This window comes from Furipterus horrens, unplaced genomic scaffold (assembly GCF_987537825.1).
Source record: "Furipterus horrens unplaced genomic scaffold, mFurHor1.1.pri manual_scaffold_4, whole genome shotgun sequence".
Taxonomy (NCBI): domain Eukaryota; kingdom Metazoa; phylum Chordata; class Mammalia; order Chiroptera; family Furipteridae; genus Furipterus; species Furipterus horrens.
Genome location: NW_028327174.1, coordinates 86,242,688 through 86,498,987, shown reverse-complemented (window position 1 = coordinate 86,498,987; position 256,300 = coordinate 86,242,688). Strand labels below are relative to the sequence as shown.

Sequence of the window (256,300 nt, the reverse complement as noted above, 5' to 3'; positions counted from 1 at the left end):
TTGGGGAAACAGGAAGATAAAACATGAATTTAGTTTAGGACTTCTTGAGTTTGAAATTTGCGGTAGTGTTCCTAAGTAGTAAGAAATACATATCTGCCATTCTAGAGGGGTGGAGCTGGAAATTTATTGAGTAGATGGTAAAGTAGTGGGAAAGAATAAAATTTCCTAAATAATGAAGAAAATGAGAATAGAAAAGACGTAGAAAGGTTACAGATTCAGACTCTACTACAGGGATACCTCAGTAATATTGAAGGTTGGGTTAGCTACCACCACAATAAAGCCAGATCACAATGGAGCCATTCACGTGAATTTTTTGGTTTCTCAGTGCATATAGTTATTATGCCGTATTGTTAGATAGGACAAAGGTCTCAGGTCTGGATGGTGCTGACAATGCTGTTCTTACTAAATGATAACATGTAGCACAGTATTTTGTAGATGCAGCTGTAATGGGATGAGCTTGACCAGACACGTGACCCCATTACTTTAGCCAAGAAGAAAATGTATAATTAACTGAACAGTGTGTATAAGTTATGGCTAAGTCTCCCTTCTGGGACACAGAGCTTTGGTTATGAATCTCGTCTCCTTTACTTCCTGCAAGTAAATAAAACTAGCCTAAGAACCACCATGTCTCATTTTCTTTATTAAAATTTTTTAATTTTTGATTTTAGAGGGAAGGGAGGGAGAAAGTGAAGGAGAGAAATATCAATATGAGAGAGAAACACCTACCTTCTGTACTAGTGACTGAGACCAAACCCACCTCTTGAGCAAGAATCAAACCTGCAATCTTTCATTTTGCAGGACGATGCCCAACCAATTGAGCCACACTGCTGGGGCCATGTCTCATTCTTGAATACAACACCCCAAGCAGTGACCTACTTGAGTTCAGTAACAATACTATAGTCCATTAAGTGTGCAATAGCATTATGTCAAAAACCAAAACAAAACAAAATGAACATACCTTAATTTAAAAAGAACTTTTGCTAAAAATGTAAATTTGTTTAAAAATGTAAAATTTTTGTTAAAAGATTTTTTCTTGTTTATTCTATTATAGTTGTCCCAATTTTTGTGCCTTTACCCTCCTCCATCCAGTACCCCCCAGCTGCCCCCTCCCACAGTCTTTGTCCATGTCCATGGGTCATTCATACATGTTCTTTGACTAATCCCTTCCCCTTCTTTCCATGGTTCTCATCCCCCTTTCTTCTGGCATCTGTCGGTCTGTTCCCTGTTTTCCATGTCTCTGGTTCTGTTTTTTCATTAGTTTATTTTGTTCATTAGAGTCCTCTTATAAGTGATATTATATGGTATTTATCTTTAACTTCCTGGCTTACTTCACTGAGCATAACAGTCTCCAGTTCCACCCATGCCATCACAAAGGGTAGAAAATTCTTCTTCTTTCTTTGTGCTGCATAGTATTCCATTGTGTAAGTGTACCACAGTTTTTTAATCTGTTCATCTACTGATGGGCAATTAGGCTGTTTCCAACATTTGGAAGTTTTAAAAACTGCTGCTGAAAATGTTTGTAAATTTGTAAAAAAAAATTCTAAAAAATGTTTACCATCATCTGAGCCTTAGATGAGTGTAATCCTGTTGGTGGTTGAGTGTCCAGCCTTGATGCTGCTGACTGCTGACTGATAGGGTGGTAGTTCCTGAAGGGTGGGGTGGCTGTGACAAGTCTTAAAATACGACAACAATGAAGTTTGCTGCATTTATTGACTCTTCCTTTTATGAACGATTTCTCTGTAGCATGTGATGCTGTCTGATAGCATTTTATACTTTCTTCAGTGTTGTGGCTTGTGTGTGTGATCTTCTATCCAGACCACTAAAACTTACTCCATATCAGGAATAAGGATGTTAACAGAAGTAACACTTTTAATTTCCTTCAACAACTATTCCCTTGTAGTCACAACTTGGCTATTTGGTGTAAGAGGTGTAGCTTTTAGCTTCTCTCAGCTTTTGACATGCCTTCCTCACTCAGATAAATATTTAAAGTGAGAAACATGTGACTCTTTCTTTTACTTAAGAACATCATGATTGCACTTCCAGCCAAGATGGAGGTGTAGACAGACATGCTGAATCTCCCTCCAAAACTAAGAAGGACTACAAATACCTCAAAACTAGAGACAACCAGAATTTCCAGAAAATCAAGCTGCATGGAAGTCCAACAAACAAAGATATAAAAAAGAAATACTCATCCAGACAGGTAGGAGGGGTGGAGCCAGGGCATAAAGGATGCGGTGTGGTGGCAGTGTCAGCAGCGGCAGTGGCAGGCCAACAAAAAGAACAGTCACAATTTTAAAGAGTGGAGAGGGACACCTGGGGAGCATTCCCAGCTCCTGACCAGACCACACAGCTCACAGTTCCAGCCCCAGGGAAAATCAAGCCTCATTGCTTCTGACTGTGCAAAGCAGTGGGGGTTAGGGCAGAGGAAGAAACTACCAGTCTCTCAGCAGAGTCCACTTGTTTATAGGGCCCCCACAATCCTAGAATGTCTGCAGACCTACCCACTCTGGGAATGACAACCAGGGCAACAGCTAGAGAGGTGCCAGTCCCATATGAAAGTGGGAGAAGTGCCTGGAAAGGGGGCAAGTGCTGAGCAAGTAGCATTGTTCCCTCTCTGATCCCCCCCCCCCCACTCAGGACCACAATGTGGTGAAACAGGTCATCCTGTACTGACAACTCCCTCAGGCTCCGCCACTTACAACATAACAGGAGCAACAGCTCTACCTAAGACACAGAGGCAAACAAACATAGGAGCATTTCAAGATGAGGAGACAGAGAAGTATGGCTCAAAATGGGGAATGGTCAAGGTTCCAGTGGGAGAACTAAGCAACGAGGAGACAGCCAACCTAATAGATGCAGAATTCCAAACACTGGTGTTAAAGATGCTCACAGACTTGACAGATATGCTTGAGTACAGCAAAGGCATATGGGAAGAAGTGAAGGCTATGCTAAGTGAAATGAAGTAAAATCCATGCAAAACCAATGGTGACGGGAAGGAAACCAGGGTTCAAATCAATGATTTGGAACATAATGAAGAAAAAAAGAACAGTCAAACAGTACAGAATGAGGAAACAAGAATTGAAAAAAATGAGGACAAGCTTAGGAACCACTGGGACAACTTTGAACGTGCCAACATTCAAGTCATAGGGGTGCCAGAAGGAGAAGAGAAAGAGCCAAAAATTGAAAACTCATGTGAAAAAATAATGAAGGAAAACTTCCCAAATTTGGTGAAAGAAATAGACATATAAGTCCAGAAAGCACAGAGAGTCCCAAACAAGCTAGCCCCAAGGAGGGCCACACCAAGACACATCATAATTAAAATGCCAAAGGTGAAAGATAAAAATAGAATGTTAAAAGCAGCAAGAGAAAAGCAGAGAGTTACCTACAAAGGGGTGCCTATAAGCCTATCAGCTGATTTCTCAAAAGACACTTTGCAGGCAAGAAGAGACTGGCAAGAAGTATTCAAGGTGATGAAAAGCAAGGACCTACAACCAAGATTACTGTATCTAGCAAAGCTATCATTTAGAATGGAAGGGCAGATAAAGTGCTTCCCAGACAAGGTAAAGCTAAAAGAGTTCATTATCAGATCCAGGAAGTGCAGCTCATTCTAAGAAGTAACAACAAACAATAAGAGTCACAAAAAATGGAGAGACAGAGAAACAACCCCCCATTGAAAGGAAAGGTAGAATCCCCAGAAAGAGTGCTAAATGAAATTGAGGGGGGCAAACTATCAGATATGGAATTTAAAACATGGATTATGGGGAAGCTCAATGAGCTCAGCGGAAACTACAAGGAACTCCAGAAAAACTACAAGGAATTTATTGAGGATTACACCAGCATAAAAAAGAAGATAGAAGCTATCAGTAAGAGCCAGGAGGAAATGAAGAATACAATCTCTGAATTGAAGAACACAGTAGAAGGAATTAAAAGCAGGCTAGAGGAAGCAGAAGATCAGATCAGTGAGCTGGAGGACAACGTAGACAAAAACTCCCAGACAGTGCAAAATGAAAAAAGACTGAACAAGAATGAAGACTTTCTAAGACAGCTGCAGCACAACATGAAACATAATAATATCCATATCATAGGAATTCCAGAAGGGGAAGAAGAAGAGCAAGGGACAGAAAACCTCTTTGAAAAACGAATGACAGAAAACTTCGCTAACATGAGGGGAGAAAGAGTCACGCAAGTCCAGGAAGCACAGAGGGTCCCAGTGAAGATGAACCCCAACAGGCCCACTTTAAGACACATTATAATTAAAATAGCAACATTGAAAAACAAGGACAAACTCAAGGGGTGGATCTGGTGAGCACCAAAGCCCCACTGAAGTAAGTCCTCTGGAGTGTTGAGTCCTGCATAGAAGCTCCTCCCCTGTAGTTGTAGCAAGTCCTCGAAGCCAATTGGCCTGGGGGTCAATTCCTTCCAGTGATGCCAACAGCAGCCAAGGCTCAACAACAACAGGACAGTGCACATGGCACACACAGGGACAACAAGGGGCACCCATCTTAAGTGACTGGGGAGGCCGTGCCATTGGCCCTATAGGACACCTACTACATATACAAGGCCACTCTACCAAGTCCAGGAGACATAGCAGCTCTAACTAATACATAGAAACAAACACAGGGAAGCAGCTGAAATGCAGAAATAAAGAAGCAGGTCACAAATGAAAAAAACAGCAGAAATCTTCAGAAAGAAAACTAAATGAAATGGAGGCAAGCAAACTATCAGATACAGAGTTCAAAACAATGGTTGTAAGGATGTTCAAGGAACTTAATGAGAACTTCAACAGCTTGAAAAAATGACATAGAACCCATAAAAAAGAACCAGTCAGAAATGAATGGTACACTAACTGAAATGAAGAATAATTTATAGGGAATCAACAGTAGAGTAGATGAAGCAGAAAATAAAATCAGTGATTTGTAATAACAGTAACCAAAAAACACCCAATCAGAACAGCAACAACAACAAAAAGGAATAAAGCATAAGGAGCCTCCGGAACAAGAAGTGTACCAACATTTGCACCATAGCAGGGCCAGAAGGAGTTGAGGGAGAGAGTAAGAAATTGAAAACCTACTTAAAAAAAGGACAGAAAAACTTCCCTAATTTGGTGGAGGAAATAGACATACAAGTCCAGTAAGCACAGAGAGTCCTAAACAAGATGAATCCAAAGAATCCCACATCAAGACACATCATAATTAAAATGACAAAGGTTAAAGACAATGACAAAAGGTTAAATGACAAAGGTTAAAGAGAGAATCTTAAAAGCAGTAAGAGAAAAAACAGTTACTTATAGGGAAATTTCCATAAGACTGTCAGCTGACTTCTCAACAGAAACTTTGCAGGCTGGAAGGGACTGGCATGAATTATTCAAAATGATGAGAAATAAGGACCTACAACCAAGATTACTGCACCCAGCAAAGCTATCACATAAAATGCAAGGACAAATAAAGAGCTTCCCAGACAAGAAAAGCTAAAGGAGGTCATCACTACCATACTAGTATTACTTGAAATGTTAAAGGGTGTTCTTCTTTAAAAATTTTTTTTACTTACTTATTTATTTTTAATTATCTTATTTATTTACTTATTTATTTTATTTTTTTTGTTTTTCAATTACAGTTGTCCCATTTTTTCACCCATTGCTCGCCCCACCCAGCCCACCCAGCCCACCCCTTCTCCCACAATCATATTATTTATTTTTAGAGAGAGGTGAAGGGAGGGAGAATGAGAGAGAGAGAAACAACAATATGTGGTTGCCTCTCACACACCCCCAAATGGTGTCCTGGCTGGCAACCCAGGCATGTGCCCTGACTGGGAATTGAACAAGCGACCCTTTGGTTTGCAGGCCAGTGCTCAATCCACTGAGCCACACCAGCCAGGGCCTTAAAAGGAGAGGAGAAGAAGAAGAAGAAAGGGGAGGAGGAGGAGGAGCAGGGAAAAGAGGAGATAATAATATAAACAATAAAATGACAATAAATAGATATTTGAATCTAAAATACAACAATTGTATCTAAAAATCAAAATAAACCAACCAGCCAAACAGAAACAGACTCTCAGATACAGAGAACATTTTGATGGTTGCCAGATGTGAAGAAGGTTGAGGGATGAGTGAAAAAGGTGAAGGGATTAAGAAATACAAATTGATTGTTACAGAATAATCATGCGGAAGTAAAGTACAGCACAAGGAATATGAGGGGGTGTTAGTGAACAGCAAGTGGGGTCCTGATGCCCACCGCCACCCTCTACGCAAAATTCTGGAGGCAGATGTTTGGTGAAAAAGTGTTACAGAGCGGGGTCCCCCAAATTCCCCAGAACCTGTGGTTTGGGGAGTGGGGGATGGGACTCAGTGGAGCACAGCTATTTTTCCTAAGAGATGCCCTTGCATATCTACCGTAGGTAGCTAGTGTCTTAGTTATGCAAATGGTTTGGTCTTTCAACATGCCAAGGAGATGGGAGGGACTTTGACTGTAGAATGGTGACAAAAAGCTTATGGGGCCTGTGTAAAATTCGACAAGTGGCCACGACTGGTTACCACATATCCATTGTGTCACAAGCCCCAGTCAGGCATTTACAAATAAGGTGGCAGCCATTAAACCTCCATGAGGTTTGCAAGGAGATAGAAGGGGAGACCCTTGCAGGTTGAAAGAGAACCACGTGGTTCTGGATTAAGAGCTCAAAAACACCTCAACACAGGCAAAAACTCCCCAATCAGGCACGAATGATTGGGAGCTGCCAGCAAAGCTGAACTGTGTCTAGGAAACCCAAGGACTTCTATTTTCTTAGAGGGAAATGATACCTCTGACTTTTCTATTCTAAAACTAGCTTGGTTTGGCATGGAGAGCCAGAACTATGTGTTTGTGGGTGTTTTAAAGAAAGTATGACTCAATGGCAGAAATCTGCCATTAATCTAAATCTGTATAACATTTAAATAAACAATTCCTTTTCTTTTCACCAAACTCTGGTATTGAGAGTTATGCTTTTTGGTGGCAGGTAATGAGCGCCTCATAACTAAACAGCCCATGAGTTCTGCTCAATTCGGGCAGCCTGTGAGTTCCGTTTCAAAAGGAAAGGAGTGTATTCAAAAGCTACACAATTTTGAAATAACAGCTTTCCACATGCATTAGTCACTTAAGCTTATCAACTAAGGCTGAAAATTTTCACTCTTGAGTTACAGCTTTATTCACTTAAGACTATCAATTAAGGCTAAAATATTTAACTCCGGAGTTCCCCTTACTAGTTTACAAACTAAAACAACATAAGATACAAAAGTTACATGATTTTAGAAGAATGGCAGGCTTCTTCCTCAGAGCCCGACCTCTCAGTAACACCCAAAGAAAAATAACTCTGCCATGCTCTGCCAGGCTAGACCAATCCTAGGCTTCACCCAGAGTTCCTTCTCCCATTTAAAATACCATCGTTTGGAAAGCACAGGTGGCTACAGCATGATCATCCAGGCATCTTCAAGGAAGAGAAAAAGAGGCAGTCTCTTCCTTCCATTTAAATCTTCCCGCCCATAATTCCATAAGCACTGGAGGCACTCAGCTTCTCGGGCAATCTTGTCCTAAGACTGTTCACCATTGTCTTGGACAAACTACTTCTATGGCCTCTCCCTGCATCTCCCCAGTGACCTGACCAGATTGCTCTGTATCAGGGTACGAGAAATGCTCACAATGAAACACCGGGACACAGGACTTAAGCAGTAGATGAGGCATTGTTTATTCACAGGTCTGAAGAGCTGAACACACAGTCATATCAGGAACATGCATGTATGTCTGGAAGTGGACAAGCAAACTGGTTTTATACTAAGGAGTAGCACCCCCTGCTCCTCCCCTGTTTCACCATTTGCTGGGTAATCTGGAGTTACAATCTAACACAATTAACTACATTAACTGAGGGTAGTGATTAACTAAGGGTAATCTGATTATAGGTTTGTCTCCAGCTCTCCCTTGTTTGCTGGGCTGTCTATCTACATTTTTCCATTTTCTTGTGTCTGGTGATGAATATCTTCTCCCTTCAATCTCAGAGGCATTTGTGCTGAGTTGCAGAATGTCCCTTCCTGATTCGTAAATGTGCTAATACTGCTGACTCTGACTCGGAGACCCCCTAATTCAAGATTTAATTACATTTGTCCTTTGCTGCTAATTATTTCCTACTGGTTTGAGAGTTACCAGTTTCTTTGTCTCTTACAAGGGGGAACCAAATAACCAGAAGTTATTGATAAAAAATTGTGTTTATTCTTACATGTTTAAACTTTAGTCACCTTCAAATTACTCTCCATGTGATGCAATACACCTATTGAGACTTTTAACTGCTCAAAACAGTTTTTAAACTTGTCAATTTTGATGCCTTTCAGTGCTTCTGCTGATTTTTGTTTTACCTCTTCCACATCGTAAAAACCTTTCCCTTTGAAGACTTTTTTCACCTAAGGAAACAAAAAAAATGGTGCCGGGGTAAGATCAGGTGAAAAGCAAGGAGGTGGGACATGGGGATCATGCCGTTTTTGGTAAAAAACTAATGAACATTCAGTGTGATGTGGGCATGTGCTCTCGTAAATCACCCATCATGAAGTGGGCAAACACGTTGAAAGAGTTCAAAATGAAATTCACTGAAGCTGAATGCAGCCTTTCACAATGCCAGCTAGTACACTAATACAGATAGGATACTAGTACACTCACGTAGTGGGAGAAGCTGTACTACAAGGGGCCTGCCCTCCAGAAGGTAATTCTGGTTTTTCTGGGTCACCTCTTATATTGTCAATAATATTCTAATAACTATTGTGGAAGAAAAGCGCCATATACTAAACTCGACAAGGTCAGGGAGGCCTGTGTGGCAGTCCTACAAATTCTGAGACGTAAAGTAACCACAGGATGGTCTGACATTAAAAACTTTCTAATTAAAAGGAGGTCATGATGGGTAGTCATGTCCTAGGCCAGTATTTTTCTCTAACAAAGGTCAATCTTTACCTTACCTGTCTGTTGTCTTTTTGCATCTACAATAACATGCCTTTGGAATGCCAAATTTCATTTTTCAGGGCCCCTTAAAGCACAGGGACGACAGCAGGTGGAGACCACAAATCCCCTCATTGTTATCATTATCATGTTAATTATTGACTGTTACTATCCTATAACCCACTTACATGTTCACTTTTGATTATAATGTATAAAATAAGGTGCTAAACTTCCATTCTTTGGAGCATTTTCTCAACTTGTTCAGGTTTTGCTTCTTGGCACTTGTCGTTAGTTTTTCCCCAAACTCACAACATTGAATGTTTCTTACGTTGACACTAGTATGGTGTCAGATAGATGCAAGATTTAGCAGGATGATCACTTGTAAGTTATATAATGCCTAGTCATTTGGGTGTACAGCTGAAACTAACTTATAGTGTATGTCCAGTATAGTGTGGCCCTGGCCTGTGTGGCTCAGTTGGTTAGAGCGTTCTTCCCAGACGGAAGGCTTGTGTGTTTGATACCAGTAGGGCCACATACCTAGGTTGCAGGTTGATCCCCAGTCTGGGCTCCCATGACCCCCCATCAGTTCAGGAGGTAATGGATCTACTCTTCTCTGTCTCAGATTTGTCCCTCTCTCTCTCCCTTCCTATTTCTCTGACAGCAATAAAAAAAAGTCCTCGGGTATTAAAAAAGCGTGGACGACTGCCTTCCGTTTTCTTTACTAAGTCACACTCAGCTAAAGCGGAAAACAAAGGCTAAGAGAAGCCAAGCCTCCAGAATAGGAGAACAGTAAGCAAAATATCCCTGCCCTCACCACCCTTACTAGTACTGTCCGGGTACTTAGCTCCGCGGGGGTCTTTCCGCCTCACTAGGCGTTCCCATCGTTTTCAAAGGGGTGGGGCTTCTGGTCTATCCCGGAAGTTTACTCTAGGAATGGTTTTCCCCTCCCCCGGGCTCTCTCTCGGCTGCCCCGGCAAAGACACCCCGCCCGGAATGCTCTAGATAACGTCCACCGCTGTTATACTCTGGGAGTGGTAGTTTACGTGAGCCCTGGTGTGCCCGCGCGCAGGTGCAGAGTGGTACGTACGCACTACATTTCCCAGGAGCTCTTGGATCAGGGGCGGGGTTCAACGGGAGGCGGTGATTCTGGCGGCTCTTTTGTAAATGCACCGGCTTTTTGTAGTGGCTTGAGCCGACTGGGAGGCCTGGTAGGTTGAAGAGGTAATACGTGACCGAAGGGAGCGGAATGGCTGGTCGGGGTCGCCGTTTTGCACCTGTGAAAGGGCCTGTGGCGCGCGGGATGTCCCGCTTCGGGCCGCGGGGTCGCCCGGCGCAGTCGGGCGGTGATCAACAGGGATTGTGGAGGGATCCTGCGTTTCTCACTCTCCCAGTTCTTGGCCGTACTTTAAGCTGCTGTTAAGGCAGGGAGGCAGTCAGCTCAAGGAGAGTGTAGAGCGGCGTTGCTTTCTTTCCTCCGAGCGGGTTGGTCTCTGTTATCACTGTGTTCAGGTCCTTGTCTTTAAAGCTCTGCTGTGGAATCGTGGCTTTCTAGAGGTGTAGTTTCAGGGACTGATCAGTCAGCACCTTCTCGGTCAGCTAGTTACTTTTCACAGTCTGTTGGTGGTTTTGAATTAACTGAGTATCCCACTTTCCACCTGCTTCAGAAAACGGAGCACAGGTATTTCCTTTTCTTTTTAAAAACATCTTCAAAAAAGTCATTTGTTATTTTATATTAACGTTATGGAAGTGAAAGAGAATGATCAAGTAGTCTCGTGGACTGGAGGGTGACATTATATCAGCCGAATGCTCGAAATCTAGATAAATTTTTAAAATCTTCAAATTCAAAGTGTTTACGTAAATAAATCCCTTCAGATAAATGTGATTTTAAATGTTTGCATTATTCTAGTATAATTGAAAAGCCTTTCCCACAGTCATCACAAACGTGAGGGAAAATTTTGTGTTCAATAGCAACATGCCCGTTAACATTCGTATGAAGTCTACTCGGAAAATAACATACTTGACATACAAAGAAGTTTTTACATTTGTCAAAGGTAATTTTATTTAAGAGGCTGTACTGTCCATGTTGTCCATCGTTATCCTTGTAACATCTATTTACATGCATGTTCATTTGCCACATAGCTATGCAAATCATTACATCATTTGTTTAATGTTCATGGAACTGATACAAGTACTGTTCATCACATTTGGGAGCACAAGTATTTTCAGTGTGTGTTATACAGTGCAACAAAGCAACAGGGAACTGCAGTCTTGTTTTCAAATTACATTAAATCTAGATTTTTGACATAATAAAATAACACCATTTATCTTTTAGTTCTTCGGTTGTGTTAGTCACATTTCAAGTGCTCAATAGCCATGTGTAACTCGTGGCTACCATATTGAACAGCACTGGTCTATGTAATTGTATTTTTTGTCCCTTATACACTGCTATGCACTTTGCTTTTATCAATTAACAGTATATTTTGGGTATATGCATGTCAGCACAATGAACTTACTTGTTCTCTTTAATAGCTGCCTACTGTACCATAATTATCTGGGCCTCTTTTAAGGGACATTTAAGTTAAATTGGTTTATCACAAACATGACTTTGTGCCAATGTAACAAAATGCCTGAATGTGAAATTGCTGGGTCAAAGTTTCTGTGCATTTACAGTTTAGATAGGTATTGTCAAATTGCCCTCCAAAAGGTTGTACCAGTTTACCTTCCCAGGTAATACTTTATGAAAGAGTTCCTCTTTTCTATAGTAGGTGTTATCAAGTTTTAGTCTTTGCCAACTGAGTATGTGAAAAATGGTATATTGTTACTGTTTTAATTTCTATACGGTAGAGTGAGGATGAGCATATTTTAAGGTTTGGGCCTCTGTATTTCTTTTTCTGTTTATGTCTTTTGTATACTTACGTTTTTCAGACACTAGGTATGAGTCTAAATACATGTTTGTTTTCCTCTGAATTGCCATTCTTTATTTTCCTTTGGTTTATACATATTATATTGATAAAGTCTAGAATTATGTCTGAAAAATAGTGTGAGATGTCATTTTACTTTGGTACTAGATCTTTCGGCTCTCCTCTCAAAGTCATGGATATGGCAGGTCTCCCCTCTCTCCATCCTCATCACCCTAAAAACATGCTTTTATTTTTTCTTAACAGGCTCTTCCCCCTGCTTCCCTGGGTAGCCACTTTTCTATTTATTTCCTTCCCTTTATAACAAAACTCCTGGAAAGAGTTAGCTGTATTCACTGTCTCCAGTTTCTTTATCTTTTTTTTCTTTTAAAATATTTTGTATATTTATTTTTAGAAAGAGGGGAAGGGAGGGAGAGAAATATAAATGTGCGAGGGAAACAGTCGGTTGCCTCTCACACACCCCCAGTGGGGGACCTGGCCCGCAACCCAGGCATGTACCTGACCAGGAATTGAAGCAGTGACCTTATGGCTCACAGGCTGGCACTCAATACGCTGAGCTACACTACCCAGCGCAGTTTCTTATTCTTTTATATATCCCTTCCATTCAAGCTTTTGCCTCCTCCCCTTAGCTGCTCTCATTGAAGTTATCATGACCTTTGAATTCTAGGGTCAGTTCTTAGTTCTCCTCACCCTTCATTTGTTAATAGCATTAACTCAGCCTTTTATTCCTTGAATTACTTCCTTCACTTGGCTTCAAGGACACTATACTTTTTACATCTACTTTTTGTTTATCCTCGATCCCTTAGTGGTTTCATCCAGGATCTTTAAATACCATCTATATGCTAGGATACCCACATTTGTGCTTCACAGCTTTGTCCTCATCCGTGAATTATTGTACATTCTTGTGTTTTCAGCTGCCTACATGATGTATCTGCTGGGGTGTCTAATAGGTATCTTAAAATGTCCTAAATTCATCTCCGAACTTTCTCCCAAACCTGTTTCGTCCTCAGTTTTTCCCATTTCAGTTAATGGCAACTCTGTTCTTTCAGTTGCTCAGCCAGAAATTTTTACTTTATTTTATTGTTATTTATTTAGAGTTGTCCCAATTTTTTCTTCTTTGTCCTCCTTTGCCCAGTCCATCTCCCACTCCCACAGTCAATCCCCACACTGTTGTTCATGTACATGGGTCATTCATACTTGTTCTTTGACTATTTCCTTACCCACAGACAGAAAATTTTAACGAATAAAGTGGAGGGTCCCAGTGACCTTTTGAGGGTTCATAAACTGTATCGTCTGATCGATCATATGATGTTCAAAATTGGGTACTTTTTTTTTTTAACAGTACAGAGGTCTTTTATTTTATTTTTTTACTCTTACCATGCCATGAATTCACAGGGAAGAGGTTCCAGAAGCTCAGGGTCCTTTCCATTGGTCCTCACAAAGTATGCTTCTCTGGGTGGAGCAGGCTGGTGCTTCAGTTGAACCCAGGTACCTTTATCTTTGGTTTCCTTGTTTTTCTGATCATTTTTCTTCACACATTTCAGGAAGTTATCTTGGCTTTTAGAATGTTTACTATACTCAGTGTGTACATTGATTCTCTTGGCAAGAATCTTGCCCTTAGCTTGTCTGCTTACACCAATGCCCACTATATGCCGGGTGACACTGTAGACTCTTCCAGTTTTGGCATGGTAACGTTTGTGGGGCATTCCTTTTTGAACAATGCCCATTCCCTTGAGGTCTACAACATCACCTTTCTGGTAGATTTCCATGTATATGGCTAAGGGGACAACTCCATGCTTTCTAAAAGGGCTAGATAATACATAGTGGGTGCCGCTCGTCTTTCCCTTTGTGTTAGCCGTCTTGGTGAATTACTGGATAATTGCAGCGTGGCTGGGTATTACTCCACCCCCTCATAGCTGTACCACTAGTTCCTTCTCCTTCACCAGATCCTTACTTTTATCCTCTGAATGAGGACTTCCTGTATACCCTCTCTAAACGTGCAATCTGCTTCCCCTACATAGCTTTTATTTTTCTCCTTCATGCTTATTACTATTTAACATATTGTATAATTTAGTTTTATGTGTGTGTATTTTCCCCATCCTAAAACAGTATCTGGCACAGAGTAAGGAAATAAATGCTTATTGAGAAAAGTCAGACATGGATATGAGGAATAGCTTATGCTCTTTGAGATGTCCTCTTTACATTTACAGAGTTACACTAGGAAATCGGTTATTTTAGAGTCTAATTCATATAGAGTAACTGTTGTTTGGCATGAACCAATGTAATTTTTTTGTTGAACATTGAATGAGTACAAATAATACTTTATAATACTGAATTTATTTTCAATAATATAACCTTAGTTATGATTTAATTTTAACTTAATTTTAGCAAACAATTTATCAGGTTTCTCCTGTCTGCCAGGAATGAATGGTGCTAGGCAGTGCTGAATATACAGATATCTTCCAGGAACTCATAGCTGGGTAGATTATGGACACAAAAGCAAAATACCACTAATAGTGAGATGAATGCCAAAATAGTGATGCCAGAGACCTCTAGGAATACAGATGAGGGACTGCCTGATGAGTGAGGGGTTAGGGAAATGAAGGAGTAAGGGATAGTGGGAAACTACCTGGTAAAGCCATGGGGGTGGGGGTGACTTCTGTCCTAGATTTGGGAGAGCACGGGTTCCTCATCTGGGCAAAGAAGCAGTGTTGTACTAGGGCCAGAAACATGAAAGTGCTTGATGTGGTTGTTGGATATTGAGAGTGGATTTTTTTCCTTTGATAATTGAATAACTTAGAAGATGGGTTAGCTCCCATAGTTTTAGATAAACTGATCTAGCACTTGTTTAAAATCATCAGAATGATTAGATCAGAAGGGAACTTAAGTTTTTGATCCACTAGATTTGGATATTTAAGACTTTAAAAAAAAAACCTTAATACCCAGTTGCTTTGCTAGTTAAAGCCTTTTACATATGAAATATTCAGTAGATTTTTATGCTGGGTCAAGGTTTGGGTAGACTATTTGTAATACTTTTTGTTGGCTGTCTTCTACAGGTGTTGGAAATTAATAGCTCTTCTAGCTTTTACATTATTTAAATACAGTAGAAAATTGGACTGACATCTTCCTGATGCCAACGACTTCAGAGTTAAACAGTGGGCATGACTTCCTAACCCAGTGGATGACCAGTTCTTTGCGGGCTGGAGGCATATTAAATCGTGGATTTCCCTTTTTGGAAGCAGATGAAGAGAAGCAAGCAAATATGAACATTTTCACTAGCTTTCCTGTTAAAACCACACATTTTTCAAATAGTTTCACCCTTATAAGTGAAGAAGATTCACTTAGTGAAGAACAGAATGTGGAGTCTAACAGCCCTTACAGACTACAGTCAGATAAATTGGAAACACACACAATCTCTCCTTTACCTAAAGAGGAACCACAACCAGTGGCATGTCAGGATGCTTCTGGACACTGGGAAGATAACAAAAGTGACTTTATCTCAGATTTTGTGAGTGACTTCAAAGAAGTGGCTTGTAAAGACCCACTTTTTAAAAAGCTTGAACAGGTACAACAGGACTTGGCCCAGTATGTATTTGTGTTATTGCAGGTTTTTGTTTATGATGAAAGTTACCAGTTTCAGGTTCTCTTGTTTCTTCCCCTTTACAGTGAAATCCTCAAAATACTAAATTTTTCCTTTTGTTTAATGTGAAACATTAAAGCATGTTTAATATGTAAGACAGAAATATAATAATATCTTTAACTTTCTACCTCATTTAGTAAAAACTAAATTAGAAATTGTTGATCAACTATTAGGGGAAAAAGTTGATCATAAATGTACTGATTACTAATGTTAAGAATCAAAGGATTTATATGACATTTTCTGTTTCTTAGCTGAGTCTGTATAGTTTCCATCATCAGCAATTGAATTTTAGAGTTTCGATGGCAGATTTAGTTATTTATAGAGCCTTACTTGAAACTCTTTATTAGGGAAGATATAAGAAGGGAGCTGGGAGGGATTAAGATTAGTGTAAGGAGGGAAGGTCCGTAAAGAAATGTGAAGTTGAGCCCTGGCCAGGTAGCTCAGTTGGTTGGAATGTCTCCCTTACACCAAAAGGTTGTGGTTTCAATTTCTGATCACGGCACATTCCTAGGTTACAGGTTTGATTCTCGGTCATATGGGCATACAGGAGGAAATGATATTTCTCTCCTCTCTCTTTCCCCCTCTTCTCTGTAAAGTTAGTTTAATAAAGTTAATTTTATGTTTAAAAAGTTGAAAGAGGTGCAACAGAAGAAGCAGGAACAACTGAAGAGGCAGCAGTTGAAGCAACTGCAAAGACTCATGGAAGAACAAGAGAAGCTGCTCACTATGGTGTCTGGGCAGCACACCCACCCAGGTATTTTTTGCTTATATAGGGTCTTCAGTTAGTACAGTGATAAATGGTTACACGAATTTCTTACCTTGAATTGTTTGACAGGTTATTTCTACCATTTCTCTATCATATGTTTGCAAACTTCAGTTTCTTTAGGGGCCAGGCAGATAACTGCAACGGTGGTGGTGTAATATATTTGGGACAAGTGAAAGCTGTGCTGTTCTGGAGCTTTTGTGTCCTTAATGATATTCATATTTATTTATAATATATAATTTAAAGAAGACCTGACAGAATAAAAGATCTAGAACCAAAGTTGGCTTAGGGCTCCTGGTTTATAATCCTTGCCTAATAAATGAAAAACTGCTCTGGATCAAAGATGTAAACATGTGTAGAAGCCACTCTATGCAGCTGAAGAACCATACCAGAAATATTTTCTGTTTAGTTAATGACAGAATTCTTCTGTTTTATGCTCAATCAGTTAATGGCATGATGTTTTTATCAGGAGAAAAGCCTATTGAAATGTTGCTGGAGCAGTGGCTTGAAAGTTTATTGACCTTTGCAGTAAAAAAGCATTTTAAATCATGGCTCAATTTCAAAAATCAGTCTTTATTGGTGTGCCTGGTATGTAGCAAGGATATTTAATATTTTGTTTATTCTGTGTAGAAGAAAAAAGTGCCAGTCATATCTTGTTCCATCTGATGATAAAATGATTAATGGATTGTGTCCCACAGTTTGAAAACCAGTGGTCTGGATCGATGTGTGTCTGCTTGGTGCTACCTTTGTAAAGACAAACTTCACTGATTCAGAACAGTGCCTATTGTGTTGAGAGATTGTACGGACATAGAAAATACAAAGAAGATAAGACATTGGCAAATGAGTGTGGCTGTATGGGATGCTGGGAGTGGTGGGAGGGATGGGAATGAGAAGTGTAGTAAATGAAGAGTGGTTTATGGAATTTGGACGTCACTGGTGACGACATTCTTGCTGTCTCCCCACCCCCCACCAAGATAGACATCAAGAGAGGAGGTTAAACAGATGTAAAAGAATAGGTTTACTAAAAACTAATTACAGTGGACTTCCAGCCAAGAGGAAGGAGTAAGTAGACATACTGTGTCTCCCTCCACTACTAAGAACTACCTCAGAACTGGAGACAACAAGAAGTTCCAGAAAACTGAGCTACATGGAAGTCCAACAAAGATACAAAGAAGAAATACTCATCCAGACAGGTAGGGGCGCAGCTGGGGTGGAGAGGACGTGGTGTGGAGGTGGTGATGGTGACAGCAGCTGTGGCCAGGTGGTGAAAAAGCGCATACACACATTAAAAAAAGTAGGAGGCACACCTGGGAAGTGCTCCCAGCTGCAGACCAGACTGCACGGCTCATGGTTCCAATGCCGGGGAAAATAAAGCCCCATTGCTTGTGACTGAAAACAAGTGGGGGTTGAAGCGGAGGAGGAACCTGCTGTTTCTCAGCAGAGTCCATTTGTTTAGAGGGCCCCTACGGTTCTAGAATGTCCACAGGTCCACCCACTCTGGGAATGACGGCCACGGCAATAGAGAGGCGCCAGTCCCATATGGGAAGTGGGAGAAGTGCCTGGAAAAGGGGTGAGTGCTGAGCAAGTGGCATTGTCCCTCTCTGGCCCCTCCCCCACATGTAGTGCCACAACGTGGTGAAATGTGTCGCCTGATACTGATGAATTCCTAAGGCCCCACCCCTTACAACGTAACAGGAGTGACAGCTCTACCTAAGACACAAGCAAACACATGATCCTGTGAAGTTGAGACAGAAGTATGGCCCAAAAGAAGGAACAGATCAAGGTTCCAGTAGGAGAACTAAGCGATGAGGAGATAGCCAACCTAACAGATGTGGAGTTCAAAATACTGATAATAAAGATGCTCACATACTTGACAGATATGCTTGAGTATGGCAAATCCAGAATGGAAGACGTGAAGGCTATGCTAAGTGAAACAAAGGAAAATCCACACAAAACCAATGGTGAAGGGAAGGAAACCAGGGTTCAAAGCAATGATTTGGAACATAAGGAAAATAAATAGTCAAGTGGTACAAAATGAAGAAACAAGAATTGAAAAATACGAGGAGAGGCTTAGGAACCTCTGGGACAACTTTAAACATTCCAACGTCTGAATCATTGGGATGTCAGAAGGAGAAGAGGAAGAGCAAGAAATTGAAAACTTATTTGAAAAAATAATGGGGGAAAACTTCCCAAATTTGGCGAAGGAAATAGACATACAAGTCCAGGAAGCACAGAGAGTCCCAAACAAGCTAGACCCAAAGAGGACCACACCAAGACACATCATAATTAAAATGCCAAAGGTTAAAGATACAGAATGTTAAAAGCAGCAAGAGAAAAGCAGAGAGTTACCTACAAAGGGGTGCCTATAAGCCTATCAGCTGATTTCTCAAAAGACACTTTGCAGGCAAGAAGGGACTGGCAAGAAGTATTCAAGGTGATGAAAAGCAAAGACTTACAACCAAGATTACTGTATCTAGCAAAGCTATCATTTAGAATGGAAGGGCAGAAAAAGGGCTTCCCAGACAAGGTAAAGCTAAAAGAGTTCATCATCACCAAGCCATTATTATATGAAATGCCAAAGGGACTTATTTAAGTAAAAGAAGATCAAAACTATAAACTTTAAAATGACAACAAACTCACAATTATCAACAACTGAATCTAAAAAATAAAAATAAAATCCAACTAAGCAAACCAGATTAGGAACAGAGTCATAGAAATGGGGATCATTTGGAGGGATAGAAGCTGGGAAGGGTAATGGGGAAAAATGGGGAAATTATACAGGGATTAAGAAGCATAATTGGTAGTTACAAAATGGGGAAGTTAAGAATAATATGGGAAAGGGTGAAGCCATAGAACCTATATGCATGATCCATGGAAATGAACTAAGTGGGGTGGGCTTGCTGGAGGGTAGGAGTGTACTGTGTGGAGGGGAGCAAGGAAAAAGAAATTGGGACAACTGTAACAGCATAATCAATAAAATATACTTAAAAAGAATACAAATTACAGGGAAAGGAGAAAGGGTGACAGCTGGATGCATCAAGGGGACACTAATAAAGAAAGAGTATGACTCCTTGAACTGCTGCCAGGGTCTGACATATATTGGGTTCAATTTTTCACACAGGTGCAGAGTAAATTTGCTTTCTAGGAACTCTGCTTTGGCGGGTGGGTGTCCACTAGCTCATGGGCAGAGCGGAGATCTTTGGGGAGAAACTTAAACTTGTTTAGGAGAGGCTCAAAAAAAAAAAAAAATTGAGAGCATTCACAGTCCTTTAAGAGAGGCTCAGCCTGTGTCAATTCCTTAAAAAAAATTTTTTTTTTAAAGATTTTATTTATTTATAGAGAGGGGAAGGGAGAGAGAAAGCGAGGGAGAGAAACATCAGTGTGTGGTTGTCTCTCATGCGCCCCCGACTGGGGACCTGGCACGTAACCCAGGCATGTGCTCTGAGTGGGAATCTAACCAGCAGCCATCCAGTTCGCAGGTCGGAGCTCAATCCACTGAGCTACACCAGCCAGGGCTTGTGTTCATTCTAAAGTAAAACTTAAAAAAAAAACTGTGACTCCATGTGATGATGAATACAGTGAGTGCTATCACAATTCTTTCTGCAGTCTGGATTTTGAGTGAAGGCACCAGGAGTTTCCGTTTTGCTTTAGCACCATCAGTGCCTATGTCATTACAGTGAAATAGGAAAATACTGTCTTAATGTTTTATGAAACATTAAGGTGGTGCCTGATGCCCTGAAAGAGTCTTGGAAACCTCCAGGGTTTGCAGACCACACTTTGAGATATGCTGTTTTAAGATATTGCTCTTTTTTCATTGACATGTCCAGGTTGAAGTGGGATAACCGTTAGTCAAAAATATTGAAATGGAGAGAGTATTGTGATGAAGAGCAGTTGAACATGATATTCAGTCAGGATCTACCTGATGTCTAGTTTTATTTGTGGACTAGGGGTGAGGTAGATAAGTAGCACAGCTCTTTTATAAAATACTTTCCGTTGTATCCTCACTTCTAAATTTAGTGAGCCAATCATGGAGAACAGAAGGATAGTAGCAGGATTTCACAGAGCTGGTACGGCAAGCAGGATGGCTAGTATTATCATCTACCCTCCAAGAGATATGTACAAGGGGAAGTTCTCTGTTTATTGGGTTATTTAAAAAGCAGACTTAAAGAACAAAACAGGAGAAGAGTGATACAGGAAATCTGGAAACTACAGAAAAAGTATAAAACAAAAAACTCCCATAATTCCATTACCTGAGGATACCAAAATGACCACTGTAATCTGAAAGGAAGATACTTTTATATGCTGTGACACAGAGAGCATGACTGTTAGGGAACAGTACAGATCATTTTTAACTCTGCATTGAAGCTGTCTGTATGTGTTATGGGGTTGTGAGCTGAGGACACTGGGAGTGCTTCTCGTAGTTGGCACCTGAGTGGAGCCTTATGGAGCTGTGCTGTGCTGCTGCCCTGCCTCGTACATACTGTCTTCACATGAATTACAGTGCAAACATGTTTTCAATCAAAATTATTCAAGGGTCACTTTGGACTTTTAAAACTTTATGATTTTGTTAAACACAGTTTCCTAATAAGGAGAAAAAAAACCCGTTTTATCACTTTGGAGGAAACTTTGTGGTGGGGTCACTAATGGGCAGAGGCCAAAATGTTATAGAGAAACATCAGTTTGTTGATTTTCTTAATTGCAAGGTTTAACTCTGCTGCCTGATGATCAGAGCCAGAAGTACAGATCTCCAGGAAGTTCAGCCACTGAAGAGAAACCCAAACCTTTCTTACCATCATCTGTCTACCAGAATCAAACTCAACAAAAAATGTACACTTCCAACATTTTGTCCAATGAACAAAACAACTTCTGTAGAACTACTCATCAAGATTTTGTCTTAACTTCAAAAAGTGGTGCTTTTCCCAATTTATATAAAGAGGCACAGTATGAAGAAGCACTTGTGAAAAAAAATGATTTGAAGGAAGAAAATCATAACCATTCTAAAGGTGAGTTACTTATATTTTTTCTTTTGTTCTTAACCAAGAGTGTTACCCAGTTGTTCTAACACAAGAAGTGTCCTTTATGCATTTTTTTTCCTGTCCCTTCTGCTTTAATTATGAGGTCCTACATGCTGCACAGCTACTGAACCTGAATTGGATGACGAGTTGGACACAGAATTTGTGATTTTTCAAGAACAGTTTCAGTACTCATGCTAATTTCAAAACTTGCATGGTAGCATGGGGACTTAGAAAAGGAAGGCAAAAGTTTTGTTGTACTATTTTTCTTTGAGAGCTTAGAAATAGTTTGAGGTTGATTTAAAATGTGTGTGATGGTGGGGCAACTGATAGAATATGTGAAATGTGAGAAAAAAGTTGATGATGGATTTTATTACCCATAAAAAATCTCCCTTAACGCAGACACTCTGTCTTCACCATACTTCTGTATTACTAGTGTCCAGCATGTTCCTGCCACAGAAATGGTACTCAGTGTCTGATGGTCTAAACTCATAGAGCTCTTGTGTGATTTTTTTCTGCTTCCCACTTCACATTTTATAATTACAGAATATTGTATAATAAGTTGTGTTCTTTCTCACTCAACATGGAAAATGTTTATGGTATGTTCTGTAGTCTTTATAACCATAATATTAATGATTTCATCATTATGCTAGTCTAGTAATATATCAGTATTTAATGTTCTTTGTGAAGTCTCTAAGTGTTAGGTTTGGCAGAGTGAGAGGAGAAATGACAGGAGAACAGGCAATGAGTTTATGAGATTTATTTGGCCAGCTGCAAACAGGCAGGCTGACACCAAAGTAATGTCAGCCCTGAGTAGCAACAAGGTGGGTTTTTTTTGTTTGTTTGCTTGTTTTTTTAGCCTTTATAATCTTATAATGGTAATGGTGTACCCAGAGATAATGTGGGTTTGGTTTTAGACCACCTCAATAAAGCAAGTACCATGAAAGTTTTGGTTTTCTATCACATATAAAAGTTATATTTACACTATAGTTTCTTTTTTTCCTTCCAGTTTTATATTTATTCATTATTATGAATTTATTATTTAAAATTTTAAAATTTATTATGTATTTATTTATTTTTGAGGACCCCCACTCTGTAACAATTTTCCCCTCTCAGACTTAAGACCCTTTATAATCTTATAAGGACAATAGGTGAAGGTCTCATGCTCCTCTAGTTGCTTCAAGCTGGACATGGTCATCGTCCTACCTACCCTTGGGTCCAGAAATCCCTAATAAGAGTGGTGGTGTGGAGGGGAGGGTGGTCTTTCCACATGGGGAAGGATCTTGCAGACTCAAGGTCAGTTGGCTGTCCCCATGCAATGGCATGCTCGGTTTAACAAGCTGGCATCCTTGTTGTATTCTGGGGGCAACAGATGTGGCAACAGGGTTAAAAGGCATAATTAAAACCATAACCGGTAGATGACAAAAGGCAGGTATTAATTTTTCAATGTCCCACATTAGGGAAAAAAAGGCTTCTTTGGAGGAAGGTGTGCAAGATACGTCACACCTGTCTCCAAAACCCTTTTGCCCACTTTACTTAGTTTGGACTGAAGGGAATATTTTAGGTTTCCCCCCCCTCTCAGACCTCTGGCCCCTTTCACTCCAAGCCATTAGGATAGAAAAGAGAAACCAGTTGTTTTACAAAATATATTTTATTGATTATGTTGTTACAGAAGTCCAATTTTTTCACCCTTTTGCTCCCCTCTTCCCAGTATCTCCCCCTTAGTTCATGTCCATGGTTTGTGCATATAAGTTCTTGGGCTTCATTCTTACCTATATTATTCTTAACTTCCCCCTGTCTATTTTGTACCTACCAATTATGCTTCTTAATCCCTGCACCATTTCCCAATTTCTCCCCCTTCCCCTCCCAGCTGATAACCCTCCAAGTGATACCCATAGCTATGATTCTGTTCCTATTCTGGTTTGCTTAGTTGGGTTTTGTTTTTATTTTTTAGATTCAGTTGTTGATAATTGTGAGTTTGTTGTCATTTTAATGTTCATAGTTTTGATCTTCTTTTTCTTAAATAAGTCCCTTTGGCATTTCATATAATAATGGCTTGGTGATGATGAACTCTTTTAGCTTTACCTTGTCTGGGAAGCCCTTTTTCTGCCCTTCCATTCTAAATGATAACTTTTCTGGATAGAGTAGTCTTGGTTGCAAGTCTTTGCTTTTTATCACCTTGAATACTTCTTGCCAGTCCCTTCTTGCCTGCAAAGTGTCTTTTGAGAAATCAGCTGACAGTCTTACAGGAACTTCTTTGTAGGTAACTCTCTGCTTTTCTCTTGCTGCTTTTAACATTCTCTCTTTATCTTTAACTTTTGACATTTTAAAAATGATGTGTCTTGGTGTGGTCCTTTTAGGGTCTAGCTTGTTTGGGACTCTGTGCTTCCTGGACTTGTATGTCTATTTCCTTTGCCCAATTTGGGTAGTTTTCCTTCATTATTTTCTCACATGTTTTCAATTTCTTGCTCTTCCTCCTGTCCTTCTGGCACCCCTATAGTTTGGATTGTTGGCACGTTTAAAGTTGTCCCAGAGGTTCCTAAGCTGCTCCTCATATTTTTCAATTCCTGTTTCCTCATTTTGTACTGGTTGACTTTTTTTCTTCCTATGTTTCAAATCATTGATATGAACCCCAGTTTCCTTCCCTTCACCATTGGTTTTGTGTGAATTTTCCTTTGTTTCATTTAGCAGAGCCTTCACTTTTCTTATATGTCTGCCGTACTTAAGCATTCTATCAAGCATGTGAACATCTTTATCACCAGTGTTTTGAACTCTGTGTCTGTTAGGTTGGCTATCTCCTCATTTGTTAGGTTGACTGTCTCCTTGTTTCTTAGTTCTCCCACTGGAACCTTGATCTGTTCCCCCTCTTGGGCCATACTTCTTAGTCTCCTCATCTTGACAGCCTCCTGTGTTTGCCTCTGTGTCTTAGGCAGAGCTGTCACTCCTGTTACATTGTAAGCGGTGTAGCCTCAGGTATTCGTCAGTACAGGGCGACCCATTTCACCATGTTGTGGTGCTGTGTGTCGGGAGGAGTCTGAGAGGAAACAATGCCACTTGCTCAGCACTTGCCCCTTTCCCAGGCACTTCTCCCAGTTTTTATGGAACTAGTGCCTCTCTAGTTGTTTCCCTGCCTGTTATTCCCAGAGAGAGTGGGTCTGTGGATGTTCTAGGAACCTCGGGGCCCTTTAAACAAGCAGACTTTGCTTTTGCTGAGAGACCACCAGTTTCTTCATCCTCCCCAACCCCCACTGGTTTGCATAGTCAGAAGCAATGAGGCTTTATTTCCCCTGGTGCTGGAAACATGAGCTGCACAGTCTGGTTTGGTGCTTGGAGCACTCCTCAGGTGTCCCTTCTTACTTTAAAATGTGTGACTGTGCTTTTCAGTGGCCTGCTGCTGCCGCCACCACACCATGTCCTTTCCGCCCTGTTCCGCTCCTCCTACCTGTCTGGATGACTTATTTCTTCTTTATATCTTTGTTTGTTGGACTTCCATGCAGCTCAATTTTCTGGAACTTCTGGTTGTCTCTAGTTTTGAGGTAGTTGTATTCCTTCTTAGTTGTGGAGGGAGATGCAGCCGTGTCTGTCTAGGCCTCCATCTTGGCCGGAAGTCCCGAGAAACCAGTTTTAAAGTCAAGCCCACAGACCACCCCATACTTCACCAACCCAACCCTTAATTCATCCAAACTGTTGAGTCTCAGGAGGCAGCGATGCTGACAGGATTAAGTAAGGCCTATACGTACAGAGAATCACTCAGGTAATGCGGTCATAGGCTTATACCCTTGAACACAGAACACACATGTTAATTTATGCAACATAACCCACAGGCCAGTCTAGATTTGTGAGACTGTCTTATTGGGAAGACATCCAGTTGCAAGGCATTTGACATTCTTCTTGCCTGTAAATTAAGCATCTTTGATGATGTCACAGAGCTAGTTTAATTTTCAAATGAAAACAAACTTTAAATGAAAATAAACTTTAAAGACAACTGCACTAGTTTATAGTCTACCACTGAGCATTGTGATTTTTCTTTAATTGTGATTTTTCTCCTTAACATTACCCTCCTTGTCATTAAAGGGACTCTATTAAGTCCAGTTTTAGTTTATCCTGTTCGTTTGCATAAACATAACAAGAGCAGCAAATGATCACATATGATCTTTAAGTCTGCTATGCTGGAACTTACACAAGGAACCTTTAGGGTGACTTTCAGTCTGCCCTTCAGGGCACAGATGCTGAGCCACATACCTACCATTCAGCCTTGCCTGTAAACACCTGTCTTTTCCATGTCCTCCAGGTTTTCCATTGTGCCTTAAGGTTCCTTCTAGCCATCTTTCAGGAAAGCAACCCTTGTTCCTTCCCTGGAAATATTGCCATGAACTGCACCACCAACCAAGGCACCAGGGCTTTTTTCTCATAGGCTTTTATTACCTTCGAAAGTCAATCCCAGTTCCTCAGGGCTTTTTGGTAACAACAAGAGCTCAAGCATGCTTCCTTTAGGCATGATATTCCAGTCAAAGTCTTGGTTAACAAAACCTCTATTAACAACTGGTCTTACTAGGTTTATGCAAAGAACCTTATGTCATTACTTCTTCAGAATGCCAAATTCTGGAGGGATCAGGTAGGGAGAGAAATATACAGTGTGAAGGAAAATTCTTGTCCTCCTAATATTTACTAAAATTGCATTTCTATGCTTTACATTTTCTTTTGTTCACTTTCCTACGTGTGAGTGTTTTTTGGGGGCGTGGGGATTGCTGGCTCACTTATTAATTTATTTTGCTTTCATTTTTTTCCCCCACTAAAATTTTTTATTTGCTTTTCTATTACAGTTGTCCCACTTTTTCCCCATTCCTTCCCCTTAAGGTGGAGTTTTTTAAGGGGTGCAGGAGTTGGCAGGACTTTCTGCAGATGGAGCTAGCGTGGAGGAGTTTGCTCTGAGAACAGGGAAGTTACTAAATTCTTGTCAGCAAAAATGGGTACCTTTGCAGGGCATAGGCAGTCACTGGCATCAGCAGTTACTGTTGGGGCAGCAGATTTATTGGGGACTTGCTAAAATTAGACCTGAATTCCAAAAACCCAGGTTTATGCCTAAGACAAAGCTGTTTCTAGCACTTTTTTATTTTTTAAGATTTTATTTATTTATTTTTAGAGAGATGGGAAGGAAGGGAGAAAGAGAGGGAGAGAAACATCAATGTATGCTTGCTCCTAACTCAGGACCTGGCCCGCGACCTGAGCATGGGCCCTAACTGGGAACTGAACCAGCGACCCTTTGGTTTGTAGACCAGTGCTCAATTCACTGAGCCACACCAGCCAGGGCTAGCACTTTAAATTTTATTTTAATTTCCAGTTTTCAAGAAAAATTTCTTTTGAATTAAGTTATAGAAAAATATAAATAATATGACGAGAAGTGTCTATGCTTACTACTTAAAATTATGCATAATGTCTTATTCCTAACTTAGAGTAATTCCTGGTATGGAATTGTCAAATGTCTTTTTCTCTTATTTTTTAGAAATAATACACTGCCTAACGTTTTGTTTTGGAAAATTTCAAATATCTATAATACTTGAAAGACCACTGCCATGATTACCAGTATACCACCTCCTAGATTTCACAGTTAATATTTTGCCATATTTACTTTGTATTTATTTGTGTGTGTGTGTGTGTGTGTATGCTTTGCCGAGTCATTTCATTGCAAGTAATATGAAAACATTATGTTATATCATTTTAAATATTTCATCATGCATCAAGTAAAAATTAGGACATTCTTCTGTATAACCATGATACTGTTATTATTCCTAGGGACATTAACAGTAATTCTTTAATATTCAAATCCACTTTAGAATTCTCTGTAATCCCAAAATGTCTTTAAAAGTTTTTTAAAAAAAACCAGAATTCAATCATGTATTACATTCAGTTGTTTTAACGCTTTAGTTTTTTTCTTTAATTTAGAAAAGCTCACACTTTTTTTGCGTAATGTTAATGTTTTGAAGAATATTGTGTTTTATTTAGAGTTCTGTAATTTTTCTTTATCATAGTAATGAAATCTTGAGAGTTGTGAAATCTTTGGTATGCCTTACTTTTAACTATTTTTTTTTAGCTTATTAACTTGTAAAATTCTCAGGTTTTAAGACTTCAATCTGCTTCTTTTGAACTAAATTGTTCCTAATTTTTATTCTAGGTGAAGGTATTTTACCCTGTTGGGAGAATATGACAGAAGAGATTCAGGAAGGGAACGATGTGAACTTAAAAAAAATTGGTGATTCCTCAGAAGTGGTTAATATTGAAGAAAGGTATCATCCATGTTACAAGGAATAAGAAATGTGATAATTGAATATCATAGCCAGCCCTTATTATTGAGCACTTTGTTTGAAAGATCCATACTTCTTTTGTTTTTGCTTGAAGATGCTTTTATGTATAAGGTTGAAGATACAACTTAACACATACTGTCAGCAACAGAAAGAGTTTGGAGAGCTATATCAGTTTAAGTGGCTTGACATTGTATTGGAAGAACTGAGCAAAGTTTTTTCAACTAATAGAAATATCTGGATAAAATTAATCTCGAATAGTTAGGTAAATCTTATTTTGGAGAAGAGAAAAACAAATTAAATATTAGAGTCTTACATTTGGTGTCACTTATAAATTCAAATTGTGTAAGTCCGGTTATAGAATTTAAAAATGTTATGACAAAGCCCTGGCTATGTGGCTCAGTTAGTTGGAGCATCCTCCCATACACCAATAGGTTGCAGGTTTGATTCCTGGTGAGAGCATATGCCTAGGTTGTGGTTTTGATCCCTGGTCAGGGTGTGTGTGGGAGATAGCCTATCGAATGTTTCTCTCTCATATCCATGTATCTCTCTCACATCAGTGTTTCTCTCCCTCTCTCCAACCCTCCCTTCCCCCCTCTAAAATCAATAAGCATATGTCCTCGGGTGAGGATTAAAGAATAATAATAAAAAATAAAAATTTTAACAAAGATAAAATATGAATATTGAGATTGCTTATTATTTTCTTAAATATTTGAAATAGTTTAATATATGTTATTAATGGACAAATGACTTTTTTGATTGCTGCTCTATTTACATTGTTAGGGATCTTTTAAAATTAAAGAATGTGTATGTGTGTATTTTTTAAGTACATTTTAAATTTACATAATGAACATGCTACTTTAAAAATTAATCTAAGGTTGACAGATGGACTTCAGAAGGATTGTTTTTCAAATCATGTAGAGTATTGTATATTTCTGTATTTTGGGAGTTGGAGTGGGATTGTAGCTTTCATTAAAATTCCAGAGAGGGGGTTGTAGCTTTGGAAAAGGTTAGTTTTCAATGTAGTTGGGAGTGTCTGTATCAAGCACACTAAGTGTGAAATATTCACTGCATCATGATTTGCATGTTAAGTAACTTTTTTTATGATTAGGCCTATTAAAGCTGCTATTAGAGAAAGGAAACAGACATTTGAAGACTACTTGGAAGAACAAATTCGGTTGGAAGAACAAGAATTCAAACAGAAACAGCTAAGGGTTAGCATTGCCACTATTTGATTAAATTATCTAATACTGTAGAGATTTGTTTATAATTAGCTTTGAATATACCAGCATTAATTCAAATATTGTTTTTTGTTATAGGAAGCAGAAGGATCATTGCTCATCAAAGCAAAACCAAAACAACCATTCTTAAAATGTGGAGAAGGTTTAGCTAGATTCACTAATGCTAAATCTAAGCTTCAGAAAGGGAGGGGCAGTAAACTAATGACTAATCAGAGCATTTCAGAGGACCAACTTGTGTGTAAAGTAGAAAGACAACAATTCCAACGGAAAACCGCTCTTATTAATAAAGAACTATGTACAGAGAACCCTCTTGCTAAAAAGAACAAAGCTAGAACCAAGAGTGGTTATGTCACACTCACTGAGAAGCCAGAAGTGCTTAAGAGTAATAATTTGGAAGGTTTCTTTCCATCAAGATTGAAAATACTGGCAGAGAAGAAATGTGGTGGTCAATTTAGAGACCAGATCAAATTAGAAAAAAAAGTAGTTTCTAATAATAGTGAAAATGTACCCAAATGTACAAAACCTTGTGATATTGGTTGCAAAGTCTGGAATAACACACAAGATAAAGACACACTTCCCCTTCCGATAGGGCTGGAAGGCTGCATGGCTTCTAAAAGCCTAATAACTGAGATCTTGAGAGAGTCAGAGTCTTCTCTTGACGTTTCTATTCAAAAAAAGTTAGAGAATTGGGAACAAGAAAAGGAAAAGGAAAATTTGGAATTAGATGAATTTTTGTTTTTAGAACAAGCTGCTGATGAAATATCATTTTCTAGCAATTCCTCATTTGTATTGAAGATATTAGATAGGGACCAACAGATCTGTAAAGGTCACCGGCTGTCTTCTACCCCTGTCAAAGCTGTGCAGCAGCAAAAGATGACGATACTGGGTCCCATTAGTCAGTGTAACCAAAATGAGCGTCCAGACCATATTAAACGTGAAAATGAGGGTAAGTGTGAGGTTGCACCCAAACAACTTAATTCACTATCCTTAACTGATGGATTGGGAGGGCCATCTTGTAAAGTCAGTGAAAAATCGTTCCAAATGAGCACTTCTGAAAATCAGATGGGGCGGAATGCGAGTGATAATGTAATGAACAGTGACAGTAGCACTAACTCTGAGGAGCAACTGGGCGTTAACACAAAACCATCACCTGAGGGTAACAAAAGGGGTTTGAGCAGCAAAGAAGATAGTCCACAAGTCTGTGATGGTAAGGGACCTTTAAGGAACACCGGGACTCAAGAGAATAAAAAAAGAGACGTCGATTTAGATTTGTCTGATAAAGATTATAGTAGTGATGAGTCTATCATAACAGAAAGCTTGAAAAATAAAGGTTCTGAGTCCTCAAGAAGACCCTCCTCATCTTTAAGTATGAGTAAAATTGACTTTGATGATGAAAGGACTTGGACTGATCTTGAAGAGAACTCTTTTAAACATGATGTTATTCTTGGGAATAAAGCCATTTATGGAACTCCCCAGACCTATCCTAATATGAGTGAAATATGTGTACTGGACAAAACAATTAAAAGGAAGACTGCTCCAGTCAAGAAGGAAGACTTGAGCCAATCCAACAGAGGCACAAGTCCTCCTACTGCTTCGGATCTTATGATGAAATTCTTCCCTTTGTTGAAACCAAAACCAAAATCAAAATCAGATTCACACTTAGGAGATGAACCCAAGTTAAACATTCAAGACCAACCTGCTGGTAAGTCAGAGCATTATAAAATCTGTAACAGATGGTTACAGATTTAACATTTATTTTATCAGTGTGTTGTCAAAACACTTAAAATCCTAACTTTTCTGGTTGCTATGTTAAAATCTGTTTTGTGGGTCTAAATAATGTCACAGTGACTAGTATAAGAGATTTGGAGGAATTATGATTTCAGATTTTTCAAATTTAAGCCAGCCTTATTCTTAAGGCTTTAAAAGTAATTGCCTTATTATAAAATGAGATAACATTTAACTTTCCTTTACAACCAGGTAGTACCCAATTTATGGTTTGTGTTACTGTGGAGTAAACTTTGTGTGTACACACTTTTTTTGATTACTGTATTTTTACTTTTTTTTTTTTTTTTTTTTTATCTACTTCATGCATTGACTTCTTAAATATGACCAAGAAGAAATACAGTATAATCCAAGTTTCTTTCTTCCCTGAGACCTGGGCTCCTGGTCCCCTTTCTTAAAGATACCAGCATTCCCATTTCATTTGCATATGTATATACATTCCATGCACATGAAAGTATATGTCTGAGTATGTAATTGTCTTTCTATACAAATGAAAACATGCCTTTTCTCTACCATTCTGCATCTTGCTTATAATATATTTTGAAGATTGTTTTAACACATACATCTGCCTTGTTCCATTTAATGGCTGTATAGTATTCAGTTGCTGTGATGGACTTTTTAAACTTATATTGGAAAACTCTTCTTTTATATCATGTTATAGTATAAACTCTGAATGTCTTGCAAAGCTTTAAAATATAAATTATAGCAAGCTATTTAAAAAATACTCTGAATTTTAAAGTAGTACTTTTTGCAGAAAGTTTGGAAGTTTAAGAAGTATAGAAGCAAAAATGTTTATAACTGAACTACCCAGAGGTAACTATGATATTGTTCTGGGATATTTTCTTTCAGTCATTTTTCCTATGTATTTTAATATCATAGTGACATATATTATAACTTGCTTTATCCTTTTTGACTGGTATATACCATGTGTTGGCCATATCATTAACACTGGGGACTTCAAAAATGGTTGCGTAGAATTATATGAATGTAGCATAATTTTATTCAGTAATTTTCTTAACGTTGGACAGATTGTTTTTGACTAATATGAATGCCATTACAATGCATATTTTTGTGCAAAACTGTTTGTAAGATTTTATAAGTTCTTTGACTAGATTTTTAGAAGTAGGGTCAAAGAGTAAATATGTGTATATTAGCCTTGTAATATAAATCAGGTTTAGTTTCCAAAGGGTAATTGAAGGACAAAAGCATTAGCTATTTTACTCTTAAATTGTAGCTTGACATTAGAAAAAGTCTTAATTTGTATATTTTTGATTGGCAAGGGGTAAACTTTGCTTTTTGGTATCAATGATATATATCTTATGACTTACCCATATTCCTAAGCTATTTTTATATCCTGGCTTAAAATTTTTTTTGAATTTTTTAAAATATATATAATGTTAATTAATTGTCAGATTGAAACTCTTTGAGGTAGAATAATTTGATTCTTTCTTAAATTTAGAGTGGTTTCATCTGGAAGGATAGGCCAATAAAATTATTCTAAAATTTAGTTATTAGAAACATTATTTCTAATGCATTTTAATGGGGTATTTACCATATTTTTGGTTCTTAGTGTTAATAGCTAGCTAGTGTTTTTGCTGCTGAGAACCTCTTGTGAAGTTCAATATTTATGAGCTATTTTATAGGTGACAGTGCTCGATCTGAAGTTTTGAGAGAGAAAGTTATTGAATTGGAAACGGAAATAGAAAAATTTAAAGCTGAGAACATATGTTTAGCCAAACTTCGTATTGAACGAGAAAGTTCCTTAGAAAAACTGAGGTAAGTGATTCAGTTAGTATGTTTAAAATCATATCTAGAATACTGTAAACAATTTTTGTCAATTCAGCAATGTAAATTGAAATGAGATCTGTACCGTGTATGAATTTTTAAAAAATTTTTATTGTTTTTCTATTACAATTGTTCCATTTTCCCCTTTTGCTCTCTGCCCACCCCTCCCAATTCTTTTCCCACAGTCAGTTCCCCACCCCGTTGTCCATGTACATGGGTATATGAATTTTTTAACTAAATAAAATAACCCATTGTGGTCAAAGATGTATTAAAAGAGGAATTCTCTTGGTGATGAGATTATAAATTGAAATTTGAAAGGCAGTTTGGAGTTATGAATTCAGGTATTACATTGGCCAGTGTATTAATTTCCTTGGGTTGCTATAACAAAGTACATACAAACTAGATGGCTTAAACCAGCAGGAATTTATTTTCTCATGGTTCTGACAGCTGGGAAGTTCAAAGTCAAGGTGTCAGCAGAGCCATGCTTTTTCTCCTATCTTCTAGTGGTTTTTGGCAACTCTTAGCATTCCTTGGCTAGCAGCTGGACATTTGAGTTTTGGTTATTGTAAATAATACCATTATCATTGGTGTACAAATATCTGTTCACGTTTCTGCTTTTATAATTCTCTTGGATATGTACCCAGGGTAGAATTGCTGGATCATATGTTGAACCAACCTTGCATTTGAGGGATGCATCCCATTTGGCCATCCTGTATAATTCTTTTAATGTGCTGTTGAATTTGGTTTCCTAGTATTTCCTTATTTTTAAAAAAGTATATTTTATTGATTATGCTGTAACAGTTGTCCCAATTTCTTTTCCCTTGCTTCTCTCTGCCCAGTACTCCGCCTCCCTCCAGCAATCCCACCTTCCTTAGTTCATGTCCATGGGTTGTACATATAAGTTCTTTGGCTTCACCCTTTCCTATATAATTCTTAACTTCCCCTGTCTATTTTGTACCACCCAATTATGCTTCTTAATTCTTACATTATTTCCCCATTTCTCCCCCTTCTCCCTCCCAGCTGATTACCCTCCAAATGATTCCCATACTTACGATTCTGTTCCTATTATGGTTGTTTGCTTAGTTTGTTTTTGTTTTTATTTTTTTAGGCTCTGTTGTTGATAGTTTGTTGTCATTTTAATGTTCATAGTTTTGATCTTCTTTTTCTTAAACAAGTCCCTTTAACATTTCATATAATAAGGGCTTGGTGCTGATGAACTCCTTCAGCTTTACCTTGTCTGGGAAGCACTTCATCTGCCCTTCCATTCTAAATGATAGCTTTGCTGGATAGAGTAGTCTAGGTTGTAGGGCCTTGCTTTTCATCACTTTGAATGCTTCTTGCCAGTACCTTCTTGCCTGCAAGATTTCTTTTGGGAAATCAGCTGACAGTCTTATGGGAACTCCTTTGTAGGTAACTCTCTTTTTTTCTCTTGATGCTTTTAAGATTCTCTGTTTATCTTTAACCTTTGGCATTTTAATTATGATGTATTTTTGTGTGGTCTTCTTTGGGACCAAGTTGTTTTGGGCTCTCTGTGCTTCCTGGATTTGTATGTCTATTTCCTTCACCAAATTTGGGAAGTTTTCACATAATTTTCAATTTTTTGCTCTTTCTCTTCTTCTGCCACCCCTATGATTTGGATGTTGGAATGTTTAAATTTGTCCCAGAGGTTCCTAAACCTCTCCTTGGTTTTTTGAATTCTTGTTTCTTCATTCTGTACTGATTGACTGTTTATTTCTTATGTTCCAAATCGTTACTTTGAACCCCAGTTTCCTTCCCTTTACCATTGGTTTTGTGTGGATTTTCCTTCGTTTCACTTAGCATAGCCTCTACTTCTTTCCTTATGCGTTTGCTGTACTCAAGCCTATCTGTCAAGTCTGTGAGCATCTTTATCAGCAGTGTTTTGAACTCTGCATCTGTTAGGTTGGCTATCTCCTTGTTGCTTAGTTCTCCTACTGGAACCTTTATCTGTTCCCTCTTTTGGGCCATACTTCTCTGTCTCCTCAATTTTACAGGCTCCTGTGTTTGCCTCTATGTCTCAGATGGAGCAGTTGTACCTATTACATTGTAAGGGGCAAAGCCTTAGGTATTCATCAGTATGGGGTGACCCATTTTATCATGTTGTGGTGCTGTATGTGGAGGGGACTGAGTGGGAACAATGCCACTTGCTCTGCACTCGCTCCTTTTCCAGGCACTTCTCTGCTTCCTGTATGGGACTGGTGCCTCTCTAGCTGTTACCCTGGTTGTGGTTCCCAGAGTGAGTGGGTTCTGTGGACCTTCCAGGACCGTTGGGGCCCTCTAAACAAGCGGATTCTGCTGAGAGACTGGCAGTTTCTTCCTCCACCCCAACCCCCAATGGTTTTCACAGTCAGAAGCAATGAGGCTTCATTTTTTCCACTGCTGGAACTACTGTCACTGCTGCAGTCACTGCCGTGGCCTACACACTGCATCCTCTCCTCCTGGCTCTGCCCCTCCTGCCTGTCTGGATGAGTATCTCTTCTTTATATATTTGTTTTTTGGACTTCCATGCAGTTCGATTTTCTGGAACATCTGGTTGTCCCCAGTTTTGAGGTAGTTGTGTTCCTTCTTAGTTGTGGAGGGAGATGCAGTGTTTCTATCTAGGCCTCCATCTTGGCCAGAAGTTGGTTTCCTAGTGTTTCACTGAGGATTTTTACATCTATGTTCATCAGAGGTATTGTCCTTTAGTTTTCTTATGGTGTTTTTGGCTTTGGTAATAATGATGCTAGCTTCATAAAATGAGTTTGGAAGTGTTCCTTTTCCCTTTTTTGGAAGAGTTTAAGAAGAACTGTTATAATTCTTTGATTGTCTGGTAGAATTTACCTGTGAAATCATCTGGTCCTGGACTTTTTTGTCTGGAGATTTTTACTAATTCAATTGATTTGTTATTGGTCTGTTTAGGCTTTCTGTTTCTTCTAGATTCAGTTTGGTAGGTTGTATGTTTCTAGAAATCCATTTCTTTTAGGTTATCCTTTTTTTGGATTATAGTTGTTAATATGATTTTTTTTTTCATTTCTGAGGCATCTGTTGTAATATCTCCTCTTTCATTTATGATATTTGAATATCTCTTTTTTTATCTAGCTAAGGGTTTGTCAATTTTGTGTGTGTGTGTTTCTTTTTCCTTCTGAGACATACAGTGTGTATGCTGGTTGATTCTTTGGTGTTCCATAAATCCTGGAGGCTTTTAAAGTTATGTGTCTTCTAGTTCACAGATTCTTACTTCTGCTTGAATGAGTGCTGTTGAAGGTTTGTTCCTTTTTTTTTTTTTTTTTAACTTCATCCATTGTATTTTCAGCTCAAGAAATTTTGTTTGGTTCTTTTTATGATTTTTCTTTGTTGAACTTCTCATTTTTTTCCACATATTGTTTTCTCGATTTTGTTGGGTTTCATCTGTGTTCTGTTGTACCTTGCTGAGCTTCATTAAAACACTTATTTAAAATTATTTGTCAAGCAATTTGTAGATCTCCATTTCTTTGGGATCGGTTATTGGAGCTTTATTAGCTTCTTTTGGTGGTGTCATGTTTTCCTGATTCTTCATGGTCTCTGTAGCCTTGTGTAGATGTCTTTGCATATGAAAGAGTTAATAACCTCTTCCTGTTTTTACAGATTGGTTTTGGCAGGTCTTTACCCTCTCCTGCTGGGTCCCTGGACTGATGAGGTTGCCTCCAGGATCATAGTTGAGTGGGATTGTAGTCAGGTCATGTGGCTGCTTCTGGGTCCTCAGTGGGTCCATGGTTGGCAGGCCTGTTACCAGGGGTGCCAGTGGACATGGTTCCTGCTAGACCCCTGGTTGGACAGGACTGCTTTTGAGTCCATGGTCAAGCAAGGCTGGAGCTAGGTCACAGGTCATGGGGCTACTTCTGGGTCCACTGTTGCATCTGTTGGCAAGGGGATCGGTTTCCATGGGTAGGGTTAAGTGTGGCCTTCACTATTTTCTGGGTGTCTTCCTGTTGGATGGGCAGCACTGTCTTCAGTACCACAGTATAGCAGGCTGGAACCTGGTCACAGGGCTGTTTCAGGATCTATAGTTGTTACTGAGGTCTGTGGGCCTGTTATCAGGGGCACAGAATGGTGTGGCTCTTCCTGAGTCCTCTGGTGGATGGAGCTGGGGCTGAGTCCATAGGGAGGCATAGGCTGTTTTCATTCTGCAGCCTGGACCATGTTCAGTAAGTTTGCTGCTGGGGTATGGGCCTGCCTTCTCGAAGTGGCTGTCCTTGATATTATGGTTTCACCAGGGTTTCCTGACATCCTACCTGAATCCCAGAGCTTCCACAAAAGCACTTCATGGATGGCTGTCAGATGGTTGTTTATGGAGGGGGATGTAAACCAGGGATCCCATATTCTTCCACCTTGCTGATGTCACGCTCTCTGTGCTCTTAACATAGCATGAAGAATGAACCTGGGTTATGACAATCCCTGTGATCATCATTCTCCTTAGCTAGTTAATCTGGTCTTCTTTTCATCTCTTGTTTACTGTGTTAGCCACATTGGCTACTTGGCTGTTCTTTGAGCACATCAGGCATGTCTACTTCAGGGTTTTTGCATGGGGCGCTCCCTCTGCCTGAACTGTTTTGTACCACTCATGGCTGTTCTCTCATTTTTTTCAGGTTTTACTTCAAATATTATCTCAGCAAGATGACCCCATTCATAATTTAAATCTCCTATCCTGATATTCTCAAATGTCATTCCTTGCTTATTTTCTTCCTTAATACTTATAATATTCCATATATTTTACTTATTTTTTTCTATTATTGCCTGTTTCCCATTAGAGAAGCTTCATGGGAGTAAGGATGTTTAGTTTTTTCACTGTTGTTCCTTCAGTGTACTGTTTGATGTATAGTAGGTGCCCAGTGGATGCTTGTTGAAGGGTTGCTTTATTGAGTTAATTGGCTATTATTTCAATGCTTTGGATTGAGGATGGATTAACTCATACTAGCAGCTCCTCATTTCTAGGCCTTCACTGGTGTTACATTTTAGTGCCACATATAGATTATTATATTGAGATGGTCCTCTTAGATTATTTAAATAATCCCCTTACATAATGTGGTTTGGTCATTTTAGGAAAGAAATTGCAGACTTTGAACAACAGAAAGCAAAAGAATTGGCTCGAATAAAAGAATTTAAGAAGGAAGAAATGAGGAAGCTACAAAATAAACGCAAAGTTTTTGAAACGTATACTACAATTGCAAGAACTTTTCCAGATAAAAAGGAGCGTGAAGAAATACAGGTATACCAATACTTATATACTCATATAAATTAGTAAAGATGACAGACACATAAGAATCTTAGAGTTATTTAGTATGTAAAAGAGACATTGGGTATCAATTTATTAATCATGCATTGACTCAGCAAATTATCTCTGTGAGACATTGCATTAGGAACATCTTTGTAGTCTGGCTTTTAAAGAGTAAAATATTTATTCTCTTACTAAAGGCCTCCAAAAAAAGCAAACAAAACAAAAAAAACCTATGATAATGACATGAGTGAATTAATAAGCCAGGAGTTGGAAGTTCAGTGGTGTAATGTTGTATTAATTTGTTTAACCTACCGCATAACAAATACTGTTAGATTTGTTCCTTTATAATAATTTAATGCCCATATATTAAATAGATGTTTAATTTTAAAACTTATAAACTGATAGGCCAAGTTATCAGACCTATTCATTTCAAAATTAGAAATGGACATGCTCAGAAGAATGTAGTACTTAAAAAGAACTAATGCATTTCTAGCCGAACTATAGAAAAAATGTAGGTGCATATGATCACAGCATTGGCATATGCAAAGATTTTCAGGAGAACACAAAGAACTAAGTATAAGAGAAAAATAGATATATTGGAATTCATCAAAAAAAACTTCAGTTTATCAAGAGAAATATTTTAAATGGCTATCCCTTGTTTACAGCATAAAATGAAAATTCATCTTCCACGTCCATATTTTATTTTATGTTATTATTTTAAAGTATATTTTATTGATTATGTTGTTACAATTGTTCCAGTACCCCCCTTTTCTCCAGCTGTGCCACCCCCCTTAGTTCATGTCCATGGGTTGTGCATATAAGTTCTTTGGCTTCACCCTTTACTATATTATTCTTAACTTCCCCCTGTCTATTTTGTACCAACCAATTGTGCTTCTTAATCCCTGCACCATTTCCCCATTTCTCCCCCTCCCCCCTCCTAGCTGATAACCCTCCAAATGATCCCCATACCTATGATTCTGTTCCTGTTCAGGTTTTCTTAGTTGTCTTTTGGTTTTATTTTTTAGATTCATTTGTTGATAATTATGAGTTTGTTGTCATTTTAGTGTTCATAGTTTTGATCTTCTTTTTCTTAACTAAATCCCTTTGACATTTTATATATTAAGGACTTGGTGCTGATGAACTCCTTTAGCTTTACCTTGTCTGGGAAGCACTTTAATCTGTCCTTCCATTCTAAATGATAGCTTTTGCTGGATAGAGTAGTCTTGGTTGTAGGTCCTTGCTTTTCATCACATTGAATACTTCTTGCCAGTCCCTTCTTGCCTGCAAAGCTTCTTTTTAAAAATCAGCTGACGATCTTATAGGGACCTCTTTGTAGGTAACTCTCTTTTTTTCTCTTGATGCTTTTAAGATTCTCTCTTTATCTTTAACCTTTGGCGTTTTAAATATGATGTGTCTTAGTGTGGTCTTCTTTGGGTCTAACTTCTTTGGACTCTCTCTGTGCTTCCTGGACTTGTATGTTTATTTCCTTTGCCAAATTTGGGAAATTTTCTTTCATTATTTTTTCACGTAAGCTTTCAATTTCTTGCTTTTTCTCTTCTCCTTCTGGCACACCTATATGGTTTGGATGTTAGCACATATAAAGTTGTCCCAGAGGTTCCTAAGCCTCTCCACATTTTAAAAAAAATTTAATTGTTTTTCTATTACAGTTGTCCCATTTTTCCCCCATTTCTCCCCCCGACCCGGCCCATCTCTTCACCCACCGTTATTCCCCACCCCATTGTCCATGTCCATGGGTTATTTATACTAGTTCCTTTACTAGACCCTTCCCCTATTTACCTCTTCTCTCTTCCTTCCCCAATAACTGTTTTACTGTTCCTTTTTCAATTTTGTTCATTTGTTTGTATTGTTCATTAATCTCCTGTATTAGGTGATACCATATGGTATTTTTCTTTCATTGCCTGGCTTATTTCGCTAAGCATAATTCTTTCTAGTTCCATCTGTGCTATCAAACTGTAGGACTTCCTTCTTTCTTCTGCTGCATAGTATTCCATTGTGTAAATGCACCACAGTTTGTTAATCCACTCGTCTACAGATGGGCACTTAGGCTGTTCCCAGCACTTCGCTATTGTAAATACTGCTGCTATGAACATAGGCGTGCATAGGTTCTTTTGAATTGGTGTTTCAGGATTCTTTGGGTATAGTCCTAGCAGTGGCAGCTCTTGTTCAAAAGGCGGTTCCATTTTTAGTTTTTTGAGGAAATTTCATACTGTTTTCCAAGGTGGCTGCACCATTCTGCATTCCCACCAGCAGTGCACTGGGGTTCCCATTTCTTCACATCCTCGCCAGCATTTGTTGTTTGTTGATTTGTTGATAATGGCCATTCTGACTGTTGTAAATTGATATATCATTGTGGTTTCTATTTGCATCTCTCTTATGGCTAGTGATGTTGAGCATTCTTTCATATGTCTGTGGACCCTCTGTGTGTCCTCCTTGGAGAAGTGTATGTTCAGGTCCTATACTCATTTTTTAATTGGGCTATTTGTCTTCTTGGTGATGAGATGTGTAAGTTCATTATATATTTTAGAAATCAATCCCTTGTCTGAGGTTTCATTGGCAAATATGTTTTTCCATATGGTGGGTTCCCTTTTCATCTTGCTGATGTTTTCTTTTGCTGAGCAGAAACTCTTTAGTTTGATGTAGTCCCATTTGTTTATTCTTTCCTTTATTTCCCTTGCCTTAGGAAATGTATCAGTGAAAATATTGCTGTGTGGGATATCTGAAATTTTCCAGCCTATGTTTTTCTCGAGGACTTTTATGGTGTTATGGCTTACATTTAAGTCTTTGCTCCATCTTGAGTTTATTCTGGTGTATGGTATAAGTTGGTGGCCTTGTATCATTTTTTCGCACGTCCCTGTCCAGTTCTCCCAGCACCACTTGTTGAAGAGGCTCTTCTCACTCCATTTTATGTTCCTGCCCCCTTTGTTGACCATATAGACCTGGGCTTATTTCTGGGCTCTCTTTTCTGTTCCATTGATCTATATGCCTGTTCTTATGCCAGTACCAGACTTTTGATTACAGTAGCCTTGTAGTATAGTTTGATGTCAGGTATTGTGCTTCCTCTTTCTGTGTGCTTCTGTCTCAAGATTGCTGTGGCTATTTGGGGTCATTTTTGGTTCCATATAAATTTTTGAAATATTTGTTCTAGGTCTGAGAAATATGTCACTGGTATTTTAATAAGGATTGCGTTGAATCTGTAAATTGCTTTGGGTAGTATGGACATTTTAATGATGTTGATTGTTTCCATCCATGAACATGGTATTTGCTTCCATTTATTTGTATCTTTCTTAATTTCTTTCTTCAGAGATATGTAGTTTTCCGAGCATAGGTCTTTTATTTCTTTGGTTAAGTTTATTCCTAAGTAGTTTATTTTTCTTGTTGCTATAGTAAATGGGATTATTTTTTTACTTTCTATCTCTGACATTATATTATTAGTGTACAGAAATGCCTTTGATTTCTGAATATTGACTTTGTACCCTGCTATTTTGCCAAATTCACTTATTAGGTGAAGTAGTGTTTTGGTGGAGTCTATAGGGTTTTCTGTGTACACTATCATGTCATCTGTAAATAATGACAGTTTTACTTCCTCTTTTCCAACTTGGATGCCTTTTATTTCTTTTTCTTGTCTGATTGCTGTGGCTAGAACTTCCAATGCTATGTTGAACAGGAGTGGAGAGAGTGGACATCCTTGTCTTTTTCCTGATCTGAGGGGGAATGCTTTTAGTTTTGTCCATTGAGTGTGATGTTAGCTTCAGGTTTCTCATATATAGCCTTTATTATGTTGAGGTAAGCTCCCTTTGTTCCCATTTTGCTGAGTGTTTTCATCATAAATGGGTGTTGTACTTTATCAAATGCTTTTTCAGCATCAATTGATATGATCATGTGATTTTTGTCTTTCATTTTGTTAAGGTGATGTATTATATTTATTGATTTGCGAATATTAAACCATCCTTGCTTCCCTGGGATGAATCCCACTTGATTGTGGAATCGTCGTCGGCAGCCGTCCGTCTCGAGAGACGATGGCGTAGCTTCTTGAGAGTCTATCTGCACCGCCGAGAATGGCTGTGCAGTCCGATTCGGGAGTGACAATCCCTGCCGCACTTGGTACAGGTGAAGGCAGATGGCTGTTGTTGCTGCTGTTGACGCTGCTTCCGCCTCGATCTTTTCTGGGCCGCCTCCTCGTTGCGCACAGCCTCTGCACATGATGTACCTTGCCTGACCGCGAGCCTCCAGGCTAGGCGGTCGTCTGCTTGAACTTCCCATGTGTTGAGATTGATGGAGCATTGTGTCATGTCCTTTTTGCAGATGTCTTTGAACCGCAGTTTTGGGCGCCCTGTCATCCTCTTGCCTTCTGCTAGCTCGCCGTAGAGGAGGTCTTTGGGGATACGGCCTGCATCCATTCTTTTGACATGGCCGAGCCACCTGAGGCGTCTCTCGTTAAGAACTGCATGCAAACTGCTCATATTGGCTCGCTTCAGCACCTCGGTGTTGGGGACCTTATCCTGCCAGGCGACATGCAGGACGCGTCGCAGGCACCTCATGTGGAAGCTGTTGAGTTTCCTTTCGTGCCTTGCGTAGGTGGTCCACGTCTCGCTGCCATAGAGGAGAGTGCTGAGTACGCAGGCTTGGTAGATGCGCAGTCTGGTTTTCTCAGTGAGGCTGGAATTGTTCCACGCTCGCCGGTTCAGTCTGGCCATAACTGTGGCTGCCCTGGCGATTCTCCGGTTGACCTCCAAGTCGACTGACAGAGAGCTCGAGATGGTGGACCCGAGGTAAGTGAAGTCGTTGACAACCTCCAGGGTGTATCCGTCGATGGTGATGCATGGGGGAGTCCCCGTGCCTTGAGCCATAACATTCGTCTTCGTCAGGCTGATGGCTAGTCCGAACTCCTTGCATGCGTGGGAAAGGCAAGTGACTAGCTGCTGGAGTCCCTCTTCGGAGTGTGATGTCAAAGCTGCGTCGTCGGCGAAGAGCATCTCACGGATGAGCACCTCTTTGACTTTGGTCTTGGCTCGTAGACGGGCCAGGTTGTAGAGCTTGCCATCGGATCTGGTGTGAATGAAGACACCCTCGCTGCAGTCCTTAAAGGCGTATTGGAGGAGCATGGAGAAGAAGATTCCGAACAGCGTAGGCGCGAGGACGCAGCCCTGCTTTACTCCGCTGCTGACTGGGAAGGCCTCAGAGGTTGCGCCGTTGTAGGACACCGTGCTGTGCATGTTGTCGTGAAAGGACATGACCACAGCAAGCAGATGTGGTGGACAGCCAATCTTCCGTAGCAAGCTGAAGAGTCTGCTTCGACTGACCAGATCAAACGCCTTCGTGAGGTCAATAAAGGCGAGGTAGAGTGGTTTATGCTGCTCGTGACACTTCTCCTGCAGCTGGCGTAGGGAGAAGATCATGTCCACTGTTGATCGGCCAGCTCTGAAGCCACACTGGGACTCTGGGTAGACGCGGGAAGCAAGGGTCTGCAGGCGGGCAAGAGCGACCCGGGCGAATACTTTGCCGACGACGCTGAGGAGAGAGATGCCCCGGTATTTGTTGCAGTCACTGCGGTCTCCTTTGTTCTTGTACATGGTGATAATGTTGGCGTCTCTCATATCCTGGGGGATGTAACCCTCCTTCCAGCAGAGACAGAGTAGATGGTGGAGCGGCTGTAGCAGGACTGGTTTCCCGCTCTTTAGGATTTCTGGAGGGATTCCGTCGCTTCCTGGTGCTTTCCCGCAAGCAAGGCGGTCGATGGCTTTGCCGAGCTCTGCCGCAGTAGGTGGGGTGTCTAGCTCCTCCATGACTGGTAGGTCTGGGATGGCTTTAAGAGCAGTGTCTGTTACGATGTTCTTCGTTGCGTACAGCTCGAGGTAGTGCTCGGTCCACCGCCGCATTTGCTGTTCCTGGTCAGTGATGACCTCACCTGTCTTGGACTTAAGGGGGGGCGATCTTGGAGGGGATTGGGCCTGTTGCCTTCTTGATACCCTCATACATTCCTCGTGCATTGCCTATATCGGCGGCTTCCTGAATGCTTCTGCACAGGTTTAGCCAATAGGTGTTGGCACAGTGGCGGGCGGTCTTCTGGACTTTGTTCCTGGCAGCCCGTAGAGCTTGAAGTGTACTGGGAGTGGGCGTGACCTTGTAAGCCAGTAGGGCCTTCCTCTTAGCCTCGATCACGGGTTCCATTTCTTCCCAGTGAGCCTCGTACCAGTCAGCGTTCTTCCGCTCTTTCTTCCCGTAAGCAATAATGGCGGAGTTGTATATGGCGTCGCGGAGACGTGGCCAATTGGATTCGATAATGTCATCTGCCGCCACTCCCTCTCCGAGTGCATCTTCCATCTTGTTGATGAATTGCTGGGTCTTAACTGGGTTGCTGGCACAACTGGTGTTGATGCGTGGGCGACCCTTCATCTTGGAGTGGTGCAACCTCTTCGGCATTATGCGCACCTTGCTTACCACGAGGGCATGGTCCGTGTCGCAGTCTGCACTGTGGTAGCTGCGAGTGAGGAGGGTGCTGCCAATATCCGTTCTTCTGGTGATGACGAGGTCAAGCTGGTGCCAATGGCGGGAGCGGGGGTGCCTCCATGACACCTGGTGGATCTCTTTGCACTTGAAGAATGTGTTTGTCACGCACAGGCCGTGGTGACATAAGAGCTCAAGCAGTCGCTGACCATTCTCATTGATCTTTCCTCTCCCAAAGTTTCCAAGGCAGGTGGGCCAGGCCATGTGGTCGGCTCCTACTCTTGCGTTGAAGTCTCCAAGGAGATAGAGAGCGTTACTTCTGGGAATCTTGGATAACGCTTCGTCCAGTGCATGGTAGAACTGTTCTTTCTCTTCGGTGGTGGCGCAGAGGGTTGGGGCATACGCGCTAAGAATGCTGACTGGGCCGAAAGTTGTTGACAATCGGAGGGTAAGTAATCTCTCTGTGCCTCCTGTGGGTGGCTCTATGGAGTTAACAAGCGTGTTCTTCACAGCGAACCCAACACCGTGCTGTCTTGGTTGGTCCGGAGACTTCCCTTGCCAGTAGAAGGTGTAGTTGGTTTCTCTGATAGTTCCGTTGTCGGCCAATCGGGTCTCCTGTAGAGCCGCAATGTCGATGTTTAGTCATGCCAGTTCCCTATCGATGACAGCGGTTTTCCTGGCACCCTTGATCCATGGTAGGTCTGCAGTAAGTCCGGGGCACATGGTCCTGATGTTCCAGCTAGCGAGGCGAAGAGCTGGAGGCTTCTTTCTTGTTGTTTGCTTGGAATTAACTGGTGCGGGTGTTTTGTGGCCCACTTTTCGAGAGGCGCCTCTCTGATCCCCACGCACCCAGTGGGGCAGGTGAGCCATGGCGAGATGGTAGCTGTCCAGTGAGGTGCGATGACCTCTCCCACCGTCAGAGGAGACCCCTGGCGCTCGTTTCCTTCGCCAATCGGATGAGCTTATAACCGGTATCTGTCTCCTCCCGTGTTGAGTCGACATCTTGCGATGACGCTGGAGTGTCCTCTCAAGTGAAACTGAAGCTACAGAGCCTGGGCAGGGTGATATGGAGGGTCTGCTGTTGCCCATGCAGCAGACCCCCCCTCTCTTCGCAGCTGAAGGGTCCAAGGGAAAGACAAAGTCAATACAGCTTGGCTTCAGGTGCGCCGCAGGAGTTGCCGGTGTTGACTACAATGTCAAACCGCCTTAGGGACTCCGGCTCCGGATTTTCTGTCGGGGTTTACTCCCTTAGCCTTTCCCCTGAAGAGGTATGCCGCAAGGCAGCGGAGGTTTTTTGGAGTCAGAGTTTTCCTTCTCTGATTTTAGAGATGTCCTTCCTCTTTCCTCCTTTACAGTCTTGAGGGCAGCATTTACAGGCTAAAATAGAAAACTGGCAGTGTAACCTTCTAAGCAGATACTACCAATACCCTGCTTGGGTATACTCACCCAACAATAAACATCTCTTAAATGTCCTTCAAGTGCCATGCCTCGAATTAGTAAATGGCAGTGCAATGGCAGCCAAACATTTGGATCAGTTTCACTAAGTAAACCACCAACACAAGTAGGTTTTTAAAACAATAGAATAGTGTCTCATTTTATTAAAAATAATAACTATTTTTAAGCAACTTACCAGCAACACTGAATAAAAACCTGGCTGTGTTTCCCACTGTTTCAACTGCTCCTCAGCTGACTTTAACACAGCAGTATCCTGACTGGTGGCCTGAGTTAAGACTTGAAGAACAACAGTGCTGGCACTATTGAGATCCATGGAAACCAATTGGCTCAGTCCGAATAGCCCGGCTCTCCAGCTTCCACTGTCCAACACGAAGTGGCGTCGGTTGGTCCCGCGCCCCACGCTTGCAAGTCCACGCGCCGCCGCCCACTGATGCCGAAAGCGGCTTCTAGGAACGCGCCATGTTCTGAGTCGCAGCTCTAAACGATGCGGACGCTAGAATATCGCGTCACAGACATCCACAGCAATAAAAAAGATCAAAATACTGAAACACAAAACAACACAAATGAATCTCAAAAAGCATTATGCTAAGTGAAAGAAGCAAAGCATAAAAGTCTACATGAAGTTCTAGAAAATGCAAAATTATAGAGACAGAAAGTAGATCACTGGTTGCCTTGGGCTATGGGGCTAGAGGAAAGGATGATACAACAAGACACAGGATAATTTTTAGGGAGATGGAAATGCTTTAATCTTGATTCAATAGTAGTTATGCTACCGAAAAGCAATTTGGGGTCCTGCTGCCTGCCGCCACCCTCTAGGCAAAATTCCAGAAGCAAAGGTTTGGTGATAAAGAAAGTCTATCCAGTCACAGCTTCAATTACTTAAGCCTATCAATTAAGGCTAAACTCTAACACCTGGGCCCTGCTATCATTTCCCCCTGTTTTAATCACCTTATTTCTATAGGGCTAGTTACAAACTAAAACAGCATAAAATACAAAAACTACACAACTTTGGAAGAATGACAGGCTTCTGCCTCATAGCCTGTTCCCTCTAGAACACCCAAAGAATAAACCAGGGACCCTCTGCCAGGCCAGCCCAATCCTTTAGAAAAATAGGAAGCCCCACACTTTGTTCTTCCACAGAGACACGAACTTAACAATATACTGTCTAAAAACGCTTTAAGAGAACTCCAGAAACCAGTTAAAAAGTCATAATATCCCAGGAAAGTGCAAAGCCAAAACCAGCTACATTAAAATGGTTAAAAAAATTATTTCACCCATGAGAGCCCCTCCCCTAAGCCAGCACAGAAACAGCCTTAAAGAAATGAAGACCTAATAATTATGAGACAAAAATAAAAACGACCATCTTAAATAATGTCTCTACTGTCACAAGAGGACGCTGTGAGGGGACGTGCAGAACTCAGGTCGTGTCTTTGCAACTTTGATTCCCTTTTCTCAGCCTACAGTTATTTCAAAGTTAAAAGTGTTTTATGTAGTATGTAAACGTGCAGCTGAATAGGGTGGTCCTGGTTGCAGGTTATATCTTTGTTTGCTGGACTTCCATGCACTTTGATTTTCTGGAACTTATGGTTGTTTCTAGTTTTGAGGTAATTGTATTCCTTCTTAGTTGTGGAGGGAGACGCCGCATGTCTGTCTATGCCTCCATCTTGGCCAGAAGTCCTCCTAGTGAATATTTTAATTGAATTATTATATTCTTCAATTCCTGAAGTTCTGTTTTTTAAGATATTTTCATTTTGTTCATGCATCATTTTCTTGATTTTCCTTAGTTGTCTGTTTTCTCTCGAAGTTCATTGAACTTATTTATGATTGTGGAATATGATCTTATTAATGTGTTGCTGGATCATATTTGACATTATTTTGTTGAGGATTTTAGCATCTATGTACATCAGTGTATTGTAATAGCCTGTAGTTTACTTTCTTTGTTGTGTCTTGACCTGGTTTTGGAATTAGAGTAATACTGGCTTCATAGATAGAGTTTGGGAGTCTTCCCTCTTCTCGGATTTTTTAGAATAGTTTGAGAATGGTTAGCATTAGTTCTTCCCTAAATGTTTTGTAAAATTCACCTGTGAAGCCATCCTGTCCAGGGCTTTTGTGTGCCGGGAGTTTTTTGATTACTGTTTCAATTTCACTCTTTGTTATTGGTCTGTTCAGGCTTTCTACTTCTTCTTGATTCAGTTTTGGAAGTTTATTTGCTTCTAGAAACAAATTTCTTATAATCCTTTGTATTTCTGTCATATGGGTCATGATTTCTCGTCTTTCATTTCTAATTGTGTTTATTTGGTTCCTCTCTTTTTTCTTGATGAGCCTGGCTAAAGGCTTGTCAGTTTTGTTTATCTTTTCATAGAACCAGCTCCTACTTTTGTTGATCTTTTGAATTGTTTGTTTAGTCTCTATGTTGTTTAATTCTGCTCTGATTTTGATGACTTCCTTCCTTCTACTCGCCCTGAGCTTTGTTTGTTGTTTTTGTTCTAGTTCTTGTAGCTGTAGGGTTAGATTTTTTATTTGAGATTCTTCTGTCCTTTTCAGGTAGGCCGATATTGCTATGAACTTTCCTCCAAAGACTGCTTTTGCTGTGTCCCATAGGTTTTGGGCTCTTGTGTGCTCATTATCGTTTGTTTCCAGAATCTTCTTGATTTCTTCCTTGATATCATTGTTAACCCATTCATTATTTAACATCATGTTATTCATTCTCCATGATTTTGAATGTGTTTGATTTTTTTCCTTGAGGTTGATTTCTAGTTTCAAGGCATTGTGGTCTGAGGAGATGCTTGATATAATTTCAGTTTTCTTGAATTTGTTGAGGCTTGTTTTGTGTCCTACCATGTGGTCTGTCTTTGAAAATGTCCCATGTGCATTTGAAAAGAATATATATTTTGCTTCTTTGGGGTGAAAAGTTCTATATATATATATCAATTAAGTCCATATGGTGTAGTGTGTAGTTCAGTGCCTCAATATCCTTTGTGTTTCTTTGCTTTGAAGATCTGTCTGTTGTTGATAATGGGATGTTAAAGTCCCCTACTATGAGTGTGTTGCTGTTGATATTCTACTTGTAGTCTTCTAGTATTACCCTTATATACTTGGAAGCTCCTATGTTGGGTGCATATATGTTTACAAGGGTTATATTTTCTTGACGGGTTGTTCTCTTAGGTTATGAGATGTCCTTCTTTGTCTCTTCTTATGGCCTTTGCTGTGAAATCTGTTTTGTCTGATATAAGTATTGCTACCCTCCTTTTTGTTCATGTCCATTTACTTGAAATACTTTTTTCCACCCCTTCACTTTCAGTCTGTGTAAATCTTTCGTTTTGAGTTGTGTCTCTTGTAGATAGCATATAAGTGGGTCATGTTTTCGTATTTCTTCTACTCTTTGTATTTTATTGGAGCATTTAATCCATTTACATTTAAGGTTATTATTGACAGGTATTTATTCATTTCTCTTTGTACCTGTGTTCCTCTCCCTCTCTTTTTTTTCTTCTTTTTCTTAAAGCATTCCCTTTAGCATGTCTTGCAATGCTGGTTTGGTGGAGATGTATTCTTTTAGCCTTCTTTTGTTTGGGAAACTCCTTATTTCACCTTCGATTTTGAAAGAGAGCCTTGCTGGGTAGAGTATTCTTGGTTGTAGGCCTTTGTTTTTCATTGCTTGAAATATTTTTTGCCATTCCCTTCTGGCTTGTAGTGTTTCTGTTGAGAACTCAGTTGATAGCCTTATCAGAGCTCCCTTGTATGTTATTTGCTGTTTTTCTCTTGCTGCTTTTAGGATTCTCTTTTTGTCTTGAATGTTGCCATTTTAATTATGATGTGCCTTGGAGTGGGCCTTTTTGGGTTTGTCTTCATTGGGACCTTCTGTGCTTTCTGGACTTGCATCACTTTTTCTCTCATCAATTTGGAAAATTTTCTGTCATTACTTTTTCAGTCAGGTTTTCTATCCCTTGCTCCTCTTCTTCTTGTATCCCTATGATTCTGATGTTGTTTTGTCTCATATTGTCCTGCAATTCTTTTAAACCCACTTTAGTTTTTTGGAATATTTTTTTGTTTTGTTGTGTTGTGTAGGAATTTTTTTCTACATTGTCCTTTAACTCCCCGATCTGATCCTCTGCTTCATTTAGCCTGCTTTTGATTGATTCTGCTATGTTCTTCAATTCAGAAATTGTATTATTCATTTCTTCCTCATTCTTAGTGACAGTTTCTATGTTCTTTCCTATGCTGGTGTAGTTCTCCGTCAGTTCCGTGTAGATTCCTTGGAGTTCTTTGTAGTTCCCCTGGAATTTGTTGTAGTTTTCTTTGAGTTTATTGAGTTCATTGAGCTTCCTTATAACCATTTTTTTGAGTTCCATGTCTGATTCTCACTGTCTTCAGTCTCATATTTGAATGGTGGTGGGGAATGATTCCAGCTTCTGACTATACTCCTTTCTCAGCCCCCAGTCACTTCCCCAGACTCGCACCTACATATGCTCTGCAGCCAGGTGGCTATCTTTCCTTAGTTCTGACATCGTTCTTTATTCTCTTTGTACAGTTGCACATTGCTTCTAGACCTCTCCAGGAGTTTCTTCAGTTATGTCATTTAGTTCATCTAAAATAACTCATTTTCTTAAAACTTGTTTTTTATAAATTCCCAATAGAATCAGTTTTCAGGGCTGGTAGTTTTGACTTTGAGTCTTTTATTCTTCCCTTTACCTTAGCTCTTCTTCCTCCATTTAATGAGTAATTCCTGTTAATTTTTTCTTCACCAGATACCCTGCATTTATCTCTTTTATTTCAATTAATATCTTAGTTTAGATCTTTATTACCTCATGGTCATGTTATTGCAGTGAACTTCTAAGTGGTGTCTGCCTTCTCCTCGCAATGATTCCTGCAATTAATTTTGCTGATGCTATGAAATTAGGCTCCAGCCTGAACCCGCTGTTGCCTTTCCTGAAAATCCCAGTATTATTGGAATATGATTGACTGAGCTTTCCCTCTTCTATTCTTTGTGCTACGCTAGCTATACTCTTCTGTTGCGTTATTTTAATTCTTGTTATTCTTTTTTGGGGGGAGCGGCAGGCTTTGAAACAGCAAGTAGCAGACTTACAAGAAGATTTGAAAAGAAAGGAAGTGAAATGGTCGAGTACACACGGCCGTCTTAGAAGCCAGATAGAAATGTTGGTCAAAGAGAACACAGATCTCCGGGAAGAAATAAAAGTGATGGAAAGGTTCCGACTTGATGCTTGGAAGAAAGTGGAAGCCGCTGAGGGCAGTACCAGGATGGGTCAGTGTGGGACTGCCATGAGGAAAGAGGTGTCCGTGGTAGGTTTGGAGACTAGGTGACTTTGTCAAGTTAGGGGGAGATGTTAAATATTTGGGCAGATTCACAGAGACAGAAAGTAGAAGGGTGGTTGCCCAGGGTTGTGGGGAGGGGAGAATGAAGGGTTAGTGTTTAATGGGGGCAGAGTTTCAGTTTTGTAAGTTGAAGAGAGTTCTGTGAATGGGTGGTGGTCATGGTTGCATGACAGTGTGAATATACTTAATGCCACTGACCTGAGCGCTTTAACATGGTTAAGATGGTAAATGGTATGTTTGATATATTTTACCATAATTAAACATTATTTTGGGCATTGCTATACAGATAGTTCTCAAATTCATTTGTATAATTTTTATAAAGGAATTATTATAAATATTAGGCAGACAATCTGAGCTGAAACAGGCCAAGGGAATTATGCAGAGAGTCACAATCATGTGACCCTTTTGAATCAAGTAATTAGTGTTTCATTCATCTCTTCACAACTGTGATTTACCAGACACTGCTTTTAGGCACTGAGGATAAAGCAGTGAACGACACAGGCAAATATCCTTGTCCTCTTGAAACTTAATATTCTAGTGGCAGGAGAAAGATTGTAAATAATATAGATAAATAAAATATATGATGAAAACTAAGGAGAAAAAGCAAGAAGGGGGAATAGCTGTTTGGGGTGTTGCAGTTATAGGTAGGATGGCCAGGGAAGGCCTTACTGAGAAAGTGACATTTGAATAAAGGCCAAAGAGAGGCTAAGTTAGGCTGAAACCTGGGTGAAAAGCAGAGCAGGCACAGAAGCCCCAGGCCTGGAGGCTGTCTGTGTGGAGGGCCTGAGGCTGAACAAGGCCAGAGGTTGGTATAGTAGGTCTTTGAATAGGGTCATTTTGTTATAAAATTGATGCTATAGGAACTTATCTCTTACTTATATCAATTAACCTGATAAAATTGCAGAACCTGTTGAGGATGTTAAGTGAAGACTTACTGTAAGGCTGGAGTAGAGTAACTGGGGAGGATAGTAGGGGATACAATCAGAGATATGATGAAGGGTGGCAGGTGCAGATTTTATTAGGCCTTAACAGTTTCCGTAAGCACTTGGGCTTTTTCTCTGAGTGTGGTGGGGAGTCCTTGCAGGGCTTTGATTGAAGTGGTGGCCTAATCCTTTATTTTAGTAAGCTCACTTTCCCTACTGTAGACTTAAGAATAGAGTGAGGGGAAGGGGAGCTTATGGGCCCAATCAGAAACACCAGGGGGATTGTTGCAGTGATTCAGACCAGAGATGATAGTGGCTTAGACTGGGGGAGTGACACTGGAGGGTTTGAGAAGTAGATGGGATTTATTGATGACCTGGATAGGGGGTGTGACAGCAAGAAAGGAGTCAGGACTGGCTTCCTAGTTTAGTGTAGTTTTGCTTAATATAAGACTTTCCATTTGTTATGAGATTCCACAAGACAGCACATTTTGTTCAGGGCCTTGGACAGTAGGAGCTCATGTACAGATAAGGTGAGTTTGAAATGCCAAGGAGACATCACATGGAGATGTTCACTGGGCAGTTATGTAGGGATCAGGGGAAGTCAGGCTGGAGCTTGACCTCTGGGGTCATCAGCATGTGTGGTGAAGCTTTGGGCTGAGAGAGGTGACCGAAGCCAAAAGTGAGCCTGAGGGTGAGGAGCTGGGGCCGAGGAGAACAAATAACCAGGGTGTAGGAAGGAAAGGAGGGCAGTGTGGTATCCCAAGAGCCAGTTGAGAAAGGCCTTTGAGGAGAGTGGTCATTGGCATCAAAGACTGCTACTAAGTAAGTTGAGGACTAAAGGTTGGTCATTGGATTTACCAAGCAGAGATGTGTTGAAGATAAAAGCCCTACAGGATAAGAGGGAATGGGGAGAACTTTCAGACAGAATACTAGAGCTGTGTGGAAAACTTTTGCAGTAAATGTAAAGAGAAGGGGTAGCGGCTATAGGGGAAATTGTCTTTGTTTTTAAGATGGGAGATTAACAAGTATTTGTGTATTGGTAGAATTGGTTCAGTCCAGAGGAAAATGATGCAGGAGAAAAGGAGAATTGAGTTCAATAACAGAAACTGTCTGGATCCAGGACTAGATGTGTGGTGCCACTGGGTAGGAAGTTCCCTCCTAGCACTCCAACTTTTCTCAGTGAAGTGAGAAGCACAGTCCTCTATTGAGAGTGAGAAGGGAGAACGTGGGAGAATGTGAAACAGTTGTCTGACAGAGAGGAAAGCCAAGGGACTGGGAAGTGTAGTCTAAGTCCTGGGCTGCATTGGGTGGCCATGTAGGTTAGAGATAGTTATTTCCATTGGGAATGGCTTGCATTATTTTTTTCTTATTTGGCTTTTTGTATGTAGGTTGGTGGAGAGTCATGTTTCAGGGGAAATACAACACAGGAGAGAGGGGCTTGGAAGTTTACAGTATGCAGTGATCCCCAAGAATTTAACCTGCTTAAAAAGGGCATAGGCTACAAGGTTGTGATGGACATAGAACACATGGATCAATGACTTGTAGGACCCTGTAGGCTATAAGCATTCTTGGAGTTAGGGTATTAAAAGAATGAGCTGAAGAATAAGCTGTGGTAGTCAGAAAGTGGAATTCTCCCTTCTTCCTCAAGCATGTTATTATGGAAGCTTCCCTACAGGCATTTGAAAGAACAATCTGAGAAACACCTGAATACTCGCCTAGATTGAACCACTAACGTTTTGCTATGTTGTGTGTATGTACTTTGCTGGTCCTTTTGAAGGTAAATGCAGAAATCATGGCATCTCACTGCTAAATACTTGAGCACTAAATGGCATTGACTTTTTTAATAGACCGGGATAATAATTTTGTAGAATGCCTCACATAATGGATTTGAATGCTTTGAAATTGAAGATAGTGATAATGACAGTTCTACAGTTTGCCTATGGGAAGTGGAAGCCATGTAGCCTGAGTATCTTTAGGCAAGGGAGGGGTACATGGTCGGTGAGTACAGGGCCATGAGACTTGGAGCTGGGCGGGGGTGGGCAGGGGAAAGAAAGATTTGGTTGGAAGCACTGGTGGGGAGCAAGGAAGACCTACCTCTAAATCTAGGGTTGTGAGCTCTGAGGATGAGAAACCTCCATTCCTGCAAGGGACAGGTGTGTGAGAGCAGTCTTCTCAGCGTGAGTTCGGGTTCAATTAGAGCAGGACAGTGAGGGAAGTGTTCACTGGAGAGGCAAAGAAAAGAGGGTTTTGCTGATGGTGACCATGAGTTCCTGCCCTCTCCCCTGGCTAATCTAGTAACAGTCACAGAAGACTGTTTCATTTTACATTGTCATACCCTTAACTTGAGGAATGAATATATTTCCAGAGTGGGGTGTGTGTATTGTTCACTCTGGTCTCTAGTGACAAATGAAAATGTAAATGAACATACTTAAAACATTCTCATTGCAAGCTGAGTTCTGTTAAGTTTCATTCGTTATATTAATAATATGTAGACTAACACTAATTTTATATTCAATTATCTACTACTATAGAATTCATCCGTTCGAATTCAAAAGAGTCAAAATTCTTCAGGAACTCAGCTAGAAAAATGCAAGAAAAATAATTTGCCCACACAAGGTAAGAAGTTGCAAGATCTTTTTAGAAGACATTCCAGGAATTTAAAGAGGAGAGAATTTATACCCTACTTAAAAAATAAAACACTGTCAATATAATTGATGCCCCTGTGTATCCCACTCTCCCTTAATTTCCACCCAGATAGCATTCCTATGCTGGTTTCTCATTCTTTTACTCTGTGTCCATAAATCAATATAGTACTGTTTTCATAATTTGTTATCCCTTTGCAATTTGCTTTTTTCTCTCCATATTTTAAGAAGTAACACATTAACACATATAAACTCTAGTTTATTGATTTTAATAGCTATACGTAGTCCATGTGTATCGGCCAGTCAAGTCTCCCTGTGCTGATGGGCATTCAGGTTTCTCCCAGTTTGTCAATAGCATGAAGAGGGCTGCAGAAAATCTTGATTATGTGAGTTTCTCTGAGGTACTTGTCAAGAGTAGGATGTTGGGTCATAGCAGCAGCTTTGTGCAAGTGTAGGGGGTTTTCCTTTTGCTCTGCCAAGTGGTTTTGCCAGATGTAGTTTCTAAAAAGTTTTTTTAAATTACACCATTAGGAGAATGTCCTGTGCTTTCCAGCCCTTGATCTGGTCAGACTTTAAAATTTTAACCAATCACATGGGTATGAAATGGTGGATCAGTGTAATTTTAATAGCATTTCCCTGATTACTGGTAAGGTCATGTGGGCATCTGTTTGTATATTTAGTGGGCATTTAGGTTTCCTTTTTTGTGACTTGCCTCTTCATTTCATTTGCCCAATTAAAACTTCGGGAGGGGGTGGTGTGTGTGTTTCTCTCTATTGAAGTTAGTTATTCTGTGCCATAATCCTGTAATTTATAAGCACTGCCAATATATTCTTGCTATCTGGGTTTAGCTTTTCAGTCTGTGTTTTTCATGTACATGTTTTTCCTTTTAATATTGAATTTATCAATCTTTTTTCATGATTTTAAGAAATCTACAATATTCAATCACAAATATACCATTTTCTCCTATTAACTTTTGTTTCACAGTTGGGTCTTTAATCTGTCTGGAGTTTTTAGAACTTATTTTTGTGAATTAAATTTAGAAAAGTGGATATAACATATGCAGTTTGACAATTATAAAGGGAAAAGCTTGGATTACCACTAGCTAAAGCACGAAATAGTTTAGAGGCACTGAGAACAGTCCTTTGCATGACCATATCACATTGCTTTTCCTTGTAGTTTCTACTCCCATAAGTGCACCCCTGAAAAAAATGTTTTACTTACTTTTGAGCTTTCTGGATAGTCATGCCGAGCATACACATATTTCATTATCATCTTGCACTATACCTTGCTTTGAGATTCAGTCATCTTGATTTGCATCTCTAGTTCATGAATTTTCATGCCAGGTAATATTCCATGTATGAATACAGTACGATTTACTTTTCTCTATTGATGGTTAATCTTTTTTTTAAAGTTTCAGGATGTTACACAGTGGTGCTGTGAACATTATTATACATTTTTGGTACACACATTAATTTCTCCATGGCATATACCCAGGGCTGGATTACTGGGTAATTGGGAGGAATATCTTTAACACTAATAGATTTTGCTAAAATATTTTCCAAGGTGACTTTACTTTCTCATCAGCAATGTAAGTTCTTTCTTTGCTCCAGACCTTGTTAATGCTATTGTCATACTTAATTTTTGTCATTCTGGGAAGAGTGTAACAGTATCTCATCATCGTTTTAATTTGCATCACCTAAATTACTAAATATGTTGACAACCTTTGCCTTTTTTTTCCCTTCAACAGTTACATGTATTACAGGTATCTTCTCATAGTTGGGGTTTGTCTTTTTTACTTTTTATAGTATCTTTTATTAAACTGAAATTCTTTATCTCTTTTAAATTAAAATATATTTGACATATAACATTGTAGAAATTTAAGGTGTACACCCTGTTGATTTGATATATTTACATGTTATCATTATCGGTGTAACAATAATAGCAGCTCCATCACCATCACATAATTATCATTTCTTTTTAGAGGTTGGAATAATTAAGGTCTGGTCTCTTAGTAAGTTTGATGATTGTAATAGTGTTATGGTCTATATTTTCACGGTACTGTGCATTAGAACTCTAGGATTTATGTAACACTTGTACCTTTCAATATCTCTCCTGTACCCCAACCTCCCAGTCCTTTGTAACCATTTTTATGTTTGCTTTTTTAAAATTAGATTCCACAAAAAATGATATCATACAGTATTTGTCTTCCTCTGACTTATCACACTTGGCATAATGTCCTCAAGGTTTATCCATGTTGTTGCAAATGGCAGGATTTTCTTTCTTATCATGGGTGAATAATGTCCCATTGTATATATACCACATCTTCTTTATCCATTTAGCTGTTGATGGACACTTATGTTGTTTCCTTATCTTAGTTATTGTGAATAATGCCTCTGAACATGGGAGTGCAGATAGCTCTTCACATCCCGCTTCATTTCCTGTTCTTGAATATAGAACCAAGAATGGAATTGTAGGATCATATGGTAGTTCTATTTTAATTTTTTTGAGAACCCTCCATACTGTTTTCTATAGTGGCTATACCAGTTTGCATTCCCACCAAAAGTGTATAAGTGTTCACTTTTTCCCACAACCTCGCCAATACTTAACACTTGTCTTATTTTTTAAGTATATTTTATTGATTATGCTATTACAGTTGTCCATTTTTCATTTTCACCAATAATTTTATTGACTTGGATATTTTGAGTATGTTGGCCGTCTCCCACGTGGTAGAATGTTGATTGTTCTCAATTAATGACTCGATTTGATCCCTATCAACTTTATCTGGTCTTCCCAACCCAACTGGTCTACCTGACCATGGAGCACCCTCCAGTGAGAAACTTCCAGCACAAAATTTCGCAAACCACTTTTGATACATTCAATCAGTCACAGCACCTTCTCCATACACTGCACAATTTTTTTGTGTGTCAGTTGCATTTTTACCTTTCTTGAAATAATAAAGCATAATATGCTGAAAATGTTGCCTGTTTTCCAATTTCAATATTAAAATGGCTACACAAAAGTTCACCAATTTAAAATTTTTCTTTAATGCAGGCTGATATGACAGTTGTTACAATACAATTTAACAAAATTGTTTCGAATGAAGTTAAAGACAACTAAGTGCTAGAAGAGCCATCTTATGGAAAAAAAACCGAATGAACTTTTTGGCCAACTCAATAATATGCCCTGTTAACATCTATGAAGAAACTATTACAACTAATATATTTTTAAAAATTCACCTCAGTTTCGTGTATGGTGGTGATAGTGGTGTGTGTTTATGCTTATTTTATAATATGTATTGCTACTACAGTATATGATTGGTGTGTTGACCATGATCTAAAAAGTTTATAGAGGACAGCTGTTAGGTCTAGATTTTAATTAAGGGTCCAGTTAAGTTTTCAAGCCAAATTCTATGTGTCTTCTTGGATGCCTCTTATTTGTTGCCCAGACCTATTCTGCCTGATTGTCTCCACAGTCCTGTGGATCTTTGAGGCTAGCCGAGAGCACCTTTCTTCTTCTGCATTGTAAACCCTCAGAGAACAGATACTGTCTTTGTCTTTCTTGGTCGTTATGTACCTGAATAAATACTTGAACTTATATAATGAACTCCTATGAATTAAAGACAAATATTAAAACTTCCTTAATGGATAACAGCAGTTCACAAAAGAAGGGTATAAACTAAGTAAACATTTCACTATAATATTAAGTCAATTGAAAATTTCCAATTAAATATTAAAACTAACTCTGACAATTGTGTTCTAACAGGCAATCCATCTTGGAGATCCAAATCTGGGCCTTCTCGTGATTTATGCAGTTCAGATAAGGGACAGGTAAATCTCTCTCTATTTTTATATATTCAAACATAGATGATTCAGGCTTAAAATCAATTAGTTAACTAATGTAAGTTTCTAAACTATTTATAAAGGAGTCTTTTTACTTAACATTGTACATGTTTTCCATATAACACCAAATATTAGTCATAGATCCTGTAGTAGTAGAATCTGGTTTTGGAAATAAGTTTAAATTTTATCTTGTTTGAAATGTTATTACATGTCCTTCAGGATAGCTGAGAGCCTCTTGTCCTTACAGACTGCCTCACCCATAGAGCCCCCTGAAGCAGTGGATTTCCCAGATCCTGAATATAAAGAGGAGGAAAAAGAAGAAATTCAGGGAGAAATCAGTCATCCTGATGGAAAGGTTAGACTGTTTTAAAAAATAATGAATACTATAAAAAGCAAACATGGATTAAAACAGAATTGAAATACTTAGATTCTAAAATAATTTATCTTTAAGACTGTTGATGGAGGCTTAAGAATGTTAGTAACCTGGGGCATGACCTCAGCTTGAATCTTTGGACTCTCTAAAATTGCTCAACATGCATTTGTTGCATTTCTAACAAAAGGGAGGAATACAGTCCCTTTATCTAAACCCTTTGTTCTTCCTCCATACACAGCTAAAAACCTCAGGTGATGAGGAAAGCCTTACCCTCCCTGCAGCCTTTCCTAAATAATGTTTTCTGGATCAGGCGCCTCTCCATTGTCAGCCAGAAGTACTCTCCCTGAGCCTAGGGAGGTTGTGAGTAGGAAAGCTGCTGCCTGGCTGGGTGTTCCAGCTTGAACGGGAATGGAATGGACATAAACAGTGTTTGTTACTGGAGAGGTGATAAGGGAATTTTTCCTTAGGTTTATAGAAGACTTTCTTTTCCAAATACCCTATTCTGATCCATTTTAATTGAAATTATAAGGCCAGAGTTCACTGCTAGTGCTGAGGAATGAGGGAAGGACAAATAAGTCAAAAGGAAGTAATAGGTAGACTTTTCCTGTGCAAATTCTGCTTTACAGTAACAAACTGTTTATGAGGAAAGATTTTCTATTGTAAAAGAATTTAGCTAATACACAGAAAGGGGGTGAGAAAATTAGAATCATTGGATTGTGACTTCTAATGAAGGGAAGGATCTAGGTAGAGTCCTGACTCCTGAAACCCCAGGTAAAAGGTTGATGAGCTTCGTGGCAGACCTCATGTGACCCAATCAGTCCTGTGGTCAGGGGGACACTGTATATTGTCCTTCTGAATGTGTGGCCATCGGAAGCTCACAGCATCACCTACAAAGTAGTCTTGTCAGAATAATTCAATTTCAAGTTAATCAAGCCTCTAGCTGTAACTACTAGTCTTTTTAGAAATTATAGGGGCTGTGAAAATATGTTAGATGATACATACCATCATAGGAAAGCAATCAGCCAAACGTAGAATGAAGGAAATTTCACATGTTCAATGACGCGGTTCCTGCAACAACTGGCATTAAAAAGGGGAACAGGCGGTGACTGTAAAAAATTAAGATATAAGAGACACATCAACTAAGTGTATGTGTACCTGGTTTGATCCTGATTCAGATAAACTATAAAAAAGCCTGTTTTTGTGAATTTAGGGAAAACAGTGTTGATGGTTGTTAATAAAAACCCTTTCATTACAGCTATATTGAAGTGTTTATAGATGGTGTCAGCAGTTTGCTTTAAAAACTCCACCAAATGAGTTGGTTGTGGGTAAATACAGGACACAAGTTTAGTGATCTGTTGATACTTGAAGTCGATAAGTTTACTAACTTTTCTCCTTTTGAGAAAATGCTTTACATTTTATTATGAAAAATTTGGAAGTAGGCAATTTGGAAGAGAACGAGGGATATTTCTGTCATGTGGTCTCAGGAGGAAATCTTATATATTGATAATGCTTTTCTTTTTTGTAGATAGAAAAAGTTTATGAGGATGGGTGCCGTGTTATAGTGTTTCCAAATGGAACTCAAAAAGAAGTGAGCGCAGATGGAAAGACGGTCACTGTCACTTTCTTCAATGGTGATGTGAAGCAGGTCATGCCAGATGAAAGAGTGGTAGGTTTCCTCAGGGCTGGTTTTCTCTGTAGTGTAAACATCTCAAAGGAAATACATAGTGACTTTGTATCTTTACAGATCTACTACTATGCAGCTGCCCAAACCACTCATACCACTTACCCCGAAGGACTAGAAGTCTTGCATTTCCCAAGTGGACAGATAGGTAAAAACTTGCCCTGCCCTCTTCTTATTAATTCTGCCCTTCTTTTAAAAATAAAATATTTATAATAACCATTTTTAAACAGAAAAACATTTCGCAGATGGAAGAAAAGAAATCACATTTCCTGACCAGACTATCAAAAATTTATTTGCTGATGGACAAGAAGAAAGCATTTTCCCAGATGGTACAATTGTCAGAATACAACGGTATGATACCTGCTATATTTGTTTGTAGACAGTTTCCAGTTTTTATGGTTCAACTTTTATTACCAATTGAATTTTAAAAATGTTAAGATATTTTTGTAAATCACTGAAAATTTCAGTGAGTTTAGAAGTAAGCCAAGACGGACAGCAGGTGAGAAGTGTCCTCAGCATTTTGGACTTAGAACTGGATTGAGAGAAACAGATCCTAATATATAGTCTTTAACCTTGAGACATAAAAGGAGTCTATACAGTACTTCAGAAAAGGAGAATGGCAAGTAATTGTTAAGAAATTTGGTAAAATTTGAAAGCAATGAATGAGACACAGAGGAAAAGCTGCCCTATGAGTTTTAAGGATAGATAATCTAATGGCTATGTTTTTTAAAAAATCCTCACCCGAGGATGTTTATTGATTTTAAAGAGAAGGGGGAGGTGGGGGCGGGACGGGGGAGAGAAACATCAATGGGTTGCCTCCAGTACGTGCCCAACTGGGGATTGAACCTGTAACCTAGGTATGTGCCCTGACTGGGAATTGAACCTGCTATGTTTTGGTGTACAGGATGATGCTCCAGTCAACTAAGCCACCTGACCAGGGTACTTAATGCTTTTATTTTCCTGACCTCCCTGTCCAGCTTGTAAGCACTTTTCTCTTCTGGCCACCCTTACTCCATTCTTCAAAATCAGTAACCTTTTTTTTAATCCCTGAGTGTCCTATTTCCAGAACTTAGAGACTTCTTTCAGTGACTTCTTCAGTTCATAGTAATGAGCATCTTGCATCGCCACTTTAATTAAAATTATGGTGATGGTTGTAAAAACGGTGTCGCTCAGAGAACCATGAGGAAGCAGCAAGCAGAAGAAAAGAAGTTTATCTGAGGGAATTAGCAAGCAGAGGAAGCCGTGCCGAGAATGGCTCGACTCTAGGTTCCTAGGAAAGGAGGGGGCTGTTTTATAGGGGGAAGAAAAAAGAATCTATAGGGGAGGGGGAGAGCATGGTAACCAAGGCTGTCATTCTAGCCTTTTTGTTTTAATAAAAGGAGGTGAGGGGTGGGGTGTGATTTTTTGGGGGGTGGCAGACACCAGTTGGGGGAGGGGTCCTCGAATCTCTCTTCTATAACGACTTCCTGCGGAGTTTAGGGCAATGAGAGGGGATTGATTGCTGGCTTGGGGTCATCTCTTGCCACGGGTTGTTATCTGAAAGATCTTAATAAGAGTACATTATGGACGGTAGAGGCTGTCATGGTTTGGACCGTTTTTTGAATAAAGCTAACTAGCAGTTTGAGGAAGCAAGGGCCAAGAGGCGAGGAATAATAGGAGGAGAAGCAGCGGGGTTATGAGAGGCACTAGGGTTGCTTTGAAGGGAAAGGAGAAGTATGAGAGGAAGGTTTTAAATTAGGATTTTCTGTACGCCTGTTCCCTAGCTTGGGCAATAATGTCAATGTGTTTTTTTATGTGTGAATGTATGATGTGATAGGTATATTTGGAATTAGTGTATATAGTGACCTGACAATTTTTTGCAAGGGCTAAGGCCTGCATTAGGGTAATGAGTTCTGCCTGTTGGAAAGAGGTACCGGAGGGTAGGTGCCCCGACTCAATGATGGCAGCAAGGGTAGTAATGGCATATCCTGCTCCTTTTGGGTCGACCTTGTAGGAGCTTCCATCTATAAACCAGGATTCCGCCTGTGGTAGAGGGGTGTCTTGTATGTTGGGGAAGGAGTGTAAAAAGGAGAGATGTTGAGTGCAGTCGTGAGTATGGGTGTGGGAGTGGGGGAGGGGAAGTAATGAGGCAGCATTGAGGGGAAGAACTGATTTATGTAGGGAGATTTGAGGATTTTGAAGTAGTTGGGCATGTAAGAACTGAATTCGGGAAGGGGAGGCTGCAGCGATGGCCTGGTGTGTTAGTGATGGCCTGGTGTGTTAGTAGGCTGGAAATAGCATGAGAGGAGTGGACTGTTACCTGGGCAAAGGGAATTAACTTAAGGGTTTTTGACTGAGAATTGCTGCTGCTGCTGCTAAGGCGTGGAGGCAGGCTGGCTACCCTAGGCAGGGAGAATCGAGTGGTTTGGAAAAATAGGCTATAACCCGTTGGTCTGGTTTATATTGCTATGCTAACAGCTCGAGAGCAAAGCTATTTTTTGTGTTGGTGTATAGGAGGAAAGGTTTCTTTGGGTTTGGAAGGGCTAAGGCTAGGGTTTGACAGTGCTATTTTGAGTGTGGTGAAAGATTTAAGGAGGGCTTGAGAGTTTTCTAGGGGTTTAGACAAGTCTCTAGCTGTTGCTTGATGTAAAAGGTTTGCCTAGGTATTTAAAATTAGGTATTTAAGTTTTGAAAAAAATGATGAGGCCAAAAAATGATAAGAGTTCCTGTTTAGTACGGGGCAGGGGGAAGGTAGTTATTAGGTCCTGTCTTTCTGGGGGTGATGGGAAGTCCGAGATATGTGACCTGAGTTTGAGAGAATTGGCCTTTGTTTTGTGACACACGGTATCCCCAACTGGCAAGAAAGTTTAGGAATTGGGCAGTATGGAGATGAGGAAGGTTTTTAGATGGACTGCAGAGGAGGAGATTGTCTATGTACTGTAGGAAGACACTTGGGGAAAGGTCAAGCTGCTGTAAGTCAGCTGCTGGGGATTGACTGAAGAGGTGGGGACTATCTCGAAACCCTTGAGGCAGGACCGTTTACGTCAGTTGTTGAGTTATTTTTGTGGTTGGGTCGGTCTAGGTAAATGTAAAAAGGTCTTGGGAGGCTGGGGAGAGTGGGATAGTGAAGAAGGCATTTTTGAGGTCTAGGATAGTTAAGTGGGAGGTTTTGAGGTGGGATGCACGACAAGAGGGAATAAAGGTTAGGGACAATGGGGTTGATAGAGACGGTGGCCTTATTGATTGTATATAGATTTTGGACAAGACGGTGAGTTTTTTTTTTTTTTTTTTTACTGCGAGGTTGGGGGAATTGGCAGGAGAGGTGGCAGGTTGGAGCAGACTTGCTTCCAGTAGGCGGTTTAGAATAGGCTTCAGACCATTTAAGGCCAAGGGGGTTAATGGGTATTGAGGTTTGTTGGGGATATGAGAGGTATTTTTTAGGGTTACAGAGACCCGAGTGTGGTGAGAGGTGATGGAAGGATTGTTTATGTCCCAGACATTGGGATTAACTGCTGTTAGCCAGGATGGCAAGGGAGTGTTTGGGATAGTGTGAAGGGACTGCTGTAAAATTAGAAGAATGAAAGGGGTGGGCGAATGCCTGATGTTTAATGAGACAGGTTAGGGGGATACTTAGGGTTGGGTCACCTTGCCGCCTATTTTTATAACCCATATGGCAGAGGGAGTTAGGAGCCCCGAAAATTCGGGCAGGACAGAATACATAGGTCCTGTATCAAGGATAAAGGAGACAAGCTTACCTGCCACCAATATGTTTACCCTGGGTTTTGCAGCCATGATGGTGAAAGGCGGGACTCTCAAACCTGGGCCCCGTCAGGCGGTGGAAAAGTCTAGAACCGTGAGGCTAGTGTCCAGATCCACTGCCTGGATAGGCAGGCTAGTCCCTCAGTTAGAGATGATGGACAGTCAACCGTCCAATAACCTGTCTTTTGACAGAGAGGTCTGGGACCTGGAGGAGATAAGCGGGCGTTTGGACATAGCTTTGCCCAATGTCCCTCCTGACCACACCAAAAACAGGGGCCTGGAGGCTGCCTGATGGTCGAGGCTTTGCTTTTAGGCTTATTTTAATTTTTTCCTTGGAGGAATTTTTCAGGGCATTAGCCAGCAAAAGAGAGTGCTTGTATTTTTGTTTCCGTGGCTCCTTTTCCCCCTCCTCTTGCCGGTTTTTATATATTTGGAAGGCAACTTAAATAAGTTTATTTCGGTGGGTTTTGGGGCTTGTCCATAGTTTTTGGAGCCTTTTTTAATGTTTGGGGCTGATTAATTAATGAAGTGGGTGAGTAACCCTCAGGCAAAGTGGGACATGTATTCGGATGACACCATCTATATCAACGACCTCGTGGAGGGGTGGGGCTGGAGACTAGAGGGGCGATGCTGATGGGACGCTGGGAGGGACTGGGGAAGGGGAGGTAGGGATGGGCCTGTGGGATTGGCTATGGGGAGAAGGTGACAGCGGTGAGGGCGTGGAAGGAAGAGAAGGAGGGATGTGGAGCAGCTGTGGCGGGGGTGGAGGGGGCGCGGCTTGGCTGCTTGTGGGGTCAGAAGACCCGGGCTCCTGGCGGTGGGGCCTGACCTCGATTTCCCCCGGCCCAACAGGTCCAATCTGGTAGCGGTGGCAGAGGTAGCGCAGCAGCGCAGCCCAGGCCAGCGAGACCCTCCCTCCACCTCTCCCCGCCCGGGCCCAGCAGGGGCTGCGCTCTCTCCAGTAGGCGGCCTTGGTGGCCAGGATGGTAGGAGCTGGTGGAGGGAGGCAGAATCCGGAGTCTTGAAGGGCTGGGAACTGTGAGGAGTCAGACCGCGGTGGCAGGCATTGCAGCAGCGCCCGGTGTAGCCTGGCGGGCGCTGGTGTGCGAGGGGACGGGGGTAGGGAAACCGTGTGCCTCAGTTCTCCTTTGGCAGCGAGCGCTGGCAGGCGGGGGTCGGGGGGGGGTGGAGGGTGGGGGTGAGGGGAGGTGAACCCCAAGGGGCTCTCGCTTCTTCTGGCGCCAAGCTGCCGGTGGCCATCGTGCTGGAACAGGAGCGAAAGTGTTTAAATGTAAGAAGCCGTTAGAGCAGTGGAAAAATATTTAGTAGTAAAGGGCAAATGTAATTAGAGGGTTTTTTTTGTTTTTTGTTTTTGAGCTAGAGTTAACAATATTACCATTAGAAAAGGGGCATTCCTCAGCTCAGCACAAATGCCACTGAGAACAAAGGACATCTGAAATCCCAGGGGAGGACGTTCATTATTAAACTTTGGGAAATGGAAAAAAGCAGCCAGGCAGCCCCCTTGGTCCTGGCTGCACCCATAGCTGCCGGTCCCTTAATAAATAACTGCTTTGGTTATTGCTAAGGTCCTGTGTTTCAGCGTTTTATTCTAATTTCTTATGCAAGGAAGAAGGAGAAGGGGTTAAAGGGGGTGCAGAAGGTCGAGAGGAAGGTGGCTTTTTTCAGAGAAGGAGAATTTGATGGGTAGTGAGCTGTTTGCAGAGAGTGGTTTGAAGAATTTAGAAAGCCTGAGCATAGGGAAATAATTTTGACTGCCTGTCCAACTGCCAGTGAAAGTTATGGAGGTCTGTGAGAACTTAGAAGTGTGCCATTTTTTGGCTACTGAATTTGGATATTTAAAGGATATTGGGGCCACGCAACAGTGCCTTGACTTATCCATTTAGTTGGAGAGTTTTGAGATTACGGGCTAAACACCCAAGAGGGGTATTTTTGGGTGGGAGGGACTGGCTGATTCCCATGGCGATGAGTCCGAGAAGGAAGGGGAGCAGAAGGGGGAGGGGGAGGGCGAGGGCGAGTTCAAGCCAACGTTTCCAGCTCTCTGTTGAGAGGAGCGTTCCCATTTCTACCAGATGGTGGAGAGCCAAAGGCCGAGAGGAGAGGTGCTGATTTATGCCAGGCGTCCCTGGGATTCATCAGGCTCTAGAGAGGGGTCCGGATTGATCCTGGGAGTGGTTCCCACTGAGTGCTCAGATTTAGGGCTGGACTGCCCAGAATGGTCTCAGATTAGACCAGGAAACAGAATGACTGGAGAAAACGGAGGCGGAGAACTCACCTATAAATCTGAGGGCTGGTGTCGACTGGGAGTAGATGGCATTTGGGGGAAGGGTCAGAGGAAAAAGGAGGCAGAATGGGTCAGAAAGCCAGGCGGGAAGCTCGAGCCGCCGACCTATGGAGGTTTGAATGACTCTGGGTCCAAGGATTGGGGCTGGCTCGGGTCCAACTTGGGAGTCCCGGTTGAGCTGGTGTCCCAGTCCCGGGTTTCAGCACCATGATGTAAAAACGGTGTCACTCAGAGAACCATGAGGAAGTTATGAGCAGAAGAAAAGAAGTTTATTTAAGGGAATTAGCAAGCAGGGAGGAAGCCGTGCCACTCCCTGCTATCACAGGAAACTTCCAGACAGCTGCAGGGGGGGTGGGGGGGCATGGGAACCAAGGCTGTCAATGGTCTGTCAACTTTCCTCTCCCAGGTTGACAATTAAGTACCCATTAACTTGAATGCAACTAACACATACAGATGCGTTAAACTAACTTGAATTATATGACATAAACTTGGAAGTAGAAACACTAATTCAAATAATGTGGGGATTTCGTATTGTCATGATGTTTTTTCCCTTAATGTGTCTAAAACTACCTAGTGCTTATTTAAAAGCAGTTGGTTCCAAAATTGGAGAAAAATCTTATGTGTATATTATATTTTGAATGTTTGAATTTTTCTACAATAAAAGGTAGAGAAAAATGATATGAAGAACTCCATGCAATCATCTCTCCATCTTTAGGTATTAACTCCTGGCCAGTCTTTCTATATCTGGACTCATATCTCTGTATTTTGGGTCCAGTGTGAATGTCCAAGACACACAGTTAAGCAGTTAACTTGGTATGACCTCTTTGGCATATTCTGCTTCAGAACTGGCCTCAGGTCTCATCCTGCCCCTTCCCTCCTCCAGCCTAATGCAAACATGCACTCAGATGGCTTTTAACTTTGTGAAAAGAGTAACTGTCAAAACTGAAAGCCATATTTTCATACAATGCTTAAGTTTTCAGAGGCAGAACACATCTACATTAAAAAAAACACACAAAGAAACCTAAGCATTTTATGATGAAAGCATCAATTTATTTTTAAAAAAGCTTTTCCATGGGAACATGTAAGAGCTAATCTGATAATTGGAATTATCCACCTACAGCAGGAACACTGTGGAAGAATTTGTAAAGAAGGTTATTGTGTAGAGAAAAGGACAAGAAATTAAATTCTGTTTTAAATTTGCAGAGATGGCAGCAAAATCATAGAGTTTAATAATGGCCAGAGAGAACTACACACTGCCCAGTTCAAGAGACGGGAGTATCCAGATGGCACTGTTAAAACTGTCTATGCAAATGGTCATCAAGAAACAAAGTACACATCTGGTCGAGTAAGAGTTAAAGACAAAGATGGTAATATCCTAATGGATACAAAGTTGTAATGCTTCTGTGTGTGACTAATCATGAAATAACACTAACTTGATTTTCTTGTTAAAAAAAATGTACATTTCTTGTAGACTCTGTGGTTTAATATATATGTACTGTATGTGTGTATATATATATAAATGGAAGATTATGCTTGGAATATAAAATAAAATTTAAAGCTTTTTATAATGTTTGAAATGCACAAGGACAGCTTTCATTTTTAATACAGTTGCACACCTAAGGAAGGGTTATTTTGTTACAGACTGTGTAAACTTTAAAAATAAGCGGGTGTTTTTATTGGTTGGAGATCCTTATAAAAAAATAAAAGTACAAGAAACACAATATGGTATAACTTCTCCACAGGACATCAGCCATACAACAAGGACTTGCACAGAAAGTTTACTCAAGGAGTAAGAATTTTACCAGTCAAAATATTACTAGGTTCAATTAGTACTAAAATTAAAGTATTTTCTCTATTATAGAAGTCCTTTAACTGTAATAGAATGGGAAGGTAAAACAGGTAGAAGAGTTTGTTCATTCTATGAGTACAGACAAACTCAGGGTGAGGAGAAAGCAGTTATAATGAGATTGATGCTATAGCTGGTCAACATGTGACACTTGAGAACAGAGTGGGGTGCATAGCTGATTGGCCACAGATGCCTGGCTGTTATGATCTATAAGATGGCTAGCTGACAGAAGGAAGATGTTCTTGAAGGAAGGTCAAGTCACCCACATGTAAACATATGTAATTACAGGTACCTACATGTACACTTATGCAGTTATAGGTGGGTCTAGTCATTTAGTGTAGTATGAAAATAGGGTTGGCAATGATGCAATTGTATTTTTTTAAAGCTTAATGTATTAATTTCAGATGACTTAAGAACTGAATATGAAGAAAGTTTAGAACTTTTCAAAGAAAATAAGGAGTTATATATATTACCTCAGGATAGAGAAGGATTTGTAAATGAAATATAGAAAGTACAAACCTTAAAAGGTTGGTAAATGAGTGAAGTTTCTGTTTGTCTAAACATGTCACAAAAAAGAGAGTAATAAGCCACAGACTAGGAAAAGATACATATACCTGACAAAGGATTAATATCAAGAATATATAAAGAATCCTACAAATCAGTAAGATAATTGCAAACAGCTCAATAAAAAAAGGGACAAAGGACATGAACAAACAATAAACAAGTGACTATAATTGGCTATCTTTTTATACTTGTACCATATACTGCAAATAATGGTCTGGCCACACCACATGTTGGCAAGGAACTCTGATGATACAGTAAACTGGTAAAACGTCCTTTTGGAAAGCAGTAGCGCATGACCTTGTACTACTAAGTATATACACTAGAAAACTGGTAACAACCTAAAACTATTTAGCAACAGAATAAATTCTGTGCACAGATGGATATAACAGTGAAAGTGAATAAAATATACCAATGCAGATAAACGGTAGAAGTAAAATAGGAAACTAAAGGTAATTATGTGACACTGCACACATTTAAAAATATACAGAGCAACACTATCTTGTTTATGGATGCATTCATAGACAGTAAAAAATTATAAAGACCTATATAAGAATGATAAACGCCCAATTCACAGAAGTGTTCACTTCCAAAGGGAAGAGAATGATCAGGGAAGAGGCGCTACAGGTGCCTACCCCTGTACTGATAATATCTTATTTCTTATGCTGAATATACATTAATTATAAAATGAACTAAAATGAATTTTTCCCCATGGGCCTAAAATATTTCAAAATTATAGGAAAACAAAAATATTTGAAAGCAAGTATTTATTAACTATTCTTCAGACAGTTCCTAACAGTTCAACATGTAAGTGGGAAAGGGGCTAGCATTATTGCAGAACAAGTCAAGAGAAACAAGCCTGAAATGGTCTACATTACATCAGAAATCTTTCTTCTGGGCTGTACACCTGAAAAACAAAATGTGTATTATTTAAATCTTTGTTTAATGTTCAAATCTAGTTCCTGAATCACTTGTTACTTTATGTGAATGAATCAAGACAAAGTAAGGTCATTACCCAAGTACTTTGATAACCTGGTTACTAGGACATTGATTATTCTACAGTGCTATATGCATCCCACACAGTTTTGTGCTTCAGTTATTTATAGTGCTCCCTTTCTTCTACTTTCTTTACCCCCATAACTACCTGGTACTAGGAATGGTCAAGGGAGCCTTTCTAAGCATTCTTAAACTTACAGAACCTCTTGATACTGGCCCTCACTGGTGAGGGGGCCTATAAAAAAGAAATCTAGGAGAGATTCTTGTTGAGCTCTGTTGTTTCTTTGAGGAATGAAGGAAAGTCCAAAGATGCTTTTATGGGGATTAGTCACCTGCTTTGTGCCGACTATACAGGTAAACAAGAAGTCACATCATTCATCTCGTTCTGCAAGCCCCATCTCTACTAATGACATATGAACTGGGTACTGTTCATCTTCATATAATGTCACGATTTGTTCTGGTGTCTGAGCCTAAAATTAAGATACAGGTGTAAAGAAAACACAATAATATCTTTGTTGCCTTTTCCCTACCTCTGGCAGGAGAGAAAAAGCATTCTCAAGCTTATTTATAATTTATACTCTGTACTTTGAAAAGGTATGTAATGGTTTCCTGATAAATCAGGTTTTTGCCCTTCTACTGGACTTAAAGTGTAAGTCCTCCAAAGTTTTCCTAGATTGAGGCAACAGGCTTTAAACGCTTCTATTCCTGTTTAAATTCATTTACATTCTACACATTAAGCAATATACTTTTATGCAGAAACTGACCAAATTTTGAATGCTACTCACAGAGGTAAATAAATATGCATCTCTAAGAACATTTACTTGCCCTGTCTACATTCTCTTTCAGGGGCTTCTTGAGTGAAAACTGCACAAGCAGTTTGCACCATTCTGCACACATAGGAGCTGTACAGGTACAGAGGTCTTCAAAAAGCACTTTCTAGTAACAGCATTGTTTCATTAAAAGCTCATTCTTGTACACTAGGAATCCTAAAATCTTGGGTCCCCAAATCAGGACAGGTTGGGTTGAAAACAATGTGAGGCCGGCCTGAACTGCAAAGAATGTTTCCATGTGAAGGGGTTTGGAAGGGAAAACTAGGGTTCCTGCATTTTATAATACTTAGAAGTCACAGGTACAGACTTTTGGGGGTACAATTTTCCAATTTTAAAACACTGCCCTATATAAAACATGGGTGCAGGCTGGTTTCTGCTTATGGGCTCCCCTTTGTGACATGCTAACCTCTAAAGAAGAAAGCACATTTACACCAAACATCACCTGAAGTTTCTTATTTTGATAGAGGTTCTACTGCATTAAACAATTCAAAATTAGTATAGTTATGATATTAGTATAATTCAAGCCTTTCTATTACTTTGATCGGAATCCCCTTTCTGGCCTCTCCTACTTATCTGCAAGGATGCAGTGCAAATGTCACTTCCTTGCCCTACTTCTTGAATGTAAGTAAGTGCTGGAGTGCCTACTAAGGAATATCAAATACCATATTCCCATCATTCCTGCTTCTTGCGGTCTCCAAAGTTACCCTCTTTAATTAGTCGTTTATGTTTTCCTCACTGACTTGTAAGTTCTTTGATTACCGGAGATGTTTCTTGATCACATTTACCTTAGTCATGACATCACTTGTTAAGATTTTAAGTCTCAACATTAATCCTATAGTATTTACAACTTTATATAGTTTAGTAAAGCATTTTTGCATCTAGAGTTGCATGTAGAAAGCATTTCAGAAAGTTAATAGGGACTCTAGAAATAGTTTCGAAAGGATTCTGGAAAATTAAGACAGATACTTACCATGGAAGAAGCATAAAGTTGTTTTCCTTGAAGACAGTCTATCATAGCCCACAATGCTTCCATGCTCCACTTGGGACAATATGGTATTCTTGTCTTTCCTGAATCTTTTAAGGGAGGTTTAAACCCTGCCAGTAGAACCTTTATGGCCCGGGCTGGATACTGCATAAGCTGAAGAGGAATCTGACGCAGTCTGTCACAAAAGAAAATTTTAAATTAAAATGCCCAGAATGTTACAATTAAAATTCTCTAACAGCTAAAACTGTAAAACAGGAAGTTTGGATCTGGCAATGATTTCTTGGCTATGACACCAAAAGCATGGGCAATGAGAAAAAAATAAATTGGACTACATCAAACTAAAAACTGAAGGACAACAGAATGAAAAGGCAACCTACAGAATGAGAAAAAAAATATTCATTAAAAATAGACGTTTTTACAAAGAAGATATATATATATGGCCAACATACAGGAAAAGATTCCCAACATCTCTAATCATTAGGGAAATGCAAATCAAAGCCACAATGAGGTATCACCTCATACCCATTAGAATGACCATTATCACACAAAATAATTGCTGATGAGGATGTGGAGAGAAATTGGACACTTTGGATACTTAGTGGGAATTTTTAAATGGTACAGCTGCTAAGGAATACAGTTTGGTGGTTCCTCCAAATACTAAAAATAGAATGAGCATATGACCCAGCAATTGTACTTCTGGGTACATACATACCCAAGAGAACTGAAAGCAGGGCCTTAAAGAGTCATCTGTACACCCACAGCAGCATTAGTCACAAGAGCCAAAAGGTGGAATCAACCCAAGTGCCCGCTGATAGATGAATGGATACATAAAATGTAGTATCATACATGCAATTCAGCCTTCAAGAGGAAAAAAATTTTGACACAAGCTACAATTTGGATTAACTTTGAGATCATTATGCTCAGTGAAATATGCCAGTTGCAAGAATCAAATACTCATATTAGAGACCTACAAAAGTCAAATTCATATGACAGGAAAATGATGGCTGTCGGGTTGGATGAGGGGAGACGGGAATTTTTGTTTAATGGGTAGTTTCAGCTTTGCAAAATGAAAAAATTTCTGGAGATGGTTTACACAACACTGTTATGTAGAATTAACACTACTTAACTATACATTTAAAGTAATTAAAATGGTAAATTTTGTGACATGGTATTTTACCACAATTTAAAAAGATACTACAAATAAAACAAAAATACAGAAAATAACTTGTTGGCAAGGATGTGGAGAAATTGAAACCCTTTTTATTGCTGGTGGGAAATGTAAAATCATCAGAAAGTTAAACACAATTACTGTATGATTCAACAATTCCACTCCTAGGTATACACCTCAAACAAATGAAAGAAGGGGCTCCAACAACTACTTGTACATGTTCAGTGCAACATTATTGACAATAGTAGATGGAAACAACCCAAGTGTCCATCAGGAGGTGAACAAACTGTAGTCTATACATAAAATGACATATTACCCACAAAAATAACGAAATTCTGATACATGCAACGGATTGGATGAACCCTGATAACAATAAGTAAACTAGGTCAGACATTGAAGGACAAATATTGTCTGATTATACTTAAATTGGGCAGAATATGCACTACCAGGAGCCAAGGGAAGGGAAATAGAGTGTTATTGTTTAATGGGTACAGAGTTTCTGTTTGGGATTTATAAAAAGTCCAGAAAAGTGAATAGTGGCAATGGTTGCACAACACTGAATGTACTTAATGCCAATTAATTGTACACTTAAAAATGGCTAAAATGCTAAGTTTTATGCTTACATATATTTTATCACAATTTTAAAAACCTTACATTAAAAAATTCCCAGTGTATCAACAGCTTTACAATATTTTCTTTTTAAAGTCAAAATCTTCCTAGTAATTATAAAAAATAAATGAAAGAAAACTAAGAATCCTAATTCAAGTAAGTTGACTTTTTTTTTCTTACCTGCTTATTGTCAGCTTTTCAGTTGATCCGTAATCCACAAATTGAACCAGGATGGCTAGAGGATTAAATTCTTTAATGGAAATGATCTTTGCTCTATACCATAACCCATCATCATATTCTGCAAGGCAGGGCATTTCTGGGAAGACAAAGGGAAAAATCACATTACCTTTTATTTTGTTTATGGTTTTTTAAAACATAGTAAAGTACAAAGAAAATTAATCACCATATTTCCATTATTCAGAATTAAACACTCAACAGTTAGCTGTACGGTGGCTTGTGTTCTTTTCTGTTTAGACTTTATAAACTTCAAAGAAAGGCATTCTCCCATGCTCATGGGTCTTAGTCCTGCTTTTGCTCAGGGCTTACATCACCCTTCCACAGCCCCCTACCTCTATATTTCCCAAATCTCTTCACTTGGTCCGCCATTTTCTGCAGAGGATAATAAAACAGTTTCTGCTATTCCTGCTTTCAAGTTTGTTCTCCACCAATACATTCTCCATAAAACCAACAGAATTAAATAAAAATTTCAATTACACCGCTTTCTTGTTTAAAATTGTTCAATGGCATCTTACCCACCTGCAATATCAAGTCCTGAGAAGTGCAGTACACTGAGGGTAGTAAACAACCCTCAGTGTACTACCTAAACACAATTACTTCAGTGCATGGCTATTCCACCACTTGGACTGTGCTCCTATAGCCTTCTTTTTTATGATAAACATCTCTTCTTTCAAAGTTCAGCTCCAACAAGACTTCGTGAAGTCAACTCCTATCATGGTCTCTGATCTGATGGCATCAGGCACCCTGCTTTAGCATGAGCTGCTCTTCTCACATTGGAGTTATACACATGTCCCTTTTTCTGCTTCCCCTCTAGTTCTCCCACCAGGTATCCGGTATAAGCCTTTGCTCAGTAAAAAGTGTGCTAATGCATACCAGGCTTGAGTAAAGTTGAGCAGTGAGTATAATAGTGTACGCTTCCCCATCTTTATACACTTTCAGATTTTAGAGCAGACAGAATATACCTTAGGCTCCTATCTTGCTCTACTTCCACCCCTCCCTTTATCATATTCTCTTCTACAAAATTTCCACAAAGAAAAGTAGTTGTGGGCAAGTGACATTTAAATAGTACATACTCTAATATTGAGATTAAAAAAAAGTTTATCAAAGTTGTAAATAATTTGAGTCTATAGAGATTATCAATAGAACAGTAAGAATCTCATCTGTTGGCATAGTAAAAAAATGATGAGATTAGGGTTAACAGTCTCCTTCAACTTTACCCTTTCCAGCCTCAAAAACATGGCCAAAGTGATATCTCAAAATAGGACTGAAAAAAGCCCACCTAGTTGTCATTTTAAATCCACAAAGCAATTCATTCAACATAAATTCTTCATTCAAATATACATCTTTAATAGGCGCTTGCCTATGAATCAACTGGTACACATGTGCACCGAGGAATAAAGGAACCTACAGAAGAAGGCACAAACGTGTTTACAGCTCCATGAATCATACAGATGGTTTGTGACTTCCCTTGAGACAAGAACAAAACGAGGAAGAACTGTTTCTTCCAGATTATAAATCTGAGTTTACAAAAAGAAAAATCATAATAAACTTACTCTTTCATTCAACAGATATCTATGAGCACCTGCTTGTGCAAGGTGCCCTAACTGCTGGTGAACACAGCAGTACTGGGAGCCCTATTTAACAAAGGAGAGGAGGAGGCATGGAGTGTGATGGGGAAGGGAGGGTGGCGGTGCTACTCATACAGGGCACCAGGGAAGACCTGCAATAGGGGAAGAATTGGGCAGAGACCTAAACTACTCACAGTCTGGAGGAAGAACATTCTAGGCAGAGGGAACTACAAGTGTTGTTTATCAGCCAAACTTGGGTCACAACTGATAAAAATCTCACTGAGTTAACTCAGGTACATTAGGCTAAAGGTTTCCTTTGCTTTAGCACAGAACACACAGAATAAACACATCTCTCTATATCACATATAGACAGAAATGCAGAGATGGACTCAGTACTCAGGAATTGTTGACACCAGTACTTGCGTATTCTCTTCACAGGAGGATCACATATACTTAATAACTATGGATAAGAATAAATTATAAAGAAAAAAGACAGCAGAGTTTGACCTGAGTTCCCATGCCTCCAACTCTAAAACCATCAGTTTAGGAGGCTTGCAATTAAAACGACTGCCATTTAGGTCTCAATAACAACACTCACAATTTGAGCTAGCTGTAAAATCTCAAGCTTAGACAAAACATCTTCATGCAATTTTCCAATAAGCTCAAGCTCTGGAAAATCAAAGTGCCCCAAGGAAGTACTTACGTTCTCTTAGATCACTTAGAAAATGGGGAAGGTCATCTACAGCATCTTGAGAATTTTCAGAGATGAGCATATCCAGGGAGTATGGTAACACTAAAATCACCAACCTCATTAGTCCATTTAAACAGAACAAGTTTCACTAAGAATCCCATTGTACTCAGAAAATGTGGGCTACCTGTTCTGAAGTCCGTCAGAGATGGGAAGGTCTTCACATTAGTGTTGAGCTTCCACAGAGCTTCACTGAGACCCTCAGACTCAGCTGATTCCCAGCTGACTCCACTGTCATCTGTGTCATTATGCTGGCTACAGAGATTACACTTCTCTACAGAATCAAGGCAAATATACACCTAAGTGGGGGAACAGGAATGAGAAAATTTTCAAAAACTATAGTATCCTTTTATACAAACAAAAGTCACTGTAGTAGACAGTCTCCAACAACGGACGCAATGATTCCTCATAAAGTTCCTCTCCCACATTATACTGGAGTTGATCTTTGTGACCAAAAGAACATGACGGAGGAACTTCCGGCCAAGATGGAAGTATAAATACAAGCACTGCACTTCCTCACAACTAGGAAGAAATTTACAACCACTTCAAAACTAAAAAAAACCCCAAGATCCAAAAAATTGAACAACAGGAAGTTCAGCAAAGAAATAAAGAAGAAATAAATAATCAGCCAGAAAGGTAGGAGGGGCGGAGCTGGGGCAGAGAGAAAGAGGAGTGGTGCAGTGGCTGTGGGGGTGGTGCTTGATGGCAGCATGGCAGTGCAGGAGGTGGGAGAATAGCGGGCGGGCGCGGCTAGCAGTAGCTGTAGTGAAGAACACAGTCATACTGTTTAAACCGGAGAAGCAATCCCAGTCCCAAACCAGACCGCGTAGCTTGCAGTCCCAGCGCCAGGGAAAATAGAGCTGCATTGCTTCTGACTGTGAAAGCCAGTGGGGGCTGGGGTGGAGGAAGGAGCTACCAGTCTCAAAAAGGAAGCAGCTTGCTTAGTATGGGAAGGGGGAGAAGTGCCTGGAAAAGCGGCGGCAACCGGCACTTTTCCCTCTCAGACCCCTCCTCCACATACAGTGCCCAAACTCGGTGAAACACAGCACTAACGAATACCTAAGTCTCCGCCCCCTATCACATAAGAGGTGTGACAGCCCTTACCCAAATCACAGAAGCAAATACAGAAAGAGGAGATAGAGAAGTACGACCCAGAATGGGGGGCAGATCAAGGTCCCAGTGGCACAACTAAGCAATGAGCAGATAGCACGCCTAACAGATGAGAAGATAGACAACAGATGCACAGTTTAAGACATTGGTGTTTAGGATGCTAACAGATTTTACAGCGAAGATTAAACAGGATAGAGAAAGAATGAAGGCTATCCTGGCTGAAATGAAGGAAAATCCATATGAAACAAGTGGTGAAGGAAAGAAACCGGGTTCAAATCAACAAACTGCAACATAAGGAAGAAACAGTCAACCAGTATAGAAGGAGGAAATGAGAATTTTAAAAAATGAGGAGAGGCTTAAAAACCTATAGGACAGCTATAAACGTGCCAACATCTGAATCATAGGGTTGCCAATAGGTGAAGAGGGAGAGCAATAAATTGAAAAATTATGTGAAAAAATAATGAAGGAAAACTTCCCTAAGGGGAAGGAAATGGACATATAGGTCCAGGAAGCACAGAGAGTCCCAAACTAGACCCAGGGAGGACCATATCAAGACACATCATCATGAAAGTGCCAAAGGTTAACGATAAAGAGAGAATATTAAAAGCAACAAGAGAGAAGAGAAGAATTATCTACAAAGGGGCTCCTATAAGACTATCAGCTGATTTCTCAAAAGAAACTTTTCAGGCAAGAAGGGACTGGCAGGAAATATTCGGAGTGATGAAAAGCAAGGCCCTACAACCAAGATTACTCTATTCAGCAAAGCTATCATTCAGAATGGAAGGGCTGATAAAGTACTTCCCAGATAAGGTAAAGCTAAAGGAGTTCATCATGACCAAGCCCTTATTATATGAAATGTTAAAGGGACTTATTTAAGAAAGAGAAGATCAAAACTATGAACATTAAAATGAAAACAGTATCACAACTATCAGTAACAGAAGCTAGGGAATGGAAACAAAGGCAAACTGAACAACCAGAGTGGGAACAGAATCATAGGTATGGGGAACATGTGGAGGGAGGTCAGCTGGGAGTGGGGAGGAGGGAGAGGGAGGGAAATGGTGCAGGGATTAAGAAGCATGGTAGGAGGGTGGGGAATGGACAGGGTGATGTTGAGAAGAGCTTTATGCACTATCCATGGACATGCACTAAGTTGGGGGGGCTGCTGGAAGGAGGGGGGTAGCTGGGTGGAGGGGAGCAAAGGGAAAAGAAATTGGGACAACTGTAACAGCATAATCAATAAAACATAAAAAATTAAAAAAAAAAAAAACACACAACAGGGGAATGGTACATGAGTGCCGAGATTAGATTCCAGCAGACATGATGCCTTTGTCTTGGTGCTATCAGCCAGCCAAAGGAGAAGTCTACAGGGAAAGACATTGAGTCCCCCAGGCAACATCATGTGAGTCTTTTGGAAAGAGGATCCTGCAATGCCCTCCCCAACCCCCAACATCTTGATTGTGACCTTGAGATCCTGAGCCAGTACTGAATTAAGGAGCTTTTTGATTTCTGATTCTCATTTGTGTTGTTTTAAGCTGCTAAATTTGGGGTAATCTGTTATGCAGCAATGACTGACTAATACAAAAAACCATTATAAAACCCAGCAGTAGTACGTACATTCCTATGCTCTCTGATGAAACTAAAGAGCAAATTCTTCCTCTGCTGGTGAAGGAAAGGTTTATTGTGTAAACTGGCTGAAGGGACTCTGTGTTACTTCCCTGTCATTGCTTTATTTCTTGGTGGCTAAAGACATTTTTGTTAGTGTACTTATTCAATCCATATTTATTGAGTGCCTACTATGTATCAGGGAGTATTCTAGGTTCTCGGGACACACCAGTGACTAAAACAGACAAAAGTCCCTGGTCTTTGTGGAGTAACGGTTTGGTAGGGAAAAGCAGACAAACATTGTAAGAAAGTGGAGAGGGCTTTGGAAGGTGATCATGGGTATGGAAAAAGCCAGAGCAGCGTGAAGGGCATCTATACTTCCCATAGAAAGAGGACAGGGGAATGGGATGTCTTAAGATTTCATAGATGGAAATAGGTACATATTAAAAATCTAAATATTTGATATAAATATAACTACAGTAACACAACACTGGGAAAATCAACCAGTGCTTAAGAAATACTTGCCTTATCTAAGTATCAACAAATGTCTGAACAGGAAATTACAGTGTCGGCAAACTAGAGGTCACCAAGTCAGTATGATGAAAATGAGAAGAATCTTAAGAGTTTAAGACCAAGATTTCATGTTATGTTTTTAAACAACTAATCATGCAAATTAAATTACACACCTCATTAGGCGAGATCACGTGCTTAACTTGAACACCATAGAGTTCTTGTGGGGGAGGCAGAGATGAAGGCAAATATGGTGGTAAAATAGCGGTCTCTGTTTCAGACAAAAGCAATTCCTAAAACACCACAAAAATTCAAATTCAGAATGACTACTACAGAAATCTACTACACTATCAAAATTCATGACAGTGCAACTTACCTTCAGTTAGCAGAAAGCAAGCTCTCTGACACAAAGACTATCACAAAATGGAAAATGCGATGAGTAAACAAAAGAACTTCAGAATTCTCTTGCTTCCCCACAATTAAAAAAATTGGTGTAAAAAAACCCCACACGAGTGCTTTTTAAAAAAACTGTATAACATATCTGCACATACACAATTTCTGGAAAATAGTTAACAGTAATGCCACTGCCTAGTAGGACTGGGGTGTTTGGACTTTTTTGCTTTTCACTTTTCTGTAGTATTTATTTTTAGAATAAGTATGTATTTTATAATAAGAACTGAAATAATATAGGAAATACAAAAAATGATTTAAGGTAAAAATCATTAAGAAAAAAAATAAAAGAGTACTCTCATTTAAGCTCTATAAAAGCTTACGGAATAATAAAAAGTTACATGATTCTCTAAAGGATCATATCAGTTAGCAGTTGTTAAAAGGAAATATATATAAATATGTGGGTGGTTTCTTTTTTTTAGGAACTTAAAAAATTCTTGGATATAGTAATTAGCATAAGAAGTAAATCATCACATTCAAATTTGTAGGTTAATTTATTACTATTTAACATTTCCAAACTGGAAATATCTGAAACCCTGAGTAGGGTCTAGCAAAAAGTGACTACCCTACTATTGAATTTTATTGATCTCTCATATATCACTTTACAACAAGCCTATATTTTTATAATAATAGGAATAAATTTCTATTCATGATAAAATCTTTACTTATTAAAACTCTTACTTCCCAAACCAAAACACACATGCAACAAAATATAAAACAGATAAATTGGACTCATTAAAATTAAAAAATGTGGTGCTTTCATGGATACCACCAAGAAAGTGAAAAGACCACCCACAGAAGAAAACCTTTGAAAATCACATATCTGATCAGGGACTTGTATACAGAATTTATAAAACAATAAAAACACAGGAAATTATAGGGTGGACTAACCAGAGGTTACCAGCTAAAACCCAGCTAAAAAGGGGACGGGACTTTTTTTCCATTCTTTTTATTTTTATTTTCTATTTTTCCCCAGTTTGACTGAGGTATAACTGATATATAACCTTGTATTAGTCCAACGTATACAACATAACAACTTGATATAATGTGTGAAATGATCACCACAGTAAGTCTAGTTAATATCAATTGCCTCACATAGTTAGGAAACCTTTTCCCTTCTGATCAGAATATTTTAATTTATTCCCTTAGCAACTATCAAATATACAATATAGTGTTGTTTTTGACCATCTTCGCCAATTTCCTGCCTCTACCCCCCACACCAATCTTTTTTTTTTAAAATATGCTTTATTGATTATGCTGTTACAGTTGTCCCAATTTCTTTTCTCTTTGCTCCCCTCCACCCAGTGATCTCCCTCCCTCCAGGTGTCCGCCCCCCCTATATGCCCATTGGTTGCGCATATAGTTCTTCTCAACATCTTCCTGTCTACTCCACTCCCTCCTACTACGCTTCTTAATTCTTGTACCATCTCCCTCCCTCTCCCCCATCTTTTCTCTGTATCTACGAACTCAGTTTCTTTAGATTCCACATATAAGTGAGATTGTATGATTTTTACCTTTCTCTGACTTATTTCAAAGCATGACTTCCAAGGTCCATCCATGTTGTCACAAATGGCAGAGTTTCCTTTTTATGTCTAAATAAATTTCATAATATAGCCCTAGCTGCTGCAGCTCAGTGGACTGAGTGTCAGCCCATGAACTGAAAGGTTGCCAGTTCAATTCCCAGTCAGGGCACATGCCTGTGCTGCAGGCCAGGTTCCCAGTTGGGGGTGTACGAGAGGCAACTGATTGATGTATCTCTCACTAATGGGTGTTTCTCTCCCTCTCTTTCTCCCTCCCTTCCCCTCTCTCTAGAAGTAAATAAGTAAAATCTTTTAAAAAATAAATATTTCATGATAGATATATGCACATATCAGGTTAGTGCCAAAGTAATGTCCGACTTTTTTAAAAGAAAGCTTTAAATAGTATTTATTAAATTTGTGCCTCTTCTTATAATTTTTTGATGTCACAGTGACTAATTTATACCTTTTTTCAGATTATTGAAGTATTGTTCGTAATCATCTGCAACATTTGCACCCATGTTCATCTCATCTAAAGACCACATTAGAAATGTTTTACTCTATGAGTTTCATAAGGTGCCAATGCAAGTACAGCAGCTAAGTTTATACAGAGCACTTATGGGGACAGTGCAATGACTGAAAGAAGTTGCAGGAGGTGGTTTTCCTGTTTCCAAAGTGGGGATTTCAGTTTGAAAAATGAGCCAAAAGAGGGTCGTCCAAAAAAACTTGATTCCAAAGTATTGGAAGCTGTTGTCACAGAAAACCCCACCATTACCTCTAGGTAATTTGCAGAACAATTTAATGTAGCCCATACAATTGTGCTATGCCAACTGAAAAGGATAGGAAAGGTTTCAGTAGTTAGAAAACGGGTTGCACATGAACTATCCCCAGAGAATCTGCAACAGCGTGTTGCTTGTTGTGAATCATTGCTTTCATGACACCTTCAGGCACCATTTTTAGGTAGGCTTGTTACAGGTGCTGAGAAGTGGATCCTTTACCATGACGTTAAACGCTGTCGATTGTGGATCAGTCGAGGAGGAAGAAGAGTTCAACAACCAAGAGGAGGACTTCATCCAAAGATCATGTTGAGTGTATGCTGGGATATGGAAGGAATTGTCCATTACGAACTGTTAGACAACAATCAAACAATTACTACTAATCTTTACTGTAAACAACTTCATTGTTTGAAAGGACCTTTGAACCAAAAGCGACCCTCCTTAGTCAACAGAAAGGGTGTCATCCTCCATCACGATAATGCTCATCCTCACACAGCTCGACTCACCAAAAATTTCTTGAAAGAGTTTGGTTGGAAAATATTGCTTCATCCTCCATATTCTCCTAACCTTGCTCCTTTTGATTATCACTTGTGTCAGGGACTACAGAACCATTTTGATGGTCTTAGGCTGACATCAAGAGAAGAGGTTGAAAATGAGTTGGATTCATATTTTGCTTCAAAACCTAAAGAATTTTACAAGCAAGGCATTTATAAGCTAGTTGACAGAATGAGGTTTTAGAGCAAAGGAGGTTATGTTAATAAATAAATATTTTCATAATCATGAACTTTGATTTTTAAAATAGACCTCAAAATCGGACATTATTTTTGCACCAACCTTATATATCACTAATATATATGTATGTATATGAGTGTGTGTATATATATGTATATATATATATCACATTTTCTTTACCCAATCATTTGTCAATGGACACTCAGGTTGTTTATATGTTTTGGCTATTGTAAATAATGCTGTAGTAAACACAGGTGTGCAGGTATCTTTTCAAGATAGGGATTTTGTTTCCTTGGATATATGCACAGAAGGAGAATTGCTGGATCATAGGTAAGTCATATATTTAATATTTTGAGGAACCTCCATACTGTTTTTCCATAGAGGCTGCAGCAATTCGCAGGTCTACCAACATTGCATGAAGATTTACTTTTCTCCACATCCTTGTCAACACTTGTTGTCTCTTGCCTTTTTGGTAACAGCCATTCTAAAAGGTAAGGTGGTACCTCAGTGGAGTTTTGATTTGTATTTCCCTGATGATTAGTGATGTTGAGGGTATTTTCATGTATCTGTTGGCCATGGTATGTCTTTTTTTTTTTTTTTTTTTAATTTTAACCCAAGGATATTTTTAAAAATCGATTTTAGGGAGAGAGTAAGGACGGGAGAGAGAAACACTTATTGGCTGCTACCCATATGCACCCCAACAGGGGACTTAACTTGCAACCTAGTATTTGCCCTGACTGGGAGTCGAATTTGCAGTGTTTTAGTGTAAGGGACGATGCTCTAACCAACTTGAGTCGCCCTGCCAGGGCATCATTGATATGTCTTTTTTGGAAAAATATCTATTCAGATTCCCTGCCCATTTTTTAACTGATTTTTTTTTTTTTTTTGGCTACTGATTGTATAAGTTCTTTCTATATTTTGAATATTAGCCCCTTAACAGATATATGATCTGCAAATATTTTCTTCCATTCAGTAGGCTGCCTTTTCATATTGCTGATTGTTTCTTTTGCTGTGCAGAAGCTTTTTAGTTTGATGTAATTGCATTTGTTTAATTTTGTTGTTGTTGCCTTTGTTCTGGTGTCAGAAATTTCTCCAGAGAAAATGTACAAATGGACAAAGTGCACATGAAAATAAGCTCACCATGATCATGAAAATGCAAATCAAAACCACAATGAGATACCACACTTCACACCTATCCTAGGATGGTTAGGAATAAGTCAGGTAACAAGTGTTGGTAAGGGTATGAAAAAAATAGAACCCTTGTACAATCTCAGTACAAAGAAAATGGTACAGTCCCTTTGGAAGACAGTCCAGAGAGTTCCTTAAAATGGTAAACAGAGTCACCATACGACTCAGTATTTCCACTCCTAAGTGAAACCAGAAAGGCATCCCTCAAAAAACATGCACTTGAATGTTCATAGTAGCTTTACTCACAACAAAAAAAAAGATGGAAATAACCCATGTCCATCAACAGATTAACGGGTAAACAAGATATGGTCTATCCACACGATGAAATATTAGTCAGACATGAAAAGGACACATACTGCAACATGACTAAACCTTGGAAACATTATGCTAAAGGAAATAAGTCCGTCATAAAGGGCTTAGAATTCTGTGATTCCATTTATGAGAAATGTCCAGAATAGGCAAATCCACAAAGAGAAAATTTCCAGGAGACTGACTGGAGAAGGGGAGAATGGGAAGTGTCTGTTGTTGGTGAGGCTTCACTTTGGGGTGATGGAATGTCAATTATATAGTCATGATAATTGCATAACTCAGTGAATATACTAAAAATTATTGAATTGCACACTTTAAAAAGCTGTAATTTATGGTATGTAAATTATATCTCAATGAAACCGATATAAAAGAAAATGCTTACGTCCTGATTTTGAATCAGATCCTCTGTATTGAGAAAGTGTTCAAAGTTTCCAAAATACTTGGATTGAAACTTACCCCAAACCTTATTTTCCATCTTTCCTCCTCATACTTTTTACTGTAATCTGTTGGTTTCTGAAATATAATATTATTAGTGAATAAAAATATCTTTATGCAGTCATTTTAAGGCACTTATATATTTCATCTCCATAAAAATTGGGTGCATGTCCTTGTTTGCATTCACTTAGTTATTTCAGGTTAACTATGGGAAAATCTAATGTTCTGAGTAATCTGAATATTACAACAGTAAAATTCCTCAAAATTATGCTAACCATATGTCAACTGTATTTAATTTAAGAGTGAGAGCTTTTACCTTTCCCTTTAAATGTTAACAATGAGGTATGACATTAAAAGAGACTAAATAATCTTTATAAAACCTGTTTAATAGAAGAAACACCTTTTACAAAAACACATGGGGGCACAAATGTATGAATGTGCACACACCTGTCTCCCTAAAAGGAAAAGATGGCAATGGAAATCACATGTACAAAGTTAAGTAGTATCACAGTTACTATTTTGCAAGAAGAAGCAGTTTTCTATATTCGACTGAACACTCTATGTTTGGTTTTGTACTATCACTAAAATGATATTAAAAAAAACTGACAAGTGAACTATAACTCTAGAAATAAAAATATCTTGCCATATAAAGTGTTGTTATAATATTTATGATAAATAGTATTTATGGCAGCTTGCAATGTGTAACAGTATCTATAATAGGCTAATTGTGTTTTTAAAAATATTGAAAACAGAAGCAATAAATAATTGGACTGGGCTATTTATTGAAGCTAAGCTTAAAATCTGGCTCTGAGCTTCCTGTAAGCAGGCAAAATGGGGTAATGGTATAATGACAAATAAAAAAGAAAATCATTTTATCTGGCAAAGAGTCCTCTTCTGGCAGTAAATTCTATTAAGATTTTATTACTTGCATCTCTCTAATCAAACAACATTGACTAACATATGGGCTTCTCATTAGGTTTTAAGGTATAGAAACATTAATTGAATTTTAATGCAATTAGTCTTTTACAAATTCTCTAATCTCTCAACATATCAGACAGATAGAATTATACTGAAGACTTGAGGTGTAAGACAATACAGAACATTTTAACCAGAATTAATTTTTCTCTAATTTAGATTTTTATAGAAAAACAGTTCACTTACTTCTTTCAGTATCTCCTCAGCATGTTCAGAAGTACAATGTTTATGGTGTGCCATAAAATAAGAAAGTGACATTCCATCAAAATAGAGATGAACAGATAATTTCTCCCATGGATTTGCAGGTAATTCCTATTTCAGTTTGATTAAAAAAGATTATTACTATCAAAATAAAATCTGTTTGAAGATTAAAATTTTAGTCAGCAAAAATGAAATTAGACTTCTGAAAGTCATAGTATTACGTGTTTGACTAGTAACTCATGTCATAAAATTTTTCTTCATGGTATTTTGGCAGGTTATGAGGCAGTAATTATACTATTTTGATGTTTGTAAAATATATTTACATGCCAATAAGGTAGAGAGTTTTATGCTTACTTACTAGACAAAAATTAACTACATATAACTTACTACACCTCATCTTTAGATGATACTAATAATTACACCAAGTAGAGGAGAAAGAGAAGTTATTTGCAGGGGTAAAAAGAACAAAGTTTAGTTACAAACTCAAGCATGGCATAAATGGAAAAGATTAACAGCAGTCTAGAAGGCATTATGCTAATGTCTCTTCCGTCCCAGGTACTGAGCAGGCACATACTCATCAGATGATGTCTCATCCTCTCCCCTTTACCACTGAGTCCAAAGTCAGGTCTCTACTGAGTTTCTGTAATTGCCTGCCAACAGAGTTCTCTGCTTCTATCTTTTTCTACTACCCAGTTTCTATCAGGGCAAAGTGAAAACACTTAGAATGTTATGTCATATCATGTCACTCCCTTACTCCAGGTCAGCCTGACAGCAGAACTCTCACAAGTTTCCTTCTGTCTCCATCTTGTCTCTGTCTTGATCCTTCTGCTTCAAACACAGGCTCCATGGCTGTGCTTGAACATTTTAGGCATGCTTCTGCCTTGGAGCCCTCTGCACTATTCTCCTGGTACCCACATGGCTTGCTCTCTCACCATTCTAATGTCTTTCCTTGAACCTTGTATTTGCAGTGATGCTATCCCTGAGCACTCTATATACAATGACTTCCTCCCCAGACTCACCTCTCCCTATCAGCCTTTCCTGCCTTATCTTTCTTCCCAGAACTTGTTACTAGCTAACACACCTTACTATTCAGTTTACTGCTGTACCTCCAGGCCTGGGGAAAGTTTGGTAGGGAGTAAGGGCTGTAGGACATGTAAATCCATGGTTCCTGAGACACTTAGCAAGTTTGGTACACAGCAGGTCCTTCAGTTAAAACACTGATAAGATGCCTAGGAACTTAACTCTTCCTTTCGCTTGAGGACTTACTGTACTACAAGTTCTCCTATGTTAAGCTAAGCAGCAGAGAAAGCTGCCTTGGATAAACTAAAAAAAATCTGAATCTCTACCTTACTTCTGTGATGTCTCACAGAGACTATGAGTAATTACAGAGGCTCTGGGTACTAACACAAGCAACATTAAAACTTCTCTACTTTCTCATTCAAGTGGGTCTGCGGCTCTTCTTAGGTCTTTATCGCCTTATCATCACAGCTTTCGTACAGAAATACTTCCCTTATAGTGTTGTTTCTTTCTGCTGGAATCCTCAAACATAGCTGCAGATTAATCTTCTTACCTCACTGCTCAGAAACCTCCAATGGGGCCCCACCGACTGACCTCAACCTTTCTTAAATCCTATTCACCACTATTTTTTCTCACAAAACCACTGTTCTTCTAGCCATTGATACTATTTCCTAAAAAATACGCCTTGCCCATTTGTCTCTCTGCGCCTCCTGGTGCATTCCATTTCCCTGGTTGGGAGAACTTTCCTATCTTTTCTTTAACGGCTACCTCAGTTCTCATTACCACTTACTCATTTCACCAGCCACTTGGCTCTCAGCAAGTGACTGCATAGTGTACAGCTCTGACTGGGGAAGGTCTTTGAGCACAGGGTTTTTACCTGAAACTAGTACAGTGCTCCATGTGCAGTCTGCCCTGTAAACTACCACACACACTTTTACTTATTTATTTAAAACATCACCCTAGAATATGTTTATTGATTTGAGAGAGAGAGGAAGGGGGAGAGGGAGAGAGGGAAAGAGAAAACACTAATGTGTGAGAGAAACATCCATCAGTTGCCTCTTGTATGTGCCCCGACTAGGGGCTGAACCTGCAACTCACGCATGTGCCCTGACTGGGGGGAAATGAAACCCATGACTTAGGCATGTGCCCTGAACAGGAATAGAACTCACAAACTTTTGGTTTACGGGATGACGTTCCAACTGAGCTACCCTGTCAGGGCTACCATGTATATTTTTAAAAACCTCTTATTCTTTGATATTACTCCCTGCTATCAAAATAAGTTGTTAAGGAATCTTAGAAATTACAGACTTTAATGCTCATAAAAGTTCTCAGGAACTTTCTCAAGCTTAGCTTTATTTAAAATAAGCCTAAGGCCCTGGCTGGTGTGGCTAAATGGATTGAGCGCTAGTCTGCAAACTGAAAGGTTGCTGGTGTGATTCCCAGTCAGGGCACATGCCTGTGTTGTGGGCCAAGTCCCCAGATGATGAATGCAAGAGGCAACCAATCCATGTATCTCTCACATGCTGATGTTCCTCTCCCTCCTTTTTTTCTCCCTCTCTCTCTCCAAAAAAAAAAGTAAATAAAATCTTTTAAATTAAGCCTAGGAACCAAAGTGATAACTTCTTTATATTAATAAGTAATTTACATTCACATCAGAACATTGTTCATCATTAAAAAATGCCTCAAATTATGTTACCTATAATACTTTATGGCAAACAATTTAAATCAATGATACATGCTTTAAATACAAATTACCATAATGTGAATTTCCACCTCTCTCTTTGAAAGCAGTTCCCGAAGCAGTTCTATTGCATCTGGTTGCCAGGCACCCCCAATCTATTTGGGAGGAATAAACTCAGGATCTTTCACACTTTCACAAAATAATCCAGGAAGCAAATGAAGATACACAAAAGTAGCCATAAACACATACCATTGGAGAGTAGTACAAAATATACAAGCAGTTTTCAGAGAATATCATGGGTATGTGACAGAAATGATCTTAAGAAACTAGTATCTGTTTGAGCTTTCCACCATCATAACCTCTTAAAAGCATTTTATGCTTTAAAAATATAAACCTATATTAAAAACAAAGCACGGTAATACTTTTTTGAAAAGATCAATGTGCCAATGTGGTGCCTGTACAATATGTATTATAATGCCTACGATATGTGTTTATTAGGGAGCAGTGATTGTTATGTTTCACAAATTGATAGCAAGGAATTGGGGCCTCCTGCTTCCTGCAAGCGTGGTGTGAGTGATGACTCCACCTCTGATGACATTTTGACTGCAAAACCACCAGGAACCCTGAGCCAAATCACCTACCTAAACGGCTCCTAATACCTGACCACAGAAACTTCATGAAATAAAAACAAAGTTTACTATTAATTTAGATCACTGAGTTTCAGCTTGTTTGTTATGTATACAGCAAGAAATAATTAACATATGGTCTGTTATCTGATTTCTAGCTTCAAATCTGTTGAAATTTTCTTTGAAGAAACAAATTTTTATAAGCTTATGCCTTTGCATCTACGAAGACATTGTCTCATTATTCAGATATTTTTATATCCTTCAGTATAAGTCTATAGTTTTCTTCAAAGACACCCTTTAGTTGTCATAATAAATATTTTATTATTTTTGTTGCAACTGAAAGGGATTTCATTTACATTCTAATTTCTAGAAAATTGTTGTTAATTAAAAAACAGTATTTAAAATTAATCATCTGACAACCACAACAAAATTACAACTAAAATACAGAACAACCATTACTCAGAACCATCAGAAATCAAGTTGAATGGAAGCCTGACAACTACGAAATTAAAGAAATCACATCCATCCAGATTGGTAGGAGGAATGGAGACATGGAATGGGTTGGTCCCACATCCACATGTGGTGGATAAAAATTCAGGAGGTATCTTGGGAACGAGGAGTCACAGTTCCCTCCAACCCCCCCAGCCCAGGGTTCCAGTGCCAGGAAGATAAGTCCCCATAACTTATGCCTACAAAAACCAGCAGGCACTGAGTTGGTGGAAGAAACTTCTGGAGTCCCAAGTAGTTCCTCTGAAAGAACCCATCCATAGCCTTACCTACTCAGACTTACTCCCCCTGAGATCCAGCACTGGGGTAGTAGCTTGAAAGGCACCAGTGGTATACAGGGAGAAACTAAATGTCTGGCATCAAGGCAAGCAGAGGTCATTGTCTCTTTCTGAACGCTTCCTCAACAGAGCCACAGAGCCAACAGGCTGCTGCCATATCTGAAACTCCACCAACCAGGCTAACACTGTTTGCTCCATGCTGGAGATCCAGAAACTCAGTCCCACCCAACTTACCAGCCCACCCAAGCTGCTTTTCCATATGAATAGCTGGTCTTGGCTCTTGCTTCACAACTTCCTAAATCCTCTCAAACAAGCAACAGCCAGCCTCAGTGAGCCCCCAGCCACCACATCTCCTGCTAAGGGGTCCTAAGCCAGCCACTAGCAGCAACCAGCACAGATTCACACTTGGCTTCCCCAGGCACTTTCCAAGCCCAGCATATGTACCATCCACCTCGGATTGCTTTATAGCTCATGGATATAGCCCCCGGGAGAACACAGGTAGGGGATAACCTGCATCACTTGGGAAACCCCAGGGCCTGTGTACCCAGTGGACATCTACAAACCATGTTGGAGCACTGCCATCCTGCCCCCAAACAACTGATCTTCTATAGATGGTGGAGGTTGGTGGTCAGTGGTCACAGCCATCCTTGCAACTGACTGGCCTGGGTAAATCCCTCCCATTCACCTGCCAACAGCAATGAAGGCTCAACTACAAGAGGAGGGTGTACTCAGTCCACATGAAGGGCATACCTCGAGTACCCAACTTGGGTGAAAGAGGAGTCCGTGCACTGGACCCTACAGGACACCTACTACATTAGGCCACACTATGAAAACACGAAGTCATAGCAGCTCTACCAAATACATAGAAACAACACAAGGAGGCTGCCAAAATAAGGACAAAGAAATGTGGTCCAATTGAAAGAACAGATGAAAACTCCAGAAAAAGAACTAGACAAAATGGAAATAAGCAATCTATAAACTACAGAGCTCAAAACACTGGTTATAAGAATGCTCAAGGAACTTAGTGAGGACCTCAGTAGCATAAAAAAGACTAGTCAGATGAAGGATAACTAATTAAAATAAAGAATTATTTATAGGAAAACAACAGTCGAGTGGATGAAGCCAAAAATCAAATCAATGATTTGGAATATAAGGAAACAAAATCAAACAATCACAAAAACAAGATGAAAAAAGAATTTAAAAATATGATAGTGTAAGCAGCACTGGGACAACTTCAAGTTTTCCAACATTTGCCTCATAGGGGTGCCAGAAGAAAAGAGAAAGAGCAAGAAATTAGAAATCTAGTTGAAAAATAATGAAAGAAAACTTCCCAGACTTCTGGCCAAGATGGAGGCATAGGTAGACATGCTTTGCCTCCTTCCACAACCCCAAGAAGGATTACATCTACCTCAAAACAAAAAACAAGAGAACTACCAGAAAAATCAAACTGCATGGAAGTCCAACAAACAAAGATATAGAGAAGTAATACTCACCCAGATGGGATGAGACATTAAATCAGGGTCAAGAGGATGCAGTGTGGTGGTGGTAGCAGTGGCAAGGCAATAGCTATGGCTGGCTGGCAGAACGAGTGGTCACACATTATAAAAGCTGGGAAGGACACCTGGCGAGCAATCCTAGCCCTAGGCTAGACAGTGCAGCTCATGGTGCCAGCACCAGAAAAATAAAGCCTCATTGCTTCTGGCTGTGAAAACCAGTGGGGGTTGAGAAGGCAGAAGAAACTGCCTGTCTTTCAGGAGAGTTAGTTTAGAGGTCCCTCATAGTCCTAGAATGTATGCAAACCTACCCACATTGGGAACCATCACCAGAGCAACAGCTAGAAGAGTGCAAGTCACATACAGGAAGTGGGTGAAGCGACTGAAAAAGGGGTAAGTGCAGAGCAAGTGGCATTGCTCCCTCTCTGTCTCCTCCCTCATAGTGTCACCCAGCACCGATGAATACCTAAGGCTTCGCCCCTTACAATGTAACATGTGTGACAGCTCTACCTAAGATACAGAGGCTAACACAGGAGGTGGTCAAGTTGAGGAGACTGGAAAGTATGGCCCAAAATAGGGAGCAGATCGAGAGAGAGAGAGAACTAAGCAAGGAGGAGACAGTTAACCTAACAGACACAGAGTTCAAAATAATGGTGATAACGACGCTCACAGAAATGACCGAGTATGGCAAATGCATAAGGGAAGAAGTGAAAACTATACTAACTGAAAGGAAGAAAAATCCACAGAAAAGCAATGTTGAAGGGAAGGAAATTGGGGTACAAATCAATAATTTCAAACATAAGGAAGAAGGAAACAGTCAACCAGTACAGAATGAAGAAACAAGAATTGAATAAAACAAGGAGAGGCTTAGTAACCTCTGGGACAACTTCAAACGTACCAATATCAAAATCATAGGGGTGCCAATGGAGAAGAGAAAGAGCGAGAAATTGAAAACTTATTTGAAAAAATAATGAAGGAAAAGTTCCCTAATTTGCTGAAGGAACTAGACATACAAGTCCAGGAAGCACAGAGAGTCCCAAACAAGCTAGACCCAAAGAGGACCACACTAAGATACATCAAAATTAAAATGCTAAAGGTTAAGATAAAGAGAGAATCTTAAAAGCATCAGGAGAAAAGCAGACAGTTACCTATAAAGGAGTTCTCATAAGACTATCAGCTGATTTCGCAAAAGAAACTCTGCAGGCAAGAAGGGGCTGGCAAGAAGTATTCAAAGTGATGAAAAGCAAGGACCTATGACCAAGATTACTCTATCCAGCAAAGCTACCATTTAGAATGGACAGGCAGAAGAAATGCTTCCCAGATAAGGTAAAGATAAAGGAGTTTATCATCACCAAGCCATTATAACATGAAATGTTAAGGGACTTATTTAATAAAAAGAAGATCAAACTATGAACATTAAAATGAAAACAAACTCACAACTATCAATAACAGAATCTAAAAACAAAACAAAACAAAAATAAACTAAGCAAACAACCAGAATAGGAACATAATTATAGGTATGGGAGCATTTGGAGGGGTATCAGCTAAGAGGGCGAAGGGGGAAGAAGGGGGAAATAGTGCAAGGATTAAGAAACGTAATTGATAGGTACAAAACACACAGGGGCATGTTAAGAATAGTACAGGAAAGGGTAAAGTCAAAGAATGTATATGCGCGACCCATGGACATAAACTAAGGGGTGTGGTGGGATTGTTGGAGGGGAAGGGGGTACTGGGTGGAGGGGAGCAAAAGGAAAAGAAATTGGGACAACTGTAACAGCATAATCAATAAAATATACTTAAAAAAACAAATGAATCTAAAAAAACAAAAACAAATTAAGCAAACAACTAGAACAGGAACAGAACCATAGATATGGAGAACACATGGAGGGTTGTCAGTGACGAGGAGGAAGGGGGAGAATAGAGTAAAAGGTGCAGGGATTAAGAAGCATAACTGGTGAGTACAAAATAGACAGGGGTATGTCAAGAATAATAAAGTAAATGGAAAAGCCAAAGAACTTATATACATGACCCATGAACATGAACTAAAGGGGGTGTTGCTGAAGGGGAGGGAGGTACTGGACAGATGGAGGCAAAGGGGAAAAAACTGGGACAACTATAATAGCATAATCAATATGATAATACCCCCCCAAAAAACAAAAAACAAAAAAAACTTTCCTAACTTGGTGAAGGAAATAGACATACAAGTCCAGGAAGGCCAGAGAGTCCCAAACAGGATGGCTGAAAAGAGGCCCACTTCAAGACTCACATAATTAAGATGCTAAAGGTGAAAGATAAAGAGAGAATCTTAAAAGCAGCAAGAGAAAAGCAGTTAGTTGTCTACAAGAGAGTTCCCATAAGAGTATCAACTGATTTCTCAAAAGAAACTTTGTAGTCTAAAAGGGATGTTAAGAAATATTCAAAGTCATAAAAATTAGGGATCTATAGCCAAGACTGCTCTACCCAGCAAAGTTATCATTTAGAATTGAAGGGCAGATAAAGAGCTTCTCAGACAAGAAAAAAATAAAGAAATTCATCATCACCAAACCATTGTTATATGAAACATTAAAGGGACTTCTCCAAGAAAAAGGAAAAGATCAGGACTATGAACAATAAAATGGCAATAAATACACCTATCAACAATTAAGTCTTGAGTATGGGAGAGGATCCAAGATGGTGGAGGAGTAAGTGGAGGCTACACTAACCTCCTCCCAGGACAAGTCTGGACTTACAACTTAATTGTGGAGAAATTATCTGGAATAACCAACTGAACACTAGCTGGAGAGAAGTCCAATGACCACGAAGAGACAGAAAAGGCCGCTTCATCACAACATGACCGGTAGGAAGTGCAGAGACATGGGTGGCAGCTGAAGGGACTGAGAAACAGCTCAGCAGCCGGGAGTTCCCCCTGAGAAGGGCAGGGTCTAAACCCCCAGCTGGGCTTCTCAGCCTACAGCAACAGAGCAGAAAGTAAAATAGTATCCAGTTGTGAAAAGTGAAAAACCGCAGGGTTTCTTGCTAGCCTGAGAGAAACAGCTGGAGAAAAACAGCCCTTAAGTGGACCACGTATGAAAATATTGTGGCACCCACTTACCCTGGGCTCAAGCAGAGGGAAGGCAGAGAAGACTAGAGATGCTTGGGGAGAACTTGGGTCGGTGGTCTTTGAGGAGAGAACTGGGGGAGCAGCCAACCGGGTCTCAGTGCTGACTCATTCCCAGTACTGCAGGCAGACCATTCCCTTCCAACTGGCATCAGCCTGAGGGGAAGCAAAAGCCCCACCTACAGGAATTATGCTACTCCACCCGCGGTCCTTAAGCCTGAGGTTGGATCACAGATTGAATAGATTAACAACTAAAGGAGACAGTCAAAGGCAGTAGATCTCTGGTAGTCTCCAACAGGCTGCCTAGTCCCAGACTGGTACATGATCTCATGCTACTAGGGACAGATCCAGGAAGTGCAGATCAATCTAAGAAGCAGCAACGAACAAGAAGAGTCACAAAAATGGGGAGAGAAAGAAACAACCTCCCATCGAAAGGGAAGAAAGAATCCCCAGAAAGAATGATAAATGAAACAGAGGGAAGCAAACTGTCAGACATGGAATTCAAAAGATGGATTATAGGGAAGCAAAATGAGATCAGCGAGCTCAAAGAAAACTACAAAGAACCCCAGGTAAACTACAAGGAACTCCAGAAAAACTACAAAGAACTTACTGAGAATTACACCAGCATGGAAAAGGACATAGAAGCTATTGATAAGAGCCAGGAGGAAATGAAGAATACAATTTCTGAATTGAAGAAGACAGTAGAAGGAATTAAAAGCAGGTTAGAGGAAGGAGAAGATTGGATCAGCGAGCTAGAGAACGTAGAAAAAAATTCCCGGACAGTGCAACAAAATGAAAAAAGACTGAACAAGAACGAAGAGGTTCTAAGACAGTGGCAGAACAACATGAAACATAATAATATCCATATCATAGGAATTACAAAGGAGAGGAAGAGGACAGAAAACCTCTTTGAAAAACTAATGACAGAAAACTTCCCTAACAGGAGGGGAGAAAGAGTCACGCAAGTCCAGGAAGCACAGAGGGTCCCAAGGAAGATGAACCCCAACAGGCCCACTTCAAGACACATCACAATTAAAATGGCAACATTCAAAGACAAAGAGAGAATCCTAAAAGCAGCAAGAGAGAAACAGCTAATAACATACAAGGGAGCTCTGATAAGCCTATCATCAGATTTCTCAGCAGAAACACTACAAGCCAGAAGAGAATGGTAAAAATATTTCAAGCAATGAAAAACAAAGGCCTACAACCAAGAATACTCTACCCAGCAAGGCTCTCATTCAAAATGGAACATGAAATAAGGAATTTCCAAGACAAAAGAAGGCTAAAAGAATACATCTTCACCAAATCAGCATTGCAAGAGACGCTAAAGGGTCTGCTTTAAGAAGATGAAGAAACAGAGAGAGAGACAGAAAGGAACACAAGTATAACATGGGGAAAATGACAATAAGTACCTATCGATAATAACATTGAATGTAAATGGATTAAATGTACCAATCAAAAGACATAGGGTAGCTGAATGGATTAGATAGCATGACCCACATGTATGCTGTTTACAAGAGACACACCTTAGAACAAAAGATCTACACAGACTGAAAGTGAAGGGATGGAAAAAAGTATTTCAAGCAAATGAACATGAAAAAAAAAGATGGGGTAGCAATACTTATATCAGACAAAACAGATTTCACAGCAATCCCATAAAAAGAGACAAAGAAGGACATTTCATAATATTTAAGGGAAAAATCCATCAAGAAGATATAACCCTTGTAAACATATATGCACCCAACATAGGAGCTTCCAAGTATATAAGGGTAATATTAGAAGACTACAAGAAGAATATCAACAGCAACACACTCATAGTAGGGGATTTTACTACCCCATTATCAACAGTGGACAGATCTTCAAAGCAAAAAAACACCAAAGATATTGAGGCATTGAACAACACTCTAGATCAAATGGTCTTAGTTGATATATATAAAACTTTTCACCCCAAAGAAGCAAAATATACATTCTTTTCAAGTGTACATGGAACATTTTCAAAGATAGACCACATGGTAGGACACAAAACAAGCCTCAACAAATTCAAGAAAAATGAAATTATACCAAGCATTTTCTCAGATCACAATGGCTTAAAACTGGAAAAAAACCTCAATGAAAAAACTCAAAAACATTCAAACTTATGAAGAATGAATAACATGCTATTAAATAATGAATGGGTTAACAATGACATCAAGCAAGACATCAAAAAGTTTATGGAAACTAATGATAATGAACACACAACAACCCAAAACCTTTGGGATACAGTGAAAGCAGTCCTGAGAGGTAAGTTCATAGCAACACAAGACTATCTTAAAAGAACAGAAGAATCTCAAATAAAAAAATCTAACCCTACAGCTACAAGAACTAGAGGAAAAACAACAAATAAAGCCCAGAGTGAGCAGAAGGAAGGAAATCATCAAGATCAGAGCAGAACTGAATGACATACAGACTAAACAAACAATTCAAAAGATCAACAAAAGTAGGAGCTGGTTCTTTGAAAAGGTAAACAAAATTGACAAGCCTTTAACCAGGCTCATCAAGAAAAAAAGAGAGAGGACCCAAATAAATAAAATCAGAAATAAAAGAGGAGAAATCACAACCGATACCACAGAAATACAAAGGATTGTAAGAAATTACTACAAACAACTGTATGGCAAGAAATTTGACAACTTAGAAGAAATGGACAGATTTCTAGAAACATGTAACCTTCCAAAACTGAATCAAGAAGAAGCAGAAAGTCTCAACAGACCAATAACAACTAGTGAAATTGAAGCAGTAATAAAAAAACTCCCAGCACACAAAAGCCCTGGACAGGATGGCTTCACAGGTGAATTTTACAAAACATTTAGGAAGGAACTAACTCCCATCCTTCTCAGATTATTCCAAAAAAGTCCAAGAAGAGGGAAGACTCCCAAACTCTTTCTATGAAGCTAGTATTACCCTAATTCCAAAACCAGGTCAAGACACAACAAAGAAAGTAAACTACAGGCCAATATCGCTGATAAACATAGATGCTAAAATCCTCAACAAAATATTGGCAAACCGGATACAGCAACACATTAAAAAGATCATACACCACAATCAAGTGGGATTCATCCCAGGGATACAAGGATGGTTTAATATTCGCAAATCAATAAACATAATACATCACATAAACAAAATGAAGGACAAAAACCACATGATTATATCAATAGATGCTGAAAAAGCATCTGATAAAGTACGACACCCATTTATGATGAAACTCTTAGCAAAATGGGAATAGAGGGAGCATACCTCAACATAATAAAGGCCATGTATGAGAAACCTGAAGCCAACATCATACTCAATGGACAAAGACTGAGAGGATTCCCCCTGAGGTCAGGAACAAGACAAGGATGTCCACTTTCTCCACTCCTATTCAACAGAGTCTTGGAAGTTCTAGCCACAGCCATCAGACAAGAAAAAGAAATAAAAGGCATCCAAGTTGGAAAAGAGGAAGTAAAACTGTCATTATTTGCAGATGACATGATAGTATACATAGAAAATCCTACAGACTCCATGAAAATACTACTTGACCTAATAAGTGAACTTGGAAAAATAGTAGGGTACAAAGTCAATATTCAGAAATTGAAGGCATTTCTTTACACCTACAATAAATTATCAGAAATAGAAACTAAAAAATAATTTCATTTAAAATAGCAACAAGAAAAATAAAGTACCTAGGAATAAACTTAACCAAGGAGATAAAAGACCTGTACTCAGAAAACGATATAGCACTAAAGAAAGAAATTAAGGAAGATACAAATAAATGGAAGCATATACCATGTTCATGGATGGGAAGAATCAACATCATTAAAATGTTCAAACTACCCAAAGCAATTAATAGATTCAATGCAATCCCTATTAAAATACCAACGACACTAATCTCGTATCAGCCAGGGACAAAGTAACTCCTTGTTTATCCCAGGTTGGCTTTTGGTTTGTGCCCATGCCTGGTTCATGCCTTGGAGACATGGAAAAAAAAAAAAAAATACCAACGACATACTTCACAGACCTAGAACAAATACTTCAAAAATTTATATGGAACCAAAAAAGAGCCTGAATAGCCACAGCAATCTTGAGGAAGAAGAACACAGTAGAAGGAATCACAGTACCTGATATCAAACTATATTATGAGGCCACTGTAATCAAAACAGTCTGGTACTGGCATAAGAACAGACATACAGATCAATGGAACAGAATAGAGAGCTCAGAAATAAACCCAGGGCTATATGGTCAACTAATATTTGACAAAGGGGGAAGGAACATAAAATGGAGTGAAAAAAGCCTCTTCAACAAATGATGCTGGGAGAACTGGACAGGGACATGCAAAAAAATGAAACTAGACCACTAATTTACACCATACACCAGAATAAATGCAAGATAGAGCAAACACTTAAATGTAAGTCATGGCACCAAAAAAGTCCTAGAGGAAAACATAGCTCGAAAATTTCAGATATCCCACACAGCAGCATTTTCACTGACATATCTCCTAAGGCAAGGGAAATAAAGGAAAGAATAAACAAATGGGACTAAATAAAACTAAAGAGTTTCTGCTCAGCAAAAGAAAACATCAGCAAGATGAAAAGGGAACCAACCATATGGGAAAATATATTTGCCAATAGTATCTCAGACAAGGGACTGATCTCCAAAATATATAAAGAACTTATATACACCAAGAAGACAGACAACCCAATTTAAAAATGGGCAAAGGACCTGAACAAACACTTCTCCAAAGAGGATATACAGAGGGTCCACAGACATAGAAAATAATGCTCAACATCACTAGCCATCAGAGAGATGCAAATAAAAACCACAATGAGATACCACTCACACCAGTCAGAATGGCCATCATCAACAAATCAAAAAACATGTGCTGGCAAGGATGCGGAGAAAAGGGAACCTTGGTGCACTGCTGGTCAGAACGCAGACTGGTGTAGCCACTATGGAAAACAGTATGGATTTTTCTCAAAAAACTAAAAATGGAACTGCCTTTTGAACCAGCAATACCATTGCTAGGATTATATCCGAAGAATCCCGAAATACCAATTCGAAAGAACCTATGCACCCCTATGTTTACAACAGCACAATTTACAATAGCCAAGTGCTGGAAACAACCTAAGTGCCCATCTGTAAATGAGTGGATCAAAAAACTGTGGTACATTTACTCAATGGAGTACTATGTATCAGAAAGAAAGAAGGAACTTCTACCATTTGCAACAACATGGATGGAACTAGAGAGAATTATGCTTAGCAAAATAAGCCAGGCAATGAAAGAAAAATACCTTAGGTTATCACCTATTACAGGAGACTAATGAACAACACAAACAAATGAGCAAAATTGAACCAGAGTGATTGTATGTACGTATAGGCCTCACTTAATCCTGTCTGGATTGCTGCCTCCTGAGACTCAACAGTATGGCTGAACTAAGTGGCTGGAATACAAGGATGCCAGCCTGTTAAACCAAGCACACCATTGTCTGGGGACAGCCAACTGACCTGGAGCCGGCAAGATCCTTCCCCATGTGTGAAGGCCTCCCTCCCTTCCACACCCCAACTCTTACTAGGGATTTCTGGACCCAAGAGTAGGTAGGATGACGACCATGCCCAGCTTGAAGCAGCTAGAGGACATGAACTGGGAAGGGGGGAGGGGTTGGTGGGGGAGAGGGTGTACTGGGCAGAGGGGAGCAAAGGGAAAAACTGAAACTATTATAACAATATAATCAATAAAATATACTTAAAAAAAAACAATTAGGTCTCAAAAACAAACTAAGGGAACAAGAAGAACAGAGACAGAGTCATGGATATGGAGTTTGTTTTGATGCCTGCCAGATGGGAGGGAGGTGGGGAAATGGGTGAAGAGGTGAGGGAATTAAGAAGTACAAATAGGCAGTTACAGAATAGCCATGGGAATGTAAAGTACAGTATAGGAAATGGAGTAGCCAAAGAACCTATGCATGACCCATGGATATGAACTATTGTGTGAGGATTGCCTGAGGGAGTAGGGGGTGCTGGGTGGAGGGGGGCAAAGGGAAAAAAATTGGGACAACTGTAATAGCATAATGAATAAAATATAATTTTTATAAAATGAAGTTAATCATCCTACAAATAAATGTTTACTCACAGATACAGTATTATAAAGCTGACAAGGAATACAAAACTGGGGTGTTTCAGGATATAGCAAAATAGGGTAGAGATGGCACTGTGGGATCTTCTCAGTGAGTCCGTGATCTAAATATTGTACCTGAAACAAGATAAATACAATATATAATTAAAATTTACTATTAAAAACTAAGAGGCAGAAGAAACGCCAGGGTTTTTTAAAAAATGTCTTTGTAAGATTATATAAACTTGAATTTGAAAAATCTTCAGAGAAAAGTAACATTGTATTCTCTCATCTCATAGTGTATTAACATTGTCAAAAGGTTTTCTAACACATAAGCAAGAGGTCTGAAAAAACAAAACAAACAAACAAAAAATCTTGGGTTTTATTAGATTTACAAATTCCTTGAGAATAATCCATTTTTTAGTATAATTTAAAAATTGTTTTTTTTTTTTTACAGGTATTTTAGAACTAATGATTTACATTTAGTAAAAGAGCATATCTTAAATTCTCATTATTTCTCAGTTTCAAAATATCCCTTCTGTGGTTGTCTCGGCAATCAACAGTGCAAAAATGAAACAGGTCATGGGGATATAAAATGTAGCATAGGGAATACAGTCAATAGTAATGTAATAACTACATGTAATTGAAAAAGAACAACAAATAAAGCCCAAAGTGAGTAGAAGGAAGGAAATAATAAAGATCAGAGCAGAAATAACCAAAATAATCTAAAAAATTATATAAGAGATCAATGAATCCAAGAGCTGGTTCTTTGAAATGATAAACAAGATTGATAAACCTTTAACTAGACTCATCAAGAAATAATGAGAAAGGACCCAAATAAATAAAATCAGAAATGAGCCCTGGCTGGTGTGGCTCAGTGGATTGAGTACTAGCCTGCGAAACAAAGGGTCACCAGTTCGATTCCCAGTCAGGGCACACGCCTGGGTTGTAGGCCAGGTCCCTGGTTGGGGGCATGCAAGAGAAAACCACACATTGATATTTTTCTCCATCTCTTTCTCTCTCCTTTCCCCTCTCTCTAAAAATAAGTAAATAAAATCTTTTAAAAACATCAGAAATGAAAGAGGAGAAATAACTGACACCAAAGACATACAAAGAATTTTAAGAAAATATTATGAACAAATATATGCCAACAAACTGGACAACCTGGATGAAATGGATAAATTCCTAGAAACATACAATCTTCCAAAACTAAATCAGGGAGACTCAGATAACCTGAATAGACAGATTACACTTAGGGAAACTGAAGCAGTAATCCCAAAATTTCAACAAACAAAAGCCCTGGACCAGATGGCTTCACAGGTGAATTTTACCAAACACACACCTTACCTTCTCAAACTATTTCATAAAATTCAGCAGGAGGGAAGGCTCCCAAACTCATTTTATGAGGCCAGCATTAGCCTAATTGCAAAATCAGATGAAGACACTACAAAGAAAGAAAACTATAGGCCAATATACTTCATGAATATATATGCTAAAACTCTCAACAAAATATTAGCAAACTGAATACAGTAATGCATCAAAAAGATCATACACCACCCTGGCTGTTGTGGCTCAGCGGATTGAGCGTCGGCCTGCGAACCAAATGTCGCTGGTTCGATTCCCAGTCAGGGAACATGACTAGGTTGCACGTCAGGTCCCCAGTTGGGGGCGTGAATGAGAGGCAACCACACAGTGATGTTTCTCTCCCTCTCTTTCTCCTTGCCCCTCTCTCTAAAAATAAATAAACAAATAAATAAATAATTTTTTTAAAAAAGATTATACACCATGATGAGATGAGATTTATTCCAGGAATGCAAGGGTGGTATAACATTTGCAAATCAATAAATGTGACTCACCACATAAATAAAATGAAGGTTAAAAACCAAATGATCATATCAATAGATGCAGAAAAAACATTTGATAAAATCCAGCAACCATTTATGATCAAAACTGGGAATAGAGGGAACATATCTAAACATAATAAAGGCTTATGTGACAAACCCATTGCCAGCATCATACTCAATAGGCAAAAACTAGAAGCCTTCCCCTTAAGATTGGAAACAAGACAAGAATGTCTACTTTTACCACTCTTATTCAACACAGTACTGGAATCAGACAAAAAGAAGAAATAAAAGGCATCCAAACCAGAAAGGAAAAGTAAAACTGGCCTTATTTACAGATGACATGATACTGTACATAGAGAACTCCAAAGATTCCACCAAGAAAATACTGGAACTGATAAATGAATTCAGGAAAAGTAGCAGGATACAAAATTAATATCCAGAAATCAGTTGCATTTTTATATGCCAATAATGAACTAACAGAGAAATGAAGAAAACAATCCCATTCACAATTGCTTCAAAAAGAATAAAATATCCAGGAATAAACCTATCCAAGGATGTAAAAGACCTGTACACGGAAAATTATAAGAAACTGAAGAAGATACAAATAAATGGAAGCACATACTTTGTTCACACACAGGAAGAACTGACATCATTAAAATGTCCATATCACCCAAAGCAATCTATACTCAATGCCAATTCCTATCAAGAGTCCAATGATGCATTTCACAGAACTAGAACAAATATTTCAAAAGTTTATATGGAACCGCAAAAGGCTTTGCATACCAACAGTAATCCTGAGAAAGACGAACAGAGTTGGAGGAATCATGCTACCTAATATTAAACTATACTATAAGGCCATGGTAATCAAAACAGCATGGTATTGGCATAAAAACAGACACATAGATCAATAGAAAAGAACAGAGAGCCCAGAAACAAACCCACACCTTTATAGTAAATATTTGGCAGAGGAAGCAAGTATATACAATGGGCTAAAGATAGTTTATTCAGTAAATGGTGTTGGTAAAATTAGACAGATATGTGCAGAAAAATGAAACTAGATCACCTTCTTACATCACATACGAGAATAAATTCAAAATGGATTAAAGACTTAAATGTTAGACCTGAAACCATAAAAATCATAGAAGAAAACAGGGAGCAAAATCTTGGATAGCGCTCATAGCTGAATTGCTCATGATTTAGTTGCATTACTTAGTAAATACATTATTTTAAATGGAGGTATTTTTATGTGTATTTTTATATGCATATTTTTTCAAAGTATACAACTCTTTCTAAAGATATTGCATGAAACTCAAGAACTATATCTCAGATTTCTGGGGGGTAACCACGACCAAATTTGCTAAGGAAATAAGTAATGTACTGGAAAACAAGTTGTTTTGACTTAACATCTTGTATACAAACAGGGCCTCCAATGACAAATAAGTGATACCATTAAAGTACCAGTGTCAAAGTCTCTATCTGGAAATATTTTTTTAGTTGCTCAGGTTTATTTGTACTAAGAATTTTGTTTTTAAACTGGTTTCTCTTTTCTATCCTAATGGCTTGGACAGAAAGGGCCCAGAGGTCTGAGAGGAGGGAAACCTAAAACATTCCCCTCCACCAAAACTAAGTATAGTGGGCAAAAGAGTTTTGAACAAGTGTGATGTGCCTTGCACACCTTCCTCCAAAGAAGCCCCCCCCCCTTTTTTTCCCTAATGTGGGACATTGAAAAATTAATACCTGCCTTTTGTCATCTAGTGGTTATGGATTCAATGATGCCTTTAAACCCTGTTGTCAAATGTGTTGCCCCCAGAATACAACAAGGATGCCAGCCTGTTAAACCAAGCACACCATTGTCCAGGAACAGCCAACTGACCTGGAGTCTGCAAGATCCGTCCCCATGTGGGAAGGCCACCCTCCCCTCCACACCCCTACTCTTATTAGGGATTTCTGGACCCAAGGGTAGGTAGAACGATGACCATGTCCAGCTTCAAGCAGCTGGAGGAACACGAGACCTTTGCCCATTGTCCTTTATAAGATTATAAAGGGTTTTAAGTCTGAGAGGGGGGGATTGTTATTTTTTATTGTTATAACAAATTAATTAATTAATTATTTTTTAAAAAGAATAATATAGGAAAGAGTGAAGCCAGAGAACTTGTATGCATGACCCATGGGCAAGGACTGGGGGTGGTGGGATTGCTGGGGGCGGGTGCTGGGAAGAGGGGAGCAAAGGGAAAAAAATTGGAATCATTGTAACAATATATTCAATAAAATATACTTAAAAAATTTTGCTTTTATTTTTAAGTATATTTGACTGGTCTCCCTACAGGACTGAACTAATTAAAAGATATTTTAATCAAACTTTCATATATTTAGATTCAAAAGACCACTTAAAGTTATAGCATTTAGTCTTAAAATAGTCACAAAAGAATATCAGACTCACCCTGATAGTGCCACCAACGACTTCGATTACCTTGCCTCTATACCACATAGTATCTGATCCTCTGACTGCACAGGCTTCTCCTTTTTTCCAGAAATAAGGCTCCAAAAGACCAAGGCATTTTAAATTACTCTGAATTTCATTCATCATTTTTATTAGCTCAAATTCTGAAGAAATTATTAAAAATAGAAACTATTTAGGAAAAATTCCCTACCATTTTCAAATAAAGTCATCACTAAAATTAATAACTTTATCACTTAGATAATATTATAAAGAATTAAAAATCAGTCCCCATGTTATAACCTTTAATAAAATTCCAATTATTATAGCTTCTACATCTTTCAAAATGTACAACTGAGTAACAGCATATAAATAATTATTCTGATCTCTAGTTATAAATGCAAGCATTCTTTTGGAAGTACAAGAATAATGAAAAACTCTATGTACCAGATAGTCTAATATGTCATTTTGTTAGCACACCTAAGTAAAATAGGAGATAAGTTACATGTTACTTGATGCTTAGATATAGCATAATGCTGGCATATAAAATTAAAATTCTTATGTTGCTACTTGCTTCTAACTGGCCCATTAGTTCCACAGTAAATACATATCCCCATAACTAATAGCATAGAACACAAGCTCTGGAGTTAGTTCCTGTAACAGTTCTACTGCTTTGGTTGAACCATCTTGGGTAGTTCCATTACCCACAAAAGTCTCAGTTTGTTCTTCTGTGAACTGGGTATAACAATGCCTACCCACATTATCAGTTTTGTGGATATTAGATGTAAAATGTCTAGCACACTGTCTGACATATAATAGTCAAGCAGTTTTATCTATGCCTATTTATACATGTTTGGATTAAGTACTAATGCTAGGTCTCAAACACTGCTCACATCTTCTAAAAAGGTTTCTTGGTTCTAGAACAGCCAACTACACAAATTTATTTGGTTTCTCAATTTAAAATTATTTAGAAGATCAACAAATGAGACAAAAATTTCAACAAATTCATAGCCACCATCCCCTTATCTATAGGTGGATTTACTATGGAGTCAAAGGAGCTTATAAGTCCTGTGAGTGCTTGAGTTGCTGTGAGTTACAGAATATTATGGGCACACTCAAGTTGTAGAAAAGAAGGATTTGTACATAAGCCTAAAGAGATCTCAGAAAAAAACCTAAATATCTTCAAAGGACTCTGAATTCTAGTAATTTGTGGTGATGTTTTTTTTCTCATTCTAGATGAATATGAACTTTCATATTCTTTTTTCTTAGAGATCCTCCAAACTTGTGTAAGTGCCTGATATAAGAGAACTATTCACTTAAGATGTGTGGAACCTGGAACCAGCCTCATGCTTATCTTAGGCCTAACATCTACAGTATTCCCCCACTTACCATGGGTATTATGTTCTAGACCACCCCCCGCCCCCATGATAGGTGAGAAACCGCGAAGTAGAAACCTTACTTTTATTTTAGTATTTATATATATTTTAAGGCTTTATAAACCCTTCCCACACTTATAAACCATTCCCAGTCCCTTATTAACCTTTCCCACTCCCCTTATTAACCTTTTCCACACTTTTATAAACATTACTTATGTTTATCAGAGAAGGAAAACTCTGACTCCAAAAAACCTCTGCTGCCTTGCGGCATACCTCTTCAGGGGAAAGGCTAAGGGAGTAAACCCCGACAGAAAATCTGGAGCCGGAGTCCCTAAGGCGGTTTGACGTTGTAGTCAACACCGGCAACTCCTGCGGCGCACCTGAAGCCAAGCTGTATTGACTCCGTCTTTCCCTTGGACCCTTCAGCTGTGAAGAGGGGGGGGGTCTGCTGCATGGGCAACAGCAGACCCTCCATATCACCCTGCCCAGGCTCTGTAGCTTCAGCTTCACTTGAGAGGACACTCCAGCGTCATCACAAGATGTCGATTCAACACGGGAGGAGACAGATACCGTGTCACTCCCGAGTTGGACTGCACAGCCATTCTCGGCGGTGCAGATAGACTCTTAAGAAGCTACACCATCGTCTCTCAAGACGGACGGCTGCCGACGACGACTTATGTTCTTAAACATATTCTACACTCTTAAACCTACGTAACTTTTACAGCATACATATACAGTACCGCAAAATCCCGCGATATAGTGAAAAATCCACAATAATTAAATATAATATTTTTAAAAATCCTGTGATACAGTGAGGCTGCAATAAGTGAACCATGATATAGAGAGGGACTACTGTACTTCCAATAGCTCAATAAATGATTGTTATGTGCTAGGCATTGTGAAAAGCACTTTATATACATTATTTCATTTAACTCTCACAATACTCCAGTGAAAATGAGGTCGGACGAAGTTAAATATTGTCCAAAGTATTTCAATCCATGTCTATCTTACTGGAGAGTGAGCTGCTAGCTAGGGCTTATATGACTAATCCTACGTAGGGTAAAAGATCTTACCTGACAACTTAGGCACCACAAATACAGTTCCATCATCACCAATGCAGCTGACTACTGCCTCAAATACTTCCATGTTGGGAATAACTGGTGGTTTATAGCATCCAGAAGTTCTTGGTTCTAGAATTTTCTCCTTAAATTCACACACCTTGTGTTCAGGAGCTTTTTTGTCACAGTCAAAGTTAATTTTAATATACGTAGTAACCATTGAATCGTCTTGTTTTAGGGGGATTTCCAGGGATTTCTCAGATAATGAATGGTTGTTCTCTAACTTATTAATTCTGTAACATCCAAAAAAGAATACATCTACACATGAGCAATAAGAAATTCTGGAGAAAACAATATAAACAGAATCCTTTTAAATATACTTGAAATTTAATAGCATTGAGAAATACAACATCTTCACATTGATTCTAATTTAGTTCACATATACATGTGGCAAGTTATCAACATTCATAAAATAACACAAATATACTATGAGTTCCTTAAAAATATGGTACTATTCAGATATTAAATGTTAGTGGTGATATGCTATATTCACTCATAATTCTTTTTACTTTTGTTATTTACTTCCAATTATAAAAGAGTATGCCTACAAAAAAAAAATCCTAGAAGAAAATATTAGCATTGCTTATTTTAGCAGAATTATTAATTTTTGTTTCTTCTACTTTCCTATATTTTCTTTTAAAAAGAAATATGCATTGATAAAGAGCTACATGACTTCTCGCCTCCCATGGCTCCCTTACAGTCCCAGCTTTGAGACAGCTGGTGATTTCAGTGCTGTAAAAGCAGATGTTATCTATTAGTGGTATTAGTATGTCCAGCAAAGTAGATGTTATCTATTAGTGGTATTAATATGCCCAGCATTGTTCACTTTAACATTTCCTTTATTAGGAATTGCTTTAGTCTAAAGTCAGTGAACCAAAAGAGAGACATGTGTGGGACTAAAGATGCAGAGGTAACTGCAGACCACTGCCCAGCATTAGATCAGTACCCATCACGCTGGGCTAACCACCTCATGACCCATTTCATTTCTGATTTCTCATTCTCCTTCCATTTCATCAGGACTGGGGTCCAGGTCCAAATAAGGGAAAATATAATAATGTAAGATTAAAAAAAGAGAGAGAAAGAGAGATGTGGACCCACATGGTAAAGGTGGCTGCTTGGAACATGTGTCAGTAATTCCCATAGACCTCTACATCTAGGAGAGAGAAAGAGGCAGCCAGGACTATTGCAATATCCTGATCCTTTTCCTTGTGGACCAAAAGCACTTAGTACCTGAAAGTAGTACCCAAAAGAATCTTTAAATGTAAATATCATTCAATTATGTTTTTTTTGTTACCCATTTCTGTTTCACAAAAACACATTCTTGGTGTATACCTACCAGAACTGTCAACAGAAAGCTTAAACATTTCTATCTTAAGCAAATGAGGCCAAAGTATGCTGATCTGGTACCCACTAAACCATCCCCTCATCTCCTTTCCTTTGATTTGGAGTGTAAATGCCAAAGCAATGGAAAAGCAGAGAAGCAAACATGTCAGTTTAAAGAGGGATTTAAATATGCAAGAGCTGATGGGATCAAATAAAGGAATTGGCAATCCTGAAGGAAGCTGTTTCTAAATTGGCTCCTTGGGATTAGTTTATAAATCATCTTTAAGTGCAAACAGGGTGGAATTCAGGTCATAGACATGTAGACTGGCACAGGCAAATAAGAAGCCTCTATGACAAACTGATGTAAAAAAAAAAAGAAATTTGTACCTCCTTTCTCTCAAAGCCAAACCCTTTTTAATCAAATATTTAGAGACATCAACACGCTCTCCTTTTGCATCTCTGCAGAAAATTTTCACAGGTAATGGACATGTCGTGTTGTTTTCCTGGTGGTTTAAGAGCAGAGTAAGAGTGAGGTACAAAAATTAAATCTTCTACACAATATACTTTTCACGGGCATTTTCTCCACATTTCTACAAGCCAGGAAAAAAAAAAAAATCCCAGCCATGTAATTTGGATATATGAACATATCAGAGAGAAAGCAGCCTGGAAGAGTCAACGGGGGTAAACGGTGTCTTGTAAAATGCAGCAGGAAAGCCTCACTGTCAAGGTGAAACTTATCAAAGTAGGGTGAGGGGAAAGCAGATTTAAAAACTTTTTTTTTTTAATCCCAGAAAGCAGGTGGGGAGGGATATACCAACAGTTACAAATTCTCTATTGTCCTAAACTCTGTTAACTATAGATCAAAATATATTTTCCTAGGTGTGACTTTTTTCCTACAAGAGGCAAAAGAATGGAAAGAACTATGAAACATATAGTCTGCTTCATAGAAATTATAAAAATGAAAGCACACACAGAATGAAAAAAGTAACATGGAAAAAATTGCTTATACAAGAAAATCCTAATCATTAATGTGGTAAAATATATTAAATTAGAAAAAAGTAAAAGAGGCAAAGAATGTCTTCAAATGTTCTGGAAAAGTATATTCTGTATATATATCCTCTTCTCAAATCCATACTCAGAGACACTTTTTATGACATATACTTAATATGACTTCATTAGAAGCCCAACTAAGTTTCCAGCTTGAAAGAATATAAAAAGGCTTTAGAAATACATTCAAGCATACATATATTCTGTTCCGTAACATGCAAATTATCAACTCGAGAAATGAGTTGATCCAAATTATCAACTCAAGAAATGAGTTGATTCATTCATATGATCATTTATATTACATCTATTATCACACAGGTGTTATAACTTGAAATAAGACCAAAGAAGTTTGAAAAAATCAGTATGCTGTTATTTTGTCAACAAGAAAATGAATTGTGAAAAAGATCAATGAAATAATCAGTAAATTTCTATGGGAACTCCACTGCACACCTGCAAGATTATGGTTGCTACAGCTCCAGTTAGATACAATGAAAGACAGTCACAAGCTGTTGCTGTCCACTTGTCACTCCCACCAGTTGGTCTAAAAAAACAATGACAACTTGTTTTATAACAAACAGCATAGGACATATAAAAGTGAAACAATCACCATAGATATATATATTTGACTCAACTATATATGTACTGAGAAATCAATTTAAAGATAGCTTTATTATTTCCAGAATTTTATTCCCCATTTCATAACCTTTTGTTTATCCCTTTATTCTAATGATAAGATCCTTGTGGGTATGATAAAAAGAGGCTGGATAAACCTGTAACTTTAAATGGCTCATTAAGGTTTTTAGAAAAATGTTGAAAGGGTCTTTGGGATCTTTTAGCTTTGTAAATAGATCTTTAATAGTCCTATTTGTGTTTATATCTGGAAAATGTATACACTTACGTGGACATATATGTGTGTATGTATGTATCTTTCAGCCAAATAACAGAAGTTGGCTAGATGGGTTTGCTTCAAGTTAGGAAGAAAACATAAGACAATTCCCAACTAGAACTTCTTTGCATGGTGGATAACTGCGGGTAACACACCAAGCACAAGGAAATTATCCTCCCAACTGGTTTTAATTGAAGAGGAGCTGCTTCCCATATGTGAAATTACATTCTGAACTCCATGTTTAGCTAAAACTTATCTAGCTATATCTAATGACTCTTTTGAACCTCTGGAGGGAAAGCCAATTAGCTTTGGCAACACTGTTACTTCAATAACTAGATACTCTAATTGTTGTCAACAAAGCTAGAAATCAAATATTAATGTGGCACCTACTGGTTTTTAAGAAAACATTGATTAAATAGTTCAAAATTTTAAAAACTTTCTGTCCGCCAAGTACATGGTGCTTATTACCTGGATTTGGCCCACAAACTGGAAACTACAACCTCTTACATAGAGATATGCTTTCAAATTTCCAGATAATGAATTAGAAAGAACAACCTAGATGTTAATGGTATTTGAGTTTCAAAATCAATTAGATGAAATATGACAGGACTAAATATAAAAGTCTATATTTTGGTGGAAAAAAAATCAATGATTTAAATGTATAAAAAACTATAGTTTCCTAATAAGTTCCAGTGAAGAAGAGCAGGTGTCACTCCTATGGAAGCCCTCCTAAGTGGAAAGCCCATGTAAGGACATCATGGCCTGTCCTGTCTTCCAGGTCAGTGTTGGGATTTTGGTTGTAAACTCTGATTTGTTTCAGCTGGTGATATTTCCTTCTTCCAGGTAGATAGGGCAATGATAATTCTGATAGTCAACAAATAGATAGAGACTGATGTGTGCTTGGACGCTTTTCTATACTTCTATTGTTTAGTAAAACTGAAATTTGAATTGAGTTACATACAGCTCAAAGCACTGGGCTTTTGACTAATATTCACAAGCTCAATGCAAGTTCAATGAAAATTGCTTAAGAAATTCAACCCAACTCACCTCCACAAAATACAAATTTAAACAGACTGTGCTAACCAAATGTAATGAATAGAATCATGTTCATAGTTTTAGTGAGATGTGCTCAGAATATACCTGAAATAATTCTTCCAACTTAAACCAGAAAACATTTAGAGAAGGCAAGCAGGAAAAATGTAGAAATCATGTTATTTTAGGATTATTTGACAAAACTGTAGTAGCCTGGAAGAAAATAAAAATTTTAGTGGAACGTGATATCCACCTTTCCATATCTGATGGTTAGCAAAGTCAAGAGGTTTGTTCTGAGGCAAAATGAGGATGTGTGTAAGACATAAGGAGACCAATTTCAATGCAGTGTAAGGAGATACTAGCAACTGGAGCTGCCTAATAGACAAGCTCCCTTGAGGAATATTCTCCATAGCACTGGAAGTTTTCAAGCAGGTCTCGAATATCCATTTATTAGGACTGGTATAAAGAAATTACTGTTATGATGCCTCTAAGGTCTTTGGATTCCAAGTCTAAGATTCTATAATTTTTGTTACAAAGACACTATGACTTTATTGCCATGGATTTATCAATGAAGGAACGCCTCCTAGAATCAGGAATTTCCTACATTTTTTTTTTCAAAAATAAGTCTGAAGATAATATATTCCCACGTTAAGTGTGCCTGTGACGCCTTTCTAGCTGGGAAAACCATAAAATGCAGGTGAACATTGAGATATATGAAGAGCTATATTGAGTTTTACCAAACAACATTTTGCTCTTAAATTATCTATTCAGAAAAGACTGTACTTTTCTATATTCCTTTAAGCTCTATCTTATTTACAGATTTTTCTTAATAGCTGAAGAGTATCTCAATATTTTCTTTAAAATCTCACGAATTCACCTTTGAAAAGTTATTATGGTAATTTTCAAACATATTCTAAAGCAGAGAGATCTATGTATCTATCACTCAGCTTCAACAATTATAAATACATGACCAATTTTATTTCAATTAGACTCCCACATACTCCCATCCCTGATTATTTTTAATGAAGTGCCAGATATAACATTTTATTTGAAAAGATTTTAGTTTGTATTTCCAAAAGATAGTCTTTAATAAACATATAACAAACATAATGGGAGCACCATTATAACAACTAAAAAATTTAGTAATTCTTAAATATCAACCATTCAGACGATGTTAATTTTTTCCTGATGTTTCAAAACAGTCTGAATTGGTAAGGTAAACAAAGCCCATACATCATGAATGGCTGATGTTTATCTTTTTTTTTTTTTAACATTTTTTTTCTTTTATTTTTTGGTTTTTCAATTACAGTTGTCCCATTTTTCCCCCATTGCTCCCCCCACCCAGCCCATCCCTTCTCCCACATTCATATCTTGAGTGCCCCTTTCTATCTCTTTCCCTTATAACTTTCTGTTGAAGAAACTGAGTCATTTGTTCTACAGTTTCTATGGTCTGGATTTAGCTGATTACATTGCCATAGTGTTTAACATGTTCTTTGTACTTCCTTTCAGTTCACAGTGAGATCTAGTCTTGATCAAATTCAGTCTTGCATTTTCTTTTTGCAGCATCACTATTCATAGGCACTTCCACAAGGAGATACACAATGTCTGATTCTCTTTTTGTGATGTTAGCATAACTTATAACTGCCATCTAGATTCCCTTCTTTGTTTATTGGGGATTATAAAATGGTGCCATTTTTAATGATATCATTCTTCCTTGGTTAGTTAGAATACTTATAAAAAACAGCTTTATAAGCTGAAATATAGATTGTAAAGGAAAAGCAAGACAAAAGTTCTTTTCCCTTATCTACCAGTTTTCAGAATAATGAGATGGTTCCCTAAAATCCTCTAAAAGTAACCAGTGAGGGCTTTTTTGTTTTTTGTTTTAAACCACTTTATAAACTTAGGGATTTAAATACATCAAATGCTTTTATACATTACAATTATCCTACTGATGCTCAAATTGTTCTATCTTTGGTCAGTGGAATTTTGTTCAGACTGGCTAAGTCTTTTTGTCATAATCTCCATAATTCTTTATAGCTGTCTTGCTTTTTCCTATGACAAGATATTCTATGCTCATATTGTAAATTTCCTGTCCCAGACGTGGAATCAGACATTTTTCCAAAAAGCAGGAATTTCTGTTAGTGGGAAATGGCATTTGGAGACGACAATTTATGTACTGGCAAAACTCATTGAGACTGGGGCCTTCATGTTACAAGGCTGGAAAAAAATGCAATTTTTTTTTTTTTTTTTGACAATTAAAACACCTCAAGAGTTTCTATTGACACTTCTAATTCAAAATGAGGAGAACAAGGTAAGTTAACTTTAATTGTACATCTTTGTCATCTGTCTACCACACTAGTTCTTAACAATATGCACGTAATTACTATTTTGACTTACCCCACAATACACACACAGTTTTTGTAACACTACAGCCCACTATGAGAGTAATGAAAACAACTGACAGGGGCAGGGTGGAGAGTTACTTTTTCATTCTTACAACATGTTCTGATAAGAATGTACAGTTGATTTACTGTGTTTCAAGCCTTTTGAAGAAATTCCTCTCTGAAAGGCTATGCCACCACTAAGTGAATGAAGTGATTTCATTTTCCTTACAATTTTACTGATTTGTTTATGTAAGATATTAACATAGTTCCAATACTAAATCGGTATTGTTAGTAACCTCTTCTCACTTTTTTCCCAACACCTTATTTGAAGTACTTACTTCTAGTTAATACCAATAAGATAAACGGCAAGTCTATTCAAGTTTTTGTATATAGTCTCCTTTCCCCATTTTTGAAATTGTGCCATATCTACTTTGCATGCTGTACTACTTCCTTAACAGTGACCACTTAATCATAGTCCTGAGGTAAAATAAATGTAATGTTAACCACCAGTCCTTATTTCAAAATCTCTCATGTCTTGTTATCTAAAGCTTATTCTCTTACAGATTCCTCAGGAACAATACTTTCTGAGTGGTCATAAAAGTTTGTCTGTGGTGTTTATCCTGAAGGTCAGTTTGGCTAGACATAAAACTCATAGCTTGCTGTTTTGAGTATTTAAAAATGTTACTGCATTATCTTCTGGTGGTGGTGATGACAGTGTGATTTTATACCCCTCAGAAGTCAATAATTTTACTAGATAATCCCTCAGTGTTTTGGTCCTGATTTTCCAAGATACGTAGTGTGCTCTTTCAACATACAGTTATAAGTAGTCTTTTATTTTATAAATACTTTCCTGAATTGGGTTTTTAGTATTTGGTTCTATTTCTTTTAGTTTTCATCTTTGAAATTTCAGTTACATGTATGTTGAGTCTTTCTTTTCTATTTTTAGATATCTTTTTTCTTTTGAATTATTTTTTAATTAAAAAAATCTGTCCTTATCTTGTATTTCTATTAAGGCATTGTTTATTATGTGTTTGCTTTTGTGTTTTTCTAGTTTAGTCTATATTTCTGTAAGATTTTCTTTTATTTCGAATTCTTTCTTGAGTGTTATCTCTTTTTCAAATCTTCCTTTTTCTGTAATAAATCTTGTGAGTTCCTAATTGTTTTATATTGTTCTTCACAGTGTCTATCATTTTCAAAATTTTTTTAGTTCGTTTTGAAATACTGGATTATAGGTTATTGTGTTGTGAGCATTCCTTTTTGGTGGATCTCCGCTGCCACTAGGGATAATAGTTGGCTCCTTATTCTTCTTTCTTTCTCATAATAATTTGCATGGAATTCAACTGTAACCCTTGCTTTTGCTCATGTTTTAAGTGAAGTAAAATTTCCTGTGCTTTTAGGGGAAAGGTGTGAATCACACTGCTTTTCTAGCTTCATGGATCTCTTGTGTTGTATTCCCAAAGTGACAAAAAACAGGGCCTCTTACTTGATATTCTGTCTTTTCTTTGCGCTGTTGTCTGTCTTGCTCAAACCAGGCTCTTTTCCCAGCAGTTTCTCCTCAATGTGGAATCCTGGGAGAGCGCTGAGACGGCTGAGAGCTTACATGGCTAGGAAAGCTCCAGCCCCATAGTACTGGCACATTACAAATCTGTCTTACATGTTCAACTATGAAGTCTCCTGCATCACTCCCTTCTCAGTTTGGGTTACTCTTCTCTTACTGGGTTGCCTGTTCCAGTGAAACGCTGAGCAATTTCTTTTCTCACAGCTGTCAGCACATGCTGTCAGCTTTCTTTTCACATGCTCCCCACACAACTGCTTATGTCATACAGGCTGGTTTCTGTGTGCCACATCTCCTTGTATTTGCCTACTTTTGTTGTAGATATTGATTGTGCAGTTTTTGGTTTTGTTATCAGAGTTGTTCTGTGTTTTTGACAGAATTCTAGCAGACTCAAAAACTATACCATGCCATTTTCCCAGAATCCTCTTTAACTCAGTAATTTTGGTAATTTACAAATTTTTAGCTTTCCATGAAATCCTATGCTTGTGAAATACATTTTGTTTCTATATGCCTTTGTTCCGCAAGTATTTTTGTATTTAACATATTGAATTCTATCTAAATATCTATTTCTATTTCTTTAATAACACAAAATGTATGTGCTCCAAATTTTTATCTTTCCCTTTTCTTAAAACCCTAAAATTAACTAATTTTATGAAAATTTCAGAATGATAGTAAAATGACAAATGACTAGAACCCATGCCAAAAGAAAAATATTTAAAATCACATTCAATAATGAGAAAATTTACTCAGATAAAAACTACCTTATATCAACAAGAGAGCATTCCAAAGACAATCTTCCCATTGCCTTTAGGTTTTCTTGAAGTTCTCGTAAACAGTTAACATTCACTACTAGTTCAACACCCACATCGTACAGCAAGACCTACGAAAACAATAACTTTAAGTCTATGCACAGAAAACACTTAAAAAAACTTTTTGCAAATGAAAGCTTAATAAAAATGATTTAGTAAATCCAGGATAAAAATACAAAATACAGTCACTTTCATGACTATATTTTTAACTCTGCATTTACCTCTACCAATGTGTCTGTAACCATTCTGATGATCTGGCCTCTTCGCCACTGATTGTTATCTGGAATCTTAACAGCACAGTGCATATCATTTTCCCATTTAATAGGTTCCCATTTTGAATTTTCATAAGCAGCTATCATCTTTTCTTCTAAACTATGTAAAGAAAAAACATTTTAACTTTCTAAGCCTGTTAACATAAAATTCTTTGACCACAAGTCTTCTACTGTCCTCCCTTACTCACTCTACTCCAGCCCAACTGTGAATACCTTGTTCTTCCTTGACTACCCAGTCTTTGAACTAGCTCTTCCCTCTGCCTGAGATGAACTTCCCCCTGATACTCTCATGGATTACTCCCGCTCCTCCTTCAGGATCCATTTCAATGTCACTGTCTCTGATATCTTCCTTGCTCATCTTAAAATTGTCTTCCTATGCCACTGCTTTATTTTTCTCTGTTCACCAGCATCTGCTATACTAAATACTTTATTTGTTCGCTGTCTCTTCCTCTACTAGAATTTAAGCTCCATGACAGCAAAGACTTATCCATGTTTTTACCACTGCATTCCAAGACCTAAAACACTGGCTGTCTAATCATAGCTGCTCAATAAGCATTTGTGGAATGAACAAATCCTAATAAAGTGAAAATAACCAGTAAAGATAATATTTGTACATTTTTAACTAGTTAAAAGTAGACTATTTAGCTGAATAATGTTGTTACTTTTAAAATTCTACATTTATGACTTCCAGATTTTTGAAACAAAATATTAAGAGTAAAACCATATGCAATATGTTTTTCTTATATCTAATACCTATTAAGTAAGTTTTCTGTTAATAACCACTGCACATAAATCTTCTCAGGAGATATTACATTACAGATATGCACAGGCACTTCCTTATCATAAAATGACTGAAGATTCTCATTAGGTAGAGATTTTGCAGACACAGAATTTAAGTTGTTTACTTCGTTTGAAATAATTTCTTCTGGAGAAGGATCCCATACTTCAGTATACTTTTTGGAATTATCTTTGATGGTGTATCTAAAGAATAACAAAACCCATTAGTAAAAAGAGTAGTTTGCAAAATACGTTTGCATTTGCTTATAGTTCTAGAGATGAATGAGTTTAAGCTCTGACTCACAATTTCCCAGTTTTGATATGAATAGCAATTTGTCTTTTTTTTTTTAGAGTTCTTACTACCACCAAAGCACAAGAAGAAAAACCTAAAACCCAATGTTTTGATCTTAAAAACACTTTAAAATACCAACTTTGCTCATAATTTCGCCATTTCCCATTGATATTTTATACTCACAAAGGAGAAGAATTATTCAGTTGTTTTGATAAGTTGAATATTTCTCCACAACTAAAAATTATCTATGCATGCTGATGAGAAAGAAGTGGAAAACAATTGCTATTAAAGTGTGTTAAGGAGAAAAGTTATTATAAAAAGAGTTTAGAATGTTTAATAAATCAGATTAGTTCAGACTCTAATCACAGATAATTAGATATCACTTTCTATTTCTATAAAAAAAACTTAATTTCTTTCATCATAAATTTGAGACTTGGCTATCCAAGATGAGTAATTTTTGCTGCTAAATTTGGACAGTTTTCAGTCCTTACTTGACATGAACACTGAGAACTACCCAACAGCATAACTCAAAGAAATACAAGGTTCTATGGCCAAGAAAGAACTGTACCTCTAACTTTTGGCTACTACAGGAGTAATGAAGTAATATGATTATTTGTTTATATTCCAGGTAACAATATTAATATTGATGAATATCTGAGAGCATGTTCACAGTTTGACACATAAATGTTATCTTCTACTGTGCATTAACCATACTTTATGACCAGATGGACAATTTAATAAAATTTTGGCTTTACTGAGGTAAAACTGATATATGAAATTTTAAGATATTTAAAAATGTACACGCATGACCCTGGCTCTGTAGCTCAGTTGGTCAGAATGATGTTCCAATACATTGAGGTTACGGGTATAATCCAGTGATCAGGGCACATACAAGAATCAACTAATGGCCCTGGCTGGTGTTGCTCAGTTGGCTGGAGTATTGACCCATGAACCAAAAGGTTGTGGGCTTCAGTCGCCGGTCCAGGCACAGATGGGAGGCAACCAATTGATGTTTCTCTCTTGCACTAATGTTTCTCTCCCTCCATTCCCCTCTCTCTAAAATCAGTGGTCATGTCCTCAGGTGAAGATTAAAAAAAAAGAATCAACCAATGAATAAATAAGGATAACAGCAAATCGATGTTTCTCTCTCTCTCTCTCCCCCTCCTTCCTCTAAAATATCAAATTTTTAAATATTAAAAAATAAAATAAAGTGTACATGCAATGCTTACAAAAATCTGTAACTATGCACCTTAAAAGGGTGAATTTTTACTGTATATATTTCAATAACTTTGACTTAAAAATATAAACAACTCAGGATCTGGTTAAGATGGTGGTGCAGGCAGATGTGGCTCACTTCTTCGCACAACCACATCAAAATTACAACTAAAATTTGGAACAATTATCAGCCAGAACCATCAGAAATCAAGTTGAATAGAAGTCTGAGAACTACGAAATTAAAGAAACCACATCCATTGAGACAGAGCCAGTAAGCTGGTACCATATCTAAGACTCCATCAACCTGGCTAACACTGTTTGACCCACCTTGGAGATCCCCAGAGTCTCCACCCCACCCAATTTAAGCTGTTTTTCCACATGAGTGGCTGGTCTTGGCTCATGCTTCACAATTTCCTAAATCCTCTGAAACAAGCAACAGTTGGCCTTAGTGAGCTCTAGGCCCAGCACTATGAGGAGTCAGCTTAGATTCACAGCCGGGTTTCACGTGAGAATCTCCAAGCTCAGCATAAGTAGCAGCCATCTCAGATTGCTTTATATGTATATCAGGCAGGGTGCCTGAGCAAAACACAGGTGGGGGCTGACCTTGGCCTGCACCAACCAGGAAGTCCCAGGGCAAACACACCCAGTGGACAGCTACAGACCACCGCCCTGCTCCCGCACAGCTGATCCTCCATAGAGGGCAGAGGTTGGTAGTCAGTGGTCACAGCCAGTCCTTGCAGCTGACTGGCCTGGGTAAATCCCTCCCATTGATCTGCCGACAGCAACAGGCTCAACTACAAGAGGAGGGTATACTCAGCCTACACAGAGGGGTGTACCTTGAGTACCCAGCTTGGGTGATAGGGGACCCTACAGGACACCTACTACCTTAGGCCATACTACCAAGACATTGAGTCAAAGCAGCTCTACCCAATTCACAGAAACAAACACAGGGAGGCTGCCAAATTGAGGAGGCATAGAAATATGTCCCAAATGAAAGAACAAGACAAAATCCCATAAAAAGAACTAAACGAAATGGAGATAGCCAACCCATCAGATAGAGAGTTCAAAACACTGGTGATCAGGAATCTCAGAGAAATGATTGAGTATAGCCACAAAATAAAGAAAGAAGTGAAGATTATACAAAATGAAATAAAAATATTCAGAAACCAGTAGTAATGGGAAGGAAGCCAGGATTCATATCAATTATTTGGACCAAAAGGAAGAAATAAACATTCACCTGGAACAGAAAGAAGAAACAAGAATTTAAAAAAATGGGGAGAGTATTAAGAACTCTGGAACAACTTTAAACATACCAACATCTGAATCATAGGGATGCCAGAGGAGAAGAGATAGAGCAAGAAATTAAAAATTTCTTTGAAAAAAATGAAGAAAAACTTCCCTAATTTGGCAAAGGAAACTGACATACAAGTCCAGGAAGCACAGAGAGTCCCAAGCAAGTTGGACACAAAGAGGATCACACCAAGATACATCATAATCAAAATGCCAAAGGTTAAGGATAAAGAGAGAATCTTAAAGAGCAAGAGAAAAGCAGAGTTACCTACAAAGGAGTTCCTATAAGACTGCAGCTGATTTCTCAAAAGAAACTTTGCAGGCAAGAAGGGACTGGCAAGAAGTATTCAAAGTGATAAAAAGCAAGGACCTACAACCAAGATTACTCTATGCAGTAAGTTATCATTTAGAATGGAAGGGAAAATAAAGTGCTTCTCAGACAGGGTAAAGCTAAAAGAGTTCATCATCACTAAGCCCCTATTGTATGAAATGTTAAAGGCACTTACTTAAGAAAAATAAGATCAAGACTATGAACATTAAAATGACAAACTCACAACTATTAACAACTGAGTCTAAAAAACAAAAACTAAAACTAAACAAACAACCAGAACAGGAACAGAATCATAGGAATGGAGATCACTTGGAGGGTTATCAGCAGAGAGTAGAATGAGGAGAAAGGGGAAATGGTACAGGGATCAAGAAGTATACTTGGCAGGAACAAAAGAGATGGGGAATATTAAGAATAGTATAGGAAAGGGTGAAGCCAAAGAACTTACATGCACAGCCCATGGACATGAACTAAGGGGATAGAGATTGCTGGAGGGAAGGGGGGTAACCAGCGGAGGGGGCCAAAGGGAAAAAAATTGGGACAACTATAACAGCATGATCAATAAAATATACTTAAAAAAAAATTCAGTCTAATGTATTTTAGTGTTTCTTCTCACCTCTTTCTCTCCTTCACTTAGGACCTATACTGGACAGAGGACAGGCCTTCTCTTTTCTGCTACTGCCTCTTCCAGTATTAGGATGGGGAGGGAAAGCAAGACCACATGCTGAGCCCATAATGCAGGACTCTGCTGATGTCACTGCTTTTCTAGTTTACCCTGTCAGACAATATTGCCTTTCTTGAGGACTATCTGTGGGAGTTCTTCAGAAGATCCCTCATGGGCCACCCCACTGCACAAGTCCCTATTGTGGAAGAATTGCTTTGTCTTGAGTCCAAACCCTCCCAACCTCTTCTCACCACTACCTTGCCTTTCTGCTTCTAAGGTCATCTCAACCACTGGCCTCTAGTGGATATTAGTGCAATGACTCAAGCCTGTTTCTCTTTCAAAGTATCCACTTTAACACAGGAAAAATTCATGGTTCTCCAAATGGGAATGTGGGGTACTCTATCAGTACACTTGTTCTGTATCCTGCCATTTCTCTTCCTATCTTTCACACAGGTATAAGATGCCTAAGCTAATATTCTATCTAGAAATAAAATGTCAGTGTTTTTTTCTAACATGCACCTTCAATCTCTAGGAGCCTTTCTCATGGTTTCAGGATTCCCTAGGAATGGAGGGAAAAGCCACTCTAGTCCCCATTAGACCAATGATTTTATTGTTCTGACCCACCAACAGTAAAAAACTCCCACCTATGACCCAAGTAGATATTCAAAGGGGAATGACATGTCAGTTTCCCCTTCTTGTGAATAAAGCATTACATATGAACTAAAAATAAACATTTATATGTCTACTTACCCTACTTCATAAGATGCTAGGCCCTCTTTGACTAGCAGGTCATTAATACTAGTAGGAGTCATTCCAGAAGCACCAAGAAAATCGAAAAGCTCAACTGAGAGCACATTATCTTCCAGAATTTCTGTAAAACCATTAAGACTAGTTTGGAGAAAGAAAGAAATCTGTTGCAAAATATACTAAATGAAGCAATTAAAAAAAAACTGGAAACAATATTTTTTTCACTTAGTGTACATGAGGTTTCTTGCTAAAAAATTTCAAACTCTAGGGGTAAAAATAGCATTTTGCAGACATAAAAGAATTGCCAATGTTATCAACAGCATGCACAAATTAATAAAATGTTCATTTTAGGTTATTGTATGTTGTTATATAATGAACAAAAAGCAGTTTAAAGCTTTAAAGACTCATAAAAATATAAATTGACATATATTCATTGAAAAATCGGTTTTTACAGTGCTTTATCAGATTCAACCAAGTTACAAAGGACAGAGAAAGAATAAAAGTCAATGTAGGTAAGTGATTATTTGTGAAGGTGTATGGTTTTTAAAGAATGGCACAAAGTTTAAAACAAAAACTCAACTGGAGTTTTTTTCCATCACTTAATCAACTGGATTTTAGGACAAACCATCTAAATTCCTTTTAGAAAACAAATTGGTTGGTTGGTTATTAGATCTATTTCTTAAGTCAATCTAAAAGTTAGCTGAAGGTAAAGTTTACATCTCATGTGACTTTATTTATGTATGTATGTATGTATTTATTTATGGTACATAGTACAGAGAATCTGATCAGTGAGTATATCAGAGTAAATGATAGAGGCATTTCTTTAGGCAACACATAATTCTATGCATGAAGATCAGTTTATGCATACACCTTCTATACATTAGTAGCTGAACACTATTCGAATGATGATTCCAGATAAAAAGACAAACTGTTACCAGCAGAAATATCCTGTATTACCTACTCATAAGAATACATATTAGAAAACATTTTCCAAGAACTTAAAAATCATTCCAAACTACTTTTCAATGGACCAGCTATATTATCTAGAAACGAAAGGCTGAGAACCTCAATAAACTCTGATTTCCTTACTTTCTATCTTTTACAGTTCCCTTTGGTTCTCTGATTTCCTGTTTCCCATGCATCCAGTTGTTTATTCCAACCAGGCCAGCTTTCCCTGTGTCTGTACCTTTAGGACCTCCCTCCTCTGCTCCTAATTAAAATGTAAGTGTCCCAACTTTATAAGGTAAGAAGGCATATTAATGGGCAGCTCTAATTCTCATCTGTGGTAGTCCACTTTATCAGAAGTGTCTCGAACTCTCAAATCTCATTACTGTGCATGTTATTAGGGAAAGCTATTTTGGGCTGATCAGGGCCTTCTGGCATTCCTTAACTCAAGTGGTCTAGGCTTAGTAATTATGGTATAGCTGGTGTTTAGATGCTGTTGGTATAACAAATTATTAAGTGAGAAGGAAAAGGAGGAGTCAAGAAAAAATTCCCAGGGTGTCAGGTCTCGATATGTTGTCCACTGGAGGGAACATTTGTGGGAGGAGCTAAAAATCAACAGAATGAATACCAAAGTTGAGAAGCAGAATTATCTATGTTAAAGCTCAAAATTAGTGCAAGTTACTCAAGGAAATAGAATCCTTAATTTACTGCTCATATAAAAGAAAGCAGATATAAAAATTCTATACACTAAGAATCCAATTTCTATAATCCTATTCCTCTTCAATGGAACTACTTTTTAGTTAATTTTTTACTGTTTTCCATCACCATTTATCTGTTATATCCTCTTCTACCTCCGCGTACCCCACTCCCCTCTGCAATCAGCACACTGTTGTCCTTTTTCATTTTTGTTCCATCACTCCACTCCCTGAGCCCCACGCTAACTCCCGAGCTGTCAGCCTGCTTCCTATCTATGAATATCTCTATTTTGCTTATAAGTTCAGTTTGTTCATTAGATTCCACAAATGAAATCATATGGTATTGTCTTTCTCCATGTCCATCCATGCTGTCATAAAGAATAAAATTTTCTTTCTTTTTTTTTTTACAGCCAATTAATATTCCATGGTGTAGGTGTCCCATAGTTATTTTATCCATACTACTGATGGACACTTAAGCTGCTTCAAATCTTGGCTATTGTAAATAATACTGCAATGGACATCGGGATACATATATTCTTTTGAATTAGTGTTTTGGGTTTCTCCAGATAAAACCCAGAAGTGGAACTCCTGGGTCATAAAACAGTTCCATTTTTAATTTTTTGAGGTAACTGAATATTGCTTTTCACAGTGATTGTACCAATCTGCATTCCAACAGTGCAAAAGGGTTTCCCATTTCCCACATTCTTGCCAGCACTTGTTTGCTGATTTATTGATGACATTCTGACAGATGTGAGGTGATATCTCACTGTGGTATTAATTTTCATTTCTCTGATTCGTGACATTGAGCAACTTTTCACAGGTCTATTGGCCATCTTTATGTCCTCTTTGGATATGTGTCTATTAAGGTCTTTTGCCCATTTCTTAATTGGATTGTTTTTTTGGTGTTGAATTTTGTAAGTTCTTTATAAATTTTGGATATTAATCCCTTATCAGATGTATTGGCAAATATATTCTTCCCTTCAGTGGGTTGCCTTTCATTTTGTTGATTTCCTTTGCTGTGTAAAAATGTTTTAGTTTGATGTAGTTGCATTAATTTTTTTTTTTGCATCCTGTACTTGAGGAGATTAGAAAAAAAAATTGCTACAAGCACTGTCCAAGATTTTATTGCCTATGTTTTCTTCTAAGATTTTTATGATTTCCGTTTTAACATTTATGTCTTCAATCAATTTTAAATTTATTCTTTTCCCATTTTTTAAATTGTTGTTCTATTACAGCTGTCCCATCTTTCCCCCATTGCTCTGCCCTAAGACACCCACCTCACCCCTCTCCTGCAGTTAAACCCCACCCTGTTGTCCATGTCCATGGGTCATTTACATTAGTTCCTTAACTAGATCCTTCCCCTTCTGTCCCCTCTTCTCCTCAAACCCCTTCCCCTCTGGTCACTGTTAGTCTGTTCCTTGTTTCCACCTTCCCCTCTGGTCACTGTCAGTCTGTTCCTTGTTTCCACGCTTCCTGGATCTATTTTGCTCATTTGTTTTGTTCATTAGGTTCTTGTATTAGGTGAGATCCATGGTATTTTTCTTTCCCCACCTGGCTCCCTCCACTAAGCACAGTACTATCCAGTTCCATCCATGTTGTCACAAAAGGCAGGAATTCCTTCCTTCTGTTTGCTGCATAGAATTCCATCATGTAAACATACTACAGTTTTTTTATCCACTCATCCACTGATGGGCAATCAGTCTGTTTCCAGCATTTGGCTACTGTAAATAGCACTGTTATGAACATAGGGGTGCATAGATTCTTTTGAACTGGGGTTTCAGGATTCTTTGGGTATAATCTTAGCAATTGAATTGCTGGATCAAAAGGCAGTTCCATTTTTAGTTTTTTGAGTAAATTCCATGCTGTTTTCCATAGCGGCTGCACCAGTCTGCATTCCCACCAGCAGTGCACTAGGGTTCCCATTTCTCCACATCCTCGACGGCACTTGTTTGTTGATTTGTTGATGATGGCCATTCTGACAGGTGTGATGTGGTATTACATTAGGCTTTTATTTGCATCTCTCTGATGGTGAGTGATGTTGCGCATTCTTTCATATGCCTATGGACCCTCTGTATGTTATTTTTGGAGAGGTGTTTCTTCAGGTCCTTTGTCCATTTTTAATTGGATTATCTGTCTTCTTGGTGTTGAGTCATATAAGTTCTTTATATATTTTGGATATCAATCCCTTGTCTGAGGCATCATTGGCAAATATATTTTCCCTTATGGTTGGTTTTCTTTTCATCTTGCTGATGTTTTGTTTTGCTGAGCAGAAACTTTTTAGTTTGATGCAGTCCCATTTGTTTATTCTTTCCTTTATTTCCCTTGCCCTGGGAGATATAGCGGAAAAAATATTACTGAGTGGGGTATCTGAAATTTTACTGCCTATGTTTCCTTTATGATTTTTATGGTGTCAAGGCTTACATTTAAGTCTTTTATCCATCTTGAGTTTATTCTGCTGTATGGTGTTAAGCTGGTCGTCTAGTTTCATTTTTTTGCACGTCTCTGTGCAGTTCTCCAAGCACCATTTGTTGAAGAGGGTCTTTTCACTCCATTTTATGTTCTTTCTTCCTTTGTCAAGTATTAGTTGACAATAGAGACCTGAGTTTATTTCTGGGCTCTCTATTCTGTTCTATTGATCTATATGCCTGTTCTTATGCCAGTACCAGACTGTTTTGATTACAGTAGCCTTGTAGTATAGTTTGATATCAAGTATTGTGATTCCCCTTGCTGTGTTCTTCTTCCTCAGGATTATTGTGGCTATTCAGGGTCTTTTATAGTTCCATATAAACTTTTGAAGTATTTGTTCTAGGTCGGTGAAATATGTCGTTGGTATTTTAATAGGGATTGTGTTGAATCTATAAATTGCTTTGGGTAGTATGGACATTTTTATGATGTTGATCCTTCCCATCCATGAACATGGTATATGCTTCCATTTATTTGTATCTTTCTTAATCTCTTTCTTCAGTGTTATGTAGTTTTCTGAGCACAGGTCTTTTTTTTTTTTTTTTTATAATTTATTTGTTTGGTTTTTTGTTTATTTATTTTTAGAGAGAGGGGAAAGGAGATAGAGAGAGAAAGAAACATCACTGTGTGGTTGCCTTTCACTTGTGCCCCCAACTGGGGATCTGGCGGGCAACCTAGTCATGTGACCTGACTGGGAATCGAACCACAGACACTTGGCCCGCAGGCCGACGCTCAATCCACTGAGCCACAGCAGCCAGGGCTGCACAGATCTTTTACTTCCTTAGTTAACTTTATTCCTAGGTACTTTATTTTTCTTGTTGCTATAGTAAATGGGATTTGTTTCTTGGATTCTATCTGATATTTCATTGTTGCTATACAGAAATACCTTTGATTTCTGAATAGATTTTGCACCAAGCTCTTTTGCCACTTTCACTTATTATATTGAGTAGTTTTTTAGTGGAGTCTATAGGGTTTCATGTCATTTGCAAATAATGACAGTTTTACATCCTCCTTTCCCATCTGAATGCCTTTTATTTCTTTCTCTTGTGTGATCACTGTGGCTAGAACTTCCAAAACTATGTTGAATAAAAGTGGAGAGAGTGGACATCCTTGTCTTGCTCCTGATTTTAGGGGGACAGTTTTTAGTTTTTGCCCATGGAGCATGATGTTGGCTTCAGGTTTCTCATATATGGCCTTTATGATGTTGAGGTTTGCTCCCTCTATACCCACTTTGCTGAGCGTTTTCATCATAAATGAGTGCTGAACTTCATCAAATGCTTTTTCAGCATCTACTGATATGATCATGTGATTTTTGTCTTTCATTTTATGTGGTGTACTACGTTATTGATTTGCTAATATTATATCACCTTGCATCCTTGGGATTAATCCCACTTGATCATGGTGTATGATCTTTTTAATGTATTACTGGATCTGGTTTGCCAATATTTTATTGAGGATTTTAGCATCTGTGTTCATCAGTGATATTGGCCTGTAGTTTTCTTTCTTTGTTGTGTCTTGACCTGGTTTTGGAATCAGGATAATATTGGCCTCATAGAAAGAGTTTGGGAGTCTTCCCTCTTTTTGGATTTTTTTGGAATAGTTTGAGGATAAAAGTTAGTTCCTCCCTAAATGTTTTGTAAAATTCACGTGTGAAGCCATCTGGTCCAGGGTTTTAGTGTGCTGGGAGCTTTTTGATTACTGCTTCATTTCATTAGTTGTTATTGGTTATTCAGGTTTTCTGCTTCTTCTTGATTCAGTTTTGGAAGGTTGTATGTTTCAGAAATTTTTCCACTTGTCATATAATTGTTTGTAGTAATTTCTTACACTCCTTTGTATTTCTGTGGTATTGGTTGTGATTTCTCCTTTCATTTCTGATTTTATTTATTTGGGTGTTCTCTCTTTTTTTCTTGATGAGTCTGGTTAAAGGCTTGTCGATTTTGTTTATTTTTTCAAAGAAGCAGACCCTGGCTTTATCCATCCTTTGAATTGCTCTTTTAGTCATTATGTCATTTAATTCTGCTCAGATCTTCATGATTTCCTTCCTTCCTCTCACTCTGGGCTTTGTTTGTTGTTCCTCTAGTTCTTGCAGCTGTCTGATTAGATTTTTTATTTGAGATTCTTTTATCCTTTTTAGGTAGGCCTGTATTGCTATGAACGTCTCTCTCAGGACTGCCTTCACTGTGTCCCATAGGTTTTGGGCTGTTGTGTGTGTTAATTTTCACCTGTTGCCAGAAACTTTTTGATTTCTTTCTTGATCTCATTGTTAACCCATGTATTATTCAATAGCATGTTATTCAGTCTCCATGAATTTGAATGTTTTTGAGTTTTTTCCTTGAGGTTGATTTGTAGTTTCAAGCTATTGTGATCTGAGATGTTTGATATGATTTCAATTTTCTTGAACTTGTTGAGGCTTGTTTTGTGTCCTACCATGTGGTCCATCTTTCAAGTTTTGCCATGTGCTTTTGAGAGGAATGTGTATCTTGCTTCCTTGGGGTCAAATGTTCTGTATATATCAATTAAGTCTATTTATATTAGATTACTGTTCAGAGCCACAATATCCTTGGTTTTTCTTGGCTTGGAAGATCTGTCCATTATTGACAGTGGGGTGTTAAAGTCCCCTACTATGAGTGTTTTGCTGTTGCTATCCTTCTTGAAGTCCTTTTAGATTGTCCTTAAATATTTGGGTAATCCTATGTTAGGTGCATATATGTTTACAAGGGTTATATCTTCTTGATGGATTCTTTCCTTAAGTATTATGAAATGTCCTTCTTTGTCTCTTTTTATGGCCTTTGTTGTAAAATATGTTTTGTCTAAGTATCACTACCCTGACATTTATTTTCATGTCCATTTGTCTGAAATATTTTTTTCAATCCCTTCACTTTCAGTCTGTGTGGGTCTTTAGTTGTGAGGTGGTTCTCTTGTAGACAGCATATATGTGGGTCATTTTCTAATTCATTCAGCTACCCTATGTCTTTTGATTTGTGCATTTAATCCATTTACATTTATGGTTATTTTTTTTAAGTATATTTCATTGATTATGTTGTTACAGTAGTCCCAATATTATTTTTCCCCTTTGATGCCCTCTGCCTAGTACCCCCTTCCCTCCAGCAATCATGTCCTTAGTTCATGTCCATGATCATGCATATAAGTTTTTTGGCTTCACCGTTTCTTGTATTATTCTTAACTTCCCCCTGTCCATTTTGTCCCAACCAATTATGCTTCTTAATCCCTGAACCATTTCCCCATTTCTCCCCTTTCCCCCTACCAGCTGATAACTCTCCAAAATATCCCCATACCTATGATTCTGTTCCCATTCTGGTTTGCTTAGTTGGATTTTGTTTTTATTATTTAGATTCAGTTGTTGATAGTAGTGAGTCTGTTGTCATTTTAATGTTCATAGTTTTGATCTTTTTATAAATAAGTCCCTTTGTATTTCATATAATAATGGCTTGGTGATGATGAACTCCTTTAGCTTTATCTTGTCTGGGAAGCATTTTATCTGCCCATCCATTCTAAATGATAGCTTTTCTGGATAGAATAATCTTGGTTGTGGGTCCCTGCTTTTCATCACATTGAATACTTCTTGCCAATACCTTCTTGCCTGCAAAGTTTCTTTTGAGAAATCAGCTGAGTCTTATAGGCACCCCCTTGTAGGTAACTCTGTTTTTCTCTCATTGCTTTTAAGAGTCTCTCTTTACCTTGAACCTTTCACATTTTAATTATGATGTGTTTTGGTGTGGTCCTTTTTGGGTCTAGCTAGTTTGGGGCTCTCTGTGCTTTCTGGACTTGTATGTCTATTTCTTTCACCAAATTTGGGAAGTTTTCATTCATTATTTTTTCACATAAGTTTTCAATTTCTTGCTCTTCCTCTTCTCCTTCTGGCACCCCTATGATTTGGATATTGGTATGTTTAAAGTTGTCCCAGAGATTCCTATGCCTCTCCTCATTTTTTTCAAGTCTTGTTGCCTCAATCTGTACTGGTTGGCTGTTTTTTTCTTCCTTATGTTCCAAATCACTGATTTGAACCCCAGTTTCCTTCCCTTCACCATTGGTTTCATGTGGATTTTCCTTCGTTTCATTTAGCATAGACTTCACTTTTTCCCTTATGCATTTGCCATACTTATGGAAATCTGTCAAGCCTGTGAGAAATTTTATCACCAGTGTTTTGAACTCTATATCTGTTAGGTTGGCTATCTCCTCATTTGTTCAGTTGACTATATATGCTCATCGCTTAGTTTTCCCACTGGAACCTTGATCCATTTCCTCTTTTGGGCCATACTGCTCTCTCTCTTCATCTTGAAAGGCTCCTGTGTTTGTTTGCCTGTGTCTTAGGTAGAGCTGTCGTACCTGTTATGTTGTAAGGGGCAGAGCCTTAGGTTTTCGTCAGTATGGGCATTATGGCGCTGTTAGTGGGTGTGGGGTCTGAGAGGGAACTATGCCACTTGCTCAGCACTCACCCCTTTTCCAGGCACTTTTCCCACTTCCATACAGGACTGGTGTCTCTCTAGCTGTTGCCCTGCTTGTCATTCCCAGAGTGGGTGGGTGTGCGGTCACTCTAGGATCCTGGGAGCCCTTTAAACAAGTGGACTCTACTGAGAGACGAACAGTTTCTTCCTCTGCCCCAACCCCCACTGGTTATCACAGTCAGAAGCAATAAGGCTTTATTTTCCCTGGCACTGGGACCATGAGCTGTGCGGTCTGGTCTGGTGCTGGGAGTGCTCCCCAGGTGTCCCTCCCTAGTTTTTAAAATGTGTGACCGCACTTTCCACCTGTTGCAGCTGCACCTGCCGCCGCTGCTGCCGCCACCATACTGCGTCCTTTCCGCCCTGGCTCCGCCCCCCCTACCTGTCTGGATGAGTCTTCTTCTTTATTTATTTGTTAGTTGGACTTCCATGCAGCTCGGTTTTCTGAAACTTATGGTTGTCTCTAGTTTTAAGGTAGTAGTATTCTTAGTTGTGGAACTAGATGCAGTGTGTCCATCCATCTAGGCCTCCATCTTGGCCGGAAGTCCAGGGCTATTTTTGATAGGTATTTATTGTCATTTTCCCCTTTGTACCTGTGTTCCTCTCTGTCTCTGTTTCTTCATCTTCTTAAAGCAGCCCCATTTAGCATCTCTTGCAATGCTGGTTTGGTAGAGATTTTTCTCCATCCTTAAGCTGCCATCCATGGGAGTTCAACCAGACCTCTTGTGTATCTGCACTTTCTACCAGTCCTGTTGTGGTGAAGTGGCCTTTTCTATCTGTCCATGGTTACAAGGCTTCTCTCCAGCTAGTGCTCAGTTGGTTATTCCAAATCATTTCTCCACAATTGTTTTAATTCCAGATTGGTCCTTGGAGGAGGTCAGTGTAGCTTCCACTTACTCCTCCACCATCTTGGATCTCCCCTGAATTTATTCTTGTGTGTGGCTTAAGAGGGTGGCCTAGTTTCATTTTCCCACACACATTTGTCCAATTTTCCCAACACCACTTATTGAATAAACTAGTGTTATCCCATTGTGAATTTTTGCTTCCTCTGTCAAACATTAATTGACTATAAAGGTGGGGGTTTATTTCTGGGCTATTTTGTCCCATTGATCTATGTGTCTGTTCTTATGCCAGTACCATACTCTTTTGATTAATATGGCCTTGTTGTATAGTTTGATATTAGATACCATGATTCCTCCAACTTTTCTTTCTCAAGATTGCTGTAGCTCTTTGGGCATTTTTGTGGTTCCATATACATTTCTGAAATATTTATTAAAGTTCTGAAAAATACATCACTGGTATCTACATAGGAATTGCATTGAATTAATGAATCGCTTAGGGCAGTGCGGACATTTTAATGTTAATTCTTCCTATTCATAAACACGGCATATGCTTCCGCTTATTTGTATCTTCAATTTCTTTCTCTACTGTCTTATAAGTTTTCAAGTACAGGTCTTTTACATTCTTGGTTAAATTTATTCCTAGGTATTTTATTCTTTTTTAAGTAACTGTGATTGGGATTGTTTTAATAATTTCCCCTTCTGATAATTATTGGCACATAAAAATGCAACTGATTTCTGGATATTAATATTGTATCTTGATACTTTACTAAAGTCTTAGTAGCTTCAACGTGGAATCTTTAGGGTTCTCTAAGTAGAGTATCATGTCATCTGCAAATAATGACAATTTAATCTCTTCATTCCAATTTGGATGTCTTTTATTTCTTCTTCTTGTCTGACTGCTGTGGCTAGAACTTCTGGTAAGTACTATGTTGAATAAGTGAGAAAGCAGACATCCCTATTTTCTTCCCAATCTTAAGGAGAATTCTTGGTAGTCTTGGCACATTGAGTATGATGCTGGCAGTGTTTTCTCATATATGGCCTTTATTATGTTGAGGTATGTTCCCTCTATTCCCACTTTGCTGAGAATGTTTCTCATAAATGGGTGCAGTATTATATCAAATGTCTTTTCTGCATCTAATTCTTATGATCATGTGGTTCTTAACTTTCATTTTGTTTATGTGGTGTATGATATTTATTGATTTGCAAATACTGTACTGACCTTGCATCCTTATAATAAATCCCTTTTGATCATGGTGTATGATCTTTATGATATATTACTGTATACACTTTGCTAATATTTTGCTTAGGATTTTAGCATCTATATTCATCAAGGATATTGGCCTGTAATTTTCTTTTTAGTGTCTTTATCTGTTTTGGAATTAGGATAATGCTGGCCTTGTAAAGTGAGCTCAAGAGTCTTCCCTTTTCTTCAATTCCTTGAAATAGTCAGAGAAGGGGAAATGTTAGTTCTTTTTAGAATATTTGGCAAAATTCAATTGGGAAGCTAGCCCGACCAGGGCTTATGTTTGTTGGGAATTTTTTTATTACTTTTTCAATTTCAATAGTTGTAATCTGCCTATTCAGGCTGAGTCATCCTGATTTAGTTTTGGAAGACTATGTTTCTAGGAAGTCATCCATTTCATTCATGTTGTCCAATTTGTTGGCATATTGTTGCCTGTAATATTTTCTTACAATCCTTTGTATTTCTTTGGCATCAGCTATTACTTTTCTTTCATTTCTGATTTTATTTACTTGGGTCCTTTCTCATTTTTTCTTCATGATTCTGGTTAAAGATTTATCAATCCTGTTTACCTTTTCAAAGAACCAGCTCTTGGATTCATTGATCTTTTGTATTGTTTCTTTAGACTGTATTTCATTTATTTCTGTGTTTATCTTTATTATTTCCTCCCTTCTACTCATTTAGGGCTTTGTTTGTTGTTCGTTTTCAAGTTCCTTTATGTGTAAAGTTAATTGTTTATTTAAATTTTTTCTTGTTTTTTGAGATAGGCCTGTAATGCTATGAATTTTCCTCTTAGGACTACTTTCTCTTTGTCCTACAGATTTTGGGTTGTTGTGTCCTCATTTTCATTTACAAGGTATATATTGATTTCCTCCCTGATCTCATTAACCCATTCATTTTTTAATGACATGTTATTTAGCTTCCACATCTTTGTGTATTTTTCAGTTTTCTACTTGAGCTCGATTTCTAGTTTCACAGCATTATGGCCAGAGAAGATGCCTGATTGATTTCAATCTAATTAAATTCATTGAGACTTGTTTTGTGTCCTAACCTGTAGACTATCATAAAAAATGTTTCCTGTGCACTTGAAAAGAATGTATGTTGTTTTGGGCTGAAATGATCTGAAGATATCAATTAAATCCATTTATCTAGTCTGTCATTTAAGGTCTCTGTCTCCTGATTTTAGGTCTAGAAGATTTATCCATTGAAGTCAATGGGGTGTAAAAATCCCCTATTATTAACAGTATTTCTATCAGTCTCTCCCTTTATGTCCATCAAGATTTGCTTTATATATTTAGGTGCTTCTATGTTGGGTGCATAAATGTTTACTACGGTTATATCTTCTTGTTGGATATATAGTGTCCTTCTTTGTCTCTTCATATAGCTTTGGTTTTAAAGTTTATTTTGTCTGATATATGTACTGCTACCGCAGCATTTTCTCTATTTGCATGAAATACGTATTTCCATCCCTTTACCTTTAGTCTGTCTGTATCTTTTGTTCCGAGGTGGGTCTCTTGAAGACAGCATCTATATGGGTGTTGTTTTCTTATCCATTTATCTACCCTATGTTTTTTGATTGGAACATTTAAGCTATTAGCATTCAGAGTGATTAGTCATAGATACAGTAGTCCCTTACTTATCACAGGTATTAGGTTCTAGATCCTCCCACGAAGTAGAAACCTTACATTTATTCTACACTCTTAAACCTATGTAACTTTAACAACATATGTATACAGTACCGCAAAATCCTGTGACATAGCAAAAAATCAGCGACAATTAAATATAATATTTTTAAAAATCCCGCTATACAATGAGGCCGCGATAAGTGAACCATGATATAGAGAGCGACTTGCTTTTACATTTTTAATATATTTTCGACTTTTTTTTCTTCTTAAAGCAAGTCCTTTAACATTTGTTGCAATACTGGTTTGGTGGTAACAAACTCCTTTAGCTTTTTCTTGTCTGAGTAGTAATTTATTTCTCCTTCAATTTTAAAGGATAGCCTTGCTGGGTAAAGTAGCCTTGGTTGTAGTTCCTTGCTTTTCATCATATTTCAGGCCAATCCCTTCTGGCCTGAAGTATTTCTGTTGAGAAATCAGATGACAGTCTTATGGGCACTACCTTGTGGGTAACTAACTGCTTTTCGTTTAATCAATGCCATTTTAATTATGATGTATCTTGGTGTGGCCCTCTTCTAGTTCATCTTGTTTGGGGTCTCTGCGCTTCCTGGACTTGTCTTCTTCCTTCACCAGGTTAGAAAATTTTTTGGTCATGATTTCTTCAAATAGGTTCTCAACCCCTTGCTCTCATTCTCCTTCTGGTGTCCCTCTGATGCATATATTGTAATGCTTCATGTAGTCCCAAATGTCCCTTACATAAACTATCCTCATTTTTTAAAATCCTTTTTTCTCTTTGCTGCTATGATTGGGTGTTTTCTGCCTTGTCTTCCAAATTTCTGATTTGATCCTCTGCTTCATCTAACCTACTGTTTACTCCTTCCATTGTATTACTTATTTCAGATATTGCATTATTTATTTCTGACTGGTCCTTTATTATGGTCTCTGTCTTTTTCATGCCTTTGAGCATCCTTATAATCATTACTTTGAACTTTATATCTTATAAATTTCCTTCCTCCATTTCATTTAGTTTTTCTTCTGGTGAAATCTCTTGTTCTTTCAGTTGGGGCCTGTTTCTTTGTAGCCTATGTTGGCTGCCTCTTTGTGTTTTTGTCTATGGGTTAAGCAGATCTCCAAAGATTCTGGTGCAGACCTATGTCAGATGCTGCAGTACCTAGAATTGAAAACCTATTGGAGCCATCCACAATTCATAACATGTGGCTTCCCTGCTGGGTCTGAGTGCATGCTGAATGAAACAAGCTGCACACCAAGGCTGGCTTTTACCAGCACTGGGCCTGAGGGAGGGTCAGCTAAAGTCCCAAAACTCCCAGAGATGCGACTCTGCTTGCAGACTGTCTGTTAGGCTCAATTATGGAAATAGCCTCAATTTGTACTCCTCAGGTCTTAAGCTCCACAGGGTGGGGCTATTGCTTCCCTCCCAGACTGATGTTGCATTGAGGGGCGTGCTCTGCCTGAGAAAGGTGGCTTCTGCAGTATGGGGAATGACTGAGCAGGGGGACCCTGACAGCTGACCCTTCAGCTATCACCCCAGACACAACAATTCCAGACTTTATGCTGCATTTCCTCTGCCAGAGCCCAGGGTAAATAGCTGAAAATGAAATTTTGTGCATTGCTCCTTTAAGAAGGTGTCTGTGTCTATAGCCATTTCTCCCTGGTGGATAGAAACTCTGCTGCTTTTCACAGCTGGATGTTATGTGGGTGTTTTTCCCAGTACTGCGGATTTAGGCTGGGGAGCCTGGGTTGGAGTTTAAAATGCACATTTCTCAGGGGGAATCCCCTGGGGCTACAAAAATATCCCTCTGGAACTTCAGCTGCTTCCCTTGGGAGCCTAGCCAGCCATCACACATCACACTTCCTACCAGTCCCGATGTGACGATGTGATTTCTTCTGTAAGGCACTTTTCCAGATAGCCTCCAGTTGGTTGTTCAGGATAATTTTTCTATAATTGAGTAGCAATTCCAGTTTTTTCCCAGGAGGAGGTTAGTGTAGCTTCTAGCTACTCTGCTGCCATCTTGGATGACAATGGAACTATTTGTTCAGAACAATTTCTTGTATCAAAGTGAGTAAGTTTGGTTTTAATTTGCATTTCTCTGATGATTAGTGATGCTGAGCATTGCTCCACCCCTACTGGCCATCTGTATTTCCTCTTTAGACAAGTGTCTATTCATGTCCTTTGCCCATTGTTTAATTGGATTGTTTTTTCATGTTGAGTTTTATAAGTTCTTCACAAATTTTGGACATTAACACTTTACCAGATATACTGTCAAATATGTTCTCCCATTCAGTGGGTTGTCTTTTAATTTTGTGGATGATTTCCTTTGCTGTACGAATAACTATTTAGTTTATGTAGTTCCATTTATTTTTTTCTTTTGTTTTCCATACCTGAGAAGAAATATTAAAAAACATATTGCTACAGGAAATGTCTGAGATTTTACTGCTTTCTTTTTGGATTTTTATAGTTTCGAGTCTAACATTTAAGTTTTTAATCTTTTCCAGTTTATTCTTGTGTGTGGTGTAAGGAGAAGGTCTAGTTCCATTCTTTTGCATGTATCTGTCTTATTTTTATAACACCATTATTTAATGAACTACCTTTTTAGTCCACTGGATGTTTTTGCCTCCGCTGTCAAATATTGACTATAAAGGTATGACTTTGTTCCTGTGGTTTTATTTTGTTCCTCTGATCTATAGTCTGTTTTCATGCCAGTACCATGCTGTTTCCAATAATAGGGCTCTGTAGTATAGTTTGATATTAAACACCATGATTCTTCCAACTACATTCTTCTTTCTTGAGATTGCTGTAGCTTCAGGGTCTTTTGTGGTTTCATATAAATTTTTGGAGTATTTGTTCTAATTCTATGAAATACATTTTTGGTATTTTGATAGGAATTATGTTGAATCTGTAGATTGCTTTTGGTAGTATGAATATTTTAATGATGTTACCTCTTCATATCCATGTGCATGGTATATATTTCCACTTCTTTGTATCTTCTACAATTTAGTTCTTCAGTGTCTTATAATTTTCCAAATACAGGCCTTCTATCTTCTTTTAAGTATATTTTATTGATTATGCTATTATCACTGTCCCAATTTTTTCACCTTCGCCCCTCTCTAGTCAGTAAGCTCCTTCCCTCCAGCAATCCCACCCCACCCTTCCACTCCCGTCCTCAGTTATGTCCATGGGTTGTGCATATAAGTTCTTAGGCTTCTCCATTTCTTATACTATTCTTAACATCCCCCCTATTGTGTAACTTTCTTTATGCTACTTAATCCCTATACCTTCCCCCCATTCTCTCCCTTCACCTTCCCTGATGATAACCCTTCAAATGATCTCCATATCTATGATTCTGTTCCTGTTCTAGTTTACTTAGTTTTTGTTTTTTAGATTCAGCTGTGGACAGTTGTGAGTTTGTTGTCATTTTAATGCTCATAAGTTTTGATCTTCTTTTTCTTAAGTCCCTTTAATATTTCATGTAATAATGGCTTGGTGATGAATTCCTTTAGCTTTATCTTGTCTGGGAAGCACTTTATCTACCCTTCCATTCTAAATGATAGCTTTGCTAGATAATCTATCTTGTATGTTATTGCTTTTCACCACTTTGAATACTTCTTGCCAGTCCCTTCTTGCCTGCAAAGCTTCTTTTGAGAAATCAGCTGATAGTCTTATGGGAAATCCTTTGTAAGTAACTGTCTGCTTTTCTCTTGCCACTTTTAAGTTTCTCTCTTTATCTTTGACCTTTGGCATTTTAATTATGATGTGTCTTGGTGAGGAGCTCTTTGGATCCATCTTGTTTGGGACTCTGTGTGCTTCCTGGACTTGTATGTCTATTTCCTTCACCAAATTAGAGAAACTTTCTTTCATTATTTCTTCAAATAAGTTTTCTATTTCTTGCTCTTCATCTTCTCCTACTGGAGTCCCTATAATATGGATGTTGAAACTTTTGGAGATATCCCAGAGTCTATTTATACTCTCCTTGTTTTCTTGAATTCTTGTTTTTTCAAATTCTTGTTTTTTCATGCTGTTCTGCATGAATGTTTCTTATGTTCCAAATTGTTGATTTGAATCCTGGCTTCCTTCTCTTCTGGTCGATTCCCTGTGGATTTTTCTTTATTTCATGTTTTCTTCCATTATGTTTTTACCATACGTAATGAGTTCTCTGAGCAACCTGATCACCAGTGTTTTGAACTCTGCATCTGATAGGAGGGCTATGTCCATTTCATTTAGTTTTGTTTTTTCCTGGCGTTTTGTCCTGTTGTTTCATTTGGGCCACATTTCTTTGTCTAGTCAATTTAGCAGCCTCCCTGTCTTTGTTTCTGGGTATTAGGTAGAGCTGCTTTGACTCCCTATCTTAGCACACCTGTTGTATGGGGAGGAGTCTTAGGTATTCACCATACAGAGCAACCTGTTTCACTGGCTTCTGGATGCTTGCCTGGCACTTTCCCTGTTCCAGTCACTTCGTTCACTTCCTGTGACTGGCACCCTTCTAACTGTTGCCCTGGTGGTGATTCCCAAGGTGGGTAGGTTTACATATGTCCTAAGCTTGTGTGAGCCCTTTAAACAGACTTCTGAAAAACCACAGTTTCTTCCTCTGTTCAAGCCCCCACTGGTTTTTATGGCCAGAAGTTGTGAGGCTTTATCTTCCTGGTGCTGAAACCCTGGGTTGTATGGTCTGGTCTGGGGCTGGGATCGCTCCCTCCCAAGGTAGCTTTTTCATCCACCACATGTGAATGTGGGACCACCCATTCTGTCTCTGCTGCTCCACGCCACACCAAGTCCTCTTTACCGCAACTCCCTATCTCTGTCCCTCCTACCCATCTGGATGAATTTGGCTTCTTTAAATCCTTGGCAGTCAAACTTCCACACAGTTTGATTTTTTGGGAGTTCTGGGTATATTTTGTTTTGAAGTTAGTTGTGATTCTTCTTGTGGTTGCGCAAGGAAGTGAAGTGGCTACTTACGCCTCCATCTTGACTGGAAGTTCCCTAACTTCCTCTCTTTTACAGTCTGATTAAATTTATTCCTAGATATTTTATTCTTTTTGATGTGATTGTGAGTGGGACTGTTTTCACAACTTCTCTTTCTGATAGTTCATTATTGGTGTACAATATGCAACTAATTTCTGGAGATTAATTTTGTATCCTGCTACTTTACTGAACTTATTTACAATTCTAGTAGTTTTTTTGGTGGAATCGTTAGGATTCTCTACATACAGTATCATGTCATCTGCAAATAATTAGTTTTACTTCTTTCTTTCCAATTTGGATGACTTTTATTTCCTCCTCTTGTCTATTGCTGTGGCTTACTTCCAGTACTATCTTGAATAAGCAGCAAAAATGGACAACCCTGTCTTATTCCCTATTTTAAGGGGAAATCTTGTAGTTTTTACCCATTGAGTATGATGTTGGCAGTGGGTTTGTAATATATAGCCTTTATTACATTGAGGTATGTTCCCTCTATTCCCACTTTGCTAAACATTTTTATCATAAGTGGGCACTGGATTTTATCAAATGCTTTTCTGCATCAATTAATATGATCATGTGGTTTTTACCCTTCATTTCAAACCACAAAAGGTATCACCTCACACCTGTCAGAATGACTACCATCAATAAGTCAATAAAAATTAAGTGTTGGCAAGCATGTGGAGAAAGGGGAACCTTTGTGCACTGTTGGCAGGAATGCAGATTGGTGCTGTCCTTGTGGAAAGCATTATTCCGTTACCTCAAAAAAATTAAAAATGAAATTGCCTTATGTCCCAGAAATTCCACTTCTGGAAATTTATCCAAAGAAACTTGATACACTAACTTGAAAAAATACTAGGTCTGTCCAGAAGGTATCCAGCCATGTAATATGAAAAATAAGATACATTTATGAAAGAAATGACAAGAAAAATTGTACATAGGACAATGACGTCTTGTCTCCTTCAAAGAAGGCACCTTGGGATCTCACACAGTTCTTCCAATTGCCATTAGGTGCCTGTTGTATTATCCTGAATCTCACTGAAGGTGTGAAATCTCTTCCCTTTCGAAGGTGATTTTAGTTTTGGGAAAAGCCAGAAGTTGCAGGGAGCTAATTCTGGGCTATAAGAGAACTGAATCACCTGGGTGATCTGATGTTTCAGCAAAAAACTCTGAAAGACATGTAATGCATGAGCAGGTGCATTGTGATGAAGCTGCCAATCACAACATAGCTTTGACCTTCTGAATCATCTGGATAGTTTCCATGGAAGAATGTTCAAGCTTAATGCAAAATCTGATGCAGATTTGTTGAACTACTTGCTCAGTCATTTTGAATGTGACAGCCACACTGTACATATGCTCACTCAATAGTATCTACTGCCCCCACTGACTAATACAGTGAAGTTGTCATTGTTCACACATGCATATTCCAGTCCAGTCTCCTTGGCTTCCAGGTTATACCAATGTCACACAAACTGTTCTTGTATTAACAATGGCTGGAGTTTTTCCAGGCAGACCTCATTTATGTAACTCTATGTTCACTACAGTGTTATTTAAATAGCCAAGATATGAAAGCAGCCCAGTTTCCATAAGTAGATGAGTGGATATAAAACTATGGTACATCTACACCTTGGATGTTATTCAACCGTAAGAAAGAAGAAAACTTTCCCCTTTGCGACAGCATGTATGGACCTGGAGAACATTATGCTAAGTGTTATAAGCCAGTTAGAGAAAGATAATTACCATGATTTCACTCATATGTGGAATCTATGAACAAACTGAATTAACAAGCAAAATAGAAAAAACTTTAAGAGAGCAGAAAGACAGATTTGGGAGAGGGGTGGAAAGTGTAGGGATCGAGCCAAAAAGAAAAAGAACTCATGGATGTGAAAAATAGGGTGGTTGGTTGCAAGACAAGGGGAGGAGGTAGAGGTGGAAGAAGGTATAGGGGTGATAAATGATAATGGAAAATATACAATAAAAAAATTAAATTAATAAGTTAATAAATGATAACATATGTCATCATTTTTCCTGGCTGGTTTGGCTCAGTGGATTGAGCGTCGGCCTGCGAGCTAAGTGTCGCTGGTTCGATTTTCCAGTCAGGGCACATCAGAGAAGGAAAACTCTGACTCCAAAAAACGTCCGCTGCCTTGCGGCATACCTCTTCAGGGGAAAGGCTAAGGGAGTAAACCCCGACAGAAAATCCGGAGCCGGAGTTCCTAAGGCGGTTTGACGTTGTAGTCAACACCGGCAACTCCTGCGGCGCACCTGAAGCCAAGCTGTATTGACTCCGTCTTTCCCTTAGATCCTTCAGCTGCGAAGAGAGTGGGGGTCTGCTGCATGGGCAACAGCAGACCCTCCATATCACCCTGCCCAGGCTCTGTAGCTTCAGCTTCACTGGAGAGGACACTCCAGCGTCATCGCAAGATGTCGATTCAACACGGGAGGAGACAGATACCGTGTCACTCCCGAGTCGGACTGCACAGCCATTCTCGGCGGTGCAGATAGACTCTTAAGAAGCTACACCATCGTCTCTCGAGACGGACGGCTGCCGACGACGATGTCATCATTTCTAGGCTATAGTACCTGGAGCATTTGATCTCTAAGCTTCAGTTTCCTCATTGTAAAGCAGGTTAATAATCTGTTTCAATGGTTGGGCTCACTTAATAGCAATATGATAAAAGTGAAAAAATAGAAGTAAAAATTACCCTTTAAAATCCCATAAGTCAACCCTAAGCAAACAGTCTTGTTTATCCTGTGCTAATACTCATTAAAACCAGCACAGCCAATGTCAGTCATAGCTTTGGAATATATCAAAACCTTCCAATCTCCCTAGTCAAATCATTTTTCAGAATTTTTCAAATTGAGGAAAGTTGCATATTTCATAATACTCCCAGAAAATTCTGAGGCAGTATCCCACAAACGAGCATTACTATCCTGAAGTGGAGTTTACACAGATCCTCAAATAACGCCATTTTATTAAAATATTGATGAGATGTCATAAGAACTGAATTCGTTTACATTAACTAGGCTATAGTAATATTGGTTTTGTTATACATTATTTTGTTTAAAGTCTCAGAACCTATTGATGAAGTTAAGTGAGGCTGACTGTGTAACTATCCACTGTAAAGGAGACAGAGACTATGCGTATGTACTCGTATGTATCCTGATGTCGATTCATCAGGTTTTGCCGTTAAACTGTTGATTTTCACAACTTGTTGGGTTACAGAATTGTTGGCCAGTATCAGTCTATGTCTCAGACCCAAAGAAATCTGAAACAGAAGTAACATTTTTTTCCAAAATATGCTGAGAGCCTACTGTTCAATTCACTGAAGTCAAATGAGATGAAAAACAAATGAAAACTATTTTCTAGTTATGTCCCACCTCCCCTTACTTTCCTGCAAATTAAACGTTGATATCTATGACCACAAAATCAGGGACAGAGTTCTAGCAAAAATGCAAACAGAAATAAAGAGAAACTAATTCCTAATTTTAGGGCTTTCATGAGGCTATGTTAACGGTGATTTGATATTTAATAGTAATTTTTGCCTAATGTGCTGATTTAAAACCCTGGAGACTGTAGAAGATACTATTCCATTTTATCTTGCACTACTCTTATCGATGACACACTGAATTTATTATAAGATCTGGTGAATGTTATTCTTATTTAAAATTATGTATAACAGAGCAAAAAATAAAAATGAAAATAGCTTACTAATGACTGAACATGTCATAAATTTATCTTGAGTTTTTTCTTCAAATTTTTCTTTAGTTTTTCTTGACCACTGCGATGTCCCTTTACTTGGTTCAATATGGGCCAGCTTACATTTAATTGCCTGTGTCAAACAAAATGGTACCATTAAGAAGGTGAAATTAATCTCTAGTTATTTCAGAGTTAAAGTTTTACATTAAGTGTGTTCAAACTAAACTTTGTGTTTGAATTTAATACATATTCAGAAAATATTCAAGATGTCTATAATACTACTTTATAAATGCAAATAACTGGAATCAACAGGGTATTTAGTTAAATGAATTATTGTACACTTAGATATTGGAACAAGCATCCATTAAAGGAATTAAGATCCTTATGTTACTTTGTTAAATAAGAAATACAGGTTACTGGAGAAACAAGGTGGCGGAAGAGTAAGTGGAAGCTACACTAACCTCCTCCCAGAACTAGTCTAGATTTAAAACTTAATTTTGGAGAAATCATCTGGAATAACCAACCGAACACTAGCTGGAGAGAAGTCTTATAACCACGGAGAGACAGAAAAGGCCACTACATCACAACATGACCGGTAGGGAGTGCGGAGACGCAGAAGGGTTGGCTGGGCTCCCACGGGTGGCAGCTGAAGGGACTGAGAAACAGCTCAGCAGTCAGGGGTTCCCCCTGAGAAGGGCAGGGTCTAAACCCCCAGCTGAGCTTCCCAGCCTACAGCAACAGAGTGGAAAGTAAAGTAGTATCCAGCTGTGAAAAGTGAAAAGCCACAGGGTTTCTTGCTAGCCGGAGAGAAACAGATGGAGAAAAAGAGAGCTCTTAAGTGGATCACATACAAAAATATTTTGGCCCCCACTTACCCTGGGCTCGAGTGGAGGGAAGGCAGAGAGGACTAGAGAAGCTTGGGGAGAGTTTGGTGTGGTGGCTTTGAGGGGAGAACTGGGGAAGCACCCGACCGGGTCCCAGTGCTGCAGGCAGACAATCCCCCCACCCCCAAGTGGAGTCGGCCTGAGGGGAAGCAAAAGCCCTGCCTACAGGAATTAAGCTGCCACACCAATGGTCCTTAAGCCTGACAACTAATCACAGACTGAATAGATTAACAACTAAAGAAGTCAGACAAAGGCAGTAGGTCCCTGGAAGTCTCCAACAGGCTGCCTAGGCCCAGACTGGTACACGATCTGACGCCACCAGGGGCAGATCCAGGAAGTGCAGATCATTCTAAAAAGCACCAACAAACAATAGGAGTCACAAAAATGGGGAGACAGAGAAACAACCCCCCATCGAAAGGAAAGGTAGAATCCCCAGAAAGAGGGTTAAATGAAATAGAGGGGAGCAAACTATCAGATATGGAATTGAAAGCATGAATTATGGAGAAGCTCAATAAGCTCAGAGGAAACTACAAAGAACTCCAGGGAAACTACAAGGAACTTACTGAGAATTACACCAGCATGAAAAAGGACATAGAAACTATCAATAAGAGCCAAGAGGAAATGAGGAATATGACCTCTGAACTGAAGAGCACAATAGAAGGAATTAAAAGCAGGCTAGAGGAAGTAGAAGATCGGATCAGCAAGCTGGAGGACAACTTAGACAAAAACTCCCAGACAGTGCAACAAAATGAAAAAAGACTGAACAAGACTGAAGATGCTCTAAGACAGCTGCAGGACAACATGAAACATAATAATATCCGTATCATAGGAATTCCAGAAGGAGAAGAAGAAGAGCAAGGGATAGAAAACCTCTTTGAAAAACTAATGACAGAAAACTTCCTTAACATGAGGAGAGAAAGAGTCACGCAAGTCCAGGAAGCACAAAGGGTCCCAATGAAGATGAACCCCAACAGGCCCACTTCAAGACACATCATAATTAAAATGGCAACATTCAAAGACAAAGAGAGAATCCTAAAAGCAGCAAGAGAGAAACAGCTAATAACATACAAGGGAGATCCAATAAGGCTATCATCATATTTCTCAGCAGAAACACTACAAGCTAGAAGGGAATGGCAAAAAATATTCCAAGCAATGAAAAACAAAGGCCTACCTACAACCAAGAATACTCTACCCAGCAAGACTCTCATTCAAAATGGAAGGTGAAATAAGGAATTTCCAAGACAAATGAAGGTTAAAAGAATACATCTCCACCAAACCAGCATTGCAAGAGATGCTAAAGGGTCTGCTTTAAGAAGATTAAGAAACAGAGAGAGACAGAGAGGAACACAAGTACAAAGGGGGAAAATGACAATGAAGAAGTACTGAAAGAAGGAACTTCTACCATTTGCAACAACATGGATGGAACTACAGAGAATTATGCTTAGCGAAATAAGCCAGGCAACAAAAGAAAAATACCTTATGCTATCACCTATTACGGGAAACTAATGAACAGAAAGAAATGAGCAAAACTGAACCAGAGGTATGTAAACAAGGAATAAACTAACAGTAACAAAGGGGGAGATGGGAGGGAGAGAAGGGGGTAAGAAGAGGAAGGGTCTAGTCAAAGAACATATATAAATGACCCACGGACATGAACAACGGGGTGGGGACTGAATGTGGGAAAAGGCGGGGCAGGGTGCAGGGAAGCAAGAGGGGGAAAAAGTGGGAAAACTGTAATGGAAAAACAAACAAAAAATTTTTTAGTGGGGGAAAAAATAAAAATATAAGGAATGGAAATGCAAGTTCAGTGAATATTGGAGGGACAAGGATTTTCCTTCACACTGTATATTTTTCTCCCTATCTGATCCCTCCAGAGTTTGGCATTCTAAACAAGTAATGACATAGGTTTCTTTGCATAAAACTAATAAGACCAGTTGTTAATAGAGGTTTTTTTTACTAAGACTTTGACTGGAATGTCATGCCTAATGGAGACATGCTTGGGCTCTGGTTGTTACCAAAAAGCACTGAGGAACTGGGATTGACTTTCAAAGGTAATAAAAGCCCATGAGATAAAAGGCCTGGTACCTTGGTTGGATGTGCAGTCCATGGCAATTTTTCCAGGGAAGTAATGAAGGTTGTTTTCCTGAAAGATGGCTAGAAGGGACCTTAAGGCACAATGGAAAACCAGAAGGACTTGGAAAAGACAGGTGTTTGCAGGCAAGGCTGAATGCCAGGTATGTGGTTCTGCTTCTGTGCCCCGAAGGGCAGAATGAAGGTCACCCTTAATGTTCTTGGCACAAGTTTCAGCAAAGCAGAACTAAAGATCATAAGTGATCATTTGTTGCTCTTGTTGTGTTTATGCAAATGAACAGGATAAATTAAAAATGGACTTAATGCAGTCCCTTTAATGACAAGGAGGGTAATCTTAGGGAGAAAAATCGTGATTCAAGGAAAATCACAATGCTCAGTGGTAGACTATAAAGTAGTGCAGCTTATCTTCATTTAAAATTTGTTTTGATTTTAAATTAAACTATGTCCGTGGTGTTATCAAAGATGTTTAATTTACAGGGAAGAAGAATGTCAAATGCCTTGCAACTGGATGTCTTTCTGATAAGACAGTCCTACAGATTTAGAGACTGTATGTGTGTTATGTTATATAAATTAACATGTGTTTTCTGTTTTCAAAGGGCATAAGCCTATGATCTCATTACCTGAGTGATTGTCTGTATGTATAGGCCTCACTTAATCCTGTCTGCATCGCTGCCTCCTGAGACTCAATGGTTTGGCTGAACTAAGTGGCTGGGTTGGTGAAAAATGGGGTGGTCTGTGGGCTTCACTTTAAAACTGGTTTCTCTTTTCTGTCCTAATGGCTTGGTCAGAAAGAGCCCAGAGGTCTGAGAGGGGGGAAACTTAAACTATTTCCCTCAGCCCAAACTAAGTATAATGGGCAAAAGGGTTTTGGACAGGTGAGATGTACCTGGTACACCTTCCTCCAAAGAAGCCCTTCTTTTCCCTAATGTGGGACATTAAAAAATTAATACCTGCCTTTTGTCATCTAGTGGTTATGGATTGAATGATGTCTTTTAACCCTGTTGCCAAATATGTTGCCTCCAGAATACAACTAGGATGCCAGCCTGTTAATTCAAGCATGCCGTTGTCCGGGGACAGCCATCCAACCTGGAGTCTGCGTGATCCTTCCCCATGTGGGAAGGCGACCCCCACCTCCACACTCCCACTCTTATTAGGGATTTCTGGACCCAAGGGTAGATAGGACGACGACCATGTCCAACTTGAAGCGGCTAGAGGAGCTTGAGACCTTCGCCCATTGTCCTTTATAAGATTATAAAGGGTCTTAAGTCTGGGAGGGAGGGATTGTTATTTTTTATTGTTTAAAATAATTAATTAATCATTTATTTATTTAAAAAAAAGAAGAATATATGAAAGGGTGAAGCGGGAGAGCTTGTATGTATGACCCATGGGCATGGACTTGGTGGGGCGGGGGAGTTGCTGGGGGAGGGGGGCGCTGGGTGGAGGGGAGCAAAGGGGAAAAAACTGGAACTATTGTAACAATATAATCAATAAAATATACATATATATGTGTGTATATATATATATATATATAAAGAATGCCAGTAGAAACACAGGTTACTGGACTATAATGTAGACTACTCCCATAATTGTTAAAAAAATAAAAACACAGACTATGCATCTTTGAAGAACATAGTTCAAAAAATACTAAATAATTCTCAGTGATTTCCTTCATTTTGATTCTCTATATGTTCCAGTTCTTTTGCTATAACTTTCTACACAATTTATGTAGTGAAAAATATTGCTCAATAGCAATTCAGAGGATTCTAGGGGAATGAATGTTTTTATCATTCTTTTAGACATCTTTCTCTTGCACGCTATATACACTGAAACATAAAAGTAATTCTGTAATGAGCTTTACTTTCACATAATCTGTCATACTCTTACCACATTATATAGATATTTCAAAATCACATCAAAAACTGCAGACCAGCAGACCAGACAGTTCTTACAAAGACACAAATATATATTCACATATATGTTTCTAATGAATGCTTATTTGGTAAGATACACATATTACTTCTTACATAGCGAGTAGAGCAACTTTTTCCTATAGTCCACATAACAGAATTTATTTGTAGACAAAAATGGCAGTTACTGGAACATTTCTATGTGAAAATGACTTCTAAAAATACTTTCATATATGTGCTAAAATTCTAACCCTATAATTTGCTATAAGTAGATTACCTTCTCTGGGGGATTCAGAAACTCATCCTTTATTTTACGCATTTCTTTAAGTGTTACTTTTGCAGTATTGCCAAAGTCCACATATTTAACTTCAACTTCACGATGTCCAGGCAATCCTTCAAAAATTATAAAAATATAAATCACAAAGTTGGAAAGAGAAAACTTAACAAAATGTAGAGAGATTTAGAATTAACCGTTCTGAATTGATGTGGTTCCTTTAGTTCCATAGTTGTCAAATTTCCATTCAACTTGATTTCTGACTATTCTGAGTGATCTCTGTTCTCTAGTTTAGTTGTAATTTTGATGTGGTTGTGTTAGGTGGGCCGTGTTTACCTATGCCTCCATCTTGACCAGTCTCCAGAAGAATGTTTTCACAGTTAAAAAAAATAGAACAACTAATAGTATCTGAAAGTCTAATCACATGGCGAGCTGTTTTGAAGTATTAGGAAAAGATAGGCATAAATTAAAAGAAATAGTGAGAAGTTGATGCAATTATTAGCTCAGAATTAAGCAAAGTACACTTTATGGCTTACCAGTGAAAATATTTACAAAGAATATTAACTAAAAAAAGTCAGACTATTATGTGGGTTAAGGGGGTAGGGAGAACTATAAGAGATCTAAAAGTTATCTAACAAAATAGATAACATCTAAGACTGAAGTATCAACAAAGTATTACATATTATTTAGAAGAAACAACACAGGCAAATACCAAAAAATGGTTTGGAAAAAAAAGAGAAATGGTTGAAAGAATTAAAAGCATTTGCCTTTTAGGAGGGTGGAGTGTAAGACATTTAGCTCTATTCAACTTTTTTAATATAGCAGACATTAGAAAACCAAAAAAAAAGGTCAAATCAAATAAATTTTAAGGAGCCAGAAATTCATCTTCCAACATTATCACTAGCTTTCTAAAGATATATGATAGATAAAAATTTTAACGTCAAGTAATATCACTCCCAAAATTCAATTTGTACCAACTCAAATGGTTATGAGTTTTTAAGCATATAACATTTCCCTTTAGAAATAATGTGTGATTGCTTACCAATGACTTTTGCTCGGTACCAAACTCCATCTTCAAAAGTGGCTACACAAGCTTGATCTTGAACTGGACAGAGAATTTCCAGATTTTCCCCATCTTCACTTTTATAGAAATCTTCAATTGTTTTTAATAGGAATAAAAAATCCAGATTCTCGATCTAAGAAATAAAGGAATTAAAACACTAGTTTCATAGAAACTTAATATTTTACTTTTGCATGTATTACAGGCACTGCTCATAAAATTATAAAATGTTAGAATTGGAATTAGATAGAAATCTTGTTATGTAATTTAAATTTGAAATCATTTATTTCAAAACATATAAAATTAGCATTCACATAAAAAATTTTAAATCATATTCTTCCAGATATCTTAAATGTATATCCTACTATTTTCTGCACTTTTTGTTCTTTTGTTTTTATCAAAAATGAAACCATACTATACATACATTTGATAACCTGCATTTTAAATCAATTCTCACCTTATTTATTTCAATTAAGTGCCCCTACTAGTACTTCTTAACCATATTTAGATTTCCCCCAACTGACCAAAACCAGTATCCAATCCAAGACTATACATTGTATCTGGTTGTCTTGGTCAGCCTAGAATAGTGTTCCTTTTTAAAAATGACCCTTTCTTATTGAAGGATCTGCTATTTTTATGCAAACTGCCCCACCTTTTGGATTTATGTGGTTATGTCATCATGCTATAATTTAACTTGTTCCTTCACTGAGTTAGGTCTATCTCCTGAATTTCCCTAAAGCTGAATTGTTACTGAATCACTATGAATGTACGAAGTAAGATTCACCTATGGAATAGGGTGATGATTCTGATCCATCCATTGTATAGTTATGTTCCCCTTGGTGGCCACCAAGTAATTTATGTAGTGCTACTTTGGCATTGTGTCTAGTTTCCTATCAACCATCCATATAACGGTTTTTCAGTAAACTGATAAAATGTTTAAATCAATAATTTCAGCAGCGTTTGTGAAATGACCACATTATTTAATAAAATAGAGCTTTCTCTTAACTGGGACTATTTGGTTACTTTAAATGATAGTTCCTAAAGTTCTTACAATATCTGAAACAGTTTTTAAAGTCAAAAGTAAACATTTGATTATTTCTCCAGAAAACAATTCTTAAGGTTAAAAAATCCATCTCAACTGGTAATAAATTAACTTTTTCTTTTTTGTGAGTATAATAATGCATGTGGAAATCTTCAGAATCTCTCTTTTATTTCACTTCAATTACTTTGAAAACCACTTTAAACAACCTGATCTTTTATTTCTAAGTATGTATTATTCTTCCATTAACAGGTAATCTGAACTGAACACTGAAAAATTCAAAAGGCAATGACAATAGCAAAATAGCTGACTAGAAAGCTCCAAACTATTGCTCTCTCATAGAAATATTTGAACAAACTTCATTAGAACTAGAAAATAACCAAAGTTTTACAACAACCAAGTAAACACCCAATCAAGCTCTTGGCATTCAAGAAAATCTCTGTAAAACATTTGCTAAATACAAGCTAAAGGAACAGAGACCTCAATGATCACGAAAGGAATAGTCTTTGAAAAACAGTTTGGAAAAGTCTCAAAATAAGCCAACAACTATAGTCTCCAACAATTTAAAAAATCCAGCAAACCTGAGGGAATATGACTTTCAGAGGGCACACAAAATAAACAGACAAAAAATGCCCCTGAGGAAGCCAGATAGTGAACTTACTAAACAAAGACTTAAGAACAAATGTCTCCTGGGGGCGGGGAGATGGCAGCAGAGTAACTAGCAGCTCTGTCTACTTGCTTCCATCATGGATTGTACTTGGGAGTAAAAACAGAGTGAAGATTGAGTGAGAGCAGCTGTGAGTGAGTGTGAACACAGGCAAGAGCATGGGGACTGAGTGTAAGTGGGCAAAAACTGGCGGCCCATACTTTCTAAACAGAACTGCCAGGGCTGCCTAGCCCACCACTTCTGGCTACACAGTATAGGGGCAGCTGTGAATTGGTTCAGGAGCTGCGAGCTACCAGGAAAGAGAGAAGATCCACGAGGTGCAGGCCCAAGAAACTGTGCAGTGGGAGCAGACCCACCTTAGGTTGAAGATCTCAGGAGGGAACAGGGTCAGCACCCTGCCACTGCCCAGGGTTACTGTATCACCGCAGGGTATTCTCTGCGCTATCTAGAAAGGTTCCAGCGAGAAACTTTTTATGAAACTGTTGGAGGCACAGGAAAGCAAAGGCCAGCCGTTACATGAAAGACCATGTGACTTTTGGGAAGGGGGAGCACATGGATATCGGGACCCCCAGGGACCGGTGCTGCAGCATGGGGGTCACACGAAAGACTTTTGGAAGGAGAGCTGAGGCAAGACCTGAGACTCAGCAGGAACCTTGGGCTTGCATGCCTGCTCATAGGCACAGTGGTTCTGCTAAACAAAAACTCAAAGGGCTAGAGTGTACCGCAGGACGAGTGGGAGGGGCACAACTTGGTATGGCTCAGAGCAGAGGGCTATTAGGAGAGTTTGGCAGAGCCTCCAGTGAGAGAGCAGCAGCCTCAGGACTGGGAGGCAGAAACTGAATGCTGGAGTTTTGAAATATCCAGCTAGACCCATGACAGGCAGGTGAGCCCACCCCCCACCTGCGGGATTCCAGACTCAGAATTATGCTGCTGGGAACATTTCTGCAGGGGAAAGAAGAAAAAGCTCTGAAAGGCCCTTTGCCAGACACTAGGAGCTACACAATTCCTTGGGCCCTTATCTACTAAACCCAGCAAAGAATAGAGAACACAGACAGGTGCAAACTTCCCCTCTGCAGAGCTTTGTAACATTCATATATTGCCTTTCAAGTTTGGGCTAACAAGTCACCAGGTTTTATATTATGGTTTATTTCAAACCTCATTATTGCTCTTCCCTTTTTTTACTCCATTTCACCTTATTCCTTTCTCTTATCTTGAAGTTAAATTCTATTTCTCTCCAGTTATGACCTGTTTCCACTTCACACTCTTACTATTAATCCTCCCTACAGCCTCTCAAAACCAATTGTGATTGTCATTAGCCATCTCATGTTCTTCTTCCATTCTTTTTTTTTTAAGAGGGAAATTTATTTATTTTTTAATATGCTTTATTGATTATGCTGTGACAGTTGTCCCAATTTCTTTTCTCTCTGTTACCCTCCACCCAGTGACCCACCTCCCTCCGGTTGTCCCCCCCACCTTAGTCCATGCCCATTGGTTGTGCATATAGTTCTTCTCAACATCTTCCTATCTACTCCACTCCCTCCTACTACACTTTTAAATTCCTGAACCATCTCCCTCCCTATCCTGCCTTCCCCCTTCTCGCTGACCTCTCCTCAAGATGTTCCCCATACCTATAATTCTTATCCCACTCTCGTTACCTACTTGTTTTGCCTTTGTTTTGATTCCCTAGCTTCTGTTGTTCATTGTTGTGATACAGTTTTCATTTTAATGTTCATAGTTTTGACCCTCTTTTACCTAAACAAGTCCCTTTAACCTTTCATATAACAGTGGTATGGTTTGGATCTGATGAACTCCTTCAGTTTTACTTTGTCCTGGAAGCACTTTCTCTGCCCTTCTATTCTGAATGACAGCTTCGCTGGATAGAGTAATCGTGGTTGTAGGTTTTTGCTTTTCATTACTTTGAATATTTCTTGCCAGTCCCTTCTTGCCTGCAGAGCTTCTTTTGAGAAATCAGCTGATAGTCTTATTGGGACCCCTTTGTACGTAATTCTCTTCTTCTCTCTTGCTGCTTTTAAGTTCTCTCTTTACCCTTAATTTTTGACATTTTGATTGTAATGTGTCTTGGTGTGGTTCTCCCTGGGTCCAGTTTTTTTGGAACTCTCTGTGCTTCCTGGACCTGTAAGTCTATTTCCTTCCCCAAGTTAGGGAAGTTCTGCTTCATTACTTTTTCACATAATTTTTCAATTTCTAGTTCTTCTTCTTCACCTTCTGGCAGCCCTATGATTTGGATGTTGGCCCGCTTATAGCTGTCCAATAAGTTTCTGAGCCTCTCCTCATTTTCCTCACTTTTTGTTTCCTCTTTATGCACTGGTTGACTGTTCCCTCCCTATGTTCTGATTTACTGATTTGATCCTGGGTTTTCTTGCCCTCACCACTTGTTTCGCATGGGTTTTCATTCATTTCAGCAGGACTAGCTTTCATTCCTTCCCTGTCTTGTTTAAGATCTGCTGTCAGGTCTTTAAGCATTCTCATAACCAAAGCCCTGAACTGTGCCTCAGAAAGATTTCCTTTTTGCTGATTCGTTAGATCAGATATTTGCTGACTGGTCAGTTGTGTCACCAGGATCTCTGTCATGATCTGTGCCATCCTTACAGTTTTGTGTTTACTTTTGCTTCCTGGGTGGGGCTGTCATACCTCCTATGGAATAGGGGACGGAGCCCCGTGTACTCGTCACAACCGGGCAACCCTTCTCACCACACTGTGGTGTTTTGTTTGGGGGCGGGGGTCCAAGATGGATTCTTGCTGTTTACTCTCCGCCGAGAGACCAGGAGCTTCTCCCTCCGTCCCCACCCCCTCCAGCCTTCAAAGTCCAAGACAATGGGGGTCTGCCTTCCCCAGCATTGTAATCGTGGGCTGACGGGTCTGGTCTGTAGCCGGGGGGCGCTCCCCAGGTGTTTCTCGCCTCTTTTTAAATATGGTGTCTGTGTATACTGCTGTCCTGCTGCCATTGCCGGCACAGCTGGACCTCTCCACCCGAATTTTGCCTCTCCTACTCATCTGGACGAGCACCACTTCTTTATAACTTCATATGTTGGACTTCCATGTAGCTTTATTTTCTGGAACTTCTGGTTATTTCTGGTTTTGTATTCTACTTCCAGTAGATGTATTCCTTCTTAGTTGTGGAGGGAGAGGGACCGTTTCAGTCTAGGCCTCCATCTTGGCCGGAAGTTCAAGAAATTACTGGGCTCAAGCAGAGGGAGGACAGAGAGGACAAGAGACACTTGGGGAGAATTTGGCGTGGTAGCATTGAGGAGAGAATTCTTTCCCATTCTTAAAATACCCTTATTCTCTCTCCACCTTTATCAGTCTTTGCTCAGGAGATGTGGATAAGGTTGTTGCTAATACATTTCTTCAAGCTCATATCTAGATAGACACTTTTTATATTTCAAATCTCAAATTTTATTGTTCCCCTCTCCTATTCCAACTTTCCTTCATCCTGCTCTATTTTTCACTTTTAATGTAAAATTTTCCGTGTCTTAGCCTGGTGTTCATTCCTCACTAAGTATTCTTTCTCCCTTTATCCTCTCCTCCCTCTTATCCCTGACCCATCTATATAAATCTTAGCTCATTTGTTGTTGAGAGTGATGTGGTGAATCTTTTTCTCCAGTTATGTCCCTATTAATTATTATATACATAATTTTATGATTATATTTTCTTCTTTTTCTCCCACTGGAGATTATATATACAGCATTCCCTCACTTATTGTGGATATTACAATCTAGAACCCCCACGAAGTAGGAACCTTACATTTATTCTACACTCTTAAACCTAAGTAACTTTAACAACATACATATACAGTACCACAAAATCCCATGATATAGCGAAAAATCTGCGATGAATAATTAAGTATATATTTTAAAAGATTTTATTTATTTATTTTTAGACAGAGGGGAGGGGAGGGAGAAAGAGGGGGAAAGGAATATCAGTGTGTGGTTGCATCTTGTGTGCCCGCAAATTGGGACCTGGCCTGCAACCTAAGCATGTGCCCTGACTGGGAATAGAACCAGTGACACTTTAGTTCACATGTCGGCACTCAGTCCACTGAGCCACACCTGTCAGGGAAAAATATAATATTTTTAAAAATCCTGTGATACAGTGAGGCTGCGATAAGTGAACCGCAATATAGAGACGGACTACTGTATGTGTGTGTGTGTATACATATGTGTGTCTGTGTGTATATTTAAATTTTGTTTTAAACCTAATACTATATATTTACCTTCTCTTACTCCATTCTGTCTTCCCTCTTCCCTTTTTTACTTATGATGTAAATTTTTTTTTCTTTTTTTGTCATGTCTTTATTCCCTACTCTTATTATTCCTCTTCCCTCTACAATCACAAAATCACTTTTCTCTGTTAGTCATCTCATATTTGTTTTTCCTTTATTATAGTAAGTCTCCATCTCTTTACATCTTTATTAATATTGGCTTACTTGCAGCTCATAGGGTGGTTGTGGGTGGGGATTATTTTTGCAGGTGCGAGTCTATTTCCTGGGCTGTTTGGTTTTGTTCTGACAGCATTTGTACAACAGTATGTAAGACATGGTGGGCATAGTGAACTCAGCCAGCTGGAGGGAAGGACATACCAAGGAAAAATTCAACAACAACCAAAATCCAATTACAACTAGAGAGCCCAGATAAATAGCATAAAGGGCAGCCCAAGAGCACCAAGCTAAGGAACTCAAAAGGACTGCATTCCTAAGCCCCATAGGACTCCTAAGAGAAGTCAGGCAAAACAGACCAATCTAATGCACAGAAATAAACAGGAAGAGTCACTGAAAATGGGGAGATAAAGAAACAACCAGCACTTGAAAGGAAAGGAGGACTCCCCAGAAAGACTAAATGATACTGAGGCAAGCAAACTATCAGACCTTGAGTTCAAAATAATGGTTATAAGAAAGCTCAACGAGCTCAGTGAGAACTACAGAGAACTCCAGGGAAGCTACAAGGGACTTACTGCAAACTACACTAGCATGAAAGAGGACACAGAAATTATCAATAAGAGGCAGGAGGAAATGAATAGTAATATCAAAATGAAGAACACAGTAAAAAAAATTAAAAGCAGGCTAGATGAAGCCGAGGATCAAATCAGCAAGCTGGAGGACAAAGTAGAAAAGAACTCCCAGACAGAGCAACAAAATGAAAATAGACTTAAAAAGAATGAAGAGGAATTAAGGGAGATGCAGGACATGAAATGTAATAATATCCAAATAATAAGGATACTTGAAGAAGAAGAGAAGCAAGGGATAGAAAACCCGTTTGAAAAAGTAATGACAGAAAACTTCCCAAACTTGATGAAAGAAAAACTCACACAAGTCCAGGAAGCACAGAGCATCCCAATGAAGATGAACCAAAAAGGCCTACTACAAGACACATCAAAATTAAAATGATAAAATTCAAAGACAAAGAGAGAATCCTAAAGGCAGCAAGAGAGAAACAGCTAATAACATACAAGGGAGCTCTGATAAGGCTATCAGCTGATTTCTCAACAGAAACACTATAAACCAGAATGGAATGGCAAAAGATATTCCAAGCAATGAAAAGCAAAGGCCTACAACCAAAACTACTCTACCCAGCAAGGCTCTCATTCAAAATGGAAAGCGAAATAAGGAGTTTCCCAGACAAAAGAAGGCTAAAAGTATATATCTCTACCAAACCAGCATTGCAAGAAATGCTAAAGGGACTGCTTTAAAAAGATGAAAGAAGAAAGAGGGCAATACACATACAAAGGGAAAAAATGGCATTGAATAAGTGGAAATAGACTAAATGCTTCAGTCAAAAAACATATCGTAGCTGAATGGATGTGAAAACATGTCCTGCATTTATGCTGTCTACAAGAGACCCACCTCAGAACAAAAGATCTACACAGAGTGAAAGTGAAGGGATGGAAAAAAAAATGCCAGGGTAGCAATAATTATATCAGACAAAATAGACTTCAAAATAAAGGCCATAAAAAGAGACACTTCATAATACTTTTAAAAATTGTTTTTCTATTACAGTTGTCCCATTATTCCCCCTTTTCTCTCCCCTGATCCAACCCCTCCCTTCTCCCCCACAGTCCATCCCCATTTAGTTGTCCATGTCCATGAGTCATTCATATTAGTTCCTTGACTAGACCTCTCCCTTTCTTTTTCCTCTTCTCCTCCTCCCCACAACCCTTTGGTCACTGTCATGTAAACAGGAAATAGACTGACACTTCATAATACTTCAGGGAAGAATCTGTCAAGAAGATATAACCATTGTAAACAAATATGCACCAAACATAAGAGGACCCAAATATATAAGGAAAATCTTGGAGGAGTTTAAGAAAGATACAGACAGAAACATACTTATAGTACGGGACTTGAACACCCCACTGTCAACAATGAAAGATCTTCCAAGCAAAGAATTAGAAAGGATTTTGTGGCACTGAATGACACTCTAGATCAAATGGACTGAATTGATATATACTAAACCTTTCACCCAAAAGAAGCAAAATATAAAGTCTTTTCAAGTACACATGGAACATTCTCAAAAATAGACCACATGGTAGGTGAAACTGGAAACCAACTTCAATGAAAAAAAAACCCAAAACATTCAAATTCATGGAGACTGAATAACATGCTATTAAAGAATGAAGGTGTGGGGGACTTAAAGCCAAAATGGAGGCCTAGACTGAAACGGTCCCTCTCCCTCCACAACTAAGAAGGAATACATCTACTGGAAGTAGAATACAAAACCAGAAATAACCAGAAGTTCCAGAAAATGAAGCTACATGGAAGTCCAACATATGAAGTTATAAAGAAGTGGTGCTCGTCCAGATGAGTAGGAGGGGCAAAATTCGGGTGGAGAGGTCCAGCTGTGCCGGCCATGGCAGCAGGACAGCAGTATACACAGACACCATATTTAAAAAGAGGCGAGAAACACCTGGGGAGCGCCCCCCGGCTACAGACCAGACCCGTCAGCCCACGATTACAATGCTGGGGAAGGCAGACCCCCATTGTCTTGGACTTTGAAGGCTGGAGGGGGTGGGGACGGAGGGAGAAGCTCCTGGTCTCTCGGCGGAGAGTAAACAGCAAGAATCCATCTTGGACCCCCGCCCCCAAACAAAACACCACAGTGTGGTGAGAAGGGTTGCCCGGTTGTGACGAGTACACGGGGCTCCGTCCCCTATTCCATAGGAGGTATGACAGCCCCACCCAGGAAGCAAAAGTAAACACAAAACTGTAAGGATGGCACAGATCATGACAGAGATCCTGGTGACACAACTGACCAGTCAGCAAATATCTGATCTAACGAATCAGCAAAAAGGAAATCTTTCTGAGGCACAGTTCAGAGCTTTGGTTATGAGAATGCTTAAAGACCTGACAGCAGATCTTAAACAAGACAGGGAAGGAATGAAAGCTAGTCCTGCTGAAATGAATGAAAACCCATGCGAAACAAGTGGTGAGGGCAAGAAAACCCAGGATCAAATCAGTAAATCAGAACATAGGGAGGGAACAGTCAACCAGTGCATAAAGAGGAAACAAAAAGTGAGGAAAATGAGGAGAGGCTCAGAAACTTATTGGACAGCTATAAGCGGGCCAACATCCAAATCATAGGGCTGCCAGAAGGTGAAGAAGAAGAACTAGAAATTGAAAAATTATGTGAAAAAGTAATGAAGCAGAACTTCCCTAACTTGGGGAAGGAAATAGACTTACAGGTCCAGGAAGCACAGAGAGTTCCAAAAAAACTGGACCCAGGGAGAACCACACCAAGACACATTACAATCAAAATGTCAAAAATTAAGGGTAAAGAGAGAACTTAAAAGCAGCAAGAGAGAAGAAGAGAATTACGTACAAAGGGGTCCCAATAAGACTATCAGCTGATTTCTCAAAAGAAGCTCTGCAGGCAAGAAGGGACTGGCAAGAAATATTCAAAGTAATGAAAAGCAAAAACCTACAACCATGATTACTCTATCCAGCGAAGCTGTCATTCAGAATAGAAGGGCAGAGAAAGTGCTTCCAGGACAAAGTAAAACTGAAGGAGTTCATCAGATCCAAACCATACCACTGTTATATGAAAGGTTAAAGGGACTTGTTTAGGTAAAAGAGGGTCAAAACTATGAACATTAAAATGAAAACTGTATCACAACAATGAACAACAGAAGCTAGGGAATCAAAACAAAGGCAAAACAAGTAGGTAACGAGAGTGGGATAAGAATTATAGGTACGGGGAACATCTTGAGGAGAGGTCAGCGGGAAGGGGGAAGGCAGGATAGGGAGGGAGATGGTTCAGGAATTTAAAAGCGTAGTAGGAGGGAGTGGAGTAGATAGGAAGATGTTGAGAAGAACTATATGCACAACCAATGGGCATGGACTAAGGTGGGGGGGGACAACCGGAGGGAGGTGGGTCACTGGGTGGAGGGTAACAGAGGGAAAAGAAATTGGGACAGCTGTAATAGCATAAACAATAAAGCATATTTTTAAAAAAAGATCAAGAAGAAAAAAAAAATTCCTGGCACACAAAAGCCCTGTACTGGATGGCTTCCCAGTTGAATTTACCAAAGATTTTGGGAAGAGCTAACTCCTATCCTCCTCAAAGTATTCCAAAAACTTCAAGAAGAGGGAAGACTCCCCAACTCTTTTCTTGAGGCTGGTATTGTCCTAATCCCAAAACCAAGTCAAGACACAGCAATGAAAGAAAACTATAGGACAATATCACTGATGAACAAAGATGCTAAAATCCTCAACAAAATATTGGTAAACCAGATCTAGAAATAAATTAGAAAGATTATACACAATGATCAACTGGGATTCATTCCTGGGATGCAAGGATGCATCAATTAATATATATAGCACATAAATGAAATGAAAGAGAAAAATCACATGACCATATCAATAGATGCTGAAAAAACATTTGATGAAGCGCAGCATCCATTTATGATAAAAGTGCTCAGCAAACTGGGAATAGAGGAGCATACTTCAACACAATAAAGGCCATATATGAGAAACCTGCAGCCAACATCATAGTCAATGAGGAAAAAGTAAAAGCTTTCCCCTTAAGATCAGGCACAAGACAAGGGTGTCCCTTCTCTCCACTTCTATTCAACATTGTTTTGGAAGTTCTAGCCACAGCAATCAGAGAATAATAATAAATAAAAGGCACCCAAATTTGAAAAGGGTAACTAAAGCTGTCATTTTTTCCAGATGACATTGTAGTATACATAGAAAACTGTAAGTTTTACTTAAAAACTACTCTACCTAATAAGTGAATTTGGCAAAATAGTAGGGTACAAAGTCAATAACCAAAAATCAAAGGCATTTTTGTACACCAACAATGAAATATCAGATATAAAAACTAGAAAAAAATCCCATTTACTATAGCAACAAGAAAAATAAAGTACTTAGGAATAAACTTAACCAAGGAGGTAAAAGAAGTCTACTGGGAAAACTACAGAACAGTTAAAAAAGAAATTAAGAAAGATACAAATAAATGGAGACATATACCAAGTTCATGGATGGGAAGAATTAACATAATTAAAAAGTCCATACTAACCAAAGCAATTTATAGATTCAATGCAATCCCTATTAAAATACCAATAACATATTGAACAGTAGAGAATATTTCAAAAATTTATATTGAACCAAAAACAACCCCGAATAGTCTCAGCAATCTTGAGAAGAACAAAGTAGGAGGAATCACAACACCTGATATCAAACTATATTACAAGGCTATGGTAATCAAAAGTCTGGTACTGGCATAAAAACAGACATATAGATCTATGGAACATAATTGGGAGCCAAGAAATAAACCTAGGTCTCTATGGTCAATTAATATTTGACAAAAAAGGAAGGAGCATAAAATGGAGTGAAAACAGCCTCTTCAACAAGTGTTGTTGGGAGAACTGGACAAGGACATGCAAAAACATTAAACTAGACCACCAACTTACACAATACACCATAATAAACTCAAAATGGATAAGAGTTAAACACAAGCCATATAAGTCCTAGAGGAAAACATAGACAGTAGTATTTCAGATATCCCACACAGCAACATTTTCATAAATATATCTTGTAGGACAAGGGAAATAAAGAACAACTAGGGCTACATCAAATTAAAGTTTTTCTGCTCAGCTAAAGAAAACATCAGCAAAATGAAAAGGGAACCAGCGACATGGGAAAACATATTGATGAATGATCTCTCAGACAAGGATTTGTTCTCCAAAATATATGAAGAACTTATATGACTCAATGTCAGACAGAAGGACAAATTAAAAAACGGGCAAAGGACCTGAACAGACACTTCTCCGAGGAGGACAGAGGGCCCATAGGTATATAAAAGGATGCTCAACATCACTAGCCATCAGAGAGATTCAAATTAAAATCACAGTGAGATGCCACCTCACAGTGGTCAGAATGGCCATCATTAACAAATCAACAAACAACAACTTCTGGCGAGGATGTGGAGAAAAGGGAACCCTAGTGCAATGTTGGTGGGATGCAGATGGTGCAGCCACTATGGAAAACATTATGGAAGTTCTTCAAAAAACTAAAAATGGAAATGTCTTTTGATCCTTTGATTCCACTGCTAAGATTATAACTGAAGAATCCTGAAACACGAATTCCAAAAAATCCTATGCACCCCTATGTTCACAGCAGCACTATTTACAATAGCCAAATGCTGGGAACAGCCTAAGTGCCCATCAGTAGATAAATGGATCAGAAAACTGTGGTACATTTACACAATGGAATACTATGAAGTAGAAAGAAAGAAGGAACTCCTACCATTTGCAACAGCATGGATGGAAATGGAGAGTATTATGGTTAGTGAAACAAGCCAGGTGGAAAAAGAAATACCATATGATCTCACCTAATACAGGAACCCAATGAAGAAAATAAACAAATGAGCAGAATAGTACCAGAGGCATGGAAATAAGGAACACTCTGTCAGTGACTGGGGTTGGGGAGAGGAAAAGAAGGGGAGTAGAAGGGGGATAGTTTAGTCAAGGAACTAGTACAAAAGACCCATGGATATAAACAACAGGGTGGGGACTGACTATGGGAGAAGGGATGGGGAGTCAGGGCAGGAGAGAGCAATGGGGGAAAAATGGGACAATTGTAATAGAACAACAATAAATTTAAAAAAAATAAAAAGGAACCAAACAGAAATTGTGGAGCTAAAAAGTACTTACAGCTGAAATAAATAAATAAATAAATAAATAAAATAAATATATAAATATATATATATATATATCAGAAGGTTTAAGAACAGATTTGAACAGGCATAAGAATCAATGAAGATACAACCATTGAAGTCATTCAGGGAGGAGCAGAAATGAAATGAAGTGAACAAGATAACAAAGGGGTTGTGGAACACTATTAAACACACCAATATACACAGTATGGGAGTTCCAGAGGAGAAGAAAGAAAGCAACAGAAAGATTATTTTAAAAATAATGGTCAAAACTTCTCAAATTTGATAAAACACATGAACTGATGAATCCAAGCAGCTCAATTTTACGGGTTGAATTTTGTTTCTCAAGAAAAAAAAAATGTTGGAGTCATAACCCTGTAGCTCAGAGTGTGATCTTAATTAGAGAAAAGGTCTTTACAGAGATAATCAAGTTAAAATGAGGTCACACAGAGGGCTATAATCAAATACAATTGGTGCCCTTATTAAAAAAAGTAAATTTGGGCAGAGACAAACACCCAGGAGAATGCACGAAGACATGAAGGCAAAGACTGTGGTGAAGCAGAAGCCATGGAGCACCAAAAATTTCCAGATAATCACCATAAGTTAGTAGAAAAGCACGGAATAAATTCTCACTCACAGCCTTTAGAAGGAACCAATCCTACTGACAATTTAATCTTGTACTTCTGGATCCAGAACCACGAGACAACAAATTTATGTTGCTTAAGCCACTTAATTTGTGGAACTTTGTTATGGCAGTCCTAGGAAATGAACGCAGATTTTGGTTCTGTAAAGTAGGACGCTGCTATAACAACTACCTAAAATGTGGGAGTGACTTTGGAATTGGGTAATGGGTAGAGAAAGAAGAGTTGTGAGGTGATAGAACAAATACAGATTACCTTGAAAAGGCTGTTGGTAGAAAAATGAACATTAAATGTGCTTCTGGTGAGATTTCAGAAGTGAGGAACATGTTATTGGAAACGAGAGGAAATGTAATCTTTGTTATAAAGTGGTAGAGAACTGGGCTGAATTGTGTTCTGTTGGATGGAACATAAAACTTTGGATATTGAACTGAGAAGACTGCTAAGCAAAGTGTTGAAGTACAGTTTTATTTCTCCTTGCTGCTTCTGTGAGAGGACACAGATATTTCGAAGAAGGAATTGTTAAACATACAGGAACCAGAACTTGAAGATTTAGAAAATTCTCAAGACTATTCATACTGCAAAATATGAGAAAGAATACTCTGGAGAAAACAGCAAAGGTATGGCTGGACATTATTTGCTCAATTACAGGTTTGTGAGCTGTAGATCCAATCAACCATCTCGATCCAATCAACCATCTCAGCAGAAACAATGCCAGCTTAAACTAAAGGGGACAGAGATAGGAACAAAAAAGGGTTGTTAAGACATGTGGGATTCTATAGGCAGAAAGTGAGCTGATACAGGTATTGGCCATGAAATGTGCTATCTTTCAAGAAACAGAAGAACAACTCTGAAGGTGGTTCAGACTGGTGTATCTGCCACTGCCACCAGAGGCCCAGAGGACACAGGACTGAGAGACTATTTTCTGCTGTTCTGAGGGTGAGGCCTCCTTCTGGGTTCCAAAGGGTGAAGACAACTCCTCAATTCCAATGGGTGAGGCTACTACCAGAGCTGGGTGACAGGGCCACCACCCCAGTGGGACTAAAGGACAAAGAGGATTATTTTCAAGTCATAGGAATCTAGTAGAATTTGACCTGCCAGGTTTTAGACTTGTCTGGTGTCATTGATTCAGAGAGGAAAACAAATTTTGCAGTAGTTTGAGTGATAATCAATTCTTACCTATATTTGATTTAGATGAAAAGACCTGGAACTTTCAATTGAGGTGATATGGAATGATTAAGACTTTTTGAAATGTTAAGATGGGGTGAATGTATTTTGCAATGTGGGGAGAAAATTAATTTTTGATAGAGCAGAGGGTGGACGGTTATGAGTTGAATTGTGTCCCCCCTCCCAAAGTATGTTGGAGCTCTAACTCTCCAGGACTTCAGAATGTGACCTTAGAGACCTATTAGAAGTCAGGGTTTTGACACAGGTCATCAAGTTATCATATTTAAAATGAAGTCGATGTGGGACCCAATTCAAAATGACTGGTGTGCTTTAAAAAAAAAAAAAAGAAAAGAAACAGACAAGCACCTAAAGAGAATTCCAGGTGAAGAAGGCAAAGAGACTAGAATGGTGCAACAGAAGCCAATGAGTGCTAAAGTTTGCCACCAAAATCTAGGGTAGAGACATGGAACAGATTTTTTCCTCAGATCTCAGAAGGAAACAACCTTGCCAAAATGTTAATCTTAGACTAGATTTCAGAATTCTGAGACAATAAAATTGTTTTCCTTGAACCATCCCAACTTGTGGTATTTTGTTATAGCAGCTCCAGGAAATTAATACACTCAACAAATCCCAAGTAAGATAAACCCAAAGAGCTATACACTGAGGTTCATATTAATCAAACCATCAATAGCCAAAGACAAAGAGAGAATCTTCACAGCAGCAAGAGAGAAGTGACTTGTCATGTATACAGAATTAGCAATAATATTATCAGCTCATTTCTCAATAGGAACCTTGAGAGGCCAGAAGACATTGGGAAGATATTGCTATAGGGCTGAAATAAACTGTATTTCAAATATGAGGGAGAAATTAAACCATTTACAGATAAATAAAAGTAAGGAAGTTCACTAACACTAAACCTACCTTTTAAGAAACCCTAAAGAGAGTCTTTCAGGAATAAATGAAAGCATGCTAGAGCATACCAGAGCCACATGAAGATATGTTAGATCACAAAACCAGTCTTAATAAATTTTCAGAGACTGAAATCATACAAAGTACCTTTCCTAGCCAAATTGAAGGAAACTAGGAATAACAAGGAATACTGGAATTTTCACAAATATGAGTCAAAGAAGAAATCATGGGAAATAAGAAAATATCTTGAGACACATAATGAAAACATGACATACCAAGCTTATGTGATGTAGCAAAGGTAGTACTAAGAGGGAACTTTACAGCTGTAATGCATACAGTGGAAAAAAAAAAGAGGAATATAAAGGAAGATCACAAACAACTATCACTTTAAGGAAACAGAGTAAATTAAACACAAAACTAGCAGAAGGAAGAGAATAATAAAGATTAGAATATTGACATGAGAACAGACATCTAGACCAATGGAAGAGAATAGAGAGCCCAAAAATAAACCCTGGTCTATATGGTCAACTAATATTCGAGAAAGGGGGGAGGAACATAAAATGGAGTGAGAAGAACCTCTTCAACAAATGGTGCTGGGAGAACTGCAAAAAAATGTAACTAGATCACCAACTTACACCACATACCAGAATAAACTCAAGATGGATAAAAGACTTAAATGTAAGATATGATACCGCAGAAGTCCTAGAAGAAAACACAGGCAGGAAAATTTGAGATATCCCACGTAGCAATATTTTCACTGATACATCTCCTAAGGCAAGGGAAATAAAGGAAAGCATAAACAACTGGGACTACATCAAACTAAAGAGTTTCTGCTCAGCAAAAGAAAACATCAGTAAGATGAAAAGGGAACCAACCATATGGGAAAACATATATGCCAATGATACCTCAGACAAGGGACTGATCTCCAAAATCTATTAAAAACTTACATGTCTCAACACCAAGAAGACAGCCCAATTAAAAAATGGGCAAAGGACCTGAACAACACTTCTCCAAGGAGGGTATACACAGGGTCCATAGGCATATGAAAGGAGGCTCAACATCACTAGCCATCAGAGAGATGCAAATAAAAACCACAATGAGATACCACTTCACACCAGTGAGAATGGCCATCATCAACAAATCAACAAACAAGTGCTGGCGAGGGTGTGGAGAAATGGGAACCATAGTGCACTGCTGGTGGGAATGCAGACTGGTGCAGCCACTATGGAAAACAGTATGAAATTTCCTCAAAAAACTAAAAATGGAACTGCCTTTTGACCCAGTGATTCCACTGCTAGGATTATACCCGAAGGATCTTGAAACCCCAATTCAAAAGAATTTATGCACCCCTATGTTCATAGCAGTACTATTTACAATACCCAAGTGCTGGAAACAGCCTAAGTACCCATCTGTAGATGAGTGGGTTAAAAAACTGTGGTACATTTACACAATAAGATACTATGTAGCAGAAAGAAAGAAGGAACTCCTGCCATTTGTGAAAACATGAATGGAACTAGAAATAATTATGCTTAGCAAAATAAGCCAGGCAATGAAAGAAAAATACCATATGATATCACCTGATACAGGAAATTAAAGAACAACATAAACAAATGAGCAAAATTGAACCAGAGGCATGTAAACAAGAAACAGAGTAACAGTTACCGGGGGTAGGGGGGAGAACGGGGGTAAGTAGGGAAAGCGTTAACAAAGGAACTGGTATAAATAACCCATGGACATGGACATCGGGGTGAGGATTGACTGTGGGAGAAGGAGTGGGCTGGGTTGGGGGGGAGCAATGGGGGAAAAAGTGGGACAACTGAAATAGAAAAACAATAAAAAGAATTAAAAAAAATGTTGACATGAATAGAAAATACAGAATAAAGAAAATTGACAGAACAAAAACTTGGTTTTTGGAAAGATCAACAAAATTGATAAGTCTTCAACTAGATTGACTAAGGGAAAAGAAGACTAAAATTAGGAAAATCAGAAAGAAAGTGGGCACATTACTACTGATTTTAAGAAATGAAATGATTGTAAGAGTCTACTATGACTATAAACACACACCTACCAAGAGTGAATGATAATGATATACAAAATCTGAGCAGACTTATACACAAAAAGGAACTTGAACCAGTCATCAAAAACCTCCCCAAACAGAATAGCCCTGGACCAGATGGCTTCATTAGTGAAATCCATCAAAAGTTTAAAAAATTAACAATTTTCCTTCTTCAACTATTCCAAAAAATTGAACAGGGAGAAACTCATCCTAACTTGTTTAACAGGCCAACATAACCTGATACCAAAGCCATATGAAGACACTATATGACAAGATATAGACAATATCACTTATGAACACTGATCCAAAAAATCCTCCACAAAATACTAACCAACCAAAATCAACATCATATTAAAAGGATCAGATATCATGATCTGGGGGGAATGCAATGATGGTTCAAAATAGAAAAATAAAACAAAAATACAATACACTATTAACAAAATTCAGGGAAAATAATTGATTCAGAGAAAGTATTTAACAAAACCGAAATCCTTGCATGATAAAAGTAATTCAATACTTTCCTCACCATGATATAGGCCATATATGAAAACCTCACAGATAATATAATATATTTAGTGGAGAAAGACAAGTGTTTTTCCCCTAAGAGATAAGACAAGGATGCCCGTTTTTCCTACTGGTATTGATGCTGGAATTTCTAGCCAGATCTATTAGGCAACAAATTGAAAAAAAAGGTATTACAATCAGAAAAAAAGGAATAAAATCATTTCTCTTTGTAGATGACATAATCTTATATGTAGAAAACCCTAAAAATTACACAAGAGACACAGACAGCAACACGCACATTCAAATGTGTTAGAATAAACAAATTCAGTAAATTGAAGATATAAGATAAAGACAAAAAAAACCCACTTATGTTTCTAAACAGCAGTAATGTGCAATCTGAAAAAGAAATCAAGAAAACAATTGCTTTTACAATGGAATTTTTAAAGGAATATACTAAAAAATATATAATTAAGAATAAATAGGACTTCCGGCCAAGATGGAGGCCTAGACAGACATGCTGCATTTCCCTCCACAGCTAAGAGGGAACACAGCTACCTCAGGACTAGAGACAACCAGAAGTTCCAGAAAACCTATCTGCATGGAAGTCCAACAAACAAAGAAATGAGGAAATACTCATCCAGGCAGGTGGGAGGGGTGAAGAAGGGGCGGAGAGGATATGATGTGGTGGTGGCAGGGGCGACAGCAGTGGCAGGCTGGCAGAAAGCGCAGCTACATGTTTTAAAAAGGAGGGAGGAGACTTCTGGCCAAGATGAAGGCCTATACTGACACACTCCATCACCCTCCACAACTAAGAAGGAATACAACTACCACAAAACTAGAAATAACCAGAAGTTCCAGAACATAAAGCTACATAGAAGCCCAACGTATGAACTTATAAACAAGTGGTGCTCATCTGGACTGGCAGAAGGGGTGAAGCCAGGGTGGACGGGTTAAGCTGTGCTGGTGGCGGCAGCAGAGGCAATGGTGGCGGGGCGGTGGTAAGCACAGACACCTGTATTTAAGGGGAGTTGAGAAACGCCTGGGGAGCACCCCCAACTGCAGACCAGACCAGTCAGTTTGTGATTCCAAAACCAGGGAAGGCAGACCGCCATTGCCTTGGACTGTGAGGCCTGGAGTGGGTGGGGACAGAGAAGGAGGCTTCCGGTCTCTCAGTGGAGTGAACGGCAGGAATCCATCTTGGACACTGCCCCCACAGGAAACACCACAGCATGGTGGGAACGGTTGCCATGTTGTGATGAGTGCAGGGGGTTCCACCCACTATAGCATAGGAGGTGTGACAGCCCCTTCCCAGAAAGCAAAGGTAAACACAAAACTGTCAGGGTGGCACAGGTCATGATAGAGATCCTGGTGACATAGCTGACAAGACAGCAAATATCTAATCAAATGAGTAGCAGATAGGAAATCTTTCTGAGGCACAGTTCAGAGCTTTGGTTATAAAATGCTTACAGACCTAACAGCAGATCTTAAACAAGATGGAAAAGGAATTAAGGCTAGTCCAGCTGAAAGGAACAAAAACACATATGAAACTAGTGGTGAGGGGAAGAAAACAGGGATCAAATCAACAAATCAGAACATAGGGAAAGAACAAACAGTCAACCAGTGCAGAAAGAGGAAATGAAAAGTGAGGAAAATGAGGAGAGGCTCAGAAACCTATGGAACAGCTATAAGTGGGCCAACATCCAAATCATAGGGTTGATAGAAGGTGAAGAAGAAGAACTAGAAATTGAAAAGTTATGTGAAAAAGTAATGAAACAGAACTTCCCTAACTTGGGGAAGAAAATAGACTTACAGGTCCAGGAAGCACAGAGAGTTCCAAAAAAACTAGACCCAGGGAGAACCACGCCAAGACACAATATAATGAAAATGTCAAAAATTAACGGTAAGACCTGGCGGCTGTGGCTCAGTGGATTGAGCGTCGGCCTGCGAGCCAAGTATCACTGGTTCGATTCCCAGTCAGGACACATTACTAGATTGCACATCAGGTCCCCAGGTGGGGGAGTGAGTGAGAGGCAATCACACAGTGATGTTTATCTCCCTCTCTTTCTCCTTTTGCTCTCTCTCTAAAAATAAAATAAACAAACAAATAAACAAAAATTAAGGGTAAAGAGAGAACTTAAAAGCAGCAAGAGAGAAGAAGAGAATTATGTACAAAGGGGACCCAATAAGACTATCAGCTGATTTCTCAAAAGAAGCTCTGCAGGCAAGAAGGGACTGGCAAGAAATATTCAAAGTAATGAAGAGCAAAAACCTACAACCACGATTACTCTATCCAGTGAAACTGTCATTCAGAATAGAAGGGCAGAGAAAGTGCTTTCAGGACAAAGTAAAACTGAAGGAGTTCATCAGATCCAAACCACTGTTATATGAAATGTTAAAGGGACTTGTTTAGAAGAAAGAGGATCAAAACTATGAACATTACAATGAAAACTGTATCACAACAACCAACAACACAAGCTAGGGAATCAAAACATAGGTAAACTAAGTAGGCAACGAGAGTGGGCAAAGAATTATAGGAATGGGGAACATTTTGGGGAGAGGTCAGTGAGGAGGGGGAAGAGGGGAAAAGGTGGGAGATGCTACAGGAATTAAGAACCATAGTAGGAGGGAGTGGAGTTGAAAGGAAGATGCTAAGAACTATATGCACAACCAATGGGCATGGACTAAGGGGGGGGGGCGGTCACTGGGTGGAGTGGAACAAAGGGAAAAGAAATTGGAACAAAAGTAACAGCATAATCAATAAAGCATATTTTTAAAAAAAGTAGGGAGGGACACCTGGGGAGCAGTCCCAGCTCCTGACCAGACCACAGAGCTCACTGTCCCATTGTTGGGGAAAATCAAGTCTCATTGCTTCTGACTGTGCAAACCTGCAGGGGTTGGGTGGAGGAAGAAACTGCTGGTCTCTCAGCAGAGTCCTCCTGTTGAAAGGGCCCCCAGGGTCCTAGAACGTCCACAGATCCACCCACTCTGGGAATGACAGCCAGGGCAATAGCTAGAGAGGCACCAGTCCCATATACAAAAATGGTAAAAGTGCCTGAAAAAGGGGTGACTGCTGAGCAAGCGGCACTGTTCCCTCTCAGACACCTCCCCCACATACAGGGCTATAATGTGGTGAAATGGGTCGCCTTTTACTGACGAATACGTAAGGCTTTGCCCCTTACAACACAACAACAGCGACAGCTCTATCTAAGACACAGAGGCAAACACACACAGGAGCCTGTCAAATTCAGGAGACAGAAAAGTATGGCCCAAAAAGGGGGAATGGATCAGGGTTCCAATGAGAGAACTAAGTGATGAAGAGATAGCCAACCTAACAAACGAGAAGATAGCCAACCTAATAGAGGTAGAGTTCAAAACACTGGTGGTAAAGATGCTCACAGACTTGACAGATATCCTTAAGTATGGCAAATGCATAAGGGAAGAAGTGAAAGCTATGCTAAATGAAATGAAGGAAAATCTCCACAAAACTAGTGGTGAAGGAAACGGGGGTTCAAATCAATGACTTGGAACATAAGAAAAAAAGAAATAGTCAAGCAGTACAGAATGAAGAAACAAGAATTGAAAAAACCGAGGAGAGGCTTAGGAACCTCTGGGACAACTGTAAACGTGTCAACATCTGGATCATAGGGGTGCCAGAGGAGAAGAGAAAGAGCAAGAAATCGAAAACTTCTGTGAAAAAACAACGAAGGAAAACCCCCCAAATTTGGCGAAGGAAATATACATAGAAATCCAGGAAGCACAGAAAGTCCCAAACAAGTTAGCCCCAAGGAGGGCCACAAGAAGACACATCATAATTAAAATGCCAAAGGTTCAAGATAAAGAGAGACTCTTAAAAGCAGCAAGAGAAAAGCAGGAGAGTTACCAACGAAGGGGTGCCTATAAGACTTTCAGCTGATTTCTCAAAAGAAGCTTTGCAGGCAAGAAGAAACTGGCAAGAAGTATTCAAGATGATGAAAAGCAAGGACCTACAACCGAGATTACTCTATCCAGCAAAGCTATCACTTAGAATGGAAGGGCAGATAAAGTGCCTCCCAGACAAGGTAAAGCTTAAGAAACTCATCATCACCAAACTATTATTATATGAAATGTCAAAGGGACTTACTAAAGAAAAAAAAGATTAAAATTATGAACATTAAAATAACAAACTCACATCAAAAACTAATCTAAAAAATAAAAACAAAACCCAACTAAGCAAACCAGAATAGGAACAGAATCATAGGTATGGGGATCATCTGGAGGGTTATCAGCTGGGAGGGGATAGGGGAAGGAATAGGTAAATGGTGCAGGGATTAAGAAACATAATTGGTTGGTACAAAATACACACAGGGAAGTTATGAATAATATAGGAAAGGGTGAAGCCAACAAACTTATATGCACAACCCATGGACATGAACTAAGCAGGGTGGGAACGCTTGAAGGAAGGGTGTTACTGGGCAGAGGGGAGCAAAGGGGAAAAAAATTGTGATACTCTAACAACATATTCAAGAAAATATACTTAAAAAAAAATAAAAATAAAAAAACCAAGAAAACCTGCGGAATTGTTATCTCCACAACACTATCGAAAGAATTAAAGAAGACCCATCCTAAAAGTTACATGGAGTCTCAAGGAACATGAAATTGTCAAAGCAATCTTTAAAAAAACAAAGTTGGAGGGCTTACATATCCTGATTTCAAAACTTACTATGAAGCTACAGTAATCAAAACAGTGTGTTACTTGGCCTAAGCATAGACAGATCAATGGAATAAAATTAAGAGCTCAGAATAAAGCCTAAATGGTCAACCGAGTTTTGACAAGTATGCCAAGACCATCTTTGCATCAAATGGTGCTGGAGAAACTGGATTATATACATGTAAAAGAATGAAGTTAGACCTTTCCCTTCCACCACATACACAGATTAACTCAAAATGAATCAGAGACCCAAATGTAAGAGCTAAAATTATAAAACTCTAAGAAGAAAATAGGGGGAAAGTGTCATGATATTAGATTTACCAACAGTTTCTTGCATATGACACCAAAAGCAAAAACAGAAAAAATAGAGATAAACTGGACTTTATCAAATTAAAAACACTTATGGATCAATAATGCTATTGAGACAAAGCAAAGGCAAATACACAGAAAAAGAGAAAATATCTGAAAATGATAAATCTGATAAAGGATTCATATCCATAATGCATAAAGAACTTTAAAACCCAACCAAATAAAACAAAGATATTTCATAATACTTAAAGGAACAATCCATCAAGAAGATAATAAGACTGATAAACATATATGCACCCAACATAGGAGCACCCAAATACATAAAGCAAACACTAGAAGACCACAAGAAGGATATTAACAACAACACACTCATAGTAGGGGACTTCAACACACCATTATCAACAATAGACAGATCTTCGAAGCAAAGAAACACCAAGGATATACAGGCATTGAGCAGCACACTAAACTGATATATATAGAACTTTTCACCCCAAAGAAGCAAAATATATATTCTTTTCAAATGCACATGGGACATTTTCAAAGACAGACCACATAATAGGACACAAAACAAGTCTCAACAAATTCAAGAAAATTGAAATCCTATCAAGCATCTTTTCAGACCACAATGCCTTGAAACTAAAAATCAACCTCAGAGAAAAAAAATCAAAGACATCCAAACTCATGGAGAATGAATAATACGCTATTAAATAATGAATGGGTTAACAATGACATCAAAGAAGAAATCAAGAAATTTCTAGAAACTAATGACAATGAACACACAACAGCCCAAAACCTATGGGACACAGCAAAAGCAGTCCTAAGAGGCAAGTTCATAGCAATACAGGCATATCAGAAAAGAATAGAAGAATCTCAAATAAAAAATCTAATCCTAAAGCTACAAGAACTAGAACAACAACAACAAAGCCTAGGGCAAGAAGAAGGAAGGAAATCATCAAGATTAAAGCAGAATTAAATGACATAGAGACCAAACAAACAATCCAAAAGATCAACAAAACTAGGAGCTGGTTCTTTTAAAAAATCAACAAAATCGACAAGCCTCTAGCCAGTCTCATCAAGAAAATAAGAGAGAAGACCCAAATAAACAAAATCATAAATGAAGGAGGAGAAATCACAACTGATATAACAGAAATACAAACAATTGTAAGAAATTACTACAAACAACTGTATGGCAAGAAATTTAACAACGTAGAAGAAATGGACAAATTTCTAGAAACATATAACCTTCCAAAACTGAATCAAGAAGAAGTAGAAAGTCTCAACAGACCAATAACAAAGAAGAAAATTGAAACAGTAATCAAAAATCTCCCTGCACACAAAAGCCCTGGGACGGATGGCTTCACAGGCGAATTTTACAAAACATTTAGGGAAGAACTAACTCCTACGCTCCTCAAACTATTCCAAAAAATCCAAGGAGAAGGAAAAATCCCAAACTCTTTCTATGAAGCCAGTATTACCCTAATCCCATAACCAGGTCAAGACACCACAAAGAAAAAAAACTACAAGCCAATATCACTGATGAACATAGATGCTAAAATTCTCTACAAAATATTGGCAAACAGGATCCAGCAATACATCAAAAAGACCATTCACCACGATCAGTGGGATTCATCCCAGGAATGCAAGGATGGTTTAATATTCGCAAATCAATAAATATATCACCTAAACAAAATGAAAGACAAAAATCACATGATCATATCAATAGATGCAGAAAAAGCATTTGATAAAGTGTAACACCCATTTATGATAGAAACACTCAGCAAAATGGGAATAGAGGGAGCATACCTTAACATAATCAAGGCTATATATGAGAAGCCTGAAGCCAACATCATACTCAATGGACAAAAACTGAAAGCATTCCCCCTGAAATCAGGAACTAGACAAGGCTGTACACTCTCTCCACTTCTATTCAACACAGTGTTGGAAGTCCGAGCCACAGCAATCAGACAAGAAAAAGAAATAAAAGGCATCCAAATTGGGAAAGAAGAAATAACACTATCATTATATGCAGATGAAATGATAGTATACCTAGAAAACCCTATAAACTCCACTAAAAGACTACTCGATATAATAAGTGAATTTGGCAAAATAGCAGGGTACAGAATAAATATACAGAAATCTCAGGCATTTCTGTACACCAACAATAAAATATCGGAGACAGAGACAAAAAAAAAAATACCATTACTATAGCAACAAGAAAAATACAGTACCTACGAATAAACTTAACCAAAGAGATAAAAGACCTGTACAGTGAGAATTATGCAACATTGAAGAAAGAAATTAAGGAAGATACAAATAAATGGAAGCAAATACCATGTTCTTGGATGGGAAGAATCAACATCATCAAAATGGCCATACTACCCAAAGCAATTTACAGATTCAATGCAATCCCTATTAAAATACCAATGACATATTTCACTGACCTAGAACAAATACTCCAAAAATTCATATGGAACCTAAAAAGACCCTGAATAGCAAAAGCAATCTTGAAACAAAAGAACAGAGCAGGAGGAATCATGATACCAGACAACAAACAATACTACAAAGCCACTGTGATCCAAACAGTCTGGTACTGGCATAAGAACAGACATATAGATCAGTGGAACAGAATAGAGAGCCCAGAAATAAACACAGGCCTCTATGGTAAACTAATATTTGATAAAAGGAGGAAGGAACATAAAATGGAGTGAGAAGAGCCTCTTTAACACGTAGTGCTGGGAGAACTGGACAGGGACGTGCAAAAAAATGAAACTAGATCATCAACTTACACCACACACAAGAATAAACTCAAGATGGATCAAAGACTTAAATGTAAGCCGTGATACCATAAAAGTCCTAGAGGAAAACATAGGCAGGAAAATTTCGGATATCCCATGTAACAGTATCTTCACGGATACATCTCCTAAGGCAAGAGAAAGAAAGGAAAAAATAAACAAATGGGACTACATCAAACTAATGAGTTTGTGCTCAGCAAAAGAAATCATCAGCAAGATGAAAAGGAAACCAACCATATGGGAAAACATATTTGCCAATGATATCACAGACAGGGGACTGATCTCCAAAATATATAAAGAGCTTATAAGACTCAACATCAAGAAAACAAACAACCTAATTAAAAAATGGTCAAAGGACCTGAACAAACACTTCTCCGAAGAGGACATACAGAAGGTCCATAGACACATGAAAAAATGCTCAACATCATTGGCCATCAGAGAGATGCAAATAAAAACCGCAATGACATACCACTTTACACCTGTCAGAATGGCCATCATCAACAAATCAACAAACAACAAATGCTGGCGAGGATGTGGAAAAACGGGTACCCTACTGCACTGTTGGTGGGAATGCAGACTAGTGCAGCCACTATGGAAAACAGTATGGAATTACCTCAAAAAACTAAAAATGGAACTGCCTTTTGAACCAGCGATTCCATTGCTAGAATTATACACGAAAAAAAAATAAAACCCTAATTCAAAAAAACGTATGCACCCCTATGTTCATAGCAGCCCTGTTTACAATAGCCAAGTGCTGGAAACAGCCTAAGTGCCCATCTGTAGATGAGTGGATCAAAAAACTGTGGTACATTTACACAATGGAATACTATGTAGCAGAAAGAAAGAAGGAACTCCTGCCATTTGCGACAACATGGATGGAACCAGAGAGAATTATGCTTAGTGAAATAAGCCAGGCAAAGAAAGCAAAATATCATATGATATCACCTAATACAGGAAACTAAAGAACAGCACAAATGAACTAAATAGGACAAAGAGTAGAATAGTAGTCAATAGGGGGGAGGGGGGAGAGAGAGAAGGGGGATAAGTAAGGGAAGGATCTAGTCAAGGAATGTGTATAAATGACTCATGGATATGCACAACGGGGAGGGATATGATTGTGGGAGAAGGGGTGGGCTGGGTTGGGGGGAGCAATGGGGGAAAAATGGGACAAGTGTAATTGAAAAACCAAAAAATAAAATAAAAAAATAAAGGAAAAATAAATTCAACCAACTAAATAATATAATTATAAATTGACAAAGAACTGGAAAAGATATTTCTCCAGAGAAATATACAAATGGCCAATAAATAAGCACACAAAAAGCTGTGCTCAACAATACTAGCCATCAGGGAAATGCAAATCAAATCCATAATGAGATACCATTTCATACACTTAAAATAGCTATTATTTAGTTTAAATTTTTTTAGAGAGAGGAAAAGAGAGGGAGAAAGAGAGGAGGAGAAAGAGAAGGAAAGAAACATCAATGTGCGGTTGTCTCTTGTGCTCCTCCAACTGGGGACCTGGCCTGCAACCCAGGCTTGTGTCCTGACTGGGAATTGAACCAGTGACCCTTTTGGTTTGCAGTCCAGTGCTCAATTCACTGAGCCACAGCAGCCAGGGCAAAATAGCTATAATTTTAAAAAAGAAAAATAACAAGTGTTGTGGAGGATGTAGAAAAATCCTTATCTGTATCGACTATAAATAGAAATGTAACAAGGTACAGCTCCCACGAAAAACAATTTGGCAATTTTTCAAAAAGTTAAACAGAATTGAAATAGTCAAAGTGATGGAAAGCAAGGACCTACAACCAAGACTACTTCATCCAGCAAGGCTATCATTTAAAATTGAAGCAGAAACAAAGAACTTCCCAGACAAGAAGAAAACAAAAACAAAAAAACTAAAGGAGTTCATTGCCACCTAATCGGTATTTCTTCTTCTTTAAGAAGAAGAAAGAAAAGAAAGAGAAGCATAGTTATAAAGAATAAAATGGCAATAAATATGTACCTATCAACAATCGTCGTAAATGTAAATAAATTAAATGCTCCAATCAAAAGACAAAGGGTAGCTGAATGGATGAGAAAACTAGACACATATATATGCTGTCTACGAGACCCACCTCAGAATGAAAGACACACACAAAGACTGAAAGTAAAGGAATGGAAAAAAATTTTTCATATAAAGGGAAACAAAAAAAAGAGCTGGGGTCCCAATACTTATATGACAAAAGAGACTTTAAAACAAAGGCTATAAGAGACATAAGGACATTCCAGAATGATAAAGGGATCCATCTGACAAGAGGATATAACCTTTTAAACATTTATGCACCTAACATAGGAGCACAAAAATACATAGAGCAAATCTTGACAGACATAAAGAGAGACAAAAGCACTGGCTGGTGTGGCTCAATGGCTTGAGTGCTGGTCTGCAAACCAAGGCGTCTCTGGTTTGATTCCCAGTCAGGGCACATGCCAGGCCAGGTCTCTGGTTCGGGGCATGTGAGAAGCAACCACACATTGATGTTTCTCTCCCTCTCTTTCTCCCTACCTTCCCCTCTCTCTAAAAATAAATAAAATAAAAAATATATTTTTAAAAAGAGAGAGACATCGACAGTAATACAGTCATAGCAGGGAATTCTAACACTCCATTGACATAAATGAACAGACCTTCCAGATAAAAAATCAACAAGAAAACAGAAGCCTTACATGATACACTAGACCAGATATATTTAACCTGTATTTTCAGAGCAGGTCACCCCAAAGTATCAGAAATACTTTCTTTTCAAGAGCACATGTTAGGACACAAAACAAGTCTCAATTAATTTAAGAAGACTGAAATCCTCTCAAGCATCTTCTCCAACCTCAGTGGTATGAAACTGGAAATCAATTACTTCAAGAAAAATAATGAAAAACACACAAACAGATGAAGGCTAAATAATGTTACTACACAATTAATGGTGTCACAATGGAATCAAGGAAGAAATCGAAAGATACTTGAGACAAATGAAAATGAAAACCCAACAACCCAAAGTCTATGGGACATAGCAAAAGCAGTCCTAATAGGAAAATTCATAGCATTACAGGCCTACCTCAATAAATAAGAAAAATCTGAAACAATCTAACCTTATACCTAAAGGTACTAGAAAAAGAACAGCAAATGAATTCCAAAGTGAGCAGCAAGAAAGAAATACTAGAGATCGGAATACAAATAAGTGAAATAGTCTAAAAATGAAAACAAAAACAATATAAAAGGTCAATAATTTCAAGTATGATCCTTTGAAAAGATAAACAAGATTGATAAAATTTTAACCAGACTAATCAAGAAACAAAGATAAAGGATCAAAATAATAAAATTAGAAATGAAAGAGAACACAAACCTGACACCACAGAAATACAAAGGATTATTTAAAGACATTACAAACAATTATATGCAACCAAACTGTACAATCAGGAAGAATGTTTAAATTCCTATAAATATACAATATTCCAAGATTGATGCAAAAGAAACAAAATCTAAACAGACTGATGGAAACCAATGAAATTAAAGCAGTAATAAAAAAACTATAATACTAACAAATCCAAGTCCTGAACCAGATGACTTCACAGGTGAATTTTACCAAATATTTCAAGAACTAACACCTATCATTATCAAGCTATTAAAAACAACTGAAGAGGAGGGAAGACTCCTGAACTCATTTTATAATACCAGCATTATCCTAATTCCAAAACCATATAAAGACACTACAAAGAAAGAAAATTATAGGAGCATATCCCTGATGAACATAGATGCGAAAATCCTCAACAAAATATTAGCAAACTGAATTCACCAATACATTAAAAAATCATACACCTTGATCAAGGGGGATTTATTCCTGGGATGCAAGGTTGGTACAACAGCCACAAATCAATTAACATGATACAGCACATAAAAAAATGAAACATAAAATTCATATGATCATATCAATAGATGTAGAAAAATAATTTAACAAAATCCAGCACCCATTTATGATAAAAACTCTCAGCAAAGTAGGAATAGAGGAACATACCTCAATATTTAAAGGTCATATATGATATGGGGAAAAACTAAAGATGTTTCCCTTAAGGTCAGAACAAGACAGGGATATCCATGTTCACTGCTCTTATTCAACATAGTACTGTAAGTCTTAAGCCACTGCAATAAGACAGAAGAAATAAAAGGCACTCAAATGGAAACGAAGAAGTAATACTGTCATTATTTGCAGATGACATGATGACGTATATAAAGAACCCTGAAGATTCTAAAAAAAAACTACTAAACTGATAAATGAATTCAGTAAAATAGCAGGATACAAAATAAATATTCAGTAAATCAATTGCTTTATTATACACCAAACTTGAAGACAATCCCATTCATGATTGTATCCAAAAATACCTAGGAAAAAATTAATCAATAAGGTAAAAACCAGTACTTGCAAATTTATACACTGAAGAAAGAAATTGAAGAGTATACAAATAAATGAAAGCATATACCATGCTCATGTATATAAAGAATTAACATCATTAATATGTTGATACTACCCAAAGCAAACTATATATTCAATTCAATTCCTATCAAAATAACAAGTGTATTTCATAGAAATAGAGGAGATAATCCAAAAATTTATGGAACCACAAAAGACCGTGAATAGCCTTAGCAACCTTATTAAAGAGGAATACAGCTGGAGGTATAATGCTACCTGATATCAAACTGTACTACAAGGCTCTAGTACAGCCTGGTACTAGCATAAAAACATTCACATAACAGAATAGAGAACCCAGAAATAAGCCCACACCTATATGATAAATCAGTATTTGACAAAGGAGGCAAGAACATACAATGGGGTAAAGCAGTCTTTTCAATAAATAGTGTTGGGAATATTGGACAGATACATGACAAATATGAAACTAGACCATCTTCTTACACCATATTCAATAAGCTCAAAATGGATTAAAGATTTAAATATAAGTCACAAAACCATAAAACCCGTAGAGAAAACACAGGCAGTAAAACTTCTGACATTGCTCTTAGAAGAGTTTGTATGTCATCTCTCAGATCAGCTGTGACCTCTGCAGGGTTAAAAATGAACAAAGGACCAGAACAGACACTTCTCCAAAGAGGACATACAGATGACCAACAGACATATGATATTATTTCCTCGGGCAAGGGAAACAAAAGAAAAACAAATGGGACTACGTCAAACTCATAAGTTTTTACAGAGCAAAGAATATCCACTCAACAAAACAGCCCCGCGGTCTCACCCTGCGGACCTATGACCAACTGACTGACCCATTACCGACAAATCGGCCCAGCTTTCGTGTGCACCATGTCTGGTTCCTCCAGTGTCACTGCTATGAAGAAAGTGACTCAACACCTCCCGCTGGAGGCCCAGCTCAACTGCGTGAAGGTTTCCCAGGCAGCTGCAGAATTTGAAACAATTCTGTCTGCAGAACGCTCAACATGACCCTCTGCTGACTGGAGTATTTTCAAGTACCAATCCTTTCAGACCTCAGAAAGTCTGTTCCTTTTTGTAGTGATATGAATCTTTGAAGGTGTTCTAAACCACTTCTCATGAACCAGTGAATATTCAAAGAGAGCTAAATTTGGAGCCTGTACAAAAAGCTGATCCCTGTAACACGTGCTACACCATACAAACTTCTGCTTTTGTCAGTCCTTAACATCTACCTCTCTGAATTTTCATGAATTTCTATTTCACAAGGATGATTATTTTATATACATTGGCGGCAGCATATGAATAAATACTTAGTATAAAAAAACCCCACAAAACAAAAAGACAACTCACTGAATGGGAGAACATATTCGCCAATGACATATGTAGTAAGGGGTTAATATCTAAAATTTACAAAGAACTCATACAACCCAACACCAAAAAACCCCCAAACGATCTAATTAACCCTGTGGCGATCACGGTCAAAATATTACAGTGTAGGTCACATGTATTTGAGAGGTACATTCATTACTAGTATGTGCTGAAATGCAAAAAAAAAAAAAAAAAAATCAAAAAATTTGCGAATTTGCATTTATTGTTTATATAATGAAATACATGATTTATTACTTATTTTCACTTACAATATAGAAATTATTGAACAAAGAAACTGAAACATAAAGAATAAAAGTTTTCTTTTAAATAATGAAAAATGGATATTGCTAAAAAACAAGCAAAAATGTCTTTTAACATTAATTAATCAGAATATTCAATAGTTGGCTTTGCAAAATGTTTGTAACAATCATCACAAACAACACTGCTGTGCTCAAGGCATAAATACTTTTCATAACACTTGCAAAAATATTTTGACAAGTGACTCAAGCAGCATTTGTTGAAGTTCTCCAACTTGGATTATTGAATTGCTAAATGTTTCCATTTTCAGCAGTAAATAAATTTAAAAAACACACAACACTGACTTTGAAGTTTGCAGTATCTCTAAGATAAAATTTACTATTGAATATCACACATCCTTATGAAACACGTGTTATGTGGCTTAAAATGTTATGGCTTAACATTAATCATGTACAAATGTGAAACAAGTCAGGAACTTGAAACTATGCACCTGATGTATATAACAATATTTAAGAAAAGAGTTTGTATCTCTCAGATTAGCTGTGACCTCTGCAAGGTTAAAAGTGGGCAGAGGACCTGAATAGACACTTCTCCAAAGAAGACATACAAATGGCCAACAGACATATGAAAAGATGTTCAACATCACCAAATATCAGAGAAATCAAGTTAAAACCACAATGAGATATCACCTTACACCTATCAGAATGGCTATATCAATAAATCAACAAAAAGTGTTGGTGAGGATGTGGAGAAAAGAAAAGCCTTGTGCACAGCTAATGGGAATGCAGATTGGTGAAGCCACTATGTAAAACAGTACAGAGTGTCCACTAAAAAATTAAAAGTGGAACTTACCTTATGACCCTGCAATTCCACTGCTGGGTATATACTTGAAGAAGCCCAAAATGCTAATTTGAAAGAATACATGCACCTTTATATTCCTTGCAGCATTATTTACAACAGTCAAGATATGGAAGCAACCAAGTGCCCATCAATATATTAGTGGATAAAAAAGCTGTGGTACATATACCTGAACAAAACATGACTTGGCCATAAAAAGGAATTAAATCTTACCATTTGCTAGAGGGTATTATGTTAAGTGTAGTAAGTCAATCAGAGAAAGATAAATGCCATATGATTTTACTTATATGTGGAACCTAAACAACAATATAAATAAATAAACAACACAGAAACAGACTCATAGATACAGAGAACAGATTGATGGTTGCCAAAAGGCAGCAGCATTGGGAGGCATGGTGAAAAACATGAAAGGGTTAAGAAGTACAAATTGGATGTATTTCACAGAACTAGAACAAATGTTTCAAAAATTGATGTAGAACCACAAAAGGCCCTGCAGAGCAACAGTGATCCTGAGAAAGGAGAACAAAGTTGGAGGAATCATGCTACCTAATATCAAAATATACTATACTATAAAGCCATAGTAACCAAAACAGAACGGTACTGGCATAAAAACAGACACATAGATCAAAGGAACAGAATAGAGAGCCCAGAAATAAGGGTACGGCCCTTATAGTCAATTAATATTCCAAGAAGGAAGCAAGCACATACAATGGGCTAAAGATAGTTTATTCAATAAATGTTGTTGGGAAAATTGGACAGATGCAGAAAGATCAAACTAAACCACCTTCTTACAACATGTAAGAATACATTCAAAATGAATTAAAGACAAATGTTAGGCCCAAAACCATAAAAATCATAGAAGAAAATCATAGGCAGCAAAATCTTGGACATAGCTTGTAGCAACATTTTATCAGATACAGCTCCCCAGGAAAAGGAAACAAAAGAAAATATAAACAAATGGGACTATATCAAACTAAAAAGTTTTTGCACAAAGGAAAACATCAACAAAATAAAACGACAACCTGCAGAATGGAACAACATATTCACTGATACTGCTGATAAGGGATTAATATCCAAAATTCGTGAAGAACTTACAAAACTCAACATCAAAAACAAACGAACCCAATTAAAAAATGGGCAAAGGACCTGAATTGACACTTCCTCAAACAGAACATACAGATGGCCAATAGGCATATGAACAGATGCTCAACATCACTAAACATCAGATAGATGCAAATTAAAACCACAAGATACCATCTCACACCTATCAGAATGGCTATCATAAATAAATCAACAGACAACAAATGCTGGCAAGGATGTGGAGAATAGAGAACCCTTCTGTACTGTTGGTGGGAATGCAGATTGGTGCAGCCACTGTGGAAAGCAGTATGGAGATACCTCAAAAAATTAAAAATGGATCTGTCTTTTGACCCAGCAATCCCACTTCTGAGAATATATCTGAAGGAACCCAAAACACTAATTCGAAAGAATGTAAGTACCCTATGTTCAGTACAGCATTTTTACAGTTGCCAAGATATGGAGGCAGCCCAAGTTGTCCATCAGTATATGAGTGGATAAAACAACTACGGGACATTTACACAATGGAATACAACTAAGCTCTAAAAAAAGAAGAAAGTTTTACCCTTTGCAACAGTATGGATAGACCTGGAGAATATTATGCTAAGTTAAATATGCCAGGTAGAGAAAGACAAATACCATATAATTTCACTCATATGTGGAATCTAATTAGCAAACCGAACTAACAAGCGAAACAGAGACAGATCATAAATAGCAGGATGACAGCTAAGGTAGGGGGAGGGTAATAGGTGAGAGGATTGAGCAAAAAGGAAAAGGGATTCATGCACATGGACAAGAGTGTGGTGATTACAAGGGGGAGGGGGATAAAAGGGGACTAAATATTAAGGGAAAAATACAATAAAATAATTCATGGCTTAAATAAAATATTTGGGTTTTTTGTATGTTTTATTGATTATGCGGCTGCCGACGACAACGACGATTGATTATGCTGTTACAGTTATCCTAATTTCTTTTCCCTTTACTCCCCTCCACCCAGTTTCCCCCTTCCCTCCAGCAGTCCCACCCTCCTCAGTCCATGTCCAAGGGTCATACGTATAAACTCTTCTCTATATTCCCTGTCTATTCTGCACCCTCCTACTATTCTTAATTTTGGCACCATTTCCTTCTTTCTCCTGCATCCCCCTCCCAGTTGACACCCTGCCACATGCTCCCCCTACCTATGATTCTGTTCCCACTCTGGTTGTCTGCTTAGGTTATTTATTTTTATTTTTTAGCTTCTGTTGTTGACAGTTGTGATTTTGTTGTCATTTTAATGTTCATAGTTTTGATCTTTTTCTTAAATAAGTCCCTTTAACATTTTATACAACAATGGCTTGGTGATGACGAACTTCTTTAGCTTTACTTTGTGAAGCACTTTATCTGCCCTTCCATCCTAAACGACAGCTTTGCTGGATAGAGTAATCTTGGTTGTAGGTCCTTGACTCTCATCACTTTGAGTATTTCCTGCCAGTGTCTCCTCACCTGCAGGTTTTTTTTTGAGAAATCAGTTGACAGTCTTATTACCTTTGTAGGTAATTCCTTCTTTTCTCTTGCTGCTTTTAAGATTCTCCCCTTATCCTTAACCTTTGGCATTTTGATTATGATATGTCTTGGTGTGGTCTTCCCTGGGTCTAGTTTGTTTGGAATTCTCTGTACTTCCTGGACCCATATGTCCATTTCCTCTCATAAATTAGGGAAGTTTTCCTTCATTATTTTTTCACATAAGTTTTCAATTTCTTGCTCTCCCTCTTCTCCTTCTGGCACCCCTATGATTTGGATGTTGGCAAATTTAAAGCTATCCCAGAGGTTTCTAAGCCTCTCCTCACTTTTTAAAAATTCTTGTTCTTCTCCTGTACTGGTTGACTCTTTATTTCTTCCTTATGTTCCAAGTCATTGATTTGAACCCTGGGCTCCTTTCCTTCACCTCTAGTTTCATGTGGATTTTCCTTGATTCCACTTAGTATAGCCTTCATTTCTTCCCTATTATGCTTAATTTTTTCTGTCAAGTCTATGAGCATCTTTATCACCAGAACTTTGAACTCTGGGTCTGTTAGGTTTGCTATCTCCTCATTGCTTAGTTCTGTCACTGGAACCTTGATCTGTCCCCGTTTTTGGGCCATACTTCTCTGTCTCCTCCTCTTGATAACTTTCTGTGTTTGCATCTGTGTTGTAAATAGAGCTGTTGCACCTGTTATGTTGTAAGGGGGCAGAGCCTTAGGTATTCTTCAGTGCTGGTGACCTGTTTCACCATGCTCTGGCACTGTACGTGGAGGAGGGGTCTGAGAGGGAACAGTGCTGCTTGATCAGTAGTCGCCTGTTTTCCAGGCATTCCTCCCCCTTCCCATACTAAACAAGCTGCCTCCATTGAGAGACCGGTAGTTTCTTCCTACGCCCCAACTCCCACTGGTTTTCAGACAGAAGCAATGTAGCTCTTATTTTCCCCAGCGCTGGAACCGTGTGCTGTGCGGTCTGATCTGGAGCTGGGATCAGTCTGGTCTGGGGCTGGGATAGCTTCCCCAGTTTAAGATGTATGACTGCTCTTTCTGTCCCAGCTTCAGTCAATGTGCCACCAGCCTTGCTGCCTGCTGCCACCACCAAGCACTGGTCCCATAGTCACTGCTCTGCACCTCATTCTCTCCATCATGGCTCTGCCTCTTCTACCTTTCTGGCTGAATATTTCTTCTTTATTTCTTGGCTGAACTTCCCTATAGTTTCAATTTCCTGGATTTTCTGGTTTCTTTTTAGTTTTGAAGTGGTTGTAAATTCCTTCTTAGTTGTGATGGAGATGCAGAATTTATATCTATGCCTCCATCTTGGCCAGAAGTCCATTAATGAATAAATTTTAAAAAATTAAAGAAAAATGAAGTATAAATTGGTAGTTACAAAATAGAAATGGGGATGTAACTATGCACAGTGCCACGTGTGTACTAGAAAATATTGGCAGGACTACTTTGTAAGGTATACGATTGTCTAACTAGTATACTGTATACCTTACACTAATACAGAATATTGAAAAAGCATTAAACAGAATTAGTATACTGTAATCCAGCAATTAAGACTCCTCATTCTATACCTAAAAGAATTGAAAGCAGAGACCAAAACAGGTGCTTATACACCCATGTTCATAATATCATTATTCAAACTATCCAAAAGTTTAAAACAATCCAAGTTTTTATCAACAGATGAATAAACAAACGTGGTATGTATGTAAAATGACCATTAGTCAGCCATAAAAGGAATTAAATTCTGATACATGCTACAACTTGTTATTATGCTAAGTAAATAAGGCACACAAAAGGAAAACTAGTGTTGTTTTATACTTAGGAGGTACCTAAATAGGCAAATTCACAGAGAGAAAGTAGAACAGGTTATCAGACACTGGGGGGCGGGGAATGGGGAGTTATTGTTTAATGGAATAAAGTTTCTGTTTGAGATGAAGAAGTTCTGGAGAGTAATGGCTGCACAACATGGGGGATATAGTTAATGGTACTGAACTGTATACTTAACGGTTAAAATAGTAAATTTTGTTATATATGTTTTACCTAAATTTAAAGACACAAAAATTTCAACAGAAGAAATACATGAAAACTCTACTTAGTGCCAAATATGCAGATTTCTACAACTCCTCTGGGGAGTCAGTATAGTGCAGTGCAATATTTGAGGTGAAGGCTCTGAGTAAAGCTGTACTGCAATCCTGACTCTACCCTTTGTAAATGTGTGACCTAAGGCAAGTTGCTTCACCCTTCTGGTTAGTCTCCACATAGAAAGGAAGATATTGTTATCTTTCTCATAGGATTATTTTTAAGATTAATTCACACACAGCATTATGGCCCTTAGAATGAGTTAATTCACACAAAGCACTGATGCAAAGAGATCGCTAAGAAAGAACTGCCTGTTACTAGCCTTCACACACCCAAAATTTAATATGTAATACCTTTAATTTGAATCCATTTTGGTACTCAAATTCTGAAAATTATCTAGTAATAATTAATAAATTCTCAGGTATACATGATCAGAAACAGGTCTTATCGCTTTATTTTGATTTGTCAGCTTTATGTACTTTCCTAATCTCTATAGCTGATGCTTGAACAACATGGGTTTGAACTGCTTGGGTCTACTTACATGCAATTTTTTTTCCAATAAATACTGTTAAATGTACTTTCCTTATGACTTTCTTAATAACATTTTATTTTCTCTAGCTTAGAGAAAGAATACAGTATATAAGACATAAAACATACAAAATATGTTCATCAACTATGTTATTGGTAAAGCTTCTGGTCAACAGCAGACTATTTACTAGTTAACTTTTGGGGGCGTCAAAATTATATGCAGATTTTTGACTTCATGAAGGCGGTCGAGGGTCAGCATCTCCTGTTGTTCAAGGGTCAGCTGTAGATTTCAGATGGCAGCAAGAAACATTTATACATTATATATCCTTCACTGTCCTTTCCTTCCATGTATCACTGATTTGCATGATAAAGAACACCTTCAATTTACTATAAATCATGTGAGTTTCTTATTTAAGGTTGTAGCCATTAAGAAAATTAAATTTACAGAAGATTCATAGTGGTTTGTTTTGCTCTAAAATTCATAGTAGGCACTCATTTCTGTTATACATTTCTACTTAAAATTTGCAAAAATATTTTATCTCAAAGGAACGCTATATACTTACCAACTGAAGATAGAAATCAGAAGGATTATTTATATGACAAACCATAACTGAAACATCCGTCATTTCTCTAGGCAAAATTGGAGGATGATAGTGTAAAATCATATTTTTTTCAGAATGACTTCCTGGTGAATTTGACCTAAACCTAATTAAAATAATAATTAAAAGCATAAGCAGGAGCCATTTGCTTGAAGTCTCTCTTCTCTCAGTGACTTGATCTAAGCAAAGGACCTGTACATATACTGATTTATCTACCAAGAGTATTCACTTTCCAATTTCTCTCTTCTAACTTATAATACTTGTTGGTATTGTCTCCAATTATCAAACCAGGTTAAATAAGATCAAATCTCAAATTCAATAGTTAACCTTCAAATTTGTGTTGGACCATTTTTGAGGTGGACCTGTAGGTTCTACTCAGAAACTAGTTTCTACTCTTTTGGCTGAACTGGTAACTGGTCTGTGGTAGCAGTCGGTGAGAGCAGCTGTGGGCTTTCCATTGCCCCTTGCAGCACCCAGACTCTACTTTTATTTTTCCAGAATGGAACCTACTTGGTTCACTTCCAGAGTCGTGTAATTGCTCAGGACAGAAAGTTAGTATTTTCCACTATCTGTGGTAACTTAGTGATTTTCATTAATCAGAGATGAGGGAGGAAAGGAACTTATAGTACCCATTCTAGACTCATATATTAAATACAGGGTGGTTAGAAAATGTAAGTCAGGAACTGTTAAACTACAGTTCTTGAAACCCTAATGCAGTTAATTGTGAAGTTATCAAGAGTATTAAAATGTTCACTATCTACAAATAGTTTCTACTTTGAGGTACCTTACATTCTCTTTCCTTTCATCAAATGATCTGATTGTAGTTTTCACAGATGACTATAATTAGAAAACTTCACAGCAATATTTTTAATCTCTTAACAGAGGATGTTGAAGTTCACTTTGAAGTCCATAGTTTTTAAAGGTAAAATCTGCTATTTCAATTTATAGCTATAATCTTTAAAAATATTTAAGCTTTAATAAAATATCTACCTGGCCAATTCCATGAAAACTAATGCATCTCTAAGAGACACAGGCATGTCACTACTTATTTTATTTGTTGGTGGTTTCTGCAGATCTACAATAAGCACACCATCTTCTTCTCCAAACACTTTCATTAAAACAGCTTTGTTGTTTACCATTTTCAAAAATTCTACTTTAGCTTCTTCTCCCCAAGCTTCATTCTGTGGAAAACATGAATTCCAATGAACTTAATTAGCTCTAATGTTAGTGCTCTGGATTTAGCTTTACACCAGCCAAAGTCTGCGAATCTGAGCAGAGGCACTGAGCCCACCACAAACATTAAGCAGAAATTGGGGCAACAAACCTAAGGACAGCATTACAGATGTGGTTCATACTTTAATTTATAACTATTTTCTCCAGGTTGTACAGCTACTGCACTTTAGGACTTAGTTTCCCTTCTTAATAATAGTAGAAAGATTATAAGTATTTTAAAATAAAATAACTATTAGATATAAATTTTCCACTTAAATGATGAAAATTCAGAAAGGTAATTTTGGAAGTTTAATGGAAGCTATGTAATACAATCAAAATATTTATAATCATCATCGCTTAATTCCCATTACTAGCAATAAATGAGGTATATGCTACTTAAATAAAGAACAATATTCACCCATTGGTAAAGTTTTTTAAGTTGATTTTTGAAACTTTAAGTACCTAAAGTAAATTTCAAGAATCAAAATTTCATATTCCTTAAAAACAAAAATAAAACATCTTTCTAAAGATTTTATGAGTATAAAAGTAAAGCCTACTCAGAATAAAAAATGAAATAAAAAACCCCCACAATTTTACCATTTTGAGGAAAACACCATATTTTTATGTTTCCTCCTAGTTTTTATTCATTTACTCATTCTTTCAAATATCTGCTATGTGCCTGGAGTACAATAATGAGCAAAGACACAGACTCTTGCTTTCACAATAATATAACTGCTTGACATAAATTCTTACAGACAACCCCTGTCTCCCAGGAGTTTGCAAACTTGCTAGGGAATATCCAGACATTCATAAATAATACAAAGCAGAATGCCATATGGGCTATAAGTAAAGTAATGAATGATGTGGCAAGGAGACAGCGAAGAAATGTACTGAAACACAAACCACACCATATTTTAAATTTCCCACACTTATTTCACTCTAAAACTTAATGGTTTACTTGGATATTTCACCTATCATTATGTTTACATATGCTTATTCAATTCAATTTCCCACTAAGAACATTTCCAGTTGTGGAAATTGAAGTTAGTCTCTTTCTTCATTAGCACCTATCAGATTATTATACAAAATGTATTTACCAGCAGTACTGATGCCTTCAGCCTATACTCAGCAATCTGACTGGCAATACCTAGCTAAAACTGGAATACTTAGCCACCCAAGAAGAAAGCATAATTTCCATTTCACTTACTGAATTCTGTGGAACAATGTCCTTCAATGAGCACGGCTGTGCTAAAGGCTGGAAATCTTTCAGCAGCCCCTCAATATATGGTTCAGACTTCCTTAGGACCAGACATAAGTCATTTAGTACTGTATGTTGCTCAGCAATGTGTTCTGATCTCACATGGGTATCACCAACTCTAGGAAGATATTTTTTGAAAATAATGCTTCAAACCCAAACTTGCTTCCCCCACCCCATAAGTTACACATTTCTAAGGATACTCTCCTTATGTTAAATCTTCTAGAAAGTTATATTCTAATTTATTTTTCCTTACAATATAGATTTAATCTAGCTTTTTTAGGTACACTGTTTCTTATCTATAGATTTAAATCTTAACTGCCTTTATATGAGTTGTCTTTCATATATCTATTTAGTTTAAACTTAAGAGGATAATGATGCTCCTAAAATAGAAATCTATTTACTTATAAAGCTATGACCATTAACTAATTATGTAGTGACCATGCCATGTAGCAGTTAATACTTGTCCTTATTACAGGAATATTTTCAGTTTGTTTGATTTTCCTAGAACACCGAGGGAAACATTTTTCAATATCTAGAGTGAAGTAGGCACGATGCCACTTTAACATGCATTAATAAAACAGAAATCTTAATAAAATTTTTACTCAATCATCCTACAGCTAAGTATAACACTTTTTCAAAGACACTATTTTTGTGCATCATTCCCCTGCTTTGAAGAAACAAAGAATAAGTTACCATACATCAAGAATATCCTTTTCTAAGTTCCCCATCTAGTAACACTGTTAAATAATACTCTACTTAGTAATTAGTAAGACAAAACAAAAAGTATATGCCTTGAAAGTAAAGAAATATAAATTACTCCTCTTTACTCTTTCCTAGTCTCCTTTATTCTTTATACACTCCCCCCAATCACAAAAGTTTCCAAGCAGGCCAGGAACACACAATAATTATAAAATATCATACCCTGCAACAATTAGAACTTCAGAATTTCCAAAATCTATCATAAATATTTGTATTAGTGCAACCTCACAGACTGAGAATTTGGCTGGACTACAATGTCTTCTAATATTTTCATTTTCTGTTGGAATTAATTCAGTAATTATTCCTCGACACCATATTCCATTTTTAATACTGCTGACAAATACTGTTGCACCTAAATAATGAAGGAGACAAATCATATCAATGTTTATGGACAAAGAATACCTAATAAGCTTTAATTTACAAATGTGTACATTAGTTCCACTACTAAGAAGTCTTAAATCATTTATCCACTGATGATATAGTTCTATGTCAAGAGCTATGAGAAGGAAGAAGGTAGTGTATTAGGAGAGTGTGTTATATAGAACCTTATGAGATAAATGGAGAGATAAAAACAAAGAATACTCAATTAGCAGTCACTTTTTGAGGGCCTATGTTTTATGAACTATAACAAAGATGAATGAGAACATGCTGCCATCAAGACAGTCAAGGAAGACAGACAAATAAATTACTCCAATATGTTGTTCTTACAACAATAAAGACCTACTATCCTTGTGCATGTACATACATGCATGTACAGATATATACACTAAAATTTTGTGAGCTACTTCGGTAAAGAAACAATGAAAGAGGCAGAGTGTGAAATGCCAAAATTAAATTAATACACAGTGCAGTAGGGGAAGATGAACCAAAGACTTAGCAGCAGAGGATGACCTTATGGAGGTATCAGATGAATTACAAATTAATAACAAGGAAAAAAAAGAGCAAGAAAGAAAGAGGCCTGAATTTGAATACTTACTATGAGCTCAGCAATATTCTCAGTATTTTATGTTTGAATTCACTTACTCCCTCAACTAACCTGTGAAGATGGTGCTTCCATAACACAGATGAGGAACCAGGCAGAGACTGAATAGTCAAAGCCACATGGCTACTTAGAAGAGGTAGGAGAATGCAGGTAGTCTTAGAACGCATTCTCTTAAAAACTATCTATGCATCACAGAGAAAGCTGGTAAGATTCAATCACTGATTATATATACAGAGGGATGCTGTATATTCCCCTCTGCACATGCTAAGAAAAACAGGATAGTTGAGAGGCACATCAGTGTGGCTTTTAAAATTTTAAGTTCTACCAAAACATTTGTTAGGCCTTCAGATTGTCGTGGACCCTTCTCTTAAGTTTATACACCACATAACCAATAGTCTTAGTTTTAAACTACATGCTATTAAATAAACCATTCTTTTTTTGCAACAGGTAAGAAAAAAAGCCTGTTAAAAGTCATTTGCTGTTCTATATAATGAAGAACAGGAAGGAAAATAGAATAACAAGACACTCTTCCAAAGCATCATATCACATTTCTCCCCCTGTAAAAATTTCTCAAAAATATTTATAAATGAGTATTTAAATAATATACCCTTACCTTGAAATAATAATTATTCTTTTTTTTTTTTTTTTTGGTTTAAAAAAAGTTTTGTTACTAGCAGGAGGGACATGCATGGGGGTGGTGAATACTCTGGGCTCAGGATATGTGTGGTCTGTGAGGAGATGATGATGATTGGGAAGTTGGAAGGAAAAGGGATGGGTCTGGACGCCAGCTCCAGCTCCAAGGGCTCCTCAGGTGTACTTCTATGAACAGCTGAAAGACTCATGGCAAGCTACTGCCACCAGGCTGCCAGTAAGATTAAGAAATTCTTGGAAATCTAGCCACTCATCACTGTTCATGTTCAATTTCTTCATCATGTGGTCAAGGACACCAGGGTCCTTCTGGTTCTTTGTGAAGGCAGCCAGTTCTATATTCAAGGTTAGGAACTCAATCTTGGAAAGTATATAGCTTTTACTGCCCTTTCCAGCATACCTCCAGAAAACAGCAATCAGAGACTCAATGCACTGCTCAGTCTCTGTAGGGCTGGACATTTTTGCCATGTCGAAGTAAAGCGAGGCACGGAGGCTGTGAGTGGAGGCCTAATTATTAACTTAAGACAAAGGATGACTTTTTGGCTTTCTTAGAACATTTTCTAAATGTAAGCTGAACAATTTTGGGCATGTATTAAATTTTGGAGAATTATTTGCAGCCATAAAAATTAAGTTTACTACTACATTCCCCTCCTCTAAGATACTCATAATTTAAGTGTTATTTTTTGCTTTAAAATACTATTATTATTAATTTTTTGTCCTAAGTATATGATGATCCTAGGCTTCTAATATTCTGTTAAGCTACATATATGAGCTGAGTTAAACATATTTTTAAAAGAACTACAATATAAGGTTAAACAGATAATAGTTTTTGGTATTAGTAAAATATAGACACTGATTGCTATTAACAGAATGAGAAAAATGCTCTATTAGTAAATCAAACAAATCATAGCTTCGTCTTATTATTACAGAGTATAATCAAATTTAGCCAAAAGGGTTATAAGGAAAATATTTATAACAAAAGAATTAGGATGGGCTGATTAAGTTTCCCAATTATCCTCCATGAGGTCCTAGAAAATGGATGCCACCATCCTCCTGCATCTCATCAAGTGTTCAATGACATCCTCAACATTCACATGTGGACGTCAGGGGACTGTTTTCACACTATGAGGAACCTCTTAGAGGAACAGTTTCCCCTGAAGACAAGGGGGAAAACTACATAACTCTATTGCCCTGAGTTTGTCATTTAAACAAACTCATCTTGTTCCATAATAAAGTCTTTGTGTATATCTCACTCAGTGGTTAATTTTAATACTTAGCTAACTTACCTAAACAAAATTTAACTTATGTTGAATAATTCCAAAACTTTTATGCTGGGAGGACAAATGATTATATGGACTAGCCAAATATTCCAATGTTTACCTAAACTTGACATTTTAACTTGGAGTAATAGTCCATTACCTAGCTCCAAGATGTCTGAAGGATCAAGGTGCAAACTCTTACTGCAAAACTGATTCACCATCTTTTCCAATACTGTTGCATCATTTATTTGTGAATACTTCCGAATGTAGAAGTGGCAAGGATGTATTACATGACTTACAAAAACTAGCTCTGGAGAACCTGGATAAGAATATTTAAACCTCATTAATAAACCATAGATTAGGAAAAAAAAAATTCACAAAGACTGAATGCAATATCCTCTAAAAGAGTAAGTATTTTATGTCATTACAAACTCTAGAATAGTTAGGTCCCACAAAAGTCCAAACCCAAAATAGTAACTAGAATGCTAAAACAAATAAATAACAACTTCAACAAGAAATTCTTTAGCTATCTAAACCACAAATATTTTATTTTACTTGCAAAAATGTTAAATAAGCAGAATTGCAGTTCACGTGGTAGTTAGATTCTAAAGTTAGCTGTATGCTATACGTCCCTTGTATTACAATGAAACCTCAAAGTTTATTTATGAACATATTTGGAATTCAGAACCACATTGATAATGATTACATTTCTACTACAGCCCCCCAAATCCTGTTTAATCTATACTATACCCAAAAAACCAACAATTAGCTCATAGCCACTCTGAATCACAAATCTCAGGTTAGAGAGGTGTGAAAAAAATGGGCAAAGTCAACATATTGAGCAGCATTTAGGGGAAGATGTGTGTGTTTCCTGGAGGCAGGGTGGGCTAGAGTAAAAGAAAGTGAGGAATTCATTGTATATAACAGTAATTAAGCCAAATGTTACTACTGATATGAAAAATCTCCAGAGCATGATGTTAAGAACACTATTCTGTTCTTTTAATTCCTTTCTTATAGGTATTAATAGGTGTGTTATGTTTTTTAAGAAAACAAAAATGAGTCAGAAAAATAATATATGTCTATCTGCTTGTATATACATAAAGAAACTCTGGAGGGAAGGGACAAACAAGATAGAATGGGTTAGGGGAAAAGATTCACAGGGTATTTTAATACATATATTTACTTTTTCAACAATGTAGATGTTTCATCTAGTAAAAATGTTTAAAAAACAGACTAGGAGGACTGGAATTGGAGATAGCCAAGTAGAGATAAAAGCTGAGTGAATGGTTCAATTTAATTATTGAGTACAGATCACAAAAAAATAGCTATATTGAGAATGGGGTAAAGGGATACAAGTAATTGGCAAGACAGCTGAGAGACTATTATAAACTTCAGAATTACTTTTGCCAATAACAACCAAAACTTTGAACATTGAAAAGGAAGAAGTTTTACTCATTGCCTCACACTACATTGAGAGTCACTATACATATAGAAAACTCTACTACATCAACTTCAGAGTTGTTAAAAGTACCTGCTTTTGATCCAAAAGGAGATGATGTTTCCTGAAGAGGATTGTTTGGATAACCAGGTGTCTCCATAAGATCATCTGTGAGGCAAGCTTCGTTAAAATAGGAAATATAGGCAATTGTACTTATTTTTTAAGTTGACAATGGCATACTATTGTTTAAAAGGCTGTACTTGAATACTAGAAAGGCAAGACCCCTTGTATCAGTAGGTAAAGTCACAAGAAGGTTCTTAACTCACTGAGATATCAGTGATGATTAAACAGTTGAAAAGAGAAAAAACAGCATGTCTTTTTTTTGTATGCAAACATCATTCTGGAGAGTCAACCAATGAAACAGACGTGTGTGTGAGGGGAGGTGGGGAGAACCAAGTGGATCTTAAAAATGGTCCTCAAGAAGACCGGTACTGTAACTAACCACAGTAGTATCTCACTCTCATGTTAGTGAAAAAAACAACAACATTGGAAATCTAATCAAATCATTATGCTATATTTGAATGTTACAAAAGAGATGCTAATATAACCACAATAATTCATTTTTAACAGATTTTATCTCAAAGATTTAAGAGAAGCTGTTCTTACATTTAAGGTCAAAGTCATGAAATTACTTCTACAAATCTCATTTATATCTTCATCTTTTATAAAAGGTTTATATGTGGAACTAGGAAGTCAAATATCCTATTTAAATTAAATATTAAATTTACATTTCAGAATTTAGCTATATTATTGCATTAAAAATAAAAATTTTCCTGAAGTTAGAAACAGTGACAGTGGGGGGGGGGTGTAAGTTAATAGTAATTCCTTTCTGTGAAGTACAGGGACAGAAGGTACTTTGTTTCTAATTATGATATTTTATTTCCTTGCTTTTGTATTATCACTCACTTTCCAGGTTTTCTTCAATAATTTCTTCAATGATGACATCAGGGCTAGATCCCATCTGAGGTAGAGCAGCAATGCTTTTAGGAGATGTTATTACAACAACTTCTTTCTGTGGTTGGAAGTTTTTTGCTTCCAAATGCACATCACTGGTTTCTGGTTGCAAAGGAAGTGGCAGGGCTTCATTAGTCAGGACAGACATATCAACCTTTTTCTTTGCTGGTGATAGGAATGTATCATGACAAAAACATTCCTTTTCATGATTATATTTCTTTTGAACATTCTGGCCAATTTCATTTTCTTGGGGATCACATCTGTTGAAAAAACAGAAGCACTACTTTAGATCACTTTATAAAGTCTCTATTATGTCCACCCTCAACCCATTTCCTTTCCACAGGACAGTTAACACTTGTGATACACACAATGGGGTAAAGTTAATACAGGTGCCTAGGCTACTTTTAACAGCTTTTTTGATATATAATTTATACATAATTAATTGATTTTTTTAAATTCCAAAAGTTGTGCAACCATAAGCACAATCTAATTTTAGAACATTTCTATTGCCCACCCCCCTTACACACACGCACACACACACACAACACTATGGCCCATTCCCAGCCCAAAGGTTGTAAGAGGGCAACGAGAGGTGTAATCAATGTGATGCTGAAGAAAGAATCTGACAGTCACATTACAATGACCTGATCCTAAAAAAGCAGTAGACAAAGGTTTTCAAAAGAAGTCATTCTGATTTGGTTTAGGTATCTGATTTTAAATTACATTAAGATGATTTCTTATTTTAATTTACTGGCTTAAAAATAAAGTGTAGAAAACAGTGAAGGGTACGATCCTAAACAAATTGTTAGAAACCTCCACCTTGGCTAGAAATCACCATTAGTCTGAATCCTTTGGGTAAGACTATTCGATAAGACCGTTCACTAACCCACAGCTGATTATTTATTCTATTTACTCTGTATTTTTCAATCTTTACTTAGCTACACAAATTTAGGCTATCAAATCCACAAGTATAGAAATTCTATCAAAGAGATGAGATTGGGTCTCAAAATCTTATATTTTAGTTAACCTATGGATAGGTTTAGCTCTGTCACAGATCAGTATTTAAGAAGCATTTTAGAAATAAGAACCAACAGAGCCAGATGGATTCAGTAATGACACATCTGTCTCTTCCAATAGAGGTTGTGAACTCAACCAATGTAAAATCAGTACATGTGGAATAATGGTCCAAGCTCCTTCTGAGGATGAACATAATGAGCACAGCTTTGCAATCCAAACATTACTTTTTATAACAACTTTTATTTGACCTTAGTAAGAGATTCAAGAGTCAACCAAGTCCAGGCTCATAAATCCCTTCTATGATTTCAAGAACACTACTCTCTCCTGTTTGTCTTTTAGTCTCTGCCTGCTCAGTTTTTTTTTTTGTTTATTGCAGGTTACCTTTTCCCTATACTAAAATTTCATCTTTTTCTGGGGTACTGTTCTTCACCTACTTCAATACCAGCTTCCACTCGGCAAACCCATGATTTCATTACCACCTGTAAACAATAGATGCAGGTTTTATAGTGAAACTTTCCTTAAACACTAGAAAAAAAATTTCAAATACTACTGAATTAAATTTAAAATGAAGACAATTTCAACACAAACTCTTAAAAGAGACAGGACAGTTTTTGATATTAAAAATATTTCATAGTAGCCATAACAAATAATGAGAATATCTAAAAGAATAGACTGATTTAAAAACTGAAGATGATCCAGATGCAGTTAAGATGGTGGAGCAGGCAGACATGGCTCACCTCTTTGCACAACCACATCAAAATTACAACTAAAATATAGAACAACCATTGGCAAGACCATCAGAAATTGAGTTGAATGAAAGTCTGACAACTACAGAATTAAAGAAACCACATCCATCAAGATGGGTAGGAGGGGCGTAGACAAGAAATGGGCCAGTCTCTCACCCACGTGGGGTGATAACAATTCAGGAGGGATATCTCAGGATAAAGGAGTCCCAGCCCCACTCCAGGCCCCTCAGCTCAGAGTTCCAGTGCCAGGAATATAAGTCCCCACAACTTCTGGCTGAAAAAACCAGTGGGGATTGAGTCAGTGGGAGAAACTGCTGAGGCCAAGCAGTTCCTCTTAAAGAACCCACATACGGACTCACCTACTCAGACTCACTTCCTCTGAGCTCCAGAACCAGGGTAGCAGCTTGAAAGGCACCAGTGTATACAGGGAGAAACTGAGGTGTCTAGTATCAAGGCAAGAACAGGCCATTGCCTCTTTTTCTAAACCCTGCCCATACAGAGCCAGCAACTGGTGCCATATCTGAAACTTCATCAATCTGGTCAACAGTTTGACCTGTCTTGGAGATACCCGGAGACTCCACTCCACCCAATTTAAGGACCCAACCAAGCTGCTTTTCCATATCAATGGCTGGTCTTGGCTTATGCTTCACAACTTCCTAAATCCTCTCAAATAAGCAATAGCTGGCCTCAGAGAGCTCTAGGCCTAGCACTACCAGCAGCCAGCTTATAGTCATAGCTTGGCTTCCCCTGGGAATCTCCAAGCCCAGCACAAGTAGCAGCCATCTCAGATTACTTTATAGGTCAGGCAGGGTGACTCAGGCAAAACACAGGTGGGGGATGACCTTGGCCTGCACCACCCAGGAAACCCCAGAGCCTGCACACCCAGTGGACAGCTACAGATCACGTTGGAGCACCACCACCCTGCCCTTGTACAGCTGATCCTCCACAGAGGGTGAAGGATGGTGGTCAGTGGTCACAGTTAGTCCTTGCAGCTGACTGGCCTAGGTAAATCCCTCCTGCCGATCTGCTAACAGCAACCAGGTCTCAACTACAAGAGGAGGGTGTATTCAGCCCACATGAAGGGTGTACCTTGAGTACCCAGCTTGGGTTATAACGGTTGCAGTGCCACTGGAGCTTACAGGACAACTACCTACTACATTAGGCCATACTACCAAGACACAGAGTGAAAGCAGCTCTACCTGTTACACAAAAACAAACACACGGAGGCTGCCAAATTGAGGAGACAAAGAAATATGGCCCAAATGAAAGAAGAGAACAAACATCATAAAAAGAACTAAACAAAATGGACAAAGCCAACCTATTGAATGTAGAGTTCAAAACACTGGTGATCAGGACACTCACAGAAATGACTAAGTATGGCCACAAAAGAAAGGAAGAAGTCAAGGTTATAGAAATTAAAATAAAGAAAAATACAGGGACAGTGATGGGAAGAAACTGAGATTCAAATCAACAATTTGGAACAAAAGAGAGAAATAAACATTCACCCAGAACAGAAAGAAGAAACACAAATTCAAAAACGAGAGAGTGTTAGGAACCTCTGGGACAACTTTAAACATGCCAATATCCGAATCATAGGGATGCCAGAAAAAGAGTAAGAGTAAGAAATTGAAAACTTATTTCAAAAAATAATGAAAGAAAACTTCTCTAATTTGGTGAAGTAGACATACAAGTCAAGGAAGCACAGAGAGTCCAAGAAAAGCTGGACCCAAAGAGGACCACACCAAGACCCATTATAATTAAAATGCCAAAGGTTAAAGATAAAGAGAATCTTAAAAGCAGCAAGAGAAAAGAAGAGTTACCTACAAAGGAGTTCTATAAGAATATCAGCTGACTTCTCAAAAGAAGCTTTACAGGGAAGAAGGGACTGGCAAGAAGTATTCAAGGTGATGAAAAAAAGACCTACAACCAAGATTACTCTAGCCAGCAAAGTTATCACTTAGAATGGAAGGGCAGATAAAGTGCTTCCCAGACAAGGTTAAATTAAAGGAGTTCATCATCACCCACCCATTATTACATGAAATGTTAAAGGGACTTATAAGAAAAAGAAGATCAAAACTGTGAACATTAAAGTGACACCAAACTCAAAACTATCAACAACTGAATCTAAAAAACAAAAACAAACTAAGCAAGCCACCATAATAGGAACAGAATTACAGGTATGGGGATCATTTGGGGGCTTATCAGCTGGAAGGGGAAGGGGCAGAAATGGGGAAATGGTGCAAGGATCAAGAAGCACAACTGGTAGGAACAAAATAGACATGGTGATGTTAAGAATAGTATAGGAAAAGGTGAAGCCAAAGAGCTTACATGCATGACCTATAGACACAAACTATGGGGGGACGGCTGGAGGGAAAGGGGGTACCGAGCAGAGTGGGGGAAAGGATTGGGATAACTGTTAATCAACATAATCAGTAAAATACACTTTTATAAAAACATGATGATGATCCATGGAAGCACAAAAGTCAAGTCACAGAGGCAAATATGGGGCAGGGTTCCATAAAGGGGGAAGATGACTACAGTCAAAGTCCTCTGGGAAGGTCTTCCCTGTGGTGACAAGGACTGCACCACATTTGCCATATCTCTCTTCAGAGTTATTACCTACATTTGGTTTCTCATCATTTACTAAGACTATTAAAAAAATAGTCTCCATCCCTAGCTTCCTCCTCTTTCAAATAATCCTCTAAATGACCAGATTTAACTTTTAAAAATATAAACTAATTATTTTACTTTCATGATGAGAATCTTTTAGTGGTTTGTCTACAGTTGTGCTGTCCAACAGAACTTTCTGTGATCATGAAAATGTGCTGTGCCATCCAATATGGAGTCACTAACCACAAGTGGCTACTGAGACTTGAAATTTGGCTAGTGTAATTGAGGAACTGAATTTCTCAGCTTATTTAATTTTAACTCATTTATGCTTAAATTTAAATGGCCACATGTGATTAGTAGTTGCCCACTGAACAGCAGAAGTCTAGAAAATGAAGTTCAAACACCTCTATATAGCATACATTTTTAGAATTTAGCCTCTATGTACCCTCTGCCAAATGCAGTTTCCTGAATGTAGTATGTTATCTCACTGCGCACACGTCTTTCTGCTAAGATGACAACCTCCCTTCTGTCTTCCTTTGCAATTGCTACTCATTTTCCATGGATGAGGGAAAATAAAATCTCCTTTTTCCAGGTTTCTTGTTACCTCCAGAAGAACTGACCATTCTCTTCCTTTTCATTTTCACTAAATTCTGCATATGTTACCACCATAGGAATTTTGCACTTTATGTGTCATCCTTTACTTACATTGTAAGTTCTCGGACACATATCTCACAACCTAGGTTATTAATGCTGAGCACAAAATCAGTGTTCAATGCTGGCTGAGTTAATGCATCTCAAGAAATAACTTTGACACATATTGACTATCCCTTCTAGGTCTTCTTATTCTTATATGTTTTACACAGAATATAAGTTATTGAAACTATTTTGTCCTTGATTATTAGTTTTCAACTTCTGAATCATATACACTATACTAGGCACCAATTTTCCTATCTCTTAGGCCCTGTCACTAATAGTATGTTGTCATTCTTATACTTACTTTGTTGAGTCCTCAAAGTCAATCTTTATCATATTGTTGAAGATAGAGATGATCTCACTGCAACTCATATTCAACCTACAATAAACACTAGCATATAAATAAATGTTCTAATACACGTTTATTCCTTTCTCTAAATAAAAATCAGTTGCCGACATTTATGCTAAGTGGAATATGCCAGTCAGAGAAAGACAAATACCATACACTCATATGTGAAGTATAATGAATAAACTGAACTAACAAGCAAAATAAGAGACAGATTCATAGAGAGCAGGATGATGGCTATGCAGGTGGAAGTAAGGGGGTGGAACAATTGAGCAAAAAGGAAAAAGGACTCATGAATATGGACAACAGTGTGGTGAGTGCAGGGGGAGGGAGTGTAAGGGGCTAAATGGTAATAAACAAAAACTCTAAAAGAACATTTAAATAACTTTCATATTTATCATAAATTATGCTTATTTAAATTTGGTTGCTAACTTAGAAAACATGTGTGACCCAATGTTCAATAGCAATTGCTTGCTATTTTAATAAATTTAAACTTTCCTACATTTTTATACTTGTGATGTTTTCCTAAATTATAACTTACCTGAGAGAGTTCCTTAATTTTAGAGCGCTAACTTGTGACAATTCACTCTCAAATGTTAACTTCAAAGTCCGGATAATCTAGAACCAAAAGAGAGATGTCACTCATACGTCAATTTTCTCTCAATACTGTTGAAACTGAGTAAGATTTTAGGAGAAAAACTATACCCTTTAGGTATTTCACTTATTAATGTATTGAAAGTTTGATTTTAGGCACATGAAAGAAGGAATGCAATTAAGTGTTTATGACTTTTCCTACTTAAAAAGAATTTAAATATTTTGGAGATATGTATTAACAAATAAGAACAACAAAAGACACTTTTTAATAAATGAGATACAGCTACATGACCAGAGGAAATTTGGATCAGATTCATTTTGCACCTGTGTTGCTGTCCTCAAATGTTTCTCTCTCTTCTTTTATGCCCCATCTTCCTAATGAGGCTAACTAGAATAAAAACCAAATCTTACCATTTCTTTAAACTTCCTAATGCCTCATGTGTAATACAGTAATACACAGGAAATGACTGTTACTCTACCTCCCTTTCCCCCTCCCTAGAAGTAACCACATAAAATCTTTTTAAAAAAAGAACTATAAAAAGAAGTTGACAGTCATACCTATATTGTATATAAAAAAGAAAACAGAGTCCTATTTTAGTTTGCTACACTTATTTGTCCTGATTGTTTATTCAAATGTCCTAAAAACATCAATTTTCAACTCAATGTCATCCTACTTGTTTTCGTATCATGATTTTTAAAACATTACCATATTACCTATGTGATAAATAAAAAAAGGCTAAACAAATTTCTTAATTTTTATCTTAGAATTCAAACTAATAATTCTAATTTGATGCTAAGGTCAAGTAAAGAAAGTCTGAAATACATATTCTTGCTAATTCTTAAGTATTATATTTGAAAACATGTAAAATAAGCTACCTCTGAAATAATTCATATCAAGCCACAGCAATCTTGAGAAAGAACAAAGTCAGAGGTATCATGCCACCTCATATTTCAAACTATACTATTCGGCTCCAGTAATCAAAACAGCATGGTACTGACATAAAAACTGACATACAGATCAATGGAACAGAAGAGAGAACCTAGAAATAAACCCATGCCTATATGGTCAATTTGTATTTGACAAAGGAGGCAAGAACATACAATAAGGTAAAGACAGTATAGTCAATAAATAGTGTTGAGAAAATTGGACAGATATGTGAAAAAATGAAACTAGACCACCTTCTTGTACCATATACAAAAATAAACTCAAAATGGGTTAAATATTTATATGTAAGACTTAAAACCATTTAACTCCTTAAAAAAAAACAAAAAAAACACAGGCAGTAAAATCTTTGACATTCCTCTTAGCAATGTTTTTCTGATATATCTCTTTGGGCAAGGGAAAAAAAAGAAAAAATAAACAAATGGGGCTATATTAAATGAAAAAGTTTTTGCACAGCAGAATACTATCAACAAAACAGAAAGACAACTCACTATATGGGAGAACTTTTTCACTTATATATCCAGTAAGAAGTTAACATCCAAAATATATAAAGAACTCATACAACCCAAGAATAATATATACATATATAATTAAAAAATGGGCAGAAGACCTGAATAGACACTTCTCCAAAGAGGACATACAGATGACCAATGAACATATGAAAAGATACTCAACATCACTAATCATCAGAGAAATGCAAATTAAAACCATAATGAGATATCATCTCATACCTGTCAGAAGGGCTATATAAATATATCAACAAACAACAAATGTTGGCAAGAATGTGGAGAAAAGGGAAGCCTTGTGCATTACTGGTGGGAATGGAGATTGGTGCAGCCACTATGTAAAACCATATGGACGGTTCTCAAAAAATTAAAAGTGGAACTTGTGTTATGACCCAGTGATTCCACTGCTGGGTGTATATATATGAAGAAACCCCAAACACTAATTTGAAAGAATATATGCACCCCTAAGTTCATTACAGTGTTATTTACAATAGACAATATATATAAGCAACCCAAGTGCCCATAAACAGACAAATGGATAAAACACAATTGTGGTGTGTGTGTATATATATATATATAAAATGGAATATTACTCAGCCATAAAAATGAATGAAATCTTATCATTTACAACAGCATAGATGAACCTAGAGGGTATTATGCTAAGTGAAGTAACTCAGATAGAGAAAGACACATACCATGATTTCACTTATATGTGAAATCTAAAGAACAAAATAAATGAACAAACAATAGAGAACAGACTGATAGTTGCCAGAGGAGAGGGATGTTGGGATACTGGGTGAAAAAGGTGACAGGATTAAGAAGTCCAAATCTGTAGTTACAAAATAGTTATGAGATGTTAGAAGTAAAGCATAAGGAATATAGTCAATAATATTGTAATAATATGTGTCGTGCCAAGCAGGTACTTGAAACATCAGGAGATCACTTTGTAAACTGATTGTCTAACCACTGTGTTGTACATGTGAAGCTAATAGAAAATAATGCTAAATGTAAACTGCAATTGAAAAAATTTTTAAAAAGAGGAAAAAGAAATCAAATCACAAACTATTAAAATTACCTGATTCAGGTCACAATAAGTCCTTAGAGAAGGTGCTGATTTTAACTCTCTTGCTATCTTCATAGCTGCATCCAAATCATTTCTTTTCTCTTCAATGCAGTTTTTAGCCATTATTATATTCGATAAATAATCATCTGTATTTCTTACTACTTCTTCACGTAAGTTCTTTTTCCTTCATATAAGATCCCAAAGTTATTTGCACAATTTCATAAACATTTGTACATAAGTGAATTATAGTAACTGAACAGTATCAAAAGGGTGATTTTACTAGTTTATGAACTTAACATGGTTAAATGAAGCATTCAATTGAACTGAAATGTATTACACTTGAAAGTTACATATGGATAATGAGAAAGTAAATTTTGTAGGAGGTTATAGTTATTTTGCAAATACATCTGTCATAGATTTACAAGGTTAAGACAGACCCTAGATGATTTCCACTAAAATAGAAATCCTTGCTATCTTGCAGTCTCTTGTGCCAGAACAAAGACACAACTATACTTATTTTTCAATAGGATCTACCTGCACGGTTTCAAATTTTCATCTACAGATATATATTACATGAATATAAAATATTTTAAATAGACTTCACCAAATCACAACATAAGTATCAATTAACTATAATTTTCAAAGTAATCACTTCAGAAGAATATGTAGTTATTCATTACTTGTACCTCATTACTCAAAATATTTTATAGGCCTATGGTGAAATTATCTCATTATCGTAATCAAAAATTTTGTACCCAAAATTGTACTGTTTAACTTATTCATTTAATTCATCAAACAAATATCTTTTGATTATTTCCTCAAAACCAAATTTGGCCTCAAAAAAGGGCAGTTTCCCACAGTAAAGAGTAGCAACAGAAGGAAAAAAAGACGGCGGTGGAGTAGGTAGCAGTGTTGTCTGTTTGCTCCCATCATGGAAGGACTTGGAGTACAAACACAGAGTGGAGTAAGTGCAGATTTCAGATAGGGAGAACAGGGATGGGAGCATGGGAACAGCATGAAAGAGGGCACTGTCCAAGTGGAGTCACTGGGCTTCCCAGCCCGGCGCCTCTGCTGCACCACACTGGAAAGAGGCAGCTGCTGACCACCTCATTAGCTGGGATCTTCTTGGAAACTTCCTCCTGCCATAGGCTTCCTGACCAGCAAAGTTCCGGAAGGAGTCAGTGGCATGCAACAAGGCTCTGCCAGGCAGACACACAGGCTGGTGCTGCAGCTTGGAGGCAACAGAGACTTTTTTGGAGGAGAAGCGAGAAAGGACCTGAGGCTGGTAAGGGACTATAGGCATGAGTACTGGCTCACCAGCAGAGAAGCATTGCTAGACAAGCCTGAGGAGTGCTGGAGGGTGCCGCAGGGCCAGTGGGGGGGGACTCAGCTCAGTGCAGCTCACAGCAGTGGCAGCAGACCCACGAATGAGAGCAATAGCGGCATCAAAATCCAGCTAGATCTCCTCTCAGCCAGCCAGCCAGCCAGAAAAGATTTGAAACCCGTGGAATTTTGACAAGGGGTGGATCCAGAAAAAGACAGCACCCAAAGGTTGTACTGGGGAAAAGCCCTTTCTTTAATCTGTTTCCTACCTTCTCTACCTCCTATTCTTCTTCCTTAATTTTTTTCTTTGTTTTTTTATCCCCCTTCTTGCACTAAATATATAACATATAACTGCTATATGAACCTAATACTATACACCTCCACTTTCTCACTTCATTCTGCATTCTTCCCTCCCTTTTTCAACATACAATGTAAATATTACTTACTGTCTCACATAGCCTTGACCCTACTTGCTATTATTATTAGTCTACCATCTTCCCTCTCAAAAATCATCTTTCTTTCAGTTAAAACAACTCTTATCTGTTTTTCCTATACTATAATAGTCTTAACCTCTTTACAGCTATATTAATACTGACTCATTTGCTGCTGATAGTGTGATTGTGGGTGGGGGCTTTCTTTGAGGGTGTTTTCTCGCATGCGTTGTGTGTTTATGTTTTAACAGCATCTACACAAAAGAAGACAAGGTGGGCAGACTGACTCTCAATCAACTAGGCAGAGGGAAATTTCCACTGAAGAGTAACTGAAATACAACCAGACAGCTTAAACAAATGGTATAAAGGGCATCCCAAGAGCATCAAGCTCAGGAGATCAAAGAGACTGCAACACTGAATCCCCAGGTCTCCTATACAGAATCTCATACCATGAAGGTAGGAAATCAAAGCAGACAAATCTAAGAAACATAAGCAAAGAAGAAGAAGCATCCAACATGGGGAGACACAGAAATGACATCCCAGTGAAAGGAAAAGAGGAATCTTCAGAAAGAGTGCTAGATGAAACAGAGGTAAGCAAACTATCAGACATGGAATCAAAACAATAGTAATGAAGCTCAATAAACTCAACAAACTCAAAGAAAACTACAACAAGTGCCAGGGAAACTACAAAGAACTCCAGGGAAGCTAAAAGGAACTTATGGAGAACTACACCAGCATAAAAAAGGACATAGAAACTATCAATAAGAACTAGGAAGAAATGAAGAATACAATTCCTGAATTGAAGAACACAGAAGAAGCAATAAAAAGCAGGCTAAACGAAGCAGAGGATTGGATCAGTGAGTTAGAAGACAATGTAGAAAAAATTCTCAGACAATAAAACAAAATGAAAAAAGACTGAAAAAGAATGAAGAGGGTTTAAGTGAACTGCAGGACAACATGAAACAAAACAATATCCATATCATAGAAATACAGAAGAAGAAGAAATGCATGGGATAAAAAACCTGATTGAAAAAGTAATGATAGAAAATTGTCCTAACTTGATGAGAGCAAAAGTCATACAAGTCCAGGAATAACAGAGGATCCCAGTGAAGATGAACCCAAAAATGCCCACTCTAAAACACATCATAATTAAAACGGCAACATTCAAAGACAAAGAGAGAATCCTAAAGGCAGCAGAAGAAAAAGAGCAAATAACATACAAGGGAGCTCCGTTAAGAGTGTCAACCAATTTCTCAACAGAAACACTACAAGCCAGAAGGGAATGGCAAAAAATATTTCAAACAATGAAAAACAAAGGCCTACAACCAAGACTACTCTACCCAGCAAGGCTCTCTTTCAAAATGGAAGGTGAAATAAGGAGTTTCACAGACAAAGGAAGACTAGAAGAAGACATCTCCACCAAACTAAAATTGCAAGAGATGCTAAAGGGAATGCTTCAAGGAAAAGAAGAAAAAGAGACAGGGACAGGAACACAGGTACAGAGGGAAATGAATAGATACTTGTCAATAATAACCTTAAATGTAAATGAATTAAATATCCCAATCAAATTACATAGGGTAGGGAAATAGATATAAAAACATTACCCACGCATATGCTGTCTACAAGAGACCCACCTCAAAACAATAGATTTACACAGACTGAAAGTGAAGAGATAGAAGAAGTATTCCAAGCAAATAGACATGAAAAAAAAGCTGGGATAGCAAAACTTATATCAGACAAAACAGATTTCATAGCAAAGACCATAAAAAGAGACAAAGAAGGGCATTTCATAATACTTAAGGGAAAAATCAATCTAGAAGATATAACCCTGGTAAACATATATGCACCCAACATAGGAGCACGCAAATATGTAAGGAAAATCTTGGAAGACTACAAGAAGGATATCAACAGCAACACACTCAAAGGAGGGGATTTTAAACCCCATTATCAACAATGGACAGATCATCAAAGCAAAGAAACACCAAGGATATTGAGGCACTAAACCACACTCTAGATCAAGTGGACTTAATTGATATATATATAGAACTTTTCACCCAAGAAAAGCAATATATACTTTCTTTTCAAGTGCACATGGAACATTTTCAAAGAAAGAGCACATGGTAGGACAGAAAACATGTTCTCAACAAATTCAAGAAAATTGAAATTATATCAAGCATCATCTCAGATCACAATGCCTTGAAACTAGAAATCAACCTCAAGGAAAAAACTCAAAGACATGCAAACTCATGGAGAATGAATAACATGCTATTAAATAATGAATGGGTTAACAATGACATCAAGGAAGAAATCAAAAAGTTTCTGGAAACTAATGATAATGAACACATAACAGCCTAAAACCTATGGGACACAGCAAAAGAAGTCCTTAGAGGAAAGTTCATTGCAATACAGGCCTACCTGAAAAGAATAGAAGAATCTCAAATAAAAAAATCTAACCTACAGCTACAAGAACTAGAACAACAACAACAAACAAAGCCCAGGGTGAGTAGAAGGAAGGAAATCATCAAGATCAGAGAAGAATTAGATGACATGAAGACTAAACAAACAATTCAAAGATCAACAAAGGTAGGAGCTGATTCTTTGAAAAGATAAACAAAATTGACAAGCCCTTAGCCAGGCTCATCAAGAAAAAGAGAGAGAAGACCCAACTAAACAAAATCAGAAATGGAAGAAGAGAAATCATGACCAATATCACAGAAATACAAACAATTGTAAGAAATTACTACAAACCACTGTATGGCAAGAAACTTGACAACCTAGATGAATTGGAAAAATTTCTAGAAACATATAATCTTCCAAAACTGAATCAAGAAGTAGAAAGACTGAACAGACCAATAATAACTAGCGAAATTGAAGCAGAAATCAAAAAACTCCCAGCACACAGAAGCCCTGGACCAAATGGCTTCAAAGGGAAATACTACAACACACTTAGAGAAGAACTAACTCCTACACTTCTCAAACTATTTCAAAAAATCCAAAAAGAGGGAAGACTGCCAAACTCTTTCTATAAAGCCAGTATTACCCTTATTCCAAAACCAGGTCAAGACACAACAAAGAAAGAAAACTACAGGCTATTATCGCTGATAAACATAGATGTTAAAATCCTCTACAAAATACTGGCAAAGCAGATCCAGCAACACATTAAAAACATCGAGCCCTGGCTGCTGTGGCTCAGTGGATTGAGCATCACTCTGCGAACCAAGTGTCACTGGTTTGATTCCCAGTCAGGGTACATGACTAGGTTGCACATCAGTTCCCCAGTTGGGGGCTCATGAGAGGCAACCACATAGTGATGTTTCTTTCCCTCTCTTTCTCCTTTCCCCTCTCGAAAAATAAATAAATAAAATAAATAAATCAATAAACTGTTTAAAAAAAAAACATCGTACACTCCGATCATGTGGGATTCATCTGAGAGATGTGCAAGGATGGTTTAATATTTGCAAAGCAATAAACATAATACACCACATAAACAAAATGAAAGACAAAATAACGTGATCATATCAAGATGCGGGAAAAGCATTTGATAAAGCACAGCATCCATTTATGATGAAAACACTCAGCAAAGTGAGAATAGAAGGAGCATACCTCAAAATAATAAAGGCCGTATATGAGAAACCTGAAGCCAACATCATACTCAATGGACTAAAACTGAAAGCATTCCCCCTGAGATCAGGAACAAGACAAGGATGTCCACTCTCTCCATGCCTATTCAACATAGTATTGGAAGTTCTAGCCATAGCAATCAGACCAAAAAAAAAAGACATCCAAACTGGAAAAGAGGAAGTAAAGCTGTAATTATTTGTGGATCACATGATAGTGTACATAGAAAACCCTATAGACTCCACTAAAAAACCACTCGACCTAATAAGTGAATTTGGCAAAAGAGCAGGGTACAAAGTCAACATTTCAACATTTAGAAATCGAAGGCATTTCTGTACACCAACAATAAAATATCAAAGACAGAAACTAGAAAAAATCCCCATTTAATATAGCAACAAGAAAAATAAAGTACTTAGGAATGAACTTAACCAAGGAGGAAACGACCTGTACTAGGAAAACTAGAGAACACTGAAGAAAGAAGTTAAGGAAGATACATATACCATGTTCATGGATGAGAAGAACCAACATCATTAAAATGTCCATACTACCCAAAGCAATTTATAGACTTAACACAATCCCTATTAAAATACCAATGGCATATTTCACATACCTAGAACAAACTCTTCAAAAATTTATATGGAACCAAAAAAGACCCCCAATAGCTGCAGTAATCTTGAAGAAGATAGCACAGTAGGAGGAATCACAATACCTGATACCAAATTATACTACAAGGCTACTGTAATTAAAACAGTCTGGTACCAGCAAAGAAAAGACATATAGATCAATAGAACAGAGAACCATAAATAAACCCAAGTCTATACGAACAACTAATATTTGAAAAAGCGGGATGGAACACAAAATGGAGTGAAAATAGACTCTTCAACAAATGGTGCTGGGAGACCTGGACAAGGATGTGCAAAAAAAGAAAAAAATAAACTAGAGCACCAACTTATACCATATACCAGAATTAATTCAAGATGGATCAAAGACTTAAATGTTAGTTGTGACACCATAAAAGTCCTAGAGGAAAACATAGGCAGAAAAATCTCAGTTATCCCTCATAGCAATATTTTCGCTGATATATCTCCTAGGGCAAAGGAAATAAAGAAAAGAATAAACAAATGTGACCACATCAAACTAAAGAGTTTCTGCTCAGCAAAAGAAAACATCAGCAAGATGAAAAGGGAACCGTATGGAAAAACATATTTGCTATGATGCCTCAGACAAGGGTTTGATCTCCAAAATATATAAAGAACTTATAAGACTCAACATCAAGAAAACAGAGAATCCAATTAAAAAATGCACAAAGGACCTGAACAAACATCTCTCCAAAGAGGACATATAGAGGGTCCATTGGCATATGAAAGAATGCTCAACATCACTAGCTATCAGAGAGATGCAAATAAAAACCACAATGAGATACCACTTCACACCAGTGAGAATGGCCATCATCAACAAATCAACAAACAACAAGTGCTGGCAAGGATGTGAAGAAAAGGGAACCCTAGTGCACTGTTGGTGGGAATGCAGACTGGTGCAGCCACTATGGAAAACTATGGAATTTACTCAAAAAACTAAAAATGGAAATGCCTTTTGGTCCAGCAATTCCACTACTAGGATTACACCCAAAGAATCCTGAAACCCCAATTCAAAAGATCCTATGCACCCCTATGTTCATAGCAGCACTATTCATAATAGCCAAGAGGTAGAAACAGCCTAAGTGCCCATCTGTAGATGAGTGGATTAAAAAAACTGTGGTACATTTACACAATGAAATACTATGCAGCAGAAAGAAAGAAGGAACTCCTACCATTTGCAACAACATGGATGGAACTTGAGAGTATTATGCTTAGTGAAATAAGCCAGGCAGTGAATGACAAATACCATATGATCTCACCTAATACAGGAAACTAATAAACAACACAAGCAAATGAACTATATAGAACCTGAGGCAAGTAAACAAGGAGTAGACTGACAGTGACCAGAGCCGGAAGAGAGGAGGGTCGAAGCAGGGAAAGAAAGGGAAGCATCTAGTCAAGAAACTAGTATAAATGACCCATGGACATGGACAATGGGGTGGGGACTGACTGTGGGAGAAGGGGTGGGCGGTGTGGGGGGCGCAATGCAGGAAAAAGTGGGACAACTTTAATAGAAAAAAACAATATAAACCTATAAAAACATCAAAATTGGTGAATTTTTGTGTGACATTTTAATATTGTAGAAGAAAACTGGCAACGTTTTCGGCATATTATGCTTTTTTATTTCAAGAAAGGTAAAAATGGAACAAATGCAAAAAAAGACTTTTGCAGTGTATGGAGAAGGTGCTGTGACTGATCGAATGTGTCAAAAGTGGTTTGCAAAGTTTCATGCTGGAACTTTCTTGCTGGATGATACTCCATGGTTGGATAGACCAGTTGAAGTTGAGAGCAACCAAACTAAGACATTAACTGAGATTAATGTTCTACCATATGGAAAGAGTAAACATACTAAATATCCAAATCAATAAAGTTATTAATTAAAATGAAAAATGTATCTTTTATTTTATAGAAAAAAACTAAAGGGACTTTTTGGCCAACCCCACAAAGCTACAGTAGTCAAAACAATGTGCTACTGCTATAGAATAAATAGCCCAGAAATAAACCTTCACCTATTTAGTCAACTGAGTTTAACAAGCATGCCAAGACCATTCAGTGCAGAGAAGACCATATTTTCAACAATGGTGCTATGAAAACTGGATAGCTACATGGAAGAAAATGAAGTTGGACCCTCACCTTTCACCACATGTGAAAATTAATTAAAATGAATCAAAGACCTAACTGTTAAGAGGTACAACTACAACTACAATACTCTTAGTATAAAACATAAGGGAAAAGCTTTATATTAGATCTGGCAATGATTTCTTGGCTATGCAACAAAAGAAAAAATAAATTGGACTTTATCAGTAACTTCTGTGGATCAAATAACATAAGAGAGTAAGAAGGAAACTCATAAAAGGAAAAATATCTGAAAATGATATATCTGATAAAAATTAATATCAACCATATATAAAGGACTCCTACAATCCAACAACAAAATAATCCAATTAAAAAATGGGCAGTCATACAACTTAATGTAAAAAAAAATTCCAATTAAAAAATGGACACAGGACCTGAATAGATATTTCTCCCAACAAGACACAGAAATGGCCAACAGACATATGAAAAGATGTTCAATATCACTAATCATCACGGAAATCCAAACTAAAACCACAATGAGATATCACCTCACACCAGTCAGAATGGCTATCCTCAATAAATAAACAAACAAGTGCTGGCAAGGATGTGGAGAAAAGGGAACTCTTGTACACTGTTAATGAGCTTGTAAATTAGTGTACCCAATGTGGAAAACAGTATGGAGATTCCTCAAATGTTAAAAATAGATCTGCCACATGATGCAGCAAGTCCACTTCTGGGTATTTATAAAAATAAAAGAGAGAGAGAGAGAGACCCAAAACACTTAATTTGAAAAGACATATGCACTCCTATGTTCACTGCAGCATTACTAGTAATAGCCAAGATATGGAAGCAACCTAATGTCCACTGATGGATGAATGAATAAAGATGCATGTGCAGATAAAATATTATTTAGTTGTAAAAAGAACGAAATCTTGCCATTTGTGACAATATGCATAGATCTAAAGGATTATACTAAGTGAAGTTGGAGAAAGACACATACCGTGTGATCTCACTTATATACAGACTCTCAAAAAAGCAAAACAGACATGGCCAGTGTGACTCAGTTGTATGGAGCGTTGTCCCAGAGACCAAAGGTTGCCAAGTTAGATTCCTGGGCAGGTTCCATCCCTGATCAGGGCATGTACAAGAAGGAAACCAATTGATGTTTCTCTCATACATGGATATTTCTCTCTCTCTTTTCCCCTCCCTCCCTCTCTTCCTCTTTCTCTAAAATCAATGGAACCTATTCCAGTGAATTAATAAGACAGTTCTTTAGCTCTTCAAAAGTTGCAGAGCAATAAAAAATATCTTCTGGTGAGGATAAAAAAATAAATTAATTAAAAAAAATGAATAAACAAAACAGACTCATAGAGAACAAGCTGATGAGCTAATGGCTGCCAAAGGGGAGGGAGGGGATTTGAATAAAAATAATAAAAAATTTTTTATAAATATTTCCCCAAAAAGTATACAATGACCAATAAACGAAAAGATACTCGACATAACCATCATTAGGAAAACGCAAATAAAATCACGAGATACAATTTTATACCCATCAGGATGTTATTATTAAAAATAGAAAACATGGGGATGGAGGAAGAAACTACTGCTCTCTCAATGGAGGCAGCTTGTTTAGAACGGGAAAGGGGAGAAGTGCCTGGAAAAAGGGCAAGTGTTGAGCAAGCGGCATTGTTCCCTCTCAGACACCTCCCCCACATATAGAGCCACAACACGGTGAAACGGGTCAGTAGCATGGACAAATACCTAAGGCTCTGCCCCTTTACAAGCAATAGGAGCAACAGCTCTACCTAAGACACAGAAGCAACGACAGAAAGCTGTCAAGATGAAAAGACAGAGAAGTACAACTCAGAAGAGGGGACAGATCAAGGTTCCAGTGGGAGAACTAAGTGACAAGAAGATAGCGAACCTCACAGATGAGGAGATAGCCAACTTAAAATACGCACAGTTCAAAGTACTGGTGATAAAGATGCTCACAGACTTGACAGAAAAAAGTTAAGCATGACAAGGGAAAAATGAAGGCTATACTAAGTGAAATGAAAGAAAATCCACATGAAACTAGTGGTGAAGGAACAGAAACCAGGGTTTAAATCAACAAATTGGAATATAAGGAAGAAATACACAGTCAACCAGTACAGAAGGAGGAAACAAGAATTTTAAAAAGTGAGTAGAGGCTTAGAAACCCCTGGGATAGCTTTAAACATGCCAAAATTCAAATCATAGGGGTGCAAGAAGGAGAAGAGGAAGAACAAGAAACTGAAAACTTATGTGAAAAAATAATGACAGAAAACTTCCCTAATTTGGGGAAGGAAATGAACACACAGGTTGAGGAAGCACAGAGTCCCAAACAAACTAGACCCAGGGAGGACCATACCAAGACACATCATAATTAAAATGCCAAAGGTTAAGGATAAAGAGAGAATCTTAAAAGCAGCAAGGGAGAAGAGGAGAATTACCTACAAAGGTGTACCTGTAAGACTGTCAGCTGATTTCTCAAAAGAAACTTCGCAGGCAAGAAGGGACTGGCAGGAAATATTCAAAGTGATGAGAGTCAAGGACCTACAACCAGGATTACTCTATCCTGCAAAGCTATCACTTAGAATGGAAGGGCAGAGAAAGCACTTCCCAGACAAGGTAAAGCTGAGGAATTCATTACCAAGCCATTATTATATGAAATGTTAAAGGGACTTATTTAAGAAGAAGAAGATCAAAACTATGAACATTAAAATAACAACAGAATCACAACTATCAACAACAAAAGCTAGAGAATGGAAACAAAGGCAAACTAAGCAGACAACCAGAGTGGGAACAGAATCACAGGTATGGGGAACATGTGGAGGGATGTCAGCTGGAAGAGGGAAAGAGGAGATGGAAGTAAATGGTGCAGGAATTAAGAAGTATAGTAGGAGGGTGCAGAATAGACAGGGGGATGTAGAGAAGAGCTTCTACGCACAATGCATGGACATGGACTAAGGGGGATGGGACTGCTGGAGGGAAGGACATGCTGGACGGAGGGGAGTAAAGGGAAAAGAAATTGGGAAACCTTAACAGCATAATGAATAAAACATAGAAATAATTTAAAAAATAAAAATAAAAAGCATAGCAAATAACTCTGTTGGTAAGGATATGGAGAAATTGGAACCATGTATACTGCTGGTGGAAATGTAAAATGTGTATCCACAGCAGAAGTGTTTAGTGTTTCCTCGTGTTTTAAACATAAAATTACCATGCACCATTAAACTGTACACTTAAAATGGTAAAAAGGTAAACTTTATTATGTATTATTTGTAAAATAAATGCATTCACATGACCTATCACTTAAATGTTATAATTATTTGAGATAGCATCAACATGGAAGAATAAAGAATATCAACTGATTCATTGACAGTGAATTGAGCCTATGTTCTAGATATCCTAATGAGATTTTTTTTAAAAAGGACAGAGTCAAAAGAACAAGTACCATTACTAAATCATTTTTTGTGCATGTCATAACTTTTATGACCCTGTTTCTTCAAATGCAAAATGTGAATTACACTACTGATATCATATATATCAAAGTTTTTTAAAAAGTGATGGACATATAACTGTATATTTGTTTATAAATGAATATTAGAAAGTATTAGGGCATTGTTTGCTTTGTTGCAAACACATGAAAAAAATGACAGAACTATGTATAAGAAAAAAGTTTGCATTTTCACATGCAAACTGAATTCTACAACAAAGATTCAGATTTTGCAAATAATTTTTTGTGCTGCTTTAAGAAAGAAGTTCATTATTTTAACAGTTAGCTTTGGGACCAGAAGACAAATAGCCCAAGGAATTTTAAAAATGAACTAGTTGTTCTTCATTTTGAAGTTGTAATCATCAGCCTGTGGAGACGACCTACTACCTTCAAAACTTGTTTAAAAGTTACTCATTACTTCAATCTATATAAAGAAATAATATATTAATGTTAAAACTTCACTGTCATTGAGTCTGTATTTTTATTACCTGGAATCAAGAGAAGTAAAAAGTTGATCAAATTGTTTCTCCAGATCCTGTAAAAGACTGACTGTCTCCTCTTCTGTTTGATTGTGTATGTGTTCGAGCACCTGGAAAGAACATAATACAAAAACCTAATTTGGTATTTTTAATTTGATAGAAACTGTACTGTTCAACATAATTTTGAAAATAAAATGTACTTTTGGGCTTTTCAAAATAACACAACAGAAGATTAGATAATAGAAATGGAATAAGTCACATGGTTCAACTTCAAATCCTGGTATTTGTCACCTTCATTAGCACTGTATACTGATAAACTGGCAAAAAGGCCTAGAAAATACACTAACTATTCTAAACGTCTTTCTTATATCCATTTTTGTCATTACAGAAAACAAGTCATTTTAAATAGCTGAATTTCTCTCTGGCACCATTACTTAAATTAAAAAAGTTTAACCCAAATATTTTTTAAAATATTTTTATGTTTTTAAAGATTCTATTTATTTCTTTTTGAGAGAAAAAGGAAGGAAGGAAGAAAGAGAGGAAAAGAAACATTGATGTGTGACAGAATCATCAATCGGCTGTTTCTCGCAAGCCCCAAACCGGGCAACTGGCCCGCAACCCAGGCATGTGCAGGAAATTGAATCGGCAACCTTTTGGTTTGTGGAACAATGCCCAACTCACTCAGTCGCACCAATCAGGGGCCACATACTGCATTAAAATTTTTTTTTTAAATTTATTTTGAGAGAGAGGGGAAGAGAAGGAAAAAGAGAGAGAGAGAAACATCAATGTGTGGTTGCCTCTCACACATCCCCAACTGGGATGTGACCTGCAATCCAGGCATGTGCCCTAACTGGGAATTTCACCAGCACCCTTTAGTTCACGGGCTGGCTGGTGCTCAATCCACTGAGCCACACCAGCCAGGGCTGCATTTATAAATGATGAATTATTCCTTGAAATCTGTGACCCCCTTTTTCCTTCCAATTTCTCCCTTTTGGAATGGGAATGTCTATCCTATGCCTGCCCAACCAATCTATTTTAGAAAATAATTTATTACCTAGTTTCATGGAGAAACTGTTAAAGAGAAATTTGGCCCCTGAGTCTCAACCCATACCTGATCAGAAGATATTTAAATGAGATGAGATTTGGGATTCAGAGCTGATGCTGGAATATGTTAAGACTAAATTGGAATTGGGTAAAGGTATTTTGCATGTGAGAAGGACATGAGTCTGAGGAGGGGGAGCAGAGGGCAAGACTGTTATGGGTTTAATTTTGCCCCCCACCTCAAATTCACATGTTGAAGCCTTAACTCCCACATCAGCTATAACCTTCTGGTTGCCTTAGTTGTAAATTTGCTGTTGCTTGTTCTTTGTCAGCAAATGAGTGAGCCTCTCTCTCGGGAGATGGGTAGGAAGAAAAGAGAGTAAGACTCTTTGTGAAAGGGTATACAGCCAAGTAATGGTAATGTTAGAAAGATGATCTGCAATGATCTGACACAAGAAATCATGGTTCCTTGATAAGAGATTCTACGTCAGTGGGCTGCTAGCACAATGCTACAAAACCAATCCTTGCAGGCCATGGGAGTCATCCATTCTTCTGTATGCTTCTCTGTCATTAGATTATCATGCTTAATAACTCAGTGCTAAACTCTAACTCCAGTGATAGTATATCCAAATATGCACATTTAAAGAGACCATGTCCTAATTCATGATAGAATTTAATTATTCAAAATGCTTACTTTTGTAGCAATACTTAATTGTTCAAAATTATTGCCTGCTATCTTTAGTGCTTCATCAATTTCTTCTGCAGTTTTAGTCTCCTAAAAAGGGAAAGGGGGACCATATACAAATACAAAAACAGATATTTAGATACATTATATTAGTGGCAAAAACAATGAACTACTATTTTGGTTACAAAAGCAATACAGACCCACTATAGAAATCCTAAAAGGAGAAAAATAACAGTTAACCCTTCTTACCCAGAGACTAAAAACAATTAACATTTTAGAGTTTTGGTTATACCATTTCCAATATTTTTAGATAACTTTTTGAAAAAATAAGATTATGTCCTATGACCATTTTGAAACTGAAAACTATCTTGAAAAACTTATGGCAATACATGTACGCATGTAAATATGAAAAGTTTAAGAAAAAATCTTATAATTTGGCTATGTTAAGATTTAAACTTGAAGTAAAAGATAGCAAGATCAAGTGCTCTCTTTCCTCCCCCAGCTCACTAAAGATCTTACCAAAAAGACTTAATACTTTATTCAACAGCATTTTGGAGTTTATTGTTTTCTAATCTTAAATTTAAAAAATGCACTGTTTAAAGTTATCAGTTGTAGTAACAGGTAAAATTCAATCTTCCAACATCACCATCATCATCATCATCATCATCAACAAATGCTATCAGGCTGTTTGGATGCCATTAAAATAACTGGAAAAACCACACTTAGAATTTAGATATGTCTACTTTATACAAGTTTCATAGAATCTGAATTCAATAACTAGGTTCAAAGGGAAGAAGCTACATACAGGTAAATATCAAGAACAGTAATAGAGTTGTCTAAGGTAGAATGGGCTGCCTTGGAAGAAAAGAGAATTGTTCGAGCATAGTTTAGAAAAAAACAAGAGGTTCTAGTAAGAAGTGTAGATTTACCTCTTACCTTTAAGCTTCCAAAATAATCTATAATTATAGGAAGTTTGAGAGGAGAGGAAAGTTAAGCTACCAGAGACAAAGTAAAAATGTCTGGCTTCATTTTACTTCACAAATAACATTCTTCCTACCGCCATTACAGCCGATGAACTCAAAATAGTCTTGTGTATGGATGATGAATGTTCTAAACCAATAGTTAGCTGACCAGCAGTCTTTTTAAAGTCCTGAGAACAATTCTTTAATCTGAAAAATGTCAAGTACGTCATTTTAAATACCTATGTTAATATAACAGTTTTAACCTTCTATTCTGATTTTTACTATCAAAAAATAATTCATATGGTGACTTGTAGAACACACACATTGGGTTCTCAATCATCTATGATAAGCAAACAGAGGAAACCATGACTAAATTACGGATATGGGAGATCCTGTGGAAGTCAGAATCTGAGGGGGTAAAACGAATGAGAGATGAGGAACTGGGTGCATTACAGATGCTTTGGTGTATTAACAAAATAAAAAAGTTCCAAATGAGACTTTTCCTTGAGGATATACTATATTAATTTAATTCCCACATTAATTTACTGTAATAGTAAGTATTTTTAGAAGTTAAAAATTGCTCTGGCCAGGTGGCTCACTTGGTTGGAGCATCATCCCATACATCAAAATGTTGTCAGTTTGATCTGGGCCAGGGGACATAAAAGAGGCAATCGATTGATATTTCTCTCTCTCTCTCTCTCTAATCAATAAAACATATCCCAGTGAATTAATAAGAAGGTCTTTAATCCTTGAAAAGTTTCAAAGCAACAAAAAAACAGACTTTACTATCTTTTCACCATGATCCACTCCAAAGTCGACCCTAAATGTAAACTTACCTAAGATCAAAAACAATTTTCAGAAAAACTATAGCAAATGTCAAAATACTGTATCATGGTTTTTCACCTAACAAACACTTACTAAATCACCAGGGATGTAGAAAACAGTAAAATGTTGTCCATGCACTCAAAGAGGCTTAAAGACTTGTAGAGGAAGACATACATGAGTAGGCAAAAGTAGGTTTACAGTTATGAGTACACAAAACACAGAGTTTATTTAGTCTTGTATTATTATTTATTAATTATTGTAGTAAATCTACTTTGCCCACACCTGTATAAATAAATAGGTGCAATAAAAATAACAGGTGTTCTCTAGATGGGATTTTTTAAAAAACCTCTGCATCACTAATTCAAAAAGCATTTATTAATGTGCAAAGTCTTATGGAGAAGTGGAAAAATTAATAAAAGCACCCCAAAGTTATTAATTTCTCCTTTCATAAATCATCTCTCAATCTACTCTTCCCCCAGTCCTCTACTGTACTGTACTCATGCTCCTCTCAATAGTCAAGAGAGAAGTTCTTACTTTTTCTCCATGCCTTATTTTCCCCCATCACCAATAGCTTCTGCTAAAATCTTACCCTCAGCTGTTCTTGATCTGATGTAGTAATCTTGCTTTCCTTTCCCCGCCCCCCTACTTTAAATAAGGACAAACTCATACTGCTTCCTTAGGAGCCAGAGTCTCCATTTCATTAAGTTAAGATGTATCATAAACTTAAAGAGCACTCTATGAACAATGGGTTAGAAACACTGGTCTAAGAATGACATTTTATCAGTAATGCTAAAATTACTCTTTCATAAATGTACTGCGCTTTAAATACTAAAATAAGTGCACACTGAACATACTTTTTAGGCTGCAGTTTGTCCATAAAAGAATATTCTTTAACATATCCATCTAACTGGTAGTATCCTTGTCTCATATTTACAGGTGTAGCAAGCTTAGAACAAAAGAAGAAAAACAAAAACAGAAAGCCATTCAATAAATTCTGTTTATCCAGAATTCAAACAACCAGTGTGCCATTCAGAGATAAATTTGATAAAATCCTTAAAGATCCTTAAATCCTCATTAAATAAATTTTTAAAAATTGTACCTATATGTTGTTTTTACCCTATTTTAATTGGTAAAGAAATTGGTAATCTGGCAATTATGAATTAAACAGAGCATTAAATTAACTAAAACACTCCATTCTACCACAATTCTAAAGGAAATACTGGCAACAATACTTCTAAAATTTACTGTAAAAATTTTATAGTGATATCTTAAGGTATGTTCAAAACTCCAAAATACTTAGGAATAAATTTTATAAGGAAAAATATAACCCCTAAGAAGAGAAAACCAAATCGCTTATTGAGGATCATAAAGTTTCTGGAGACAAAAATTTAATGTCCTAAAATACGTCTAATATAAATAAACACAATTCTCAAGTCCATCTAGAAAAAATATTATGCAGAATTACAACAATTTTAACATAATCATTTGGGAGAGATCTATCCCACCAGAAAATAAAGCTACTATAATTAAAACACTAAGGTACTGGCACAATAGAGAACAGAGTCCTGAAACAGATCCACATATACATAGGAACTTAATACAGAAGACAAGTGACATTTCAATTATATAGAGGAAGGATTATTCAATAACTCTTCTGGGAAAGTCAGCTAATCATCCTGAAGAATAAAGTTTACACCCACCTTGCATCATTTGAGTACTGTAAAAAGATCAAGCATGTACCTTTTTTTTTTCCATAGCATGTACCTTTTTAAAAAACATGATGTAAGTACTTAAAAACATAGTGAAACCTCAGTTCTTGAACTTAATTTGTTCTGGCAAACTGTTTGAGAAGCAAGTTGTTTGAAAACCTATTCTCCTTTGTTTGTTGCCTAAGAGACATGTGACTGATCATACAGGTATCAGCATGAAAGGGTTGTCGTGTTGAGAATTGAGAACCAAAATTTTGACTGACAACTGAGACATTTTTCTGTGAACAATTTGGTCCAGAACTTAAATGTTCAAGAACGAAGACACTTGAGAAACAAGGTTTGACTATATAGATCTCTCTCTGAGATAGGAAGGTCTGCCTAACCAAAGAAAACCTAGAAGCCACGAAAGAGGGGAGGAAAGAAAACAGAGGGAAACATCTCTGCAAGGCTAAATGTAATTTAAAAAAAAAAATTAAAAGTGAAAGATTGGCAGAAAGCAGCTAAATACAGAGGAGAAAGAGGTAGCATCCCTATCACAATGAAGTATTTCTACAAGTTAGGAAAAGACAATTCAAAAGGGAAATATGCAAAGCCTCTGAAAGGGTCTGTTGAAGACATCTGAAAAGTTGCTCAATTTCACTAGTAGTCAGGGAATTACAAGGAGATATTCATTTTTTGCTCATCTAATTGTCAAACATTAAAACAAATACGACAAATTGAAACATGAATTTGTTTTGGAGCTAGAAATTAACTGAACTTACTTTTGAAATTTTTTGGTCGAGGTAAGTTTGAGGAATTGTGTAAAGATATAGTGAACAATTGTGAAAACCACCTAAATATTCATAATGAAGAAATCAGTTAAGAATTATAGCACTTACGTACATGGCTTATTATGCAGCCATTAAAAGTAATGCAGGAGGCTCTCATGAGAATAAGTTAATGTTGCTAAAAGAAACAAAGCAGATGACTAAATGTTATGGTCTTCCATTTAAATATACATCTTTGGTGGGGAAGACAAGGTTCTGTGAAGATTTTAAGTGTGAGGTACCAAAGGTAGCCATGTATTGTTAGATAATTAGAAAAAAAATGCTAGCTTTAACAAATAACATTGAACAAAATGTTATTTTTTAAAACCCTCCCCCCAAAATTGGGGTCCAAAACCTTAATTTCTATTTGTCTCCTCATTTATTCCCTCTGGCTTGACACTTCATACTAAGAGGTTACTGTTTCTATTAACAGATTTATTTTTTAAGCAAATATATATTTAACATTTTATTGTCACATAATAAAACAAAATAAGAAGCTTAAAACTGGATCCCTGGATCACTCTTTTTACTTCCACCCATTTCAAAATGCTTGCATCTCTTAAGAGACAGCATTCTCTTAGGATCTGTAGTTGGCCTCAACACATTCAAGCCTCAGCACAATCAAGCCTCAGCACCATCTACCTTGTAGTTTTAGCCTTTTTGCAGCTTAGTCTGCCCTCTCACAGCCACTCTGCTTTCTGTCATTGCACCTCTTTCCCTGTGCAAAGAGAATCCTTGCTCTTCTTGTATTGTGTTTCTTTGCAGGGTTGATGCTTGCCACACTTCTTACAGAAAATCCAGCATATTTTAGGAACACTCACCATGTTTGCGAGAGTGCTATTGTCATGAAGACTATCAACAAATTTGATGATATAGGACATGTCTTCCAAATATTTTTTTAAAAATATTAATACAACTGATTTAAAAGGTTTCAGTTAAAACTGTATAAAGATTCTTAACTTATAATAAACATAATAAAAACTTTCTTCCCCTCCCTACCCCAGGTTCTCATTTAAGTTTTATTTATGGTGATGTTCTTACTTGTTTTTTTGTTACTTGTGGTCAAATTTAACCAGAATTTCTTCTTTGATTTCTGATTTCAGAGATATGTTTTAACAAGACTTCCCCATCTAAGATTAAATTATCTATATTTTCCTCCTGTTTACACCTTCAATTTGTATTTTAACATTTCTAATCCACATGGGATTTTAACATATATTAATTATATAGTGATCAGATAACTTATCCTTTCTTCATGCAAAATATATTTTTGGGTTCAGGTCAAAAAAATCAATAAAAGGTTAGTATATCTGGAATGATACCTAAATATGATCCTATCTGGAACAAAACCTGCCATCTTGTGCAAAATTATAGAATGGTTATTATTAAATTACCATTAATATTAATCAAAAGCAGAGAAGGGATGTTATAAAAACATACAATTATGAAAGATGAATACTGGTAGATAAATCTATAGTATTTACCCACTCTCAGAAATAAGAACAAATGTATACCCTTAATCCTGAATGAAATTATTTTAGGCTTAAGTTTGAAATAAGCAGCATTAACTTCAACATGAAAGATAAATTATAAGTTTAACATAAATACAGTTACTTAATTCTTACTTTATAGAGCACATACATAGAAAATTAAAAATAATAAACTACATTCTTGAAGTATTCTATAAATTCACACTTTTCACTAGTTTAGCTAAAGTTTTCCATTCTTATTCCAAATAAATACTAATTAGGCAAAAATATAAACTTTAAAAATTAGTAAGTGTGGCAACAACTTCAGCAAAGTTTCTCAAAGGACTCCTTTAAATAGTGATCAGCTTTAGTGCATCTGAAGAATCTGCATATAGTCCCTTGCTTATAGCACCGGGGGTGGAGGGGTGGGGGGGGTGGGGGGGAAGGATGGGACAAATCATATGTTTCACAATGACAGAGTCAGAACTAGTCAATATGATACAAAATAGATACATTAGGACCTTAAATCAAAACTAATGTTTGTAAATACACTATAAACGTGTATAGATATTACCCAAAATAATACACTATAATGATTTAAAACTATTAAACATGAAATCATTTGCCAAAAAAGGCAAAAATTACTGTTCTAATAAATTTGTCTGTGTTTCCATATTAAAACAGGATAAATATGGGCAGATACAGTTTTGTCTGCCTGCTCCTTTCCTTTCTGTTACTCTTTACCCATCACAAGACTGAATCAGCATGGCTCTTCCATTATAACCAAAGAAGCTAGGCCCTCCTTGTCTTAACTATGTAGTCAGTCACATCTGAGGAACCTACTGTCAAGAAAGGAAAGGCAATAAGAATTTCCCACAATGAAGGCCTTAATTTGTGAAGTATCTAATTCTAAAACAGACAGCTGCTAATATGTTTATGTTTCTGCTACACTTAAAACTTTCACAAATTTATAAATATGTGTATACATATTTTTAGGATGTTTAACTCGCAAACCAGTTAATCTGCACCTAAATAACCAGGAATTGACTAGAATACTTATTTTAATGACCTTGAAGCTTGTAGGAAACTGTTAGATACTTCAGATTTAACTCTTGCAATCTTATTAGATAAAAGCAGGTATTATTTCCATATGACAAATAAGGAAATTTGAGCTCAGTGTAACAGAACTAGGACTGCATTCCAGGTCTTCTGCCTCCATAGGAACTGATTGCCAAACGCCACAGAAAACAATAAATACAAACCCTCATCATCTGATCTCTCAAGTGGAACATTAAGAATTTAGAGACAACTTTCCAGAAACATACTATATAAAACAAGCTACATTTGTATTTGTAGTGAACGCAAATGATGTTCATTAAATTTTATTTCCTTGAATTGTTCTCATTATTATGGGTCCATAGATATTACTCCTAGTGCAGCTGTACTATTTTTAGTGCTTCTGAAGTTAACGTTAACTTTAGACTACTGTTTTGTTTCTCTTTTTATACTATGGCATCTCTACAAATACAAATTTGATATCATAGAAAGGTTGAGGGGCAGGTGGCATTCAAAATTTGCTTGCATTGTATACTTCACTAAAATGAAAATAGAGCCAATTTCCATAGAATTCTCCAAAGAGTCAAAACATGTATGCTGAGTAATGTATGACCTTAACTTTATAGTTTTCTTAATCACTTTTTTTTTTCTTTTCTTTTTTTGATCACTTTGAACAATTATAAAATGGATGGGAAAAGCTTTAGCTTTTCTTAGGCTTCTTGACTTAAAGACTCAGCAATTAAAATTCAACTAAAATGTTCCTAACTAGAATTATGTTTTATTTCTCTAACAGTTTTACCTTTAACATGAGGTTATAATGTATTCAATATGAAAGATGATAAAGCTTACCTCACAAACAGGACATATAATTGTGCTGTATTCTTCAGTTACTGATAAGCACAGTTCACAAAAAGCATGTCCACATTGAAGTTCATGGTGGTGACCTATTGATAAAGTTATGAATTAATCTTTCCAGTTTGTTAACATTATGCAGCATTAGTCAAAAGGGAAAGTTAGAGGGGATTCTGTTGCATAGGAAAAGATATCCAAGTCAGTGAGGAATGGATGACTTATGAAAAAAAATTCAGGAAAACCTATACAAGTCAGAAGGAGGGAGAAACATCAGAAGAAAAACCAAGTAGGGTTACGTAATATTGTTTGCATTAATTTAGATAGTTTCTGGTACCTATGATACTTTTAATTTGCCATGTCTTATAATCATACAAAGTGCTCTAACATACTTTATTGGCTCTGTGTAAACATCATGGCCAAGTAGGCTGGGAATGTTATATGCAACCTAGAGATGGAAAAACATTTTGGTGATGTGGCTAATTAAATGGTATAATCCAGACTCCAGCCTAGTTCTGTTTTCAAGTGCAATGTTCTTTCCAGTTGATCATACTGCCCTCTACTAATTTATATTTCCCACCCTGTAAAGTGGACAGGGAGGGCAGATATGAGACACTGGCAAGATGCCACTCTTAGAATTATCTAAGACACTGGCAAGGACAGAAGCTAGATGCTACTACTGTCACACACATGACCCACATAAAGACTATTTTCACAAGGGGGAAAAATTGGAACTACTGTAACAACATAATCAATAAAATATACATAAGAAAATTTTTTAAAAAGGTCATTTTCACAAACCTAGCATTATTGAGGGAAATACTATAATCTTAATTGAAAACCTATCATCAATTTTTTTATTAAACATCTTTAAATCTATTTATTTATTTAGAGAGAGGGGAAAAGAGAGAGAAAGAGGAGAGAAATATCAATGTGTGAGAGGAACACTGATTGGGTTGCCTCTCATATGCCCCACGGGGGTCCTGGCCCACAACCCAGGCACATGCCCTGACTGGGAATCAAACCAGCAACATGTTTTGCAGGACAATGTCCAACCCACTGAGCCACACCAGTCAGAGCTATTATCAAGATTTTAATTCTCTAAGTAGAATATGAAGTTTATCATAATAAGCGTGTTTTTAGCTATGTAACTGCAAAAGGATTTTTTAAAAAAGACTGCAAGACAAAAAAGGAAAGGAAAAAAAGAAATTAGATAAAGTCAGTCATTTTCTTTACTGGCAAAAAAATTAGGTTTCTTGTTGATTAATATTCGCATTCTTTTGATTAAAAAAAGCTTTAGGCCCAGTAGCTGGTTAGAGCATTGTTCCAATACTACAAGATTGCAGGTTCAACTCCCAGTCCGGGCACATACAAGAACGAACCAATGAATGCAAAAGTTAGTAGAACAACAAATAAATCTCAATTTCTCTATCTTTAAAATCAATAAATTTAAAAAGAAAAAGCTTTAGTTTCCTAAGCCAACTGAAATATCTGAAACTTGCTTACAAGCAAGCTAACTTATTTTTTAAAAATATATTTTTTTAATTTATTTTCAGAGGGAGGGGAGAGAGGGAGAAAGAGAGGGAGGGAAACATTGATTGGTTGCCTCTCTCACGCCTCCAAATGGGGCCCTGGCCTGCAATCCAGGCATGTACTCTGACTAGCAATCAAACCAGTGACCTTTCAGTTTGTAAGCTGATGCTCAATCCACTGAGCCACACCAGCCAGGGTGCAAGCTAACTTTTAAAGCTCTATTTAAATTCCCGAGATATTACCAAGGAAATCAAAACTGTTTGTTTTGTCTTTATAAATTTCCTTATAGTATACAAGTCAAAATAACTTGTAGTACGTACATTACTGTTTACAAAGGGAAAGCACCTTCACAATTCTAGATGCATAACCACCACCTTTCCAACTGAGTATTTCTAAGCATTGTAACACAAATACATGGAAGAACCAGTGATTTTAAAAGGTCATGTTCTAAAAAAAATTTGTTTTAATTATTTTTTTTTAAAAAGAATATAGGGAAGGGTGAAGCCAGAGAACTTGTATGTACGACCCATGGGCACGGGCTGGGGGGCGGGTAGGGGATTTCTGGGGGAGAGGTGGTGCTGGGCAGAGGGGAGCAAAGGGGAAAAAACTGGAACTATTGTAACAATATAATCAATAAAATATACTTAAATAAAAAAAGGTCATGTTTTAAAACTTTATTTTGTAATACTTATTTCCTTCAAACAATGGAGACCTTCTATGTAACAGTCACAACCAAAACTCAAGATTAGGAGAAAGGTGGTCTCCACCCAGTAAACACAACCCACCAATTTTTCTGTACACAGGTTTGCAAGTCCCAAACTGAGTCCACCTAGGAGGGACTAAGAAAACCGATGGAGTGACTCACTCTGAAAGTACAAACATTAAACAATTACACAGGGTAACAACAAGATTTCTCAGCAACTCATCCCTGTCTGAGACACAGCACTCCAAGGCATTTTAAATTACGTTAAAATAACTTGAACCTGCTTTCACTTGGGTAGAATCCAAATTAGCCAATCAATGTGAACATAAAACTGCTCCAAAACATAGTCTGATATAAAGACCTTGTATACAGAAAAAATTAGCAGATCAGTAGAAGGGCTGTGTATTTATTCCTTTGCACAGAAAAACACAAGATACATAAAAATAATTCTTCATCGCAAACTGAGCAATAACATTCCACAGTGGTCTACTTGTCACCTCTACAACTAAAACGACACAAGAAATTCAAGTTTCATTACTCCTCGACCACAGGCAACAGATTAAATTCTTAAATCTACTCTTTCGTAAACATGGGGGCATTTTCGAACCGGTGCTCGGGAGAGCAGCAAGGTTCTGTCAGAGTCAGGGAGAAGCGGCGGAGGCTAAGGCAGAGAAGCGACGACCCCTCAACGGACTTCAGGCTTTACGTGGCCCCTTGGGGGGCGACGGGAGAGGCCCTGTGCGACCGTTTCCGGTAAGCTAGGCCCCCACCAGCTTAGCTGCTCCCACTCTCGTTGGCCTCGCTGTCTCCATGCCCACCGCCCAGAACCGAGCCTGCCCGCCAAACGGCCCTCGAGCTCCTCACCGGAAGCTCTAGTCTCCCTTCTTTCACATCGAGTGCACTGAATTTCACCAGCCACCCACGGCTGGTCCTTCCTTTCCATCTACCGAGAGGAAAACAGAGTGAACCGAGCTGTTGAAGATTCTGCCGCCTTCTAGATTCAAGGACCGGTACCACGTGCCTGTCCCGGCAACCCTCGCGCCAACGACCAATCATCCAAAACATTGCTGCAGATTGCCAATCAGTGGGCTAGACCATTAAATCCCGCCCCCTCCGCTTCGCTCGCGCCCCATCACTTCACCCCGCCAATGGCCATTCCGGTTCTGGCAGGCTGTTTTCAGTTTTACCTCAGCAGCTTCACTGCCACCGAAGGGCGGCTGGTGGTTTGAAGGACTGTTTACTTTCAAATCTCTACCAAAGGTGTCACCGACCTGGCACTTAGTGCATTCAAATCCGCATTTCATGTATTGTTACTTACACTGTTGTTGACCTCATAGGCAGCAAACAATCTCTATATTGAAGAGACCATGCCTTCCTTGGTATCTATCAGGGCCAAAAAAAAAATTTTAATTCCATGTTTGAGTCATCTGCTAGGGCAGTGGTTCTCAACCTTCCTAATGCCGTGACCCCTTAATACAGTTCCTCATGTTGCGGTGACCCCCAAGCATAACTAAAGCATAGTGATTAATCACAAAAACAACATGTAATTATATATGTGTTTTCCAATGGTCTTAGGTGACCCCCATGAAAGGATCGTTCGACTCCTAAAGGGGTCGCGACCCGCAGGTTGAGAACCACTGTGCTAGGGATTTGAAGGCTTGACCTCTACTGGATTGGCCCAAAAGTCTGTATTTTTTTTTTCTGTAAAAGACACATTTTTTATTTTCATCAATAACTTTTTTGATTTGGATATTACGAGTATGTTGGCTATCTCCCATGTGGTAGAACGTCAATCTCAATATCTCAATTTGATTGCTATCAACTTCAACTGGTATACCTGACTGTGAAGCATCGTTCAGCAAATCTCCAGCAGGAAATTTTGCAAAACACTTTTGACATGTTTGATCAGTCACAGCACGTTCTCCATACACTGCACAAATCTTTTTTTGCATTTCAGTTGTGTTTTTACTTTTCTGGAAATAACAAAGCATAATATGCTGAAAATATTGCCTATTTTCTTCCATCTTCAATATTAAAATGGCTATACAAAAGTTCACCAATTTTGATAACTTTTTAAAAATGCATGTTGATATAATGGCTGTGACAATACAATCTAACAAAATTGTTTCAAAATTGTTAAAGACAACTAAATGTTCCTTAGAGCCATCTTATGGAAAAAACAAAAAATAATTTTTGGCCAACATAACCTGTCAGTGTCTACTGGTGGGGAAATTCAATTAACCATTTCAAACTAAGGGATGGTCATCATTACTAACACTTGTTGAGCTGGGAGTTGTTGGGGAGGCTAAGAATTTATAAAGAACAGAACAGGTTATAACCTCTACCTAAAACACCTGCTACAGTAGCTTGTGGTAGGTGCCAGAGGGTAGTGAGAGATAATAAAAATCACTGCACTCTGGAAAAATGATGTCAAGATGATACGAAGAGCCTTCCTAAAGCATACGGGGTTTTCATTAGACCTTAAAACCTAGGTAGGACTTATAGGAGTAAACAGAGGGAAGGAGGCATTCCAGGGAGAAGGAACAGCATAAGCGGGGGAAGGTAGGTAGAAGATGCACTATCCTCTTTAGAATTTAATATATAGACTATTTGACCAGGGTATTAATTTCCTTAAAGTGAATTTTTTTGAGAGGTGTGTTGGGGTGAAATTTTGGACAGTCACGAGTGTTAGGCTAAGGAGTTTGAACTTTACCATTCAAGCAGTAGAGTGCTGGCTAAGTGTGTGACCAAAGGAATTAAGTCAATGTGGCAGGTGTCTTGTGAAGAAAGCACCTGGAGATGATGACAAGGTGCCTTCAGCGTTTAAAAATAAAAGCCTGTACATATTCCTTATTTTGCCCTCTACATTTTTAAAAAATATAAACAAAAGTTCAAAAGCTCATAGGAGCTGCATGTTCGTGATATTCTGAAAAAATTAGCAGAATGGAAATGTCATTTATTACTCACATTACAGGGGAGTGTACGGGTCGGTGTGAAAGAAACCACACCTCCTCCAGTCCAAGGCTCATTATAAGGGGTCCCAGACAAAGGCAGCACGGGTCCAGGTTGCACAAACCTACATGTGGCCTGGAGCTACATGACATCAGCGTGTAATGTAGATGGAAAAGGTCAAGAAGCAGTCACAAGACAAGAAACCACTCCCAAAAGGAGGTAAGGATGGAGTTACAGACTTACAGTCAAGATGGAGGCATAGGTAGACATGCTCCACCTTCTTGCACAAGCACAAGAAGAATTACAACTAACCTCAAAACAAAAAACACCCATAACTGCCAGAAAATCAAACTGTATGGAAGTCTGACCACCAAGGATTTAAAGATCCCACATTCATCCAGGCGGGGAAGAGGGGTGAAGACCCAGAGTTGGGAGTGAAGAGGACGCTGTGTGGTGTGGAGGGGCGGTGGCAGCAGTTGAATGGGCAGTCCCACATTCATGTGTGGTGGATAAAAATTGAGAGGGATACCTTGAGAGGAGGCGATTCCAGCCTCAGGCCAGACCACACAGCTGAGGGTTCCAGCCCTGGGAAGATAAAGCCTTAGAACTTCTGGCTGTAAAAACCAGCGGGGGTTGGGGCAGCAGAAGAAACTGCTGGTCTCTTAGGAGAGTCCATTTAGAAGGGCCCGAATAGACTTACAACATATGCAAACCATCCACTCTGGAAATCACCAACAGAGTAACAGCCAGAAGGGTGCCAGTCCCATACAAGCAGTAGGTGAAGTGACTGGAAATGGGGCAAGTCCTAGGCAAACCTCCAGAAGCCAGGCAGCAGCAATGACCCCTCTCCAACCTCTTCCACACACACAGAGCCACAAAGCAATGAAGTAGGTTACCCTGCCCAGGAGAATACCTAAAGTTCTGCTCCATACAACTTAACAGGTGTGTTAAGACAGGGAGTCAAAGCAGCTCTATCTAATACACAGCACCAAACACAGGGAGGAGACAAAGAAATATGGCCCAAATGAAAGAGCAGAACAAAACCCCAGAAAAAGAACTAAATGAAACAGAAATAGCCAAGTTATCAGATACAGAGTTTAAAACACTGGTGATAAGGATACTCAGAAAATTCATTGCATATGGCAAAGACATAAGGGAAGAAATGAAAGTTGCACTAAGTGAAATAAAGAAAAACCCATAGGGAACCAACAGTGAAGGGAAGGAAGACAGGATTAAAATAAACAATTTGGAACATAAGAAAGAAATAAACATTCACGCAGAACAGAAAGAAGAAACAAGAATTCAAAAAAATGAGGAGAGTATAAGAAGATTCTGGGAGATTTCCAAGACTACCAACATCTGAATCATAGCAGTGCCAGAAGGAGAATAGGAAGAGCAAGAAATTAAACACCTTTTTGAAAAAGTAAAGAAGGAAAACTTCCCAAATTTGGTGAAGGAAATAGACATACAAGTCCAGGAAGCACAGAGTACCAAACAACTTGGACCCAAAGAGAACTACACCATGATACATCATAACTAAAATGCCAAAGGTTAAAGAAAAAGAGAGAATCTTAAAGCAGCAAGGAAAAAGCAGAGTTACCTACAAAGGAGTTCCCATAAGAATATCAGCTGATTTCTCAAAAGAAACTTTGCAGGCAAGAAGGAGCTGGCAAAAAGTATTCAACGTGATGAAAAGCAAGGACCTACAAGCTAGATTACTCTATCCAGCAAAGCTATCATTTAGAATGGAAGGGCTTCCCAGATAAGGTAAAGCTAAAGGAATTCATCCTCATCAAGCCATTATTACAGGAAATGTTAAAGAGACTATTTAAGAAAAAGAAGATCAAAACTATGAACATTAAAATGACAACAAACTCACAACTATCAACAACTAAATCTAAAAACTAAAAACAAACTAAGCAAACAACCAGAACAGGAACAGAATCGTAAATGTAGAGGTCATTTGGAGGGTTATTAGCAGAGAGGGAGAAGGAGGAGAAATAGGGAAATGATGCAGGGATTAAGAAGCACAATTGGTAGGAACAAAATAGACAGGGGGATGTTAAGAATAGTATAGGAAAATACCATATGATATCACCTAATACAGGAAACTAAAGAACAACATAAACAAACAAACTAAATGGGACAAGGAGTAGAATAACAGTCAATAGGGAGGAGGGGGAGGGAGAGAAGGGGGATAAGAAAGGGAAGGGTTTAGTCAAGGAATGTGTATAAATGACTCATGGACATGGACAATGGGGAGGGATATGACTGTGGGAGAAGGGGTGGGCTGGGTGGGGGGGAGCAATGGGGGAAAAATGGGACAACTGTAATTGAAAACCCAAAAAATAAAATTAAAAAAAATTTAAATATGGAAAATAAAGTAGCCAAAAAAGACGTTAAAAAAAAAAAAAAGAATAGTATAGGAAGGGTTCGTGACCCATGAATATGAACTAAGAGGGAGATTTCTGGAGGGAAGTGGGGTACTGGACAGAGGGGGACAAAGGGGGGAAAGTTGGGACAACTATAATAGCATAATCAATAAAATATACAAATATACTTTAAAAAGTTTTTAGAGAAGGAGTTACAATCCATTCCCAAAACCATACAGCTTTCTTCTGGCCAGGGTCCCTCTGGCTAGCCCTCAGTCATTGAAGGTGGAAGGGCCATGTATTTACCCCAAACTCCACCCCAACATTGTTCTTCCACCTCACATTCTTTGCGTTAATTCTTCTGGTAGGGGACATGTGTGGTGAGCATGTTGGCACATTGCATCCATATACCACAGATACAGTGAAGGCTATACTCCAAGACTAAAAGTGCAGGACAGAAACCAAAGAGACCTTACAGGAGAGAATGCCACCAAGTCTGTAGCAGTCAGTACCATATTCTTGCACAGGTTTGCTGGCACCTACCCCATGAATTGCACAGTTTCATTTGTAGTCCCATTTTTGTGTTCAATACGTATGTATACGGGCTGTCATACTTCTACCTGTAATGCTGACAGCCACCCCACACCATCCCAAACTGTGTACATGAGCTATGGCTTGATGCTGTTAGTCTGCTCTCTCACAATGGAAAACAACTTCTTACATGTCTGTTTGAATGTCAGAAGCCTTCCAGCCTTGTAACCAGTCCCAGGATGTCTGGTTTGCTGGGGCAAGCTACCGTGGTAGGTTGGCAGAGGCCAGGGTCAGGAAATATGTGCAGGCACAACAGTCTGAACAGTTGTACTCAGCAGCCAGCATTCCTGCCCATACGGGGAAGGTGTTGCTTCTGCAGAATCCAACAAGACCATCCCCAAGAATTTGACAGAGAAACCAGATAAACAAGGTTATAGTATACATTCTATGAAAACAGAAAGAATACAAAGATTAATGAACACAGCAAATCATAAACTACTCTCTGAGTCTGCAAGAGTGTCAGATGAGAAGACTTGCAAATGCCAGGCTTTTGTTGGAATGAAATTAAACAGTGACAATATGATAGATCTTTTTTTTATCAATAGTTTAAATATCTTTGGTGACATATTGCATCAGTAATTCTCAATAACTCCAAATCAAAGGTTGAAGGAAAAATGAAACACTGGTTTGAAAGAAAACTGGAGAAATTCAGGATCCAGTATAGTTCATAGGTTAGAGTCTACTACTTTCCATAATTGTGTATAATAGATTTTATTGAAACATAATTTTTCTCCTAAAATCACCCTCATTTTTAGCAAAAAGCCAAATCAAGATCAATTCATTTATTGCATTAAGTCCAGTTTCAGTTTGGCCTGATTTTTTGCATAAACCAACAGGAATAGCAATAGATCATACAGGCTGTTTAAGACTGCTTTGCTGGAACTTACACAAGGAACTGTTAGCTTGAACTTCAGTTAGCCCACACACAGCTGCCATCAGGCTTTGCCTGCAGTAATTACCTACATATCTCAAGTCTTTGAAGTTCCCATATGTGTTAAGCTTCCTTCTTGCCATCTTTCAGGAAAGCAACCTTCACTCCATACCTAGAAAGGCTGCCATGAACCACATAACTAAACACAGAATCAGGCCATTTCTCCAGTGGGCTTTTATTGGCTTCAAAATTCAATCTCAGTTCCTCAAGGTTTTCTGGTAACAACAAGAGTTCAGGCATGCCTCCTTCAGGCATGACATTCCAGTCAAAATCTTGGTTAATAAAATCATAATTGGAAACTGGCTTTATGCATCCTGTTATGAAGGAATCAGATTCCTATTGGATTTATTCAAACAAACATATTGCCATGGAAAGAATAATATCCACCATTAAGAGCTTCCAAGTTCCAGGGGGATCATGTAGGGAGAAAAATATAAATGCTTCAATATTGCTAATGAAAGTTTACTTTACCAAATTGCTTTAAGAAACAGAAAGATTTTTTTATGTCTAAAAAACAAATAATTAAAAATAAGCAATATTTTTCAACAAAAAGTTATAAAAGCCAGAATTATCTTCAGTCTGTTATGTCCCATAATTAATTTCTGTTTATCCTGAATATCTGCAAGCACCTCTATGAACCCAGTCACTTCACAGAGCTCCAGCAATTTTCGCTCAGTTCAAAGGTATGATCCAAAAGTCCATTCTTAAAAATATGTGATCCAAAAGAAGTCAGAGTCCTCTTCATGAACCCCTCCCAAGACATATTTTTCCAAATTCATCATAGTAAAACAATGATTGTTTATAAATGACAAGACTTAAAATGACCTGGTTACAGAGTTGTGTATAATGCAATCAACAAAGGAATTTGATTTCCTGCAACAACATTTTAAGATAACAACTATAATTACAAATGAAAGTATATCTGAATTTATATAATCTCTAGAACATCTACTTTAATATTAAAAATATGTGTATAAAAATAGAACATACCTTTTATTTCTTTATTTGACAAAGCTTCCCATGTACTTTAAGTGTACTAAATAGTCCTAATTAGTTCAAAAAGTTCTTTTATAAAAGAGGGGGAACAAGTCCTTGAGGTATTCCAGGGGCCCATTGGAATAGCTCAAAGTCATTTTTTTAGTTAAAAATAAGTCCCTTAAAATTTAAACTTTGGGAAGGCCGTCAAACAAACTTAACCAAAAGATTACAACATAAACTTTTTATAAAACGACACATTTTTTATGGTAATAACTTTAAAATTTTAAAAGACATTAATTAATCTTGAAACCAATTTTCACATCAAATAATTTGTCCAAACCACAGGATCCTGCTTAATTTATATATGTTTACTTTCTTCAGGCCAATAAAATATTACACCCTAATTATGCCATCTGGAGGCAGAAAACAAATCACAGGTAATACACAGGCAAACACATATCACACAAAGACCATACACATGAGGACTGAACATATAAAGACTTTATACATAATATGTCTTACTAATTTGGGTTGAGAAAGCACAAGATGTTCTCATTTGCTTGTCTTTTTGCTTCTTCCTTCTACACAATGCTTCTGCAACTTTCCAAGTCCCTTTTAGTTTGTCCTTTAACTCATCCAGAAATTATAACAATCTACTCAATTCTATTTCCTTCAAAATATATATTGCCATAATTTTTATTACTAAATGCATATATTTTTCCTAACTTAAATGTAAATAATTAACATTTTAGATTGACAAACTTATGAATACATTTCACAAGTCTTACCTCATTTACTAGAGCTTTAGCAAAACAATTATTTTTTAAAAAGATTTTATTTATTTGTTTTTAGAGAGAGGGAAAGGGAAGGAGAAAGAGAGAGAGAGAATCATCACTGTTCCAGAGATACATCGATCGCTTGCCTCTCCTACATGCCCCAGCCAGGGACCTGGTGCACAACCCAGGCATGTGCCCTGACTGGTAATGGAACCAGCAACCTTTTGGTTCACAGGCTGCCTCTCAATCCACTGAGCCACACCACCAAGGGCAAGCAAAACAATTCTAATTAGCCTAAAATATGATCTAAGCTGCTTCTTCCAAAACAGAAACAAAAACAAAATCTAAAGTAAAGGCAAAATTTCAAGAAGGGATTAGGACTAGACTTAGAATCTCATCTCCTTATTTTTCTCTCTAATTTAAGCTCACCTTCTAACTGCTGTACTTTTGCTTTGGCTACTTCTCCCTTTCCCCCAATGCAGATCCTGTGCAAGGCCAGCAGGAACATTGGGAGCATCCCCCCAATACTGGTGTACCACCCTGAGATTCCCCCTGCTATTTCCAGGGTTAATCCCTGTCCTTCCCAACCCAGCATGTTGTCACATGCAGTCAACCCAACAGAGGTATTTTATGAAATATCCTGTTCATGATGCCAATTGTAGCACAGGGGCCTGTGGAGAGCAGGACCAATAAAATGGTGTTGGTTTGATCAAGATGGCATAAAGTATACAAAACAAAGTGGAGTCATCATATTAACTAAAATGGCTGTCAGTCAGCCATGACACTTTGCTTCAAGAAGAAAACTACCTAAGTCACTCTAGACACATCTGGCAAAGAGACACACTTAAGACATCTACCGGTGTGGTCAAAACAGAAACATCTGGCAAGGGGACACAGCTAAGATATCTGTACATGTGATCAGAATAGCCATGTCTGCAGAGCAGGACCACCCATAGTTAGGCTCCTGGGGAAAGTCCACTCTTGTCATCAAGGTGTCAAGTAGAATAGCCATGTAGCACCCATAGTTTCCTAGACAAATTCCACACTTGGCATGAGGGGTTCCAGAACATTTATCAAAAAGACCCAGAAAGGTGGAGTACACCACTTTCAAGGTATAACTTAGGCAGGCTCCAGACTACTGCTGAGATAGCTGAGCTCCACACACCAAAGTGCTTCTCCATGCCATGCTGTCTCCCTTGGCATTGGCTGCTGGAGGCTTTGCCAGGCTGGGATGAGGACCTCGTCTGACTTACTGCCAACCTGGCTCCAGAGATCCTTCCTTGCAAGACGCTGATTACTCTCTTGCCCACCGGCAGACTGAGACTCTGAGACTTCGGTTCGTTATCCCCTATTGATTGCTCTGTGTGTGTGTGTGTGTGTGTGTGTGTGTGTGTGTGTGTGTGTGTGTGTTATAATTCTCTTTGATCGTTAGAATGTGAATAGGGTAGTAATACGTGTTGATCTTCTACTTCGAGTGAACTTGCATTCAGTAAAAGCTGAGTGAAAAGAAGAGTTACTGTATGTAACTCTTGTCTATTCCTTGGTGCTGGGCTGCGCTCAGCACGCAGCTAGCCAAGCAGCTGCCTGGGTAATTTATAGGAAAGACTATATCATGAACATTGCTTGTGAAAAAGTCCCAAATCAGGGAGCTGCTTAAGTATTTGGAATATTCTGAAAATCATACCCAGAGCACTAGCAGATGTGGACATGCCATTTATTACTCAAATTACAGGGGAGCGCACCAATGGCAGCAGGTGGGTGCAAGAGAAACCTCACCTCTTTTGGTCTGAGGCTTGTGAGAAACACAATAAAAACTGGGACATGGAACTTGAGCAGCAAAGCGAGGCATTTATTCACGGTTCTGCAGAGTCCGGCGCACCACCAGCCAGGAGAATGTTCGTGCAAAATAGAGAAAGAAAAATGGTTTTATACTAATGCTATTAGCTCCCCTCTCCAATGCAATTAGCTCCCCCTCCCTTCTCCTTCTCCCCCATTTCTCCATTACTGGTTAATCTGGGTTCACAATCTAACACGATTAACTACTTAACTCAGGGTGTGATTAAGTAAGGGTAATCTCATTATAGGTCTATCTCCAACTTATTTGCAAAGTTATCTAGCTACATCTTCCCATTTCTCTGTGTTTGGTGACAACAATCTTCCTCCTTTTGACCCCAGAGATATGTGTGAGAAGCTGCGGAATGTCATTTCCTCACCCCTTTTCCATGATTCATCTGTTAATTATCTCCTACTGGTTTGAGAGTCACTGGTTTGCTTCTTTATCCCTAACAATTCCCTCTGTCTCTTCTGGAAAAATGACTACTCAAAACTAATTTGTTCCTTCTAAACTCACGAGGATTTCTCGATTCTCTGCCTCATAGCAAAGGTTTTCTTCAACCTCCAGGAGGAGGAGATTATTCTGTTGGTAAACTACTGGCCTCTGTTCAGTTAGTGCAGTCTCGATTAATCTCGAACTAAACCTCTGACGCAGGAAATAATACAGCAGCCTAAAGCAGTAAGGACACCTGCTACTACAAGAGCTGACATGATCCTTTCTTTCCAATTGCCAAACCAGTTTTCTAACCATCCTGTTACAGGATTGTTGATGCCTGAGTTTTCTGCTAGTTCATTTGCTAGAGTGGTCCGTCCCTGTAAAGCCTTAGTGATAGTCCCACCAGGAGCTGTATTATTGGGGGTAAAAGTGCAACACTGTCCCCTGAGCATCACACATACACCTCCTTTTTCTGCTAGCATCATAAACATTGCCATCCTATTCTCGCATGTCATTCAACTGGTGACGTCTAACTGTTAAGCTAGTTCTTCTATAACATCCTTGGTATAATTAATAAATCTCTGTTGATTATAATAAATATAGTTTACCCAATCAACACTCTCATTAACTGCTGACCACGAGAAAAGGACCAACTCAACCCTGCCATTATTTGATTCCTAGCCTTAAACTCATCTGGAACTCCTTTAGGGACCCCAGTGGCATCAATATAGATGTAAGAATCAAATGGTCCACCAGGGGCTGTTGACCTCTTTTTCAACACCATTTTATAGTCAAAATCCCTCCCATCTCCTTGGGGCCTCGGAAGAACCAAAGTCATTTGTATAACTAAGATACTAGCTACCAGCCATAGCTATACAAAGACATCTTGAAAGCTGTTCTCTTCCCCTACTCTCCCCAACTGCAGGCTCTGGGGAATCTGGGGGGACCTTACTCTGTAACAACTCCCCTCTCAGACGTAACACCCTTTATAATCATACAGAGGACAATCAGCAAACGTCTCGTGCTCCTCCAGCTGCTTCAAGCTGGAGATGGCCATTGTCCTACCTACCCTTGAGTCTATAAATCCCTAACAGAGTGGGAGTGAGGAGGGAAGAGTGGCCTTCCCACATAGGGAAGGATTTTGTAAAGTTCAGGTCAGTTGGCTTTCCCCAGGCAGCAGCATACTCAGTTTCCAAGGGCTGGCATTTGTCGTATTCTGGGGCAACAGATTTGGCAACGGGGCTAAAAGGCATAATTAAAACTATAACCACTAGATGACAACAAGCAAGGATTAATGTTTAATGTCCTACATTAGGGGGGAAAATCGGCTTTTTTGGCAGAAGGTGTTAGGGGTAAAGAAGCAAGCCAGTGACTCTCAAACCAGTAGGAGATAATTAACAGATGAATCATGGAAAAGGGGTGAGGAAATGACATTCCGCAGCTTCTCACACATATCTCTGGGGTCAAAAGGAGGAAGATTGTTGTCACCAAACACAGAGAAATGGGAAGATGTAGCTAGATAACTTTGCAAATAAATTGGAGATAGACCTATAATGAGATTACCCTTACTTAATCACACCCTGAGTTAAGTAGTTAATCGTGTTAGATTGTGAACCCAGATTAACCAGTAATGGAGAAACCAGGAAGAAGGAATGGGGAGGGGAAGCTAATCTTGTTAGGGAGGGGAGCTAATAGCATTAGTATAAAACCATTTTTCTTTCTCTATTTTGCACGAACATTCTCCTGGCTGGTGGTGCACCTGACTCTGCAGACCCGTGAATAAATGCCTCGCTTTGCTGCTCAAGTCCTGTGTCCAAGTTTTTATTGTGAACATTTCTCACAAAGGTGTGAAAGGCATATCACACCTGTTCAAAGCCCTTTTGCATGCTAAACTTAGTTTGGGCTGAGGGGAATATTTTAGGATTTCCTCCTTCTCAGAACTCTGGTCCCTTTCTGTCCAAGCTATGGGACAAAAAAGAGAAACCAGTTTTAAAGTGAAGCCCACAGACTGCGCCACATTTTACCAACCCAATCACTTAGTTCAGCCAAACCGTTGAGTCTCAGGAGGCCACGATGTCTAATTTCTTGATCCTCGATTCTCTGCCTCATAGCAAGGATTTTCTTCAACCTCCAGGAGGAGGAGATTATTGTGTTGGTAAGTTACTGGCATCTGTTTAGCTAGTGCAGTCTCAATTAATCTTGAATAAACCCCTGACGCAGGGAATAATACAGCAGCTTAAAGCAGTAAGGACACCTGCTACTACAAGTGCTGACATGATCCTTTCTTTCCAATTGCCAAACCAGTTTTCTAACCATCCTGTTACAGGATTGTTGATGCCTGAGTTTTCTGCTAGTTCATTTGCTAGAGTGGTGAGTCCCTATAAAGCCTTAGTTATAGTCCCACCAGGAGCTGTATTATTGGGGGTAAAAGTGCAACACTGTCCCCTGAGCATTACACATACACCTCCTTTTTCTGCTAGCATCATAAGCAGTGCCATCCTATTCTCGCAGGTCATTCAACTGGTGGTGTCTAACTGTTGAGCTGTTTCTTTCATAACATCCCCGGTAAAATTAATAAATCTTTTCTGATTATAATAAATATAGTTTACTCAATCAACACTCTTATTAATGTTGCCCACCAGAAGAGAACTGATTCAAGCCCTGCTGCTATTTGATTCCTAGCCTTAAACTCATCTGGAACTCCTTTAGGGACCTCAGTGACATTGATATAGATGTAAGGATCAAATGATCCACCAGGGGCTGTTGACCTCTTTTTCATCACCATTTTATAGTCAAAATCCTCCCATCTCCTTGGGGCCTCGGAAGAACCAAAGTGATTTGTATAACTAAGATACTAGCTACCAGTCATAGCTATACAAAGACATCTTGAAAGCTGTTCTCTTCCTCCACTCTCCCCAACTGCAGGCTCTGGGGAATTTGGGGGGACCTTCCTTTGTAACAATTCCACTCCTCAGACTTAAGACCCTTTAGAATCTTATAAAGGACAATGGGCGAAGGTCTTGTGCTCCTCTAACTGCTTCAAACTAGACATGGGCATCGTCCTACCTGGTCCCTTTGGGTCTATAAATCCCTAATAGAGTGGGAATGAGGAGGTAGGGTGGCCTTCCTACATAGGGAAGGATTTTGTAAAGTCCAGCTCAGTTGGCTGTCCCCAGGCAGCGGCATACTCAGTTTCCAGGGGCTGGCACTACTGAACAAACTGGCATCCTTGTATTCTGGGGCAACAGATTTGGCAACAGAGTTAAAAGGCATAATTAAAACTATAACCACTAGATGAAAACAGGCAGGGATTAATGTTTGGTGTCCCACATTATGGAAAAAAATTGACTTCTTTGGCAGAAGGTGTGCAAGGCATGTCACAACTGTTCAAAGCCCTTCTTCCCACTAAACTTAATTTGGGCTGAAGGGAATATTTAAAAATTTCCCCCTTCTCAGAATTCTGTGCCCCTTCTGTCCAAGCTATGGGACAGAGAATAGAAACCAGTTTTAAAGTGAAGCCCACAGTCTGTGCCACATTTTACCAACCCAATCACTTAGTTCAGCCAAACCATTGAGTCTCAGGAGGCCACGATGCAGATGGGCTTCTTAAGTGAGACCTATACTACAGACAATTACTCAGGTAATGAGATTATAGGCTTATGCCCTATGCAAACATAAGGAAGAATATATATGTTAATTCACACAACATAAGCCACAAACCAGCCTCTGAATCAGTAAGACTGGAGACATCCAGCCACAGGGCCTTGGCTCGAATGATATTTAACAGTGGCAACTTGACAGGTCCTCCTTTCCTGTAGATTGAACATTTTTGATGACGTTACAAACCTACTTTTAACTCCGAAATGAAAACAAACTTTTAAAGACAGTTAGCTGCACTAGTTTATAGTCTTCCACTGAGCATTGTGATTTTCCTCAAATCATGATTTTTCTCTGTAATTACCCTCCTTGTTATTAAAGGGACTGCATTAAGCCCAGTTTTAATTTAGCCTGTCCATTTACATGAACACAACAAGAGCAGCAATTGATCACATATAATCTTTTAAGTTTGTTTTTCTGGAACTCACACAAAAAACCTTCAGGTTGACCTTCAGTCTGCCCTCTGGGCACAGAAGCTGAGCCACACACCTGCCATATGGACTTGCCTATAAAACCCATGCTTTTTACAAGTCCTTCAGGTTTTCCATTGTGTCTTAAGATTCCTCCTAGCCATCTATTAGTTGACCATATAGATCTGGGTTTATTCCTGGGCTCTCTATTCTGTTCCATTGATCTATACACCTGTTCTTATGCCAGTACCAGATTGTTTTGATTACAGTGGCTTTGTAGTATAGTTTGATGTCTGGTATTGTGATTCCTCTACTGTGTTCTTCTGTTTCAAGATTGCTTTGGCTATTTGAGGTCTTTTTTGGTTCCATATAAATTTTTGAAGTGCTTGTTCTAGGTCTGTGAAATATGTCATTGGTACTTTAATAGGGATTGCCTTGAATCTGTAAATTTCTTTGTGTAGTATGGACATTTTAAAGATGTTGATTCTTCCCATCCATGAACATGGTATTTGCTTCCATTTATTTGTATCTTCCTTAATATCTTTCTTTAATATTATGTAATTTTCCAAGTACAGGTCTTTTTTTCTTTGATTAAGTTTATTCCTAGGTACTTTATTTTTCTTGTTGCTATAGGAAATGGAATTTTTGGTTTTATTTTAGTTTCTATCTCTGATATTTTATTGTTGGTGTACAGAAATGATTTCGAATTTTGAATATTGACTTTTTACCCTGTTATTTTGCCAAATTCGCTTATTATGTCAAGTAGTTTTTTAGTGCAGTCTATAAGGTTTTCTATGTACATTATCATGTCATCTGCAAATAATGACAGTATTACTTCCTCTTTTCCAATTTGGATGCCTTTTATTTCTTTTTCTTGTCTGATTGCTGTGGCTACAACTTCCAACACTCTGTTGAATATGAGTGGAGAGAGTGTACATCCTTCTCTTGTTCCTGATCTCAGGGGGAATGCTTTCAGTTATTGTCCGTTGAGTATGATGTTGGTTTCAGGTTTCTCATATCTAGCCTTAATTATGTTGAAGTATGCTCCCTCTATTCCCATTTTGCTGAAAGTTTTCATCATAAATGGTGTTGTACTTTATCAAACTGCCCTGGCTGGTTTGGCTCAGTGGATTGAGCGTCGGCCTGCGAGCTAAGTGTCGCTAGTTCGATCATCCAGTCAGGGCACATCAGAGAAGGAAAACTCTGACTCCAAAAAACCTCCGCTGCCTTGCGGCATACCTCTTCAGGGGAAAGGCTAAGGGAGTAAACCCCGACAGAAAATCCGGAGCCGGAGTCCCTAAGGCGGTTTGACGTTGTAGTCAACACCGGCAACTCCTGCGGCGCACCTGAAGCCAAGCTGTATTGACTCCGTCTTTCCCTTGGACCCTTCAGCTGCGAAGAGAGGGGGGGTCTGCTGCATGGGCAACAGCAGACCCTCCATATCACCCTGCCCAGGCTCTGTAGCTTCAGCGTCATCGCAAGATGTCGATTCAACACGGGAGGAGACAGATACGATGTCACTCCCGAGTCGGACTGCACAGCCATTCTCGGCGGTGAAGATAGACTCTTGAGAAGCTACACCATCGTCTCTCGAGACGGACGGCTGCCGACGCCGACGACTTTATCAAATGCCTTTTCAGCATCTGTTGATATGATCATGTGGCTTTTGTCTTTCATTTTGTTTAGGTGGTGTGTTATATTTATTGATTTGCAAATATTAAGCCATCCTTGCTCCTGGGGATGAATCCCACTTGATCGTGGTGTATGATCTTTTTAATGTGTTGCTATATCCTGTTTGCCAATATTTTGTTGAGGATTTTAGCATCTATGGTCATCAGCGATATTGGCCTGTAGTTTTCTTTCTTTGTTGTGTCTTGACCTGGTTTTGGGATTAGGGTAATACTGGCTTCATAGAGAGTTTGAGATTTTCCCCTCTCCTTGGATTTTTTGGAATTATTTGAGAAGGGTGGGTGTTAGTTCTTCATTAAATGTTTTGTAAAATTCTCCTGTGAAGCCATCCAGTCCAGGGCTTTTGTGTGCCAGGAGTTTTTTGATTAATGTTTCAATTTCACTCTTTGTTATTGGTCTGTTCAGGATTTCTACTTCTTCTTGATTCAGTTTTGGAAGATTATATGTTTCTAGAAGTTTTTCCATTTCATCTATGTTGTCAAATTTCTTGCTATACAGTTATTTGTAGTAATTTCTCACAATTCTTTCTATTTCTGTGATATCAGTCATGATTTCTCCTCTTCCTTTCCTGATTTTGTTTATTTGGGTTTCTCTCTCTTTTTCTTGATGAGCCTGACTAAGGGCTTGTCAGTTTTGTTTATCTTTTCAAAGAACCAGCTCCTACTTTTGTTGATCTTTGAATTGTTTGTTTAGTCTCCATGTCATTTAATTCTGCTCTGATCTTGATGATTTCCTTCCTTCTACTCGCCTTGGGCCTTGTTTGTTGTTGTTGTTCTAGTTCTTGTAGCTGTAGGGTTAGATTTTTTATTGAGATTCTTCCATCCTTTTCAGGTAGACCTGTAGTGCTATGAACTTTCCTCTTAGAACTGCTTTTGTCATGTCCCATAGGTTTTGGACTGTTGTGTGCTCATTATCATTAGTTTCCAGAAACTTCTTGATTTCTTCCTTGATGTCATTGTTAACCCATTCATTATTTAATACATGTTATTCATTCTCCATGAATTTGAATGTCTTTGAGTTTCTTCTTTGAGGTTGATTTCTAGTTTCAAGGCATTGTGGTCTGAGGATATGCTTGATATAATTTCAAGTTTCTTCAATTTGTTGAGGTTTGTTTTGTGTCCTATCATGTGGTCTATCTTTGAAAATGTCCCATGTGCATTTGAAAAAAATGTGTATTTTGTTTCTTTGTGTGAAAAGTTCTATATATATATCAGTTAAGTCCATTTGATCTAGTGTGTTGTTCAATGACTCAATATCTTTGGTGTTTTTTTGCTTCAAAGACCTGTCTATTGTTGATAACGGGGTGTTAAAGTTTCCTACTATGAGTGTGTTGCTATTGATATTCTTATTGTGGTCTTCTAGTATTTTTCTTATATATCTGGGTGTTCCTATTTTGGGTGCATATATTTTTACCAGGGTTATATCTTCTTGATGGATTCTTCCCTTCAGTATTATGAAATACCCTTCTTTGTCTCTTTTTATGGCCTTCGCTGCAAAATCCATTTTGTTTGATATAAGTATTGCTACCCCAGCTTTTTTTTCATGTCCATTTGCTTGGAATACTTTTTTCCATCCCTTCACTTTCAGTCTGTATAAATCTTTTGTTTTGAGGTGTTTCTCTTGTAGACAGCATATATGTGGGTCATGTTTTTATATCCATTCTGCTACCCTATGTCTTTTGATTGGGGCATTTAGTTCATTTACATTTAAGGTTATTATTGACAGGTATTTATTCATTTCTCTTTGTACCTGTGTTCCTCTCCCTCTCTTTTTTTCTTCTTTTTCTTAAAGCATTCCCTTTAGCATGTCTTGCAATGCTGGTTTGGTGGAGATGTCTTCTTTTAGTCTTCCTTTGTCTGTGAAACTTCTTATTTTATCCTCCATTTTGAAAGAGAGCCTTCCTGGGTAGAGTATTCTTGGTTGTAGGCCTTTGTTTTTCATTGTTTGAAATATTTGTTGCCATTCCCTTGTGGCTTGTAGTGTTTCTGTTGAGAAATCAGTTGATAGCCTTATCAGAGCTCCTTTGTATGTTACTTGCTGTTTTTCACTTGCTGCTTTTAGGATTCTCTCTTTGTCTTTGAATGTTGCCATTTTAATTATGATGTGCCTTGGAGTGGGCCTTTTGGGTTCATCTTCATTGGGGCCATCTGTGCTTCCTGGACTTGCATGACTTTTGCTCTCATCAAGTTAGGAAAATTTTCTATTATTACTTTTTCAATCAGGTTTTCTATTCCATGCTCCTCTTCTTTACCTTCTTGTATCCTTATGATTTAAATATTTTTTCTTTTCATTTTGTCCAGCAGTTCTCGTACACCCTCTTCATTTTTTTTTTTTTTTTTGTATTGTCTGGGAATTTTTTTCTACGTTGTCCTCTAACTCACTGATCCAACCCTCTGCTTCAATTAGTCTGCTTTTGATTGCTTCTACTGTGTTCTTCAGTTCAGAAATTGTATTCTTCATTTCTTCCTGGTTTTTATTAGTTCTTTGTAAGTTCCTTGTAGCTTCCCTGGAGTTCTTTGTAGTTTTTCTATAGTTCTTTGTAATTCCCCTGGAGGTCATTGTAGTTTTATTTAAGTTTGTCAAGTTCATTGAGCTTCCTTATACCCATTCTTTTGAATTCCATGTCTGATAGTTGGTTTACATCTGTTCCACCTATCTCTCTTTCTGGGGATTCCTCCTTACCTTTCGTTGGGATGTCATTCCTGTGTCTCCCCTTACTGGATGCTTCTTCTTGTTTGCATTTGTTTCTTAGATTTGTCTGCTTTGATTTCCCACCTTCATGGTATGAGATTCTGTATAGGAGACCTGGGGGATTCATTGGTGCAGTCCCTTTGAGTTCCTGAGCCTGAGGCTCTTGGGATGCCCTTTATGCCATTTGTTTAAGCTGTCTGGTTGTATTTCAGTTACTCTCTGGTGGATCCTTACCTCTGTCTAGTTGATTGAGAGTCACTCTGCCCACCTTGTCTTGAGTTCTTTTGTGGAGATGCTGTTAAAACATAAACACACAACCCAAGCAAGAAACCCACACCCTCCAAAATATCCCCCTCCCACAATCACACTATCAGCAGCAAATGAGTCAGTGTTAATATAAATGTAAAGAGGTTAGGACTATTATATTATAGGAGAAACATATAAGAGTTGTTTTAAATGAAAGAAAGATGATTTTTGAGAGGGAAGATAGTAGAATAATAATAGTGGCAAGCAGGGTCAAGGCTATGCAAGACAGTAATATTTACATTGTATTTTGAAAAGGGGGGGGAAGAATGCAGAATGAAGTGAGAAAGTGGAAGTGTATAATATTAGGTTTATATAGCAGTTATATGCTATATGTTTTTTTGCGAGAGGGAGCGTAAACAAAAGACAAACAAGCAAAAAATTTAAGAAGAAGAATAGGATGGATAGAAGGTAGGAAATAGATTAAAGAAAGAGTTTTTATCAGTACAACCTTTGGGCACTATCTTCTTTTTCTGCATCTTCCCCTGGTCAAAATTCCACGGGTTTCAAATCTTTTCTGTTTGTGTGGCTGTGAGGAGATATAGCTTGATCCTGGGGTTGTTATTCTCTCACTCGTGGGCCTGCCACTGCTCTGCTGTGAGCCGCACTTAGTTGAGTCCCATCACCCCTGGTCCTGCAGCCCCCTCAGCCCTCCTCAGGTTTGTCTAGCAGTGCTGTTCTGCTGGAGGGTCAACATGCGCATGTCAATAGTTTTCCAAGCCTCAGGTTCTGTCTCTGCTCCTCCAAAAAAAGTCTCTGTGTTGCCTCCAAGCTGCAGCACTGGCCTGTGTTCCTGCCTAGATGCCTGCATGTGCCACTTGCCTGCCTGGGTTCCCTACCGAGTCTGCAGTTCTGCCGCAGCTTTCCCTTATGGGCCCCTCTACCCAGCTGAGTTCTGCTTTTTTGTTTGGTGGAGCCCTGGTGCGAGCACCTGGGGCGCATAAGAGTTGTGGAAGTGACCTGAAGGGAACTGAGTTCTAGCATTGAGGTTATGTGAGATTCCTCAGTGATTTCTGTACATTTCTCTCATTCTTGCCACTCCAAGTCATACATGCAGTGTTGTATACATCAGATTTTCTTCTTTTGGAAACAGAAAGCTGTAGACACTGAGGGAGAAACAACACCCATGTTTTCAGTGATTTTGTTTGTTTGCATTGAAGCAAGTTATTAGGATTAGAAAATCTTGGGGTGGGGGCTGGGGTGGCACACAGTCAGTTCAAGCCTGCTCTCTGTGTCTACTCTGTGGTGAGGTTTAATAGAAAAACACAACTTGCTGGTTTGGACTCTCATAGTCACGGGTTGTGCATCTATGACGTGAACTCTAAGGCATTCCTGCCCCATAAGCCTTTGCCCGGGAGCCCTTCATGAGGTGTGTGTACATACATACCTATAGTCCTGTGTTCTTGACCTTTCCAAATTCTGATCTGTCTTTTTGTCATGGGAATAAAGCTTTCCATGTCTCCTCTCAGATGTTGTAAAAGAATAAAAACATGTCCTGCGAAGTTTGCATAGCAGAGTTACTTCTTGGGTGTTAGTGTGTCTTGTTGTGGTGTTCTCTGGATGTCATTTTTTGTTTTAATGCCATTTTTAATGCCCATACTCTATTCATATATACAGTTTAAATGAGGCTCACAAATCCTGATTATGATTCTAACAGAAATGGATTCAATTTTGATGATGGCTTCAGGGATAAGATGAAGAAATAAATGAAGGAAGATTTGAGAATGAATGATAAAGGAAGAGGACCCAGTCAAGATGGAAGCTTAGGCAGACACGGCTCCCCTCTTCGCATAACCACATCAAAATTACAACTAAAATATAGAACACCCATCAGCCAGAACCATCAGAAATTGAGTTGAATGGAAGTCTGACAACTACAGAATTAAAGAAATCACATTTATCAAGATGGGCAGGAGGGACTCAGAAGGGTCTGGTCTCTCACCCACATGTGATGGATAAAAATTAGGGAGGGATATCTTAGGAGCAAGAAGTCCCAGCCCCCCCACCAGCACTCCTTGCCCAGGGTTCCAGTGCCAGGAAGATAAGTTCCCACAACTTCTGGCTGCAAAAACCAGTGATGATTGAGTCAGTGGAAGAAACTTCTGGATCCCCAAGCAGTTCCTCTTAAAGACTCCACACACAGACTCTCTTACTCAGACTCCCTCTGAGCTCCAGCACCAAGGTAGCAGCTTGAAAGGCACCAGTGGTATACAGGAAGAAACTTAAGTGTCTAGCCTCAAAGCAAGCAGAGGCCATTATCTCTTTTATAAACCCTCTTTACACAGATCTGGCAAGCTAGTGCCATAACTGAGACTCCATCAACCTATCTAATACAGTTTGACCTGCTTTGAAGAGCCCCAGAGACTCCTCTGCACCCAATTTACAGGCCAACCTAAACTGATTTTCCATGTGAATGGCTGGTCTTGGCTCATGCTTCACAATTTCCTAGATCCTGTAGAAAAAACAACAGCTGCCTTCAGTGAGTTCCAGGCCCAGTACTACCAACAGCCAGTTTATATTCACAACTGGGCTTTGCCTGGGAATCTCCAAGCCCAGAATGAGTAGCAGCCATCTCATATTGTTTTATAGCTCAGGCAGGGTGCCCTGGGGAAAGAACAGGTGGGGGCTGACCTTGGCCTGCACACCCAGGAAAACCCAGGGTCAGTGCACCCAGTAGATAGCTGCAGACCATGTTGGAGCACCACCACCCTGCCCCTGCACAGCTGATCCTCCACAGAGGGTGGAGGTTGGTAGCCAGTGGTCATAGCCAGTCCTTTAGCTGACTTGCTTTGCTAAGTTGTTCCCATTGATCTGCCAACAACAACCAAGGTTCAGCTACAAAGCAGGGTGTACTCAGCCCTCACAGAGGACATGCCTCAAGTACCCAGCTTGGGTGATAGGAGAGGTTGTGCCACTGAACCCTATAGGACACCTACTACATTAGGGCACACTACCAAGACACGGAGCTAAAGCAGCTCTACCTAATACACAGAAACAAACACAGGCAGGTTGTCAAATTGAGGAGACAAAGAAATACAGCTCAAATGAAAGAACAGAAAAGAAAAAGAACTAAATGGAATAGACATAGCCAACCTATCAGATACAGAAATCAAAACACTGGTGATCAGAATGCTCAGATAAATGACTGAGTACAGCCACAAAATAAAGGAAGAAGTGAAGATTATACAAAGGGAAATAAAGAATAATAAACAGGGAACCAATAGTGATAGGAGTGAGGGGAAGGAAGCCATGATTAAAGTAAACAATTTGTAACAAAAGGAAGAAATAAACATTCAACCAGAAGAGAAAGAAGAAATAAGAATTCAGAAAAATGAGTATAGTATAAGAAGCCTCTGGGCCACCTCCGCACGTGTCAAGATCCAAATCATAGGGATGCCAGAAGGAGAAGAGGGAGACCAAGAAATTGAAAACTTATTTGAAAAAATAATGAAAGAAAACTTCTCTAATTTGGTGAAAGAAATAGACATACAAGTCCAGAAAGCACAGAATCCCAAACAAGTTGGACCCAAAGAGGACCACACCAAGACACATCATAATTAAAATGCCAAAGGTTAAGGATAAAGAGAGAATCTTAAAAGCAGCAAGAGAAAAGAAAAGTTACCTGCAAATGAGTTCCCATAAGAAATTAGCTAATTTTTCAAAAGAAGCTTTGCAGGCAAGAAGGGACTGGCAAGAAGTATTCCATGTGATGAAAAACAAGGACCTACAACCTAGATTACTCTATCAAGAAAAACTGTCATTTAGAATGGAAGGACAGATAAAGTGCTTCCCAGACAAGGTAAAGCTAAAGGAATTCATCATCACCAAGCCATTATTACATGACATGTTAGAGGCATTTTTAAGAAAAATAAGATAAAAACTATGAACATTAAGATGACAACAAACTCACAACTATCAACAACAGAATCTAAAAAACAAACAAAGAAACAAACTAATCAAGCAACTAGAATAGGAACAGAATTATAGGTATGGGGACCATTTGGAGGGTTATCAGCTGAGAGGGGGAAGGGGAAGAAATGGGGAAATTGTGCAGGGATTAAGAAGCATAATTGGTAGATACAAAATAGGGAGAAGTTAAGAATACTATTGGAATGGGTGAAGCCAAAGAATATATGCACAATCGAAGGGCATGAACTAAGGATGGTGGGCTTGCTGGAGGGAAGGGGGTTACTGGGTGGAGGGGAGCAAAAGGAAAAGAAATTGTGACAACTGTAACAGCATAATCAATAAAACATACTTAAAAATATTCAGAGAATAATAAAGGTAAAGGAGGATTTGAGAATTATGGAAGAATAATAGCTGAGTGGTTGGCAGGGGCAATGTGATTGCTTGGGTCACATGATTACACTACCATCCTTTTCTCTCAGAGAAATTCAATTTTCAGCCTTTTTCTACCTCTTGGAGGTTGTTCCCTCCTCTTTTCCCCACCCCATTATCTTTCATTTTAAAGGCAAATAAATTCACATCTGAATGACATGAGTTTCTCAGAAACCAGTATTTACTGGTCTCCTATATTTACTGACTTATCTCATTTTAGCGAAGCACTATTCAATGTCACATTTCACCATTGTGTTTACACATAAAACTGATCTCAAATCCCCAGTGCCTCCTTCAAACTTCTCTCCCAGGGCTCAAACCAAGGGTGGGTTCCCACCAGCAGCAAGCACTCTTCAGGTCTTTGTAGTTGTCTGTACTAGCCAACGTAGCACCCAATTATAGTCCATCCTATTGGTCTTTAATTGTTTCACATGAATTAGTTTTGCTTTTCGTAGCAGTTTGCATTTTCCTTTAAAAAAATTTTTTATTGACTTTATTGGGGTGACATTGGTTAATTAAATTATATAGGTTTCATGTGTACAATTCTATAACACATCATCTGTATATTGCCTTGTGTTTTCACCACTCCCAGTTAAGTCCCCCTACATCACCATTTATCCCCCCTTTACTCTCCGCTACCCACCCACTTTTCCCTCTGACAATCACCATACTGTTGCCTGTGTCTATGAGGTTCTTTTTCTTTTCTTAATCCCTTCACCTTTTCCACCCACCATCAAACCCCTCTCCCCTCTGACAGCTGTCAGTCCATTCTATGAGTCTGTTTCTATTTTGTTCATTAGAATCCAGATATAAGTGAAACCATAAGTTACTAGTCTTTCTCTGACTGGCTTATTTTACTTAACATAATAGCTCTCCAGGTCCATCCATGCTTTCTCAAAGGGTAAGATTTCATTCTTTCTTGTGGCTGAGTAGTATTCCATTGTGTAATGAAGCACAGATTTTTTTGTGTTTTTTTTTTATCCACTCACTCACTGATGGGCACTTGGGCTGCTTCCAAATCTTGCCTATGGTACATAACTCCATACTGAATTTTCTTAAAGATGTTCTGCCCCACCCCCAACCTTGGCAACAGGCTGTCAGCACTCTTCCTGGTAGTGGTGGTGTGTGAGAAAGACAGTGGGCCAAAATGAAGCTTGAGCAGTGGACAAAGGTAGATCATGTAGACCACTGTGGTCTATGTTAAAACTTTGAATTTTATGAAGCAGGAGAGTGACATGATCTGCTTTCTCTCTTTTATGTTGCTAGCTGTGGGTTGAAGAGCTTAAGTTGTTGTGTTGTTTTTAGCTCTAGAATAAGGAGATACTATCCTCATGGCCTGGGGACCCTCCTACCCATGATACTACTTACAATGAAGATGAAGAAGGATGTGTGTCTGTGTACCACAGAGGCAGGGCAGTGTGGTGGAAAGGCTTAGATTGGACAAACTTGGCTCTATGGACACTTCTTACCTATGTGACCTTGGTAAGTTATGTTACCTTTCTGACCCTCTTTTTCTTCTTCTGCAAAATAGTGACAATAATAGTCCCTGCCTCATAGAGCTGCTCTTAGGGTTCACTGAGATAAAGGCGTGCAGAGGATTCCCACAGTGCCTGACATTCAGCAAGATCCAGGAACAAAGATGGAAGCTCACTGTCTCCCTCCTGTGCAGTTACTGTTTTAATTTCTCCATTTTCAAAGAATTTTGAGTGAGGAGCTTACCAGGGTCATAAAAAGTACCCTGGAAGCAGATAAACTCAATTTTGTCACTGATTATCTGTGTGACTTTAGTCAAATCCATTTAAGTGAGATGTGTTCTCATCTTTAAAGTGCCCAGATCATCAGGTTTATAATGAGGATCAGGTGTGAAAGGGCCATGTTCCTAGTCTACAGTTAACAAGTGTGAGATATTAATGCTATTCTTAAGTGTTCTGTGACCTTCAGTGTTCCTGGTGAGGTTAATTAGAGGAAAGCATTCAGGCTGTGGAAGGGGCAGTTTATACACGGTCTGGCCAGAAAAAGTCCAGCCATTGTTAAAATAATCAGAATGGTTTGCCTGACATCGTTATAATCTAGCAGCCAAGGAGAGCAGACTGGAATGTGCATACATGAACAATGACAACTTCACTGTACTAGTCCATGGGGGTGATAGATGCTGTTGAGTGAGCATGTGTACTGTGTGGCCATTGCATTCAAAATGACTGATTGAGTACAGCAATGAATCTGCATCAAATTTTGTGTTAAGCTTGAACATTCCTCCCCAGAAACTATTGGGATGATTCAGAAGGCTTTTGGGAATGATGAATGCAGCACAAATAAAAGTGTGGTACAAATGCTTCAAAGATGGTCAAGAACCTGTTGAAAGTAATCCATGTTCTGGAAGGCCAGCAACAAGCAGAACATCTGAAAACGTTGAATGTGTACGGGCTGAAACCAACAAGATTGGTGACTGACAGTTCGAGAACTAGAAGCTGATCTGGGGATTCCAAAAACTATTGTGTCTGAGATTATGACACAGGATCTTGGCATGAAACATGTCATGACAAAACTCATTCTTCAGTTTCTGCTACCAGAGTAGAAGGAACATCATGCTATAGTTGCTAATGACTTGATTCAAACTACTATCAATGAACCAGATTTCCTTAGGAAGGTGATAACTGGAGAGGAATTGTGAGTCTACAGCTATGATATGGAAATGAAGGCCCAGTTGTCCCAATGGAAGTCACCTGGTTCTTCATGCCTGAAGAAAGAGTGGCAAAGTTGCAACAAGATCAATACCATGTTAACTGTGTTTTTTGATTGGGAAGGTGTTGTCCATCACCAGTACGCCCCTACAGGCCAAACAATTAATAAGGAGTGTTACCTTCATGTTATCCATTGGTTGAGAGATGCAATATGATGAAAACAGCCACAGCTATGGGCAACCAATGATTGGCAGCTTCATCAGGACAATGCGCCCACTCATGCATCACATCTCATACAGAATTTTTGGCAAAATATCAAATCACCCAGGTGACTCAGCCCCCCTACAGCCCAGATTTGGTGCCCTGTGACATCTGACTTATCCCAAAACTAAAATCAACATTGAAAGTTAAGAGATTTCAGACCATCAATGAGATTCAGGAAAATCGAATGGGGCAGCTAATGGCGATTCCAACAAAGGAAGTTGCAGTGTTTTGAACAGTGGAAGATATGCTGGAAGTACTGTGTAAGGTCCCAAGGTGCCTACTTTGAAGGGGAGTGAAGTGTCATTGTCCTATATACAATGTTTCATGTATCTTCTTCAATAAATGTCTATTTTCAATAGTACATGGCTGGATACTTTCTGGACAGACCTTGTAACTGTAAATATAAACAGTGTGATGGAATTGGGGGGAGCCTTCCATGACAATATTTTCTACAATCCCATGGCCAGGCTGCATCACCGTGTACATTGTAGGAGTGAGACACGGAAAGTGAGCTTTCCAATAATTCTTAATTTTGCCAACTCTCCTCTTTGGCTGAACTCAAAATTACCTTCCAAAGGTTGGTTAAGGTGAAGTATGAGGAGTACCAGCAAGGTCTGGCAACAGTGTTTTGTTAACCAGACCTCACTTCTCAGAGCCTCTGTGTCCCTACTATAGAATGGAAGTGTAGTAGAAAAACCCATGTACCCCATTTCATTCCCATGGGTGCTATAAAACTGAATGGAATTTTAAAAATTGTGTAAGACCAAATACTTCTGAGATTTTCTTTTAAATGTTAATACATAAAAATTACGATGG

At 38.2% G+C, this 256,300-nt stretch overlaps 2 protein-coding genes and 3 pseudogenes across 3 annotated transcripts; 3 read left to right on the top strand and 2 right to left on the bottom strand.

Annotated features, from left to right (window-relative positions):
• The first annotated feature begins 14,944 nt into the window (after positions 1–14,944).
• On the top strand, positions 14,945–67,913 carry CPAP (centrosome assembly and centriole elongation protein). Of its 2 annotated transcripts, none has more exons than XM_090275687.1 (16): positions 14,945–15,425; positions 16,131–16,254; positions 20,967–21,266; positions 27,448–27,559; positions 28,686–28,788; positions 28,894–30,517; positions 32,241–32,373; positions 37,459–37,624; positions 50,609–50,851; positions 54,339–54,423; positions 58,212–58,276; positions 58,536–58,643; positions 60,187–60,327; positions 60,406–60,490; positions 60,573–60,693; positions 67,586–67,913. In XM_090275687.1, exons 1-16 carry the CDS (start codon positions 14,991–14,993, stop codon positions 67,776–67,778), a joined length of 4,038 nt encoding a protein of 1,345 aa, XP_090131813.1. In that variant the 5' UTR covers positions 14,945–14,990; the 3' UTR covers positions 67,779–67,913. The 2 variants fall into 2 exon arrangements, with proteins under 2 accessions (XP_090131813.1, XP_090131812.1); XM_090275686.1 differs by having other exon boundaries at positions 50,603–50,851.
• Positions 67,914–70,156: 2,243 nt separating this feature from the next.
• On the bottom strand, positions 70,157–229,886 carry RNF17 (ring finger protein 17). Its single transcript, XM_090275163.1, has 37 exons — positions 229,770–229,886; positions 229,447–229,525; positions 226,347–226,441; positions 221,312–221,403; positions 219,728–219,839; positions 218,680–218,760; positions 216,954–217,054; positions 204,875–205,046; positions 202,298–202,374; positions 201,715–201,789; positions 196,297–196,604; positions 195,424–195,513; positions 194,053–194,211; positions 191,166–191,355; positions 190,194–190,362; positions 188,765–188,955; positions 187,739–187,880; positions 149,089–149,242; positions 148,050–148,165; positions 142,903–143,023; positions 121,955–122,075; positions 117,392–117,619; positions 116,588–116,738; positions 116,319–116,437; positions 110,151–110,241; positions 109,041–109,156; positions 107,286–107,563; positions 104,840–105,003; positions 100,574–100,693; positions 88,508–88,588; positions 85,721–85,846; positions 84,581–84,637; positions 79,329–79,445; positions 76,058–76,229; positions 73,558–73,693; positions 71,586–71,775; positions 70,157–70,255 (listed from the first exon to the last, which is right to left on the bottom strand). Exons 1-37 carry the CDS (start codon positions 229,884–229,886, stop codon positions 70,157–70,159), a joined length of 5,007 nt encoding a protein of 1,668 aa, XP_090131289.1.
• On the top strand, positions 98,306–98,426 carry LOC150012349 (small nucleolar RNA SNORA48; annotated as a pseudogene).
• Positions 180,379–180,586, top strand: LOC150012348 (guanine nucleotide-binding protein G(I)/G(S)/G(O) subunit gamma-5 pseudogene; annotated as a pseudogene).
• Positions 192,793–193,101, bottom strand: LOC150012347 (protein S100-A11 pseudogene; annotated as a pseudogene).
• Positions 229,887–256,300: the final 26,414 nt, after the last annotated feature.

Bases quoted from the DNA above. Each gene is read 5' to 3' on its own strand.
- CPAP (XM_090275686.1), top strand. From the start codon at position 14,991: ATGCCAACGACTTCAGAGTTAAACAGTGGGCATGACTTCCTAACCCAG. The intron at 27,560-28,685 runs GTATCATCCATG...TTTTATGATTAG, and splicing joins GTGGTTAATATTGAAGAAAG to GCCTATTAAAGCTGCTATTA. The intron at 28,789-28,893 runs GTTAGCATTGCC...TTTTTGTTATAG, and splicing joins TCAAACAGAAACAGCTAAGG to GAAGCAGAAGGATCATTGCT.
- RNF17 (XM_090275163.1), bottom strand. From the start codon at position 229,886: ATGAAATGCGGATTTGAATGCACTAAGTGCCAGGTCGGTGACACCTTT. The intron at 191,356-194,052 runs GTAATGGACTAT...TTCATTATTTAG, and splicing joins TTCAGACATCTTGGAGCTAG to GTGCAACAGTATTTGTCAGC. The intron at 70,256-71,585 runs GTAAGTATCTGT...TCTTAATTTTAG, and splicing joins AACTTTATGCTTCTTCCATG to GCTCAGACACCAGAACAAAT.